A 288,358-nucleotide genomic window follows, 5' to 3' on the forward strand; every position below is an offset into this window, starting at 1 on the left:
GGAGTGTGTTCGGCTGTAAGAACAGTCAGCAGCTACCATAATAGGTCACTAATCTTGGTTCATTAGAATTATCACTTCACTCTTTAAAGTTGCTAAATCATTTAAAAGGAGAAAAGAGAATATCTCAGCATGAGGAAAGTAAGCAGATGAAGTCTGTAAAGCAATGAACATCTGAAACGGAGACTGTAAGCAACTTTTGCATTCCTTGCCAGGTCCACGCGCGCTTGGCGCTCGCAAAGAACAGAGGGGAACCAGGTTTCACTCTGCTGAGGCTGCCAGGGCCCTCCAAAGCACCGAGTGGGAGGACGTTGTACTACTCCCTAAAACCTAACAGCTGGGAAAGAATAATCAGCAGTGGTTACTCCTCCTCGAGAAGTAGACACCCCACTCAACACAAGAAGGAGTCACTGGTTACAAAGATGCAAAAACGTAACAATAATCTCTATCCATTTATTTTGTATCCTCGTTACTTGCTCGGCTATAGGGGAAATGATGAGGAAACATTCGCTACCTCTGCAGCAGGGATGCAGCAATGTCAGTTCGGGCATCAAGCGGCAGACGTTAGCCAAGTCCAACTCTGTGGACCAGCGACGTCGTGAACTCTTATGTACCCTTCTGAACTTCTTACCTTTTATATCAGCGATGACCGCTGTACCGGAATTAAGATTTCACGTATAAATGCTGTCGTTCATGACACGGCGTTAGGAACTTGCATCCTGCAACGCAGCGTCTAAAGCCGGCAAACAGCAGCATTCACAACAAACAAGTGGGCCCAAACACCCCCCCCCCCCAAAAGCACGGCGGGGCTCCGATCGGATCCCCCCGCCGCCATTACGAGGGGGGAAGCGCACAGCACTCCCCCCCCCCTTCTCCCGGTACAGCAGAACGGGCCTGCAGTACGGGGAAGAAGGCAAATGATTGGCAGCCTCCGGCGCCAATCAGCGAGCTTCTTTTCCTCTAGGCAACGCAAAGCCCGCCCTCAGGCGGGATGGGGGGCATAGGAGAGGCGGGAGGGAATGTTTACAAACAAGATTAGGGAGTAGAGCGATGGCGGGGGAACGAGGAGGCGGGGCCAGCGATTGGCGCAGCCGCTGGGCCAATCAGAGAAGGCGCCGCTCGGCGGAAGGGCGGGGGGCGGTGCGCGGAACGCTCTCTGCCCAACAGCCGCCGGCGCTCTCGAGTGCGCGCGCCAATGAGCGCTGTTCGGGCAGGGAGGGGGCGCCGAGAGGGCTGACCGCGGCTCTCGCTTCCCTCCACCCCGTCCGCCTTAGCTTATCCCGGGCTCGGCTCGGCTCGGCTCGGTTCTGTTCTCTGCTGCTGGGCGGCTGGAGCAAGGGGAGGGGAGCCGCAAGGACGTGGGCCGGCTCAGAGGGCCGGAGGAGGGCAGCCTACGTGTGTGCCGCCCCGTATTTTAATAACCGTTTGCTGTCAGGTTTATTTATTTATTTTTCTTCGCCTTCCCCCCTCCCCACCTCAAGGCGGAGGGAGAACAGCCCCCTCCCTCCCTCGCCGTGCGCCTATGGCTCCCGCTCCTCGAAGCGTCCCCGGGAAATAAAATCCGACCGGGGCCGGGTGCCGCCCCCCGCCTCCACGCACACACCCGCGGGGAGCGGCCGGGGCGGGGGAGCGCCCTCCCGGGAGAACATGGAGGGCCCCTCGGGCTCCGCGCAGGACTGCGAGCGGCCGCTGCTCACCGTCACGCACGAACTGAGGAACGGTGAGCGGTGTGGGTATGGCGGCGGGGGGGGGTTCGGGGAGGAGGAGTGTGTGTGTGTGTGTGTGTGTCTGGGGGGGGGATGGCGGCTGGGTATTTCTGAAGTATTTGGGCCACAGTTGTGCGCGCTGGGCTCCCTTGTCCCGCTTCCCCACTGGTCCTGCGCGCTTTTGAAGGAGATAAAGGCTTGCAGATAAGGGTCGCGATTTCCCTTAATTGCGTTCTTGACTTTTATGGCAATGGCAGCGTGGAGGGGAGGCTGCCCGCTGCAGCCCTCGGCGTTGTGGTTTCGGTGACAGCTCGGTGGGAGGCCGGGATGCACGCAGCCCTCGGCCCGGCCCCGAGCGGCCCTTCCCGCGGCCCCGAGCTGCGGCCCCGCACGTGGCCGTGACCGACCCCGCGGGGACGCGGTGCTGCGTGAGCTCTCGGGAGATGTATTTTTTTACAGGGGCTCTGTGCTTCTCTGAAGTTTCCAGGCAACTTGAACGTTACCGTAAATCTAGGACTTGCTGTTAATTCGGAAGTGTGTGTTGCACGTAGTCGGGTTATGTGTTTTCTATGTTTTTTTTTTTAACAGCATGTAACACAGCTATTAACCCACGACCTTCGTTTCTTTTCATCATCTGTTTCTCATTTCTCTGTGAGTAAAAGCAACTATAGGATATCATTCACCCTAAAAGTTTGAGCAAAGCATCCCCGTGGCTCACTTAACTGGCATCCTATGCTGCACTGTCTGGGAATGCAGGTGGTATTGCTGAAGTCCCCTCAGTACTGCCTAGCTTTCTATCCCAGTGTCACACTGGTCCAGGGGCTCTGTAGATGTACCCCAGTGGAGCATAGCTATCACTGCAGCTTAAAAAAATAAAAAAGAAATTAAAAAAAAAAGCTCTTCCTGCAGAAACCAAAGGAGCTGTGGTTTCCTTCTTTGTAGAGCAACAACAACAAAAAGAAATGGTGGAATACATATTTGTCTCATTAGGTATTGCTGGATTTCAGTATGTGGGAGAGAAAGAAGTAGGGGAAAAGGACATGGATTGCACTTATTCCACACAGGACTCTAGCTCTGTGAAGGTTTCTTTTATAGACATCGAGACTGCACATATCCCTGTGGGACAGTCATTTAGAGATACTTGGAGGAATAACTGTGCTCACTGACACTAGAAAAAGAGCTGTATAACAGCATAATACACAGTTGGTTTTATCTTGATTTTTAAGCTTTAGAGATTTCAGAAGCCTCGATACTTTTAATTAAGAAAAGATCAGGCTTGTTTGTCTCTTTTAAGCTTTTGAATTATAGTTTAATGGGAATCCATTGCTTCTCCTCTCCTTATTAAGTATCTAGAAAACTCTGCTTTTAGAAAAATGCTTTCTAGCAAAGGCTCATCTATTTCTGGAACATTAGGGTGGAGGAGGGAGCTGCTCTGTCATGTACTCCTGGGAGACTCCTACTCCTGAAGATGTCAATAGTGTCATTGCTATGCATGGCATAGCAAGAGATTGTCTCAGAACTTGTATCTGCACAATGCACAAAGATATGATAATCTGAGGAGAAAAATTGCCCTCAGCTCTTTTGTGTAGAAATGTATAATTTATAACCTCTAGGATACTTTGGATGCTTTTCTTAGTTTTTTGCCCTCTGTCTGACTGTGTGGGTGCTTTAGCTGCTGCCTGGGGTCAACCCACCACAGTTCTAAAACATGCTGCATGATTATTTATTTTAACTTCATTTTGGGAAAGAGGGTGAGGGCATTCCTAAAAGCAGGAATTGTAGCTGTAAGAATCTTTGTTGGTCTAAAACACGGAGGTTGTGTGCCATGAATATCCTCTTAATGTGTGATTTGTTTAGATTCTGGATTCTCTTCCTCTCTGTGTTTCCTTTGATGTTTCTAGCGCTGTGACTAATTGAATGATTTACAGAGTAACGTATCAAAATTAGCTGTCAGTTGGCAGATGAAAAAGAGGTCAGTCTCCACTGTGCTTCAGAAGAGTGTACTATTGTGGTAGAAATTAGTGGCTTCTTTGAGGAGGGAGTGTCTCCTTTTCATGTTGTGGAAGTTGTTGCTTGAACCTCTTGATAACAGAAGCTCATTCAAAGTGGGAAGAATTGTGTATTCAAATCAGTTAAGTGTAGGTGAGCCTCCAGTTGTGCTTTGCAATTACTTGGGTCATGTAATTGTTCTAAAAATATGAAGTTGGTTAGAGACTGGCGTTGACTGCTGTCAAGTGAGTAAGTGGAACTTACTATGGAACTTGGGTATAAGATGAAACAAATGTCTTCAAGAATAAAAGAGGTGATTGCTTTTTACCTTCAAGCCAGTATTGTGGTGTATGAAAACGCACAGCTAGAGGATATGTAGTGTCATCTCTGCACTGTAGGTATTCTACTTAACACCAAGCAACAGTTGCTTGTTAGCCTTGTCATATCATGGTTTGACTTCTTTTAAACTTTCAGTTTGAAATTATAAATGTCTTTTGGAATCTAGAGTGAATCATAATTTTTAACTCTACATCCCATGTTCTTAGGGCACTGAAACTCATTCTCCATTGCTTGAGCAAAATGCAGTTGCTGAAAATAACATCAGTTTGTAGATTGGCTCTGTGATAGAGAAGGAACTGTGGCACTTGAGTGCCTGTGAGATGCCATGTTCTTTGGTAGACTGCAATGACTGAGCACTGCTCTGTGCATATACGTTTAATTCTAATGATTCGTGGAACCAGATTTTCCCCCTATTACCAGACAAACTGTATGTGTGCATGTACTCAATGATAGTTTCTTTCAATTTGCTGTTTTGTAGATTAGGCACAGCAGTGACTTTTAGAACACATAAATTATTGAATTATTGGTAATTTTTTTCTCCTCAGTGTATTTGGCTTTTTTTTTTTTCAAAGAGATTGTTACAGAAACCAACAAATTCACAGCTCAGCCACTTGAGAATAGTTACCATGTCCTTTTCCTTATATTGTGAAGGAAATGAGCTTGTGGGGAAAGTGGAATCCCCTTCTCTTGACAGGAAGTATGAGGAAGAAAAAACATACCATAGATCAAATTATAGGAAGTGGTGACTGTCTTTGACTCTCTCTGCAGCTCTCAGTGGAAATAATAAGAAAATGAAATTTTCAGGATGAGCCATTTCTTGTACCTTGAAAAGCAAAAGCTGTGTTATTAAAGGCTAACCTTAGAATTGGCAGAATTTTGCATATCATCTGGAGACCTGAGAAGCTTTGTATTCCTTTCTGTAGAAAAAGTATTATCACCTCTTACTGTTTTCTGTTTCCTGGCAGTGCCAGGTAACTGCAATAAGACAAATATAAAGACTATTGGAGAGTAATTTACATGAGGAAGGATACGGGCAGAGAAAAAGAGCTGTGACATAGGAAGGCAAGAAGGAGGTAAACTGCTAACAGAATTTTTCCCTCTTCTTGTTTTCTTCTTTCATAAATCTTCATTTATTCATTTATTTTTGCATGTTGGGGGTGGGGGGAGGGTGTGAGGGAAGATTAAAGGATTCTGAAGCTCCAGTGCATGTGTCTAGCTGGGATGTTGCCCATGTCACTGTACTGTATTACCCAGTGCAAGGTGAGAATGAGCAGAACTGGGAACTTGAGACAAACTTGTGAACAATAGGCAATGGGCATAGTCACTTTGCTTTAAGACACTGTTCTTTTCTTTTGGGCAGTCTGTTTTGAAGAAGATAGTTGATTCATTGTACCGTTGTCACAAACTTTGTACTGAAGAACTTGCTTTAGTTTGTACTTGCAAGGGAAAAGGTGTGTGAGGCCCAGAAGTAACTTAGCAAAGGGCCACAGGGTTCCAGAGGCAGAACGAGTAGAAATTTCAACTTGTCAAATAGTTTTGTACCAAATTATAAATTATGACAGGCTTAAAACAGTTTGAAGGATTTAATACTATGAATTCTTACTTACTCCTCTTGAATGAGAACTTGAAGAAGAATAAACTTATCTTACAGCTACATATAGCTTTTTGTTTGTTTGTATTTCATTGTAAGGCATGGAAAGAATCCTGTGCCTAAGAAAGGTGATGAAATCATAAGTAAAATAGAGAATTCAGCCTGTGCTATGGAGCCACACCTGTCACCTCTACAGTATTGTTTCTTAATTATTTCTAGTAGAAAACATTTTTCTGTAAGCTTACAGATATAGTTTTTGTATCATTTAAAATGTTTCTTACACAAAGCATCTGACTATTAATTCTGTATATTGCTTAGATATCAAGAGGTATTAATAATTGAATATTTCAGAGCTCTGATTGTTTTTAATTCAGTTCAACTTTTCTGGAGCACTAAAATATACGTGCTCTGGTATTGCTTTGGGGAATACAAGGGGAGTTTGTACAGAGTGAGTTTATGAATATTCCTTAATGCTACTTAAGTCTGTGGATTCCACTGTTTGCAGAATCAATGCCACTGTAATGCATTTTAGGATCTTATTTATGAAGCAGTTCAGAAAGCACTTGACAGTTAATTAAACTTCAGCAATAGCCTATGTATCCTAGTGTGTGATTTGTAGTTCTTGATGTAAATATTCCCATTGGATCTCCTTCATTGCTTGGTGTCATTTGTTTTCTGTTAGAAGTTCTTTATTTGTATGATCATGTAGTCATAATGATGAGGTACAAACTCTTAGGATCGCTTTGTTTCTGACATCTACTGTACGTAGGCCTGCTTTATGAAGGTTTTACGCTACAGTCCTTCTACTTTTTTGTTTTCTTTTGAGATCTATTGGAGCTGTTGGCATTTGTAAATATTTTATGCTGGTTTGAACAGTTGGTCATAAAATTTTCACATGAAAAAGGATTGTTCTGAAAATAATTCTTAAGCTTTCCTAACTCTTGTCTGTGTAAGCTAGAATGTAAACACCTTCACCTAGAACTTAAATTTAGTTACTCTTTTGTTAATACTTAACCTATGGTATTGCTTTAACACTGTATCAAGAGTTCCCACTTCAGTCACGGCTGTGGTGTTTTTGTCTGTTTGTTTCGAGTAAGTGGTATGCTGACTTCTGTTGACAGAGAAGGCCAAATTTCGTTCATACCTTGTTCTTGGTAATGATGTCAGGTTTAAAAAGGTGTGCGCAGTCTTTAGACATCTCTTACTTGGATGTGGCTGTTTCAACTCTGGTATTTGATTATAGCAACTTTATTCATTAACATGTTACTTAACTTTTTTTTCCTATCTGTTATGTGGTGTGTACTGTTACTGCACGCTGAGCTTGCTAACCCTGAGATGTTTCTGGGCTGAATCTTGGTGACCTCATAGTGATTCATCGCACAGTAATGACAGACTTCATAGCAAAATCACTTCTGTAATAGCTACTGCTGATTAATGCAAATGGATTTTAACATAGGGTGCTTTTTAGCTCAGACTACTGTGAGTTTGGGTCATTAATCTGATATCGATGCTTTTATTTTTATTTCAGCTTCTGATATACAAATGATGACTATGGTAGGGCTCTGCAGTTTCAATCTGTGCTAATAATGGCAGTGATTCTTTCTTGTTGTTTTTTTCACAGTATTTAGTGCTCCTGAATTTTCACATGCTGTATTACACTTATCTGATACTTCATAAGATTTTTATCATCATTGGCTTTGCAAAGCTTTGGTTTCCAGGCCTACAAGATTGGGATCAACAGCTTTCAAAACCTGAATATTTTTCAGCTCAGATGATCTGTCTTAAACACCTGATATTATAGAGCATGAACAGTTGTCACTGCAGTTATCTTAGGTCTGATTCTAGAGTTCAGAGTAGCATGATTTGTAGCTTTACTTCTTCATTGTGAGTGTTTGGTTTTTTTTAGCCACCTTCTACTTGTATTTTTCATAGGTGTCCTTTTGAGAATTTGTTTTTATGTTTGTAAGATGGTTCCTTGTACTGGTTTGATGAAACTCTTGTTTGGTGGCCTGACAATCATTAGTTGATGATAGCCTTTCAGATAGAAAGGACTGTGGAATATTTTCCACTTGTCTTCATGTTAGATCTCAATTGCTGAAATGAGTTACAGTCCAAGGTGTAATTTCATATATATACATATAACAGAAAACTAGTACAGCATCCTAGATGTTTTTGTCAGTGTCTAATGAACAACTGTTGTGTGTGGCTTTGGTTATGTGCTGTGGTGGTGGTTTTTTTTCCTCCCCTCGTTTGTCTGGCAATAGTGTGCGAGTTTTGCTTAATCTCAAAGACTCTAAGAAAGTAGTCATTCTGCTTCATCTTGCACAGTTCTCAGTTCACACTGGGCCATCTCAAAGTTCATGTATAATGCAGGTGACAGTGTCAATTTGTCATCTGGGGGTACTCCATCAAGTAGAAGCATTTTGTCCTGATTCCCAGAATCAAATAGACTGCTCTGCTTCCAGAGTGCTGAGAACAGCACTACATGCTGCTTCATGCTTTGGTGTCTCTGCATGTGGAGGTTTGCTTTCACAGTGCAAGTCTTCCTAGACGTTTTCTTTTATCAAAGGTGGAAATCTGGACCATTACCATTGTTTCCTGTTTGCTTTCATGGATGGCTTTGGTCTGGCCTTTCCTTTTATTGTTTCCTTGTTTCTGGGTTGATCTGTTGTATTTTGGCATCACCCTCAGCTCTGTGTTCTCCTTGCTGTGTTGGTCCAATGCTAGATACCGTGGTGATGTACCACAGAAAATATATAAATAGGAACTTTTCCTAATTGGGCACCTATGCGGTTAGCTTATTTTCTAGAGTATCTTGTGAGCTTACTGTGCATGTGTGGTTTTCCTTTGCTGATGTGCTCATGTTATTTGTAGTGGTGTGCCATGAATGGCTTCATGTTGTTTGTTGAGAAACTATGGTCCTACTGACTTGGGTGGTACTTTCTTCATGTCCAAGTTTTGATTCCCTTTCTTTGTGCTCTTCTGCTAATGAAGAAAAAGGGCATGGAGAAATAATTCTGTTTCCAAAGCTGCTTTCCTTGTACTTTCCTCTTAAATTGAGCTGTGTTTGCAGCCACTGTGTCTGAGTGGCATCATTGCATATACTGAGATGTTGTGATACTGCAGCTGGATGTACTGATGACTGTACATCCTGTTGCACTCCTGTCCTTGTATGAGTTGCACAGGTAGGTGTTGGGTCATGTTCTCTTAGTAATGCTAGCGTGGCGATGACTTGAGGATGGGAGAGGTTCTGTTCTGTCAGTGATTGTGAAGGCCTTCTTGTTGCAGCCCTTTAAGGACTCTTGGACTCTTAGGAAGTTATCTCTTAATTGCTGGAAGCAGTGCTTTTGGAAAGTCATCAGCAGTCGATGTTTGGTTTCCTTAGGAGTGACTGGTGAACGTAAGGACTGATCTTTGCGAGCAGTACTTCTCAAAGCAAATTCGAGGAGATGTTGTAGTTCTGGTGGAAGCCATGTCACATCTCAGTGTCAAAAGTGTCTTCCACTTTCAGGAAATGGTGATGAAATGTTTTAGTGAGGTCATTGGAAAGGATGATATGGGCACTACAAGCTTTTCAGCTTTTCAGCTTGTAGTTCTTAGGTAATGATTTTAGAGAGGGATTGAGGCCGTTGCCAGAAATGGCTGTGTTGGGAGGAGCACTCTCTAGAAATTGTTGATCTTTTTCTGAAGCTTTGAAGATTTATTATTAACATTTTAGATTGAGGATAATTTTACTGCCTTTTTGTGTGGAGCCATAGAAAGTGTCTTCTCATGCTTTCATGTGTTATGCAGCACCTTTAGCTGCCTGGTTTTGAGCAATGTCCTTTTTCCTCAGTATAATGCCAAAAGAATGAGGGAGTACTTCTTATAGTGGAAAATATGCTTATTTGTGAGATTCTTTTCTACTTCCGTTATAAAAATAAAATTCCAATACCTTTCAAGACATATGATTACTTTTCTAAAGCGATTAAACTTCCAAAATGGAAGTAAAATGGGATTAAGTGGGTAGTGCAAAACTACAGTTCACATTGCAACAAGTACATAAATGAGTTATCATTCATCTGCTTACTGTCTAATCTCATGACAGTGGAAGACATTTCACTACTGTTATTTAATATGGAATGCGAATTAAAAGGAGTTTAAGGTACAACTCATTAATGGGTGGAATTCAGGACTTTATCCCTTTCTAGGACTATAGCCAGCATTACAAATCATCAGCATGTTATCGGAGATGTAGCGTTTCTCTGTGTTCTAGTCTTTGTCATCTTATGCAGTTCCAAGAATATGGCGTTGTTAAATGACTGTTGTGCTTTCTAGAAGAGTGTTTAATTCAAAAGCCTTCTGCTGACAGCTCTTCAAGTGTGCGAGATGGTGAAAACCTTTTTGGAATACTGCATAATGGAATTTGAAATCAGTGGATTTTAAAGTGAAAAAATTCTAACCAGTCTGGGTTTAACATTTATTTAGGTGGAGTATAGAGAAGTTCTGTCTTGAAGCTCTGTCTTGAATTTCTTTGACTTTCAGAGTGAACTATGTAGATATGTACTCACTCTGGGTCTGCCTTACTTATTGGTAGATGGGTACATTATCTGTACTTCTGACTTTAGCAATTACTGTAATATAGCACTTGCCACTAATAGTACTGCAAGCTTCTGTTCAATTCATGTGATGCATATTAATTCACTGATTTGTAAATGGTTCTGGCACTAAATCTTGCCTACCACATGTATTGCTGTGTTTTATTTTGTGATCAGTTCAAGAATAATTTCCTTATGATCTGTTTTTTATTACGTGTAATATTAGGACAGCTTGTAGAAGTGTCAGATCTGCAATGTCATGTACTACTCATATGAGAAAAAGTTACTAAGAGATTAAAAAGCCTAAAAACTTCCAAAATTTTCTAAATGTTCTTTGCATTTATTCCAGGCTTGATTAATTCCTCATAAAAATGGATGTTGGGAATTGAAAATGGTATTTCAGATGAGATTTCATCAGTTCTTTGCTTGAGAGCACTGTTAGCCTATCCCCAGTGGATGCATTTGTGTGTGTTTACAGATTCCTAGGATTGTTGGAATAAGTGATGAGTCTTTTTTTTCATTTATTTAGTTTTTTTAGGCTTACTCATTCTTTGCTGAGATGTCTTTCTGAAGTTTAGTTTTCTATTTACTCTGTGCTGTTGAAATTCAGCAAATGGCAAATAACTGAATTTTGATAGTGAATTCAGAAAGCACGCGGTCTTCATGAAGTTTCTCAGAGATATCTCTAATTTGTTTTGAATGGAGGAAGCTGATTTCATTGTCTTCTATTGGTTTTCCTTTTTATTTTTCCCCCCAAACCAGCTTTTAGTCGCTTTGAGGCATTCTTTTAGCTACTATGATGGTGTATGCAACTTCTGCATCCCTAATTGCACTAGTAAAACTGTTCATGGGATTATACGGTAAAACTGTAGCTGCATGTTGAAGTGGATCATGAACTGAATTTGGCCTGGAATAATCAAACTTATTTACTTTTTTGGCTTCCTACTTTTAATCTGGTTCATTTCACTGATCAGCTTTGCTGCATGTGCTGCAGTCATGTTAATAGAAATAGATGGCTAATATTATGGTAGGAATGAGAGATGGAACGAATTGGAGCTACTTGAGGCTTTCTTTCATCAGCTTATTAAAAATAGAATTATAAATAGGGCTTTTCGTTTCCCTGCTTAGAAAAATATGTTAGATGAAAAATACTCAGTGGTATAGAATACAAACATGGAACTCTCTTCCCAGACTCCCCAGCCAGTGAAAAAATATTGTTTCAGCTTAGGTTTTTCCAGATGTGTTGGCCTTGTAGATTCAAGGTCTTTCCCTTACAGTAATAGCAGAATGCCTTTGTAGGTTTAATAATTCTGTGTTAAATAAATGATGTAAACAAAGGTCCAATGGCTTATTCATCTTAAACACTGTGTAATCCAAGGACATGATAGTACATAGGATGTTAGGATCAAGGGACGATACCATTGTTTCTAGAAGTATAGGTTAAAGATTGCACAGAAAGCAGTTCTAGACTTTTTCTCAGTTGCGTGTGGTGATAGGATGAAAGATAACAGGTACCATCTGAAACTTGAGAAATGCCTATTATATATTAGTGAAAGAATATGTTATTACTGGAGTGGATGGGTGCCTGGAACAGTTTGCCCAGGGAAGGCTGTGGTTCTTAGCCCCTGGAGCTGTTAACGACACGAGAACCTGAGCAGAAGTTTGGACTAGATGGGCTTCAGTGAGAATTCTATGAAGATGTAAAATATTACTCTCCCTTGCTTTTCAAGTTATAGTATGATATGCTGTTGGAATGTCCTTTTCATGCTGTTTATTTCATTGAGTTGCTAACTTGTTTTTACTAAAGCTTATATTTATAGAAATAAATATAGAATTTAAAATTTATAGAAATAAATATATTTAAAGCTTATATTTATAGAAATATGATATTTTGGTGTATTGCATATCTGATGTGTTTTTTTTCTCCTTCAGCAAATTTGACAGGCCATGCAGAGAAAGTTGGCATTGAAAACTTTGAACTCTTGAAAGTTCTTGGAACTGGGGGTAAGATGCATTGCTTTTATAAATCGAATGTTGGAAGCATTACTTTTAAATATAGTTTTGTTTTGTCGTTGAGTTTTTGGTAATTGGAATATTCTTTATGATGATGCATTGACTTCCAGCAAATGTAGACCAAAATTAGAGGTTGGGTATTATAGCTTGAAGTATCAGCTGAAGATGTAAATTCCAAAAGAAGAGAAGTACTTTCTGTTGTAGTCAAGCCCCGTTAATTTTTAAGATTGAAAATATTTACTGTTCTACTGTGGATTTTAATGTGATACTGGAGATTGATAGGATGCCGTAGGATTTCCTTTCTGTAGCCAGCAACATGTCCTATGTTGAAAGCCTTAAAACTTTGTTTCCCCTTTGTTGAAAGGATATTCACAGGCATGTATGCAAAGAAGTTATGGCTTTCATTACTCCTGGCATATTTACATATTTTTCAATATTGTCAGTTGTACCATATAAGAGTTTATCAGGATAAGCATTCTGGTGGACTAATGTGAAGGTCTTTACATACTGTAAGTTCTGATACTAAATTAGCAGCTAGCAGGGAGACTCTAATTGCACAAATTACTCTTTAGAAAGAGCTAAGATGTTTGATGGTCACATTTGTCATGCAGATTCTTTATAAATTTATTATGCCATTAGATCACCTGACATTGTATTTTTCTATTTCTGAAGCAATTTATTTTTTACTTTTAAACTCAAAAGGCTTGACAACTGAACTCTTGCTGTTCACTTTCAGTAGTTGGTGATAGAAGGAAATAAAACTTTTATATTTGTGTATGTAAAGAACACAAAGGGAGCACATGTGCCTGTTTTTGTCACACTCTAGTAGTTAAATTGCTCCAGAAATTGTTCCATCTTGGTGAGCTTCAAAATATGTTGAGAACTGACTGAAAGATCCAGGCAAACTTTAGGAAACCGAGGACACTTGGCACTCTTTAGGGATGTTTTGTAGGGAATATTGTGTTATATTTAGGAAATCTGTGTGGCGTTGTTTTAATATGTAATTTCAATATTAGCTTGAGATATGTCCTGAAGAAGTTTTAAGAGCATTGGGGTAAGGGGAGAAAGTTCTCTTTGCTCGTCCAGGAAGTGACTATCTGGAATTTCAGTGTTTGCAGCGATGTGGAATCCCTGTGAACAGGACTGTAATGGCTTTGAAGAGGTCCTCACGTTGTTTGTCCCAACGCACAGTCGTACTTGCATTGTTCCTGACAGATTCTACAACCTGGATATTCTTGTTGAGGATGCTTCAATTCCTATTGAGAAGCATTGTGGGGATTGCAATAAGCAAATATTGCTCCTCATTCTTGCAGGAGGCTTCTGAATGGATGGTATATTATTTCACAACAGGGTATACCAGTGCTAGGCATTTCTTTTTTAAATGCTGTCAACAAATCTTTGCAGGTCTGAACACCATCTTAATTTTCAATGTATTTATGATTGTTACAGCCAGAGTAGTTTGTGTCCTCTTTCTTGAATTAATAGAACAGAACGAACTGAAATTGGCCAGTAGTCTAATAGGATCTTGTAGTGCTCTTCTGTGAGGGCTTTTTTCTTTTTTTGAGAGTATCAGGGCTACTATTACAATTCTACTAAGAACTTGCACAAGTCTACTTTGGTCCCGTTTTTTTAATAACATAACTCCTCTGTAACCTTTTTTTTTTTTAAGGCAGTTCTAGAATTTCTTTATCGTTGACAAGAATCATTGTGCCAAGTGCGTGCTCCATCTTAAGCATGGAAAACCAAATGCTTTCGATCTTGTGGAGTTATCTGCTGCATGTGAAATGTCTGGGGATATGCAGTCACTCAGTATATTTAGCTATCGTACTGACGGTATTTTTCTCCTGTGCTGCATGCATTATCTTTTCCCCTGCAGCTTCTGTAGCAGAGAGATTATTTTATCAAAGCTGTTACTAATAAGGATCTAACCAAGTGTTTACATGCAAACTTTGCTACAAGATCTTAACTGTCTAGTATTGGGAGTTGTGAGGGTCCTGTTTAGGCCTGTAATTTCTTGTTCTGATACCTGAATTGAGATTGGAGAAATGAATGTGACTGCTCTCTTCCGTTCTTTGTACCAGAATATGTTTCCTTGACGGAACGATGAAGAGCATGAAAAAAACTATGTATAATCACAGCATGTCAGAAGTATTCAGCGTGGCAGGCTGTCTTTGGAGACTAGCATTAAATTATACCCAAAAAGAGTCAGCCTCATTTAAAATGTGACCTCTGTTGTTCAGAACTACTTGTCTGCACTTCTGCTGTCATCCTTAGAATTATTTTCCAAAAAAACAAAAAAGAGGAAAATGATCAAAGGGTGTTTGCGTGCTTTTGTATTGATAAGTCAGAATTACTTATTCTCATGGAATAAAAAACAGAAAAAGGAGGATGTTTTCTTCAATGTATATTCAAGTAAGTTTTATCTGTGTGGTGTTGGCAACCTAATTCTGATGAAGCTAAAATGCCATTTAAGATTAACTGCCTGTTGACTGTGGTGTAAGCTACAGGTGTTTATTAGGTGGCTTTTATCCTTTGGGGGGAAATAATAAGTGAGATGTTTCATTGTTTGAGAAATCTGAATCTTCAAATGTTTTTCAAGTGGTGTGGGGTGTTTGCGGTGGCAGGGTGACAGTAAACGCTTGTTCAAGCAGCTTCTGTCTTTTTGTTAGTGACTTGCCACCGTAAAAATATAGATGAGATTGGAGAAGTGTTTTTTGTGTTTTTTCTTTTTTTCTCTTTTTTTTTTTTTTTTTTGCTGTGGGGGGAAGTTTTGGGAACTGCTCTATTCTTTTAACTTGCAAGTTTTATGAAGTTGAAGATGTGGGTAGTTGTCACTTTAGACAAATTGTTTCTTGGTGACAAGAGGGCTACTACTGTGTGTTTGGGAACAAATTGGAGCGAAAGGAAAAAGAGGGGCATCTCATGGCTTCTGTTTACATGTTGCTCTATTTTTACGCAAGAGCTATCTTTATTCTGGCAGTTGAAAAGCCTTCTCCTGATGTGAGCTTTGAGGTATTACTGCAATACAGCTAATGCTAAACGAAAGCTGAGTTTCTGTTTTTAAAATCCTTCTCTGTGGATTTAAGCAGAGTGCACTGTTTTCAAAGTAGCTGATGTACTCTGCTTTGCAGTTATGTTATGTATTGAAGCCTCCCAGGCATATTAAGTGCTGTCTGTAGATATTATTTTTAACTAATTACAATATTTTAAAGTGCAGTTTGGTGTGAGGTCACTGTAGTAACTGAAGATGATACTCGAAGTACGTTAAATTACATGATGCTTAAGTGTATGTGATTGTGGTGGTTTATAAATAGGTTTGGTGATGTTTTTTTTAGATGGTGATGGTGAGGGTTTATTTGAGGGTTTATTTATCTTGATTGTTAAGGCTTATTTTTTATAAGGGTCATTTATTAAAAATATAATAAACTAAGTTATTTATTAAATAGTGTTGTATTCGTGCTATGGCTTAATATAATTTCATGCTTTCTCTTTAATTTGCATTTCTTTCTTTTTGCATTCCTGCATGTCTTGTTTGTTCTTATACACACAATTGGCAGTGTGCTGGTTATTGTTTACTTTTTGGTCTCAAATGGAAGCTATATACATCTCTTTTCACTTCACAGGAAAATTCAAGGAAACCTGAGCTAGTAGCCCTTTAATCAAAGTTTGAGCCCTTTATATTGTGTTAAATAGCTATCATTACAATAAACTTGTAATAGAAATCAGTGAACCTTTACATCAGTAGAACGAAATACACAGAAATGTGCCTCTGTTAGTAAAACTATTAATAATGTGCTTGTTACTCTGGGACCAAATTACTGTTTATCTTCTCTGCCTTGTCTTTGTTCTATGTAGTATATCCTTTCTGATATTCCAGATTCTTTTTGTTCTCATTTAAATCCTGTTCTTCAGCTGTTTCTATACAACCTTGCTGATAGGGAATTTTCACATTTCCTATCCATTGAATTAATGTTTCCAGCTGTTCTTCCTGTCTAGTTAAAGCTTTTTTTTTTTCCTGAGAAATGGGAAACTGCCCATTCTATAGAACTTAATGGTTAAGTAATCCATTGCCCCCTCAAGTGTTTTTTGAAGGGTTTAGTACAAGGTGGCTGCAGTGGTTTAAGTACTTGGCTTATTTACTTAATTCTAAAATGTTTCTTAGAAATAATAATAATTTAAAAATGTATTATTCTGGGTCATACATTTTTCTTCATGTAATTATTCCTTCTTCTTCTGCTCAGCTGTTTCTGCTTCTGATTTCAATAAATGCCACTTTCAGTTAGGTCATCAGTTGTGCTTGAGGGAGAATGCACGTGGCTCCTGAGCATGAGCCCTGGTAATCTGGTGTGCTGGATGAACTACAGCTTCCCTAATGAAGATAAATGAGAATAAAATTGTCATGCATAGAAGAAAATATTTTCTATGTAATCTTCTGGAATTAAATGCTTATATGGAAATTGCTAACATATGAGAATTTTAATATATTAGTCTTATGTGGCTAAATGGTACGAATTAACAACCATCTAATCATAAATACTTATCCAAGTCGATTTCCTTGAGTTCTTGAAATCAATTACCCCAGGGTGACTAAGCTGATTTTAAAAGATGCGATGAAAATACAAAGGTTTTCATTTATAAGTTATGATTGATATTATAAAACAAATAAATGGATAAAAAAGCAAAAAGCCTAGATGTAAAACCTGTCCAGGAAAACAAAAGAACTAGATAGAGAATTGCATCTCGGACTTGCATGTGGAGGATATTTAGAATCTGATAGATACTTTCAAAGTAAAGGAGATAATTGGTAGGAACAATGTTAGATTTTGATAATCAGTTCAAAATCTTGTGAAAGGAAAAGGAGTACTGTAGTTCCATCTGAGAGGTCCATGTGTTCAGGGAAATCTGTTTGTGAAATCGTCTGATCTTTCAAAAAGTATTGGAGAGAATGTAGCAAATCCTTTTCCCATAAAATTAAAGGGAAGAGAAAGAAAGATGTGGGTATACTGTGCGCAGAAGAAAGACCAAATCAGAGAGTGTCTTCAATTAATTCCAAACTAAAATTAATATTTTACTTCAGCAGACAACTACAAGGTATGTTGAATGGAAAGTGGGATGGTTGACTGGAGATAATATTTAGGAATAAGAAGTAATTTTTCTGTACTGAAGGAACAGACAGAAAAAAAGGAACTGTGCTCATTTAAATAACCTGAAACTTGGACAACTGAATCCCATTAATCCATCAGAGAATTCTGAAAGAATTGGGACGTGAAATTGGAGATTAGTAGCAAAGATTCTTACTGGATCTTATGAGTCAGAAGTCATTCAGCGTAATTGAAGAAGAAGAATAAATACAATCCTGAGTTTAAGAAGGAAGTATAAAAATGATCCAGGCAGATACCAGTTAACTGATCAGACTCCAGCAGCAGACAGTGCCTTCAAAGAAATTTTACAAAAAAAAATTCAATTTTGGTAACAATGCAAATTCTTTGTTCACTTGTACATTCTGTCTCATTTAGGAACTTTCTGGAAGTGAATTAAAATTAAAAATAAAAAAAAATAGACGTTGCCTGCAATACCTGTTTACTAGAACAGCTTTTTTCTTTTAAAGCCAAGTAAAGTGAAACAAACAAAACAAAAGAGAACATGCCACAGAAGCAACGTGTTGGTAGAAAGTACTTTTCAAGATGCAGCGTACCCTCTTCGTTGCTTTCTGTGTTTGTTTATTGTCTGCTTGATGGAATGAGGAATTTGTTTTTTATGTTGTTGAGAATAGTCTGTTACAAACTCTTGCATGTCTGGTATTTAAGGAAAGATGGCAGAGAATGCATTGTCTCTGGTAATTTAGAGGTGGACAATGAAAATTAAATATGCTTCTTCAGAGTACTGTTGTTCAATCCTCGAGGTTTTTGCTTTGCTTTTTTTTATCCTTATGTTTTATGTAGCTGCTAGAGCTGCATGCCTTTCTGCCTTTGCTGTGTCCTGATTTTTAATGTATGTAGGCAAGTTCCTGCACAGTAAGTGTTCTATCAGAATTCTTTAGTTATATTAAATCTATGTGCTGTCAACAAGAAGTTCAGAGGAAATCAGTCAGAAGTTATAGAAGAATAGTGAAATGTATTCAGATATTAACAATCTTGTTCCTCTGAGCCCTTTACTGTTGCTGTATCATTATTATTCTTACACTGACAGTAAAAAATGTAATTTAAGTGTATTTTGTGTTAGCACTTAAATACTACTTCAAGCATTTCTATATATATAAATGTCAAGTTTTAGTGGATTTAAAAGACTGCAAAAACAATTGTGTGCTATGAACAGTAGGAATTGCTTGTCTTTTTCTTTTTGTTATTAGAATTAGCTGGCATGATGTAACAGCTTGATGTCTTTCACATTTATATGGACAGAATTTTTTTTTCTAATTCCTCGGCTTTCAGTATGTGACTATTCTAATTACATGCTGAATTGTTACGTACAATAGTGTATTACTAAGTACTTATTCATGAAAAGATATTTGTGGAAAAGCGAGTCTTAACCCCTTTTTGTATAAGAACTGATATTCATATCAATCTGCAATCATCTTCATTATTTGTCTTGCTCCTCTTAATAAACCATAAGGATCAGTCTTATATAGTTCATATATGCATACTTTGTGTAGTCTTTTAGTTCCTCCATAGTTTAATACATTTCTAATTTTTTGGGGGATCGAATATTTGTTGAATATGTGATTTTCTGTGGGGAATGTATTGTTGGCTAAACATTTCTGTCTTAAACTGGTATACATATCAAGTATTTTTGTGAGAATGAACATCAAAATGTGGCCCTTTGACAGAGGTAAAAAGCTTTTCTGAAATAAGATTATCAGGTAAGAGCATTCTCACAAGAGGCTTGTGTGTCACTCACGTGACTGTTACAGTGCTGTCTTTTAAGTAGATTTCTCATGGTAGTACTGGAGATTCTGGTGTTGAATGTGTCATGAGTCATTTGATTAAAATAGTGCTACTTAAGGTTTATTCTCATGAAAACTATTGAGAGCCCTCATTGTGCTGTCAGTCACTTTCAGATTTCTGAAGAAACAATTTATACCATGGTAAAGCTCTGTATTGCTAATTCTTTTGACTTAACACTGGTATATTTTCTAGAGACTTCCATATAGCTCATACATCTACGATTTTCTTACACGTTATATTTAAAACCGGAGAAGCGAACAATTAATACACTACTAGCATGTTGTGGCTTGAGATGCATTAATGTATATAACCAGAGGTAAAAGTAGTTAACAGTAAAATAATCAAAAGTGTCCACATTTTAAATGTACTGTAACCTAACATTCTCCAGTGTTTCTGATAGAGCTGTTGTGTCCTGGGAACCTAGGCAAGCTTCTGGGTCATGCTCTAGCCTGTGCTCTTTTTTAGAGTAATGGAAGAAAGTTAAATATCAAACTCCAGCTTGAAATCAGTGAAAATTTGGCCTGTTCCCTTAAGCAGTTGAGTAACATAAGCTAAAGCCTTTCTTGACACTGGATTTTGTATGTTGAGGAAATACCTTGATTTTTTGTTTGTTTGTTTTGTAGTAATGCAAAAAGAGATGTCAGTAGCTATTGTAGCAGCAGTTGCAGTGGTTTGGGGTTCAGTTAGCTTTTTAAAAGCAGTGCTATCAACTATAGTATCTGTTTTTCAGATGCTAAAAGTAATTCAGCATTCAATATCAGAAAGCAGGTGAATAAGATGTAAAGTGCTGTGTACAACCTTGATTCAGATCGTTTGTCCCTGTACATCATGAGAAGATATATGGCACATGCCTGTTTTCCTACAGTAATCTTATGGATCTGTGGTTACCAGTTTCTTGATGACCTGCTTGGATGCTGAGCCCATCTTACAGGCACACTTGATCTCAGAACTACAGCAGAAGTTGGGGAGTGCTGCGTAATACTGAACAACTTGGGGGGCGGAAGTCCTGCTATCTCATATCCGTCACCTACATCAGTTAAGGCTTTAAACTAACCTGTTCTGGTTCTTTCTGCCATTCTTAGCAAGTAGAGATAAAAATAAGTACTTTATTTATAAGTACTCTATCCAGGAAGAAACTGGATTTGTTCATAGTTGCTTTTGGGGAGCTGTATATGCTATGTTGTGTGCTCTGTGTACAGCATATATAACCTTGAGATGCTTGAGGGCTCTCTTTGGGAATGTGATGTGAAGATAATGGCCCCACAAGGGTTATGCCAAACACTCTGCTGGCTCAGGTTTCTGTCTCTCGTGACTCTAGAAGAACATGGAGAGGCATGCAGTGATGGTTTTTTTTTTTTTCCATATGCCTGTAGCAGGCTGCAACTTGGGGCCTGCCTGAGCCAGGTATTCTGTGTTCTGCAATAATTTCTGTAAATTCCTCCTCCTTTAAGGATTCATATAACCTTTTTGAAGTTGTCTACGCTTTTGACATCCATAATATAACATAACATATTCCATAGCTTAGTTAAATGTGTTGTACAGTTCTCGGTTTTGATACCTGATTTTTTTATTTGTAGTTATTTTCATTGTAGAGATAATGGAAAATTGTTCTCTACTCACCCTCTTGCAGGTTTTTGATTCAACTTTTTATCATCTTCAGTACTCTACTTTTGTCAGGCTGAATAAGAAGTCTTTGTTCAGTTTCCTTTGTACTTAGAGTAATCTGTATAATTCTTCTCTGCAACTTAAGTTCTGTACTTTTTGTTTCTGGGGGCAGAAGAAAGGAGGACTGAAATAGTGTGCAATACTCAAGATGGGAGTGTGTAAAGATTTCATACCACTGCAGATTTCTGGTTTTCTATTGTTTTGTGTATGTTTGCCTTTTTTTTTCCTTCCCTTTTAGTTAATGTACTTAACTTGAATGCCTTTAGGCTATCACTAGCCTCTGGGGTCTGGTTTGTCATTGCAATTCCTATAGTAATGCCAGTTTTTATTTTTAATTGTTAGAGAACTATGTACAATTGTTAACTATCTTCACATAGATTACTAATTTTACTGGCTTGGAATTTTACCTGCCGTGTTATTATTCAACTACTTATTTTGATATTTTTGTGGTTTTAGCAGTCAGCTTTGATTTCTGCTGCAGTACTTAAGAGTGAGGAAGTCAGCACTACTTCAGATATGACTGAATCATGCTGGAGAAATTCTTGTGGTGTACTCTTTTCATCTTTAAAAGCTGAATATTTACTTTTAACCTTTTGGGTTTTTTTGTCTGCTAATCTGTTCTTAATTGACGAGAAGCCCTCCTCTTTGAACTGGCAATTATTAAATATTTTTAAGATTCTTTTGTGAGGAAATGTATGTACTTTAGGAAGTTAGATAAGTTGAGCACATTATGGTTCTTTCCTTGTGATTCCTTTAAGCAATTTATTAATAGAAGTAGTAATTACATCTTTAAATGTAACTTGATTCTTTCTCATGTTGCTCGTGTATGTGCTAATTCAAATTTCTACTCCTCTTACAGCTTTGTCTTGTAGTGCTGACAAATGTATTGATCTATAAGAGCCTTTTGATTAAAAAAAAAAAAAAGAAAAAGTCACTGCTTGATGACTCCGGTGTGGAGTGTCTTTTTAACCAGTATGTAAACAGAACACTTAGATTCAGAGCTTTACAAGTCTGGAATGACTGTCTTTTGGTTCTGGTGATTTTTTCTTTTCCTGCTCATGTTCAGAAAACATACTTTGAGAGTGTTCCTCCAGCTTACTCTCTTTTAAGTCCAGTACAGACTTAAACTTCATGTGTTATAAATGCTAAAGGGAAGAATTCATTGGCTTCTTGAAAATGAGCTTTTGAAACTTCAGTGCTGGCATAACAAAGAATAATTGAAATAAGGACCAAATGTGAAACACTGTGTAATGTTAATAATTAGCGATAATATATATCTACCAGTTCTGCGGTCTTAACTGTTTTTCTTCCCACTCCTTTTTTAAGCGTATGGAAAAGTATTCCTAGTAAGGAAAGTAAGTGGCCATGATGCTGGAAAGCTGTATGCCATGAAAGTACTGAAGAAAGCAACAATAGTTCAAAAAGCCAAAACAACTGAGCACACAAGGACAGAACGACAAGTATTGGAGCACATTAGGCAGTCTCCATTTTTGGTCACGTTGCATTATGCCTTCCAGACAGATACAAAGCTTCATCTCATTTTGGGTGAGTAGTTTTCAGTATTGAACTATGTTAATGAAAAATAAAATACGGTAATTAAATATATAACCTATCCTTGTATCTCCTGAATGTTTTTGGGTTTTTTCATGTGGTCTGAAGTACTGTGTGTTTGGAGGTTGTAAGGGAGGACAGAGGAAGTAAAATACTATTCGACTTCAACAGTGCCCTTATTTGTGGTTTTCCTGTTTGAACTTCAGTTCCCTACTGTGACTTAAGTGGGGGAAAAAATACATGTATTATACATCTTTTTTTTTTTTTTGTATCTAAGGCACTGATATGGTCACTGTCTAAAGCAGAGATGGAAAATTACTAAAAATACTGTTTTACTGCACTTAGCTGCAGTTGAAAACATTATCTTCTAGGTTTTTTGACCATTATAACACTGCATTAGTTTTCTGTGAAATCTCCAGTTGCTACTACAAATGAAAGTGTTTTTATGAACATTACAATGATACTGTTTTTCTGTGTCATGCTGTTGTGTATATGGCACAGAGATTATTGATAATCTGTGACTGAATGTGACTCTATTTCTGGGGTCAATTGGTAGAAAAGGAAAAAAAAAAAGTATGCTCTCAGACATATGGATGGATTTTTTCTTTTTTGTTGATCCTTTGTGGTGCCAGGAGTTGGAATGAATCCACAAGCCTCCTTGTGGGTTCATCCAACTCAGAACATTCTGTGTTTCTATGAAAGTAAAGAAATAGTAAAGCAACTGTGAGCCTCTAAGTTCACACTGCATGTTTCACTCTGAAGACAGTTTACAATGAATTTTTAACACTTGGAGTTTTTGAAATGTTGCCATCTGTTTGAGAGGGTGGAACTGCCTGGCACTGTGCTGACCAGTTGGTGCTCCAGTAGAACTGAACTGTTCCAAATGGAAAGATTCCTTCAGTCAGGATTTCTTATCTGAGCAGATGCCCTTATAATGGGGTAATTAACGCCAATTAAAGATGACTGTGAATTGTGCTTTTATTTATTTATGGTCAAATTCCTTACAGTACTGAAATCTATAGGTTGCTAGATTTTCCTGCTTAAAAATGCTGGCAAAAATACTTTCATTGTGGATTCTTAGTTAATAAGCCCATACTGTCTTTAACCTGTTACTTGCTTTTGTGCAGTGTGATACTTTATTTTGGTAAATTCTTCATGTAACTTTCATAAATGCCCATTTACAAGAAGTGCTTGATAATGAACTACGGTATAACAAGATTTTATGTTTCTTAGAACACTCTTCTGTCCTTGCCACTTTGCTTTCCACATCTATTTCTCTAGCACTTGCAAGTGTGTTGTATGCATCCTCTCCCACTAGTTGTCAGTTCTTAGGAAGGTGTTGTATGTGCTTAACCTTAGTTTCGTATATTACAGTGGGATAAAACTGTTGCCTGAGGAACTTGAGCTTAAATGCAGTATTCACTGGATTCTTGTTGAAAAGCATGAGAATGGTTTTCACAGATTCCTTTGAAAAGGCCACTAAGGCGAGTGTAAAATATTGTCAGAGGCTGGAAGATGCTAGAAAGCAGAAATTGGAAATACACAAATAGCTTTGTGATTCCTGATGTTAACCTTTAAAATCGATGGTATCATCTTCAGTTATTGTGGTATTTATGATTTTTTTCCAAATATTTATCTATAAGGGTAAGAGTTGTGAGAGAAAATATGAAAACATATTAAGGGATAATCAGAAGGTTAGGATTGAGTTGTCATTAGTGTTCTCATTAGAGTGGGAATCCAGAACATCATGCAGTAGATAGCACAGCTGGGCACAATGTATTTCCTTCCCACCATAACACAACATCAAGGTGAAGCTTAAAGCAAAAAACTCAAAGCTCATGTATAATTAAAGGCTTTATTGTTTCTATTTTTCTATTCTACGAGGTCTATATGAATCCATTCCCAGAGTAACAGTTGCTCTATAACTCTAGAAATATCCTTTTCTTTTTTGTGTCCTTTTTTTTAAGTAGGAAGTGAGAATAGTTGTGTTGTCCAAAGTGTCTTTTTTTAATCACCCACCCACCCTTCATATCAGTAAAAACAAAACAAAAAACAACCTAAGAAACCTATCTAGTATGGCCTAGAGCTACTTTAAAAGTCATCTGGTCTTTGACAAAATGATATGTATGACTTTCAAGAAACTGTTATAAATATTTATAATTAGAACTCTGTGATTCTGTGACCTCTGAATTTTCAGGGCAACCACTATCTGTGCTCTTCTACTCAAGTGCCCTTGGTGAATGAGCAACATTTTACATTCAGATTTTAGAGGTTTTGGAATTGGTTTCTCATTGCAATACTTGACGTAAGTCTGCATGGTGCTGGATTCCACAGCAGTAATTAAATCTGAATCAATTGTAGACATGCAGTTGCATTTCTAACGGTTTTCCAGAACGCAGAATTTGGAGGTGATTCAAGTTTTTATATCAGCATATATGAGCATAAAATGGCTTGGGTTGAAGAGGACCTTAAAAGACCATCTAGTTCCCACCTGCTGCTGTGGTCAGGGCTGCCCCCCACCAGCTCAGGCTGCCCAGGGCCCTGTCCAACCTGGCCTTGAACCCCTCCAGGGATGGGGCATCCACAGCTTCTCCAGGCAGGTTGTTTCAGTGCCTCACTACCCTCTGAAAGTTTTCACATCTAATTTAAATCTTTCCTCTTTTAGTTTAAAACAGTTCTCCTTTTCCTGTCACTGTCAGGCCATCTGAAAAATCGGCCTCCCTCCTGTTTATAAGCACCATAAGTCTACAGTGAGATCTCCCTGGAGCCTTCTATTCTTCAAGTTGAACAAACCTGTCTCCCTCAGCTTGTCTTTGCAGGAGAGGTGCTCCAGACTTCTGCTAATCTTCATGGCCCTCTTTTGGACCTGCTCTAACAACTCTACACTGATAAATTATGAATGGCTTTAATGTACTTTACTACAATTAGTGGGTTTATGTCTAAGTAGGGTTTGTCTTACATTGGAACACTATTTTTCCCTGAGTGGGAAAACCACTGCATCTTGTCCTGTGAATAATGAAAGTGTGGTTTCCAGATGAGAATGTATGTGGAAATAATCTCCTTGAATAAGTTTTGCTATAAAAATTCCACTTGTGAAATGTAAAATCTGTAGTTACCTGTAGCTGATTATTTCACCCAGTGTCTGTTTTTTTAATTGCCATTTTTAATATCAGTCTGTTTTGTTGCACTTAAATATTTCAGAAGGATGTACAAATATTGACAGGTATCATTGATATTCTGTTCTTTTTTTCTCATTTTTCTGAATAACTAATAGACTGATTTTTGACAAAAGAAAAAAAAGAATCTATAACTAATGGATAGTTGAGCTTCACTTTATAGTTGCTTATTTAAGTTGGCACTGTTCTATCACTCCTCTAAGAAGGACATTGAATATTGTACAGCATGATGAAATACTACAGTTGAAATGAATACAATAAAAGGATCTCATCCCAGAACATCATCTTCCAGTATTAATTGGTGCTTTAAGTTATTTAATAAGAAAATTAAATTGTCAGGAAGTGAATTTACGTGTTCTTTGCTCTACTTTTTAGACTACATAAATGGAGGAGAACTGTTTACTCATCTTTCACAAAGAGAGAGATTCTCAGAAAATGAGGTGCAAATTTACATTGGGGAAATCGTTTTGGCACTTGAACATCTACACAAGGTAATGTAAGTTTATCCTTTTAGTGGATACTGTGAGCTGGTTTTGTGCTATAAGTGTATTCTTTTCACACCATATAAAGTTAGGATGATTTATTTAGTCTTAAATTCAAAGAAATTTTATGAATGGAACAAATTAGTTGAATCATTAAAAATACTTTCCAATAAAATGTGTATTCATGTCCACCAGACTAAGGCTACACATCCTTTTTTACTATGTGAAAAGAATCATTATTGATAAATTATGCTTTATTTTTATTAATCTCTATCAAATGGTTTAATATGTCAGAAGACCTACTTTATAGTAAGCATAATCAGTGTTTAGGTTGCACTGTTCTTCGGTTCTTGTTTTGACTTAATTAGCTTTGAATTAAATTTTGACTTAATTGCCTTTAAATTAAATGACTTTTTGAGAGAGTTTTGATGCTGAAAAATGTTTTCAAAAGCAAGTAGTTAATTATTTCAGGATGCAAAGGATATATTATGTACTTAAGTCTTCGAAATTCTACCTAGTGTATTAATTTCTGGAAATTGACAAGTGTGTCAAATTTTTTTCTTCAAAGGCATTTTAAAATTCTCTTTTTTGAGGGCAAACATTGAGATGTCAGATTAAATAATGGGAATTTCATTAGCTTAACCTTTAAATTCATTCAGTGTCTCTTTGACGTGGTTATGCTTAATTGGATATACTTAAATTCTGTTTGCAGTTGGGAATTATATATCGGGATATAAAACTTGAGAATATTCTCCTGGATTCTGATGGCCATGTGGTGCTGACAGACTTTGGTCTGAGTAAGGAGTTTCTTACTGATGAGGTGAGTATTTGAATCTCCAGAAGTTGAAGGCAGAATCCAGCATGAGCACAAAATCAGATTCAGTCTTCCTGAAATCATAATAATACTGTCTTTTCCACACTGTCTTTAAAGAGCATCATTTAGTAATCTTTGTTTACAGGGTTTTAAGCTTTCAGTTCCTTGCTCTTCGACTTGCCAGTGTTTTTAGACACTTTTGTCTGTTCTAGTCTTCCCTGAGATGTCTTCCTGCTCTCTTGTGTTACCATTTATGTGCAAAAGGAGATGCACGGAAGTTAGAAAAAGCCACTCAGGTTGTCATTTTTAGATGCCTTCTTAAAATGTTTGTCTCTGCTAATACTTTCAGTGATTAGGCAAATGGTATGCTGTGACTCTTACTTAGCCCAATGATAATTATTGTGTTATTATCTTGTATTTTTCTCACGTATGTGTCACTTTTGATAAGCTTAATTGCAAGCTTTTAGGTTGAAAGCTTATCTTGTACTAAATACATGCATAGTACCTTACGCAGCGATCGCTGACTGTTGACTTTATTTGTAAGGTATGGTTTTATCTCCAAATACGCTCTTTAAATCTTAGGACAAAATTTTGCTTTTGAGATAGATATTTTCTAGCTTTCACTTCAGGTATCAGAGATGTTGAAATATTGGACTGCAAATTTGAGTCTTTGTTAGGTGCAGCAAAGGGGTTTTCTGAAAATAAGTAGCTGGTAGTTTCCTCTAGAATATTTTAATTTCTAATTGAGCTTGATATGATTTGGAGGGCACCATTTTAAAAGACTTGATCTTAGTTCTGAGTGGAGTGATGGTGTAGATGCTGTCAGTATATTCCCCTTAATTTATGGAGTGAAGCCAAGAGGATGGATCAAGTAGCACAACAAAGAATTAGCAGCAGTTTGTCAGGCCAGTGTGCTTCCAGCAAGGAAGTGCAAGAGATGCAATTTTAAGCAGAGACAAATGACAGCAAGAGGTGTGGCCCAAGAGAGTAGAGCCTGCTCAGAGTTGAGAAAAGCTATGTAATAGGTGTAGGAGACACAATACACTGAGTTGTCCTCTAGACCTTGAATGAGGTGGAAATCTTCTGTTTGATTAACATATATCATAATGAATCAGAACCTTCTAAACAAATCTGAGAATGGATGGCTTTAAGTTTTCTTATTATCTCTGCTCACCTTTAGGATGTTCTTAAAACAAAGCAAGAAAAAGTGAAGACTTGAGTAAGCATCAGAGATACCTGCCATTTATTCCTCACACTTTGAATCTGGTTCTTCTTTCTCCATAATTTAAAGTATAGTCTTGCTGCTTGGTCATTTATTGTTTTCTGACTGTAATTTGTTTTTCTTTCAGCCTATACTGAAATGAATTCATTTACCCATGTTTTTTTCTTATTCTGCCTTACATATTTTAATCTTCCCTGTCAATAAAATGAAACATTTCTAGTGTTAAAAGAAAGGAGAAATATAACCATGATTTTATTGTTAGTTTTCAAAATCTAAGAAGTTACCTTTACTTGACTACAGTTTTAATGTTTGCTATTGTAATTTTTAACAGAGCTCAAACGTGATTAGAATGTCCCATTTACACATAGCAATTGATAATTCATGTTGTGATCTGTATACGATTCAGCCACTCCTTGAACAGAGTTCACATTACTTAACAGTTCAGAAGTATAAATTAACAGATGAACTTAGAAGAGGTAATTTTTGCCTGTGTTAATTGCATGGCTTTGTACCTATTTTCATGCTGATTGGGTAGCATACTTATTTAAAGGTCTGCAGCTTCCTGAGTCAGATAAGACGAGTATGCTCCTGCAAATGCATTGCAATGCTAGTATGTTTTCCTTTCTCTGTTTTCTTCACTCTTTTTGTAAGTTCTCTACCTCTGCAGAAGAAAGCTTGTACAAGTGGAATTCATTCTAGTAACTCCTCCCACTTTGGAGTATTTAGGTTACTAAGAGTATGTGCAAGTTCAGAAATCATACATACTAGATCTGTAGTTGTCAGAGAATTGTACTACCAGACATGTACGGATTTCAGATGGTTTGGTAGTTGGAAGTACTGTCTAGGAGGCATCATAGTTCAATGTTTTCTTGATTCCTCTTTTAATCTGAGTATTGTTATACATTTCCAGTTATCTAGGCCAGTCTAGAATCTAAAAAGCTTTATAATAAAAAATGTACTATGTCTGGGTTAAAATAACCATAGCAGATTAATCGCTGTTTGAGCGAAAGGAAGTAAATGTGTGTGGCTTCTAGGAAAGTCAGAAGCCTGTTGATTTCTGCCATATAGAAACTGACATCTAAGTATGCAGAGTACTCGTCTGCACTGTCAAGTGTTCTCCATTTCTCATTCATTATGAGAAAGTACATGTAAAAACTACAAGTTATTTAGGTGTGAAATAATTTCTGATATCCAAACAATACTTCATGAATACCAACAGCTTGACCAGTCTAACCACAAAACGGGCTTAGTTAAAAGTTGGGGAAATTGGAATGAATAGTGACTTTGCATCATGTACAGTCTTAGCCCCATCTTAGTCTTAGTACCATCTGCAGTGGTGAATGGTTGATCTTCCCAATTTTAAGTCTCAACTAAATTTCAGAGAAAACTTTGGGGGGAGGGGGTAAGGCACTTCAGCCTCCTGCTTCATTGCATCTCATGTTTAAGTGGGATGAAGAATTTATTTTCAGACTGTGCTATTATAATTTATTCATCTTGAGGAAAAGAAAATAAGAGTAACATATTTTGTATTGAAATGTCTTCAACGCTATTTTATCTTGTTGCACAGGTGCAATCATGTTTGTGTTATGTATTGTTTTTAAAACTTAATTAAAAAAATGCCTAGATTTTCTATTACTTGACATCCTATTGTGCAGTATGTTAATCTTCAGGATTACTGACTTAGTCATTTTAATATACTTCTGTCTTATTTAATAGTTCTACTTGAATGGTGGCATTACTTTGGTTAATATCAGTTTAGCCTACTAATCAAATTTGATCTTCATTTTATTGTTGAAGTGCTAATTCATTTTTAATAAATTCAGTTTAGTAATTATCTTAAATATAATGCTTTAGAATGGTACGTACGTAGATGCTTAATTTGAACGTATTCACTGAACTACTCTAGTAGCAATCTATTGGATCATGCATCACAATAAGCGTTTTTCTAGTTGATTAAATCCTTTCTGTTTTTCTTCTGGAGAAGCTCAAGTTTTCTGTATTATCTTAGATTTGTTTTGAATTTTTTGTGTGTACTCAATAAAGATGAAAGGAATTGTGTAGCAAATAACTGAAGGTTGTCAATCTTAAAACAATGTATCTGAGTACTCAGAACACAAATGCCTTAGTAATTACTAAGGTAGGTATTTTCTTTGAGGGAAGATTAAGTTGTCTGTTTCCTGTCAGTTGAATATCTGTGTAGTTATGTTTATAATATTTAGTGTGACTAGTGAATACAATTCTGTAAATAATTTAGATACACAGTTGCTTTCTCATCTGAAAATCTTTTGATCAAATGTAATTGCAACTGTTAGATGCTCTTCACTATTGAATTGGTGTTTTAGTTTATTGGCTGGTTGAGTGAATGCTTGTTCTGGAAGAAAAATTAGTACGCAGTCTTAAAAGGCTTCATTAAAGGAAAAAGAATGGAAAGGTTGTTAGTTTCCTATGGTTTTTGGTAGATGATCCAGGAAGTTTCATGTGCATTCCTAGAGCACTGCAGATGTAGTCAAGAAGAATGTTGAGGAAACTGACTACAGCTTGATTTGTGTTTGGTGCCGTACGTATTCACTTGAAGGACCTGGTGGATCAGCTGTAAATTTCATCATGAAAATCTTTGTAATTGTCCCAGTTGAAGTGATGATGTCTGATCACTGAAATAGTGAATGCTCTGAACCTTGAGTATTCCCTTGCAAAAATGAGTTAAAATAATCTGTACTGCTAACAAGCAGTTGAGAACACAGTTTTGCTGCAGCATATTTACCTAGATTAGGGTTCTGGACAGATGTAATGTTTCTGTAGTACAAATATCAGCATTTGTTTGTACCTAGACATGCTCTATCACTTCAGGCATTTCAGGATATTCTAAGAAATTGATTATATGTTGCTCTTGAAGGGACAAGAGCGTGACTTCAGTTGATAGTGTTAACCTTCAGGTGGGTTCTTACCCTTAGGTTCTTACCCTTAGTTACTCCTCTCTTACTTCTTAATGCAGTGCCCTTATATCTTTTCTAGCCTTTCCTGTCTGAATTTGTACGTTTCCCAACTAATTATGGAGCTTACTGAAGAAAAACAAAGTAATAGTGGAATGATTTTGCAGTCCCTTTCCAAATATGCATTAATAAATTGAAAAGATTAAAATAGACTCACTTAATTTTTTTCTGGTTAACTGAAAAATTGGTAAAACCTGAAAGTGAAAGGAAGAGTCATTGGCTGTACTGCTGATGTTGGAGCTGTTTTAAAATTGATACTAATAAATACTCGCACAGATTGTAGAAACGTTACAGAAATCCATTACCATTATTCTTCAAGAGGATTTACTGCCTGTTTAGCATGTTTCCAGTACAACTACCTCTTGCTGCCATTTTTAGTTTGAAATTGGTGTCTGTTTCACTGTCTTATCTATGTCAGTGGGGCGTTTCATTGGAAATGTAAAGTGCAAGCTTAATTTGGGTTGACCTATCCACCACTAGGTGAAGCGCTGTTGCTGAACTGAGTCCTAGCCTGATATCAGTTACATGTATTTCCCCAAAGACTGCTGCATATTCAGTTTTTATTAGTACCAGGAGCTGTTAAAGGCTCTAAAACTAAGGTAAGTACTTAGTATCTTTTGGGACAGGGTTCCTCTCTGTGACATTTTTTTTTCACTAAAGCTTCCATTAAAACATCTGAAAGATGGTAGTCGCCATCATTCTACCTTGAAGACAGAGTAATTCAGTCTAGCATATGTGTTGTGGTTGAGCAGACTGTATTTACTTCAGTAGGCTTGTCTTATAGCTTATACAAAAGAAAGAGTAATCATCAAAACACAAAATGGGCACACTGTGATTACTGAGTTAAAAAAAAATAAAAATATTTTGTGAGTTTCCTGTTCAGAATTTTTATGAGGCACTTCTTAGTAGGTAGGGGCAGGTAATGTACTGATAACCCTACCACAAAAGGTAATAGTTGTTTCAGAAACTGTAAAAAAAAACAGTTCTGAATTTGTCCAATATAAACTTGTAGTCTGACAGTATCTAGGATGATTCACGGTAGCCTTTCTGCCAACATCAGAAATACCAAGTAAAGTCTGATCCTGTGTGAAGAATCTGCTGTGTCAAGTCACCTTTTATTGTATTATTAAAAACAACTGATGAAGCATTTTGGATGCATTAATTTTTGTACTTTTTTGTACATCAAGGAAACACTTCCTGGCATAGAAAGTGCAATATGCTATGCTCTAGTCTTACTGCAGGAGAGAGATAAACTGCCTCTGGTTTCCTTAATTATAGACTGGAGGATTTTCCTAGGAAACTTGAATGTGACTGCAAGAATGAAAAATCTTTGACATTATAGGAGTTAGTTGCCATCAGGGAACCTTTGACTTGGAAATAATAATGATTTGTTGCAATCAAGATTACAAATTCTGCATTTTCTAGAATACTTCACTAAATAAATGTCAAAACAAAGTCTTTGTTTTGATTATAAATTGAGCTCATACAACTTACATGTGTACGCATTCACTTGAGGCATGATCTGCTAGGTGACTGCTTAGAGAGAACACTGAAGGTACAAAGAGTTTTAGCTAAACTTATGATTTATCATTTATGTACCTGGTTGGTATGAGAAATTTTGTTGCTCCTGTGATAGGGATTGACTCACGTTTAGTAGAAAGACTATATTAAACTTAAAAAAAAAAAAAAAAAAACACCTTTGTTTAAACTTGCTATGCAATTTCAGGTTTCTTCAAACAGCAACAACAATTAATCTTGTCTTGCTGGGTTAGTGCAGTTTGAAACCTTCATAATGGTGAAGTCAAATTAAATGAACAAAGCATTTCAGCTTGCCAGCTAACGAGTTTGGACAAGACAAAGAATTCCATTGGAATGTTGCTGAAATCTGTGGAAGAACCACAGCCAAAAAATACATAATAATTCTATTATTTCTCCACTAAACAAATATGACAGTTCAGTAAGTATTTCTTGTCTGGTTTGGAGAATTAAAAAATAGGAACCAAAACTTGTGAAAAGTCAATATTTAGAGCAGCCTGCAGCACATTCAGCTGGCTTCTTTCTAGATTATCTGGTTCCCTTCTGTTGCACCTTTCTGCTCTGTGTAACTCAGTGTTATTCAGAAGCAGGTTTCACTCACAGAACTGGTACATAAAGCACTGCATTGCACAGCAATACTTTTCTTTCTTGACAAGCTGCTTATTTTCTGAAATTTCGTTTAGTCTTTGTGCTTTTTCATAAGCGTATTCTTTTTATCAGCTGTGAGAGATACCACAATTACTGTGCCCCTTCTTTTCAATTTTTTTATTAGTTGGAGTTTTTCCTCCAAATTCAGTGTTTTGTTTGTACATAATATCCTGGACAGTTGACATGAAATTTGTCAGTCTTGTCTTTAAGTTGTTATCCTGTAGCAGCTAAGCTGTTTTGCCAAATATTGAGAGTACTGGCGTCACTTTCACAATCCAAATATAACCCATGTTTTGTGCTTTAGTTGTGAATCTACCAGTGGAGGTCAAGTGCAGAGAGCTCTTTCACTTCTGTCCTTGCTTGGCGTTTATTAGAAAGGCATTCCTGTTAGAAAACAAGTATGTAGTCTGAAAGAACATTTGTAGAAGACTAGCTTTCTTTAACAACAACAATAAAACAAATACTTGGAGAATTCATTTAAGGTCTCAATTTTTATATCTTATAGGAATGTGATATGACTTCAGAATGCATCACAGCTGATGTTTGGGGTAGAAGTCCATCTTGGTTATAAACAAGGCACATGAAATAGCTGGAGAACAAAAGCAATCTGTTTTTCTGGCTTTTTTTTGTTTTTTTTTTTTTTCTCTCAAAGATGACCTTTCATGCAGCTGGAGAAGTGGGTCTTAATTGTGAACGCTGAAAAGAATGGCTTCACTGAATACTTGGCCAATCCTTCAGCTAAAATATGTTTGCACAAAGGCTGTTGTGAATAAAATAAGCCGCAGGGCTGTAGGAGCCAAGTGTTCATTGGAGCAGGGGTGCATGTTGTAAAACAAATCTGCAACTGAGAATGACTGTTTTAAGACACCTGAGATTCCTTCCTCTACACCCTCATCTACCCTTCAGAAGCACTCAGGCTCAGGAGTATGTTTTGTCAGAAGTTGTGAGCGTGCTTATTCTCTGCAGTCAAATAGCATTTCTTCCTCCTGCTCTTTTGCCAGATTTAATGTGTGCCATTTCTTTTGATTGGAGAGCTTATCATAGATCTCCAAAGGCCACAAGCCCTCTTTCTGTAAGGTGGAAGGTTTATTCTTGTCTCTTCTGGATCTGGTAGTTCTAGTGTCTGCCTAGCATTTCTTGATTTTTAAAGCAGGGCAAAATGATGGTACTGTAAGGTCAGCAAGAGCATCATGTTGCATGATCTCTCTTCTTCTGATGGCACTTGAGATTTTTTATTTTGTTGCAGTGACTTTTCCAGATTGAGTGATTACCAGTATTGCACCTCTCCATCTTGACCAATCACAGGGTTCTCTATCCTTTAAGACAGCAGCTTTAGCTGCTTTGTGGCTTGGTGGTAAGAATGGGTCCTGGTAGGAAGAGAAATATGGTGTTTCATTTTTTGATCAGGGAAAATGGAAACAGGATGCAGAAATATGTATTCCAGTGGAATATGCAGTGCAAATGTTGCAGACATTGTGCAGATGGTGGTGCTAACAGTGTCTCCTTTATTGCTTCACTAAGACACTCAGATTAGGTAGAATGATGGCAAGAATCTTAGGGGGCTGCTGAACTTAGCAAAGAAAAGAAAAACAAAAAACAAAAAAGAATTATGTAATGGTTTGGATTTGAAGGGACCTTTGAGATCATCTAGTTCCACCCTCGCGCCATAGGTGGGGACACCTCTTACAAGACCAGGTTGCTTGAACCCCTGTCCAGCTTGCTTCCTGTCCTTGAATGCTTCTGATGAGGTGCCATCCATAACCACTCTGAGCAACCTGTTCCAGTGTTCCAGCACTCTCACAGAAAATAATTTCTTCCTAATATCTGATCTAAACCTACCATCTTCCAGTTTAAAATTATTTCCTTTTCCTGTTGCTGTATACCCTTATAAAGACAAGTCCTCAGCTTCTCTGTAGCCCCCATTGAGGCACTGGAAGGCTGCTATAAGGTCCCTCTGGAGCCTTCTCTTCTCCAGGCTGAAGAGCCCCAGCTCTCAAAGTCTGTCTCCATAGGGGAGGTGTTTCAGCCCTCTGGTCACCTTCATGGCCTCCTCTGGACCTGTTCCAACAACTCCATGTCCTTCTTGTGCTGGGGTCCTCAGAACTGAATGCAGTACTCCAGGTAGGGTGTCTGTGAACTTAGAAGCACTGCTGTGTGGTGGTGAGCGTAATGAGATGCTTTCAATGACAAAGTCAATATTTTTATTTCAGTTATTATAGGTGGGTTAACCACACTTCTTACTTGCTTTAGTGCCTAATTGCTTGATGTTCTGCTACTCAGTGGAGGGAACCACAGTGCTTAAGGCATGTATGCTGTTTGAGGAAAGGAGTTGCACAGTCTGCCTTATGCAAAAAAAAAAAAAATTAAAAATCTTGCAAGTATTTTTAAGATGTTCCTGTTCAATGAGAATTTGTATGTGGGCAATCTAAATTCAGTTATTGTTCAAGAACTTGTTTTCTTGTGTTACTGTATGGGAACTCACAGCCTGAACCACTGATTGGTCACCTGAGGTGAGCACTGAGTCAGCCACAAGGGCTACAGGTGAAGATGATATACCTGTGTGATTGGAAGGGGTGGAGCCTGGCTGCACCTCTCCCAAACCCCATTTAAGGGCTGACCACCACCAGGGAAGGATCTCTTCTTGGAGATCCCTCCTACATGGAGTCCCCTGCGAGCCTTGTCATCCTGAAGGTGAGCCATCTTCTCTTTTGTATTATTTGTGTAGTATCTATATCTATATAGACCTACTCAAATATACCATCATCTTATACTATTCCTTTTGAAGTACTATCCTTGGGAGTTATTTACCCCAAAGTTACTAACAGTTTCATGTTGTCAGATGTAATGTAGATTCTGAAGTTTTAGCTATGTCATAGTGTTGCATGACTGAAAATTTGTGGTGGGCTTAAATTACAGAATGGAATTTGGGTGTACTTCTGAAGTATTTTGAGACTGCGTATTTGATTTGCAAGTGATTTTTTTTTTTTCAAATGCATCGTAAAATGCAACTTAAAGTGACGTTTTTGTCACAGAGTGGTTGAAGTTGGAAGGTATTTCTGGAAGTCATCTCGCTCAGGCCCTGCTCTTGCAAGGCTTCCCAACCCAGGCCCACATTCAGCTTCTCGGAATATCTCCAAGGATGGTGACTTCACAACCTTTCTGGGCAACCTGTGTCAGTGCTCAGTGACCCTCACAGTAGAATCATTTTTCCTTGTGTTCAAACAGAACCTCTTGTGTTTTGTGTTTATCTCCATTGCTTCTAATCCTGGCACTGGGCACCACTGAAAAAAGCTTGGCCCAGCTTTACACCCTCCTTTCAGGTACATGTTAATGGGATCCCCCTGAGATGTCTGTTCTCCACGTGAATGAACAGTCCCAGATCTCTCAGCCCTTCCTTGTAAGAGAAAAGCTCATACTCTTAACTGTATTTATGGCCCTTAACTGGATGCTGCCCAATGTGCCCATCTCTCACTTGTACCCAGTACTGAACAATAAAAAGGAAACTTGTCTGACTTGACATTCTTTAAAAATGTCTTTAAACTCACTTGTAACACATACTAGTAAAGGTTGCTACTGACTCTCAATGACAAATTCATGTAAGTAATCCTAGTGAAATGTAATAGTTGAACAGTTTGTGTAGTAACAACTAGAGGTAGTTGTTGCTGCTTGTAGTTTAACAAAACACAACTTATCTGGAGAAGTGTCTAACAAAAATTATTCACATCCTGTGACTTCAGCTGGCTGAGGACAGTACTTTCTTTGGTATCTTAGGAAGGCAAATAACTGTCCATTTTCATTGGAGGTGGAACGTTTCCCTTTTTGGAATCTATTCTGTGGAGTGCTGGAGTCCTCAGTGTGGGATTTTATTTTGTTCTTTTTTTTTGTGTGTGTTTGTGGTTAATTAAGAAATGATGAATAGTTGGTATCAGTGTTTTGTTTTTCATTCTTTAGTTATGGTCTCCCTGTAACAGTCAGAAGTTGTTTCCAACAGAGGTTCTGACACATGAAAGTGTATTTAATGACAAAATAGTACTGATTATGAAGAAAATGATCAGTGGATTGTTGTTTTTTTTCCCCCTTCCTAACATTGGCAATTTTCTATCTTATTTCTTAACTAGAGCTGTCCTTGTAATAAACATCTGCTTTCCTTTTCTTGGCTCTGTTCAGCCTTTGAATTTTAGCACTCGGCTGCTGTTAAACTGAGAAGGAGGCAAGGTCTAAAGGATAAAAGTATTCACCTATGTGGAATGAGAAGTTGAGATTGTTATTAACCTCATTACAGATGTATCCCAGAGTGTTTTCACTTTACAAAGAACTGTTTGTGACTTACAGTATGACTTCTTTATATTGAAATTCAATTATAAGAAAAAAATTATAAAGGGTACAGATATTTAAACTTTCAAAATTATTTTGGATGTTCAAAAGATTGAATTTTCCAAGAGACAGCAAAAAATACTTGAGACAAGCATTTAAAAAAGAAATAACTAGTTTTCAAACATTGTTTTAGAAATTCAGTATTTCATATTAAAATATAAACTTTATTTAAAAACTATTTATTAAGGCACTTTTTATTATTTTTGATATTCTAGACAAAAAGCCAAGAAGTACAGAATTACAATTTGTAATTCTTATATGTTGTAGCTGTTTCTCAAAAACGAGCAGTAATAGTTCTGTATATTCTGAAGTGTTTTCAGTGAGCCTTCTTACCAGCACAAGGTATGTTCCAGTGCTGGATACCGGAGATATAAAGGTTCTGCTGTACCTACGTTCATATATGCATCCCCAGTCCTTCTTTCATAGGACCTCAAAGCCTAGCTTTACTGTGATTCAAAACCATAATTTTGAAGAACAAATGACTGAATTTGCAGCTAACTAAATGATGATCATCAATTTATTTGAAGTGTAAACATTATAAATTGTTTTCACTAAGCTCAGCTTGGCTGTCTTGTCTTTACCCTTTGGATAGGTAGCACATGAAGTAGCATTTCATTCTTTTTTAGTCTCCTTCCTTTTTCTTCCTTCCCTTCCTCCCTCTTTCCCTTCTGCCACAACTGAAAGAACAATAAACAGAGCTATATGTTAATAGCTTCATGTTGGCTACTGCTGAGGTGAGGGTCTTGGAATTTCTAACTTTTTGGTTTGTTTTTGCTTCTGGATGTTCCGTCTTGATAACTGGTACTAAGAAAGATGATAGAAGAGAAACAATACTCTTAAGAAAGAAAGTGGTATCATGAAAAGTTTATTATTCTTATGACTTTGTTTCAGAAGTTAGTATATCAATTTAATATTTGAGCCAAGTGAGGGCCAGAACTACTTCAAGCTGAGAATATTAGCAAAACATGCCCCCCCACCAGTCACAGTATATGTATTTTAATAAACACAGTTTAAGAATATGCTGCTTGACTGTTTGATTTTTTTTAAATGCCTCACAATAGCACTGAGCACTATTTCTAATTTTAGAAACTTGCTCTCATTAGTGCAGTACATTCTTTTATAGCACCTGTTTTTAACTCCAAATCTGAATCTACAAGTGTAAAACCTGACTTTTGAAATATTTGCTTTTTTGAACACTCTTCTTTAAAGGACCTGTCAGGATCTCTCCCCAAAATGCTAGAAGCATGAAGGATAAGGGAGGAACAAAGTTGCATGGCCCAAACACATGTGCTTTCGTCATTAGCAAGGTACAGCATGACCTCATGTTGACCTCAAAGGTAAATCGCTAACAGGGAACAATTATACATGCCTGGGAAAGCAGCTTAGTTTTGAACATAATCAGAACAGTAATTTCAGTGTATGGAATAAAATTAAATCTACAGCTCTTTCTGTCTTTTGCTTTCTCTCTCTTGTCTCTCTCCAAGTCTCTTCTTGAGAGAATGTTGTGGGTTTTCATGCGTATTGCTAAAGGAAATTACTTTTCTAGGGGTCATAATATCATTCTAAATGAGAAACCCAAAGGATCTTTTAAACAATTTAGTCATGTTGTACGTTTTGCAATGAATTGCTCCCCGTTACCTAAATGTTTCGTTTGTTGTTGAGTACTGATTATTGTAGCCTTCAGAATGTCTATATTGTATAGCTTTGAAATGGAGAGATCATTTAGACTAAGGGGAATATTTTTAAAATATTGGCATATTAATTTTTTGTGCTTATGTTAGACTACCACACAAACTTGCAACCTTTTTTTTTAGTAGAAGACTAAATATTCTGTAGTGTTGTGTGATATAGCTCTATATGTTGTTTAGCTAACAGTTCTGAGCTATGTGGAGAATTGCTGCCAACATCTTGGAAGATTAGCCGTATTTGTCCCATATGATTTGTACAATATAATTATTTGATACAAGTTTATTTATTTATTTTTTAATAGAATGAGAGAGCATATTCTTTCTGTGGAACGATAGAATACATGGCTCCAGATATTGTAAGAGGAGGAGATACAGGACATGATAAGGTATGTTCTATTTAAGTTCATTAATAGGAAGAAGTTATTCAGGCAATGCTGTTCGTTCTGAGGTTATTTTTGATATAGAATGAGGTGATGGCTTACTTAAGACTGTGTTATTTCAGATTGTCCTAAAATTGATTATTTATTGCCTTTATTTAAAAACATCAGCGTAGTTTGTTTTTATTCTAAAATTAGTTCTTAATCTAAGTAGAAGGCAAATTTCTAAATATATAAAGGATCTTTTTGATTTATTCATATTTCATTCTAAATGCACAGTGGGACAAAAAAATTAACTTATGCTTCCTTTTGCTTAAACTGTTTACTTAGGAGTGGAAAAAACAACTTTTGTGAGTAATTCTCATACATTTTTAAAATTGTACGTCAAGTAAGACCATCTTTGAAGAGGTCTCAAGGGAGTTATTAATGTATGTTCAGGGAGTGATTTCAGATTATCAGGAAAAAAAAATCGGTCTAGCTTGAGGCACCAATTTTAATAAGAATTTGCCATTAATAACTGGCATTGTAAGCTTAAGATGACCGTTAGTCACAGGTGGTATGTGAAACAAGAAAATCCTTGCCAACCCTACTCTGCAGACAGAATTTTACAGTTTTTCTAGATAAATTATTCTGATTGCTTAGTATACTGAAAAACATTTGCAAATACCTAATCTCTGTTGTTTTGCTGTAGATTGAATTGATTTGTTTTTCTTTTGGGGATCCTTGAATATAGTTGATCACAATTCTTATAATAGACACTTTAAGCACTGGAAAATTTTACATCACCCTGCATTTCCTTTTCTTAAACTGCAGGATTGAGTTTGACTTTGCCTTAGAAGGTTCTTTCTCTGTTCATTCTGCTTCTCTTTTTGTCTGAATTTGCACTACAGTGGGCACAGTACTTCAGCAAAATGTTGGCAGTTTGAAGCACTGCAGATTGATTGTCTCCCTGATACTTTTATTAAACATGAAATAAATTGACTTGTCTTTTCTTTTAGTCACTGTCTCACACCTAGTTGTGTTCCATTATAGCATCTGCATCTTTTTCCTGTATTACTGCTTGCTTAATTGTTATTAAAAGTAGAATTTTTCAGATTTATGAATCTAAGTTCCATTTTCTGCACTCTGTATTTCCCCTTAGTTTCATCATGCCAATTTCAGAGCACTTCTGCAGTGTTAGTCACTTTTGAGTTGTGATTTATTTTTTCTCAAGCACTTACAAATTCAGTTCTGCTCCTGATTTTAAAAGCTATCTCTGTTCTGTTATTTTTGATGAATTCTACTTAATACTTTCATGAGATATTGAGCTGAGCTTATAATATACTGTAAGAAATAGTTCAGGAGTTTTATGGCAAATTATTGACAACTGCAGGGTAATTATTTCAGTTGTGTATGTGCTGGTAATAGTTTACATCACAGATTCTTGGTTCATCCTTGGTTTTATGTGGCATGGTGTAGAAGGTTTTTAGAGTATTTTGTATTTACTGCTTATTTAAAAACCCAATTTAAAAAGAGAAAATGAGATTGCATTGGTAAGCTCTGCTATTGATAAATAGGGGTTTTGTGTATAATATCTAGATAGCTATCTTGTTTGTATTAAAAACTTGCCTCAGTATTTTCAAGTTTGATTCAAATTCTGCTGATCTTTCTTTTCTCACAAAAGAGAAAAAGAAAAGGTATTTGGAAAATGAACTATTATTTTTAAAATTATTTTTGGAAGCAACACTGGATATGGGAGTGCAGAAGCATTTAGAGCGTTTTACCTCAAAACATTCTTTCCTTTTAGAAAACCTGTTTTTTGCTTCCAGATAACTATCTATCCTTGAAACAATATAGCCTGCTCCAAACATTGGAATAGACAAAATCAGATACAGTGTAGCTATGGATGTCATTATCCAAATCCAAAAGAACATTTTAACATGCAGCTACTTAAAAAAAAAAAAAAAGAAAACAAAAAACTTGAGGATCAATGATGTGAATAATACAATTAGTATATATGAAGCCAAAAGATCACATTACCATGGAAAGCAAGGTGAAATTCTATAGCATTTTCAGATGTCCTGATTCTGTTATCTGAGGCCTGTTGCTCTTTGAAAAGAGTGCTTTTTCAAAAGTTCCTGAAGCTCAGTTCTGCTAATTCTTAGTGAGCCTTCAGTTCCTCTGTTACTTTCATTTCTCTTATTTCACAGTTGTAAAAATGAAAACTAATTCTGGTGAAAAACAAAATGAAACTTTATTAGCCAATGTTAAGACTTACTTTGAGAAATTGGTTGGTTTTTGAAAGCTCTTTGCTCACCTTCAAGTTATTTTAGCATAGGAAATAATTAGTCATTACTGCAATCCTTTAAGCTTTATTGTGTCCAGATGTGTCTTCACAGAGTTAGGTAGGCTGTTCTTTTTGCTAGCTATTTATTGGCTACTTCTTTTGTATCTCCTTTTGTTAATGTTTTTATTTCGTTGCATCTTAACTTACATCATTGTTGCTGTTCTATAGGCTGTTGATTGGTGGAGTGTTGGTGTCCTTATGTATGAGTTGTTAACTGGAGCATCACCATTTACGGTTGATGGAGAGAAGAATTCTCAAGCAGAGATATCTAGGTAAGTTTCAGAACAGCACCTCCTATGTGCTTGCTCACCAAGTGATGCTTGTGCTGTAATACATGTGAGAATTTTAATCTAAAATTGAGGCAGAAAGATCTACCAGATTAATAATTAATGTGATTTTGCTAAATAGAACCAGAACACATCTGAAAGCAGATTGTTACAGAGGTTAAAAAAATAAAAATTACTATTATGAAAACTTTGTTTAAGCTACAGTGGAACCCACAGTTCTGTCTGTCCAGCCCTGTTGCGTATTTACAGTTGAATGTTTCATTTTATTTCCCTTTTAACTATACATAAATAGAATTACTACACTCAACATCTTGATACATAATGAAAAATATTTAACTAGAGAGATTTATCAGGTCTTGCTAGACTGTCCCCTTGCGTTTATAACTTTAAATTAAAATGAGGATGAACCTTACTCTCACCTTTCTCTCACGGGTAGTATTTATTTTGTGAGTGTATAACTTGAAATAAAGAATGTGAACCCTCTCTAACTATACTTAGATTTTCAAGAAGAAATGAGAATGACACATGGAAATGAAATAACCTATACCATTAATATATTTTACATGTCATATTTTCCTGACTGTCAGCTTCCTTATGTTTGGTAATCTGTACTCTTCATATGGTTACTGAAACCAAATCTTTAAAAACGCCCTGGAGTACTTTAAAAAGACAGTACAATAAGATTGCCCCAAATACCTTACTGAATTTTCTCCCAGAAGGGTTTCCTATGACTATTACTCTTGGAGAAGAGGGAGGTGAGGGCTAAAATTGTACAAATTCTTAACAGCTGTTAAGATCAATTTGGAAGTCTAGATAACAAAGGTCTTGCTCTTATTTGAATATGATTACTGTGATTCTGACTCTCTGCTGAGAAATCTAAGTTTATAATTGGGTAGGAGAAGTTACATCAGTCATGTAGATGATTTATCAGCTTCTGTTATAAACTCAGAGCACTTAATGGAAGGTTAAGATTTGCATTTTGTTTTCCGTATCTCTATCAGAACAGAAAACTCATAGGACCACCTGCAAAAGTGGGGAGAAGAATCTGTTAACAAAACAAATTTCTAGGTTTCACTCTATCAATCACTATGGAGTTATACACAAATTAACTCTAACTCATTTGAATTTGGAAGTTTTGTTGATTTCTCACTTCTGCTGTGTCTGAATAAAACTCTGAAGAAGTCTTTTTTAAATTATTTTTTAAGTAAAGCCTTGACTAGAACTTGACTGATATACTTTGTCCACAAAACAAGGCAACTTCTTAGGTGCTTGTGCTACTGTCTTGGTAGGTCCTTATGAGTTCTTGAGTTCCTTATTTTTCTGATCACTTAGGATTAAATTCAAAGTTGCAAGGCTGCTGTCATCCATAGCTAATATACTAATTTCTGACCTAAAGTTAATTGTGGCAAGTTTACTGCCTTTTTCTACCCACATATTAATGTTGCTCTTTGGTGTGCATTTTTTTCTGGTTGATATATATACACTACACATTTGTTTATACTACACAATCTCTCTCCATGGATATTTTTGATCTTTCTAGTTTCATTTCCTCTCTAAACTTACAAAAAACTGAATTACCGATAATGTCATCAGTTATCTGTAGTTGCCAGTAGTGATGAAATGACTAGAATTAACACAGAGATACAAGGTGTTAGCAGTTTCTTTATCAATATAGTTTTCTGAACAGAAATTGTATTCCCTTAGAGTAGAAGTAGAGAATTATTCTCTTATTTCTTCTTATGCATATAGCCTTTGGTTTTTCTGGGTTTAAGGAAAAAAAACCTCTTGTTCTAAATTAATCTAGATCTTTCTCTTATTTTACCAGGGTGGGGAAAAATCTAAGATATTTTTATATTGAAATGTTATTCCTGCGTGTGGCATAAACTCTCTTCTGTTAAGTTTGAGCTTCGACTTTTGTTATTAAATGTTATGAACTGTTCAGCTGTTCTGTCAGAAATACTCCCTGTCCTTTGCTTTTTACTTCTGATGAGAGATACTGTTTAGTTCTTTTATCGTAGCCTTTTTAACAGCACTGTGGACTTTCCTTTCATGGCAAGTGCAATTTGAGTGTGTACTTAATTTCCCTTGTATTAAAGCCTCTGTCTGTGAAGGCTCTTTGTTCACATTCTTGGCATCGTGGATCACTAAACTTGTTAGAATTTTTTTTTCCACAAAACTATTTAATTACATGTCTTTTCCCTTTCTTCCCACATCTTTCTTTCCTTTTGGAGGATTTCAGTGCTGCAGAGCCATGAAGGGGCCCCATCTTGCAAAATGATGGTCAGAGGCTGCGTTTCATTCTAACTGCGAGTGATTTGTAGTTAGGGCTTCAAAGACAGAAGCATTTCAGAATGTTGATTTTTTTTTTCTTTAGTACCTTGCCATATATGCAGGTGCTTAAAATGACTATGAAGCTTTTGGAGCACTGTTTTGCTACTGTGAAACAGCTTAGAAAACCATACCAGCTTTGGGGTGTTATGTATGGCTATATAAATCTGTATAACCTGTAGAAGCATGTGACACTGTTCTAACACAGTAGTACTAATGGTGGCATATGCTCTCTGTCATAATTTGTTAGAATTTATTTATGCTTCAGAGGGGATGGTGGAGATTTGTCTGGGTTTCATAAAGATATTTTATCTGCGAAAGATCTCTTTGTTGTGAAACTGGAAAAAGTTCAGCAGGTGTATATTGGGATGGCATTCTACCTGTAAAGACTTCAGTAATTACTAGATCTTCTCAAGGAAAGAGCAGTTACTAAATTGAACTTCTGATTTGCATAGCACTTCCTGGAATTTTGTCCTCGTGTTTACAAGCAGGTAGAGCTTATAGCTATTTACCTACAGTGCACAGGATTGCTACGCTTTGTTGGGAGCTTGGAATCCAAGAAAATGATAGGACATAATGCAGTGATGCTTTTCTAACAGGTAGGAATGTGTTAGATTTCTTCTGCAAGAAGAAAAGACACTGTACTTAGGCAATGTCACTGATGTGATTCACACTACATATCAGTTCAGCCTTTTAATAAAGCAGACTGTTTTGAGAAAGTTGTAAGTATTATATCTAGGCCTCTGACTTGTGTAACTTTTATTAGAACTAGGGATGTACTATTCTGTCATCTGAAAGATGGTACAAAAGAATCTGGCATGAATAGTTCTGAGGTGACAGGATAATCCAGTGGAGTTGTTCTTAAACCTGAAGATGAAAGCTCTTCTTTGGAAGCCTGTTCCCATACCCTTTAAATTTGCAGCTTGGGGTTACTTTGTTATTCTCTATGAGAAATGGATATGTATCTTTTTGGTGATGCATGTGATACAGTTGTAAGAGCACTGATGTGGTAACAGTTCTTGCATGAGCCTAGTGGTCAGCTGTGGTGATCCTTTCAGTTTTCCATAACCTGAATGTTTCTTTTCACCAGGTGAAATAGATAAACTTTAGGTTCTGAGCTTTGAATCTTTAATTATCATGACTTCCATAGTCAGGTGCAGATATCTACTTTCAGGCTAATCCCAGAGGCAGGTGAAAGATAACTTTGATCTCATAATTACGTATTTTATGTTTCTATCTTGACCAAAATATTTTTTTCTCTTTCTCTGGCTTGTACTTAAGTTCCTAAATGTTTTCTTCCTTCTTCCTTGTTAGTAACTTTATTTCTCACTATCAGCCATGCAATTTTTTAAAAATTCTATGATTTCAGTTAATGAATTAGCATTATTTTGTTCAGAAGTCCCATCTTGACTGTTTTTCAGAACTTATGCTTTGCTTTTCAAAGTGTTACCCAGTAGACAACATGTAATCACAATTTTTTTGCAATATAGTTTATAGGTTGGTTTATAGAATCTAATGCTAGGAGATAAATAGATCACCTTGGCTAAGAGGTCAAATTTCCAAGATCATCCTATTGACAATTGATGTTTTTATACTCATTATCATAAATTGGATTTTTTTAGCTATTTAATGCATAAAATTGTGACTAGCTTAGTTGTTTGCAGAGTTAACTAAAATGAACAATTGAGGAAGTCTCTTTCCATTGCTGGCTTATGGCATGTTTTCCCCTCTCCCCTCTGCTAGTAGAAGCAATCTGTTCTCCATGTTGTACACCTCCCTGTGACACTATTTGTTTTCCTGAGGCCTTTATTGAGCATTACAAGGGCATTCCTGCTTTGCTTAAGTCCTTAAGACTGTAACTCCATGCCAGTGTTTTACGGGCTGGTTCGGCCTGGTTCTGTGATGACTGGGGTGGGGGACCCACACCCTGGGAAAGGGGAAGAGGGGAAGGGTCAAAAGGAAAAAGGAGATGGGTCTAAAAACAGAACATCGGCAATGATCTGAGGAGGAAAGCTAGTTTACTAAATAAGACATCAGAATGCAAAATAATACAATATAATTGGAATTGAAGCTAATCAAATAAAATGAGCAAGACAGAGTGTCTGGTAAACCAAAGGCCTTACACTGAAGGTGAGATGGAAGCAAGCACCTGCTGCTGGGTCAGTCTGAAAGGGAAGAGCCTGTGTCTTGTGACATACCCAGAGCTATCAATGATCTATGGAGCTGGACTGTTAACTCTTTAACTCCCACTGCACGATGTGATGTTATGATGTGGAATATCAATAACAAAAATCATAAAACCATGACACTCTGGTTCAAATGTGGTCAGAATCCTCTTCAAATTGTATTCACACTGACATTTTAGTATAAGTCTTGTACATGCAACTTTCACATTTGTGGTTGGTTTTAAATACTGCACCTTCTCTAGAAGAATGTTTTCTTCTGTCTCCAGACACATATCCTGACATTCTTGCTTTAGTGAAGTAGTGAAGAGCATGTGAGAGACCTGTGCTTCTGTTGATGTAGTTTTTAAACTGAGAGCTAAGAAAGATCAATGCTTGTAACTCTTATTAATTTTTTGTATCAAAATCACAGAGTTCCTTGGCTGATGTTTCAGGCTCATCAGTGTTCGACTCATACATAAGAATGGTTCTGAAGATCAGTAGCATTTAGAGGTTAAGGAATTATTCCCTCATTACATCCTCCACTCACTAAACATCTCCTCACCATCATTTTTTAGTGTCTCCTTCTCCTCATCTTGTATGCTCCTTGTCTGTAGTTCTGATGGAAGAGACTCATCAGAGTTTAAGTTCCTGGAAAACAATGCTAGTAGTGTTAACTCTGAGCTCTGCACAGTCTGTCCTAGAGAAGGATAAGACCAAGTAGTGATCATCTTTCAGTGCTTGGAAGTGATCCAGGACCTTGAAGTGATAAACTCCTTGTACTGTGCAAGACATATTTCTAGATATTTCTCTTTGAGTGTTTTGAGTACAGCCAGAACAGGGACAATCTCAGTTCAGCCCAGTTTAGAGGGAATGAAGTAGTCTAGGAAGAGCAGAAAGTACAGTAGTTGTTTAGTAGCTTTGACCACAGGTGCCACTTGAAATGTTTAATTCTTCCTGCTTTCTCTGCCACTATTAGTGGATCGCATAAATATGTAATGAAAAAGAGGATGAAGGTGATGTAGAAAAGAAAATGAAAGTTGATGCTAAGGGCCATATCTCCTTGTTAGAAGTACAGATATCCCAGGAATGATGTACTCAGCTTTCTTGCATGAACACATTATGGGTTATTGTTACAACCTTGAATTGCTTACCTGGACAGACTAGAGAAGTGGGGCTATGTAAACCTAATGAGACCCAACAGAGGTGAGTGCGAGGTGTTGCACTTGGGTTGGGGCAATCCCAGATATATGCACAGGCTAGGAGAAGACCTCCTTCAGAGCAGCCCTGCAAAGAAGGTCTTCGGGGTCCTGTCGAATGAAAAGCTAAACATGAGTTTGCGGTATGCACCTACAACTCAGAAGACCAACAGTATCCTGAGTTGCATCAAAAGAGGGGTGGCCAGCAGGGAGGACTTGATTGTCCCCCTCTGCCTTAATGATGCCTAATATGGAGCACTGTGTACAGGCTGAGAACAAGAATGATGTGGAGCTGTTGGAGTGGGTCCAAGGAAGGGCTACAAAGATGATCGAAAGACTTCTCTATTGGGGAGATAGTCTGAGGAAACTGGATTGTTTAGCTTGGAGAAGAAAAGGCTCTTGGGAGGCCTCACCACAGCTTTACAGTACTTTAGGGAAGGATTATAAGCAGGAGAACTGACTTTTCACATGGCCTGAAAGATAAGGGAGGTTGGCTTTAAACTAAGAGGAGGCTTAGGTTAGATGTTAAGGAGAAATTCTTAACTCAGAAGGTGGTGAGGCACTGGAGCAGGTTGCTCAGGAAAGTTGTGGATCGCCCATCCCTAGAGATGTTCAAGGCCAGGTTGGATGGGGCTATAGGTAGCAACCCCACCCATGGCAGGAATTTGAAACTAGTAGATGATTCTTATGGTCACTTCCAACCTAAGCCATTCATGTCCTTTCAGTACAGCACTTCACTAAGGCTTGACTAATTTATCTGTCTTTATTTAAGCTACATGATTAGTCTTCACTATTTTCTGCTTTCTCACGTATTGATTCTATGTTTTTTTCTGCTATGTTGCTTTCTGTACTAATTAATCTGAATATAGTTTCACGTAGATTTCAAAATTGTAAGTTCTTCCTGAAACTTTTAAAGAAATTAGCATTCTTTTCCACTGCTTTATTATATTGATACAAACAATTTCAGAACATTGTGAGAATTGTTTAGTGATTGTCAACCACAAGGCAGTTCCTGGAGGCATGTCAGTGGCCTGTATTCAGGCACTGGAATAGTTTCTCTAGGGATGCTGTTGCTGTTTGAGTTCTAGAAGTGTTTGAACAATGCTCTCAGACATTTTGGATGATGCTGTGTGAAGCCAGGAGTTGGAATTAGTGATCCTTGTGGGTCTCTTCCAATTTGGAATATTCTATGATTCTGTGAAATGCAGTTTATGTGAATTTTTCTTGTCCAGCATAGCAAAATGTTGCCTTCTGTGCTCTAGGAGAATCAAGAGATGGAAGATATTGTTGTACATAACCACAGCTTTCTTTTCACATAGCTAAATATGGCTATGTTTTTAATACTGCCAACAAAAAACATTAATCTTATAAGGAGGCAGGAATTATTGATACTATTGCTTCAGAAATTTTTCATTAGGTGAAATAGTGTTACATCAAGCTATGTCTGGCAAAAGTTATGTGGTAGTTGTTTTGACAGTTATCATCTTTTGAGGAAATTGCTTCCCCCAAGAATTTCAGGAGTGATTTCTGCTTGAAGAGCAGAATGTCAAGCAGTGTGAAAAGTTGCTTCACAAACCTGTCTCAACTCCAGCTGGGCTGTTCTGCTCACACACTGCGTCAATGGTACAACTGATTGCCCTTTGTAGGCTCTTTGAAAATGTGTAATCTGCTGTTGGAAATTTGCAGTTAAAAAGATTAAACTTGCTGGCATTGTTACTGAGGAAGCACTTTTTTTGGCTAATAATTTTCTGGTAACTTTGTGATACAGGGTCATACACTTTGCACTACATGTGTTTCCGTTTCTTTTTCTTACATGTAAGTTTGCATTGCATGTTTCTGGTGCAAATACAAGGAATAACCTTAGTTAGCATTGTTACAGTAGTCCTCATTAAAAATTGCAATTGTAGTTATTGGTTCTCTTTGTTAACCATGCTATCAACCGTCTCAATTCAGTATCTTTTTCAGAGAAGTTTTCAAATTTTTGTCTGATTTGGCCATCTCTAATCTTATAGCATTCTTCTCTATGAAAAAAATATATAGAATTTATCTTTTGGAGACTGAGAACAGCCCAGTCTAAAGCCCATTGCTTTAGAAATCAGTTTGAAAAATACTGACTTAAGATGTTTTGTTCTGTATAGTTCTGAAAGTCTTGTCTCTTCTTGGGAGCTTTGTCATATACTTTTTTTGATTCTCTCATCAGAAAAGCTGATAAGTACATTTCATTGGATTCTTCTAGCTGAGATGATTTTCAAGCTAAGAAGATACTATAGGTTCTCGTGACCTTTTTGTAAATCAAGTAATTTTGCTGTCAGGATGTGTCTTAGCTTACAATAAGAAAGTTTTCTTCCCTTCATATTTGATCCTTTTGGGAACTGGATGATTTCTGAAGAGATTGAATCTTTCCTTCTTCTCCAGGCTTAGTTTAAGATTCTTGTTAAGAGATAGAAGCAACCAACAGTGATGAATTTAAGTTGATGTCTGTTTAAAATGCAACAGTGAGATTTCTAGTGCTGCTACAGCTTTATGTTGCTTCAATCTCACAGTCTCTCTTAGCTTTGAAATCTTTCACTATGTGCTTGCTGGAAGCACATTAAGTCCTCTACATATTGTACTGCCTGAAGTTACCTCAGTGAGTGTGCATATAGAGGCAATGTGCTTGTCTGTCTTTTTAGAACTTAATATATCCTTGAGATATGATGTTTCCGTATGCATTCTTAGTTTTCCTTCTTAGTCCTTACCTTTTGATATGTACTTCTGGACTAACACTTTTGGTGTGGAAGTGTGATTCTACTTAGGTTTCCAAGATGTTGAACTTCCACTAACTTTATTTGACTTCTAGTCCTTGTGTTGCAAGAGAGAAAGTAGGTACAGACCTCACTCTTTTTGCCATTCACCATTTTCAGGGGAATACTATGCCCATTCATCTAAATTCTTTTTACTAAGTTGAAAAGTCATAGCCTCTGTTGTTCTTCATAGGAAACATATTCTGTATCTTTGATTAATTCTGTTACTCTTCTCTAAAACTTTTCCAGTTGTAGTGTTCCTTTTGAGAGGAGGGCCCAGGCAATGTACACAATGTTCAGTGTGCTAGCAAACCTCATGTGGTATAAGTGTATTTTCTTCTTTCTCTTCACATTGGAGTTGTGGTTTTTGACTGCTGTCAAGCATGAAGCTTTTTTGTGGAGCTATAGTGTAGCTATGTGATTTATTTTGGGCAGGAGCAATAAGCTCATTATGTATGAAACTAGGATTGTTTTTCTCTTGTGAGTTAAGGTTCTTTCTTACACTACAAATTTCTTGCCATTTTTATTGCCATGCTTCATGAGAACCTTCTATAACTCTTCATCATCTGTCCTTGCCCTTTAGCAATTTATGAGACAATGTTTGTTCATGTTACTTATTGCTCAGCTTTTTCTTCTAGGATAGCTATGAGCCTGTTCAACAGCACAGGCCCCAGCATAACACCCCTGAAGTGACATCTACTCATAAGTCTGTGTTGCAAGAGTTGACCATTTACTCTGACCCTCTGTTTTGTGTCTTAACTGAATATTGTCTATGCAACGACTGTTCTCCATATCACATAGGAAATTAATTACCTTAAACATCTGAGTGATTTTTTTCCACTAAAAGCCTTTCATAAATCCAAATGATGATTGGGATCATCAATCAAATCACTCTGACCTACTTCTTGTCTCATAAGGACTCACGAGGGACAGTTCTTCCACAGGCTCCTTACAAAAGCTAGGCTCACTTTCTGCTAGTGCTTGTCCGTGTGTCAGTGAATTTGACCTAATTTTTTGCTTAATTTACCACCTGAAGATGTTCTGTTTACTTGTCCTTTTTTCCTCAAAAATTATTTAAAAAAAATAAGTCAAAGTTGGTTCAGATTTATCATTCTTCTGTTTCTAGGTATGTAGTGGAATGTAAAGAACTACCATCAGTATGGTAACTTCAATGCATTGAGTAATTATCCAATGTCATTTTGTTTCTTTTGTAGGAGAATATTAAAAAGTGAGCCACCTTATCCACAAGAAATGAGTGCAATGTCTAAGGATATAATTCAACGCCTTTTGATGAAAGACCCCAAGAAGAGACTAGGTTGTGGTCCAACTGATGCTGATGAAATCAAACAACATCCCTTTTTCCAGGTAAAGAGGAAAAGAAATTTCCCCACACTACTCCATGCTCCATTACTCCTTTGAAATCTAAGTTTAAAAAAAAAATCCATTGTTTTGGTAACAGAGCAGCTTGTGTTAATTGCATCAATAATTGCATTGAAGTTAATAAGGATATCCACGTGCTTGTATGCATGATATTTGTACTCACTTTAGCAAGGACATAGTAGATTTTCTAATTTCTTCTTTATTCATTTCTAACAGCTGTTTGAAGCAGCCAGGAGCCACATTACTCAAACCAGAAGATTTAATGAAAAACTCTTAAATTATTCGTTGTGTATTGTTTTGTAAAAGGAAGTTTCCACTAACGCTATTGGAGAATTTGAATATTGGTAGAATTCACCATTAGTGATGAACTCCACTTTTGTGTTTTCCTTTGCCTAATTAAACCTTTAGTCTTGTTTAGTAGATTTCAATTCAGTTCAGATTTCAGTGTGTTGACATTTCATATCAAGCAGTGATGTAGGAATGTGCTTATGTGCAAGAGCTGTACTGTTCCATACATCGCTGCTAAAATTGTTTTCTTTGAAAAATAGATGTTTCTCTGGTGCTTCTGAAGTTAAATATATTTCTAACTAGTATAAATTTTGTAGTATTTAAATTTGATAGTATAAGTCAGATATTTCAAGTAAATATATTCAGTGTAATTATAACATTCAGTATGAGCATATTGGCTTTTTGACATTTGAGTTTCTTCTCATGTCTTCTGTGTTTCCTTCCCTTTATGGAAAATCTGACAAATGTCTGTGTAGCATTAACTTTTTATTCAGCATTCATTTTAGAAGATGAATTTTTTTCATATAGTACTTCCTGATTTTGATTTTATTTCAATTCCATTCATTGACAGTGATAGGATCATTTCTTCCATAACTACCATATCTATGCTCTGTTTGTAGCTGTTTATTTAACTAGGCCCTTCACCGCAGGGCTTCGGAGGTTGAGATTCCTAAATAAGTATAGGAATTAGCAATGAAAAGCTCAAGTTACCATATACTTGCAGTATGGCTTACAAAAATAAGTGATGTTTCCTGTGAAGTAGAGTAAGAAACTTAAAAGTTGTCACACTAGTTGTTTGGCTTATCTCCATGCCTGATATCTGTTGAATATATATATTGATAAATGTTAAAATTTACCTCTGACATCTTATGGTAGGATTTTTTTGTGACTGAAAGAATATACCCTAGGAATTTAGCCACGTATAATCTGAATGCTTTTTCTTCTTGTGGAAAGTAGCGGGTTAAAGTAGGACTGTTTGGTTCTGGATATCTCTTTCCTTTATGTTATCTTCTGTTAAATTTTCATTTGATTCAAACTTATTTTCCTTTTTTATTTTTGTTTAGAATATAAATTGGGATGACTTAGCTGCTAAAAAAGTACCAGCTCCATTTAAACCAGTAATCAGAGATGAGTTGGATGTCAGTAATTTTGCAGAAGAGTTTACAGAAATGGATCCAACTTATTCTCCTGCAGCAACCCCTCAGACTTCAGAAAGAATATTTCAGGTATTTTAAAAACTCATTTAGAAAAAAAAGAAATATCATGTATTGAGCAATTTCAAGTATATAGCTGGATTTGCTTTTCCCACCTTCTATGTTATTGAGAATTTTCTGTGCCTGTTCCCAGGTCTGTTTGTTCAGTGATCCCAAAATTAATGGAAGCTAACTGCAGAAAGTAGGTCTTTCAATTACTTTGAGTGCTCTGATTAATAGACTTCCACATGCAAATCAATAACATAGCTTTCTTTACCGTCTCCTCCATGCTACTAAAGAATGATCCATACTTGGACTACAGAGTCTGAATGTCAAACAGGCAAACAGCTCAAGTGCAGCCTCAAATTTGGAACTAAAACTTCAGTGGTCACCAGCAGTTCACTGTTTTCTCCACCCCCTTTTTTGAGCAACTTAATGCTTAGTGTGAAGGAATACAGGGTCATATTTTGGAAGTGATTTGTACTGACTATTGAAAAGCCTCGAGGTATGTCGTAGTAATAGCTGACTCATCCTGCAGTGGAAGTCACAGCTGTTCTTGTTATGCCTAAACTGGGCATATCACTAATATAGAGCTTATTTTGTCTTGCCATTTCAGGCTGCTTGTTGCTCATATCACAACGTAAAAACTGTTTCATACCTTAACTTATGGATGTTCTGGAAAGCCAGCTAGTTCTAATTATGAACCTTTATCACTACTGCAAAATAATGTAAACAGCCAGATTTTTAGCATTATGTCCCTGAATTTTTGTATTGTTGCTATTTTATTACATCTTTGGAGAATCATAAAACTGCTTTCAGAAGGACATCTGTTCATGTTGAATGTAGTAACAACTACTCATCAATTAGCAAATTACAGTTTCTGTATCAAACATTACAAACATTTTATTTTTTTTAATTCTGTAGAAACTTCTGATGTTTAATACACAGTGTTATGGTACGTGTGCAACAGTTTCAAGATTTGTCCTTTTCTGATGTCTCTAATTTAATAGGGATATTCTTTCGTTGCACCTTCTATTTTGTTTAAACGCAATGCAGCTACAGTAGATCCTGTTCAGTTTTATGTGGGGGATGAGCGGCCTGGAACTACAACTATTGCCAGAAGTGCTATGATGAAGGTAATAATAATATCAAGAGCTAAATTAATTTGGTTAACTTGGAACCGCATATAACTTTCAAAGTAGCTGTGCTACGATTTACAAAGTAGTCATTATGTGTGTATCTTTTCTCTGTAATGGCTCCTCAGATGATCCAAGCATATAATTTGCATGTGGCACTATAAAGAAGTGGTTAAAGTTTAGTCTGAAAAATGAGATTGATTATCTAGCTTTACAGAAGACCAAGTATAATCATAATAGTAAATTGAGTCCTGATGGTTCTAATCCAACCAACCATTGTAGATATTTTTGAAGCTACTTTAATTATGCTAGAATTCCTCCTATGATGTATTTGCCCGAAATGTGTATATAGTTGTGTGAAGCCTTAGATGAACACACACTATTGTGATGTCTTCAAACTAGCACAGTTTTGTGAATAAGTATATGTACAAGCTTCTTTGATCTTCTTTGTCTCGCCCTTTTGTACCTTAAGCTGTTGTTGTAGTAGTGATGCTTTATTTAGTGACTGTTTTTTAATAACATAGGAATTATTCTTTGTTAAAATAAAGTTGATGCATTTTATTAAATTGATAAAATATAAATCTTAATTTCTAAACAAGAGCTCTTTTCATCTACATTTAAAATTGTAAAAATTCTCACAAAACGTTACTCTTTGTCTTTGACTGTGTATACTAAAAGTATTCTGCAGAACTAAATACAGACAGTTTCCTAACAGGACTCTCCATTTTTTCAACATTATGAACTGGATCTGAAAGAGAAACCATTGGGAGAAGGAAGTTTTTCCATTTGTCGAAAGTGCTTACACAAGAAAACTAGCCAGGAGTATGCAGTAAAAATAATTAGCAAAAGGTATAAATATTCTATAAGACAATAAAAATATTTTCTTTGCTTACTGTCACCCATGGATTAGAGTAATGCTCGCTACGTTTTTTTAAGGTGAAAAATTAGCTTTAAAATAATTTCCTCTTTGACGTACCTCTGCAGTGTCTACAGAAGCATGTAGTAACTTTATGACCTTTAAAAGATTGTGAGAGTTTTTTGAAACAAAATGTTGTTGTTGTTGGGGAGAACACAAGGAGAAGGGATTTTTCCTGGTTCATGCTTATACTCTACCACTAATTTTGCTCCAAACCAGAGTAAGGTATAAGGTCCTCCAGTCTTCAGACCTAAGTGAACTAAATGTAGGTTTATGGTAGCTCCCTTTTTAATTTTTTTTGACAACTCAACTGATTTGCCTAGGCTGTTGTTTTTATGAAGTATGTGTAGTTTGATTTGTCTCAGGTCTAATTAATTTGTGTATGAATTGGTGTGAAAAATGTAATTAAATTGTGGAGTTTTGCTTTGCATCTGTTTCCTGGGTGTTCTGAAGGCAGCACTTCAGTGGAGATAGCTGATTCACTTTGCTCATGGATACTGTATGATCTTCTTCCAGAACAGATGCCTCTGGCAGTTTCTGGCTAGAGGGAAATAAGGGATTCTTTGGGGTTTGACTATACTTTTAGCTTCATTTTGCTCAGTATTCATGATTAAATGTATCCCCACCACGATGTACAGTGCTGGCAGAAAAGGGAAGCAAAATGTGTAGATGTATCCACTAATTCATGGTAGTCTCTTCCTCCAACACATTTGACTGTACCTCTGTTTTTCCAGACAATAGGAACAGCTGTCCACTAGATTTAAGTGCTTGATCACATGCTTTTTGAATTGGATGAGGGTATGGGGGCCAGTTTTAAGGTCTGCTATGATTAATGGGAACATCATCAGAACTATTAATGAAGCCTACAGAGAGATTAAAATGACCAGGCAGCAGCTGTGGGATTCAGTTACCTAAACACAGGCATCGTTCTAGTACCATTTTAACATCTAATGGTGCCTTGCGAATCCTCAGTCTTGTGACTGCTACATTTACATAAATGTTTTCCAGGCTCTCCTATGCTCAGACAATCCTGTTTGAAGTACATATTTTGGAGTGGGATAGTTCACCCTGTAAGCTTCACTAACCAGAATTTCTCTTGTCATATTGGCACTTTGTGTGTGCGGTAGGCACCTTGATTGGATATTTTAATCTATATTTCTGGCACTCATGTACATTCAGAATTTTTCCTGTGGTGCATGCAGAGCTGCTGATCAGTACTTGCATTTCATCTTAAGGAAAATCCATCTTAAGCATTAGAATTATTATTTTTGGATAATGGTGATCAAATTAGTACTGACTTTCCACATAGGCCTAATCATTTAGGAATGACAACCCTAAATGATATTACTCACAGGTTCTTTTGCTCTTTTTCCTCCATCTTGGTGGACCAGGCTAAATGAAGGTAAGAAGTGGTCTGTGTACAAATATTTTTCAAGATTGCAGGCTGTAAGCAGACTCAGAGCATGTTTATGTAGTTTTTAGAGGTGGTGGTAAATCTGTACCCCATATGACTAGACACAAACCAACCTTGACTAAGAAACTGTTAAACTATAAACAATCCTGATACTAAAAACACACTAATAACACTTGCTGATAGGTGAAGTATACTAGGTTTCTAGTGTCTCAAAGTCAGACAGTCTTTTACTCCTGTCCATCAAAGATATACAACCTGAATCCTACATCTAGGCAAACCATTTCAAGGTACTTGGGATGAAAGCTAAAATGTAGAATTCCTCAGTGGCTGTGCTTTGTTGGTACAGCTGGATCCATCCAATTTTTTTTGTTTGTCTGAAGCCCGGTGGAACAATGGGCTGTAAACTTACTTGAGTTACTGTTTCAGAGCTTCCATTTGTTTTTTGTAGTACTGTCTGTCTACGAATCAGAGATGCTAACTGTTTATAGAAGGGAAGCACTCAGAAAAGTGCAGACACATATTTCAAAGGTTTGTTCATGTTCCTGAGTCCCTTTAGCCTGTTTCCTAGGTCCACCTTCTCCTTGTAATTTCTAGAAGGAAAAGATCATCTAAGACAGTTTTTTAATATGCTAAAGACCTGAAATCACTTCCAGTTTAAACAAGAAAATCAACAGAGGTACAAATGAAACAGCTTAGTTCACTTTTTGATTATATGAAGCCTGCAGAAAGACAGAATTCTTCTGAGCAAAATTCTCATCGTGGTTTGCAGCAACAAAAAACCATTTATGCAACCAGAAATGCAGAATATGCAATGAGAGAGATTCTACCTGTGTTATCTGTAAGGCCATTCCCTTAGTACAGGGCTAGTCTTTCTTACTCAAAAAGAGAATGTTTTGGCAAAAATATTAATGCATTTTTTTTGCCCAAAACATATTGTTGTATATATTAAGAGGAAAACAGGATGTTCTCCTCAGTTGCTATTCACATGGATTTTTATGATGTTCAGCACATTTAATTTTTTTTGCTATAAATATTAAGTACTTGAAAGAGAATTGACATCATATTTCTTCCATTTCATATTTTTATGGTCATCTGTTTAGGGTTTCCTATGAATCATGTAGTTCCTCTATAGATTGTTACAGGTTTTATCTTTATTAGTAGGAGCTCATTGTTTCCACACTGGAGTGGCAGTATTTCACACTGATAAAAGTGGAAAGAGTTGGGGTCTTTCAGTCTTCAGGATAAAGCTGAGCTAAGAGATATTTGTAGGGGCAGAGGTGAAATCAAACTGCCCTGGTCTAAGGGAAAGGTTTGATTTAAATAGAAACTGTTTTGTAATACCTTTTCAGCTTTCACTATAGTAATTTATAGTTGCATCAAAATGCATCATCTGATTTGGGTGTGGTATTTCTTAAATGTCCTAACTTGCAGGGTTATGTGGATAATTTTGCTCAGCTTATTTTGAATGTTTTTAATTACATTCAAGCAGTTGTAATGTTCAAAAATCTGGATTGCAAACAATTAAAAAAAAAAAAAGTAGGTGTTACACTTTGAATGTGCAATTTGTTCAGTAAAATTGGTACAAAAGTTTTTCTCAATTTTTTCAGGATGGAAGCAAACACGCAGAGAGAAATAACAGCACTAAAACTCTGTGAAGGACACCCCAACGTAGTGAAGTTGCATGAAGTTTATCATGACCAGGTATTTTGAAGAAGCTATAATCAGTATTTGCCAAACGCATTACTTTGTGTTTTCCCAAGTATGTCTGGAAGTTAAGCATACTATTATTGCATAGGGAACTTTTTTCCAGGGCTTTTGTCCAATTTCAGACATGAAGTGTAAATTCTGCATTCAGGGAAACTAGCATTTATTGCAGATCAAAAATGTATTTGGAAGGTATATGGTATATGTGGCATTTTTTTCTTGCATGTAATTTTTAATGCAAATAACCAAATGGCTTGCTAAGTTACTGAAAGTGAAATTAGAACTTCTGTTTGAATATAGACTGAGATCAGTTTTATTTAGTCAAGCTCCACAGTGTGTAGTGGAGATTGGCCCTGGTTTCAGCTAGGGGTTTGTGATAGATATTCTACAGAGGTCCCTTCCAACCCAAACTATTCCATAATTTTAGTCTGCAGCCTCATTGTGGCCTTCCAGTACTTAAAGGGAGCTTGTAAACATGAGGGAAATCAAACTTTTAACGCCGGTAGATAGTGAAGGGACAAGGGGAGAATAGTTTTAAAGTAAAGGAAGACTTAGATATCAGGGGGTTCTTTTACTGAGAAAGTGGTGAGGTGCTCAAACAGGTTGACCAGAGAGATTGTGGATGCCCCATACCTGGAGGTGTTTAAGGCCGGGTTGGATGAGGGCTGTTAGGTGATCTTATCTAGTACTTGATCTAGTGGCTGGTAGAGCTACTTGTCCACAAAGGGTTGGAATTTGGTGGCCCTTGAGGTCCCTTCCAACCCAAGCCATTCTGTGATACGATTGAGATTGGATATCAGGAAAAGATTCTTCACCAAGAAGGTGGTCGGGCACTGGAACAGGCTCCCTAGGGAAGTGGTTGTGGTACTGAACTTGCCAGAATTCAAGAAGTATCTGGACAGTAGTCTCAGACACATGGTCTGAATTTTGGGTGGTTCCATGTGGTGCCAGAAGCTGGACTCTGGTTCTTATCTGTCCTTTCCAACTTGGGAACACAGTATTGAAGTCCAGAACTGATTGAAATTGTCTAGTCTTGACATATCTGCAATTCATTTAAAGAAACTTCAACTTTTAACTTACAGAATTTGATCAAACTGATATTAAAGTATTAGTGATCCAGACTATTACTTAGTTATATTTATTGAACCACAGGAAGTTTGCTAGTGAAAGTATCCTTATTCTTTTCAACTTTCAGCTTTTCTCATGACACAAAGGAAAGTTTCAAGAAAGGATACCTGAGAAGCACTGCTAGCAGTAGGACTAATAGACATGTTTGTTCTTCTGAGAAGTCTTGCTGTTTTCTGTACAGTTATCCTTCTGTTCCTTAATAAGTAAATACTGTGAATCTTCTTTTCCTGTGTATTTCTGTGAAATTGTTTCTTTGACCTCTTCCCTTGAATGTGTTGTTCTTGGCTTTCAAATGTTGCATTGTTATAGTATTACAGGGGAAGGAAGTGCTGGTGGCCATTGCAGGCCTACACCCATTGACTTGAGAAAGCAAATTTCACTTTCTGAGAAGCCTACTATTTGTTCAATGGCAAGACATTTGAATTGCAGTAATTGTGTGCTAATGTGTACGTTTCTAATATCCCATTGTTTTCTTTATGGTTTTAGCTTCACACTTTTCTGGTAATGGAATTACTGAAAGGAGGAGAATTGCTTGAACGTATTCAGAAGAAGCAGCATTTCAGTGAGACAGAAGCCAGTCATATTATGCGCAGACTTGTTTCAGCAGTGAGCCATATGCATGATGTAGGAGTAGTCCATAGAGATCTGAAACCTGAGGTATAGTGATTTCCTTATGCATGTTTCAACATTAACTTAATTTTTTTCTACTGTTGTTTCTTAATTTTTTTAAAATAAAATAATATCCTTTCTACTGAGCAAATTCTATAGGTATTTTTCTGTTCTTAAGTAAAAAGTAACTGTTGGGAAGCATTTTAAGCTTTGTTAAAAAACAACACTTTAATATGATTGAAAATATTCTTTGCCTATTTGGGAAACCGTATTTACTAATGGTAAGTATGCTTCCTATATGAAGGAATTCATAAGGAGAGATAGGCTTCTTGATTGCTTTGTGCACTTTCAACACTGTTCCTTCTAGGGTTTTGTGTTGTTCATTTTTTTTCTCCAGCAGTGGGATCATAGAGGTGCTAGGCTTGTTAGTTTTATTTAGCCTAGGAAAGGTGCAATTTCATATTAGTTTGTCCAGTAAGGTCATTACATTGTATTGATGATTACAGTCAGCATATATCATTAAATAGTTATGCTGTTTGTATCTGAAGTTCAAAATTATCTACGATTCCTACTGTTGTTTCATCCTTTTGTGACACACCTTCTGATGTTTTACAGATCTATCTCTTTTCTACTAGTTAGAATTCAACATGTAAAGACGACTTCTAGATGCTAGTATTTTAGTGCTAAACCTATGTTTTAAAGTGTCTGTACTAAATCAGCAATGAAATGAAGAAGAGCTGTTGTGAAATTCTAATGTGTCAGTTGAAAATATGACTCTTTGAGAAAGTTTTTGCTTACACCATCAAGGAAACAAAACAGCTTTTGAAATAAGTCCTTCTTGAAAGAACAAAAAATAGAAATCCATTCTGTCTTCCTTTTCTCCCAGTTTTACTCTTATCGCCAATTTGAATACAAAGGTCAGATTCTGTAAAGCAGGGCTTCTTTCAGCTGTGTTGTAAATTAAGCAGTCTTTGCTTCTATATCGTATTCAAGAAGAGAAGCCTGAGAAGTCCAAGTAATGAAGGGTTAGCAAACAATTTATAGAATGCATTTACTTTACAGAGTTGGACTTAACCAACCTGTCTCCTTCCTGCTTTTTGTTTTGAAAGTTACTGTTTTAGGTTCAGGCATGAACTCTGTATGGGATATGCAGGTTTCCCAATATAGATGTGGTTAGTGCACCTTTCTGTAAAAAGATATATAGAAAACTCTGTTGCACTTCTAACATCTCCAGTCAGATTTGTTTGATGTTCAGCTTTGGCATCTGAACTGTTACTGGTAAGTCTATTTTTAAAAATTTAACTGGTTACATGTCAGTAAGGATGGGGCTTCTTATTACTAGTGTGGGCTGGAAAGCTTTTCTGTTTAAGTTGTAGCAATTAGATCACATATATTGCTTTACAAAATGGAGAAGTGTGGAATAGGAAAAAAAAATCAGAATTCACAGAAGAATTGGTGTAGAATATGTGACTGGTTGGAACCTCCCATGTGGAGGATCTGGGGATATTTTTTCTGTGAAGTAATCATTAATGTGTGAATTTGGCTCTAAGGATATATACCAAGGCATAACTAATCACAAGATTATAGGAATTGGAATGACCCTCTAGAACTCATTGAGTGCACGCCCCAGCCTAAAGCAGGTTCCTTAAAGTAGGTCACAGGTGATGTGAACTGTAGCTTTCAGGTCTTGGCAAGGTACAATTTATTTAGCTAATCCATAAAGGAATATCAAATCAACTTAGAACATCTGCACTATATCATTCTGTACTTAACCAATTTCGTTTTCAGGTCAAGAGAGATCTTTTTAAACCAATGTTGTTAAAATTGAAGTTGCTGCATTGAATGTAGTATATGTCATCTTTTATCGATAACAAATGCTCTGAGGTTTTCCTTGATGTGCTTGCAGTCAAGGAAATGATTTTTTTTCTCTTTCTAATGAATTTGAAAGTAATTATTTTATGTTCAGTGAATCACCTTTTGTATTAGAAAATTTCATAGGACTGTAGGCTTTCTTAGCATTGAAGAAGAGATCAAACAGCGAATGTAACCACCAGATTTTTCTTCTCCTCTCTCAAAAGTTCAAGGGAAAGTAGAAATCAGTAGTAATTAATCTCTGCCTCAGATATTTTTCCGAAGCTTTGCTTGTGTATCAATTGAGAAATACACACAGAAAAGAATAGATTATCTTAAATCTTCTGAACTGACAACTTGTATAGCATCTCAGAATTGAAGAAAGACTTTGTATGGAAAGCTGAAATTCTTGGGGACAGCTGAAATCAAGTTTAATTACTTTTGTTTGATGTTCTGTTCTGGGACCTTCCATGCCTAAACACCACACATCACAAGTCTCAAAGAAGGCATATCTCTGTTACTTTTGAGATCTATGCCAGACATGTGCTAGTGCATTTTCTAATCCTCTCTTTTACTTTCAAATTATTATTTTGTGTTATTGAGCTGTCATAGCAATATGGCTTCAACGAGTTACCACATGAGGACCAAAGTCTATACAGTTGCAAGACAAGGCATGCAAGAATAGTTCCACACACCAGAAAGTGATCATCACAATATGCCAGAAGAAAGTGGAAGCTTTAAAAAAAAAAAATAAAATTCCACTTTTCTCAATGGAAAAGTAAATTCTTCATTTCAAGCTTTTATCTTTGATACTTTATGATGGCTTATGTTGTTGCCTTTACTTTTTTTTGTCTGTGTTTACCTAATTATTTTTCTCACTGGCCTTTGCTGAATACGTTTTCATTAGTAATCCCACATGGCCAGCCAGGCTACACCTTGCATTTTCTTCTATCTCAGAATACTGCTATTTGTGCTTTTCAGATTTTGCCTTTGTTTCCCAATACCCTCCTACATAATGAGAATTTTTCTCTAGTAATAAATGCAGAACAGTACCTACTAAGGTGTTCTGAACAATTTTCTAACTAATGCTAATTCTGATATTGCTTGCTTTTCAGAATTTGTTGTTTACAGATGAAACTGATAATTCAGAAATAAAAATAATTGATTTTGGTTTTGCTCGTTTAAAACCACCTGACAATCAACCTCTTAAGACTCCATGTTTTACTCTGCATTATGCTGCCCCAGAGCTCTTTAATCACAATGGTTATGATGAATCCTGTGATCTCTGGAGTTTGGGAGTCATTCTGGTAAGTGAATGGGTTTTTAAACTGGAACTTTATTATACGTGTTTACTTTTTACTAAAATGCAAAGGATTTGATGCTATTTCAGGCTTGTATTGGGTAGACAGTGCATTCAGGTGAGAAGATACTGCTGTTCAAATAATAGATTCCAATGACAGATACTTTATAGGAGTTAAGATTTTTTTCCCTAAGCAGTAGATTGAATTCAGTACTTCTGGGATTTGAAAAAATGCTGTCTCATTCTTAAAAAGAAACGTTCTTCTCAGGATACATGGCTCCATATAGTCTCTTTCTCTGAACTAAAACTCTCAGAAATCAGCCTGTATTCTGATATACAGAAAATTATTTTCAAGAAAAGTAAGCTTGGTATAAATACCATCATGTTTTGACTGACTTCCTGTAACTTTTTCTAATACTAATATACTTTTTCAAACAAGGGCTCCATTTAAAGTCTTGTGTGTTTAATGTTTTCTATAGCGTTGAAAATGTGCCAGTCAAAGTTCTGTTCTGCTAGTGCTGCCATATAAACAACACTAACTACCTATGTAGGGATTTCAATGAATGCGTTCTTTGTTAATATTATTTTGTTCTCCCAACAGTATACGATGTTATCAGGACAGGTACCGTTTCAGTCTCAAGACAAAAGTTTAACATGTACTAGTGCATTGGAAATTATGAAAAAAATAAAAAAGGGGGAATTTTCCTTTGAAGGAGAAGCTTGGAAAAATGTTTCTGAAGAGGCTAAAGAGTTAATTCAAGGTAAGAATTCACAAATACTTTATTTCTAAAGGTAACATTTATGGCACTATCTAATACCTGATGGAATAACCTGACAGAGTGGTGTCCACAGCTTGAGCAACAAGTTTTGGCTACAGTTAGACATACCAAAGTGGGATTCTGAATTTTACTTATGCAAGGCAGAGAGCTTTCTAATGTAGTAAGATGTTGATAAGTTATGTGTTTGCATTTTTTGGGGTGGGATATAACTGAAGAGCTTTAGAAAAGGCGAAATCCTTTTGAAATATGTTTAAAAGCAGAAAAAAATTATTATATTTTAGTTTTGTGAGAACACCGAGTTAGTTGGTGAGGTGTGTTTTAAAAGTAGCATTTTCAGAAAATCAAGGAAAATACATTAACTCATTTAACTGTCTTTGAATGAGTGCGTCAAGACTATTGTGTCTCTGAGCTGCTTTGTTTGTGTTTATGTTATGTTCCCTTTAAGTGTTTTACCCATCTAATTAAGGCATTCTAAGACGAAGTTCTGAATGTGTAGAAGCAGGCTTAGGAGTCTGTGCCAAAGATGTTGGCGTATCCAGCTTCTGTAATTCTGGGGATTGCTTTCTTAGATTTCACTTTAGACAGGTTTAAAGTGACTAAATCCTCTTGTAGTTTAGGTTCATGCAAAAAGAGATGAGTTATTAAACATATAACTATTTCTTTTAATGATTCTGCTTGAGTGAATGATGGCATAACATTGTGTGAACTTTATCTAGAATAAGCATTGGCCTATCTAGGATAAACATTGTTGTTACTTAGTTATCAAAGCAATGCATTATCTCTTAAAAGAGGACAAACAGTTCAAAAATGAAGAGAATGTAATGTATTTCTATTAGGACTTCTAACAGTGGATCCGAACAAAAGAATCAAGATGTCCAGTCTGAGATACAACGAATGGCTTCAGGATGGCAGCCAGCTGTCATCAAACCCTCTAATGACTCCTGATAACCTGGGTTCTTCAGGTGCTGCGGTGCATACATATGTCAAAGCCACTTTTCATGTAAGTTCCAAAAAATCCTTTGTTACATGATAAATGTTGTAATTTACCAAACTAGATTTTTGCGTGTTTTTTCTTAAATAAAAAGATGTATTTTTCCTTGTAATTCACTGATTGCTTATGACTGCTGTTTTCTTCTCTGTACCTAAAATATACGAGTAAATACAGAAAAGTATGAATGACAAGACTAAATTTCTTGAAGACATTTATACTAATGAGGTTTTTGGGGTTGAGAGACAGCTGTTCATGAAATAACTGTAAAAATATTGTGTTTCTTAGAGAAATGCATTGAGACCTAGGAGGTTTTGTAGTAAGAAGCAGCTTTTCTATTTAAGAGACTGGAATTTTTATCCTTCTCATGGCTACAAAAAGGTTATGTTTCTTGTATATATGTATTTTGTATTTTAAGTAATGTTTGAGTAGTATTTTAAGACTTACTCATCTACCAATATATGTTTACTAAATAAGTTCAAATTTCAACTGTTGTACAAACGCAGTGTTGATTCTCATTATTCCTTCCACAATGAACTGAAATTGGGTGTTTTTGTGCTGAAGTACTTATATACACTTATTACTGAGCAGAGAAAAAGTTACTTTGAGAGTCTCAATAATGCAAAATAATTTCATCTGAAGGAAAAAAGTTTTAGTTAACTAAATGTAGTTTCTGAAAATGTAGTCTTGATGTAGTTTAAGTCCCAGAAAAACCTTTTAAACTTAAAAGATCAGGGAAGGAAAATTGCCAGTTAATAATGTTACACGTTACTCAAATACAGCTACTGGCAAATTGACCCTTAAATGTACATAAAGGCTATTTATTGCAATTATTGATATAGCTAAAATATAATTGTTAAGAATCTGTGAAGAAATTAGTTTATCTTATGGCTTAACATTGAGCATTCATTATACCATATTAGCCATAAAATGTCTTAAACCTCTCAAAAAGCTTAGAAATTCCTTTTACTTTTAAACAGGCCTTTAACAAGTACAAAAGGGAAGGATTTTGTCTCCAGAACGTTGACAAGGCACCTCTTGCAAAAAGAAGGAAAATGAAAAAAACAAGTACAAGCACAGAGACACGTAGCAGCTCCAGTGAAAGTTCACATTCTTCTTCCTCTCATTCTCATGGTAAAACTACGCCTACAAAGACACTGCAGCCTACAAACCCTACAGACAGCAATAACCCAGAAACCATCTTCCAGTTCTCTGACTGAAAAGCAGAGAATATTTTGTCTTGAAGATTTGCGTGGTTGTAAACTGGGCAGTCCCTTTGTCTTCTCCCACCCTTCCTCCCTGTGGCTTACAGGCTACAGAAATATGTCCGTCGCTTTAATGTGTTTCAGTCATACCTTTTTTGCTTCATATTTCAATACATTTCTGTTTAGCATTAAGTTTGGTATCACTGGATATGGCATAATACTATAATGCAACCAATATTATACTCACTTAGGGATAAATTGCTAGTCTGCAGTCAAGCTCCTCCTGGTAAGGAGCTATTCTGCCCTTGGTACAGCTTGGAGGAAAGCTGTTTCTCAGCATAAGAATCTTCCTTCCAGTTTCTTCTCCACTGTTAAAATAAAGGAAAGCTCTGTAAAACATAAAACTCTTAAATCTTCTGCGTATGTCCAGCTATGTGAAGAATCTCATACATTGGATTCTTTCTGTACATAAGGAATGATTGGTACAATCCCCCAAAGAAGTATTCAAAAGCCTCTTAAATTTGTTAATACATTCTATCCCATTTATTTGAATTTTAAGAACAAAATGAAGTGTTATGCAACTCTTAAGTTACTTTAAAAAGTTGCTCCATATATCTTGTTTTAAACAATTGAGAATGTCTTCGATTTTTTAATTTATTTTATTTTTTAGAAAACATCTAGAGTGAAAGATGTCTGATAAGGTGACGTGTCTAGTACTGTGATACAGTAACTTTTATTCTTTTTGAAGTTGATAACTTTTAAAATGTTTTACAGATTCTAAAACAATGATATTACAGAAAGTGAAATTTCATATTGAATGTTTGAAAAATGGTCACAAGTTAAAATATCTATTTCAAGATTAACTATTATTTATATTTTCTTTTTATATTTACACAAGAACTTTAAAATACTGAGATTTTTTGAGAGATGCAAAAACTCCAGTTTAAGCATTTGTTATTATAGGGTCCATACAAATATATACAGAGTTATTTGAACTTTGCATTGTGCAAATACATCAGTATGATAGTGACTGTAAAATATTAGGATATGTTTTTTCTTCGCACTTTATAACATCAAAATGTGATGTTTTATTATAAAGTGCACTCAGATTTTCCTTCCTACAAGGTGCTGAGCACTGTTTTGAGTTGAGTGACCTGAAATCCACATTCTGTGGTGGTTGAGGTCATTGTGAAGGAGAATTCTGTACTTTACAGGAGTGAATCCCTGTATATTATTTGCTGTTTTCATTCCTTACTTAAAACTACGAAACTCTTTCTATCCTGCTTTTACGTTGTATATAACAAATACTAGACCTGGGCACCTTGTGTGTAGTGTGGATGTTAACAACTTATGCACTGGGAATACTAAAGGGAAATTCTATTGAACACTGTGCTTCACAACTTGTTCACTGTGGTGTTCTACAGTGAAGTATTTCCTACTGTGATAGTATAGTATGTACATAACTGTTTGGAATCATAAATGTGACTTACAGAAACATCAGCATAAACTTTTAAATCAGCATATTTTATAAATTTATGGAGAGCTCTTTTATTGCTCATATTCTCCATGCCTAGAGACAACTCCAGTTTTGCAAATGCTTAGCTGTGTAAGTTTCCACTGAAGTCAGAGAGATTCCTTGTGTAAAGTCAGTTAAATGCCTAAATTTCTGTGATAGAGGAATAATTGACATGAGGAATTTGTTAATGGCTTGTTCTACTTTAAAGTAAACATAATCCAAACCCTATGCAAAAAATATATATATAGGAATTGTTTATATCAGTGGTTTTATTTATAGAATTACATCAGATATCAGTATTGACAAATACAATACATCCATGTTTACAGGGATTACATGTATCAAAACAAGGCTTTGAAGCCCAACATGTTTGTTCTGTGTTTCTTTAATATTAACAATGGCATTCTGAGGTTTTGGAATTGCTCATGTGAAATAGTTTACTACTTTCTTGATGTGAATGTCAACAGTGATTGCAGCATTACTTTCAGGTTGATGTGAATATTGAGATTTGCACTGTTTATGTAGAGGTAGTATATTTAAAGATCAGTATATGTGCTAATAACGCAACCGATTTTAAGTGGCTGATGTTAAAATATTGAAAAATAATTGTCAATGTAATATATTCAGGTTCGCTTTCTGAATGCTCTCTTTGGAAGTGATCTCGGTAGTAACAATGGCTCATTTGTAAAAGAATACTTTCCCTCTCCCCAATAAACTTGCTGTAAATACAAAAACAACAATCCACAATTAATACTTATTATGTAGACTGTACAAGTAAATTGAGGGAGGGTGAGAAGGTTGTTCTTAAATTTTATACCTTAAGGAGTTCTTGGAATTTATTGTCTTCATAGTGAGAAAAACAATACGATTTTGGGTTTGATTTCTTTCAAGAGTAACAGAAAACTTGTGGATATTGAATATTTCTGGAATATTGTGACCCTTGTGAAATGGCTTTTTTAAAGTTAGAAGCATCATACATTTGTTTCTTTCTTGGGAAATTTAATCTTATGCCTGACAAACTGATGAAACAAGAAAAGAAGATTCATACAAGAAACTACGAGTTTCAGGTGATGGCTGTATTGTCAGGTGTTGGGTTGTTGTTTTTTCCACACAGGCTTTGCGAGATTGTTGTGAATTGCAAGTGATCTATTATAATTTTTAATCAATGACAACTTTTACTCAACAAGATTTCTATTTCTTCTAACAGTAGTTATTTAATAAAAATAAAATGGGGTGTTTTTTTGGTCTGGTAAGTACACTTAACTGTTGACTTGCATTTGCTTTGAACCAGTTAACTGAGGTAGCTGAAATATTATCGCCTCTGGCTTTTTACTGCCTCCAGATAACGGACCTCTTGTATTGGACATTAAGCTGCTTGGATTTATTGATAGGCATCTTTATATAAATGACTTCTGTTTACACTGATGAAACTGGATTTCCAATCTAGGCAGCTCAGGAGTGAGTTCAATTTTGTTAGGATGCAGGAGGCTATTTACTTGTGTCAGAAAGATGTTCTATCTCTGTTGCCCAGCCTGGCACTCAAGGTATATGATAAACATTGGACCAAATTTTTAACACTCAAACCACTGTTTCAAATCTGAAATGTACAAGCTAATCTTTATTATTACTTAAAATACTTTATACTGTCATCTTAAAGAGGTATTAGGTTGTAAATTGTTTATACTCAAATTTCGTTTACAGTGCTGCTATGAGTCAAGCAACCTTAATGTCTAGTAATGACCTTTCTTTACTGTTATCATATGTGGCACAGTCAGCAATGTTGTAGGCAGATTTCTTTGAAAGATTGAATTTCTTATCAGTGAAGATGTTTATGTTAATCTTAGATGTACTAAATACTATGTTGATAAAGCTATTTCTTTGTAATATTTCTTGAAATGCAAATAATAATGTTAAAGGTGTTAGAGAAATACGAAGAAGGTAATATTTTTACTGTTACTCTGAGGTTTCTACCCTTTTATGTAAGGAAAAGCAGGTGAACTATTTGTTTAATAGAATGATCTGTGCATTTGGCATTTGTATTGTTTACTGCTACAGAAAATATCGTGATTAAAACACTTATAATTAACAACTTTGAGGGGAGCATAAAAATACAGTACTGCATCAGAATGTTTTGAAACTTGAGTCGACGTTGCTCATGTAGGTATTTTTTCTGCCCTTTTCCATGGCTACTTTTTGGAACAAAATACCAGTACCTTCACAGCCATGTTCCCTAGTGCTCATCCAGGAGTAGAATGCTGTCTTGGTTAAAAAAAAATAATAATAATAATCATGTGAGGGTTTCTTTTTACTATTATCTTACATGTTTTATCAGTTCTGATGAAGTGTTGTAGAAGGCTCTTACATTTTCAGTATGCCTGTGTTATGTGCATGTGTGTAGATTCACGCTGTATTGCCCATGTCTAGGCCTCTATTGAAAGTAATAAGCCTTTATTAAGAAAAAATTTACTGAAGTTTACTTACTGTGTGAATTCTTGACTTGAACAGATTCAGAGAAGCAGACAAGGGGAGTGCTGCAGAAGAGGAAGAAGGTTAAGGCAAATCAATAATGAGTGGCTTCAGATGGAATTATTTTGTTATTCATCAGGTATAATTCCAGGTATATTAATAACAAAACTTGCTTGTCATTCTTTTTCCCCATATATAACAGTCTTTCACTGCTCTGAATTTTTCAGTGCAGAACACTGCATTCCCTTCCTTCAGGAATAGCATGCCTCTGCTATAGATGTGTTTTGATCTTTACCTGTCAGAAACGGTTCTGAGTTAGCTTCTTTGACCCACAGGGCACTGGAGTCTGTAAAAATAGTAATGCGGAGCTGTTGGCTACTTCTTGCCTGCTGTCATTTTTATTTGTCACTTTTTCAATATATACTGGGAGTTCAGAGAACCTACATAGGAAAGAAGATCCAGGAATCAGGATGATTCCAGAACTGTGTACTAGGACAGAAGTAGTGATGCCCTTAATTACACAGACCAGTGGGAGCAGTCTTGTTTGTCGTGTCTGGATGCAACAAGAGCACAGAAATGTAAAACACCTTGAATGATGTAAATTTGAATAAAACATCGTTGTCTTTTTTTTTTTTTAATGGCCTTTATGTTCTTTTTGGTGGAAAGGGAAATTTCAAACTTCTTGGGAGTGAATGGTAAGTGAGATGAGATGGTATAGACTGGTGTGACAGCCTCCTGTCACCCCCCCCAGGGCTGTTTCTGATCCTTCTGGGCCCCAGCTCTGCTCTTTCACTGGTTCAGGTGTTATCACCTCTCAGCCAGCCTGTGTTCTCTCAGCTTAACTAAGGCATCTTGTCTAGCACTGAGAATAAAAGAGATTAATTGATTTCAAAGTAGCAGTGAAACACTGCAGAACTTAATGCATTACTGTGATTTTGAAAGCGAATATTCTATTCAAATGTGGATAGCAAGGACTCCTTTCTACACTTGTTGGCAACTTATCTGGCTCCATAAAAAAAACAAAACAAAAAAAACCCATGCTAACTTCTTTTGAAATGCCAACAATAAAGCCAAGAAAAGCAGAGCTCTTTAATTGCTATGAAACTGTTCCAAAACCTGACACAGATGGAACTGCAAACTGATTGCAAGCTTGCTGCATTTGTCTCAATACAAACATAATTTTACTCTTGTCAACAAATCAAACTTCATCATATCTTAAAATTGGGATCTCATTTATGTTTGTTTGACTTCCTTTGTTGTTGTTCTTTTAAAACACACAATTCTCCTGGTAAAATTGTGACAGAAGGCTTATTTTCATAAGGGAGAGAAAAATCTGAGGTTTTAGGAAAAGGCCTTGTGAACAACCAAAATAATTACTGGGAAAGGTAATCGCTGTCCTTAGCTTGTTTAGTTTTACATATAAATACACTGCTGCTATTTGCTGACCGTAACAAAATCTACCTTAGTATATTTTGTATCAGTTACGAGTGTGATCCTGCTTGACACCTGCAGTTATGCTAAAGTATCTTTCAAATATAAACTAGTTTTTGTATTTCCGGCAAAGTGAGAAGAAAGGAAGAAAAAACAGTTTGCATACTGTGATGCAAAGAAAGGACAGTGCTGAAGGTTTGCTCTGGGTTACGTTTACAGGGGAATCAGAGTACCATTGTATGGTCTGAAGAAATGTACTCTTAATTATGTCTTTATTCTATTTTCTTTTCCTCACGATACATTTATTTTAAGATAATCTAAACTAGTTAGTGTGTCAAAGCTTCTCTCAGAAGTCTCCTTAGTGATTTCTCCTTCTTTCAATACATAGCTCGGCTGTATGTAATGAGTTATTCTCTTGAAGCTGTGCATCCCTGAGGAAACAGGATCTCATTGTCTAGTCGTAAGTTCACTGTACAGTGATCATGTGAATCAGAACTCAGGGTGCTATATCCCTGCTGCTTTAAAGGTCAAGTGTTGATACTGTTCTGTATAGTACATATTGCCACATCAGGCTACTTGGTTTGGTCTAAAGGCTGTCAGTTTGGAAGGAAAACTTGATTTGTTTCACAAGAAGACCATAGTGAGACGAAACGTACCATTAATCTTAACTTACATTTGTATTTCAGATGTAAGTATAAGTTTGGCGTTGGCTTTCAACCTTGGCAGTCTTATCATTGTGGTGCTAGTGTGGCAAATTTTGTTGCTTCTTAATGTCATGGAATCACCAAGGTTGGAAAAGACCTCCAGTGTCATCCAGTCCTCACTGTACTTATCTCTTTCACCTGTAGAGAAGAAAATCTGCAATCTTGTTTTTTTTGTCAGGAAAAAAAAAATGGTCTTTTACCAGTGTCTCAGTAGATTAGATCCTCCATAGTTTCTACCTTAACCTTTGAAGCTTTAAATGCAGGAATTCATTAGAGAGGAGTTCTGACAGCTAGCTATGAAGTAGCAGGCTGTGTTAGTTTGTACTAAGTGAAGTAGGATGTGCTATTTCCTCTTTCAGTGTGGACAGGGAGGGAGAAGAGGCAAAGAAATGGAAGAAAGGAGTACTGAGCTCATAATTTACAGGATGTACTGATGTCAGAGATTTGTTCTTGAAGAGTTTTCCCCAAAGAACTCCAGTTTGGAAAAATATTTGGTAAAAAAAATACTTACCAGCATTTTTCTTGCAGGGGAATGTGCCATTTTCAAACTTCTAAGGCAGCAATACATACATGTCCAGTCTTGATTTCCTTAACTCATTTAATGCCATTTTTTAACTTAAGTATGTTATGCAGTTTTGGGACCCAACTGGATTGCTGAGAGGTTGAAAACTGTTCCTTAGAATCTTCATTCATTAACATTCATTAATTGTGATCTGAAGATAGAATGTTAAAGCCCACAGAATGCACATTAACTTTCACTAATGAACTGTAGTCACAGTAACACTTTTGCTTTTTATGCTTGCTTTTATCAGTCTAAGATATTCTGTTCCCATGTGTGTGCAATAGGTAGATGTCCAGAGCAGTGAAGCAGATTCAAAATTACCCATTCTCAGACAAACATTAGGCCTTTCAGAGACTTCTTTTGATTGTGTTATCTATTGGTGTATATTAAATAAGCTATGCATCAGTCCTTATTGTTCCCTGATTCAGTGGAACTTCTTGTAGAAAGGAACTACTACATAATGCAGTACATGAAGAGAGAAAATTGGTGGTATCTGGAGAATCTCAAAAGGTGCAGGCAAAATTTGTCTTTCTGTTAAGGACTGTAAGTTTTAAGCAATAGAAATGTGAAAGGTTGAGGAGGCTGATATATGTTGCTGTACTCAGTTGTTTCACACTGCAAAATCAGGAAAATACCCCACTGAGCCAAACTACTGAGGCCAGAAATGCATGCAGCACCTAAGCTATGTCCATGCCATGGTGTGCGGAGCAGCAGAATGTCTTGGGAGCCTTTCTGACGATGGCAGCCACTTCGTAGACTGCCAGTGCACAACACACCAATGGCTTTAGGGAACTGCTTGTGATTTATTTCTGACACCTTGTGTAGAAAAGGTTGTCAAATGTATATTGTATAAGCAAATAACTTTAATTTCACCAGTTCATGTTACTTAAAAAGCATACAGTCTTGTTTTGGAGTTGAAGAATCCACCATTTCTTTGATATTTAATCAAATAGTTCAATCTCCTGATAGCTTTTTTTTAAAGCTATCTGTTCTATCTATAGCCGTCAACAGATCTATGTATTTTACAACCATTTCTTCATCACAGTACCCCGAATTTGAGTTCTTATTCTCTCTATTAATCTGTTTGTAAATGCCATGTCATTTATATGAAGATTTATTTCCAAAACCTAATACCAGTAGTTTGGTGGTTCTGCCAGTTATTACAGTCAGGGGCAGACTGACTGGCCAGGTGTCCTAACTGCAATGCAGAAATGGCAGCCAGCACTTATTGGGTCCACGTGCTGCCAGCACCTAGTGTTCCCGACCCATCTGAAGTACAGCTCTCTTGGAATTTACCCAGCTGATTCTAGGAAGCTTTTTCCTCTCGCTGAAAAGAACCTTGCTTTTGGAAAATCATGATGTAAGTAAGCATGGATGTGATTTTCCAGGTTTTTCCCCTAGGGTCATGTCAGGCCACGTCTTACTGTGGTTCTGTCTTCCTTTTGTGTGACTGCAGCCTTCTCACGGTGTGTCTGTGTCACTGGCATTCCCCGAGCTCATCAGAGGGATGTGATGAGACTGAAGGTGACAGTCCTTTGTTTTAGGTCTACTATGTACAAGACTTTAAGACTTCTCTCCAATTATTAGCATTACTGGGAACAAAAGCCAAAGCAATCTGCTTTAATTTTATGCTTTTCAAGCACAGAAAAATAATATTTGCTGAGAACAAGCCACATTTCTCCTTCATTTTCATAACAACGAACGAGCGAGGTTGCTGGCGTTTTGTCATTTTTGTCCCCAGCAGCTGCTCATCTCCGGGGATTCCTCTGATTTATTTAGTTTTCCTTACCCATTTGCTGTAATACAGCACAGGGCATTCTCCATGGATGTTTTAAACTGCAAGCCTCGGCTTGAGAAACTCGGAAGTTATGTAGTTTTTTACTCCCTCTAGTGGTCTAACGCTGCAGTTTGTTTAACTGCTAATACAGTAACAAAGACCGAGTTGCACTATGACACTAGATCCTTAAAAATTAACTACCATTGCTTTTCCAGATGTATTTAAATATCAATGTGGAAAATATTAATGCTGCTTAATATACATTTTTTTATTACTAATAAGTAGCTAGGACACATTTGAAAACAAATTAGCAGAAATTCAAAGCTTTTCTTCTGTATAACAAATGCGTATATTTAAAAGGTTTGAAATTAGGAGCTGAAGAAAAGCTGTAAGCCAACTGCTGCACTATGCTTGCTGCATCAGTAATGCTAATGCCAAAAGCACATGATCTTCATCTTCCCTTAAAGTGGGTGAAGAAGTGCCATTTGAAACACCAATTATCTGAAGGCAGTCATTCCTGTAGCAGTGGAAATCGATCTTGGAACAAAACCTAAACATGGTTTGAGCTAGTGATGTAATGAAATCGAGCAACTTCATGATAATACAAAAGAGCTGCTTCTGTTGTTTTCCTAGCTGAAGAGATCCTGTTCAAATTCACCTGAAGCTTCGTATCTACTGAAATACAGTCTCCTAGTTTCCTAAAATGTAATGTGTATCTTGTTACTTTAATAAATAGCTTAAAATAGTACAAGATGTATATTCTGTGCTGGATAGAAAAGAATTAACTGAAAAGCAGTGGGATAACTGAGGTTTAACAAGGTTAGCATTTTTCCAAAGCCACATTTATTTAATTCTTTGTCCTTCCATTCTGTCCAGCTTTTGCATAAGAGAGTTGAAAGAATAGGAAAACATCTTTACGTTCACCTACGTTTAGAGCTTACTCGACCCTTCCCTGAGGTTGGAAGTAGCTCAAGCATGCCTTTGACATCCTTAGACCTTTACAGAAGGGTGGAAAGTTTCACATTTTGCTCACATTTATTGTGCTAAGCTAACTTTGTTCCCATTTTGCTTCGTGTTAGAAACTAAGTATTTCAAATAGCAATTTTACTGGTGGTGTAATAATGTAACTCTAAAAATACATTTGTGGATCAAGTAATTAAACTTCAGACAAAAATACATCTATTAAGTCTACCAATAGTAGTCAAGTGGGTTTTTTTAAGCCACGTTTCTCATGTTTCTTTGGATGTTTGTGTGATGCAGAGGATTTTTTATGACAAATGTTATGACAGGTTTAAAATACACTACAAAACATTTGTCTAAACAGCATAATTGTGAAAATACACTGCTTATGAAATTATATTGTTTGTTGCCCTTTCATTGCAAGTGCTGATTCCCGTTTTTGGTATGAGTGGCCATGGAAAGGAGATGTTCTGGAGTCTGACTTCTTATTTTTTGCAGCACCATTAGTTATTAAGCTTCAGATTCAGGCTGCCAGTGCTGATGATTGCACACACTGTTTTTCATTAGGTACTAAAAGTAAAAATCAACTGATTTCATAAAATTGTGAAAAATAAATATATTTGATTGTTAAGGCATGCTTTCCTTTTCAGGCATCAATTATTCAATATATCAAATATATATATTGAAAAATGCATTAAGGTTTGATACAGAAAGCAGTGAGTTATGAAATCAAAAGTTACTGTGGAGTGGGGAAAAAAAATGTTCTATATTTCTAGGCTTTCCGAAATCTGTGTATGAATTTAACTTTCAAACAGCAGTAAGGGCTTTATGGTTTACATTATGTACATTCACAGATGTAATTATTTTATCTTTAAGAAAATAAACTCATAAAAATCCTTGAACTATTTTGTTACGGTATATGTCATTGTGCATTGTGGTTGCATTCCTTGCTCTGAGGCGTGGCAGAAGGCGAGTTGCATGTAGTCATGGATGTAGCCGAAATGTTGGTTTTGAAGATGCTGCTAATTCTTACTTTAGTTACCTTTATATTGCATTTTGATACTCCTAAAAAGTAACCAGGTGTCCCTATGAAAACTGTCAGAGGAAGTGATTTTGTGTGGACCGTACTAAATTTCATAGAGATGACTGGCTGCAGTAGGTGAGGAGAACTGCAGTTAGTGTAACGCCGAGTGAAACTAGGTAGCTGGAGGAAAAAAATGGCACTTTACACTTGAGGAAGTGGTAGCTAAATAGCAGTTGAATGTTTTCTTTAAAATACAAGTAATATTTGAATTGCATCTCTGATAACTTGCGATTGAATGTGTTCATTATCTTGACAAATTAAAATGTTAATCTGGAGTGAAAAATAAGATATTGGTGAAATAAACATGTGTTGAGGAAAAACTTCTCTTTTTAATATTGACTTTTTAATTCCATTTATGCCTTGTAGAGATAAAGGAGGGAACTGTCTTTTGTTACGTTATGTTCTCCAGGGATCAGTCTCAGGGATAGAGTCCACTCTCAGCAAGTTTGCTGATACAAAGCTGGAAGGAGAGCCTGACACACTGGAAAGCTGTGCTGCCATTCTGGACAGTTGAGACAGGAGGAATATGATGAGGTTTAACAAGAGCAAGCGAAGAGTCTTTCACCTAGGGAGGAATAACCACATACCCCAGTACAAGCTGGGGGATGACCTGCTGGAGGGGAGCTCTGTGGAGGGGAACCTGGTTTTTCTGACGGGCAATAGGCTGGCCATGAGCCAGCAGTGCTCCCTGGCGGCCAAGAAGGGCAAAGGTATCCTGGGGCACATTAAAAAGAGCATGGCCAGCTGGTCGAGGGAGGTGATCCTCACCCCCTGCTCTGCCCTGGTGAGGCCACATTTAGAGTACTGTGTCCAGTTCTGGGCTCCCCAATATTAAAAAGTCAGGGATCTTCTAGGAGTCCAGTGGAGGACTGCAAAGATGTTTAAGGCCTGGAGCATCTCCTGTACAAGGAAGGACTTGAATAACGGGGGTCTGTTCAGCTTGGGGAAAAGAAGACTTGGGGGGGGGGGGGGGGGGGGAAGGAAATTTGATTAATAATTTTATTAGGTTTATTTTTGGATTACCTGAAGTATCAGAGTGAATATCATGGTGTTCCTGTGGACTGAAAGTTTCTGTTTCTCCTTAGCCAACTCATATAATTGCACTGAATGCAGTCAAGCATTATTTCTCTTATTGTCCTGTATTGGAGAAGATTTAAGACTGAGTGGGAAGGGGGGTAGCATGAGGCAAAGAGGTTGGCTAGCATCATGCATGGAAATAAACAAGGTTATGGTTTGCATAATTGTCAGAAATCAGATCTCTATTCATCTTTTCTGGCTAGCCAGCTCACTCACTGTACCTGCAGTTTATTTCAAGTGAAATGAACACATCAGTCCATACCGGCAGTTTAATAATGGACTTTCAGAAATCAACACAGTTTTGGTTGGAAAAAGCGATTGTAGTTGATGACATAGAAGATCAGACTTGTTTTTTATATCACTTTTATACTATTCATTCCAGGTTCATTAATGTGGTTATGGGTCATCTACGATGGAATCTTAGAGCATCATGGGTATGTGGAAGTTTTGCTAATGTTAAGGCACGTTTCCTAATTTTTCCAATACATTTCAAAATACATTAATTTCTTTTGCATAGAAGTCTCACTTCATAAATAGTCACTATGGAGGTAATAAGTATGAACTGTTATGTAAATATTTTCATACTATTACTTTGCTGGTAGCTTTTACTGAAGTGATGTTATCAGTGCAAACAAAATGTGTTAAAACTGCTATGAATAAACATAAATAATCTTTGTAAGCAAATTAGCTATTTGGGAAAATTAAACTGTCGGTTTTCCGCCTCTTCCTTGAACAACCAGTAGCCATGACATCAGGGATTTCCTGTCATTAATTTGCTGCCTCATTTTTCATTTAATCCTTTTATCTGGCTGTTAAAACTCAATTCTCTGATCAGTTTAATGTCCTCCAGATCTTCTCAAACCTCACTTAAAACAAGAAATGTTCTATCACATCCTTCTCCTTTCACTTTTGTTGCAGTACTAAATCTTCTTTCTGCTCCTGTAGTACTCCACTGTACTTCTTAAATGCTGTTATGTTCTTTGTTTCTGTTTTGCTTCTTTAAATTTGAAGTATTTGCTGCTTGAATTTGAACTGAAGCCTACATGTACTGTAACAGCAACTTGGGGAAAAGACAGATAAAAGCTGAATTCTTTATTATTACATTTTCAATAGCACTGAGAGTTAAAAGTAAATTAGTTGAAACACTGAGAAGGGCGTTTGTTGTTACTGCACAGAGCTGTGAGAGCTGTGGTCTTTCAGCTGATGATAATAATAAAAATCAGCAATTGTTCCTAGTGTTTGTGATACACACATGAATTAGGGAATATTGCTGAAATTTTGCTTTGTGGATAGCAGCTCTACCAGTGCCCATAGATGTGTTTGCATTTAGATAAGATATTTAACAAAGATGGCAGGTAGTGGTCCCTGAGAGTTTGAAGATCGTAATTCATGAGGTTTGGGAAACAACAAGTACTAAGATAAGGATAGTGGTTGACCTGTTTCTAACACTCGTAATGTTAAGTTTGCTCAACTTTGAATTCCACATGTGGTGTTGGTGTTTCTGATGTCTAAAATGCATTAGATCCAGAGTAATGCAATGTGTACAGCAGCTCTGCACCCAGCCTGTGCTTTGAATGTCTGAGCCAGTAAGCAGGCAGCATTCCTCACAGACTGAGGCGAATGCATATTGGTCTTAGTGCCTTCTTTCTGTGGATAAAGAGAATAAATTGTGCTAGGCTGCGCTTGGACGCGGAGATGTCCAAATCATTTCAATTTGTTGTCTAGTGTTGATTGTCCCGCACCCTGTGTAACCAGTTCTTCTGTAAATGGGGGCTCTATCCTTATTTTGGGAATGTAAATAGCAATGGGCAAGAATAATCTTCAGTGCAGTCTTTGTGGTTTTGCTGTGTGTTTTCAATACAAGTCAGTTGAGGCAGCGTTCTCCTGAGGTCCATGTAGGTTTTATGGAACCGGTGTGTCCTGTAGGAGCAGTAACATCTGACACAGAGACATGGCACTTATTCAAATTTGTTTTCGGCTAGTGTTTGCCTTCCACAAAGCTGCCGAAAGGCATTCCTCCTGCTCGGGGGAGGTAGTGGACTGCATGCACACGGCCCGGACTTGCGTTACAGGCGCGCTGCTGTACCCTCTGCTTTCCGTGTACCCAGAGGTTGAGCATCCAGCGTGAGGAGGCCGGGCTGAGGTCCGCCCCCGCGCTGCCGGGTGCGGAGGCGCGGGTCGGCCCCGCGGCCGCCTCCTGAGGCCGCGGTTCCGCGCGGGGGCCGCGAGGCGGGGCCCGGCCGCGTTACCGCCGCCGCCGCCAGGTGGCGCTGTTGGCGGGGAGCGCCGCGCGGGCCGCAGCCCTCGGGTTCCGCCGCTCCCGGCGCACAGGCGCCCGGTGCCGCCGCCGTCCTTTCTCCGCCGCCGCGGCCCCCTTCCCCCTCCGTCGCCCATCGGTGCGGCCATGGCCACCAAGAAGGCGGGCTCGCGGCTGGAGACGGAGATCGAGCGGTGCCGCTCGGAGTGCCAGTGGGAGCGGATCCCCGAGCTCGTCAAGCAGCTCTCGGCCAAGCTCATCGCTAACGGTGCGGAGCGGCGGGCCGCGGCGGGCGGGGAGAGGAGGGGAGGGGAGCGGAGGGGGGGGGTGACCGGCAGGGCCGTCCGCGCCGGGCTCGGCAGGTGCAGCCGGTGTGCGGGGCCTGCGGGTACTCGGGGCCGGCGGCGAGAGCCGCCCTCCGCCATGGGTCGCGGTGGCGGCGCGGCCCTCCGGTCCGTGTCCGTGCGGGCGGGCGGGAGCACATGCTGCCGCTGTGCGCGGCGCCGCGCGCGCCCTCGTGCCTGGGGTTCGTGCGCGGCTGGACGTCACCCTAAGGAGCGCGGCTCGCGAAGCCTCCCACCCCTGCGCTTACAAGCGAGCGCGATGCCGCTTCGTTTTGTTTGACCTTAAAAGCTGCGAGCGATTTGTTTGGCTCTTTGTTCAAGTGCGTTCCTCGCTTTTAAACGTTTGGAAAAAGCAGGTGAAAGCGGCGCTTCCTTCCGGGGTGCGGGAATGGAGATGCTCCTCTCTTTAGCTGCAGTTCCCGAGCTCGTTTCATTCTGTGTTGGGGAAAAGACGTGGGGGTGGGGTCTGAGCTCCCTCGTCTGTGTGTGTTGGGCCTGGGGGTGTTTTTAGGGAGACGTGAGGTCTGGGGAGATGCAGCCTGGGGTGTCTGCAGGGCTGCTAACGGGAGAGAGGGTCGGGAGAGAGCTGATGGGACCGGGAGCGGCTGGACGGGTGTGTGTGTGTAAGGAAAACAGCGTGGTTCTGCTCTCTGGAAGCACAGACAGAAGAGCAAAAGCATGAGTCAAAATAAAAGAAAGAGAATTTAAGGTTGATGGACTGCGAGTAGATGGACTTACGTGTCTTGGCCTTTAAAACAACTGGGTGATGATCCTGAAACACGCTGGTATTATACTGCTCAAAAATAGACATGAATGAAAGGTACTACGTTTAGTTTAAAGGTGTCTATTACTGAGTTGTATCCTATGGGCTAGTTACAGATCTATTCAAGTAAAGATGTGCTTTCTGTCAGTCTGGCTGACAAGAATGATCTCTGGTTTAAGACATGTGAAGGTATCTCAGGCAGGTAGGGACAGCTGGGCAGAAGGTATCATTGGCAATTTTCAATTTATCTGACCTGGGTGCTTCTTTTCAACTGAATTATATCAGAGAAGATGAAATAGCTTAACACTTCAGTGAGTATCCTATTATAGTACCTTCCAAATTCTGTACCAGCTAAAGTACGTAGTATTAGAACATCTTCTGATCTTTTAAAACATGCAAAGGTATCATGTGTGTATTTCTTCTCTTTCTGCTAGTGTAGAAATTGTTACACCAGTATCCAAAGCTTCTGAGTTCTAGCTAAATGAGGAGAACATCCACGGTCAGTTCTGTGATAACAATCCTCCTCTTTAATGGAGAGAGGCCGAAAGAGTATTTAATGAAACATATTTAATGAAATATGTGCCTTGCTGTTGAGGATATGTAAAGCTGCAGGTCTGTGGTCTAGGTCTGGGTGCAGCTAATAGGCTGAAGGCCAAGGTCAGCAGCTGGAGACACTGCTGAGAGGGAGGCCTCTGTTCCACCTGTGGAGGTACATGGACTGAAAGATGTTTTGATGCACATCCCTGTTAGTGGATCTGAAGCAATTCATTTAAGAAAAAGTACTGAGAACTTCACTTACTCCTTCTGCAGCAATGCTCAGCTTTGCAAATCAGCTGGGGAGTGATAGTAGATGTTTTTAGCTAAGAAACAGTTTGCTGTAGGACAGACGTGAACAGAAAAGAAAGGAACAGAAGGGAAAGGGTCTTCATTCTGCCCTTATGTTCTGTGTGTTTGGCTATGACCTGGGGGTGCTAGAACATTTTAATGGGCTGTGAGTATTCCAGGGAACAGTGCCTGCTGCTGTTGGACACAGAGGGGGGGATCTTTTTGGGGAAGCCCTTCATTCCTGCACTGTTTCCATAGAACAGTCTGTTACTTTAGCAATTACTGTTTCTCCTGTTACTGTAGTAGGACTTGTTTACTTTCCTGTTTGGAAACCGACCGTTTGTGGGTGAGAGAACTTGACAGAAATGTGACGAGACCACTTTATTATTTGGGCTGTCTCGCATGGGCTCAGTATTTCCCATATCAAGTCCTCTTGAAGCCTGCAACCTATTAAGGAAGAAATAACGGTGGCAGCTCCCAGGGTGAAGCTCGTGTGTATGAATTAGGCAGTGTTGTACAGAAGTGTGGCACTTGAGTGGTGCAGTATTTCGAGTGGGCTTAATTATTGCCATGGTGGCTCTGCTCTGTGTACCAATGGCTCCTATCTATCTCCCCTTAAAACTGGGCATCTGTTTGAAGCCAGTGGTTCAAATGTGAATGACAGCTTATGTAGCATTTGAGTTGCACAAAAAGGGCACTTACTGGAACTAATTTTTGTACAAAATTAGAGAGCTTTCAGATAAACAGGGAATGGAAACATTAATGGGAGTGGTCACTGCCTGTGGTATTTTATAAGTAATAGTTGTAGCTTGGATCATAGAAAGTTCTCTGTGACTTGCATTGGTTTTGCACAAGGATAAATAGATGAAGAAAAGGTCTTTAACCTCACTCAGAATTGTTGGGCACGGAGCCAATTTGTACTACATTTCTCTCCATCAGAACTAGGACTCAGCAGCAGTAATAACACTCATGCTGTGTAACACAAATCTCTGTCTGAGCTCTTGCTTCATCAGCATGCTCAAGAAAGGTCAGGCAGAACTGCAAGTTGAGGTGGGCTCTCCCTGTCTGACAGCAAGCACCCACCCAGCATCTCCACAGCTCCCTTCCTTAGGGGGCTGGGACAGAACGTAGGATAAATGGAAAAAGATGAGAATGTTGCTTATGAATTTCTACTGCGGGCAAAACAGACTCAATTTGGTTCAAAAACTCAAAACAAACTAATTTGTTGTTGGTAAAAATAGATTCAGACAATGAGAAACAAAAACTCAGACGCTAAAAGAACAGTTTTCTTCCCCCCTTTTCCCAGGCTCAGCACAGTTGGTGGGGGCAGTTCCTCTCTGCTCTTCCTTCCCATGCTTTGCCTTTGCCCTGGTGCAGGCAGAGCCCTTCAGGGAAAACATCTGCTTCAGCTGGGGCTTCCCACAGACTGCAGCCCTTCGGGGCACATCTTCCTGCCTGGACTGCAGTGACATCTGCTCTGGCACCTGGAACATCTCCTCCTACTGTGACCTTGGTGTTCCCTCTGCTGATTCTTGCTCTTTCTGTTCCCTTGGCTTTGTTATTTATTTATTTTGAGCTTCCTTGAGTATATTTTCCCAGAGGTGCTGCCAGCTTGTCCTGCAGTGGGTCCACTGAGTCCCACTGTGTTTGGCCTACACGCACAGGGGCCACTCCTGCAGTCCCTGTGCTGCCATTGCCTTGCCACACATGCCTGGTGTAGAGGGATTTATAAATCTCTGCTGCTCTGAGGCTGGTGGAGGTGGGGCAGTGGGTTGGCTGTGAGCGGCTTGATTGTATCAAGGGTGCCTGTCCTCACAGTCCACATCCTGAGTGTGACTTATTGAATGGAATAGAGACAAACCCCAAGTTGCTAGAAATAAGATTGAGAAGTAATTTTCACTAAGGAAGCTTTCTGTGTGTTTCCTGGTAGTTTAAGTGGAAAAAAATAACAACAACAACAAAACCAAAGTTATTTTTAAGAAAATGACCTAAACTTTGATGAATTTTGCCTGAAATAGGGAATAAGCAGCATGGTAGTGAAGTGCTATCCTGAGAGTTAGTAAAAGCTTCAAGCATGGAATTGCTGGTTCTCAGCTTATTGGAGGAAATAAAATAGTACATGTTGAACACCTAATATTAATCAGGATGTATTTTTAAATGTGCCCACAATTGGAAGGCATCAGCTATGCTATTTTTTTCTACTTGAGACTGATCTGAATGGGCTACTTATTAAATAAAGGCCTTGATATATAGGAGAATATACGACTTTGTCTTGGTAAATTTGATTGGCATCAGAAGCTCAGTTGCGTGCATGAAATGCAACATGCTGTAAGGGATTCTGTTCTTAAATTAAAAGCTTATTTTTTAAAAGATCTTTAAAGTTGCTGTTCTCGAATATTGGGAAATGAGATTTATGAAATACTAGTGATGATTCCTTTTCAGTAAATTCAGTGCAATGTGTTGATCTTATAGGCAGTCTGTATTTTAGTGCAGAATTCATGTTGATGAGGATTTTAATTTTTTCTTTTTTAATAATTACTGCAGTATTTTTAATGAGATCACTGCGATCCTCATGGTTTTGAGAATTGGGACTTTCAGAGTGTATGGAATTCTGTGGTTCATATGTTAATTTTGGAAGTCAGTGATCACATTTCAAAGCTGCTCGTAAGTCAGCCACAAATTTGTGATGAAACAGTCTCATCTGAAAGGAAGTAGCTGTGATGGACTTCTGCATGAAGGCTGCAGCTGCTCAGGGTGTTCTCAGAACATCAGCGCTCAAATATTTGCTTTCAATCCTTTGAAAACACAGTGAGGAAAGCTTGGGTCTGTTCAGAGGCAAGCTGAATGGATGAAATAAATAATCTGTGAATTAGCAGGGATGCTTCCAGCCATGTATTGTTGCTACAGTTGGAACGTAACCTTGCCCATGTTCAGTGAGATCTGTGTCTGCAAAAGCACTGAGAAGGTGAATTTATGTAGTTCAAGTGAGGGAGATCAACGTGGTTCTGCAGAAACCTTTGCATGTAAAATACTGCATTACTGTAGGGGGAGAATACATGCCCCAGAAGCTCACTGATCTATATGTTACCAAGAGCATTGTGAAGTTGCCATGAAAATTGAGCATTGCCCACAGCTTTGCTGATGGAAATACACCATCCTTTTAATGCGCTTCTTGCTTGCTTCTCATTGGATTTCTTGCTATCTTACTGCCCCATTTTCTTCAGTTTGTTTTATTTTTTCTCTACCTTTTGTTCTCAGCAGCTTGTTTCTGTAGTTTGTCTTTCCTCACTTTCAGCCTTGCAGAGTAAGGGAGCAGAGAGGAGTTAGGAGCAGAGTGACTGAAACAAAAGGATCAGGAAGTATTTTCTGTGTTTATTTTTTGCTTGCCACTTTCTGTGCTTTTTCTTTGTAGTTCTAAGTAGGAAGTAGAAACACTACCAGTTTCCATTTGTTTTGCTCTCAGATGTATGTTTAAAGCTTATCCTTACAGTAACCCGGGGTTTTCTAAACCTCTTAGGACTCTTGTCCTACTTAGGTGTTTATCAAATTTGTTTGTTTGTTCTGTGCATGCAGTTTGAAAGCAATTTATACATGCAGAGCTTTCTGAAGAGCTCTGCGTCTCGCACAAAGCAGAGAGCACAGAGCACGGCGTGACACGCCTCTTGCATTCCCACAAAACACAGTCCTTTCCCTTTGTGTTCTTGTCTTCCTTCTTGTATTCAGTGCGGTATTTACAGAACAAACATTCTAAGGACACACATTTTTCTGAATGAAGAGTGAATGTGGTGGCAGTACTTAGATGCGTTGCCTTCCTTTTGACTGACAGCTTTGTTTCTGCAGATAGCCAGGGGTGTTACAACAGTGCAAGTGATGATGTAGACCTGCTGCTTGTATTCCAAGTGGCTTATCATCTGGAAGAGAAAGTGATGGCCTAGGCAGCCCGATTTCACAAGTAGCCAAGCTGGTCTAGCACCTTGCTGCTGCTGCTGGAGGAGTTCTTCCTGCTTTTGCACCTTCCCTGTGCAGTTTTTCCTCTTACTTATTTGTCTCTCCCTGTGCTGAAGAACAGCAGAGGCGGTGCTTACTCTGCTGGGCCAGCAGAATGCGGGTGCCCTATCTGGTTTTGCTCTGGGCTGCTGATCTGAGCTGCATCCCAGGGGCCTGCTGTGGGTAGCAGCAGGTGGAAGAGAATCACAGCTGCTGCCGGTGATGGGCAGAGCAGAGGGAGAGGTTTTCCTCTTGTCACTGCACTGTCAGCAGTCTTTCTGGTGTGTGGAAGCATGAAATTGGTCCCCGTGGAGTGAACTCGATTCTGCTGGGTGTTTGGAGCTCATTGCCATTTGTGTTAATTTATATGGGATTACGTGTACTATACGTGTAACTGAGAAATGTCATTCACAACTACTAATGTTGGTCTGGGTATACTACTTCTTCAAAAGTTAGAGGAAGAAATAGTAGCTTGACTCATTCATGTGTTAAAACTGCTATGGATTCCTTTCAGTTAACTTCAAGGGTTAAAATTGAGCTCAACTTATCAATGAGAAAATATACATTAGCAGAAACCCTTGGTAATCAACACCACTTTTGTTTGTGCATGGTGGTAGAGAATAACTGTGCTAAATCTGTCTGGTAAGCAGATTTTAAAATTTGGTGGTTACATTCTTTGCAGTTTTGTCTGCACTGAACACTATTTAATTGGTGATCTAATAAGGGGTGACTGGAGACAACAACCCTGTAAAAAGCAGAGAAGCAGAATGTCTATAAATATATCCAATTGGAGGATGTTTGTTCAGTGCTGCAGCGGTTGGTGGTGGCAGAACCTGTAATTGTACTAATAATTTTGGTTTCTGCTGTAGACTCCGGAGAAAGAGCTGAATCTTTGTCTTTTCTCTGTCAGCTCACCTGTGGCAGTAAGCTACTCTGATTAGAGATGTTATCAATTACTCTGTTGCTTCAGGAGATGCTGCAAGAGTTTCTGCAGCCTGCTGATGATATGATATGGATTATGAAATCCATAAAATCTGTAATATCGTAGTAGGAAGAAAGCTTTTACTTTAAGCACTCAGTTGTTACTAAGGTTGTCACCCATGGTAGTATTCTGAAGATATGGCATATTAACAGTCATTAAACAAAGACTCTACTTTTGATGCAGCTCTCTTTTCACAGCTCGTGTTTCTGCTATGTAACACATAAAAGGTGATGAAGCAAAGGAAGGATTTTGAACTGTGTGCTTGTATCTCTGGAAAAGAGAGGATCAGGACTTGATTATAGCAGATATTTGGGGGTTGTTTTTGATAGTGAAGTAGGTCCTGGATGACAGACATCCTGCACTGAAAGAAAAAAGGAAATAAGAGAAGGCTTTCATGGGACAGTATTTGCAAAATTGCCTGTTTAAGTAACTAAAGAGTTGTGTTTTTACCTGTAAGCTGAAATTGTACTTTGTTGTTCTGTTTTTCTAGCTGCCTCAGCTTATCTGGGTTAGAGCTCCAGCTTGATCAAGGGGAATTCTCTTTACTATAATGGGGAGAAATATTTTGCATTGAGCAAGGCTTCAAGGGGTTTGTTTTACAGCTAGATTGAGAGAGAGGTAAAAACAGGAGACATATAGCTTTTGAAACAGCAGACTGAATTTTTAAAAGTTGCTAAAAGAAGCTTTATGCCTTAAAAGTTGTGATTATTTGAGACAGTAATCTTTGACAGTGACATGCATAGGTTATAAGCTTTCAAGTACTGAGGCTTCCCTGATGGACCCTGTGAAGTGGAAAGAGGATGAGATGAAGCTGCTTTCTGTGGCTGTCTGCCACTGGTGCATAGTGAAGAACTGCTGTATCTGTTACAGTGGGTAGCAGAGGCTCGTCTGCATGCTTTCTTCCAAGCTTTGGGCATTTGATCATCCCCCTGGAAGAAAAATGCCTCTTTTCTGGCCTGGCAACTAATCCATGATTAACACAAAGAGGTGGCCTGGCAGTGAAGGAACAAAATCCCTAACAGATGAGGTTTAGGAGTAAGAAAGTGTGCTTGGTGAATGTGATGCTGGGTGTAGTCAGAGTCTCCTCAATCCCTTCATTCTTCTTTTGTATCAACCTACTTTTTTTTCCTTGACTTGAGAGAACAGAAGTTGGATTCTGTTGTTGCCATCTCAGATTTGCTGCCTTGTAGCTGTTTTATAGAGCATGGAGATGAAGGGACACTGCTGCTGTGACGTGGTCTGGTTTTGCCTTCCATTTAAATATTCTCTAGTCTTTTCTTCCTTAGTAGCAACAGGAAAAGTGACTTCCCCTTTCAGACAAAACATGACAAGAAGCAAGATTAAAAGGAATTTCTATCTGACATGGAATGTGCTTTTTTCTGTTTTCCAAGTCATTCTTTAATTGTCTTTGTAAGCTAAGCAAACATAGATAGAAATAAGCTATTTTTCTAATCATATTCCTTTGGTATGATCTGTAGAAGAAAATTTGCAATCAAATGAAGACACGTGCTTTCTGTTCCCAAAGGTAATGATCATGATGGTGAAGGTCCTGCTTGCCACACTTCTTGCTTCCCTATCTAAGTTTTCATTTCTTCTTCTCTGGAGTGTGTTCAGAGAAGGGCAGTGAAGCTGGTGCTGGGCCTGGAAAGTCTTATGAGGAGTGGCTGAGGCAGCTGGAATTGTTCAGTCTGGAGAAAAGGAGAGTCTCAGTGGAGACCTTATCACTCTCCACAACTCCCTGAAAGAAGGTTGTGTGAGGTGAAGGTTGGCCTCTTCTTGCAGGTAACAGCAATAAGAGCAGCAATAACTGCCCAGGGAGGTGACTGAGTCATCCGTGGAGGTGTTTGAGGAAATAGTGGATGGTTGTACTGAGGGATATGGGTTAGTGGGGGAATATTGTTGGTAGGTAGGACTGGGTGATCTTAGAGGTCTTTTCCAAACTTTATGATTCTATGGGTCTTGGCTTTGTATTGCATTTGACTGAATGGCCCAAGTTTAATTTAAACATTCCATACCTTTCAATAATCTAGATGATGAAATGTGGCTGCCCGGTTTGTTATTTACTGTTCTGGTGATCTTAATACTTCACAAACCCGGGAGCCAGACTTTTTTAAAAAGCAGAGAAATAATACAGTTTGAAATCATCGTTGAGGTTTCCTTTTCTTAATATATATATATCTCAATGAATGTAGTAGTGTTACTGTAGAAGTAAACTTGCTTAATATGTAAGTGTACGTATGAATACTCTGGGATTCTGTAATATTTTTCTTCAAATTTTGGATGTCAAACAGGATAATTGCATAGATGCCACAGAACTGCACAGTAAAAGGGTGCTGTTCTCTGTGTGCTTTAGCGTCAGAGGATTGAGTGACTGTGTATAAGTAAAGATGATAATGTGTAGAATTAAATTTCTTTGAACAGCTGACAGTGTATGTTGTGCTTCTAGCTTCCATATATGTAAAGATGACCAGATGAGATCCTCTTTAGATCAACTGAAGTTGGAGCAGATGACCTCCAGAGGCCCCTTCCCACATCAGTTTTGTGAATCTTTACTACTTAAGATTCAGTGATAAAATTATAAGTAGCGTGTTTATATTTACATATTATTTTTACTTTCTTTAATGTAAGCCTTCACATAAATGTGTGATTTAGCACTCAGTGTATTATTGGAGACTTCTGCTAACATTCCTTGTCAGGTACAGCCATTGCTCTTAACAGGCTACATACGTCACAAACAAATCTCTTCAAGTGTACTGTCACCGTGTTAGAAACATGAGTTTTATGCCACTTCTGCTAGGTGAGTATGAAATCAGTTCTGGATCCAGGGCTTCCAGATTCTCCTCTTTAGAAGAAACCTCCATTTCAGAGTGATCTTCTTAGTAAACGTACTCTTGGATGTCGTGAGATTTTTCTTCATCTGTTTTTATAGAAAGTTTGCTCAGAAACTTTTGTCCAATTAACATCTGGAGAGCTGACCTCTTTAGGAGCAGTACCTTTAGAGAGAACAAGAGGAGCTTCCCTTCACACTCTCCATGCTAGTTTTCTTCTTGGAAGACTTGAAGTACCACAACGTATATTACAAGGCAGGAATGCTAGAATCCCACATGTCAACTTACGGTCCCATTTGGAGTACTGAAAACTGATCGTCTCATACGTGTCCTCTTTGCCCCTCTGGCCCCTTTCTCACCTACTTTTTTGTGTTTTTTTTTTTCTTCCTACTTTCACCTCTTGGGCAGTTTGGAGTTGAGAGCTGTGGCAACCTTCTTTCTTTCTCTATCTGTAATCTCGTGCAGCACTGGTGAAGCAGCAGTGTCTTCTGTTCTCACAACTCTACACTAGATCTAATTGATCTCCCCTCTTTCAGTGTCTTCATTTTCAACTCTCGATAACAGTGATCTTTCAGTTTCAACGCATTCAGATAGTTATGCATTTTTAACAGTCTGAAATATGTTACCTGAAACACTGAAGACTTTGATGGGATGAAAATGAAATGTTGCAATATGCTTTTAGCTTTGTTATCTGCTTACTTGCAAAGAAAGATGAATTCTTGCTTGGCTGGTCACCTTAGATTCTTTATCTATTTTGCTTGTATTTTCTATTCCTAAACATTTTCTATTCAAATTCATATCCTCAGGGTTTGAGTTTGAGCCTCTTTGCTTAAATCTTTGTAGGAGATTTTCATTCTGCGCATTTTTCTTGCAGCTGCGTAATTCAGAAGAGGGTGAAATGGTACTAAAAATACTTCTTTTAATCTGTGATCATTTAGCATCTAAAAAATAAACACTAATTTTAGGTTGTTTCCTGCCCAGTACTCTTCCTGGCTTTAGACGTTGAGCTGTTGAGCTTTGTAAGATGTAACTATTTTTGCTAGCATGGGATCATAAATATTCTTGCTGATGTTCCAGTGGTACACCACAGATATTGAGTTGTAGAGGAATACTGTGTGCATAGAGACTTGATACCAGGAGCTAGACTACTGATCACTGCTGCCAGAGAGGTGTTAGCTATTGCAAGAGGTACTTCCTTGTGCTGTTAAAAATACAACTGAAGTAAATAATTATTGTGTCCTTCTAGGTTTTGTGGGTTTTTTTGCATGAAAGCAAGAGCATTTTACAATACACAAAAACAGTGGTTGTGTGGCCCTAGATAACATTCATATTTTTTATTTTTTTTTTCTTTTAAATCCAAGGCTGTTGAACCACCATAGGAGAAGTAATACTTCAACAAAGCAGTTGTTTGCTGCTCAGTAGAACAACAGATTGATTCATTACATTGGAAGCACTTAATCGTACACTATAGTTTTGTCTTGATGTACTGTGGAATTAAGTAAAATGTTAAAGTCACCTCTTGGAAAAGCAATTCTGCATGTGGGTTAAACAACAGTTTATCATGTTCTGTTTTCAGTTTTTGTTCAGATGGCTATTGTTTGAGCTGTGGTCAGCGTAGCCATCCTTTGCCTTTTCTCCTAAACTAACTAAGGAATGCAGCAAGAGGTGTTCCTGCCACACAGCCTGCTAACAGCTCTCTAACACTCTCTCTCTCCTCTGCTCTTTAGCAAACACTTGGAGGTTAGGGTAGCATTCTTCAGAAAACTGATCGTTTTATATTTTATAATGTAATTCAGTGGAATGCTGAAGATAGACCGTAGTAAGTCTTTAACTAACAGCAGTAAGGATACTTCTTCATGTGAGATCCAGATAAGTGAAGAATAGCCCCTTATAATTCAATTTGTTTGTTTGTTTTTCCTGTAAATGCTTTGGATCTCTTGTGATAAGAATTTTACTTCATAAAGTATATGTTTAAAAACTCAAATTACAAAGCAGCTGCCTTGATATTTTTAGCTACTGCCTTCCAAAGATATGTTAGTGTTGTTTTGTTCTCCTGTCTTTATGCCAGCCTTTTTTCTTAAGATGGTCAAGGTTAATGTGTGTTGCAGAAAGGGATAACTGTGCTCACGCAAGGTTCTTCTCCAGATGCTTTGTATGAGTATATCTAAGCTGAAAGAAAACAGCTGGTCTGTCTTGAAGCATTCAGATTTTTTGCTTTTTCTTTCTGTGCTAACAAACATGGATTATTTTACCCAAAGCATCCTTTAGTGTGACTTGGATTTCTGAGGTGTTCAGACTTTGATCATAATAGACTTATCTTTGGACAGGTTCCCTAGGGCAATGGGCACAGTCCCAAGCTGCCAGAGTTCCAGCAGAGTCTGGACAACGCTCTCAGACATAGGGCTTGAATTTCGGGTGGTGCTGTGTGGAGCCAGGGTTAGACTCAGTGATCCTTGCTGGTCCCGTCCGTCCCAACTCAGTATACTCTATGGTTCTATAGTTACAGGCAGAGGATTTCATATTAGAGAAGTGGAGATTATCAGTGATTCTGTGATGGGCAATCTGCGTTGTCCTTCCCCACTCAGGAAACTGTTGTGCTTTGCAACTGTGATGCATAGTATAGTTATTGTCGATGGACTTTTTAGCTGAAAAAAAAAGTCTAAATATGCTCCTTTGATTTTATATTGATCTAAAAGTATCTCAGTCTTCTGAAAGTTACAAACCAGTTTCAGTTCATGAAAACCCTTTACTGACAGGTTTTCCTTCTGAAATATCTATTTAGATGGAACAAAACTGGGCTTTAAGGTGTGTAAAATCTTTTTGCAGTTTAATTCTTAATAACGTGTTTCATAAAAGAATGTAATCTAGATGACTCATTGTGCTGAAAGAAAAAGTAAGTTTTCCCTCAAACTTTCTTTGCATTATTTCAGGATTATTTAAGGAATACGCAAAACTGATTAAAATCACTCCCCTAGAGCTATGGTATTCAGTAAATGGGTTGTTTTAGAAATGTACATCTTGCTGGAACTTTGAACCTCCATGGTGCTTTTAACAGTCTTATTTGCATGGAACAGTTGACAGATTTCAAGCTAATGCTTTGTCAATAGAGCATTCTTTCAGTCAGAATTTAATTTAAAAATTTACTGCCAGTTTCTCACCCTGACTCACTGACTTAACAAACGAGTGACTCAATAAGAACCAAATCCAGCTTTGCAGTGTTTTTTATAATTTGCATTCTGTGATGAGTGCTCTTCTCATGTTAGTCATCAGCAACTGTGCACGTGGAGCAGCTCTGTGATGAAAGCCAGTCTGGTAGCCACTGCTCCTCTCACGGAACTGTGTCGTGTTCTATAGCAGTGGTACAGGGAAAGGGGGGTGTCGTGCCATATGTGGGCGACCTGGAATAACAGTTTCTGTTTGGATGCTTAATCAGATCTATGTATAAGTTGCAGCTGTTGTTTCCTCCTCTCCCATCTTCCCTCTGAAAGAAAGCATGTGTAGTTTGTGTTGCTGCAGTGTGACTGTGTCTAGCTAGTGTATGTGTTATTTGCTTTCTTAAGTTGCAACAGTGATGGGAACAAAATATCCGGGTGCTGCAGACAATTTCGATTCTCATGTTAAGGTGTCTGGATGGTTTCTGTGTTATACACCAGCATGAATTTAATCTTACTGGTATTAGAGATGTGATGGGTTAGCACTTGTTATTTCCTGGACCAGTAGAAGCGGAGACATTGCCTGTGCATTAATGAATTTGAAATGGAGAAGCAATGAAAAGCTCAGCTGAGGCTGAAACTGGTAAGAGATATAAAGGGGAACAAGGAGGTCTGTATATGAGTATGGTGTCAGTCAGCAGGTCAATGTTTTGATGCTCTATGGGGTTTGGAAACCAAGAGACAAAGGACAGAACGGATGCCCACAGTGCCCTTGGTGTGCTGCCTGTTCTGATGAGGCCAGTCCTCTGAGGTGTTGGTTCCTCAGCAGTGGTAGAGGCTTGTATGCAGTTTGAGGGCTATTAGTGTTCCCTACTGTTAGTCACTTGTGACACCACATCTGCATCTATCTTTGGGATTTCCATAGCAGAAAGGACGTTGGTATAGTAGAGTGAGTACACCACTATAATGGGATAGAGAGCATGACCTTGGAAAGCAGCTGAGAGCCAATTTTGCTAAATCTTAGAAAGCTAAAAAGGGATCCCTCTGTTGTCAATTCTTCTTCACCCCTTGACTGTAAGAGGTAGCCTGTTCTCAGAGTTGCATAGTGAAATGTAAATTGCTTCAAAAATTCCTGGATATACGCTGATAATACCATGACTTTATGAGAACAGCCTTTGTTCTTCTCTACTCTTAGTTCCTCATGGATTTCAAACTTAAGGTACAGTGTAACAGAAGAAACTTCAAATCACAGGAGCTTTGATTGCCTGTCAAATTAAAAAATAGCAATTGTGCACAGTGCAGATGGGAGTAGTATGGCCCAGAACTATAATCTGAATACAGAAAGTGGGATATACTTAGCTGTCTCTCCTGCTCCTCTTCAAAGACTGAAGTGCAACATTCAGCTGTAGCCAAGCTCAGCTGGGCCTTCAGGTGGCTGGGAAGCTGGTGGGAAGGCTGTGGCTGAGCAGGCTGCAGAGCAGCTCTGGTTTGATTCCTCTCTGCACGCACTGCAGGTAGTGGTGGGGCAATGGCAGCTGTGGTGTGGGATTTTGAGCCTGGTGTTGGGCCCTTCTGGTGCTTTTGCTGATGGTAACCAGTAGCTCTCCCTGCTTTCTAATGTGTGGGTAAAACTTATTTTCCCCCTTCCTATTTTCTAAACACAGGAAACATTCTACGAACCACGCTGATTCAAAATGTGCTGAGCCCTGACAGACAGACCAAATACAGAAGTCCTCTTTAACTCATTTCCTGCTAACATGACTAAGCTGGTTTCTTGTGCATTACCGAAATAATTATTATCCACTATAGAACTTTCTCATTCTAGTTCTGTTAGGAAACATTAAATTTCCAGTGTGCAAAGAGATCAATTAACCTTCAGTGTTGCGTGCTCTAAGCTGTATGTAAAATACTGTAGTATACAAACCCAGTCTTTACTTTTGTCAGAACTTACATTTGACAAATTGATGTTTTTTGTTTTTTTTTTTCCTTAAACTGTCCTTAAGTGTATCAGATGTTTAAAATGAAAACCTTTTTGGTCAGGATTTGTGAAGTGGTGGACTTCTTTGTCACGTCACGGAAGTTGTATGCTGGACCTGCGGATGCATGTCAAACTGTCATTTGCTTGTTAGTACAGCTAAACAGCTGGAAATTTTGCCATACAAGCATTGAATTGGCAAATAAAACTTTCCTTTAGATGGCAATTAGTGGCTAATAAAGTTTTATTATTATCTTGGAGCTATGTTGTTGAATAACATTGTTTGCTTTGGCCCAGGAATTGTATGCCTTTAATATGTGTTTGAAAGACATTGAGTGCCATTGCTTTGTAGGATGTCTCTATAAGTAATGTTGCTCCAGGCAAATACTTCACTTTTCCATTCTTTGTCTTTCAAGAGACCAGTGTTTTCAGTAGCGTAAATCAAAGCTGTATGGGAAGGCCCTCATCATCGTGAGGATAAATTGAAGAGGAGGAACACTGTTTAGGCAAAATAGAACACTTGAGAAGGTATAAAGGTGCTCCTAAAAGAAGAAAGTATAGAAAAACACATGACGCTTTAAATTACTTGGTGTAGTCTGGTATAAAGATGAGATGGCCACCAAAAGTATCAGGAGTATCACTTCTGTTTGGTGGGCAGAGGAAGTGAGTTGTTACTGCAAACCTGAGTACTGCAAATCTTACTTCTGTGTTCTGAAAACCTGAAAACTAAGCAGCCTGGTAACTAGACTGCATCTGTGGCTTGTCTCATCTTCATCTGGAAGCTGAGGTCTTTCTGTTCTGCAATACTGTTTAAACAATTAAACATGTGGGTATAGTGTTGAGAACACATAAGTGTCCAGATCACCATGGATATAATTCCCAGAACATCAAATTAAAGTTGTAACTGGAAAAATAACAAATCGTTTGATTTCTCCACTATTTGTCAGGTCTCTTTAACTCTCCTGGAGAACCTTAGAAATTCTAGATTTAAAAATCAGCAGTAAGCTGGAGTTTTCATGGAAATTTTTTCCAAGATTTTTGTATTTTCTGTTGATAATCAATTACAGGGCAGGACTGGTCTTTGTAGCTTACTATATGATGGCATTGTACATAGGTCATGTATGGTAGTCCAGCTGACACAGTGCTGAGAATTTCAATGGAGGCAATGGTAACTGCATTCAAATACGTGTGAAATGAAATGATTTATAGTTGTTATTCTTTTAAATTTATTTACAGATGACATGGCAGAACTTCTTCTCGGAGAGTCCAAACTAGAACAGTTTTTGAAGGAAAATGCTCTTAAACAGAGCAGTAGTCCACGGGGCCCCCGGCCAAAGCTAACTGAGGTCAGGAAGCATCTAACAGCAGCACTCGATAGAGGAAACCTAAAGGTAGGTTGGTCAACCTGGGCAAGAATTAGGGCAACTGACTAGGTAATGTTGATTATGGAGAAAAACATGGGCAATTCTTGTTTCTTTTTTTTTTAATCATTATTTCCATAATTAGTGCTATGCTATTTTGCGTCTCTTTCTTTCTTCATCTTTGTTCAGGTAAGATTTTTGCCTTCCTTCGCTAGAAGAACAAGAAAATTATTGTTGACTTCTGGAAGGCTTACATGAAGAGCTTACAGCTTGTTTTGTGGAAGTTTTACATGGAGCACAAAACTAAATCATTGTTTGCAGTACATTAAAAAGAAATGCTATAAAAATATGGAATATTTCAACATTTTTTTGTAATAGTCTCATAAGTACTTAGGAATGATTTTTTAAGTTATATTTGTGGAAATAAATAAGGTTAATACTTAAGAGGAATAATTACGTCACAATCTCGTGATATTCTTAACCATTCTGCTCCTTTCATTATTTATTGCTGTAGCTCCCCTGCTGCTTAATGTTTCTATATTCATGCCCATCTCTTGAGAGATGAGAACCTTTCTTTAGCCATCTCTAACTTCTTGTTTTGCATTTTCTGTGATTCCTGGGAGAGTTATTTTCTCTTCCTTTTTTCTTTCATTCTTCCATAACTCCTTTTCTGAAGACCTTCGTTATACCTTGACACTCTGAGATAGTGCAGATTATGTAAATAAACACGCTGTCTTAAGTTTTGACACTGTGCTGTGCTTATGGTGTTGAAATCATTGGGGAGGTTGTAATGATAGGCTACCTTTAAATAGTATTGTCACCTGGCAAAGCTGGAACTTAACAGAGAGGTGTTTCTCGTGCATGTGTAAGTAAATATATGAATATGTAAAATGCCTGATAATGCTTTTCAGTAACTTGATGGAGTGTGACTAAATGGATTCAACCCCAGCTTCAAGGTTCCCGAATACTACAAGGAGTTAGAATTCTGGTGGGTTTTTGCTCTTTTACAAAAAGTATACTTACGGTTTCCACAGTGAATATATGCAAAAAACAGGCCAAATATCTGTCAGAAAGAATTCTATTTGTTTTGATCAGGAATAAAAACTTTCTTGTTCCTATCCCTTCTAGCCAGAATTTTTACAAGAAGCTAACCTAATTATGGCAAAGTTGAACTATGTGGAAGGTGATTACAAGGAAGCTCTGAACACGTATGCCAGAGTTGGAGTTGATGATTTGCAGCTAGCTGCTGTGCCACCATATAGGTTACGGATGATTGCTGAAGCATACTCTACTAAAGGTAAGATTACTATTTCCAGTATAACATTGTGGAACAAGTATTTAAGGAGTTAAACCGTGTCTTGTCCAAAGTTAAAGAAATTGCTAGCATATATATAATTAACACAGTGGTAAAGTGCCATACTTGCAGATGAGTAAGAAAATTGTTTAGCTTCTTTAAAATAATCAGAGTTGGTCTAGGTTGACAAGACTCTCTCCTCTATTAAGATTCCCATTTTAACAAATTTTTAGATGTGTTATTTAAAAGTCTGTGAATATCTGAATGCAAAAATAACTGTGAAAATATACTAGAATTATTAACATTGCTTCTGAAAATTAAGGGTTAACTAAGTGCTGTTTTGCAATTGTTGTGGATGGAATTGAAGAACCCAGGTTCGTATTGCTTTTGTAGAGAATGTTTGGAATTCTTGGCTGAGGTTACATTAAGCTAATTGAGAAAATTAGCCATAACATGATAAAAGGACTTGAAACGTATTTTTGTTTGTCAGTTCAATTTTTCAAAACTTTAAAAACTGAGTATGTTAAAAAATAATTCAGAAAGTGAAGTTTCTTTTTTTTCTCTTCGAGGAATGCAGGATAGTGTAAATTGTAATGCTAGCCTGATGTCTGAAGGTGGCAGTACCACTTCATGTTAGAAAACTAAAGGACTGTGACCTCAGTGTTTAGAGGAAAGTGTCAGTTTGTGTGCCATGGATTTATGAGAATTTCTTGTGACTGAATGTTTGCTTTGGTCGGCCATCTTTAATTTTGGGCTTGATATGTGTATATACTTTTTGTTATGGTAAATAAAGTGTCAAAGTCAACAAATAAATTTGGAAAGGCTTTGGTATAGCACTCACTGTTAACTGGTTGAGGGTTGATTCAAACTGTCGTGGAAGACATTGATTATTTTCACTAAAAGTGGAAAAGAAAGAACATGGGAATTTTTTACATAATATAGTAAACCTGCTCATCTGTGAGGATTTGTGTTGGATTTGTCACATTTTTCCTATGAAAATTTATTTCATTTTATCAACTTCATGTGCATAAATTTGCTTATCTCCAAAGAATTCCATGCCAATAATTTAACTGAGTTTTTTTTCCCAGGGTTCAACTATTTTGACTCTGCTTTATTTAACCTCATGAAAATATAGTTGAAACAATTTTGCAGAAAGGATGGGTATTATGCAATTTATTTGATTTAAAGTTAATTTATTAGAAAATACTATGTGTTGCTTCTTGCCTTAATTTCTTCAATACCCTGGAATGTTTTTCTTGGTTCCCCTTGAAAGGGAGAAAAAAAAAAGCATGTCTGCTGCCCAGATATTTTAATTTTGTTTCTGATTTCAAGTTTTCTATTTAAACACTGAAATCTGTGATATCAAGCCTGGTCTAATCTTGGTCAGACCTCACTGGTTTGGTCCTTTCTACTTGGTGCCTGCTTGCCAGCTTACCTGGGCAAACCTTGTGACTATTGCTTTTCTGTTGTTCTGTTTGTGTCTACAATTGCTGCTTTGTTTTTTGTTTTTTTTTTCTTCAAATATGTTTTCAGTTCAAAAGGATGATTAATGAAACTTAACATCCCTCCCCACAGTAGTGAGCTTGTCATCTCCTCTGTGTTCTAGAATAAGGGTGAAATTGCAGAGCAGTCTTAATTTCAGTATTCAACATCTAGAAATATTTAGAGTAATTTACAGCTAAACAGTATTTATCAATTAGCAGTAGTGTGATTAATTTTCTCCCTTTCCTCCTCTCTGAAGTTTCTATTTTATTCTTGTGAGAGTGGACTATAAAAAATTACAGTCTGAAGAACCTCTTTAGAGGTTATTGGAGGTTTGTATTTACTTCACAATGAAATACAAACTATTCTTGTGGGGACTTTATGCTTCACTGCAGTTTGTATTTCTGTTTGCAGGCTCAAGGATAACCTGAATATGCAAAGATAAAAGTTTTCTAAGCCTTTAGCTTTTATTTCTTTGGCAATCATGAACAGATGACTGTTATTTCCAAGAAATAGGGAACTGCCCATGTGCATGCATCCACCTGAATGCAAAGCTCAGTGCAGCAGCCTGCAGACTGGCAGTAAAAAGGCCAGCTTCAGTTGCCTCATGTCAGTCCAGCTTTGGGCAAACTTAGCACATCTGGACTTACTGTCAACAGAAGATATGTATCCTACTTTATACTCATCTGTGTAGAACTGAAAACAGATGGTAGTTTTGAATTCTCCTATTTACACATTTTTTTCTTTCTTTTAGGGTCACCACAAATGCTTATCGCTCTGACTTTTTCCCTCTGTAACTGAGGTGACAGGTTGAGTGAGGTGCCTGAGCAGAAATGTTGTTTAACCTTGTGCAATTTTGACAAGGTGTTTAAATGAGCATGTAACTCTGTAACCCTAATTTAGTCTCCTCAAGCCCTTAGAAATGACTTGCTTTGCACTTGTGTAGTCTTAGCCTTGCTCTGAACATATGAAGCATTTCTTTCAATTCTTCACTGTGAAGGAAGACTCAGTGTATCTGTATGAATAAAATGAAGTGCAAAAACACCCCGAAGGTCAAATCTGAGCTGAGTTTTGTGGAGCTTTATCTACAGATCCCTAGAAAGGAGGGGAAGAGGAAGAACAGTAGTGGTGCTTGTGGGGAGTGGAAATAGAATTGGAACATGGCAGGAGAAGCGAGGTCTAAAATTACTTGCTGAACTGTGGAGTATATGTATTCATGTGTGTTTATATATGCGTGTATGTGTATACACAAATATTTGAGAGCTTACACATTTATTAGCATATGTGCATGTGTTTTTCAGCTGTTAGAAGGTAAGACATGGAAAAAAAAATCAGATGAGTTCTTACTGCCACTTCAGTCTCTTCAGAGAAACTGTCTGAATGCATTATCCATAAATTTGTTTGTTTTTGTGTTTGTTTAGTAAACTTCACTGGAAAAATGTTCGTTAAATTACAGTACTTTTCTTTACTCAATTTTGGATCTTTGTCCAGAATATGAAATCCAGTGTCTCTGCACCCCTGCAGTCTTCAACTTGAAAAAATTCTTTCATTAAGCAGAATTTAGTTCTTTAGAACTAAAACAATCTGCTGGCTGCAATGCATTCACAAAGATATCCTCAAAACTTTATTACAAAAATGAATTACATATGCATAAATATGCTCCAAAAAATGCTTTTAAGTCTAAGTGCTGCACTTAGCTTTAGCTGAAGGCATGTATTTTGGAGGAATATAATCAAGAGGTGTACTGAGTAAGCCAGAAAAGGCACACAAATCCAGCAAGGAAGGTTAAAGTTTGATTGTTATTCTTTTCTTTACAGTGTCTAATTAGTGATATACTGTTTCAGAGCTTCCAGAGAAAGCATCTCATTAGGTTTCTCAAAATGCAGCAGTGTTAAAATTTCAACAAAATGAGAAAAATCCTATTGTGAATGACCTTTGAAATCTTTATTTCCTTTGTGCTTTATTCTTTCTTGCTCTGCGATGTGGAGTTTCGTGAACTTGGGAACCAGAGGCCTCAGTGCACAAGTAATGCTGCAAAGTAGTGCCTGGCTTTCATTCCTTCAAGGGAAAATGTTCAGAATTGCTAGTGTGATGATGAAGTATGGCTAGAGTAGAAGAAAGATGGAAGAGGGATCTGATGAGAAGTTATGTTTCTGTGTCTATTCAAACAGCACTGAGTAGACTAGCCAAGTGAGTATGCATGATGCAAAGTTTCAGAAACCTGATTAGTATAGGTCAGGATTCAGCACTGCGCTCTCTATGTATGTGTAGCAGGTGTTGTATTGGAATAGCTGTAGTATTAAATATCAAAACTGCAACTTTATTAAGACATGATTTTCTTAGATTCTTGAAGTCAGCAGGGTGGTAATTTTCAAATGAAGTATAAAAGATAGGAGTGAAAAGTTACAGCTTTCCAAACCTCTGTTACAAGAGTTTAATTTTGTCCCTTCATTATCATTTGTTTACTTTCTTCACTAGATTAATTTAATTGGCAGTGCTCCATTTTTGAGAAGGAGGAAAATCTTAACATATACAGAATTAAAATAAATTATGAATCCATAAAGGAGAAACTGAAGATTGTATATGTGTCCTTTTTGATCTTGCTTTTTTAGGTTCGGTTTGTGTACCTAAATCCAGCTTTTCCTACCATGTTTTTCTTAAGAGATGAACCAGAAAAAATTTGGATGTAACTATTATCACATGGAAGCATATACTTAGAATCTATTTCAATAATGACTGCAATATTCTCCTAGGGATATGGTTTCGGGGATCAGGACATTCTTATGAGGGATTCAATTATTCAGATATTTGTTGGGAAGTGGCCAGGCTTGCATGTTCCAGTGCAGTGTAGCCTATCTTCATTTCAGCAAGGCATTTGACGCTGTCTCCCACAGCATCCTTATAACAAAGTTGAGGAGGTGTGGAATAGATGAGTGGATGGAGAAGTGGGTTGAGAACTGCCTGACTGGCAGAGCTCAGAGGGTTGTGATCGGTGGTGCAGAATCCAGTTGGAGGCCTGTACTTAGCAGTGTTCCTCAGGGATCAGTGCTGGATCCGGTTCTGTTCAACATCTTCATCAGTGACCTTGATGAGGAGATAGAGTCCACCCTCAGCAAGTTTGCTGACGATACAAAGCTGGGAAGAATGGCTGACATGCCTGAAGACTGTGCTGCAGTGAGATCTGGACAGACTGGAGAGTTGGGCAGAGAGGAACCAGATGAGGTTTAACAAGAGCGTGTGTAGAGTCTTGCAGCTAGGGAGGAAAAACCACATGCACCGGTACAGGTTGGGGGATGACCTGCTGGAGAGGAGCTCTGAGGAGAAGGACCTGAGTGTCCTGGTGGATGACAGGCTGGCCATGAGCCAGCAGTGTGCCCTGTTGGCCAAGAAGGCCAATGGGATCCTGGGGTGCATTAAAAAGAGCATGGCCAGCAGGTCAAGAGAGGTGATCCTCACCCCCTGCTCTCCCCTGGTAAGGCCTCACCCTGGAGTATTGTGTCCAGTTCTGGGCTCCCTGGTACAAAAAAGACTGGGATCTCCTGGAAAGAGTCTTGCAGAGAACCACGAAGATGAGAAAGGGTGTGGAGCACCTCCCTTATGAGGAAAGGCTGAGAGACCTGGGTCTGTTCAGCCTTGAAAAAAGAAGACTCAGAGGGAATCTGATCCATGTCTATAAATATCTAAGGAGCAGGAGGCAAAGGGACAAGGCTGTACTCTTCTCAGCAGTGTGTGGTGATAGGACAAGGAGAAATGACCACAAACTGATGCATAGGAAGTTCTGCAAATATGGGCATGGGAACTTCTTCACAGTGGAAGTCTCCTTCTCTGGAGATGTTCAAGACTGGACGCCTACCTGTGCAACCTGGGCTAGGGAGCTGCTTTGGCAGGGGGATTGGACTCAATGATCTCTAGAGGTCCCTTCCAACCTCTACAATTCTGTTATTTCTGTGATTCTATGACAATTAATTAAGTTTGTGCAAGTTTTCAGCAGTATATGAATGAGGTGATATTCTGGAAAGAAGACATAGGCATTATTCAAATACTGCATGTGGCAATATCTTCTGTGTTTCTAATCAATTTTTGTTTGCTTATGGAAGCGGAGATGGGATGCTTGTATAGTAGGATATTGTGTTAATTTGGGGAAGTGCAAGTTGTGACTAGTGCTCTAATAGCAAGTGGATATTTAACTGGGAAATAAACATTGAAATCTTAGGTAATGTGATTCTTCTACTGCTAAAGAAGTCAAGATGATTGAAAAATGAATTTACAGTACTTAGCTTTGCACATCAGTGAATCTTTTACAGATTCTCAGAGATGAACGTAGCAGTTTGTAAGTCTGATGTTTCTTCCAATTTTCAGCTCTGTAAACTTTTGATTTTAGTTAAGAAATGATGTTCCTATTTACTGTTGTCACAGAAGAGTAGACATAGGTATCTGACAAGTGAGCTGTGTTGCATTACAGTTACATTCTTGTTAAGTACGTGAGATATGTCATGCAAGTTAGAATGTGACATTACAGGATTGTAGCTGTATTGCTGCAGGCCATTTTTCATCTCATATTGCCTGTACAAATTACTGTGTTTATATTTAGATGATACGTGTTGAGTAAGGTGAGACTGTCTTTACTGCTGCTGACCCACATTCAAATTTAATGCTGCATTCACCAAGTTAAGTGACTGGCTATTAATTAGTTCTATTTACAGAAACATGGAAATACTCATTAGGTTCAGTAGAAGTGTCAGATGCATGTTAATTGCTTCTTTGCAGTTAGCAAAAGATGCTGCAATATCTTTAATCATACACAATTGTAATGAGATCCTATGCTAGCCTATTTCAGCAGACACTGGGAAGATCTTTGTGGAAAAATACTAAATGAAAGCTGTTTTAGTTATATGGAGATATTTAAGACCCATCTGGACGCTGACCCGTGCGGCCTATTGTAAGCAACCTGCTTTAGCAGTGGGATTGAATTTGATAATCTCTTGAGGTCCTTTCTAATCTCTGCAGTTCTGAGATTCTGTGCTTTTAGAAACAGTGTTTGAAACCTGAACCTTGAATGTAAATAATTTGATTCTCTACTAAAACAATTTTTAAGAACTAAGTTTTAGCATGTTGACTTTTTATTTGATTGTTTATGTAGAATCATAGAATCACCAAGGTTGGAAAAGAGCTCCAAGATCATCCAGTCCATCCACCTTACACCAGTATTTCCCACTACACCATGTTGCTCATCGAAATGTTCCTTGACCACCTCCAGGGATGTTCTGGTTCCTTGACCACCTCCCTGGGCAGCTCATTCCATTCCTACTCTATTCTTAGCCTTTCTTCTTTCAATAATTCTTAACGAATGTCAGTAGGAAATTGAAAAGGAAAATGTTTATACTTTGCTTTAAAAAGAAATCATTATCTATAAACAAGTGGCAGTCTTTTACTGAGGACTTCTAGAAATAAGTCCTTAAGTGAAATTAGCGGTGTTCATTCTAAGTTTAGAAATAAGCTGTGGGAGTTCCTTGATAGTAATAAGTAGGGTTTCGGTCTTTTGTCAAAAATTACAAATAAGTGCTTGCTGTAATCCATACACTCGATTGTTCTAAAAATATGGGCTAAATACAAAGCGACTTTAAAAGGAGACATGAAAGGTTGGTGGGTTTTTTTGTGTGTTTTTTTTTTTCCCACAGTATTTGGAATACTTAACAGTATTGCCTTGCTTATCATATGGAAGAATAAATTCTGTATACTCAGACTTGTGTTTTACGTGTCTAAGGAAAAAGGCAACCAAACCCAGGAGCTCTTTCCATTGTTGCAACTCTTTCCCATTTGTAAAAAATAAAAGCTGTTAATTAAACAAATCTATACCATGGGGACTTCTTAAAAATTGTTAGTTTGTTGCTCATCCTAATCAAGAAGCTATCTTTTTTAGATAGTGGTTAGTGTGTGTGTATATTGGTTTGCTCTTGTATTATGTTTATTAAAAATAAATTAAAAAGTTGAAACAGTTAACTTCACACAACCTTAATCACTCATCTGAGGCTGTAGGGACATGAATGTCACTTGGAATAAGTGATAAAGCTATCTACCATTTGCTTTCTGAACCTTACACACAAAAAAATTATAAATTATCCACAATTTAAATATTTAAAGTGTTGCTATTTACATGTAATTGTAATATCAGGCATACCCTTTTCTTGTTCCAAATACTGTTCGTTGTTCTACTGTTTAGACAAGCAATTGTAGAGTTACTTTGCAAAGCATAAAAGCTTAACTAGTATGGACATGTATTCATTTCGCTGCTTCTCACTTTCTTTTCCCTCAGGAGTCATCTTGCTCGATATCAGGACTAGATATGTATGAGATAAGTGTCTTCCCAAAATAAAATTGACCCAGTTTGTTGGAAGCTTTTACTTGTAGGTGGTTTTGACTGGAAAGACTTAAACTTAAAACCCATGAATATCAAAATCAATTTGCATGATACCAACAGGCATGACATTCTTGAAAGCGGAATAAAACAAAATAAAGTCTAAATAAAGAATTAGCTATGAACTATACAATAAATATAATAATGTTTCATGGAAGTGGTGTGCAACTCTTTGCTAAATATCTCAAAAAAGTTTATAAATAGTTAGAGAAATTCCTGCCCTTTTGAGGGAGAGAAGCAGAGATGATTGGCTGACAGATGTAGAAGCAAATACAAAGGGGAGAACTGACTTGTCCAAATATATGCAAAAATTTCAGCAGATGATTTAAGGTGATAAATGTCTGCATGTGTTTTTCAATTCTGTATGTTGCCACTTATTTATTTTTCACAAGGCTAATATAATAATCCCTTATTTTCATTCACTGTTTTATCTTCTCACAGTACTCTTATGAAGGAGTGGCCTTGTATTATATGGTTGTTATTGCTATGTTTCTATTTTTATCTGTTTCAAATTAAAAATATTTTCCTGTATTTTGATGCATTATCTTTTACACTTCATTAGCTGCACTTAAAAAAATATATATATATTAAAGGTTTTTCTTATAGTTTGCGTGTTTTTGTTTTTGATACAGTACTGAATTGTAATTATTTCTTGTGTTGTCAAACCAAATAAATCAGTCTTAATAAGTAGTCATTTCATGAAGGTTCTCTTCCTGTTCCAAAGCACTGTGTGCTTAAAATATATTTTTTTTCAGGTTGCAGTAAACATCCCAGGGAGAGTACACTGAATGTTAAGGTTACTATAAGAAATAGTGTTGACACCGTTCTTGGAGATTGGACCCCTGAGAGCTAGTGATTTTCCACACTAGGGTCACTTCCACACAGACACCAATATAGAGAAGTAGAAAATGGCGTTCAATAAGGCACAGCAGTTCTTTATATACATATATCTATCATCATCTTCGCCCCTAAGCACGCGTCATTAATCGATCTCAGAGCGGGGGAGGTCCTGTTGCGTAACATCCCGATGTCCCAGCCATGCCTACTACAACATCTCCCCTTCAAGACCCAAATGCTTTTGGGCTTAAGCACAGCAGTTAGTAGTAACATCAGGATTTTGTCTGATGTGGGTGTGTAGATTGCAAATAGAAAGTGTGGAATTATATGTTCTAAGTGGTAAAAAAAAAAAGGTCGCCAGTGAGCTCTGGTGTAGATTTAAGTCATCCTCGTGAACAAGAAATGTGGCTTAATTTAATTTTTCTTTTTAAATAAAGATGAGTTATACTTCTGTGGGGAGATACTGAATGTTAATAGATATTTTACAAGAACGTGGAGTTCACAAATATTGTGTGTTTGGAGTTTATTATAATATATAATCTCCAGATTCCTTAAGTGTCTCTTCCGAAGATGTTTTAGTAAGAACAGTGGAATACAAATGAACCTTTGTCCATACCTTACAGTAATGATGAACAGATATCCTTTGATTCTCTAAAATGGGGTTTAGTACTGCCTGGCATTCTATAAACATCTACCCTATACATGTAATTATATGTAGTGGTTTTGCCTCAAACAATGGAATTAATGGTTTCTAAAAGCCTTAGATGATGAATGGAGAGTATGGTCTTTTAAATTGTGAATTATACTAATATGTGAGCAGCTGGACACTCTTTAAGTTCAACATTTAGTACTGACAATCTGAAAGAATGACCTGAAATTAGTCTCTTAAGAATATGTGAAAAGTGATACCCTTCAAATGCAAAACAGTATTTGAAAAAATATTCACTGGGTGTAACTGAGGAGGTTTGTGTGATTGATCCGATGATCTGTTGCATATTTAAGTGGAGAAGGCACTAAAGTTCTTTTCATTTGTATTAAGAAGTATCCTATATTAAATGCAGATTTTTTTTCATCTTTTCTGCTCAGTACTGTGTAGGCTTCAAGTGGAAATAGTAGAGATATGTATCCGGTTTTGGCTCAGTGAGTCAAGATAGATATAACCTGTTGGAAAGTGTCCAGAGGTGATGAAAATGATTAGCTGTCAAGGCAGTATGAAAAGAGTGAGAATTGATGTTCCTTGTAGCAGACATGTCTCTCTTTTTCTAGAATGACATTTTAATAGAGGTTTGTAAAGAAAGGAATAAACCTTGTGAAGAAAACTAGCAGTAGTTAATGTAGGGAGAGGGGCTTAAACATCAGGAAAAAATATTAACAGTAAGAATAGTTGAGTTCTATAATAAATTGCATAGGAAGGGCAAGGCATCCCTAGAGTTGGGGGCTTTAAGAGCAAATTAAACAAGCTGGGATTGGTTGTTTCCTTGGTCAGGTGGGTTATTGTTCTCGAGGCTCTTTCCAGCTGGTTTCTCTAATTATTTTGAAAATAACTGTAATAGAAGTGGCTTGTATAAGAGACATAATTGGGTTGGGTTTTGATTTTAGACAAGCAAAATGTTTCTTTTTTTTCTGTCAGAGCACCAGATAACATTTTTGTTGGATAAATCCAATAAAGTCCTGCGAGGAAAAAGGCTTCTGTGCTTCTTGATGAGTGAGATACTTTTTAGTAAGATTGGTTGTACTGAGTTGTTTTGTATATATATTTGGATATTTGTCGCAACAATTTCTACTTGTCACATGGCTCAAACAGCTAACTGTCTGCTTAGTAGCTTTTGCTGCATTTATTTTCAAGGCAGGACCTAATGAATGTGCATATGAAGGGAAATTTAATAGGAAGTTGCCAGTTCCTTTATATCTGCGTTCACTGAGGAAAAGTGAAGAATGTATTCAGTAATTAAAGCTAATACAGAAAAACATTGGATACTTCTTTGGTAGACTGTAATAATGTTCTTCCAAATCAAAGTTGTAAAAAATTATTTCTGGTTTTATTGAGGAGGCATCGGTATTATTTATTTATCTGTGCATCTGTATCAGAGGACCACAAATTCATAAGTTTTTAATTTATTTGTGCCATTTTTGTTTCTTCCCCTAATTGAAAGGTCTTAGTATTATGTAGTAGTGTAGTATTGATGACATTAGTTTTTAATTCTTCTTATGAAATTGTTTTATATTCAGGTCTCTGTCTTGAGAAGTTGCCAATTTCTTCTTCAGCTAGCAACCTCCATGTGGACCGTGAACAAGAAATTGTTACATGCTACGAGAAAGCTGGGGATATCGCTCTTCTATACCTTCAGGAGATAGAAAGGGTAAGCTCATTTGTATAGCTGAAGAACTGAGTGGTTCATCATTTTGGTTACTCATCTGAAAGAGAATGTCTGATGTTTTTTATCTTAGGACTTCACTGCTTACTTCCTATTGGGCAAATAAGTCAATGTGCCTTAATAGATGGTCATTTTTTATTTGTTCAATTTCATTTTCTGTAGTGTCATTGCAGGTTGGCCTTTCTAAAAACTTTCGCCAAATTCTTAGCTTCCTTTTGTTTCAGTGACTGATAAGTAAATGGTTCATTTATCATTCTTTCAAGCTTTCAATTTCATTTAAACCCTAAACTTAAATTTCAAAACTGGTTAGTTTTTCCTCTTTTGTACTTGTAGGTAATTAATACTAATATACAAAACAGAAGCCCTAAGCCAGGGCCTACTACACATGAACAGGAACTTGGTTTTTTCTTGGAAACAGGACTTCAAAGAGCACATGTTTTATACTTCAAGAACGGGTAAGATTTGATTCACCATTTTTGTTGTTTTTGTTTAGGATTTCTGTTGCTTGTTCTTTTTCTAAGAGTGTAAACATTTTCAACTCCTGTGGGTAGTGCATCATGAGGCCACTTTATTAATAAAGTGTTAATGTTTTGTTTGAATGGTGTGACTGCCCATTTTGTATTCATCTACTTGTTAATAGATCCTTTGATTAAAATACATGTAACACAAACTTGTGTTAAGCATGAATTCTTCTTTCATATTGTTTTGTATTTTACTATTAGATAGTACATGTTAGAAAGGCAGTGTTAGAAGGTGACTGGTAACATATTGAAATTCCTGATATTTATAATGTTGATTTTTATAATTTTTTTCCAAATCTCTTCAGTTATCACTTATTTTAACATTATGCTGCAGGATAAATGTGCATGAAGACCAACAGTATGTATTCAAGTATACAATCTCCATTGTACCTGCTCTAGAGATCCTTTTAGATCCTGCATGAGAGATCCATTATGATTTTAAATAAGAATTCTTTTAATAGACTAATAATGAATTCAGTCATCATTTAGAAGATGAAAAAAGGAATATCTCTATCCATACTTGAGAGCTTCAAAACTTTGCACAAGTGTTTAAGTACATTTCTGACATTTGTTATTGAGAGCACACCGCAGGGCAAATTGCTGTTTGATTGAAATGTTGGAATTCTAGATAGGGATAACATTTTGTACTAAAAACGTGTATTCTTTCACGTACATATACAGGAGGTGAAGGTAAATCATACAGTGTCTGTAAAGAGTTCGAGATTTTCATGTACTGATGGTTGGCTGACAAAAGGACATCCAAATTTTAAAACTATTCAGAGATGTCATCATGGGAGTCGTCGCTAGGCTTCTCAAAGTGATGGCGTAATGCAGCCGTAATGTGTGATATGAGAATTACATCTGAGTTCCTTTTTCATCATTTAATTGCAAGAGGAATAAAATGTTCTATAAGTTCATATTTTTCATTTACCAGAGCAACTCTTTTCTCATCTGCACAAAAGAAAAGTAACATTACACATATTGAAAGAATCACAGTGGCAATCTTTGTAAAGAATAAGCTAAATTCCATTTTAAATAATTTTGATCAAAGGCTGAAAATGGAAATGGTCTATTTAATCTGACATCTTAGTGCTTGTAAGAAATCAGCAATAGACATAGCAGATTAAATAAAACAAAACAAACAACATGAAAAAAAGCAGCTCCCAACCAACCAACCAAAAAAAACACTGACAACCACCTCACAAAAAATGTGTTTAATGGTTCACTAAGGAACATCTAGCTTATAGAGGAATTAGTTTTTTCCTAGTCCATATCAGCTGGTCTGGAATAAACTTCAAAAATCTGATTTTAATCTGTGTACACCTTAATCCTTCATAGTAAAGCTGTTGGTATTGTCGACTCCCGCATGAATGTTCAGTCTTTTATTCTTTTTTCCATTCTTTAGTACAGTGGTCACTTGTAGTTTACAAGCTAATTATGCATTATAGATTTAATTTTAAATGTCATCTACCAATTTTATTGGCCAGAGCTAGAAATAGTAGAAAAGGGAAAGAGGTGTTAGGGAAATACAAATCAGTGCCAATCATTATTTTACATACTTCTACCATTATATCCTTTAGCTTCCTTTCTTAATTTAGAGCCAATCCCAGTTCTTTCAAGACTGCCTAATATGGTCAGTGTGCCAGGCTTTTAGTTATTGCTGCTTTTTATGGGTCCCTTCTCTTTTTGTGTTTGTTTTCTCTTCATTTTACCAGAACAGAGGACTGCTACGTTAAATATTTATATGTATATGAATAGTGACAGATTTGTGGCATACTTTATGATAATTTGTAATACTTGTTTGTTTATTTTTAAGTTTAGCATGTATACTGATATTTCGTTTATACAAATTAGGTACAAGATCTTTCCATTCTGGTTTCCAGTGTACTTGAAATTTTAATTTAATATAAAAATGTAAAGATCATTTGAAAATTTTCAAGCAGAGGAAGTATAGGTATTTTTAACCTAGATATTTTTAATATAAGTTAGAAACTGAAACACTTTAAATAAGCTTTCTGCAGTTGAAGCTGTAGAAGTTAAAAGGGCATGAATCCTGTGGAGGAGGCAAGAAGTCACCCAAGCTTAGCTGCCTGTGAGTGAAGCAGAAAAGTGTGCCTGTCTGCTTTTGCAGATGGGCCAGCTCTGGTATTCACAAATTCCTTGTGTATGTTGATGAGATGAGGTTGTGACACTAAGGGAAGTTAAATCCAAAATGAAAGTTCCTTCCACTAAGCTATAATTGGATATTTTATTGAGTGAATTCAGTTTTTATCTTATTACTACCATCATTGTGATTATAGTATTTTATATGCTAGAGCATATAAATCATCATATAAAACATCTGAGTATATGCTTAGGGATAAATGGTATTGGATTTCTTAGCTTTTATTTTTAGACTTCAGTTCCATTCCTGTAATTACTTAAAAATCTTATAAAATCTGGAGTGCTGAATTTTCTAAAGTTCTTTTGTGGTGGAGTGTTTTATTGTTGTTTAGTTGTGTGTCTTTGTTCACTTGGTTAGTCACTGCTTATTCTTCATCCAATATCAGTGGAAAATCCATTCTTTTTATGTCAGTTACAAACTAGAAAAGAGAATAAGACAACTTTTACACCACCCAGAAGCATATATATTTAGCAGTAACACAGGGAGTATGGCTGCATACCTAGAATTGGTCTGCTTAAAAATTTCTTTGTTCACTAACTTTACAGAGAATTTCTTATCAGTCAAGAAATCAAGTTTTTGTAGGGAATTAGGTGCGTATCTTTCAAGTATGCATTCACTTGTATGAAAAAAGTATGAAGTAATCTGAATCTTCAGAGCTGCTAAGTGCTAGTGTTTTGAATATACATGGAATAGCACTTAAGTAATTCATATATATGTATGTAAAATAAAATCCAGAAAGCTTGCTTTGGAGCTGAGGAGCATTTCAGCTTTGCTATGTATAACAAGTTAAGGAAGCTATTCTGAAACTAAAAGGGTTTATATGCCTTCAAAAGCAGACAGACAAAAAACAAACACAGCATTTTGGAAAATGTGTAACTGTAAATGTCTTTCTCGCTGATTAAGCAACCACCATTTGATCAGTAGTAGCTGCCATCAAGTAATCGCATTGCAATTTGAAATTGAAAGAGTTCAAAGACTTGATTTTATTTTGAGGAAAACAATGTGTTGAAACTTTGACATTAGTACTTCAATGTAGCTCTTTTTCAAGAATGGTGTTTGTGAGAATGGACAGCAGTAATCCTTCTGTCCTTGTATTTGCTTAACACTATGCTTTAATTTAAACAGGACATGCAAAAATTGTACAATACTTTTTAATAGAGTTCAGAGATGTACTATTTGTGTAGGTTGGGAAAAAAAAAAAAGCTTTTTGATTAGAATCTAAAATCAGGTAGCTGTCACATTAAAACCAACCCTTACTAGCTTTCAAATCACTCCTGCCACTTCTCCTGTATGTCACTCCCACTCAAGGATATTGGTGTATCATGGGAACAGTCTAGGATCCAGACTGTAACGTGGGCTAATTTCCATTGTTGATGACTTGCTAAATTGAAGCCCGGAGGAACTGGATCTAGTCAGTATCCATCATGGTGCTGGTACCTGTGCTGATACCCTGATACAGCTGCAGTGAAGCCACACCTTTCCAGCCCTCTCTATAAAGACATTGCTTGGTTGGCAGCCCTCAGTAAAGACACATAAACAAAGAAATTGTTTGAAATCGTTTTTTCTTTTCTTTTTTTTTTCTTTCTCTGTGTATAGTTGATTTGTATTGGATTACAAAATATCTGTCAAGCGTAACAAAAAAACTTCTCAGAATTACTCATGTGAAGGAGTTGCCTCTGTCTGGATAGGAGGGGGTTGCCTCCGCCTCCATGGGAGTTGTTTCTTTTATTTTTCTTTTTCCACTAGGCCACTTGTAGAAATATAGTGAGGGAGAGAAGCCAGTCCTTAAATGCTTTTGATGTGTGTGTGTAAATGTGTGTGTACAAACACATGGTACTAGTGGAAACTCATTAGCTAAGTATTTGAATAAGTTTGGCAGGGAGGGACTCTTATCTGGATCAAAGATAATCGTTTTGTAATGAAAGAAATTGGCTCTAGGAAAACTAGATGACTAAGTACCTTCAGAGATGTGAAGGACTAGTTCTGAAAGGTAACTCATCTTCATTTTAATTAAAAATAACTATTCTGAAACTATTTTTGCAAAAAGTTAACAAATTCCATTGTTTCACTTGTCAACTCTGTTCTTGAAGTTGTAGGCAGTGCAGCAGGGGTCAGATTGATTTCTGGCTACGCAGGCTGCTGTTAAACAGAATGCTGGTACTGTGAGTGAATACCGTGCAGGTGTCTGTTTTCATTTATTATTAAAACTGATGGCATCTGAAAATTCATCAGTTCTTTCAAAGTGTCAGTAACTCAAATTGTTTCCTTGTTACTAGCCAAACAATTTACAAAAAATATTTCTAATTTTTTGAGTGGTATTGAATTGGCTCTTGTAAGAATCAAAAAGCGTGGCTGCTGTGAGAACTTTGGAAACAAGTGTGTGTTGCAGAAATTCTGTTCAGCTGTTGAAGCTTGAAAGGCAGGTGAGCTTTACTCATGATTTCAGGTGAATACTGGGAAAATCCCTGTTTGCACCTCCTGATTTACATATCCTTTCCTTACAAAATATGTAACTATATATAATGTGTTCTACAGCCAGCTTAATGGAGAATGCTTAGTATTTTTGTTGACATGCAGATGTTTTGTTTCTACTTAAATATATTTTCTTGTTTTCTGACATCTTAGGTTTGGTAGGCACAATCTGATCTTTTCTGCCCCCCAAACTCTCCATCCATTGCTGCCTGACTTTTCCCAAACAACTTTCTTCTCAATTTCTTTTTGATGTACTGTATTTTAGATGCGAATGTTTCTTTCTCTGAATGTGTGGTAGTGCATGGAGCATTTCTCTTCCATGCATAAGTGTAAGGCATATTTGAATGTTTTTCAACATGTTTTAATGTTTTTTTTGCCCAGAGAAGCCATGGATGCTGCATCCCTGGAAGCATTCAGGGCCAGGTTGGGCAGGGGCCTGGGTGGCCTTATCTGGTGGGGGGCAGCCTGATCTGGTGGGTGGCAGCATTGCCTGTGACAGGGTGCTGGAACTGAATGGGCTTTGAGGTCCCTTCCAACCCAAGCTATTCTATGATTCTACTCCCATCAAATCCCTGTGGAAATTTCATTTGGAGTTGATTTAGAAAAAAGTGGTTCCTTAGAGAGCTGCATTCAGACAGACATGTAATAAGCAACTCAGCAATGAAATCATCTCCCTTATTTACTTTACTCTGACATTTTTAAAAGACTATCAACAGTATGTTTTTAGAGGTCAGATGTTCTGTTCCCTCAAAGAAGCATTCCTGTAAGCCTCATGCTTAGGAACACTGTGTGAATTCTTAGTAATACTGAATAAACAGAGGAACAGTATAAAGATTAGTGATTACTAATACAGATTCTGCTTGTTTACTCTGAAGCATTTGCAGTCTTTTCTGTTCAGAAAATATTGTACCTGTTTGTGAATACAACTCATGTTTTGTGTGCTGCATATAGCATGAATTTTGAGACTCTGGCTTTATCTTCCAGCCTTTCTCCAAATTAGTGTATTCAGTTACATGGCAGCAGTGTTCATGATTAGTTTGAAGAGTATAAAAATAAAAGAAAGTTTAGTAAGCGTTTTCAAATTTCCTTTTGGGATGTAATAGAGAAAAGGAAATCTTGTTTCTGTTCTACTTCATTTTGGTACAATGGTCCTATAGCAAAAACAAGAGTTGGGAATAAAAAAACAAAACTCTTAATAACTGTACTGATGAATAATGGCACATTATTCAAGAGAACTTCAAGAAGTGGAAACAAGGAGTTTTCTTCAGACATCACTATCTTTAGCTAACCAGAAGCAGTAAGTTCAAAATCAGACTTCTTCTGGATTAATGAGTGAGAAAAATCAAAGGAGAATTGATAACAACAAATGGCTAAAGATGTTATATATTCAGATGGATACATGAAATTGAGTTAAGTATATCTTTGCTCATTTGCTAGCATTTAGCTTTATTCTTTCTTTCAACTGCCCTACTTTTTAAAAATAATTTTTAGTCTGTATTTTCCTAGATTAACCAAGCTGCGCTCTAATTCAGTTCTCAGTTAATGGATTTTGTTGCCCTGTGTCTTCTTCAGACCTTCCTGTGTTTTTATTCTCATTTTGTGCGAGTTCTTAGGTACCTACTGGAAAAGCATTAGCATCTAATGGAGTTTTATTTACCGTGATTTGTTTCCTCTGGTTTATAGCCACCCTGATTGGAGAGCAGTGGGAGGTTGTGTTGCTGCTGGGGGCTGCATAAAGCTCCTGTCACTAAGGGCTCATGGGTTTCTCTAGCTCCTGCATTCTGTTCCTTGTCAGAGAACTGGGCACAGTCAGCAACAGGTGCGTGGGGCAGTGGGTCTCCCTCACATCTTGGCTCACTTCTTCAGAGGTGTCAGCCATTGTTTGTGTTAATTGAAAGGATGCCTCCCACTCCTTTCTCTTCTGCATCTCCACTGGGAAGACTGAACCATGCAGAGTCCTGAGAACTGGGCTTTGTTTGTGTTTTGCTAATCAGTGTCACTGTCTAAACATTTGATCTGTTTCTTCATCTTAGCTCACTGAGTTCTATCTGGTCTTACATGGATGTATCCCAGCTGTTAGGTTCCTGTAAAAAATCCTGTATCTTATCACAACATACTTCCTTCATGGTTTCTGCTGCTATTTTCTGACCTTTATTATCTTTAAGACAGGTTATAAAACAGTGACTGTATTGTTCTGCCTACTGAAGTTCCCCATGGTATTATTGTGCTTAAGCCAGGTGGCATCCTAGAACTTCAGTTTGTTATTCTAAACAAAAGCATTGTTACTTTCCTCCTTCTACTTTTGTGGAATTTTTATATTTTCTTCTAAATATAGATATAACATAATATATAACTCTAGATAAAATAATAAGTTTATGACCATACAGCTTGACTGATGTGTAATTCAAAATTAAATATTTATCAGAATAAATTCTGTTTGCCTCTTTCCATCTGTTAACTTATTTCATTAGTGAAGCTTTCTGGCACACAGCACATTTTTTTCTTGTGAATTCAATAACGAGTCTTTTTGCTTACGACTTTCTGTGGGTACTGTCTTAATCTACTCCCATTTCTTCTTCACTGTATCTCTGCTCAAAAAGATAAACTTGCAAAATAGTAAGGGGTAAATTGTGAGATGTTTAATCCACTTTGTCCATTCTTTTTGTGAATCCGCTTGTTGTACCTTGACAGTGTACTTTACAGCAATGAATATCTTGAGAATCTGAGGAGTAGCTGAGATAGTGATGTCAGAAGAACTAGAGTTGCCAGCTGTCATCTTACCTGTGCCACACTGCCATGCATTTATTTTGTTTTATTTTATTTTTTCTGATATTTTTTGGCTCATTTTGTTCTCCAGAGAAGCAGCAAAGAAATCACAGCTTTCTTTAGTTTTAGTGGGCTGAACTGATTCACCAGTATGTGTGATAACAGCTGGTGACTGTCAGAAAAGAGACAGGGCCAAACAAATGAGAGGAGGAAGATATGAAGGTGGGAAAAGGGAATAAATGCCAAGAGGAGAATGGGGAGAATGAGACCTCCTACTTTTGGTAGGGAACTATTAGCTGGGCACAGCTAATAGTGCAGTCTAGGCAATAGATTTAATTTCACGTTCATGATGGTTATGGTCTTCAGGAGAAAAGTAGCTGAATATAAAGTGAGGCTATTTGGATGTGTTTTGTTACTGTGTGTTCAGAAAGAATCACAGCTTGATTGGGCAGTTTCAGATACTTATGCTTATGAAGCAGTAATGGCACACTGAGGATATTCTATTTCTAAGGTGAAACTTCAGTGTAGAGCCTTCATGCATCAAGCAAATGTGATGTGCTGTAGAGAATCTCAAATAGCAGAGATTTTTTATCTCCGCATGGTTTATCAATAAATAAAGTAAATGCTTTGTTATTTTTTTTTAATAAACTTTAAAAGTTTTACTAGCTTAGATTGTGGAAGAAAATGAATGGTTTCCCACTTATAATTTGGAGATCAATAACAGTGATAATTAATGCTTTGTGGAAATTTTACAATAGTGTGAGAATATTCAAAGTATGAAAGGAATAGAGAGATGTGAGAGGGAAAAAAGAACTGTGTGAAGTAACTCTGCTGCCTTCTAGAGATGTAGCTAGACCTACCTTGGCTTGTTTGTTTGAATTTATTTGGGTTGCATTAGATCCATCATTTTTGTAGCTGTAAGTTAAAATTGTTCTTTTTATCCTCCTTAAACCTGAGATAAAATGGACACAGGCATTAGTTGCAGCTATCTGAAGTATTGTCGTTGTGCAAGAGACCTGGCACTGTCTGTTTGCTCCAGACCCTTAGTAACGTTGACAAAGGTGTAGAGATTTTGGTCTTTCATTTTTGGCCTATTTATTTATTTATATGAAACAGCAAATCTTTGTCATGTTACATGAAGCTATTGCTCTGGTATGGTAACTAACATGCCTCAGAGCATTAAGGTTTTGTTCTGTTAGTGTTGAAGAGTGTATCTGAAACTTCTGTTCTGTGTACATGTACATCAAGAATTTTGTCTACCCCTGTTCCTTCCCTCAGCAGAACAGCTATCCATGTTTACAACAAATCCTTTTGTTCTTTATTATTTGAGTTCTTGGAAATAGCAGCAGCAACAAATTTTTAGATTTACATGTATCAGTGAGTTAATAAATGTTGCATTTGTTTTTCTGGATAGAGAGGAAGAGACCATTTAGAAAATGGATATAATTCCAAATGCAATTTCTTTTATCACTTTGTTCAAGCAATTTAGATTTCGTTGTTGGGTTTTGTCTTTTTTTTTCTTGGTCTACGCTCACTAAACAAAAATCTATTCTAATTCCATCTTTAATTTATGGAAGTCAGTGAGTTAGACTAAATATTTGTATTTAAAATGATAAACATAAGGGGAAAGCACAACAGGGCAGTTTTCATGGTAATAGAGAATATATTAAAAAATATTGCAAATAAAAAGTAGATTAATCCTATCAAACTTTCTGAAGTTTAATTTGAAGCACGTTTGTCCTAATTTCGAGTGCATTGGGAGTATACCTCACTCTCCTTGTTGTAAGGAATATTGTCTGTTCTTTTGTCCTGACTTTCAGGTATGGACCTCTACTCCTTGTAGTTTTTTTTCTTTTTTTCATCATCTTTTATTTTGTGTGTTTAAAACAGAAAGATAAGATATATTTGTCTGGCTTGTGAGCTTTATGCTGGCCTACACGCGTAGTAGTAATTTACCTGATTTTGTATTAACAGTCTGCCAATATTGCCTCTTTTTTTTCTTCCCACACTTGTTTTTTGCTGTCACATCTCTCCTTCTGAGTTTATTGCTTTGTTTAAGAGTGAACAACCTAATGTAGATGCAGTTAAAATATTTCCATTATTTAAATCAGAAATGCTGACAGAAATTCTCAAATGTGCATAGAAGGTGATCTTCCCACAGATTAGTTAATGAGATTCTGACGTAAATCTTTGGGGTTTGGGGCATTAATAACTAGACACAGGAAAACAAATATCTCTGAGGACATGTATCCATGTAGACTTCCAGAAATGAGCGCCTTTAATATCTTAATGCCTGGTCTTTAACTCATGTGTTGCTTCTCTGTCTATTTAGTAGCAAGGCAGTTATACAAACAAACGTGGAAGTAGCAGTGTCTGTCTTTGTCAAGTATGAAATCACAAAGTCTGTCAGCTCAGAGTGACGGTTAATGTACCCTAAAATTCTTTGCTTCAAGAATGGAAAGAATCTCCAAGTCTTTTACAGACACTGTGAATCATTGCTTTTAAAGTTAATCTTTCTGACAGTACAAGTAGAACTGTTAATGTGAAGCTTAATCTGACCTTCTAACCTTTTCATAGTGAAAAGCGGGTAGAAGGTATGGTCTGGCTAGGCAGGAATAGCTACCACCATGTTCTCCCAGGAATTACAGACACCTAACAAATACAGGAAATGTACTTTGCCAAAAGCAATGCAGTGTGGGGATCAACCATACTGTTCATGGTTTTTTGTTTTTTGGTTTTTTTGCTTCATTACTTCTCTCTCAAAGCATTTAACTCAATTTCCTGGTTTAGATTGTAGTTTTGAAGTATTCTTTGGTTTTGGGTTTTTTAGTATGCTTTGTATAGAAGATTCTTGACAAATCTGTATTGTGTTTGCGTTCACTTGTGGAGTAGATCAAGGTTAAATGCTTTATGAAGCAAAACCTAATTCTGTATGTTAGGTTTTTTTTCTGTACAATCTTGTTGCTTTTTCAGTAGAACTTCAGTCACAAGTTTAAGTCCCTCACAGATATTTACTAAAATGTTGTAGGCAAGTAATGACAGTTGCATACATCTTTTTCATAGAGGTCTTCTTGTCACACTTCAGAAGACATAAATGTCATCTGAAGTTTTAGGAAACAGCTATTTTTTCCTCAGAGATTATATTATCGTGATCTGAAGTTCTACTGTGTAGTATGTTTCCTCTACTAGGAAATCAGTATCTCACATTTTGTTGTTGGTGGGGTTTTTTTTTGTTGTTTTTTTGTTTGTTACTTGTGTTCCTTTGATGATTTTGCAGTCAGCACTTTCAGTTTTGGTCAGAATGGTTTTTTGTTTAGCCCTTTTTAATTACCGTTTACATAAGTATTTTTAAAAGATGAACTTGTGTTAGTGAGACATACCCGTGTGCTGGAGACTGCAGGTTCTGAAATAGATTGATCATCCTTTATTGTATGTAACAGAAGAGAGATGACCTTTGTCTTATAATCTGAAAAGTAAAAAATGGGTCTCTAGCTAAACAGATAAGAGTTTTTCAGTTCTGTAAAACAATCTCTTCAAACATACTAATTTCAGGAACTCAGCCACTAAAATTAAAGAAAACATCTGAATATAAAATGCTGTGTTTTGATTATTTTTTTTAGGTTGCACAAAATTACAATTTAAAAGATGTTTTAATAGGATTAAACATCAAGGAGGAAGGCAATTTAGCTTTACATCGCAGTGCTACGGTGCTTTTCTTTATGTAGAATTTACACAAAATATAATATTTCTCTTGAAATGAACTTTTGAGCCCAAATTAAGTGGATATAATGCAACTTGCATGTAAAACCACATCTTAAGATAATACAGGCATAAATTATAACAACAATAATTTAATACAAAATGCACCCTGGATCGTGTCAATTTGTTTTTGTAACTGAATTTCAAATCCAGAAAAACCCTATCTGTTTCTAATTTTTTTTAATGCAATTGAAAATTAAAACTTTTGTAACATCCTGACCAATCTGTTTTTGTTTGTTCATTTGTTTTCCTTTTGGACTGATCACTTGTTACATTTTCTCTTGAGCTATTTACTGATCTGAAAATGTTTGGGTTTTTTTTGGTTTTTGTTTTTTTCAAAACACTGGCAGTGAATATTCTCTATATCAGTGATGGGGTTCCCAGATATGTATATTTGTATTTCACAGAAAGGTGATGATGAAAAAAGAATGAGGAAAAAAAATAAAAATTGATAGTTTGGATTTTAATGAATTTATCAAATAATATATTGAGGTGTTGCTATTATTTAAGTTGGAATGCTGTTAAATTTTATGTTTATATATAGGAACTTGACAAGAGGAGTTGGTAGATTTAGAGAATTACTAAGAGCTGTTGAAACAAGAACTACACAAAATCTGCGAATGGTAAGTCATTAAACCCTGCTCCTATTGCAAGTTCTGAATTCTAGAGGGCAGATGAAGCAGAAATATAAGTTAGCGACGAATAATCAAACTACAGCATATTGATCAGGTTCTGTTATCTACTCCTTTGTAAAGGTACATTTCTGGGTTAAAGTGGATGATTAAAAGTGGAATGCTTGATGCCGGATCTTCCCTACTTCTTTCCTACTTGTAGTTATGGCCAAAACATGATTGGTCTCTGACCAACCATGCTTTCAAGCTTAGTCATAGCTGTCCAATTTGTGATTTATGCTACTTTCACCAGGATATTATTTCATCTTTCTGTAATGTAATGAGATTGAGGACAGAGTGCAGTGTCTTGAAGTGTATTCTTTTAAGTTGGAAACTTCGAGTTATCATTTCTTCATTTTCATAATAAAACCTTTTCAAGGGAAGGAAAAAAAAGGCAAAATCTTTAATATTGATACGATCATAAAATAAACCTCTACCAAATAAGTGATTTATCTTTTTTTTTTTGCATTTTTTTGGTATAACAAAGGGCCAAGGCTCGCATCTTTTGCTCTAAGGTAATGATTTTTAAGATGTCTTAGTTTAGTATTCTGATACTACAACTTTTCAACTTCCAAAGTGGTAATAAGGTACTGTGTTTCTTAATTTAATAACTGATTTCTAATGGGAATATTTAAATTATTGAATGGCAGACTTTCGATACAGAAGGATAATATTACAAATGTTAGTTAAATAAATTATATAAGAATTAAGGTGGAAGATGTAGATCATATGCTGCTGTTCATGGCTTGAGCATCACATATCTGTTCCTGGGAAATGCTGACAGTTCTGATTTAAATGTAATGCTTGCCTGTTTTTTTAACTTGCTGGTACCAATCTGAGTTGTCATCATTTTCTTATGTAGTCATGTAGTTCGTATGCTACATGACATTAAACATTGAAGAGACTAAATTGCTAGTTAACGATTGTAGGATGACTGTTGGAAGCTTTAAATTATTACATATAATAATTATGTAAGTATTTTTGTAGTTAAATATTCAATACTGGGAATAACTGGTCAAAGTAAACTTCTGTATGCTTATCTGCAACTTGCTTTCACTCTTGCTGAACCTTACCAACAGAAACAAATGCCAGCACCTTCAAGCCCTAGCTATCAGAAGCCCAGATCAGTTTGGGTTTGGATAATAGCTGTTGTGCGCTGTCAAACACCCACGTGGCTGCTCTCTCACTCTTCTTTATCAACATGACAGGAACAAAAAGATAGTAAAGTTTGTGGGTTCAGATAAAGAACCCCAGTGTCATTGACAAAGCAGACCTGATTTTGGGAAAATTAATGGAATTTATTGTCAATTAAAATAGAATTGGATGGAGAGAAACAAAGGCAAAACCTAAAATACCCATCACCACCATCTTTTCCCAGGTTCAGCTTCACTTCTTTCCCAACTCTCCTCCCTTAGCTGTGCACAAGCAGCACAGCTAGAAATGCAAAGGGGGGAGCTGCAGTGTGTCTCCAGCAGTTGCTCTGTACTGCTCCTTCTTCCTTGCACTTTCCTAGCACTCCTGTGTGGACCCTTCTACTGTATTTCAGCAGTTTTTTCAAGGAAACAACTCCCTACTCCCCATTGGCACCTCTAAAGATTGCAGTGGGGATACCTGTTCCACCACCATCTGATCCATAGGCTGCAAGGAAATACTTGCAGGCGTTGGGAGTAGTGGTAGAGTTTTTTGAGTATAAACTATCTGAAAATATACTTGAATATGCTCTGCTTGTAGGAGCAACAGTCATTGGTGTTGCTAGGTATGCAGACTGTGATAGGTAAAACTGTTGCTGTCATTTTTAATTTGCATTTGGAGAATTTAATTGGGTACTTACGGCTTTCAAACAGCAGATTGCCTCATGTTTTGGATGTTTTAAAATAAAAGAAAATAAATTCTACTTGATTAATATGCATTTAAAATAATCCATTGTTTTTGAAGAGACTACATTCAGCATTTCAAAGGAAATTATTTGTCTCCCACATTTACAGACAATAGCAAGACAACTGGCTGAAATTTTGTTACGAGGCATGTGTGAACAGAGTTACTGGAATCCACTGGAAGACCCTCCTCACCAGTCACCACTAGATGATCCACTTCGGAAAGGTTCAAATATGAAAAATTACACACTTAGTAGAAGACCGCGGGTATACACTGGAGAAAAGTACGTCTGAGTTCACACCTGTCTCTTTTGTTTCCATAATTGCAATTATTACCCTGTGCACTAGGTAATTTAGTTTATATTGTTGAAAATGCAGAAGGCATTGGGCAGTGTGAATGCTCTTCAGGTGGAAGCTTGCAGTGCTCTTGTTCTCAGTCCTCTTAATACCTTTTTGTTCCATACTGAGATACGTGGTAGAGTCACTGTCCTATATTATCTCTGAGATACACAAGAAATTGTAATATGCATGGCTATCTTTCTGTCACCTTGAGCTACTCAGCTTTGTGCTCTTCCACTTCTTCTGCTGTATTTATCACAAATGATTTTTCAAAATTGAAAGTTTTTGTGTAAATTTTTAGAAACAGCAGAATTGCAGCTTATGCCTGTGTGTGGTTTGGTTGTTTCTTCTTTTACCCCAGAGAATCACCATTGGTAGTAGTGTTAAATATGAATAGCCATTTCTTAGAATCTGGACTTTCTTACTAGTTAATAAATTGTTTATTTGTATCTCATGAAAGTAATTTGTATCCCCTTTGCTTGTGTCAAATCAAGTCATGAAATCTTAAAAATTTGGTAGTCCTTTTTATTCATTGATACCACGTTTGATCCAGTTCATGTTTTACATGAAAAAAAAAAAAAGGTTTTCATCCTTTTCATGTTTTAGATAATGTGCACTATAAGTTTGTGCATTGATTACAAGCAGAGCTGTAAAAAGTCCTTGAGGGATCACCTTATTTAATATAGCCAACAACCACTGCTTACTTGCTGTGATTCATGCTGGAAGCACCGTGAGCTGGAAAACTGAGAGACAGATTGTAGCAGTGTAAATAATTGTCTAGCTGACATCATAATTTCTTCTAGTAGGACAATTAGTGTTTTAATTTTTAGTTGAATTTTAATTTAATTTGATTGAAATTCCATTTGAACTGAAGAAAATATCCTTTACTGAACTAGAAGAGGCTGTAGAGTCTCCAGCGCTAGAGAGGGCCAGAATTCAACTGGACATGGTCCTGAGCAATCTGCCAGATGACCTTGCTTTGAGCAGAAAGTATGGACTAAACAATCTCCAGAGAGACCTTCCAATTTCAGTGACTCTATGAAATAGGTGTGATTTGGGAATTTCATTTGAGTAGGCTGTTATCTGTTCCATGTGAAACTCTGGACTTTCTTTTCTCCAAAGAACCGACTCAGGTTTAAAATACAGGAGTAGTGGGTTCTTGAATTTCAGACTTGTCTGATTATGTCTTGAATGTGAAGTCATTAAAAAGCAGTGTTTTGAGCTTTTATAAATGATGCAGGCATAGAGTTGAACATGCAACAATTACTGTGTTTCTCTGCCAGTACATAACTGAAAAGCTGCGCATGCAACTGTTTGGTGAAATAATCACTTGTTTTATAGATACACTCGGATTGCTGCATTCAAAAATTATGCATTTATGCACAATCACTTTTTTATTGGTTATTGATATGCCATAAACATGAGATGATAATGCAGTTATATCAGTATTTGCAATTAAATGTGGAGATGATTAATCCTCACCAAGAAAGGCTAGTTTTAGTTCTTAAATTTGTAATGGTGAAAAATAGAAAAGTTCTTCATAGAGAATTATGTGTAGTTGCCATGTCTTAAATACTTTCTTAGATTGAGAAATTTATTAGATTCAAAATAAATTTTGCCTGTAGTAACAGATATGGAGACAATTCATTGTTCTTACATTTTTTTATCACAAGGCAAACAAAGACCAATACATTTCACACCTATAGCTTTTACTTTTGGTGCCAAAGAAATTTTTCAGCCATCCTTTGATTTTAAAAAAGAACAGAAACTCCAAACCATAGATTAAAAAGAACCTTCACAATGTTAAAGTGTACTATTAGTTTTCCTGATTTCCTTTATGCTGAATGAAAGTTGCTTCCAGAACTTGGAAAATAACTCCAGATGGTTCATGCAACAAATAATAAAGATTAATTTTCTATGATAATTTCTGCATAATATTTTTGCAATTCATTTCCTGCTACTCTGAGTTACTATATAAAGAAACCTTTTATATCAGGTCACACATTTTCCCAAACATTCAAACAACTATTTAGCTTTCCAATTAAAGAGAAGTCAGTTCTTCTGTCACAGCATGTAGTTAATATTAAACTGTTTTCCCAGATGGTGACCCTTTTTATTATTAGCTGCATTTATTGGAGATTTTCTTTTAATACTTTATAAAGCAGTAGCCCCAAGTAATTGTGACACCATACCACATTACCACTATGAAGTAGAATGGCCTTTGTCTTCAAAGATTTCTTGCAATTTTGGTTCCTTGGACCAGAATACTTACAGAATGCTCCGACTCAGTCTTTCGAACTTACTTCTATTCTTCATTATCAACTTTTTCTTCTGTAGAAACACAGCTCCTTTCAAAAGCGTGTCTTTATCTACTATAATTTTTTTGTTCTTTGGAAATGTAAGCAAGGAGTTCCACAATTTCAGCAGAGTGTGTAATTAAGTGCTTTTCTTTGGTCACATCAAAGCGATTAATACCAGATTAGACGTTGTGTCTAGCTTAGTATCTCATCTCCAGTGGTGATAAAAAGCAAGTACCTAAGACTACAAGTAGCAGGGTATACCAAAAGGAGACTTCTTCCTACATGTTGCCCTGACCACCAGCTGTTTTAGTCATGTACTGTTTTGTTTTAAAAACGTTAATAAAATGCATTCGATTCTTTTGAAGACAGTGAATGATGTTTGAAGAATATCGTTTATGATTTTATAGATATGTACTCCCTCTTTCAGTTTTCTCCTGAGAGTTTGTTGTTGCTGTCCTTTGAAGCAGCGATGCAGATTCAGTTCAGATAGCTAGATGCCAGCAGCTAGTTAAACCACAGGCTAGATTTTTACAGTTGTCAAGTTATACTCAATGTTGGGATATTTGGATGTGTTCTTTAATCCTCAACAGCCATGGTTGTTGTGTTCTCTTACTGTATTTGCCAGCTTTTCTGAAATGTAAATGTAGAGCACTGCAGATAAATTAATTTTAAGCAGTTTTTAAAATGTAGCTTATCTATTCTCTTTTCTGGATTTTTCCAGTTTTTGTGGTATTCAGTACACACTGTTTGTGTAAGCTACTCCTAAGAGTAGTATTTTGTGCTTAAATAATTAAATTTTTGTTTTGAACAGCATCTTTTGTCCTCAAGAAAATACAGAAGAAGCCTTACTGTTGCTACTTATTAGTGAATCTATGGTAGGTAAAACAGTGAATGTGCATATGTTGCATGTGTATGCATGTATTCCATTTTCTTTTATAAATGAAAGCATTTTTTGTCATGCCTTGCTTTTTGACTTGTGTTTTGTTTTCTGTTAGGAAAACAGGCAGTTACTTCTGAAACTCAAGCTTCTGTTCATCTGAAGCAGCAGGATGAGCTCTGCAGATGTTATGAATAGGAGTTTTTAATCCTGTAAAGTGACTGAACATAGCCTCCTCCAGATTATAGGCAGGTGAACACAAAGCCAGGTCTTTTTTTTGGTACTTATCAGTATGAACCACAGTTACACCAGCAGTTATCATTCAGACATACTCAAAATGTAAGTTATTTTTTGTTGTAAAAGCCAAAAATCAAAGACTACTAGGTAAGCTTAAGAAGCATAGCAAAAAAAACCAACAAAATTCCATTGTGGATTAAAACTCAAATGTCAGTCATATTTGTAAATTATTATTATTTATGCAGGCATTCAGCCTTTACTACTGGATTATATTTCATTTTTTCAAGTCTCCTGCTTTTCCCCAGTAGGTGATTCCTTTCAGTGGACTACTAGTGCCTCTTATCAGTTTTTCATATTTTCCTGTAGCATTATTTTACTAAGTCACTGATTAACTGCCATGTACTGACATTCTCATACCAGGTCAGTTCTACTATATATTCTCAAATAACAGAAATGAAAAGCTTAGGCTCAAACCCTTGCTGAAGTTCTAGTTGGAGGAATGGAACCTCTGGAATCTCAGGCATTGTATATGCCCAGCTCGAACTTAGACTGGCTACTGCAGTAAAGGAGAACAGGGAATCCTTTTACAAATATATTAACAGCAAGAGGAGAACTAAGGAGAATTTCTCTCCTTTACTTGATGAGGCAGGGAATGTAACCACAGAGGATAAGGAAAAGGCTGAGGTTCTCAATGCCTTCTTCACATCTGTCTTTAATAAGACAGAGCAGTTATCCTCCGGGTACTTTTTGCTCTAACCTGGAAGTCTGGGACGGAGCGCATAATACACCCCCTGTGATCCAAGCAGAGACGGTCAGAGACCTACTCCTCCATATGAACTGCCACAAGTCCATGGGACCAGATGGGATCCACCCAAGGGTGCTGAGGGAGCTGGCAGAGGTGATTGCCAAACCGCTTTCTACCATCTATCAGCATTCCTGGTTATCTGGAGAGGTCCCACAAGATTGGAGGCTTGCCGATGTGACTCCCATCTACAAGAAAGGCCATAAGGAAGACCCGGGGAACTACAGGCCTGTCAGCCTGACCTGGGTATCAGGGAAAGTTATGGAGCAGATGATCTTGAGGGAGATCACACGGCACGTGCATGGCAACCAGGGGATCAGACCCAGCCAGCACGGGTTCACAAAGGGCAGGTCGTGCTTGTCCAACCTCATCTCCTTCTATGACTGGGTGACCAGACAGGTAGATGAGGGAAAGGCTGTTGATGTAGTCTACCTGAACTTCAGCAAGGCCTTTGACACGGTCTCCCACAGTATTCTCCTGGGGAAACTGGCAGCCCGTGGTGTGTACAGGTTCACTCTTCTCTGGGTGGAGAACTGGCTAGAGGGCCGTGCCCAGCGGGTAGTGGTTAATGGAGTTAAGTCCAGCTGGTGTCCTGTAACAAGTGGTGTCCTCCAGGGGTCGGTATTGGGGCCCATCTTGTTTAGTATCTTTATTGATGACCTAGACGAGGGGATTGAGTGTACCCTCAGTAAGTTTGCAGATGACACAAAGTTGGGAGGATGTGTCAATCTGCCTGAGGGTAGGGAGGCCCTTCAGAGGGATCTGGATAGGCTGAATAGCTGGGCTGAGCTCAATGGGATGAGGTTCAATAAGGCCAAGTGCCGGGTCCTGCACTTTGGCCACAATAACCCCATGCAATGCTACAGGCTTGGGGCAGAATGGCTTGAAGAATGTAGAGGGGAAAAGGACCTGGGGGTGTTGGTTGATGCTCAGCTTAACATGAGCTGGCAGTGTTCCCAGGTGGCCAAGAAGGCCAACAGCATCCTGGCCTGTATTAGAAATAGTGTAGCCAGCAGGAGCAGGGAGGTGATCATCCCCCTGTACTCAGCTCTGGTACGGCCGCACCTCAAGTACTGTGTTCAGTTTTGGGCCCCTCACTACAAGAAGGACATTGAGGCCCTGGAGCGTGTTCAGAGAAGGGCAACAAAACTGGTGAGGGGTCTGGAGCACAAGTCTTATGAGGAGCGGCTGAGGGAGCTGGGATTGTTTAGTCTGGAGTAGAGGAGGCTCAGAGGAGACCTTATTGCACTCAATCACTTCCTGAAGGGGGGTTGTGGTGAGGAGGGGGTGGGCCTCTTCTCCCTGATAACTAATGACAGGACGAGAGGGAATGGCCACAAATTGTGCCGGGGAAGATTTAGATTAGACCTGAGGAAACATTTTTTCTCTGAAAGAGTGGTCAGGCACTGGAATGGCCTGCCTAGGGAGGTGGTTGAGGCACCATCCCTAGCGCTGTTCAAGAAGCGTTTAGATGAGGTGCTAAGGGATTTGATTTAGTAGTTTAGTGGGTAGGGATGGTGATAGGAGAATGGTTGGACTAGATGATCTTGTAGGTCCTTTCCAACCTAATGCACCTATGAACCTATATTAGTCTGTGTCGCTGAACACCAATGGCATTTAGTCTTTAAGTTCTCTAGGTGAGATCTTTTTACACTGTGGCTTAATTTCTGGTGTTAGTTAAGAAAGTTCGCAACGGTTTATTGAACGTTGTCCAATTTGAACATTTTTATAGTGCAAATTACATTTCTTATTTCTAGTGAGCTGCATTGCGATGTTTATGACAGAATCTTTCACTATAAAACTAGACTTAGGAAACAATTTCATAAACCGTGCATTGCTTTTGCTGCATCTGAATGGGAGCACATTTCCCTTTAAGGTGCCTGCACAGCTGATGATAACATAAAGAAGAACTCTAATGTGAACTGTGGTCATGGTGCGAAGCAGTCCTCCTGCAGCAACATCTGACTACCAATTACTTTATTTGCAAGAGTACTTCTTCGCATATCAGCATTAAGTAGTCAAAAAAAAGTCCTTAACATAATGCTTTTTTAACTATTCTTTCAGGTAACTTACAGCTTTTCCTTTTTGAATTAGATCTGTCTAAATTGAATGCTTATCATGCATTACACTCTTAGCAAGCTTTCAGTAATTTTTTTCTTGACAAGTTATTATTGCAAGTTATCTGAGGCAAAAGTGTTAACCTCAAAAATATTAGTCACTTCAAACTTGTCCTTGTGAGAGTTGTTTCCTGAGAGAAAAGAGCTCTTCATTTAGTGCTGCATGCTGTCTAGCTATAGTAGTTATAAAGAACAACATGACTCATGATTTTCAAACATATTTGAGTAAGAAATTATTACAGAAGACTGATTTAACATTAGTATTTAGACATGGTCTTGTATTATCAGCATGGTATGATCTTGTGAATTATTAAAAATGTAAATAAGGCTTCAGAACTTCTGTCCTCTATGAAATTAAGAAAATACTAACAAACAGAATGTGAATCTGATATAAGTAGCATTTTGTGTAAATAAAAATAATCAAATCACTGTGTATATGTAATCCCCAAATCATGCTTCTAGTTTCAGTGAAGTAATACACCCTAACATCATAACTTCTTATATGGATTAGATCTAGTGCAGCATATATCCAGAAAATTGAGTTCCCTTAATTTCTGAATTCAGAATGGATGCTTTGATGGGTAAGATTTAAATTATAATATTTATGAAAGAAATTATCTGGGAAAGATAGTTCTGTGCTTTTTAAGTATTCTAATTCTCTTATAAGTACATTTCAGAGTACAAAATGTCTCTTTTAGGCACATGACTGCTTCTGCAGTGTATTGTCATGCATAATGAGAAAAGTCAGCTGCAACTCTGTCATCACTTATTGTAAGATGTTATTGTATTCTAGCTGTTATGCCTACAAAGTCCAGATCAGCCTTTTCTTACCTAAATTTGAATGTGTAGAAGGGTAGAATTTGAAGGACTGGGAGCCCCCAAGTTACAGTGGGGGGCTACATGTTACTGCATGTCAGCTGAACTATAGTAACAGATCACAGAGTTGTTCAGGTTGGAAGGGAACTCTGGAGGTCATATTGTCCAGCCTCGTGCCCAGGGACAGCCATCTATAGGTTTCCCAGTACCAAGGCTTTTGAACAGCTGCAAGAATGGAGTCTCTTCAGTCTCTCTCAGCAACCTATTCCAGTGTTCAGTCACAATCACACTAAACAAAGAAAGTGTTTCCTAATGTTTGGAGGGAACCTTCTTCGGTTCAGTTTGTGCCCATTGCTTCTTGTTCTGTCACTGGGCATCCACTTTTCAACGTAGCTGTGAGCCTGTTTCTCCAGCCTGTCTAGATCCGTCTAGTAGCACAACCCATTAATAGATCCAACTCCTAATTTTTTATCAGTAAACTTGCTGTGAGAGTACATTACACTCTACCATCTATTTTATTAATGAAGGTGTTGAGCAGGATTGACCCCAGTATCACTCCTTGAGGCACACTGCTTGGTGCTGAGTAGATTTTACTTGAGTGATGCCAGCCTCCTCCTACACCTGGCTGCATGTGTTTATCTTAGCTCATACAGGAAAACAAAAGTTATACTGCTCATATTTGATTCAGGCTTAAAGTGCGTATAGGGTAAATGTCGCATACTGCAACTTAACTAATTTCACTTTCATCTGAGACTTCAGCAGTTCTAAAACACTGCACTTAAGTTTCTAAGTACATTTTATTTTTATAATTATGCAGCTAATCACTGTTCAAATACACAGCGTAATTAAAACTTAGAAGGCATCCTGTCCCATAATACTGCTTTGGAATTGCCACCCTTTTTTTCAGAAGTGTTAGTTTAGGGCTTGTTCTGTACTTGCAAGGAATTTAATCAGTGATTAAGCATGCAGTTAAAAAGGAAGAAGTTCTTGAAGCTGACCAAATATTTATGCAATGTGGAAAGGAAACACCAAAGTCGTCTTGATCAAAAGAAAGCACAGTGTCTTTAAGTAGTGAAGTTCAAACCAGTCAGTCTGGGGATTGTTCAGCTGATGAATCTTGAAATGTCTGTGCATTTTACACTCCAAGTATCTCTTCAGTTTTTTCTTTCTATATTTATCTATACTGATTTTAAAGATTTTTTGAGTATGTTCAGAGCTTGAAATGTTCTCCTATTAAAGCAAAAAAAAAAATTACTGGTGCTTAATATGTGGTACTTCACTGAAAAAGGGATGGAACAAGCTCTCCATTTGAATTTAATATATTTTAATAAATGTGTAATTATAAAAAAGGCTGAGAGTAGGTGAAGAGAGAAGGACTGACTTCAAGCAAACAGATATAATAGCATTTTTGTCAGTAGGAGTATTAACAAGCAAAAAATCTGGAAATAGAGAAGTCAAGATATTTTTGGAGAGTTGATGGTATAGTTGGAGAAATACTGAATAATTAAGCCTTAGCTCCTGGGAGACTTGAATTTTATTTTTTGTTCTTTAGCAGGATTTCTTTTTGAGTATGGTCAATTCATTTAAACAGTTTTAGTTTAATTTATGCCCTTCTGAAAAGGAAAAGCAAGGTCTTAGACTTGTAACGTGCATTTCACAAAAGACTTGAAAGTACAAAGCTTTATTGCAAACAAGAGCTGAGTCTGAACCTGTGCTTGGATCAAGGGGCAGTTTTCATTTCTCATTAATAATTCCTGAAGGTGATGGAACGGTTATCCTGGGCATATAACCTGAGCAAGTGAGAAGGTAGTTTCATAGTGTTATGAAGATAAAAGAAATTAATTGCTTTACTTCACAAAAAAAGATGGAATAGAAGATTCAAAGAGCCTTCTCATTTGTTTTACTTGCCTACAAAAATAAATTTTTAGAAGATGAGTATACATTATATTTTAAAACATACCTTCTTTGGTTTTTGAAAACTCTCATAATGGTATAATTTACCTAATTTATGTAATAAGAATCAAGTAATTAAAAATAAATCCATAAAGAAACACAAATCTTTCAGCTAATGTAACTGGTGTTTGAGGCTGTCTGTATATCAATAGCAGGTATTGTCTCTTTGTACCAACTATGCCAACTGTTAACTGTCAATCTGATTACAGTAGTAGTTACCTGAGCAAGAATACAGGTTGAATTCAATGTTTGACTTGATTTCTTTTTGTTGCTATGTTTCAGGCTAACCGTGATGCTGTACTAAGCAGAATACCAGAACACAAAAATGATCGTATCATCAGTTTGCAAAGTGCTTCTGTAGTATATGATTTACTTACTATAGCCTTGGGAAGAAGAGGCCAATATGAAATGCTCTCAGAGGTTTGTCCATAGCAGTGAATATTGAACTGTGTCTTTAATGGATTTTTTCAGTTAATTATGTTAATTGTATTAGTACTTTAGGACTAAACAAATACAGGATTCTGACTATTGTATAAACAGTGGGTAATTTCCACCCCAGGATGTTTACTATCTGAATTTTCACAATGTTCTCAAGCACAGAAATGTTGGAAGATGTGAGAAATGTAAAATGGCACAGCAATTCACATGCTTTTTAAGTGGGGAGGCACAGGATCTGCTTAAATAGATGCACGTTAGGTAGTTCAACTGGCAGTGCTGAAGTACTACAAGGAAAACAGTGTTCATAGACCTTTGCCTTTTGGTTCTTCCACTTCTCTCAGCCTAGAGGATTTATTTGCTTCTTATTTGGAACTTCCTTTCAAAGTTAGAGGATACCAAACTTAATTTTTAATCTGTACTTATTTAAATATATTGCCATAAGATCTAAATGTTACTGGTTAGATTTTTTTTCTCACCTCGAACATTTTCTGCTGGGTAGGTCACCAGTACTAATACCTAGAAAAAGGATTTGTGAGCATTTCTTTCAAAACAAGACTTACTTGTACATCTCATAAAATTTGGAGTATTTCAACTTCCTAGTAGTTTGTAAAATGATTTTGGAATTAATAAAGGGGAATGTATTACTTTTTTACGTCAATAGGAAAATGCATTCCCTGCCACAGATGTCTTCAGCATGTTAGACTGTGGCAACTTAACACTTTAGGAAATTTTTAAGTACTGTGGAGAGTTTATAGCTGAGAAACAACCTGCCCAATAACACTTTGGGCAGAGCAGGGCTCCTGCTGCTGAAAACAGTGCTTACCCAGCAGCAGAATGCTGTCACTGCCTAGGATTAGTTAGTAGGATCTAGGAGTACTTGAGCATGTGTGGTAAGCAGGCATACTCAGGAACTGATTTCCTAAGAAATCATATATTTTAAATTTATTAAAGTAAAATAGAATTTAAATAGAATTTTAAGAAAACTTATTTTAAATAATAAAAGTTTTAATCATAAAAGTTTTCTTCTGAAGTATGTTGATAGTGGTCTGCATCTACTGTCATTTCAAGTTCTGAATTTGAGTAATTTTCCTCTTGAAAGCATTTTATAGTTGCATGTTGTGTGTTAGTACAATAGAAGTTGTTTTTTGAAACTGAGGAATATGGAAGTTCACAAAAACTCTGATCCTACGATAGAACATAATTGTATTACGATGTCCTGAACCAAGGGGCAAATTTTATTTTGTGCACATATACTCTGGGTACATACAGCTCCAGCAGGAACTTGTCAGGGAATGATTAGGACACCTAATTTGTTCCAGTTCTTGTCATCCAAAGAACAGAGAAAATATAACCTATAAGAGGATGTTAGAACTCAGTGAGTTGTTGGAGTGTAACTGCCCTTAGATACTGTGACCCATAGTCTGAAACTTTTATAAGTATTACAATAAAAACATATTCAGAAGTGTTAACATAACATTGCTAAGTTATGTAACAGGAATGTAATTTTTTGCCAGCTTTATTCTCTGTGAGCTAGTAATGATAGTTCTAGTGGAGCAGTTGCAGCTCCACATCAGAAAACACTGTTAGTCTATCCAACAGTGGAAACTGACCAGTTCTAGTATCTTGTAATCAGCTACAACCTAACCAAAAGATTACTTATAGAGAAAAAAGTACAATGCAAGAACATTAAATGACCAAAAATTTGTCACATTTGTATTATTCTAGTAAGTTATTCTACTATTCTAATGCTGAGTCATGTTCATGGTTGAGGAAGTGTTATTTCTTTCTGGAGTTTGTACTAGACCAATAAAATTTTCTGCTGTCATAAATCTCTTCTTAAACACAGGAACTCTGGGTGTCATCAGATTGTTTTTTAAGCTTGTTAGGATGTGACATGTTGAGCTTATCAGTGTCTTACTAGAGAAGAAATTTTCCAGACCAGAATTTTTCCTAGATAGTCATCTTTCAAATCCCTAGCTTCAAGCATGTCCTTTTTAGGAGACCATAATGCTGAACAACAAAATTCAGTAATTGTTTCAACATTACCTGTCCATATAGTGATGTGTGATTATTTATAAGGCAATATCAACAGCTACGTTTCTGCCTTTCAGGAGAGGGATTATGCCAAATGTTCAACTACTTAACCTGGTTGTCATTATCTTGAAAGCTATCTTTACTTTGATTTTTTTGGGGTACTATGGCTTAATGTGTATTTCTTGACTCCTTCATGTATTCAATTCCTTTGAATCTGGGATTTCTTGGTTCAGAAACACTCAGTTTAAGATGTTTTAATGTTGCTGGATAAGTCACATATGTAAAGTGATATGTATACATTACTTAAACCCCTTACTATCATACCACTAGTTTTGTGAAATAGTGAAGACCACGTAACATGTAAAATTTTGTACCAGACTCAAGTATATAACCAACATTTTAGTTTCTAACATTTTCTTCTTAGATAGTACTTCTGTACTTCTGTCTAAATAAAGTCTCTGAGGTAGTGCTTGCTAGAGCCATCTTGAAAACCCCTTTCTTATGTCAGTATGGGATTTTCCTAACATGGCAGATTCTTGCTAACCAGCAGACTGTTCCTAACACAAACACATCAAAGATAATGATGGTATCCTGGAATTAATGAATATATTTTAGACTTAGGTGGGAGTATATATGATTTTTTTTCCTGTAGCTGAGAGTTTTTTAAGAGCTATTCCCTATGTGGATTGTCTGATGTCCATAACTGTTGTGGATATTTCTGGTTTTGTTATCAAACAAGGATCTCTTATAGGTCTCTGTCTCCTACCTCTTACCTTTGTGGAGTATGCAGGAGGTTAAAAGGGAAGGACAAAACTGTTAAGGAAAAGTTAGATCTTTTTTTCCTATGTGGTGAGATTCAGAATTAGTATTCATAGTTCATGGTATTTTTCCAGCTATTTCTTCCAAAATGTGAATAATTCTCATCTGATCTGTCTACATGGTGAGAAGAATCATTGATTTGATTTTTTGCTTCAATTGTCATAGATAGTTTACTATTATTATTATTGAAATTGAGTGTTATTTTCTAAGTGTTGACTGGCTTATATCAACATGAGCACAACCTAAATATTAGATTAAACTGATTCTTTAATTTCCACTCACTGGAAAATCCTTCAGTGCTCTCAGATCAGTCAAGAAGCTTCATAAATCAGATAAATGAGAGGCAGAATTCTCTATTTTATGTATTTCTTCCTCACTTCCTCCTTGTCACTCTCTTCCTTTTGTACATGTTCCCTAAAGAAAATAAAAGCAGTTCACAATAGAAGGTTTCTAAGGCAAACTCAGAAAAGCAAAGATAGAAGCCTTGGGTGTTGAGGTGGTGTTGGTGATGAAGTAGATGAAATACCCTCTTGTTCTTAGTGCATCTAGCAGGATTGTTTCTAAATGAAGGTGTGTTAATACTTCCAGAATGGATGTTGAGCACAGTCAAACACAGTCAGTAGAAGTATTTGTTTTTCTAACTGCCACTATTTTTGCAGTCAAAGACAAGTACGTGACTGAATTGTCAAGTGGTGTTAGCAAGAAGCTCCTGTCCAGTGTGTCAGTATCTGCTCTCACTTTCTTAGTCATGTCTCCTTAATGTGAGAATGTTTCAGAACAGCAGGGATCTGGATGGAGGCTGGACAGCCAAGAGCAGTAAATAGTTCATTATGTAGCATATTGAAACACAGTCCTAGAATTCTCTACAATGGAAGACCTTTGTGTTCTGTGTTCTTATGCTTTATTATTTTATTATCAAATTCTATAACTTTTATGTCTTCTGTCAGTTAAAATGGGCAATTGATTTTCAGTTAAGCAAAAAAAATTGTATTTGAAAAGAATAAGCTTGAGTTCATCATTCTTACTTTAGAAGCATTCAGGACAGTAGTTATTAGTGGAGCTAGAGACAGGTTTAGCAACTGTTGTTTCGTGCCAGCTCCATGCATGGAGGCGGTGGATTGTGCCTCACCTAGACATCTCTGTGAAGTATCCAAAGTAATAGGAAATGAATTCACATGTAACTTATTTGATTTCTGCTCTTTGCTTCCAATGGTGAAAAAAAAAATAAATGAATGGGTAAATATTAAATGCATTGTCTTAATAGACATCTAACTTAAATCACACACATGCTAATGATGAACTTTTTGCAACACTTAAAGTGTTTAAGAACAATTATTTAATAAAAATTCTGCTTAGAAATAGTCTTGATGCTTAACACTATATAGTAGCAAAAATTCTAGCTGACTTTAGTTATGCATAGTGAGTAATAGTTTTATTTTCTTGTTTTTCATCTTCAGTGCTATTCTTTGCTTCAGCTCTTGTTATGTGGCAGCACACTGCTTTAGCTGTCCGTGCTGAGTTTGAATGCAAAAAATAAATCATAGTATTGCTATTTAATATACACATTACAACTATCAGAGCAGAAAAGCTGTTTCATTAATTGGACTTCACAGACGAGAAAATTCATTGCTAAAACAGTTTAATCCAGAGAAATATTCAACTTTTCAACTCTTCGCACCTGATCTGATCAGTTAAACTGAGTCTAACAAAGTGAAATTGTTCTTATTGATAGCAGAAGATATTAAACCTTCAAACTTAACGTATAATATTAATTTATAATATTTAATCTTAGTATAGTAATAATAAATTTCCTTTTGGCATTCTCTTTTTAAGTCAAGAAATCATCAGAATATTGAGTATGATAAGTTAAAATTCTTAGAAATAATATTCTTAAATGAACCTTTCCTTGTCTTTTAAGTAGTACCAATACATATGATGCCACTGCTAGACAAGTGCTTCACAATTTACAGTATGTGTCCATGTGCAGTTTTACTTTTCATTTAATGCTTCTCTTGCCTCATGAAGCTTTCACTCCTAATACCTTCATGTAAGAGTAAGCTGGCTGAAATTTCTCACTTTCTCTCAGACTAAATAGGATAATACACTATCTTTAAATATACCTATCAGTGTGGAAATTTTTTTTTCAGATTTGTTTGTTTTTCAGCTGTTTTCACTTAATTCAAATTCTTGATTTTGTGGGGTTTAGGTATTTATCTAAAGAAATTTTATATTGCTATATCTTAGAAATCAAAGAATATGTCCTTAATGAACTATGTTCCCCTCAAAACTAGTGTTTAGAAAGAGCCATGAAGTTTGCCTTTGAAGAATTCCATCTCTGGTATCAATTTGCATTGTCTTTGATGGCAGCAGGAAAAGTAAGTCTTAATTTATTTTTTTTATGGCTTTTGATAGCAATATTTGGCACTTGCATTATTTTTTTTATCTGCAGTGGTTTTGAAAATAATTCTGTAAATATGCTAACTACACTGTATTTCTGAATTTCTGCCTAGTGCTATGGAAGGAGTGTAAAAATCCTTTCAGTAATTTCTTACTTATGAGGCCTGAGATCTGATGATCAGAACCATCTTGGCAACAAGCTTGAGCTAACTTAAATAAATATAGTAGTGAATGATACCAGATTAGATTTTCCAGTAATACCTTGGTTCAAGCGCTGTTTTAACGAACACAGGTTATGCCTAGGTACAGGTGATTGCTGGTTTGTGATGCTTCTGATCTTTTTCCTTTGTGAATTTTTTTTCTGACTTTCAGACAGTGTATCCTATGCAAGTAAAGTAAGATAAATTAATTCTTAAACCTAGCAGCTTATGTTATCAGATGCAATTTGCCATTTTCAGTTCATTTTGATTAAATTTTCTTGCCATTCTCTGTTCACTTAGAATTCTCTTTAGAACTCTGAATGGATAGAGGAAAATAAAGAAAGAAGAGTAGTGACAGTCTGTTATAAAGTCTTGTCCCTTGCAAGTTCACAGGCCTAGCAAAGTTTTAAATGCACCCATTGAAATTACACTCTGAGCAAACATTTCTCCTAGAATGTGTAGTCAAATTTCATAAGGGAAAATAACTAAAGCAGTGATTATAGTCATGTGTTTCACTTGCATGAGTTGTGACGCATTTTCAGTAAAATTTTTGGCAATGACTCCTTCATATACAGGAAAAATAAAGACAGTAATGTAAATAGAATCTTATATCTGTGAAACATATGCTTTTGGTAATTTCAATGCTTCTAACAGTCTGCCCGAGCCGTTAAAGTCTTGAAGGAATGTATACGTTTGAAACCAGATGATGCAACTATTCCACTCCTTGCTGCAAAGCTCTGTATGGGATCTCTCCACTGGGTAAGCCTTGCCTCTGTTTGTTTCTTCAGCAAAAGCTGACATTAAAGTGCAACAAAATCTTGGATTAGAGGTGTAACAGATACTTTTGTGCAGTGGTCATATGTATTAGATCATCACTGAAAATGCTTAACGGATAAGCGTATGTTCATCCCTGTTCACATAACTTTAAAGTACTTGACAACGGTGGGTATGTTTAGCCACACAGCATATTTTGATACTGATCTAAGGCATGCCTAAAGTGAATTACAAATTGAAATGTTGTTGGCATACAGAGATTAAAAATTTAACTGACTTCTGTTTCTTCTGTGCAAGAGGAAAATAACTACCTTGGGAAGTGAACGAGGCAAATCTCTCCTAATTTTTCAGGAAACTCTACTGTTGATACTGTGTTTGGAGATAGCTGATGTTTATGAGTTCTTAGAAGATGTAGTGTCTTTTTAAAAAGAATTACCTTGAAATTAGTGTATCTCTATGAAAAACATTCAGGTGATTGAAGATGTCGTATTTCAAGTTACACGTGAAACTTTCAGGATAATATTTCAGAAGAATATTTGAGAAGAAAAAAGAAAGGTCACAAGGAGAAGAAAACAGCACAGTAGTTTATATGTAACTTGTTCAGACTGACATAAGTACAGTTTTAGTAATTAATATAGATCCTAGTTCTTTAATTTATTTTTGTTTTCCTATGGATTGACTCCATATTGAGCTTGCTGTACTTAGCATTTACATTTACTGGAATAGATTCAAACTTTTTTTTTCTTTCCAAGACTGTTGAATAACATGGTAGTCTGGATATGTAGTTAAAGCCCTGGTCATTGGCATGTTTATTGCTGTTATTGAATACGTTCAGTAATGCTGTATGTGATGCTGGGGTCTGCTTGATACTTTTTCTGCAGAGTTGAGGCCTTGGCTTTTGTAATTGATTTTCTTAAAAAAAAAAAAATTGGTAAAGTAAAAAATCTCATTGAATATGAAGTGCAAAAGTTGGAGATTGAACCTATGAACCTATGAGATGGTATATGTGGAGCAGAATTTCTATTTTATTGTTTAAAAGATGAAAACACTGTGTCTGGGCATTATGTACCAGTAGCTATTTCAACCATAAGAGTGAGTGTTTCTGCATTCTTAAATCTGCATTCTATATTGTGGATTTAGCAAGAAATCTAGGTTTAATGAGAAGTAAAGTCCTTGTAGTGATTTTGACCAACAATCTTGGTGAGCATAAGAAACATGCTGTGCATTCTCCTTATGTAAGCTTCAGCTAGTTTTAGTCTTAAATTGATGTTTTATACTATTTTCAGTTGGAAGAAGCAGAAAGATTTGCCAAAACAGTTGTTGATCTTGGAGACAAAACATCAGAGTTCAAAGCAAAGGGATACTTGGCACTAGGACTGACTTACAGTCTTCAGGCTACTGATGGTAAGATACAAATAAATACATCTGGAAATTCCCATGTTGCTTAAAGAAGGACACCTAGCAGAGAATGCTGAACGTAATATTAAAACTTCTGCATGCAACCATTTTTCTCAGTCCATGTATTATCGCTACTTCAGTAATCATGTGGAACATAAACTCTTGATCTTGCACATCACTGATTAAATATATCCTTTTCAGCATCTTTGCGAGGGATGCAAGAGGTCTTGCAGAGAAAGGCTCTTCTTGCATTTCAGAGGTGAGTGGGTGTTAATCTTTTCATTTCATTCTTCGTAGAGAAAAGATTTATTATGTGCTAGAGAAGGACTTGTAAAAGACTACGGAATGCGATTTTCACCTCTGGGAGTTTGTCTTCATGAGTACAGAATGTATTTATTTAACGTTCACTTCATCATTTTCTGCCAGAAATATCTAAATTGATTCATAAGGATTTCCTTTTATTTCATTTTAAAGATGACCGTGTGGTTCTAGTATAAAGTATTTACTTGAAGGAGTATTCTGTTCCTATCGAGAAGGGAAAAATGGGATGATGCAGAGTTTTAAGTCATGGTTCAATGTGAATGTTTTTAGAAGTGGTAGTTGCTGATTAGATTATATAGCAGGTTTTTTAAATTCGTGCCTGTAGAGGCAGAATGACAACTGAGGCCCTGCTGCTGTGGATGAGAGGGGAAGTGCAAGTAGTAAATTAGGAAAATTATTTTTTTATGTGGAGGTTTAATGATGTAGGCAATGACACTGCAAATGCACTCATCTTCCAAGTGCGTTAGTAATGCAGATTATCAACAGTTTGAACTCTGCAACCAATAAACAGATGAATAGCCTAGTTATAGAAGAAACGAATTGTGATGACATAACCAGTAGAAGTGCTGCACCATGTGAATACACCACTTTTTATATACTAGTCTCTACAACTGAACAAAAAACTTACTGATTTCTTCTTAACTCTTTGGTTTCTAAGAATTTTTTTAAGTACCAGGTGAATTCTACAAGCATATCTAGCTTCTCTTCAGTTAACCACTACATATGTTCTCTAGCTATTTAGGTTGAGTGTAATTTTCATTTTGTAGTGTGATACGGATCTTTGAAGTATTCTATTTAGAAGAAACCTATGTATGTGAAAGTTTTAGTAGCATGGTGATTAATAACATCTGCTTTCTTTATTTCTTTGGGTTGATTTTTTTGTACTTTTTTTCAGTTTGTGCAACCCCCAGTAACACTGTTTAGTATTATTTAAGTGAACATTATTTATGTATGAGGCATTCATTTATTTTTGCTGGCCTTTCTTACACAGACTTAATTAAAGTATCTTTTGGAGGTGTTAGTAATGCACAAGGTATATATATATATATACTTTTTGAAACTGTAGTGAGTTATTGATGTTGCTGCTAGTGATACTGCTGGCATGAGTAGCTCATTTTCAACACACAAAATTGAATAGAAATGTTTGACTCTTGAAGGCAATGGAGTTTCTTCATCTTAAAAATCCTGAATTTTCCTTCACTGAGAAGGGGCAGAGTGCGTTTTGAGAGGTGTTAGTTTTGCACATTTACGTTTCCCCACTTGCATTTATAGAGAAACTAATAAATCTGCTATTTTGGAAATACGCTTCAGCGTGGTTCATGGTATTCCTACTTGCTTGTGTTGATGATGTAGGTAGAGGATGTTACTGAAAATTTGCTACCACTGAGAATAAATTATGCTCTACTTACCAGTCATGCCCACTTTCTCTCATGTTTCTTTAAATAAAGATTATATAAGGAGATGAAAGTTGAAATTCTTCATTCACCTTCAATACAGTTTACAGAACAAGCAACTGTACTTCGAACAGTATTTAGATTTGTCAGAGTGTTAGTTTTGTTTATTTCATTTTTGTGGTGTTGATTTTTGTTTGTTTGCCTTTAATTGCTTATGTAAAGGACCTATTCTTGAGGAAATACAGGTTTGTGCTGGAAACTTTTTTAATACTGGCTTTCAAGGCCATCAATTTCTACTGTTCATTTGAGAGTGCTCTTTTTGCTGTCTTTATTCACTGATAAAGGGAGTGTTTGTTTCACTGACTTCTTTTGGAAGACTTTCAGTGCTTTTCCTGTGAATAGTGTGAAGTTTCTCAGAACTTGTGGATTTTATGATAGATAGTAACAGCTTTATTCTGCCATTTGCTGAAGCTTGGTGACTGAACTAGTACTCTTCCAGATACAATCTCTTCTTTTCAGAGTCACTTCATTTAGATTTATTCTTGAATTAAAAAAATAAAACAAAAAGTAACTGCAATAACCATTGCTGGTTCTTTAGAAGAACATTCAGTAAATTAAGAAGCAGTCCCCTAATAAGCTAAACAATTTCAATATGTGCTGACATAGTTGCTAACCTAAAAGAGTTCTCTCTCCAGACTTGAGAAGACAGGATTGCACAATTCAGAAGCTAGAAGTTTCCATTTGTGATTGTAATGTATTATAAAGGATTTTGTTCTCTCCCTACAAAGAAGATTGATAGATATTCTGAAGATGATCATTACACATACTAGCTGTTCCTGAGCCTACATTATAGGAATGCATTGAATATAAATGAAAAGCAGTTCCAGTCTTGCGTCTGAGTGTTTTCTACATATCATTTTTGAATACAGTCATCAGTTGTTTTGTCTCTATGTTAAAGCTCCCTGACTCCTACCAAAAGAATTAAAAAAAAATAACGTACCTGTGCTCAATCACAAATGCCTTATCTTGCTGGGGAATTATTGTATTACAGTTCAAAATGTAATGTGTTACAGGACCATTTTCTGTTGAATTTGTGTTAATATGAACAATTCAAATTCGACCTAAGCATTCAAAACAAAAACAAAACAAATATAATAAGAAGATTTCAAGAAATATTTCTTTCTTTTGGTACTTAAGGTTACTCGTAACTACAATAATTAGCAATACGTTGGGAATGAATAAGCACAGAAACACTGCTGCTGTTGGAGAGCTCAACAAAAGCTTTTTGGGGACAAGAGTTATATTTATAAAATGATCATCAGCATAGTTTTCTTCATCTGACCTTCAAACATAAGTACACGATGAACCATCCAACACAGATTTCTTTTACATTGCTACATAGCAAGGTACTCTTCTAATTTAGTATTTAAAAAAAATCAAAGCCAGGAAGTAGCTAGCTTCCTGGGATGCTTAGAATGCTGAAAATGTCCTTAAACTTTGGGAGTTTAAAGAAATGAAATTCAGATCTACTTTACTGCTCTTGGTCTTCAAGTTGTTCCCATCAGAACCATTCTGGTTAGGGTTGATGCAAATGATGAGCAATTCTCATGCAGATTATATCATTCTTGTCCTTGAAAGCACATCCACACAGTATGCATGTGTCTCTAACCTGTATTGATAGGAAAAAAATTACTGTTTTGTTTCTTTACTTTTTCAGGGCTCACAGTTTGTCTCCAACAGATCATCTGGCAGCGTTTTACTTGGCACTGCAGCTTGCCATATCCAGACAGGTTAGTTCTCTCTTGAAAGCGCAGCCTCTCATTACCACATGAACATTAAAACTTATATCTGCTGATGGATACAGGTGAAGATTTTTTTTCCAATAAAATCCTGGATTTCTTTGTGCATATATATATGTGTGTATGTATATATATGTTCAAAGAGAATATTTCCATTAAAATACGTTTTATTTTAATGGAAATATTCTCTTTGAACACCTTTGGTTTTATATTTCTCCAGACTTCTACCACAGTATTTCCAGCCCTAGCCATATGAAATTCAGTTTATTTTCTTTTCAGGATTCATATTGCTCAGCAGAGAGAGGGAAAAAAAATAATCAAATTTTTGCCTTATAATGTGTAAACTGTCCTTATAGATTAGCAAGAGAATGCAACTATTGAATCTGGCTTTTAACAGTCTATATAATGCTTAAGTCTGCAGTATCTGCTAAGATTTGTGTATTTTCTGGGAACTTGTTAGAAGGTTTGTGAACAAAATTACAAAATGTGTTTAAGATAACTGGAAATTTTTTAAAGCTATAAAAAAGATCAGTAATTTGAACAGCTCTTCAGTATAAGGAAGATAAATGTTCTGTACTTCTCACATGAATTTGTATAACAAGAAGTTGCTTTGTGTATGACATAAGTCTTTCCTGTGTCAGTTTTATTTCAGGTATTAGTAATGTAAATGGTAGTTTATACAATCCACGTGACTGCTTTTTATTGCTAATGAGTAGCAGAGACATTAAGCAAACTCAGAGTGAAATGGATTGACCCTTTAATATCACATACTATTTTTCAGTAGCAAGCTATGACTGTATTTCTGAATTCCAAATTTTTTATGTTTTTTAGTTAAATTTCCTGGGTTTAATAATTACTTATTTCGTGTAGTAGATCATGAAATTCTATATGAAGGAAAGTTACTGTGGCAGTGTAGATGTATGTTTTAGTGTATTACAATTAAAATATTTCAAAATCATATTAAAATATGATAAATATTTGAAAAAATATGTCTAGGTTAATGTTTTACAGAATTAAAGTGAAGAGCTTTTTTATAACTTGCAATTTATTTTCCATAGTTAATATATTATTCAATTTTTACAGTGCAGATTTGAGTATTGAGTCTAGTTTTAAGCTTCTGAATAGTGTTGTAAAGGTGTCTGTAGGAATTCTACATGATATCTTGGTGAACAATGTGAAAACGTTAAGTGCAAGTAATGAAGTATTAAGTAGTGTTTCTAATAGTTTTGTTTTCTTTTTCTGCTTTATGTTGATTTTAATCAGATACCAGAAGCATTGGGATATGTTCGTCAGGCTCTGCAGCTACAAGGAGATGATGCCAACTCTCTTCATCTCCTTGCACTTTTGCTGTCAGCCCAGAAACACTATCATGATGCTTTGAATATCATTGATATGGCCTTGAGTGAATATCCAGAAAATTTTATGTGAGTAAATGTCACGTTTCCTTTCTATGCTTTTTCTCAATTTTTTTTAATATTCTTATATCATTAATTTATTAGTCTATTTTTTACTTATTTTTCCCCAGTGTTGTTTCCCCCCGCCATGTAATGGAATAACAAACATCCTGTTCCTTGATGTTGAATGCCTCCCTTTTGTTGTCTATATTAAAGTATTGCTGCTTTTTTCTTAATAAATTTGACCAGGAGCTCTAATTATATCAACTCTCCTCAGAAACTCTGTAGCTCATCCCCTCTTCTATGTAACTGCCTTTTGTAGCCTTCTGTTGTTTTAAATTTTCTTCTTCGTTGACATTTGTAGAAATTGTCTGTGTTCTTGTTAGTTGTTTCCACACATACTTCTTGATTTCACAACTATCTAGTCATTCTTCTCCTAGACCTTTCTGTACTCTGAGGGATCTCTGTCAGTAAATCCTGGTTTGAGAGGCAATTGAAGTATCAGCTGCCTAATTTTATATCATACCATTGTTTAAAAAAAAAGCAAACAAACAAGAAAATATGTCAGACCACAGTGCTTTGATCATCTTCCGCCTGTTGTTGGTTCATCTTCTGCTATGTAGTGACACTGCTAAATTACAAAGAACAAGCTGCTATCTCTCTCAGAATAATTAATGATCTAGAGAAAGTATTTCTGAAACTACAGTCCTCTCTGTTTTGGTAAGAAAACAAAGATCATTCAGATCATGCTTATGGGCTGTTCAAGTATGGTTAAGATCCTTTCTGTACTTGTTTATAACTACGTTTTGTGGTTAATCCTGTTGCCTGAGTTGTTGTCTGATCTTTTTAAAGTTCTGATCTTTCTGTTAATGTAAGTATGTATGTGAGTGATATGGGTTCATAATGATGGTTCTAAATTATTAATCTTGTGTGATACGATCACCATGGTAAGACAGTGTACTACCTAAAAATCTACTGGTGCACTAGAGAGGAATATCTTTCTAATAGTCATTTCCATCAAATATACAGCAATTGCTGGAGAATTTAAGGTACATTTCTAGGCATCTTCCCTTTAGTGCTGTCAGGGTTTTTCTGTCTCCTGAGAAGTCAAGGATATGACTGAGATTTCTTGTGTGCTATTTGCAATTGATGCTGACAGTAGCCAGCCTCATCTGGTCAATAAGACAAATTTGGATTGACTTCTTCATGTAACCTGATTATTTTTGCAAGGATTTATCAACACAACCTCAAGTTTACAATCTGTTCTTGCACACAGTATCTGGTGCTCTTGATATTGTTCTTGACATGTATGTGTGCACATAGAAAACATAAAATACAGATGCTTATTGTTGAGTCTATTTTCTTAGACCGCAACTTCTGATTAAGTTACAATCTCATAGTACTTCCAAGCACACTGAGAAGTGATTCTCTTGCTTGCTAATTTTTATTTAAACTTTTGATTATTTCCCTTTGATGTTCACTGGCTTTTGTAAATGTTCCAAATATCATCACGTCTTGCCTTTTGTCTTTCTGTTATGTCTGAATCCCTGCAAGGTGCAAGGCTTTTCTTGGCATTCTCTGTATTTAGTCAGTATCCATTATCATAGTTTTTTGCAGATTTATACTTTTGTAGATTTACAGTGTAATGAATCACTGTTCTTTGAAAACACTGAAGTAAAACATAAGGCTTGTGCTTTGTGTTTCTTACTTCTTCTAGTGTTATTCTTATCCACATACCTCTGTGTGGTATGCTTGCATTGTTTCACTGTGTGTTCCTCTGCCCTCCTCACAGCTGTATGTTCTTTCTATTTTGATCTTTTTGGTGAAAAGAATCTAAACTTTCAGGGTCTTATTGATGCTCTGTATTTGTGAAACGCTGCACGTAAGGAAGTAGTAGAACAACTGTGAGTCATACTGACAAATTGATATTTTAAAGCACTTTTCTGTTGTAGTCACTTAATAAATATCTTATCTGTCAGTTTTTAACCTTTTAGAGCTGTTATTCCCAGAATTCTTTCATGTTCAGTATTTGAGGCATATTGTGGACATGCCATCATATCTTAAATTATTATTAACTTTCCCATACCATAGAATTTGAGAGTTGCTAAACAATATATAGCTTGATACTGATCTGATTCCATGCATCTTTAGGTAAATAAATAGAAAGGAATTTCTCAGAGCCAAAGACTTGTGCCCCATCATAATATAAAGGAGTGGAAGATATTAACTAATGTCACACAATGCTGTTAATAGCAAGATATAGATTTATTTTTCAAAAGAGTTATGCGTTCTTCCTTTGTCCATTATATTGCCATCGTAAGCACACAGTCTGCACTGAGAATTTAAGGAGTAAGGGAACAAACTATTGGGGAAAATGTAATAAACCTGTTAATGTGAAATAGGTATGTAGTAATGTTTTCCAGAAATAGTCAAAATACAAGATATTTGCTGAATTACTCTAGCACTGTTCATTCAAATTTACTATAAACTGTCAGTTTACTGTGAACAAGACTGAGTACCTTGCTCTGGTGTGATGACAATGAGTAAGGTGCCAGCACCAAAAAAAAGTTAATCTCAGTCAGGCCCTAAGGCAATGTTACGCTGTTTTTTTTTTCCCCATATATCATTAGATAACTTTTCCTTGCAGTAGAAATGTAGGGTTCAGTTCTCCTTCATCTTGGCAAGATGTATACCCACAGATGATGCTGAGTCCTAGCCACCAAACTGTACCATAGACTGGTGAGGTGACCTTCGTAAAACAAATAAAAACATGAGAGCAGGTGAGAAGGATCCACAGTATATCCTAAACGACTAACTTAGCTAACTGTGAGGGTGTTGGTGAGTTTTTTGCTGTTTGGATTTAACTTGAATTTTATTTATTTTAGTTTCATTATTACCTACTTCGAGTATATTAGCAGTCCCAGAGGTGTGCATTACAGTCTGAAGGTGTATTCAGTACGATGCAAGCTAGTGCTTGTTGAGTTGCATTGATACTAGGCCTGCTTCTCTTCCCTCCATTTATTTCTCCCCAACACGAACTATGGAGCACTGCTTGTGACAACTGCATTTTTGCAGTTAAACCAAAAGGGTATATAACTCTTAAGAGTTCCTTAGTAAGACTCAAGGTAATTGCTATACTTAATTATTTCAAGACTGTCAAGATTTTCTAGAATTTCAATCAGAAATTGGCTGTGGTCATGTGTTATAGCTAATATACTGAGTTAACTGTTTTGAACTCCTGAAAACTGACTCAGAAAAGCCAAAGTGCTTTGGACACTCAGTGTTGGTACAGACATTGACTTACTAAACAATGTCTATATTTCTTGGGAAGAGAGCATTTTGGAAGTAAGTCCAATCCTTCAGTTGTTAAGAGATTTCTAGCTTTTTATGTGAGCATTGTTCCATAATGAGCTTTTGTATCTCATGCAACATATATAACATAGTTACCTGTGCTACCTTGAGGAGACTTATTTGTGAACTCTTTTCCAGGATACTTTCTTGTGTTTTTATCCTACTTACAGGGAGCCTAAATCTTAGTGCCGTTTTATTTTGAGTAGTATGAAATAATGAAATAACACTTCTATCTGTTCTGTCTCATGGTTAGTCAGAAGTAGTTTTCCAATAAACAGTGAGAGAGCTACGTGACATGTTTATGGTACTGTTTTCTTTGTCATAGCTTTTTGAGGTTCTGTAATTATTTGAAGTGTTGGTGCAGTTAAAGATAAGTTTTGTGCCTGAAATTAGTGTAACAAAGCAAAATAAATATTGAATATTAATTAATAATTTTATGCTGAAAATTGAGAACTGCAGTGGATAACAGCTGACAAGCTTTTGAAGTAGGAGAAGTAGGGAACAGCAGATGGGTTATTTGAGGAGTGTAAGATGATATTTTAACGTTAAGTACACTCAAAAAGGAAAGACATACGGTAACAGGTTTGAAGACAAGTAAAGACTAAGTTCACAGTTTAAGCACTTATATTTGTTGAAGTGTGATGGACTATTTTTTTTTCTTCCAAGAATCTTTCATAGAATTATTTCATGAAAATAAAAAATACAAATCCTTTCATTCCTGACCCTCCAGTACTCCTGAGCTATAGTAGATATCCCAGAATTGCAGATCAATTAACAAATTTCTTGTTGTCCAGATGGGCATAATATAGAGCTGTTGGTACATGTAGTGTATGATGGTATGTACAGTCATAGCTGTTTTGTGGGACATATGTATTTATCAATGAGAGGGAATAGATTACACTAGACTGTTTTGTCAGGCATATTAATGAGGGCATTATTCAAGTGCCTCTTGGACGCTTACAGGCATGAGCCATTTGCCACCTTGCAAGGAAGCCTGTGGCCATGTCTGACCACCCTCACAGTAATAAGTGTTTTCTAATATCAAGTCTCAGCCTTGCCTTGCAGCTCTGTGCTCTTCCCATTCTGCCATTGATTCCCAGAGATAGAGCCCAATAGCTCCCTCTGCTTCCCCTCCTCAGGGTTCTGGAGCGAGCAGTGAGGCTGCCCCTCATCTTCTTCTCCAAAATGGACAGCCTCATGTCCTCAGCTCCTCATCACAGGACATGCCTCCAGCATTGTCAGCAGCTTTGGTACCCTCCTCTGCAGGCTTGCAAGGACCTAATCAACTTTTTTGTATTACACAGCAAAAAACATTCAAGGTGAGGCTGCACCAGCACTAAGTATAGTGAGAGAATCACCTCTTTTACTGAAAGACAGTTTCAGGGCTCCTGTTTTTTCTTTCTATACTATCTTTTTTTGTTTGTTTTGCGGTGGTGTTTGTTTGGGTTTGTGTGTGTGTGTGTGTGTGTGTTTTATATTAGCTGTTGTTATGTGCTTTTATAGAATGGTCCACTAAACAAGGGACTGATGATAGGTAGATGTTCCTTTATGTAACAAATTGGTCATTAGCCTAAGGGTGTTATCCCAGACTGTTGCTTGGCATGGCTAGGCTGTAGGTACTTCTCTGAAACTTGATTGAAGGAGTCTCAGTTTGGGCTACGAGCTAGCTGCCGCAGGCTGTTGAAGACAAGAAAGCAGAAAGTTTTCAAGTATAACTAATTTGTTCTGGCTTTAGTCAGAAACTATCTTCATTATAGTTTATGGATTTGCATTTCTGTAAGGAGGTTGTGTTCCAAAGATGGAATACAGCATGCATAAACTCCACCAAACATCACAGAATCGACTACTGCTTCTGTCTGCTGAGAAACAATGCTTCTGCACTGTGAATTAATATATAGGGAAGCATAGTTCAAAGACTGCAGTGGAGGCTATCCCATAATAAAATAGGAGTCATTACTTTTGTAATGCTTTTTTTGTGTTTTAGAACATTTAAGCATTTTTCTCCATCTTTTCTATGGTCTATCCAAAGCATTTCATTTATAATGATAGAATTGATTTCCATCTGTAATGTTTTGTTAATCTGCATTGCCTTTTTATGTACTACTTTTTGTGAAAATATTGTTTTCTGTTCTTTGTGTGGTGCTTGTCCCATCTGTGTTTGTACATAGAAATTGTATCTCTTTTGTTTTGGTAGACTGACTGCATTAAATATTTTTCATGCTCTGAAGTCTCCAGTCAGCTGATAACCCGCACAACCTTTCTCTGCAGCTGCCCCAATTTGAAGTTTTGTGTGTGTAACTGTTATAATGAGAATTGTTATAGTGTTCCAGATGGGGCCTCACAAGGGTGTTGTCCAAAGGTAGTTTCTTTGTTTCTGCTTCAGCTATTGCATTCCGAAATTACATCTGCCCTCTTGACAGCAGCCTCACCTTGATGAAGCTGGCCATTAGGCAGCTTTGGTTTGGAATAACTGTTACCCAGTCTGGTTTCTGCAAACTCTCCTTACTGAGTGTGTGTGATGATCTGTCTTGCTGTTTCAGTGTTATTTAATCCTACTGTCTATTTTGCATAGTTTTCTGTGTGTGATTAAAATTAATTATCTGTCTGTATCTTCTCTTAAAACAATACCAGCAATACAATTGCCGTTCTTCAATCATACTCACAGATATGATATTTTCTTTAACTTTTTTAACATTACTTTATTTTAACATAACTTTAACATTAACTGCCTGAAGTCTTCTGTATTATCATTTCTACAGTGCTGAGAAAGGGACTATTTTTGTATGCATTAGCTTTCTTCTTGTTTAAAATGTTCCCATTCCCTATTTGTCTTTGTTTTCATAGCAGAGATGACATAAGTAAGAATTATAGCAGTTGGGGGTTCATTCCCAAGTATTTGTTTATTTATTTATTTTCCAGCCTACTTAGGTATGAAAAAGCCTTTAAAGACTAATTCTGTTGTTGTTTAATATCCCTAGTTTAGCTTTAACTTTTACTGTGCACCATAGATGCAGTTTTCTCTATTGAATTTTCTCTTTCCCTATTCTATTCTTCATAGAATCTCTGCAAATTTCTGGTATCTTGTGCATTTTTATTGATGATTGATTTGTCAAGCATCAAATTTTACCCCTTCAACTTGAGATGCAAATCAATCGTTAAGTGTTGTAACACTTCTGTGTTGAAGTCCAGACTTCTCTGGACTTAATAGATATCTTTGCCAACCTTCACTATTGCATTATTTCAGCATATCCTGTTAAAATTCAAAGATCTAATTATAAACCTATTAGGGATTTCTCATTCTTTTTGCTTAAACAAAAATCCAGCAGTATGTGGATTAGATTATGAGGAACTGATTTATAACGTCCTCATTAGCTACTGAGGACAGTCTTTAAGTAATGGAGTAATTTGCTGCTTCAGTAACTATTTAATAAATTGATCAGCCATTAGCTCCAAGTATAATAAAGCCTTTCCACTTAACTGTTTTTGTTCTCCATTTTGTCTGGATAAATAGAGTCCTACAATGATGCAGTTCTCTTTATTTTTATTTAAAGATCTACATCCATATCAGACAGTGATGCTGAAATTAATTTCTTTCCAGTCAGATATCTTTAACAGAACCTAGCCTGTCTTACCTACTTTTCTTCTCCAAAGGATTTGACCCACGCAGATTTATCTTCTTGTCTGTTGATTCCAGTTTCATGCATTGCTGGCAGATACTGTTCCACACTTCATGAATGTTGTCTATTCCTCACTACTTTCATTCTTAATCATGAGTGCTGTTCCACCATGACATTTGTTCTGCACTGTGCCACTAATTTAAACATTAGCCTCTTACGAACAGGCAGAACAAAATGGCTTGATAGTCTTATAAAATGTACAGATTGATTTTCATCATCATACCTCTCAATTTATTTTTTTTTAGCATATTAAAAACGTGTGTGAAAATTACTTGGACTGTTCCTTTTGAAGCTTTTAACACTCTGTGTCAGTAATGCAGGCTGTGTTCCAGAATAGTTGTTTCCACAGATGCTTGAAGTTGGCCTTTCTAAAAAATCCTTTTTCAGATATACCTCATGGCTTCATAACCTTCCTGGTAATACTTATCCCTGAGCCACTAGTTCACGTAGTTATTGACTCATTTCTCCTGTAATGTAATCAGTTTAAATGTTCTATATAGGTCCCCATGTACTAAAATCTGATTTACTTATGATTGCTTTGTAACATTGGATGAGCCTTATTATGCTTGCTCATCCACAGGCTCTCATTCCCTTAACTAATGCAGTGGCCTGCATTCCCTTTTCTTCTCAGTCCCAGCAACACAGACATTGTAGAATTAATTTTTAGATTTATATGCTGCTTATTTTCTGCAAAGAACATTCAACACAATGCTTTAGCTCTAGCTACAGTGCATGCTGAAGCACTTGCTATCATTTCTTGTTCTTGAGAAAACCCTCTGGCAGTGTGCAGTTGCTATTAGCAGCCTCCGAGTTCGTATTTGGGATAAGAAAGTTCTGAGCTTTCACACATGCCCACCTTCTCAGTCTTCCCACACAAACCATATGACCAATCAAATAATTTTTTCTCTTAGGATGATTGAGGTTATACTGGAATAAAATGCAGAAGTATACCTGGATTTAAAAACGGAAAGTAGGCTAACAGTTTTATTTGTATCTTCTCCAGCTTTGTGCTCTTTAATCTTGCAACATACTAAAATCAGCTTTTAAATTAGTGTTTTTCTAGTGTTTTATCTGTTCCCAGATGTTGTGACATCTATAAATGTGTATACCAATTGACTAGCTGCTTCATTGTCCTGTTGCATTCATATTCTTTAATTGTTTAGAAAGGTGTTTTTCTAAGTTAGTCTCTGTGAAAACCTTTGTACTGATGCATTAGTATGTGGCATGTAAAAGGAATACACAATTATCATCTTATGAGGTTATGCACATTGTCTGTGTTTGCTGCCTTAAGAAGCATCAACTTTGAAATTAGAATTAATTTGTAGTGGCTTCCAGCAAATGCTTGCTCTCCTTAGGAACAGTTTGCTGTGTACCTAATGAATTATGTGCTTTCTTCAGATATTCAATTTAAAGTGTTAAAAATCTTCAGTGCCTGCTAATGGCAGCGTAATATAGCACGAAGCTGCATTTTAATCTTACTAATGCTGATAAACTCCCATGTATCTATCTGATCTAGTGGTATCTTTTCAATATAGCCTCTTCCATTTCCTATAAAAGAAGTTGATGTTAAAAGAGTTCATATATTATAGGCAAATAGTATCAGTACTGATTTGTTTTCCTTCCTGAGTTCATTTGAGCCAATGTAAGAAAACCACATTCCTTTCTCATAAATGTAGTAAGGATTTTCCTTAATGGAGACTTTTCTTCTCTTCAGCATACACAGTACTCTTTTGAATCATCCTTTTAGTTCCTTATATAAATATTACCTTGTTTAACTAAAAAAAGAAAAAGCTAAAAAAATAAATTTCTGTGAGCTGTTGCAGGCCATCTTGCAAGAAGTATTATTACTTTGATGCATCATTTCTTTACACAATTCACTTCATGAAACAAAGATTTAAATTAACACCATCTTTGAATTTATTTCCCCAGTGTGGCCTGAAATTGGATATCTTTAAAGAAGTTTTGCTTGAATCTCTTTTCTTTCTCTTAATTCTTTTTCCTTTTTCTCCAGATTACTGTTTACAAAAGTCAAATTGGAATCCCTGTGCAGAGGCCCAGATGAAGCACTCCTTACCTGTAAACATATGCTCCAGATTTGGAAATCCTGCTATAACCTCACTAACCCAAGGTAAGGTGCTGTAGAATTCTAGACTGTGTAACATTAGATAGGAGTGCTGACCTAACATTGCCCTGCTTTTACTTGTTCTGGTATTGTGAATGAACAAACTCTTGGGTGAACTGGAAGTTCAGAGACATTGCCTGATGCTTAGGCAGGATCCACCTAGAGTTCTCTGAAGTAATTTGTACCAAAACTAATATGCTCTGCTGTGGTGTGAACTGACTGCAGAAGGTGTAGAAGCCCATGACATTCTCTGTGATGTGGCTCTATGTACTGGTATTGTTTTGTTTTTCCTCCTGTGTAAATTTAATTTCAGTGAGGCTTTATGTGTACTCCACACAACCTCTCATCTTTTGTTTCTCTCCCATTCTTTACACAGATCAGGACTGTAATCATAGGTTATCATTACTTTTCTGTTGTTGCAGTGCTAAGAGTTACTGTGCCGCATTAAGTACATATTGAATAATGCTTCCTTCAGATGTCGGCAGTGATTATGAAACCCTCATCTTTAACTGTGCCAGTTTTGAACTCCAGATTACTTTGTGCCTGATAGTTTCTACTGCTCTTTTTATCTTGATGTTTAGACTTTCTTGAAGTTCTGACTCATGGTGACAGAAATTAAAATCAAATTGATAATGAAATGAATAGAACTTAGATAAGGGTAGTGATGAGTTTCACGATTCACACACTGAGAATTATACCAAACAATGCAGATGCCAAACTGCAACCTTTATTGGAGTTGTTCGTGTGAAATTTAAGAGCCCAATACCATCATGTTATGCCACAGTAATCCAAATCTGTCTGCCTAGGAAAAAAATTATCACTCTGACCTGAAATGTGATTGCTAAGTTTTCTTTCAACTGCTCTACAGATAAAGTGAAGAATACTAATAATTCATGAATCTGGTGTAAAATCATTTTTTTCCCCAACATCTAATTTTAACACAAACTTTATTGTGTTGAAAAACACTGTTGGACAACGTGTTTACCACTGGAAATAACTGAAGCCTTTTTTTCGTAGTTCTTTGAGATAATAAAGAAGTCTCTTAATCTTTTGAAACAGTTTTAGAATATTTATTTGCAAATATTTAAATATATATACACTACAGGCTCGTGTAACATTTTTTTTATTGTGACTCAAAACTAATTTTCATGTATTATTTTTCCAGTGAGATAAGAATTCATCTTTCCGATAAGCTGATCGATGTCAAGTATTTCTTCTTGCAGTTAGTTGTATTCTGTGGTATAGATTTGGGTTCAGTGTCCTCAATAATCTTTTACTAATGAAAATACATTTTGAACAGCTAGATATACCACACAGTACATGCTAAATGCAGCATTGCCTCTGTTCAGTTAATTTACAGTATTTTTTCTTGTCTTTATTCAGTATGCACAGTGTGTTTTTCTCATTAAACAGTTTATTAAGAATTACAAAATCATTTTGTGTTATGAGATTCGGAATGTGTATGAAATAAAGATTACATCAGCCATGTTTCTAATTAACATGCTCCTTGGATAGTTGAATTATTTTCTAGTATGTTTGCCTTAAGAAAAAAGAAGAAACCACAGTGCCAGTAATGTGCTTAAAAGATATTTATGCTAAGCCTCACTTTCCTTGTCAGCAACATTTGGCATGTCATTGCTTGTGGATTGAGGAAGTAATTAATGCAGAAACTATGCAACTACTGGTGTAACAACTCAAGCTGATAGTGTGTGTCCTAGAAAGTCCCCTTCTGTTTCCTGTGGATTTCTATCATGGCATCATTCTGTAAGGAAATTGGTCTTGCAGTAATCCTAGTATAATGCAAAGTTTTATTTATATCATTTTAATAACAGCTGTACAAAGAGAGGAAGTTGTCTCATTGCTTTTTGAAGCGTGCAGCTATTAAGAGTTGCTGAAAGGTTTCTTGCCTTTCAGCTCAAATTTAGAAAGACATGATTAAAAAATTAGGGCAGCTGTAAAGATTAAGGTCTCTTGGGTCTTACTTTAAGGTGGGAGGTTTTTTTTTGTGTGTGTGTGTGTGTGTGTAATAGAAGAATCAGGTAAAACTTTGCACTTTGTTAATTTGTTCTAACAACCCGATTGCTTTAAAGTCCATTATTTTAAAGTTTGTGGATTGCTTAAAAAAAAAAAAAGGCTTTTGTCAAAAGTATTAGTTGATAGGAAGTGGTACTAATTCAGAGTCCTAAAAATGGAGTTACTGCATTAGCTATTAATTCTCCTGCCTCTCTTCTTCTGCTGAATCTTTAATCATAGTTCTAGGACCAGTCAGTTTTCCAGCAAGTCTATCAGCAAGAAGCCTGAGGGTCAGAAAGTGACTTTCAACTGAAGTAGAAATTGAGTTTATTTGTCCACAAGAGCTAACAGGGAAAACCTGTGGAAAGAGCTTAGGCACATGATCTGTTAAGTGTCCAAAATATTCCTACTGCACAACTGGGATCACATTCAACATTAGATAGCTAACATACATGTTAAAATCAAAACAAGACACAAATACGATGCCTCTCAAATCTCTAGAGATAAAAGTGCTGCCTTTTAATTCAAAAGTGATAGCATCTTTACCTAAAATTGGATGTCTCAAGTTCAGTTTTGCTCTTAAGTATGGGAAAAGTGTATTTTCAAACTCGAATCTATAATCTCGGGTTGCTGAAAAAGCAGTACCTTATTTTACAGAAAAGTTTAGGGTACAATAAGCCCTGTTTGTATTCTGCTTGTTATAAGTCATGTTAAGTCTGTATTTGTTTCTTGGTTGTACTAATTATGACAACAAAGTTGCTAAAGTAAATATGGATTTAGTTTTGCTCAGCTTAATTCTGTCCTTGTGCATCTGGCTTAATGTACTGTGAGTGGTTAGCGATGCTCGGAACTAAATTTGTTCATAGCAAGAACCTTTATAGCAAGAACCTTTGTGGGAGGAGGGCAGCATGCAACTTGTATCTCGGTATATAATTTTATATTTTAATAGCTTACAATTTTTATACTTCATTACAGTGATTCTGGACGTGGGAGCAGCCTGTTAGACAGAGCTATTGCCGATAGACGACAGCTTAATACAATTACATTACCAGACTTCAGTGATCCTGAAACAGGTAAGAGCTGCATTTAAGCTATAGAATGAATAAAATGGACTTCCCATAACTAGACTTTTTTTATTAGATTTTTGTTTTGTAAAATGTAATCATGTATTGTGAAAATGTTTTCATTGTCATATGAGTTGAAATAACTGTATTGCAATACAAGACTATTTTCTTTTTCTATTTATGAAGTACTTTTTTAGTATGTTCACTATAAATTAAGATTTCTATGGTCTGGATCTTGCTGAGCTCAGTAGTATATGTATTTTTGTAAAAGCTAACAATTAATGTGCTTTATTAGCCTAATTTCTGAAGTCCTATTCTTCTCTGTCCATTAAGTATTTGTCACATATTTTCTTTTTTAAAGAAAGCATATCAAAATAATGAAAAAAAACTAAATCTCAAGAAAACTCAAGACATGACTCATTGAATTTAAGTTCTCCAATATGTATATTAAAATAGGATTGCATACGTGGTTACTTTAGAAATAACTTTATGAAAAAAATGTTTATTACAAATCATATATACTGCAAAAATTGTACTTCGCAATAGCATTACATAAAAGGTATGATTGTTACATAGCAGTAAATATTTACAATATATAAATTGTACATTTTAATATATTAATTTTTACAAGGCAAATTGATGTGCCTCTTAAAGCGATTTAAATAAAACAGATGAGCCATGCATTCTGCGAGAAACAAAGAAATAATTAATGTGATTTTACTAGATCCAAAGACCTTTCTAGTACATTACCTACATTCTAAACATCAATTTTTGTTTATTTTTCCCTTTTTCCTGGGTTTTATCTCCAAACTGTATCATGCTTTTCTTGGCATCATTCAGATGTCAATTTCTGCTTAATCATACTTCAATACAAACAGCTTATGTGCAAGTTTGTCAGCCTGTGAATTAGAATACACTGACACATAAACTAAGATGCACTGAAACGGATTATATGTCTTTGGTTAATATTACGATTGTGCAGTAGAGAAAAATCCACTTGTGATATTCCTTGTCTGAAAGTTGCAGTTGAAGCTCATGTTCTACAGAAGAAAGAGGTCTGTGTTTGCTACTGGGGCAAGCAGTCTCAATTACAGTCACTTGGTTTAAAAGAACTGTAGTATCATGTGTTCTGAAGCATGGCATAGTTCATCCTGTTTGCTTCTACTGTAGGATTTTTTGTGTTCTTGCAACTACACCGTATAACTTGTATTCTAGTCTAGCTCACTGTTTTGTTTGAAGGAGCTAACTAGATTTTCAAAGTTTCATGTATGTAAGGGTTTCAAACAAAATTTATTCTAAGCTTTTCAGAAAAGGGAGGATTGGAATGTCATTTTTTTTGTTGCTGTTCTTTGCTTGCAAGTTTTCCATGGGGACACAAAGCTCTTGATTTACACCTCCAAGGTGTCCTGTTTCGTATCTGCCACACTTCAGAGCATAAACAATTGGTGACTGTTAAATACTTCATATTCCTCAGAGCTTTTAAGTACAGATAAACGTTCATCCAAAACAGTGAGCTTTTTAAGAACTTTCCCCAGATTTTTCTCAAGGATCCAGTTTGCCATTGTGTACTGAATCTTATCTGTGGTGTTAGAGCTTATCTCTACAAGAGGACAAGCTTGGAAATTAAAAATATGGGGTAAAAAAGGTAATTATGATGGTTGGACCAGGGCTGGTCTTTCATTGTTTTTTATTTTTTGTTTGTTTTGGTTTTGTGTTTTTAATTTTAGCAGAAGAAACTGTGTTACAACGCACATACTCAAATTCCAGTAAGGAGCGGGGTTTTGTTACCTACACAATAGCGTCAGTGTAGAAATTTTATGTCAGAGTTTGTCAAAAATTCCTTGTCCAGACGAGCATATAAAAATATGGTGGAAATTCTGTTACGATGAGATAAAAATCCAAGCTTATCATAGTGTTTGAATATAAAAGAAATTGCAAAAAAAAAAAAAAACAACAACCAAAACAAAAAAAAAAAAAACCAAACAGGTTATAGATACAATTGATGATCCAGATGTTAAATCTTCATCAGTTGAAAGATCTTATGTCCAGTCTTTGGGAATACAGAACTAAATTAGCATTTACAGTACTTAATTGAGGTATACAGCAAAGCTGTTGGGGAGAGAAATCATTGCAGCCTTTTATGGAAAACAATGCCACCATATGTATGCATTTTTATATGTATATACACTTGAAAATGTGAAAACCTTCCCTTTCCATCTTTGATTGCCATCTGCAGAAATGATGATCTTTCTATCTAGTCACTGTTAGACCAATCTGAGTATCATGAAACGAGACCTAAAATTCAAATGTGAAGTCTTTTATGTTTGCAACTTTTTGTTTGTTTGTTTCTTCAAAAAAAGAATTTTTTTAAAAAATTCAGGTAGCAATAAGGTGGTGCAGTAAGTACACGTTCTGTATCTTTTACAAGGCTAGGCTGTTGATTCCATTGTTCCAATCAAGAAATGCAACAAATCTAGTCTGAGCTTTCATTGTGTTTGAACCAGTTTGCTTTGGGTGGCATATATGCATTTGTATATATTACTCAAATACATAAACATGAGGGGGGAATGAAAGATTTTTTGAGTCATTCACTGAAGTAAAATCTCAGAGGGAGGCAGACAGATTTCCTTATTAATGGTAGATAAGAATGTAAAAATCACTTGAGATTTGACACTTGACTGTTTTGTTTAAATAAATTGCACTCAGTCGTTTCAAAATCAGATCATTCAGTGTGTTGTGTAGTGGTTACAGTCCACCTAGTTTGCCGTAGAAAGTAACAGTGGTAGCTGTTTTAAAATTTTATTCTTTATTTACTCTTAGGTATACTATACAAACTCATGCGTTATAACAGAGAAAAAAAATCAAAACTAGCTTAGTACAGTAGCAGATAACATTATGAGTGCAACATTCATCTTTTGTTTATGTTTTCAGAAGAAGTACAATTTAGTTCATGCAGGAGCCATTTCCGTCTTACTGAATGGGGAAATAAGTGCTTTGCATTTTTTGACACCCATTAATGAGTCCGTTAAACCCTGTTCTTGGATCTATTTCTTTCCCACTCCTCCCCCACACCCTTATCATTCTCTTTCTTTCACTTTTTAGCCTCTGATACTTCCTCATCTTCTCTCTCAAGAACAGAGTCTCCTCTCCAAGTGTTTGTATCTTCTCATCTTCCTCATCCTAAATCAGATACCTTTGTCTGGCCCCATGCAGCCTCTTCATGCTGTGACCAAGTTCCTGAGCCCTGTTCACCTTCTCACTGTAAATTGGTTTTCTCTTCCTGATGGATTTGTTTGTGCTGTATTTTTCTGATAATCTTCATAACTGATAAACCATGTTTAAAATAATTTAAGCTTCAACAGAGTGTTAGTAAAATCTGGCCCTTCAGATGCACGTAATTTAATACAGATTGGATTGTAAGAGTTTGTCAAGAACAGACGCTTTTATTGGTCCCCAAAGATAAAAAGTTACAGACTGATTTAATAAGAGAGGCTATTGGTCGTTACTGCATTGTATCATTTACAGCTTTAATTATTTCCACTGCTGGCATAATTTGTCCAAAAAGTCTGCTCGTTCCAAAGGATTCCCTTCTTAGTTCTTAATGATATCTAGATTCTTGATGTTAAAGCCTTTAGCTAACTGTATACAAACCTTCCCTGAAACTTCATATGAAGGAAAAAAATGCACTGAATACCAGCATATGTTTTCATGGTGCAGATAGGGTAGGTAGTGGAGTACTGAAAACTAGCATTTTGCTCTCCCAAATCAAGAGCTCTTCTCTTCATTGAAGTTTAAACATGCCATAAAATCAATCCATATGTTTAAATACAAATGGTGGACTCATAATGCCAGCGTAGTGCAGGTGATAGTATAAAATTAAGTTAGTTTTCCAAGTATTTATTTTAATTATTTTTTTAAGTTGTCCTTCTCTTGTGGATTTATGCATAGTGCTGTGTTTGCTACTACAGTTACTAATCCAGTCTTAGGAAGTTAGCTTTTGACACTAGCTCATAACATGAATTATGTCAAAGATATTCCTAACAAAATCTAGGGAATAAATCTTTTGCTCATAAAGCAGCTGTCTTAAGGCTCAAATTTTGATAACACTACCTCATAGATAAGCCTATGACTGGAAATTCGGGAGAGCGCTTCCTTTTGACCTCAGGAAATGTGTCCTAGAAAAGTTTGATTAAGTCTGACTCTTCTTGAAGCAGTTGAATAGCTGATTAATTTCTATCACACTCTTGAGTGTGGTTGAGTTGGACTTGCTTGGGCCTACGCTAGAAATAGCACAGACAGTCAGCATTAAATTGCATGTTCTTTGCAGTGCTACAAGAGAATAAACTTTGCTCAAGAATGAAGGCAAATGGAATGAATGTAAAGTCAATCCACCTATACCATTATGGAAAGCCCAAATTTTCCATTTCAGACGAAAGCTACTGTGTCCTCAGGGAAAGGAGCTTTCAACATACATGAAAAATACTGGAACCATGAAAAAACATATATTGGAGTCCTTTGTATAGTGTAAATAATATATGAAAGTCAAAGCTCTCTATCTTTGAATAAGTAAGTTTAGAAGTTTGCCTAGATTTTCATAGCTTTCTACTATAGTTAACAGGGTTGAAAATGCCATGTTCTCTTAGTTGTTAGTTTTTTTCTTCCCTCCTGGTGGAAGAGCTAATAAAACTCTTTATATAAACTTGACTTCTGACTTCTGTTGAACAGGAATGTGATTTTAGATGTTTAGCAAACATTTTATGAAAATATTTACGGTAAATAGTAATACCCTTACATTTTTTTTTTTTTGTTATCATTTGGAACCCTGTAACCCTGATTTACAGTTTGAAGATTATCGGAAATCCTCTGGCTTTCTTGGAGTTCATGGTTTTTACCTACTTATTGTCTTATTTATTTATCTCCTTTTTAGCTTGGATTTTAATTTGTGGTTTGATCTGTTTAAAGGCAGTCCATCAGATGCTTACTTTCATGGTTTTTACTCCCTTTTTTCAGTTTGTAAGTAGTATTCACTCTGAAGTTTCATTAATTTCTTAAGGACTTAAAATCACCCTTTCCGTCACCACAAAATGTACATGTTTTGTCCATCAGTAATAGAAGTTAATAGTGTGTAAGGCAAGGCTGATGCTCTTTGCTCATTCAGTCACCCTGTAGGCTGTAATCTTACAAGATCTGAATGCACTCAACTAACATTTGCATTTAATAATTAAAGAGGCAGTATTCATTTCTAGAGGACTGCAAATAACAATATTGTAGGAGTATCTTGTGTAACACAATGGCCAGCTGCCAATATGTTGTATTGTAGGAGATTTTATGCCACAACTGTGTTGTGTTGTGTACACAACTGTTCCTAAGGAGCATGTTGGTCTAAAAGGCAACACTGCAAATTTAGTCATGAGTCATAATAAACTACTGCTTTCTCTTGTACAAATTTTGTTTGTAGAATAAATCTCATAAGTGCTTTAAAACAGTGAAATGATGCAAACAACTCACATTAGAGAAAATCAAGAGTATAGATCAATAAAAGTAATTGCTTTAACCTGGATGCAAAAACAGCATTCTTTCCTTTTAACCAGTTATATTATGAAGCTGTACATTTGGCCTTGGATAGTAAATTTTGAATTTGTTTCCCATAAAAATGATAAGAAGAGCTGTATAACAGCATGTTTGACAGTGATGAGGCACAAGAGCGTTTTTCAGAGAGCTGGAAGAATACTCTGTAAATGACATCGTCCATACCTCCTTACCTCCATATGCATACTGCATATCTCCATCTATAAACATATCAAAAGTTCAAATGGATTAGTAATCTTTTATTTTGAAAGATATCTCAGACACATAATTAAATTTGATATGAAAAAAATAATTTGGACTAAACCTGCCAATTTGTTATATAAAATGAGTCATTTCAGTGTTGTTTTCGTCCTGCAGAAGGTGCTGCCTCTTTCTATCATCTTTGCTTTGTTTAGCACAGTTCTCAGTATGCCTCACCACTAATGTTCCTGCTGGCAGCTTTGTGTGAATGTAAAGTTGACAGTCACATGTTTTTTTTCCTTCTCACTCCTGCATGAGCATTGCTGTTGAAGCATTTTTCCTTTAAATAAATGCTGAAACATTGATGAAAACATGTGATAAATGTAAAACTGTTTTGCAATATACTTTTGTGGTATAAAAAAATCCTTTTTTTGTTTTTCTTGTCACTTGATATGAATCTGTTTTGTGAAAGATAATCATCCATGTGTTGTTTCTTTTACTCATTCTTAGATGGCAATTAATGATGCAAATTGATCTAGTGACTTTCCAAGTGCTGATCGAATCTATATCTTAGTTCATAACTTTTAGGTGACATTCTTAAGAATTTCTTGGGGAGTGACCAAGGAAAGAATGAAAAAAGGCAGAACATATTTTCTATTTACATTGTGTGAATTATGGATGATGTTTAAAAGATTGGTTTTGCGCAGACTTTCCTATAATATTTATCTCGAGAAAAGCCTAAAGAGAAGTAAATTGAGCACTTTATTGTTCACAGAAATTGAACTGTAGGTATATCTTGGAAAACAAAGGATTCCATGTGAGACTTTACTTCTCAATTAGATTTTGCTGTTGATAGGTCTTCTGTTTATATTATTGAATTGGAACATTTGCATAATAATAGGTTGTTGCAAATATGCTAGTGTGGTGAGCAAGAATTCTGTGAATTCTGGCTAAATGTTACAGGAAACTTTTTGATTTAGAAACATTTTGTTAGGCAAATGAAGACGTTTGTTGCACATTGCAATGTGCAATGTAATTGTTATTCCCTATGTCAGTCAATAAATAATTTAAATCATGCATGCTGGATTTTGCTAAGACAACCCGTTACACAATTGTCCCATTTAGTGTAAGCAAGCCCTTGGACTTGAAAGGGAGTAAATGGGATCAATTTTAGTGCTATAATTACTGTTTCCACACCTCATACTTCTGCATTATAGCAATTGAAGTGAAGATATGTTTGAAAGTACAGACCAAGATAAGAGGCTTGGTTGAGACTCTTGAAGCCTAATACTGGGACCTTAAAGCCCACCCAGCTCTGGCCCTCATCCATGTGATCAGGGCTGCTCCCAACCAGAACAGGCTGCCCAGGCTTAATGATGCTCTGATGCCTCCAGGGGTGGAGCATCCAAAGCTGTTTTGGGCAACCTGTGCTAGATAGTGAAGAATTTCTTCCACAGATTTAATCCAAATCTACCCTCTTTTAGTTGAAATCTGTAACCTAACAAGCTACGTTAATAATAACACTTTATGAAAGAAATCTTACAGAAATATATATACATATTTTAAGAGACTTTTTATTCCGCCATGAAGTCAAGGATAGTAGTTAATTACCATAGAAAAAACTTGGTATCCACTTTGTTTTAGCTCCAGTGTAGGTGGAGATACTTCAATTGCACTGCTTCTCACTTAGAAATTTCTTCACGCTATAATTCTTTTTATATAGAACTTTATATACAACAAGTTACAATAATATAGTACCGTATAAGTTTTATGTCTAAATACATTATGGATACTTAAAATCGAGCAGCACTTCTGGACTGATTAGCAACCAGAGTCCATGCTTTAGATTACAGAAAACAGATAATCTTTTTTAATAATAAATCAAACACTTGCTTTTCAGAAGGAAGGGATTAGATGATATCCTTTCCACAAGCAAACCATACCTTTTGAAAAAAACAAAAGAAAACACCTGCTGAATTGCTGAGGAGACTCTTTTGCTATGAGTTGCACTGCAGGTGTAACAGGTGACAGGCTGCAGTGGCATGCATTTACAGACACGGAGGGGAGACTAGAGCTTATTTATGGTACTTTTGGTTGATATTTCAGATATGTTCCACATGCTTCTTGCTTAGGCTGCCATTTTGCCTTTCATTGGAAGCCTTTAAGATAAGTTATACTGTGAGTGAGTGTTCAGGGTTGCAGACTGAAGTGCGAGTTCTCTCATCAACCAGCAGAGGAAAGCAAACTCCACAGCCAGAAGCTCTTTCATATCTCTAGCAATTCCTTGTTCAAAACAGCATAAGAAATACGTGATGTGTGCTTTCAGACCAAATTTCTCTTCCCACTGATCTGTGTACTGGGAACTCCTACTTTTGTAATCTGCTGATATATCTCACATAAGAATGCATGTTTCGTGTAAGAACCTCCTCATTAAAATTCTCAGAAAACATGTGACATCAAGAGTGAAGTTTTTATTTACTGTTACAAACTGTTAGTGCTAATCTTGTGGCATGTGCTTCAACCTGTATAGGATTCTGTACTTTAATTGAGTTACCTGCCATTGTTGACCATTACAGATATGTGACTGGGCTTAGAAGACTTCTTACCTGAATCAGTATGGAGTATTTTACTTCAGTTATTTATTATTCAGGCGTAGTCAATCTCAGATTATGTGAATTGTAATTATAAAACAACAAGAGGTGCATTAAGCTTACTTGACAGAGTATAGCTTAAAATATCCATAGTCTTGATTTAAAAAATAAATAAATAATATGAACCTGTTTTTATATCAAAACTAAGAACACTGTCAATAACTGGATATACAAAGTACCATTGTCATTAGGTATTTTCTTGTCATAGGAGAATTTTTCACTTCTTGTACTTGGAAGTATTTGCCAGTGATGTTCTAATCTCACTTGTAAATGCTTGGTATTGAGGGAATCACCCAAGGCAACTTTGGGGATGTTCTTCCTGCTAGGGATTTTTTGCAGGAAGACATTTTAATTCAGTCTCCACGGGTAGCTAAGGTTCACATTCAGTGCAGTTTAATTGTGTATTTGTGCTGGGATTTGTTGTGATCATCTTGTATTTTAACTCTTCTTTTTAATGCTATTATTAGTCTTACAGTAGTCATCTAACTGCACTCTGTGGAAAGACATAGCAATTACTAACATCAAAGTGCATGTAGCAAACTGAAGGTTACAGTGTACGATATCATCACAAGCTTTTTTTTGGGTCATAGGTTGCCATAAAAGAGACATTGAATTTAACAGAGGATATCCAGAGCAGCAACACAAAAATGTGTCATGTTCAGCATGTTTTTAGTGTAGAATCCCATGGAGCAGTATAAAAGATCTTGTGACAGGGAAAATCAATCTGCGATTTTGAAAAATTCTCCAAAATGAAATATGTGAATTGAATGTAAAGGGACTTTTGGGTAAAACGTTATGAAAATGTGTTTATGCAGTGTGTTTGACTTCTAATCTTTTTCTGATTTGTAATTTTTTAAAATTACTTATACAGGTTCAATCCATGCGACTTCAATAGCAGCTTCCAGAGTGGAGCAAGCACTGTCTGAAGTTGCTTCATCTCTGCAAAGCAGTGCCCCTAAACAAGGTCCTCTGCATCCTTGGATGACTCTAGCTCAAATATGGCTTCATGCAGGTACCATGAAAGAAAAATACTTATTGTTCTTTCCTGTCCTATTTATTGCTAACTCTGTACATAACAGAAAAAAAAGAGTAGTAGCCTTTTACTATCAAGCAACCTGTCCACTGCAACTGTGGCAATGAGCTGCTTAGTTCTCTTCCTTCTGACTTCATTGGTGTGAAAGACCCAGAATTGTTGGTCAAAATGTGGGGTGATCGTGAGTGAGTTTGTTACTGTTACATTGCTTCCAGCGTCAGACTACAGGGTAAGTCAGTATCACAAGTGACTGTTGTCTGAAATTTTAGTCAGAAAATGATGATGTGTATTTTTACAGTTACTGATGTCTCCTATGCATTTGTTTTGATTGATACTTGCAGCAGAAAGGTGTTATTTAGAAATCAATCAGCAATTGTTCTATTTTATTCTGTTCTCAGACTTGAGCATTTTTCAGTGACAAATATTTTTTCATTATATTCACTGTATACTGACTAGACATGATACATTTCCTATCATGTTTACTATAAAAAATAACCATGTGTTAAAAGTCTCCAAGATATATTTCATCTTGCTAAGCTTCCTTTTGAGAAGAGTTGTATTTTATTTTCCAACGTGCTGGAGCTCAAATCACTCAGGAATTACTTCTAATAAGAAATCTTCATGTTTACGTTCTACATACAGTACTGCATTTCTTGACATTTTAATTTACGTGTTTTGCATTAACAGTTCTTTTTATGTGAAGGTCATTGCAGAGCCCAGACTCTCAGTTATTAATTACTGTTTCAGGGCAAAAAAGCACCATGTGCCAACAGGAGATTGGACAGGACAATGATAGTGATTGATAACTGACCGCATTTGAAGGAGGGAATGTTCTTCCAAGGCCACACGGATTAAAAACAGAACAAGGGCTCACCAAGGCATGCTGTAGTCACCTGCCTTGCAGCACAGCATTACTGATTGTAAATATTTATAAACCATCACAGATGGCCATCTACAGTAACTCTTAGCATCTGCAATGCTGTAATTCCTCATCTTTCCATGACAACTTATTCAGTCCACACAAATGACTGCTGTTTCCTCCACAAAGGAGGGATCTGGACACTCTTTGCTGATTTCTTTGTAGTCTGCAGCTTGCAGCCACCTTGGTCTTCAGCTGTCTTGTGCAGTCATAGGTTAATAGATTCATAGATACATTAGGTTGGAAAGGACCTACAAGATCATCTAGTCCAACCGTTCTTCTATCACCATCCCTACCCACTGAACTACTAAATCAAATCCCTTAGCACCTCATCTAAACGCTTCTTGAACAGCGCTAGGGATGGTGCCTCAACCACCTCCCTAGGCAGGCCATTCCAGTGCCTGACCACTCTTTCAGAGAAAAAATGTTTCCTCAGGTCTAATCTAAATCTTCCCCGGCGCAACTTGTGGCCATTCCCTCTCATCTGCTTTCCCCTCTTAAAAATTCCTGTCTATGTGAGCATAGTCTGTAGGCCATAGTCTCATCTCAGCAGGAGGAAGCCTGGGTGTGAAGTGGGAGAGGAGTGTGGAGCAGAACAAAATAAATACTAAAGATCCAAGGAAAGGACACAACAAAGTAGAAAGAGTACCCTAACTCTTGTTGTATAGGGATCAATGAAAGGAAAAAACATGCATCTAGAAATCAACCAAGAGATGAAGGACACTTTCTTTCAATCTTCAGAGAAGGTTCTTTCTTGTAGGAGCATTCATTCAGACTGAAGTTTATTCCAAGAAGTACAATACAAAGCAGATAAAGATGTCTTCATCAGTATAAATTGGATATTTTCATAGGAAGCAGCCATAAGACTATTTGACACCAAACCTGCAACACATGTTCTTTAAATTAAAATGAGGACTTACCATTGGGAAATTGATTCCTTTTTGAGAATCATGCCATGTTTAACTGTTTGACACCCAGCGTGAATATGGATATATATTCTTCTACTTCTTAACAGGGGGAAAAAAAAATCTTTAATGTCATTTTTTTTTTCATCATGGTGTTGGATTATAGAGACGTGGAAAATTTATATTTATGAATAGTAGGTATGACAGGTTAATTTAAGAGGCATATATTTACCTGAACAAATAAATATGATGTTGGAAGGAGTGAAAATATTTTTTCATATTGATTTAGACTGTCATTCCAGATGTCATGAGTATAAAAGAGTGTGGCATTCAGTCTAAATAAGCTGATTTTTCAGAGAGTAACTAGCTTTAGATTTCTCATCTCGTGTTTATGAACAAACTCCTCCAACCTTTCATCTCTGGACAGACAATGTAAAAGTGGAAATTCAGACTTATTTTTAATATGACAGCAAAGGAAAACTTTTACAATTAGTACATTCTTCAGTGTAATGGTATTAGAAACAGATCTGTCCTTAAATGATCAATGGCTGTGATGGTTACTTGAGAAATTTGTCAAGACTGAACTCAGTATTACTATAAAGCTTGACTGAATTATTTTTTTTTTTTGCCAGTACAATAGAAGCAAAACGCTGGAAGGGTTTGAGCTGCAGGGGGTTGAGGGCATTCTCTAAACAGAGAGTGCAGATTCTGAGAAGTGGATGTCAGCCTTGGCATCTGGTTTCTCACCAAACTGCTTCCCCTCTCTGAAATTTTCCTACAGAGTCATCTGGCACTGTCAGTTTTCTGCAACTGATTGATTTGAAATTACCATGTTGTTCTTTAACTTTTTTTTCTCAGTTTGAAGTAATTTCTATTTAAATAAACTGCTCTGTATTTTAAGGCATGTCCTTTGTCTTGTATACATCACATGAAATTATCTTGAAATAAACAGCTCTGGATTCAGAAATTTCCCAAATGAACTCATATGCTTAGCAGCTAGCCAGAAGTTCTACATTCTGTTTATTCTTCCATAGTTTTCCAAATTTCCCTAAAATTTGGGGCATTGTATAGAAAAAGCGCTCTGTATATTTTGGCAGAATTGTAGCAGCATAAGTTAAGTACCTTTATACAGAAGGGACTTATTTAAGTAATTTCATTTTGGGCTAGGTAGTAATTGTCAAGTTACACTGCTATAGCTAATGAGCAGGGCTGCAAAATCTGTATTACAGTACAAGTCTTTATAAGCAGTCTTGCAACCTCCATTGGCTAGTGTTAAAAGTCAAATTGCTTCTGTACTTGTATCCCCTCAAGGAATACTAAGGTACAACTGCAGTCTGTTAAATTAGTGTATATTTTTCACTCTTCAATTGTTGTGGCGGCAGATGAAAATGACTTTAAGTGATTAATTTCTGTATGTTATTTGCTGATTTTTGTGGCTTTTACTTAGCACCTTTTACAGACTGCTCCAGTGGGTCTCTGTGCATGCCTCATGGTATGCTTCTGCTTCCTTCTCCCTCATCTCACAGCTGAAAGTATGAACCACAAATCTCATAAATGCACTAAGCACTCAGGGTGGTGTTGAATAAGTTTTTTTTTTTTTTTTTTTGTCTTCAATCAGTCACAATGTATAAATGACATTTTTCCTAACTGTATTTTCATCAGCAACTTGAGAGCATTTATTTTAAAGTGTTTCAAGTCTGATACTGGAGAAGGGACAATAAAACAATAGGAGGCCAAATGGATGGTACTAAAATAATATAGTGTATTCTATTCCCACTAATATATTGTTCCTTTTGTAGTAACAGTGACATGTAGGTTTTGGAAAAGCACTTCAAAAATGAACCACGCAGAGCTTTAAAGAAAAATTTATTTGTTTTTGCTTTATATATATATATAGATATATATATATATATATCAACAATGGGACAACCTCACAGTAGAATTCACATTTTATTCTCAAATTATGGCAACAGCTTCTTTTTTATAGTCTATCAATGGTTAGAAAAGTAAAATCCAAGGGGGAATGAATTTCTCTCAGCATTAGCTTTTGACTTCCAAGTTCTGTACCTTCATTATCTTCCAGGTTTGTTCTTTTCCAGTTATACAGTGCCATCTCTGACTACATCTGGATCTTCTGTTTCTGGATCTTGTTTTCTGTGTTATTCAGAGTAGTTAAGAGATTTTTCCATCAAAAATAATTTTATTAACTTGATTTTGAAAATATACTGCATTCATTCATATGTCCACATGGATATCCTATTTATGCTAGGTAGAATGTGTTCTGTGAAATCACTGAGTCATCCAGGCAGCCAAAAAAGAATGCTCTTCTGGTAAAAATGTCTCTTCCATCTCAAGGTGAAAAACAGTAATGACACCAGCAACTCTACAGACATCCATGAGAAACTAAAAAATGTGTAGGAATTTTAATCTGTACTTATTCACCAACTGAAAGTGTAGTTCTTGTAGTCATTGTTACAAATGAGTTCTTATTTTAAATGTACATAACTAGAAATATATATGTATGCCAATATTAGCAAAAGATAAAATTTAAGTATATCTCATGGAGGTGATACACTGTGCTGTACTGAACTTGACTAATTACAGAAACCAGCTAGCAAGTCTGTTTGATACAGTTATCTCAGAAGGAAGCTCCTTCGATGGCAGACCAACATCAACCCTGGCATATCACGCCTGATATGGAATCCAGGAAAGCCCATTATTAGTTCCATACTTTTACGTTCTGTCACCGTTGGGCTTACTGTTCTTTAATTGTAACAGAAAATACTGCAGTACTCCTGTTTAAAAATAAAGTAAAAAATCCCAGACTTCATTTAAAAATAACCACAAAGAGTTTAAAAAAGGCCACAAGGAGTTTTCTGGTGTTTAAAGAAGCCATTTAAAACAATTTGTGTAATAGTTTCTCCTAAGCTGAAAAATTTATTGAGGAAAATGGCCTTTGCCTGTTATGAAACAATGTGTACAGACACAGCACTTGTTAGCACATTTGGTCATGGTATGATGGTATGAGAATCATTCATTGATCCTCTCTCTTTTTTTCCACAGCTGAGGTCTACATAGGAATTGGAAAGCCTGCTGAGGCCACTGCGTGTACCCAGGAAGCAGCTAATCTCTTCCCAATGTCACACTACGTGCTTTACATGAGAGGTCAGGTGGCTGAACTTCGTGGAAATATTGATGAAGCCAAACGCTGGTATGAAGAGGCCTTATCTATTAGTCCTACTCATGTGAAAAGCATGCAGAGGCTGGTAAGTCTTGAATCTATGTTGGTAGACTCTTCTGTTGCCACTAGTGATATTGGATTGGGAAACCATAACGAAATTGGTATAGCTACCACATAGCTTATATAAGGTTTGGATCTAATTAGGATCTATATACTCTTACTGTCAAAATACATACATCAATCTGAAAGTGATTCCTCCTATTTATTTCCATGGAAACTACAACAGATACAAAGAGTTCAATTACACTGCTTGGTAGAACAAATAAAAACCTACTATAAAAAACTACTTTTCAACAGTCACCACCATTAGCTATGTATTTTTGCCAGCAATGAACAAGAGCCTTCATGCCATTTTTATAAAAATCTGCACACTTCTGTCACTACTGCTGGAACACACTGTCCATTGCTTCTTTGTGTGCACATCTACTGTTAAATCTCCATAAAAATTCAGCTAGCTTTGATGAATATCAATGGGTAAAATTTTTCTGCATGTAGGAATTCACTGACACCCCTTTGCTTCCTATGCACTTCAGTATCAGATGCCATTTTGTCAGACTGCCTGTCTGCTGCCACCAATTTCATGGCAACAAAATGTAACAGAATATTGGTGGAAAGGTTGGGGATCATCCTGCACTGCCATACCACCAACATTCACCTCTGATGTCGTGGGCCAACAAAATAAAATATGACACATTACTTTTGGAGCAGCCCTCATAGTTTTGAAAACAATTTTCTGGCTTTTTATTATCTTCCTCTGTGTTGAGCATGAAAAGTATCTGGAGGCAGTGAGTATTTATGTCCTAAGAGACAGCAGGAAAGAGAAATTATTTGCACCTATCTAATATTCACAGAATAGGTATCGTAGAATCATAGATAAGATATTTAGAGCCATTAAGAAATGAAAGCGGATTGTGTCAGGAGAAGAGTTAGGCACTGTGGTCTAGAGGAAAGATCTGTCATTCTAATTCCAGTCTAAAAGTGGAATTCTTCACATTGATGCAATGTACACCTTTGCGTTATGTGATTTCTTAGATCTTTGAATTGTAGAGAATCGATCTTGTCCTCAAAAAAGCTTTAACTACAAAGGTGCTTTCACAGTATGACTGTACATGTTTGTTTATATAATTCTATACAGACTCACGCATTTATTCTCACCACAGTAGGACAGTTTCTTTCTCTTTCATCCAGCAAAGCAGAATAGCTACAATCAGCATCTCTTGCTCAACATTTTTGTTGAGTGGTAGAAGCTGGTTTCTGCCTAGGTGCTTATGAATTATTCACAGAAATTTCTCATGCATCCCCAAAGAGAACATATGAGACAAAAGATCAGATAGGAAGGCAGAACAAAGAAAGTTTTTTGTTTCACCTTTTCAGCATTTCAAGATATGTGAGCCTACTGACAAATGCTGAGGTTAATTTTTCTAAAGAAAGCAGAACCTAAACCAGTCAACCTAAACCAGTGCAGTCCAGTGAAAATGAAGGCTTATGTTTTTCAGAGTAGCTTTTGCTCCTCCTCTGTATCCACCTTGTAATAAATAGTCTGCAAACGTTCAGTGCTGTTCAAAATAGCTGAGAAATTAGCTGCTGTGAGAAACTTGAGAAATGAAAAATACTATGCTTTCAGACTGGAATATCTTCTTATTGTCATTTTGGTTTGAGATGTATGCAATCCGGAAGAAATCTATTCACTTAAATAGGTAGAACTCTGTTTAAGCATTCTCATAATTTAAAATTTGCTTTTTTAAACATTCTATTTCTCTAGACATTTTCTGTATTAAGATATTGTTCTGAATATATGCTGAGAGATTTATGCTGCTTAGATATAAATATTAGAGATGTCCACTTTTAAAAATACCAGTTTGTATCATTCAGTGCAGGAAGAAGTACAGGAATCTGCATGGTTCTTTTCTTTTGACCATTACAAAAATATTTTTAGCAAGACATTTACAGTGTTTACTCTTGCAATGGTTGCACGCAATGCTACTGTTTCAGCATGTCACTTAGCTTAGAGCTTAGGTTTGTTAAACAAGCTGTATTTATAAATTTTAATTTTAAAATTTATTAATTTTAAACAATTAATTTATAAATTAATTGTTTGGCAGATACCAGTTGTAGGTCATAATGGCTTTATTTATAAAATACAATAAGAAGGAAATGAGATGAATTATGATGCAGGAAGTTCACACGTGTACCATACACATCCAGGACTAAATCTTCAAGTGACATACTTTAAATAGTTAAAACTTTAAGCCAGATTTGTAGTTGTGTTTTTTTTTATTTTATTTTATTGTAATTACAATTTTAGAATGATTGACATCTGATATATGGTTCAGTTTGAAAAAATCTTGATGTTAATGTCATTCTTTGGTTTGAGATACTCCAGTTGGCTGGAGGAAAACAGTAATTGCTTGTTGGGAATAGACACGATTTCTCCTTTTACAGTCTCCTTTTAATGGTACATTACTGTGGTTAAAGATAAACTAAACTGGGGATGATAAATAATACTTATAAGATTTACTGTCTTCCAGTGCAACTTTTTTTTTTACTCTATTTAATACACATTCCTGAACATAGTCTACTGAGAAAGCTTCATCATCAGCTGATAGAAGGATGATTTAATTGATATAATCTCATTTCTGGAGTATAGCAGTGTTCCTGCAGCACAGTATTCTGATTCTGCTGGATTAATTCAGACATTGATCCTTCTGCAGGGTGTGAGCTAAATGCTTTGTTGCTTGCTGGTTTCTTCATCCCTCCCAAAATGCCCACGAATGGAGTGATCTGAGTCATCACCTGAAGCCTCAGAACTATCAAAATTTGTCCCACAAAAGAAACCATTTGCTAGTTTTTAAAAGGATATTTATTTATTTATTTTGTCTCATGATTCACTTGCCTTTTCAGCTACTGTCTTTTGTGTTCATTGATAATATTTCTGAAATTTGAAAAGCACTGATAACCTATTTTGAAGTTTGATTTAATTCAGGGAATTTCTTCTGGATTTAGTAATCCGTAAAGTAGATAAAACATCTTGAATTGGTAAAAATTGCAAGATCATCTTTTAAATTAGAGATCACATTGCTTGTGAAAGAAAAAGTGTCAGAGAATTAGAAACAAGTATCTAGGAGAAGAGAAATTCTAACTGGATTAGAATAAGAATTGAAGGAGTAAGAAGACCAGAAGGAATGAGCAGTAGTGTGGAACTGGAGCAGTTAAGAGTGGGGGAAAGTGTTCACCACTGAAACAGTAATGATACAAGAGAGGGTTTGGAAGGAGAGGTTAACTCTTGCTAGTATTTGCCTTATGAGTGAAGTGCCTAAGGCAGCATGACGCAAAACGGTGGGAATGTGCTTCGTGTTTGCTGTGTTGCATTCATTTAAGCTTACTGGGAAATTGAACTGATGGGATTATGTTACGTAAAGCATGATGTATTCTAACAGAAACCTGGCTGCAGGGGGCAGTGTGTTTGTGTTTGTGGTCCTCTTTTAGTCCCTTCCAAAGTGCGTTTCCAGTTCAGTCGGTTGAATAACAGGAGCTATTCTTTCAAAGGGAAATATTAAAATTATCTTCAGTTGCTTGTGCATCTAAATTATTGCCAATACAGTTAATGTTTATGTCCATGTATTAATTAACTGCATTCTGTTATGCAGTTTTCATTTTATGATCTACTTTGCTCTCAGATCCAATTCTTTACCATTTGTCATTAATTAAAGTTTTCTCTAAGCCTGGGATTATGGCAGCTTGCTATTGTACTAGATCTAACTCTTGCAAGATGTCATGTCTGAAGCAGTAACATGTCAGTGTCACTTCAGTGTACTCTGCAGAGTGTAACAGCAATGCACTTGAACAAATGCAGCCTCCTTTCTTGTTTTTAAGGGTTGTAGAATGAGCTCTCTGAACCAGAATGAAGTTGTTTTCCAAAAGTTTGAAATACTTCGGTTTGTGTTCTAGATTTTAAATAACTTCATATGAAACCCACCGCAATTTAAAATGTGTGTTTAATGATGAAAAATGATGTTTCACACTTCAACTAAATGTCACATATACTTGGTTGTCACCTGTCTGATTTTGGCCAGGATGAATTTCTTTGAACAGCTTTCTCTATTCTCCCTATCCTTTATCATTCCCTCCAGATTTCTGCCTTACTGCTGCCTTCCTGCTTTTGTCACTCTTTTCCTCCCTTGTGAAAAAGGAATAAACAGTCTTTTATCTCCAGCAGTCAGAGTGCTGTTGTGGAAAGTAGCCCTAACTGATGACGTCTGAAAAGTCCTGAAACAGGCCATCACTCAGTAGTGCCTGAAATGGCAATTAATATTTCAACTCACTGTCCAGGAAATAAATCTATGTATTCTCTCTAGAGCTGAAAAATTCTTAGCTAAATGCAGCTTTTACATGAAACCGTTTTTCTGGCATCTGTATATCATTTTAATCCCAGAATTTGTTTTGAATATTTATTAATTCATCATAGCACTTGCCAGTTAATCCTATTAGTAGCTTAGCTTCTAAGAGCAGAGAACTGAAACAGAAAGGGAGAAATTACTTATCCAAAATTACTCATGTAGAAATTAGTTTTCAAAAAAACATTATCTTATTATTCTCAAGGCTTTCCTTTATTTTACCACTGGTAAAAATCTGCAAAACATAAATTTTGATTTTTCCACCCTCGATTACATGGTGCACTAGCTATCAGCAGTTATGGAAGGTACAAAGATCATTGTATTTCTTAACACTGTTCAATCATCTTACACACGTATGTAATATAGACATGTATATTTACATATATTCTGTGCTACAAACCTCCCTTCCTACTATTTTGAATACATTTTACTGTCTTTATGGTCTTAAAGTGTGGTGGTGCCTGGTTGTGTCCATTGTTATCTGCTGGCATTGCAAGCACTCTGCGATTCCATAAAATTGGCCTCTTTTTGTGACAGCCAATGATAGTTGATAATGATTCCTTTTCATTGTTGACAGCCTGGTATTTTTATATGCTTGGTTTGGCAATTTTTAGATACTGGAGCTTTAATAATGTTTGAGTTTTTTATTGGTGGGTTTTTTCGTTTTTTTTTTACGCATGCAGATAAAACGCAGCTACAAGAATGGCCAGTTGATTGCAAAATATTGCCACTTATGCTTTGAATTATCTTTGCATTTAATAGACTTCATGTGACGTAGTTGGGGAATGTCCACATAAAAATGTCAAAGACAAAACAACACAACAGAAAAGCCTCAGTTGGAACCTTTGCAAATTAAGTTTTGGAGCTTCCGGATCTATCCTTATCATTTTCCCATGAGAAGTTTCAAGGATACCCTAATAATCTATGTTAATGCTTCTGTAGACAAACGTGTCAAATATTACAGCTTAATATTATAACTTAACGTACGTTGCGACTTTGTACCGTTGTTGGAAGGTACCTCCCTGTTCCACAGAACGAAGTAGAAACGGTGATCATACCAGTAAGCTATTAAAAGCATCTTAACACAAAATAAAGAAAAAAAATACTTTTTTAGTTTTTCTGTGGATTCTAGAACAGTTCTTACTGAAATCTTTCTCGAGTCCTTCCATATCCTTACGTATTGCCCTCCAAATATCTTATTAACTCAAAATTGCGGTCTCTTGGGCTTCCTTAGTATCCAGCATCGTCTTTGTTCTTTCTTACATGCCTTTTGTTGGGTTGTAGATGATGTATAAGAGGATGGAGATGAGAAAAAAGCAACCATTTTTAACTCATGAAAAAGTACGAATAAGTAAGACTAATACAATAGAATGAAAATGTCAGTAGTCTCTAGACCTACTAAATCAGAATGGGGCCAGCAGACCTTGTGTCAGTAAAGTGCTGACTTTACTGCAACTAGTGTTGGTAGTTGCTTGTGATATTCAAGTTATTTTCGTGTGTGTTTAAACAAAGAATAAAGCAGAAATGAGGTCTGGATGAATTTGAAAACGTATGCTACACCCTGTCATCCTCTATAGTTGATTGCATCCCTTCTCACAGGTACTTGATTGCACCTTTTTGCATAGGTTTCTGAACTGCTGGTTTTATTTTTTCTGTGTAATTGCTTTTTGATATGAGAATTGCTTTGCAAAACACTTTTTAAAATAGGTCATTCTGATGAAGCATGCGCTGGGCTAATTATGATTATTTTGCTTCCCTGGTCATTTATGTACTTCTTGAATATATTAAAGTATTACTTTATGGCTGGATCTGAGGACTTGCACAGCAAGAAGCTGCCTGGCATCTGTTATGTGTGGCTCTCTTACCTGCAGTCTCTAAGGACTTTTGCTTGTAGCCAACATCTGGCAACTAATAACATAATTTCCTATAATTAATAAATACTTTTAAAGTTTTGTTTTGGGAACAATATGAAGGATATGAAATGGGCTGGAGAGAGCAACTAACCTCAATTTTAAAAAGAGAATGAATTCTGTTGCAGAATTCTGTAGGTAAGAATTCATCAACCACAGGAAAACATTTGAGCGATGAAGTCGCTTGCCCATGTTGTCTTTTTTATTCAGCATAACTTTGCATACTTGTGAAATGGAATTGAATGCTTTTTGCTTTATGTGTATCTCCTAGAGCCTTAAATTGTTTTGGCATAAGCCATAGTAAAAGCAGACCATTCTTAAGAGAACCAAACGTTACCTAATCAATGATGGTGAATTGTTATTTCTGACTGGGAGCTGTGACTGCTTGTTTGTAAAATAAATGAAAAAAACAACAAAAAAAAACTCACAAAACTGTATCTTACATTCATCAAACAGAAACTGCCCAACTCAGAATAAAACTAGAGATTTGGAAGCAGCTGTCCCTCAGGACATTTTTTCAACATTTCCTTGTGCCAGGATTGTCTCAAGCAGCTGCATTGCACAGATAAGTTGTCCAGTCTGGTAAAGAATTTTCTCTGCAAATCCCCAGTCTGGAATAACTTTTTTATGACTCTTTATCTCTGCAGCCCATCTCATTTTAAATTTCATTTTGAAGTCCTTTATTCCATTTACTGAAGGTTTACTTCCCTACCAGTCAATATTGCATTTAGTTCTTCTCCTGATCCTGCTTCTACAGTTTGCCCAGAGAGATGGTGGTGCACTATCGCTGGAGACGTTCAAGGTCAGGTTGGATGGGGGCTCTGAGCAAGCAGAATGGGCTTGAGGTGTCCCTCTTCATTGCAGGAGAATTGGACTAGGTGACATTTAAGGGACCCTTCCAACTCAAATGATTCTATGATTCCATGATTTAAAGGTGAGATGAACTTTGCACTGGGTAGGGATAGATGAAGAGCATAATAAAATTTGTCCAAGATTAGATTTCTTTAAGTATAGACTGCATTTTCTAGTAGTTATCTGAGTTTAGACAGAAATAAAGAACTGGCGTTTAAGCTTAGTGCCAACAATTTTTTTGTCAGGAATTTTTTATTACAAATAGTCAAACTAATAGATTAAACATTCACTTCAGTTAGATTTATCTCCATGGGAAAATTTGAAGCATGTTTCATCTGACTCTGAAACTGTATTTCTTTCTAAGGTTTGATTATTTTTCTCCATTATTCTTCATATCAGACTATATATTTGGGGTGAGGAGTAATAAACTATGGAGAAATGTTCAACTCCTGTTGGTCAGAAAGGTGCCATCTCCTGATTACGCAGTAGGGCATCCAGTGTCCAAATGCTCCTTGAACTTCAGCAGCTTGGTGCAGTGACCACTGCCCTGGGGAGCCTGTTCCATGTTCATCACTTTGTGGTGAAGAACCTTTTCCTAACACCCAACCTGACCCTCCCCTACTTTGCTGTTAGTTCAAGCAATTAGTTCTACAGCATGGTATTTTATTTTTTTGTCTATTTGTTATTTTTATTTTTTGTAATCAAATACACTATTGGGATTGCTTTCCAGTAATGAACACATACTGTTTTTTATTCTACTTTTCCCTATCACGCTACCGTTAACCTTTTCTTCTTTAACATTTGTTCTAAGGACTTGCAAGTTATTTAAGAAAACTTAACTCATCATTTTCTTTCTGACATGCAAGTGGCAAATCACTTGTTGATAGTAAAGGTGACTAATATCAACTTACTAGACAGTTTTTATGTTTTGTATGTGTCTTTTGTGTCCTTTTCTGGGATAGAGATAATTCAGTTCTCAAAATATACTGATCTCATTCCATTTTTTTGTTGTTGTTGTTTATACGTTGACTTTAAGAAGAAAATTCCTTCCATTTCAAAGGTCCAGGTGCCTTTTTTAATCTGGCTTTCTGCTGAGCACAAGGGATCTTTTCATGCTGCTGCTATGAAGTGATGCAACATTAACATCTACACTGAGATTGCAAGCCATTGTCCTGGTAAACTGGTATTGGTGCTGTTATTAAGCATCTAGGCATGTTTATAGAAGTAAAATTGTACCTGGCTGCAGTGAACAGCTGTAGATAGTATGGTAGCAAAGGCACTTGGCATGGCAGATTGTTAGACAATTACTTAAGTCACTTTTACTCATTACACTTTTTTTTTAATCTAAAGTCTAAATATCTTTAAAATGTTACAGTGTTAGTATTTAAAACAGCTCTGAGTGATTAACATGGTAAGTTTCATCTGTATTTTTCTCTATAATTCTATCAAGTCTATTTCTGGTCAAGAAATATAGAAATTGAGGTACAGAGGCTGCAACTTACCTTACTATAAATCTGACATAAGCTTCCTCATTTCTCATTCTGTATATTACATTCATGAGACTCATGTTTAATTCTCATGCTTATTCTTTCCAATACATTTGAATTCTGAAGAAAATTATTTTCTCGGCGGGGATCTCCGCTGTATCAGTCAATCTTGACAGGGCAGCCTCATCTGAAGGGAGCCTGAGGGGGGCTTCTTTGGGTTTTCCTTGCCAAGTGTTTAGCAGAAATTTAGGGGTTTTCCCTTATGATATTTATTACTTTGTCATAGATGGACATCTTATTAAAATCTAGATAATCGTTTATCAATGAAAATGGTACTGTATATATTTTAATAGTTTTTGCCTTTGCACGCAGTTCAAGTGAAGGGACACATGGCAGCTCCTTGATAGCCATTTTAGCTCACATAGAGTCAGATGAGGCCATTGCCTCATATTCACTGCAGAACTTTTTATGTTCTTCAATAATAAATAGGTCAATTTACATCTCTTGTTCCCACAACTATCCACCTTTCTGGAAGAATTGGTGAACGTTGTCTTAGATTTGCTTAGTAAATGCAGTGTTTCCCAAATAATTGCAGCTGAGATAGCTGATGAAGGCAATAGGTTTGGACGATAGACTAAGGTTTATCTGTGGCATGAACACTTTGATTCATATTTGATCTGATTTTGAGAGCTCAGTTAACTTAGCACCATGTTATAGTAAAGGCAATAAATGTAAACAACTTTCATAGATCTTTTGTTTCTTATCTTGCATTATTTCTTTGTGGAAAGTTCAAAATTCAAGAAGAACCAACCTCAAGCAATGCTAAACCTGAAGGCTCTTGAGATTTGAAGGAAAAAATTGCTGCTTTCATTATAAAGGGCTTTTAGTTTTTCTCAGATATTCTGATCCAGGTCTATGCTTTGATGCGCTCTTCTATCTTTCAAATCAGATTCCCACCTGTGTTTGAACAGAGAAAAGCTAAGGGGAAAGCTGAAAGAGAGTATAACCCCTAGTGTGAACTTATATAACTTTTGCATATTTTCTCATGAGTGGGATTCAAAGAACTAGTATTATAAATATCCTTTGGAAGTTTTGTTTGTTCGTGTACTTACCATTATATTACCATTATAGCCTTGTGTAAGACTTCTCAGACTAGCTTTTTCCTATGGAAGTGTATAATCCTATGTTAGCTTGGTAAGCCGTAACAAACCACAACTCTGTTTCCACTCTGTGATTAGTGGGAGATAAACTAGAAAGGGCAGTTCTTAAGTTTCTCAGAATGCTTTGTAAGTACTCCTCATTATCCAGATGCTGAGATTGAATGTAGTTTTGTACATGTTGTTTTAAAATGCAGTTATCAATGACTCAGGAAACTAAAAATGCTCTCTACAATAACAACATATTTTGACCTTTTCCTGCTCATCTCTGACCTGAGTAGTTTTGGCTGTATTTGACTTTTTCACACAGATTTGTGAAACCTTACATTATAGTAGATGCTTGTGTGGTGCTTTAAGGAAGCTGGTTTTCAAGGAATAGCCCTCACATTACTTTTTGAAGTCCTTTTTTTTTAAACTTGCATAAAGCAGAAGTGAGAAGATTTACTAGCAAAATGTTCATATGTTAAAATGAAACACTTTTGCTCTAGAGCCACACATCTTCACATAAAGCATTTGATCTGGAAGAAGTCTTCAGCCTTACAATACTGACACCTGAATGGAATGAATGAAGCAGAGCAATTAATTAACAAAACACCTAATTGGCAGAGGTAGGGAAGCATGAACGTTCACCACACTAGTAAAAGCTAAGCATGCAAGGAGAGAATGCTACTCTAAGCATTTAAGCATCATAGCACTGTTTAATAGCCTCATTAAGCTATAAATGATATAAACGTTTGATTCTTTTCTTTTCTAAATGCCCTGAGTTATTGGCGTATAATACAAATAAAAATCCCAGAGTTTTTAAATGCTTCCCTATTACCCCAGGAGCTAAACTTCATAAGAAGTTATTAATGTATCTTAAAGGATGTGTCTGAAATTAACATTGCAGGTCAGTGTTTTTGCAGGCAGTATTTCATTGATCCATGATGCTGGTGAAATGATTTGCTGCATCTCAGCACCGTCTCAGCCACTACTGATACTGTTTACTCTGCACATCTTGAACTTGCTATTTGCTGATATCATTATTGGTATGTGTATATGTCAGCTTCATAACTTCTAAATTCTTCAGCCAATTTCACGTGGACAGAGAGGAAATGATCTGAAGTAGTAGCAATAAAAATAACATTTAGCTTACTGCAAGTTTTATGGAAATGGAGGTAAAAGGAAGGATTACTGGGGCTATTATATGATCTTAAATATTTGATATCAGCAAGCATGCATGAGACTTAACATTTCTAAATTCCCTGCTGCATGAATATAAGTCAGTGTCCTTGGAAAACCAAACCAGGCTTCCTTATGGTCAGTGCTCATGGAGCTAGTTGTTAAAAGTTAACTTGTTACAGTTATTTAAGAACATAATGCAGTGTATTATGAGGGTTTGCAGCATATCTTTGCAGCATAGTGTATTTAGATAAAGTCATGCACTGTGTTTAAAAAAAACAACAATACCACAACAACAAACAAGGAAACACCAGCCAGTATTGCATTCTGTATAGCTTTTGTAGAATACACAGTGTGAAAATAGTTTCAGAGCTCTAAATCTATGCAGACAACGGTTGTGTCAAGGAGCACTGTGGAAAACTGCTTTTATGGCCTGGGAGATATGACCTACCTAAAAAGCAATTGCTTTTTGCTATGGTTTCCAAATAAAACTTTCTCTGCTGGACAGAGGGAATTTGCTGCCTTAGAATAGATAACTGGAAACAAAGATGAGGTTTTAAAGTACCTACTCACAATTAAAAACAAAGCCATTTATTCTAAATGGGGGCAAGTATTACTTGAAAACAGATGTTGTGAAGCAGTTAGAAATGCTCAAAAGATGAGCAGACAGACCCCTGTCAGCTGCAGACTCATTTCAATTTCCAGTTTTTTCATGCTCTGTGCTACACCTCGTCCTGACAGCTGACAATAGCTTCTCTGGGATTCTGTCTGGATTTTAATTTATGACCATTTGAAAAAGTCAGAGCCACAGTGGTATTAGAACAGATGGTATTATGAGGGTCACAGACCTGAAGACTTACCAGAGGGCTGTGAAATGCTATGACACTGATGCAGTCTGTGATGATGCTTTGTCATGTTAATTGAATGGCTTGCCAGAATTTGGTAGGTTACAGTTGCCAGAAATAACTGTTCTTGATGTAAAGTCTAAAAAAGTATGAAATGCTGTCAGATCTATTAAAGTAATTGATGCATTAATCGTAATTTTCTTTAAAACTGTGATATGATAGCATAAGCAGATGGTGATCTGTGTTGAAAAAAAATGATGTAGCCTAGGCATCCAAAGTCCATTTGCTTCAGAATCAAACCTCGTGCTTCCTAAAATCATAATATGTATTAGTAGGTGCAGTCTTTCTGTTGTGTGTATTTCATTTGATTTAATACAACATTTACATCTAAATATTTTTTGCCTAAGATAGAATCTTTCAGTGTTAAACACGATAGCTGGTGGGATAGATTTTCATCTCCCTCAGTTGCTTGAAGTTCCAGCATTCTCACATGCCCCATTAAAGCCACGCTGCTGCTGTTGTTCTTATCTTTGAAAGTGGAAGCTGCCACTCTGCATTTCAGCTCTTTTCTCGATCATCAGCTTCCCAGTTTGCTTATTCTGATGGAATCATAGATTTGTGTGGGATTGCCTTTTCTGTCATTCTTGTGTTCTTCCTGCCAACTGTGCTCCAGTGAACTAGAAAAGTGGCTTAAATGGCCAAAATTCTGACACTTTTGGAATCAGGAATCAAATCTGATTCAGTAGCCTGTCAGCTGGCACTGGCAAACCAAAGGGATGAGCCGAAGGAGAAACAGCATTCAGAATTACATTTGTTTTCTCTGCAGATTTCGGCCTTGTGTGTTATTACACAGTTCAGATAATGGATTCAGAGCTGTGAACTATCAGCAGCATATGATTTCATGTGCTGTGTCAATCACTGCAGTGATGGAAAACCATTTATAAAACTCCAGAACCACATTTTGCCTCAGTCTGTAAGAGGAATGGGTTCTTTTAACCATGGATGACAAAAGTAAAATGAGTAATATCTAAGTGGTGTAAGCACTGGCTGGTGGGAGGAGTATGGAGGAGCCAGACAGAGTTCTGGCAGAACTTGTACATGAAATGGCATCAGTAAGATGTCCAGCAAGAGCTGATGAAACTTAAGGTATAAAAACATTGTAGAACGGTTGTGGATCTGGAGGAGAGCAGTTACAGAGAAGGGGTCTCAGTTTGGTCAAAAGTGAGACCTGGAGACCCTTCAGGCCTTGGATAACAGAAATATGATGTCACTCACAAATATAAAATGCAAGAGCAAGGCTGGAGCCTGTGCCTTTGGGGCTTGGGCTGTAGACTGATCTGTGCTGGATCTCCACTGTTGATGAGCTGGCCAAGCCACTACAAGACATCATGTTCTCTGCTCTTACCATGAGTTCAGTGAGGCTACAGGTTTTTCCTTCCACCTGGAAAGGTGATGTTTGTGCTTTGCACATTACCTCATGACCCCCAAATATGCAGTAAAAACAAACAAAAAAGCCCAGTAAAAGTACCTGAGACTGACCAAACTGTGGGTTTCAGTTGGGTTTCCTCTCAGGCTAGCCCTATCCTTCTTTTGTAAGAAGTGACATGGCTGGATGACAAAATGAGACTGTAGCTTTATATCATGCTTGTTCTTATCCACAGTGAGCCTTTAGGTGACTGAACTGCAGCTGTGTAAAATCTCCAAAGGATTTCTGAGAAGTGTTGCAACAGGATTAAACTGAAAATATTTTGTTAGCAAGTTATATGTAAAAAATGAACACCGATCCACAAAAAGACAGATGTGAGAAAATCGGATAGATTTATATGCACTTGAAAGATGACAGGTAGGTCACATTAAGCTGTATTTACCTGTTTGCTTCCAAATGAGAATTAGAAAAAGCTAAGTTGTTGAAATGTGGTATGTTAAACTTCTTTTGTTTTGTTTTATTGGGTTGTGGATTTTTTTGAGATTTCTCTCTATAAATTACCCAAAGTTTTTTTCTTAACTATCCAGAAGGTTATATCTTAAAGTATATGAAGCTTTATGAAAGTATGCAAAGAGGTATTTCACTTCTTTTTCTTAGTGTTAAAGGCCTTTTGTTAGCTACTGATTGCAGTTTGATTCCTATGATCTCTGCCTGATGATGGTGCACAGGTGAGAGGGTGTATGGCTTCCATTGGTACTGAAATAGCCATCCCTTGCAGATGGATCTGCTGGTATCTGTTCTGTCAGACTGACAGTTTGGTGGTTTACCACCTACAAGTGCAATCTTTTATTGAACAATCTGAGGATGCGAAAGTGAGTGAGCATCCCTCAGATGCCGGAAGCCTCTTTGCAAAACACCAGTCACTCTTCATTGCAGTGCATTGGCCTGAGGAGCAGATGGCAGCGCAGCATCTGCTTTGGTGTGGGCACATGGCTGTTGCCTGGGGATGTTGTTGGAGCTCTCTCAGTCTCTCTTCCTAGGCCAAAGTGCCAAACTCTTCCCAGTGGCTGTTGGCTCAGTGAAGAACTCTCCTTTATTAAAATTAACCTTTTGTTCTTAGAGATGATTGCAATACCAGTCTAGTATGTGCTGCTATGGTGTCATAACACTTCTGAAACAATGACCGTAGCCGTAGAGTTAGTTACAACAAATGCATGCATGTATGCAGAAGCCTCTGGCTGGGGGTAAGAGGAAGAAAAATGTCAATGATGCATTTAAATCTTAATGTTTATATTTGTATTTTATTTTTATAATAAAAAGACTGGCCATCTTTTATACTGCAGTTCTGACACAGTATTTAATAGCATTTGCCAGAATATTTGAGAGAATTATGTATGCATAAATGCAAAAAAAAAAAAAAAAACCCTCTGGAAAAGCTTCATTCACTTCTTATGACCTTTCCATAGTCTCAAAAGTTTATATAAGTACTAGTATCTGTAGTATTAAGTGTGTACAAAAATGGAGTAGAAGTAGCCTTGAAATTAGTTATATTTTGGGTAATGATTTACAAAGTTATTGATTTGAAGTATTCTAGCAATTCTCTTGACTGTAGATTTTAAGCACAGAACCTTGTATTGGATTTACAATGCTTTGCTTTTTTCTCTTTGATATGTCAGGTATTCCCCAGACTAGATTGGTTTTTTGTTCTTTTTTTTTTCCATTAGAAAATGGGTTCAGTTTTTCTAATTGCTATTTACAGAAGCTACGTACCACTTGTAGGTTTGTTATGATTTTATAGAAAGCCTTTCATTAATGTAGAAGTGCAATATAGCTTCTAAAATGTCAGTTCTCTACTTAATATTTCTTCATTAATGGTATCAGTGGTTGACCAGTGTCACGAAATTCATGTTCTTCTGTCCATTACTCACAGTTTTGCGTGGGTCACAAGTTTTGAAAACTAGGAGTGTCAAATGTAGTAAAATAAAATCTAGTCTTCAGACAGTGGAGTACACAAACTGAATTCACAGTATCCTTGGGTCCTATCAAGCTTTTGCTCAAGTTTTTGAATATGGACTCAGCGAGCTGATTCTCAGGCCTCCTCCCTTCCATAATCTTGGTCTGAGTGTTTTTTTTCTAGCCTGTTGTAGCATGTTTGGAGGATTTGTTTGTTTGTCTTCTTTTGGCAGTTGAAAACACCTCTATCTTAGCTCTGTGTCTTGAGTAACAGAACCTTATACTGTTTCTCACTCTTTGACTCAGAAGTTGGAAGATAATGTTATCAGTGGCACCTAGGAGACTCTGTAAGTAGCACGATGATGCAGTAGTAAATCCAACCTTGCTTTTCAAATCAGGGAATGTCATAATACAACCGCAGATTCTACTGATAAAATGTTAGGATTCTAATAGCGAATTATAACGTAACGAGGTCATGCACTTGTATCTATAAAATGATTGAGGAGGAGAAGAGTCATGAGCATATAAGTGACATCCAAGAAATATACTGAGTGCATGAGGAAGGTGGGGAGGCGCTGATATCACAGCTGGGAGGAAGTGTAAAGCATTTGGCACCAGAAGGCAAATACTCCAAATTCAGAACAGATCACAGTCTGAAGGCTGAGGCTGTACTTCATTGTTCCTGATCAGCAGCACGGTACAGCCACGGCAGTCCTACGGCTGGAAGGAGAGCCATTGCATTTTCAACGTGCGTAGACAGAGCGTAGTAAGAGCCTGAGTAAGATCCAGAGAGCCTGTAGAGAGCCTGTAAGAGCCTGAGTGTGATATCCAGATGGAGGTAAAGCATTAGATTACCTCTGAAGCTATGAGTTTTTCCACTCTACCAGTTAGGTGTCTTAATTGCTTCCAGTGCTGTTGCTGGTGTCAAACCAATCAAACCATGCAGTGCTCACTATATAGCGTGGTAGTGATGCTACATGTTTATAAGCTGATATGAAGTTCAGATAAATTGTAAATGAAAACTATGGCAGCCAATTGTATGATTATGTTATCTTACGAGGAAAAATGTCCTCTGAGAGCTTCTATCTCAGTAGGAGACTGTGATCAGCAAGTTAAACAAAGCCAAACAAACTTTCCATTTTGAAACTCTGCGTTACTGGCCGTGAACAGTAATGAACTAAAAGGCAAACACACTCCTGATACAAAGGTTCAGTCATTTTCGAGGGGTTATAAATACACAGATGCACCAACAACCACGCATGTTCATTATTTCATGCTGGCAATGGAGAGTTCAGTAACAAAGCCCAAGTTGTTGTTTCACGATTCTGTTGCCAAGCAGTAGGTTTTCTCCTAGCAACAAGTGTTTTGCAGCAGGGGAAGCAATTGGATCCCCGAGGGGGTATGTTGGGATTGGGGGCAGGGTAAATCATAACAGACTGGGGCTGGGAGCTTTAGTGGTGACACAAAATACACAGCTAAATTCCTGGGTGTGCTGCTGACTGAATAAGGCAAGTGAGAGCGGCAGAAAGGAACGTGAAAAAAGGCAATATTTCAGCATAGGCAATGAGCAAAAATGTTGGCTGCAGGCACAGATCTGCATTTGTTCATCAGTCACTTTCCCTCAGTGAGTGATCAGCTGTAGTGCTATCAGCTGCCTGTCCTCATAAAATAAATCCACACAGAGCTGCACAAGAAATTCTTTTTTCTGCATATTCAATTTTTAGTTCTTCAAACAAATTTCATTTTTTATCTCTTTTCAAATGGTTTCATGTTCTGCATCGTCGAAACAAATGACCTGTACATTGCATTTTCCTTTTTGATTCCAAAAAAATTAGATATTAAATTTAGAGACAATTATCTTTACTTGTAAGTGTTGGTCGATCCAGTTGTTCTTAAACCTTACAGTATGGACACCCTTCAAAATCCCTACGTTGAAATGCATCTGTATCTGTCATAGCAGACATAGAGCTATGCTTATTTCTGATGGAATGGCTCATTTCAAACTGATATGCAATACCGGAGCATTTTTGTACTTGCAGAAAATAGCTACTTACAATGACTAAACATGTAACTGTTCCTGGTACACTCCTTCCTAAGAAGGTATTAATAAACAGTTCTTTGAATGAAGTGATACTTCCAGTAGATGGACATGTTACAGTACAAATTCATCAGCTAAAAGGAAAACAGGAGAGTGTAGTGTATAAATAATGTGCTGGTTCACTCTACGTAATTGTGAATCAAAAAGACACATGGAATAAAAAAAGAATATTTATATTGGTCATAGAATGCACTTATGAGCATTATCTCACAGAAGATGGGAAACATCACAGAATTTTACTTATTTGTATCGTGAAAATAACTCTTAGTTTTCTCTCACCAGCACTTCTGTTTCATTATTACAGCACAACACTGCCAAGTCTCTGGTAAACTTTAGTTTGATAGATTTGTTTGAAAATAGCAGCCACCTTAACACATGAGAAATAGGCTGAAAAAGCAGCGTGCAAGAAGGGGCAGTTTTGTGATGCTAAAATTACAGTGCATATGGATACACTATGCACGCATTGCATATTAAGCTTTAACTGTTTATAGTCATAATTCTTCAAAATTTTAAATAAGATTGCATGCTTCTATCATGTCTTTTTGTATGACAACGAATTCTCGTTGTAGGACTTGAAAAAGAAGCTTAAATAAAAAGAACTGGGAAGCTTACTGGGGATGTGGCAATTTGTCTAAGTCTTTTACAGTAGCTTCTAAAATCATCGTTTCCAACAAGAGTATAGCTCTGTATCTGATTATACATTTGCAGCTTTTAGCTTATTGGGATTCTGTGGGTCATCAGTTGAATTAGGCAAGTGGTATTTTCACTGTACTCTCTGTCCTTGTTAAAAGCAAAATTAGTCCACTTTGGTTTTCATATTCTCATATGGTTTTGTTATTGTTTTTGCAACAGAAAATTTTAGCTCTGAGAGATATTTTTTGATAAGAAGGCACCAAATTTAGAGAACTCTTGTAATAGATCAACCTAGGAAAAAATACGGTATGAAAATTTTATCTGGTAGAACTGAAATTTCCATGTTTGAGGGTTCTTGTAGCTCAACAGGCAGCAGACTGTCAGCAGATCTGATGCCTTTTTTGCATGTTAAGTGGCTGCATTTCCTCTGGTACTCTCCATTTCTCCCACTTACCAATTTCTTTCTCTGCAGAGAGTGTTCAGTGCTGAGAGTTCAGCATCAACTCAAGAAGGCTAAATTGTGAATGGACGTATGGTCCAAGATTCCATCTTTTTTTTCCTGCTTTGAAAAAAAATATATATTTTTTTTAAGAGCATCTCCTACTTAGAGTCTGTGTTTTTTCTCAAAGAAAATCAAATTATTCCTCTCAATCTCAAATGGGCAAAGGAAGACAAGTGGTTCTTCTGTTCAGTTTGAGAACTGTTTATTTTCCAGGGGTAGTGAATAAGCAGTGAGATGATTCAACCTCTAGAAAAGCTCCTGCTCATTTGAGCATAGTTTTAGTCACATAGGAAAAAACACAGTGATCTTTATAGTGCAGGGGTTTTTGTTTGTTTTTGTTACTTTTGTTAGTTATTTCAAATAATACATTTGGCATGATAAAGCTCTGGTTTGCTGAGGCATATGATGAGTGATAATTACAGCTATTATTTTTTAAAATTTAGTTTCATAGAAAAAAAATTACAGACTTTCATTTCCCTAAAAACACATAAAAAGAAGTGACCTTCCTAGACTCATCTAAATAGCTAGTTCTAATAATGTTTTCAAAATCAGAAATTTGTTATTTAAGTGCATTTCCATTTCTGTTCTGTGTTTATTTTTCTAGACGCATGGTTTCCACTGACTGTTTGGTTACTCATTATGACAGGTTAATTTGCAAAAGAGAAAAAGCCTATTTGCTGAAGATTCCCTGCAGTGAAGATACACTGCATGCTTATTTAAGCTTTATACAATTGCTTATTGTATCATGATGTTCAGATTGAGTGATATTCGTTAATAAATAATGGTACGTTTGCTAGCTGAAGGTTTTACATGGAGTCTGTGTCAAGCTGCATTTGGAAATTAGAACTAATTTGAATGTTTTTCTTTTTTAAAAATACTTAGATTTAGCTAATGAAAAATAACTTTAGTACATTGAAAATGAAGGGGGAAAAAGAGCTATATAAAATATAATTTTGGCATGTCAAAATATAATTTTGGCTTATTAAAGCGTGTACTAAATTTTGTGATCGGTTTTGTTCTGCTGTCAGCGTAGCCCAAATTTTGAAGCTGTCTTGTTTATGTTGGGTCCAGGTGGGTACATAATGGCTTTCTGAATGTTAACAAGGCAGACTGAAGATTTAGTCCTATTGAAGTCAGTGATTAATTAAACATCTTGTCCTACGTGCATTTGAAAATTCCATTGTGGATCCTTCTGTGCCCAAAAGACAATATTTTGTCATCTCAGTTTCCTTTCAGAAGTAAGTTGGGTATTCTACCACAATTTTGCCTTGTAGTCTTTGTATTCGTTAATTGGACATTATTCTGTATTTGCTTCTTCAGTGTAACCCAAGGAATTAAGAGAAAGTTCGTCAGACAGCAGAAGCATCAAGTCATGACATTTGATAAGCACGGCATTATTGTCACTCACTTTCCACTAATGACCAGAAGGAATGTGGGAACTCAGTTGATGGAAAACCTGATATTGGACCAGCAATAGTGGGGGCTTATGGTCATCTTCAGAACTGTCAGAGGATGCAAGCCCTTTCCATAAGCTCAGCCTCAAACATGAGTTGTTTAACACCCTGCTGCTATGAGCAGAAGGCTGTTGCAAAAACTCCCTGCTCCATTTGCCAGGAATGCTCACACCTTATTTTGGTAATCTTACTCACAGCCAATTTATACATATTTATTCTTCTGCCAACATTATTCTCTAACTAAAATAGTTTTTCTCTATTCTGTTCTACTGTGTTTATAACAAGTAACTTCATCTCTCGGTTTTTGATTTGCTAGGTTAAACAAACCAAGTCTGCCAGTCTTCTCTTGTAAATTAAGATTTTTACTGATCATCCCAATAGTCTGTGCCTGTTCTAGTTTGAATGATGTTTGCTGAACAGGAATGACACAAAGTGACAGAGGATGACTTCGTGTCGTTGTGTACAGCTTTCTATCCACTGGAAACCTGTCCTGATGTCACCTGTGTTTTCCTCTTCCACACTGACACCTTTTCACACTGTCATGCTATGGTAGCCTGATCTATCCAAGGCATTCTCCCAAGCTGCTTGCAGTTGACAGGCTTACACCATGCTGCAGACCTGTTTTGTTGCTGCCCTGTTATTTTCCACTTGTTGTTAATGACTTCCGCTGTAGTTCTGTTACTCCAGTTCTCATGATCAGCCTGTTGTTCCTGTACTGTATCCTCTTAGCTTTATCATCAGTCTTGTAATTCTTGTGATGTCATTAATTAGAACGTTAAACAAGATTAGCCCTCAGATGCTATCCAAAACACAGAAGATATAATCCCTGTTCCATGATATATGCAAGATAAGTATAAATGAAGATTATTCATCCAAATGTTTTGCATGGGACATTACAATATTTCTGTGTATTCAGACTCAGTAGCTGTTGTTAATGACTGTGTTTGTGCAGGTACCTAGGAGATATTGAATAAACACAAATGAGTTATGTTTTGACAACAGTGCTAAGGACCCTCAGTGAGGGTTGGGCCCTATTTGGCTGAGCATTATGAAAGCAGATGTTCTTGAGAAATGAACAAAGAATAGCAGTTCTTCATGTGGGGCAATGTGCAATGAGGTATAAAGATGCTGAGAGAGGGAACAAGCACATCTGAAATCATTAAATAAACAAAGGGAGGCTTTGTGTCTTTAGATCGAGTGAAGGAAGATCTGCAAGATCTCGAAAATAACCTGTGGCAGAGAAGAAAACTGGAACCTCTTTTTCTCCATTTTTGTTGATTCCTGGTGGATTTTTTTTTCTGTTTTGACATGAAGCTTGTGTAGAACCTTGTTTTCCAGTGACAAAAGTATTTCCCCATCATGAGCAGTACACAATAATATTCTTTTTTAGGAAGTCAGGCCTTGTACGCTCTTCAAATGGTTACTCCTGTCTCTGAACCCCAGCAATGGCCTGGGCATGACCAAGGGCCAACGGCCTCTCCTAATGCAAGCAGAATCTGAGATCTGTGAATGTCTGAGAGCAATTGATTGTCTGTGGTGACCAGTGCAAATGGCAACAAATTACAGAAACAGGCATGAAATACTACTTGGTGTGCAGTGGTGGCACAAAGATTCCCTTTACTTTGTCTATGCATTTTCTGATGAAAATTTTCTATTTGTTTTTGAGTTACACATCCAAACTCTGCATGTAGAACTGGCTAAAAGGAATGATAGGGACGGCTTTCGTTTTTGCTGAAAAACAGCCACCAAAAATTGTCAGAAAACAAAAAAAATCAGCAAAACAAACAGGGAAATGTTTCAGATAAAATGTATACTGAGCTGCAAATTGAAGGAACCCACTCAAAGTGGAGGCTTTTATAATGGTATGCTAAAAGCAGATGTCATAAATTTATCACTTTCATGTGGAAGAGATGCAATGGGATGCTCTGTCTTAGCAGAATGTCAACAGTTGCATTAAACACCTGTCAAGTACTGTAGCTTTTTAAAATGTATGGAGAACAAATAGGTTGGGCATATCTCTGCAACTCTTGAGGAATTTACTAGTTTTGTTCTGTATTTGTGGAATAGGTACTTTTCCTACTAATATTTATTATTATTATTTACCAAAGTGATTATATAACAGTTTGTAATTGATTCAGGTTCCAAAATTGCTGTGGAATCTATTAAAGTGTGTGTGTGATTTTAAAGTACTGTCTGCAGGTGTGAGCCATATGTCACTGAGGTACCCCTTAGAGTTTCTGCAAGAGCTGAGATGTTCCTCAGGTTCATCTCAGTCATGAAGTGAGAGATATAGCATTACTCTGCACATGAATGTGTCTGCACACTTACAGCTAAATAGGTAATGGCCAGCACTAGTAGCTTTGTGTCTTTATTTCCAGTTAGGAAGCAAAGGAAATGTACAAGTTAAGGACTATTATAATTTGCACTGACTTTTGGGAAATCTTGGAGGAGTTTTTTGTTTCTCTTTTTTATGTTTTTGCTGAAGAGTTGAGTACAGAGGGCAAGGGTATGCTGACAGCTGGTAGGTTGGAGGCCAGTTTTCTTGGCTTGGTGATGTGGCAGGGTCACAGCAGGATATTGCTGTGTGATAGACGTGCCTGCTCCTTTTCCCTATTGCCAATAGTGTAGTGCTTGATAAAGCAAAGCCAGGCGAGGACCACAGACAAAAATATTCTGTGCATCAGAATTTTAATGAAGTCATTTGGGAAGGAGGTGCGAGCTGGACTCTGGCTGTGTGTGACATCTGACCATCATTCTGAGGGAGTATTTAAGTGAGTCAGAGGATATGATGCCTTCTTTCTCTAAATCCCTTGCTGAGCTCAGCCCTCAGCTATAGTGACCAAATGTCACTATCCTTTTGGTGCTCTGCATGGAATGAGTCTAATTTTCTCTCCAGTTGCTCTTTGGAAGCAAAGCTTGTCACCCAGATGCTGCTACCCAGAGCAGGATTTCTCCTGTCATCCCAGTGATAGGATATCTACCTGTGATGCCAGTGAACATCTGGGTGTCAGCCTCTAAAAGGCTATGGCCTCAGAGTCATGAGGGAACTCAACCTGATTGTCCACACAAGAGCAGTTCCTTCACAAGTGCTTTGTGGCTCATATTCCTACTGAAGTATGGCAGCCATCAAGCAACAACTATTTACTCATTTTCTGTCAGCTGTCAATCTCCACTGCACTTCATCTCCATACAAGATTGAGCTGATTTAGCATTGCTTACTTCTGTTCTAGTCAGCAGGCTTATCACTGTAAGATCTGTTTGCTTCCTTTGGTAGAGCAGCCTTAATCTTCAGCAGGTGGGGAAATTAGTCTGGTATATTTGAGGAAAAAATAATTTGCAAACAACTCATATATTTGATTAGTATGAAATGTACAAATCATCATACAAAAAAAAAAAGTATATATATGTTGAAAATGAATTAGTGATTCAGGTGTTGAAATCAGTAATTAATCAGTTTCCTAAGGGTTGGATGGTTATACTAAACTGACTGCAATGCAAACCATATATAGGTTTCATATCCTTGCTTCAGTTTTTGTAGTTTCTTACCAGACACTAGTAATCACTTTCCTGTGGGGAAAAAATACCATCTCTGAAAGTTATCTGAATTTTATTTAATTGAAAATATTCTTCACCCACTCTGGAAACACTGACTCACTTGGCAGCTCAAAGAATTCATGACCAGGAAAGCCCTCTAGTACCTTAATGACAGAATATCTGCTAGGCAAGTCAGCGTTTGTTGCATTTATTAATTTACTTACCAAATCTATACTATGTTCTTTATGTGGCTGTTTTGGAGTGCATGATCTGTTCTGTTGCTCTGTAAGATGCAGCTGGCAGTCTGTGCCTGCTGTAAGCCAGCCTGGTGAGCAGAATTCCAGAAACTCACGGGGGACAATTCAGGGTTTGCATAACATTTCAGTATTTTCCAATTATCAGTTCTTGGGAGTGAGGATTTGAGGGACAGATTTACAGAGAGAAAAAGATTTGGAAGTCTGTGGAGTGGGGGACTGCAGGTAGGGAAGTTGCAGAGAATCTATAAGCTTGTAATCAGGTCATCTCTCTGGTAAAAAAAAAAAAAAAAAAGATTTGGTCTGTATGCATTATGCAATGCAGTGTCCAAAAGTAAAAACGCATGACAGGGTTACAGTTGTTATAATATTGGAATAATGCTCTTTTATTGAGTCACTCTGAAACTTTTCCTGCACAGTGATAATAATGAATACGATGGATGGAGAAGTCTACAGCTTCATTCAGTCTCTATCATAGTGGACACTCCTGGATAGTGTAGTGTTTGCTTGGATCCAAGCCTTTAGAGGAAGACACAGAAGCTGTATCTAGAAAGTTCCTCAACTAGTTTTCTGCTTGCTGGACCTTTATGCTATTATGCAATATTTGTCCCAGGACACTTCCCATTCTGCATGTTGAAACAAATGCCATGGCTGTTGCCCATAAATCTAAACTCAGTACTTTCACTGTCGTAGCTGAGAGCTAATGGTGCCAAGTTCCCATCTCAGAAGTTGCATGACATGATCTGGGTGCTGAGATAAGCCTTCAGGATATGAGTACTTCAGAGCACACACCTTAAAAAACCTTATACAATCAAGCTTGCTACAAAAGCTCGGCTACTTACTGGTTTTGACAGATGGGAGGAGATTTTGTTGTTCAATTTGTTTTTTGCATTCCAGTGTCTGTTTCTGGTCCAGAGCCATTTGACTTCTTGCTGAATAGCCTGCTTCAACCCTGCTTCATATTTTTAAATGAAAAAGATGCACATGGTACAGTCTGTAGCACTCTGAACCCATCCACTACCTGCGTTTACTTAATTGCTGCAACATATCACTTGAGCTTCACGACTGTCCCGCTGTGTCCATTCTCAACCACTTTTCTGCTGTGTGTTTCAGGCACTGATACTTCACCAGCTGGGGCGCTACAGCTTGGCTGAGAAAATTCTCAGAGATGCGGTGCAGGTGAACTCCACAGCCCATGAGGTCTGGAACGGCCTGGGTGAGGTGCTGCAGGCTCAAGGCAATGATGATGCCGCGAGTGAATGCTTCCTGACGGCACTGGAGCTTGAAGCCAGCAGTCCTGTTGTCCCTTTTACCATCATCCCGAGAGTTCTCTGAGAGGATGTCTTCACCAACTTATTTCGGTCTGACTTCTGGGTGAGGAAGCCCAGTGTTTCAGTCTGCCTGGTAACTGATTAGTTTGAAAAACCTTAGAGCGGCAGGTAACGACCTCCAATCTTTTGTGGGAAAGTGGCCAAAACAGCATCATGATGCATTCTGTTGCTAAACTGAGAGGACAGTATGGCTAACCAGAGCCAAACCAGTCATATCGCCAATGTTTTTACCCTGGTAGTTTTGAAACTGTGTTATAGTGTTCCTGAATGATGTGCCATATTTTGTTAGTGATACTTGAGTGTTGCATAACATTATAATGGAATCAACTACCAAACGTAGAATAATATATTCAAGTTAAAATTCAGTGGCAGAGCAGACTATTTTTAACAAGGCTGTTATGAAAAGTGTTTTCTTCCTGCCTCTCAACCTCTTTTGGCCCAAAGTCAGAATGCGATTTTTCTGTTTCCATCTCTATTTTAGTCCAGGCCAGAGAATCAGTTGAGTTCTTGTTCTTAGTTGTTAATAACTGTGATGTGTGGCTAACTGTTATCTCTATTTAGAGCAAAGGCTGAGTACAAGAATATTTATATTTTACCAATGTATGCCTGGTACAAGAAAGATATTAGTTATTTAAGTTTAACTTTTTTATGTGAATTCAGAGTTTATTTATCAATGGAAATATGTACAAAGAACCTCAAATGGAGTATTTACCGACATTCCTTATTCATGACCCACACTTGGCTAAATGGGAAGATTATGTTAATAATAAAATGATTTTTAAATGGAACCTTTTCTGTGCCCTGGTTAAGAACCTAGGGGGTAAATCATATCCTGTGAATGCGTGTTCTTGATGTGGTCTGTGGCTGGCTGGCCTTGATGATCAGCAACACCAAACTTAAATGCCTTGATAACTGTCTAGAGAATAGAGGTTGCTATGCTCTTTGCCAATACTACAGTTATTTGAGATTTCAGGCTTCCTTAATCTTTGCTATTCCTCTTTTTCCCGCTCCTTCCATTCCAGCTCTTGTTGAAGCCATTATTCTGCTTCTACACAACACAGGGACTTTTCCGTATATGTTATCAGTGTTTGGGAAGAGCACGTTAAATATTTATGCGCTATTCTCAACATCTCTCACTCTTCTTTCCTTGAAGGAAAAGTTGCCTGGTAACATTACTGCCATATTGTTATAATAGGGCCAAACATTTAACAGGTAAATGCTTGCTAGAGTTTTCCTGGGATGCACAGATAAGAGTCATTTGTTGTGATGAGCATTTGGGGTGTGCAAGCCAGGGCAGCCTAGTGTCTCCTCACTTAAATAGTGGGCTTGTGGAAGCTTGGAGGATTTCCAGACTCCCTGTTAAAATGAGCGCTCATTGGTATGTGCCTGATGTGTCACAAGAAGCAGTTTCAAAATGCTCACTGCAAGATAGCAGATGATTCAGAAAAAATGGCAAACGTTTTTCTTTGCAACTCACTGTCGAGATTACTATCTCAGAAGCTTAGATCCCACTGTGAGATGTGCTCTGTGCACACCAGTGAGAATCTTTCAGTGGCAGAATACTTAAACCTGGGGGAGGTCTTCACTTCTATCTCTTTTTCCTTGGCATTTCTTGTGCCTGTTAGACTAAGGCTACTTTCAAGTTGCATCTGCTTAATGCTGAGAACATACATTCCTTGTAAAATGGACCAAAACACCATTATAGGCAGTATTTATAAATCTATTTAAAGAGTAGCAATTGTCATCTTGCTCACCACAGAAATATAAAGATTCCCTTCCCCTTCCAAAGTGCCTGTTCTACGTGCTTTCTTCACGCTGTCCTTGGTGTTTATATTCTCTTTTCTATTTGCCAGCTGTTCTCTCTTTTCTAGTTCACCTATGTGCTCTGGGCTAGCATCTTTTAGTATCTACTGTGCAGTTTACCAAACGTATTGCAAAACCTTCATTTGTTTAATTCAGTTCCTCTGGATCCTTTCTGCTAGCCAAATTCAGTTAGATTTGTTATGCCTTCCACAGACATGCTCCTTTACAACATCTATTCACCTTTTATTATAGTATCAAAGCGTTTCTAATAAGGCACTTTTCACACAGATCTGAGAGCGGTGGTCTTTCTCAAGAGAACTTTGAACAAAAGTAGAGTGTAAGAGAATTCTCTAATAGCACAAGTTATTATTTGTTCTTATTTAATTTACAGTTCTGTCCTCTTTTGATAAACTCCCCGGGTGGAAAGGTTACTACTCCAGAAGTGTCACGTCTTCCATTTGTGGAGCATTTGTTGCTGCTGTTGTGTAGATCAGATGAACCTGAATATGTTTCATTTTCCTCACTCTGAAATTGCATTTGGTGTAAATCCACAGCCTTGCACCTCCTGGGAACAGCCTTGGTAAAGCTCAGTTACCTATTTTTAAGAACGGATTAATGGAGTTTGGGATAAATATGATTACGTTTGGGAGTTTTCAGGAAAAAGTTGAAGTCCTTGCAGCACATTAATTAAACAGCAGCACTTGTTTAAACATAGTTTTCACCTTAAAACAATGTTACTATATGTTTTGGCTGTGTGATTTCTTACCCCCCCCCCTTTATTTTTTCTTCTTCTATTTAATTAGGAAGACCAAGAAACTCTCCATACTCAATATCCATTTTAGCTGAAAGCTCTCTTTCTCAAGCTGCTCTTGTACCTCAGTCCATGAGTGGAGCTCAGAGCAGTGCCAGTGTGAGCATCTGGCCTGGGGAAGCACTCCCGTCCTGCCCTCAGGTCAGTGTCCTCTGTGTCAGGTTTTGCTCTGTGGCTGAATCTCTGTGTGGATGCACAGAGCTGCCTGTAGTCTTGCTCCCCCAGCCAGTATCAGAAACAATAGCTGCTCAGGTGAATTATGAGACAAACTGGGGAGTGATCCAGCTGAAAACTCATCCAGCCCCTTTCTCTGTTGCCCCTTGGAGTTTGACTGGCTTTCCAGGTAGATCTTCAGTCTGACCTGCTGCATAAGGAGTGACATGAACAGAAAAGAGGAAAGGGCATTCCCTCCAAAAAGTAGCCTGCACTTGCACCAGTTTAATGTCACTAATAAAAGGCATTGTCACACAAGCCAGCTGTATGTAACTAATGGCAGGGTGCACAAGCTTGAGATCTCCAGTCTTTGGACAGGAATGGGGCATTCATCCAGAGACCTCTTCTGTTCTGGAGCATCCTCGTGCTTCCCTGAGTAACATTCGGTGCATCAGCACGTGCTACAGTGTTGTACCACTCTCTGTTGCTCGTGATAGAATGTTTGAGTCTGCAGTGCTTAAAAATAATTCCATTAATTGGTTCAAGTTCATCTCTAATTTTGGTATAGACAACCATTTTTACTTCAGGTATTATTTAATTGCGTGACTGAGAGAGAACCACGGGGATGTGAGGACCAATCCAACCGTACCTTTGAAGCCTTTTGTCATTATTTTTATGCATTTTAAACATCAAAGGCTATTTTTTTAAATGCTATAGTTTTCCTTGACAGCATTTTTTTCCTGAATAGATGGTTCTACTCTGGAATGGTAGTGTAAGCCTGTCTAGACTGGAGTTGAAGATTTACCTCTAATTCTTTTCAGTTGTCAATTCAATTGCCACTTTCCTTTGTCATCAGCCTGACAACCATCCTATCCCTCTAGCACTAAGTTAAAACCCCTGTATGCTAAAATGCTCTTTCAGCAAGTGTCCTCCAGCATTTCATCCATTGAACCTCATCATCTCCAGGCTGCATTCTCTGACTGCAGTAGAAGCTATGCTGGAATGTGTTACATTCTGTGTGGATCTACGTCATCACAAAGAACGACCTGATATGAATCTTACTCACGGCCAGCAGGGCAGATAATGAATATTCATTTCTTGCATCACTGTCATTGCTGATTATGTGAATCTCGATCGGAATCCTTCAGACCTGTAGAGGCAGCAAGGGCTGGAAGAGATGTGGCAGAAGATAAATCTGGAGTAAGTAAGAAAGAAATGCAACCCCAGCTTTTGGGAAGAAGAGAGTGTGAGTGTCAGGGTGGGGCAGGGCTGTTGGTCAAACCAAGATTTTCCACATGTCAGGGATGTGTGCTCCTGATACACAGGTTTGTCGCAAGCTTGGTCACCTGGCCTTTCTAGTTCCCTAAGAACTAGAATCTTTGTAGTCAAAGAAAAAAAGCCTCAGCTCCCTACTTATTATTTCAAAGAGGTCAATCTGTGTCTTTTAATTTCTAAATCCTTTGAAAAGATATGACCACTTCTAACCAGATCCTATTCCATTCCAGCTGTGGAGCAGATGAGCACAGTCACCAGAGTACTGCTTCTTATGTCTGAAGTTTTCAAAGTCCAGCAGCTGCCATGATCCTTCGCATGCGATCCCTGAGGCACTGTGTTCCCTGAGGGAACACAAAGCAAAGCTCCCAGAGGTAGGACAGAGAAGGCTTCTGGCTTGACAAATCTTCATTCACTTTAAAAACGTGCTTGGAAGAACTGAGCGTAAAAACCTATTTTTGACTTCAAAGGGTTGATGAAGTGTGTCATTTTGCTGCATTTCCCATTGTGTCTTTAAAGCCAGCAGGACTATCTTTAGGAGAGCTTGCCCTTGCCTGCTTCATCCAGGTATGAATCTTCGAGCCTGCTCTGGACCATTGGGACGCACTCCCTGCTCTCTTGGCTCCTGCTCTGCCTCTAAAATTGTCTCCTCATGAAAGTGACACTGAGTATGAGGTTGCCATTCCAAAGGTGCCTGATCTAGCTGGCTTGAGAAAATAATCAGTAGGCGATAGGTAATGATGATATTTGTTGGTTATTAATATGGTGATGTGGCTTTAAAAATGCATGAAAGCCATGCCTTTCAGTTTCTTCCTGGAGCTGAGCACCCTCTGACATGAGTGCTGGGGCTGGGCTCCTTCCTGCAGCCCTGGATGGGTGACACAATGGGACAGAGCCAGACCAAGCAAAGTATGGTAGGGTACAGTGGGGACACTGTGCTTTCCTTGCCACGGAGGGGAGACCTGGGCTTATTCACTGGTTTTACTGCTCCAGCATGTGCTCATGTTGCTGAAAGCAGTTACAGACACATTTTATACTCCCAGGCCCCTCCCATCTTTTTGCTCTAAGTTCCTCTGATGGTTCACTTCAGCTCTAGCAAAGCTCTCCTCTACAAGCAGGTTTTATTTTTCTGATAGAAAGCTGGAGATAACAAAAAAAAGAAATTCTGACCCCAGTTTTTACTTCCAGTGTAGATCAGATGCATATCAAAAATTGAACCTGAGACATTATCAATGCAAGCTTTCCCAAGGCTGTTTTCCAAACTGCTAGCACAGGACTGGAGGGGGCAATAGAGGACATAAAACACGACTGCCCCAGTTGCTTCCTTTTCAGCTGTCCTGCATGTACAGCTCTTTACCTGTAGTAGATGAGCAGTATTCTGAGTGATTTCTTTTTCTTAAAGATCCTTTCCAGACAGCCCTTGTTTTTCTTTTTTTCTCTTTAATTGTGCAGGCAAGTGTTTAGGGTAACAGCTAAACTCCTGCCGGAAAACAGGAACATTGCCTGCAAGTGCAGGGCAGGTCCTGTAACCTAAGCAGCAGCAGCTGCGCTTGCTGCCTGACACAGGACCCACACGCCCTTCAGCCAAATTCACTTCTTCCATACATGTGCTTCAGGAAGAAGTCCTGCCCTCACAGATGAGCCCTGCTTCCATGTTACTTCATCACGCTTGTGCCCAGACTGCAGGAAGGCAGCGTTGTGAGTAGGTGCAGAGCTCCTGCCCCAAGGCTGCTGCCTCCTGTGTGACAGGCCGCACGCTGGGCCGCTTGTGGCAGGCACTGTGTGAAGCCCAACACACCTGCATGTGAACAGTCACCCCACGGTGTGCGCTGAGTCAGCCAGCACGGCATCTGAAGGATTTAAAATAGAAAAGCAGTAGGCACTAGCTGCCTCTGGCTTATGAAAAGCCTTGGAGGTGGCCCGCCAGAAGATGCAAACAAACCCTAGTAGGATTCTCATCTTTTGCTGTCAGAGAACTGCTTCAGATTCTTGATCAGCTGTTGTAGGTTAAAGACTTCACCTGAAGGATTATCTACTGCAAGGACGAACTTCAGTAACATGAAGGCTTAACCGAGGCATGGGTTGTGTATGCCAGGTTAGTGTGCAATTTCATCTTACGCCTAACCCAAAATACGTATCTCACTGTGCATCAGCCTCACCCCGTGATTCTTATCTCTAGACCTTGATTCCCAGTTTGTAGAGAGCTTGAGTAGGAAGCGATGCTATTGCACAGCTATTTCCCTTCCTGGCCCCAAAATGGACTTCATTTGTGATTCTTGGCCTGTGCTGCATACCATGGGTTGCAGTTTTTTAATCATTCTCTTGCTTATAGGTCTGAAGTAGGCCAATAGTAGCATAGAGTGCTGGAACATGATGGACTGACTGTACTGACAGTCTGACTGTGCTTGTGAGATACCTACATCAGCATTCAGCCTTCATAGACATTTCTACCTTGATTTCAGCAAGGCATTTGATACTGTCTCCCATGACAAATTTACCTGGTGTAGGGAACCTGCTTTGGCAGGGGGATTGGACTCGATCTCTTGAGGTCCTTTCCAATCCTATGATTCTATGATTCTATTAGGATTTCCACTGAGTGTGATAAACAGCAGCATTTGGGATGCAGTCTTGGAGCATTTAGAGGACAAGATCACCTGTGGATCTTATTCTTGCTTGAAAGAAAAAGGACCTATGCCATTACAGTAAAATGTTTTGCCTACACCAGAGGTATTGTCCAGGCACACCTGGTGCTCAGTGAGCCTGCACTGTTGTGCCACCCAAAGGATCTACCAGCAACAGGCCCTCCTCTTGGTCTGTCTGTTTGAACTCATTTGCCCAAAGAACCTCACTCTATCTAGAAAATTCACTTAAGGATTCAAACAGGGCACAGAATGCACTTAACTAGCAGTTAAATGCCTAAAAGCTCTAGCTAAAGGTGAGAAAATAATAAATTTTCAGAAGTATCCAGTGTTATCTCCAGACTGTTTCCACTGAATGAGCAGGTACAGTCATGAGTCAGCTGATGAGAGCACCTGAAGACTGGCACATGCTACAGAAAAGCTGGACTTTCCACCGTCTTGGAAAAAGTGAGTATTACCCTTTTCTTATGCAATTCAAAATCAATGTAGATTTGGCCCCCTTTTTTATTCCCAGTATGCATTTACCTATGCCCTTGTCATTATGCGATGCTTCAGAGCCCCTTCTGTGCACAGATCAGTGACAAATGCTGCCTCCATCCTGCTCCCTGTCCTTGAATTTCCATTTCACTGGTGAGTGGCGAACAATGTGCACCGACAGCTTTTGTGTCCTGATTCCTAGAAGAAAGCATCCTCCCGAGAGCGGCCTACCAGGCCCCAGAGGCTCAGGCACAGCAGCAGCTGCAGCCTACGTGGAGTGGGGGTGGTATAAATAGCTAGCTGGAATAGAGGCAGGATAATTACATGGTGTGGAGTGATGGCCAGAGCTGCAGCACTCAGGTTCAGCTTGATTTTGTAATAAGCACTGTTTCAGCCAACAGCAGTATAGTATCAGGTGGTCCTCAAATTGCCAGTTTTTCTCATTTGGTATAATTCAGCTTTTCTGAATATTACAGAAATTTTACTGTGGTATCAATCACTTTATGTTTTATCATAATCAGTCACTGACTTTTACAAAAACAACAAAAAAAAGTGTATCTATTCCACAAGTCAGGGAGCCTGCCCTCTCTATGCTTCACTCGCCAAGTGCTGGTGGGGGGATTGCTCTGTATGCCATCTGGCCTTCATGAATCCTATCTTCCTTGCGGGACAGCTAGCTTCAAAAGGGGAGTGCTTTCTACTTAACTACCCTCCTCCTTACCCTGTCAACTGACTGCCCTCCACTTTGCCATGGGACCTATGGGTGAAAATGTTCATCATCTAAATTAAACAAGACCTGGACAGTCCTATTTACTGGGCACAGGCTCTAACCTTTGTGCCTTTGTAGCCCAGTGGGGCTGGCAAGGCGTGTTGTAGCCGTGCTGGAGTGGTAATTAGTGCTGCTCTGGTGTGCCAAGTTGGGCATGGTCTGAGTACATTGGCACACCAAGCCTGATGGAGCTGCAGCAAAGCAGGTGCTCACTCATTGCTCCAGAGTGAAAATGGCAGCACCGGATTGCCTGACGCTTTGCTTGTGCCCCAGAGGGAGGTGCTGGCTGAGCCCGGCCACTCCTGTTGGCAGTACCAGGTCCCTGCTCAAGTGCCAGAGGCAGACAAGCTGCTTCAGTATTACAACCTGCTGCTAGCCTGCTGGTGATGATCTGTGACTGCCACTGCTCTGTACAGATCACTGTCAGATAGATGTATAGCACTCATTAAAAAATCCCTCATTCTGAATCCATCCCCTAGCAACAAACTCCTCTGGTGCTTTTGCTGATGCAGTGGCTGAAGATTGGGCACCTCCACCATCAGAGTTGCATGACACAAACCCCTAGACCTGAGGAAGAAGGTAACCACGAATGAATATAATGTCATGCACGCACAAACAGGCCATAGAACAATAGAATATCCTGGGTTGGAAGGGACCCACAAGGACCACTGAGTCCAACGCCAGGCTCCACACAAGGCTACCTAAAAACTGGGTCACCAGAGAGCAGAGCTCAGCGCTGCCTCTCCGCTCCCTGTGAGGAGCTGCAGACACCATGATGCTTCCCCTCAGCTCCTCTGCTCTGGGCTGAGCAAACCCAGGAGCCTCAGCTGCTGCACTAAGCTATTCTTTACAGCCATTTACTCCAACATCTCAAGCCCCCAGGACTTGGTAAAAATGAAATTATGAACTATGAGTCCTGATTAAATACAAAAGCAATCACAAATATACTGAAGTTATATCAGCTCTTTCTTGCCCATATACAAACACTTGTTTCACCACTACTGACAGAACACTAGGTCTCTTAAATGCCATGTATTTGCTGTTATCTCACATTTAACTAGAACCATTACTGGATAAGATGGAAGATGCTAACAACCACTTTTGATAGCAAGCCGGACCGCTGCCTGTTATTTTGCATGTCATTGGACCAGAGGGAGCTGATGTGCAGTAACCAGACAGAATTCAGTATGTGCTCAGTGCAGTGTGCTGGCCACAGGAACAGATTTGTTGACAGTCACTAAACAAGGAACTTCAAGAAGTGCATCAAGCCACTTATAAAAGAAAGGCTTAAATTTTGTCATCCCTATATGGTATGAGCATGCCACACCTACTGGACTGTGAATTCGCTGTCTCTCTTGATAGTGAATAGTCTCCCAGAGTAAGATCTGAGAAATCAGCCCTTCTAATGACTGGAGTGAGATTCAAGAGGCCTATGAGAAAGATCCCCACTTGCACAGCAGTGTACTGAGTTGCATCACCAATAGCCCCAAAACATTTCAAGCATTACTGCTGAGTGGCAGACACTTTCTGTGATGGCTGACATTAAAGAAAACCCTGAATATGCATGTTGTCCTCTCTGCTGACAGCTGGGTCTCTGATGTAGTGAAATGCATAACATCTGCCAAAGGAGCAAGCCCTCCAGAATAAATTAGCATCTGCTTAGGATACAAGCTTGGACCCTTTGACTGGCTGAGACCAGTTAGGAGACCAGCAAGGTAATGTGGATATCCATTCTGCACAGAATGCCTGGTAAAAGTCAAAATTCTAAGGCACACAAGAGGGCAGGGATCCCCATGAGCATTGCCAGTGTTCAGGTCCTTTGTGGCAGCATGGAGTTTGTTCACAGCAATTTGCAGGTGATCACAGGAAAGAAAAGACCCCAGAAGATAGAGGAAAAAAGAAAAAGAAAAGGAAAAGGAAAAGGAAAAGGAAAGGAAAGAAGGAAAAAAAAAGTCTATATAGTGGTTTCCATCAACCTACACCAGCAAAATATAATTCCTTCTGTGCATCATTGAAAGGCTGCAGGTGTTAGCATGCAGTGCTGAAGGCATAACCCGACTGTCTGTGTGCCATCACTTGCTGATGCCACACTCTTCTGCATTGCTGAAGGATGGGAATAACTGTCAGAGAAACAAACACCCCAGTACTCAAGGTCTGCATCAAGGAGCTGAGAATTCTTCTTCGACTGCAAAAGTGATCAGCAGGAGCCCTGAGTGCAAATTTAAGGCATTTCAGGCTGGTGCAGAAATGATCAGCAAAGAGACGTCTGCCTCTTTTTGAGTCTCCCCTCACCTGAAGTTGGAAATCTGAAGCTGAAGGAGACCTTGGCATCTTGCACCCCTTTTGTCCATTGTGGGGCAGCACTGCCTTTTCCTTGCTCGAGAGACACAGCGAGGTCCTCAAGCAAAGAGGCTGCTCAGATCTTCCAAGGAAACAGGCAATTCCCAGAGGTTTGCCCTTCTTCCTTCACAGAATTTATTGCTCAGGCTGCGGCTCGGGTCACAGCCCTGGCTAGCACAGCTGCCTCCATTGACTCAGTGGGACTGCTTCCTACCAGGGAGAGGGGGAAACTCACTGCATTTTAATAACATTTTTGCTGCCGATTCCAAGGCCAGGAAAATACTTGTTTACATGATTAGAAACAACAGCAATTAGTGCCTGAGCATAGGCGGACAACCTCCTGACTGAATACAGTGCAAATCCCTTGGCTATGACATTCTGGCACTTTACCTCCAGGACCCTGGTGTTGCCACACCTGCCCCTCTGGCACTCAGAGCTCGCACAAGGGAATTCTGGGCTGATTTCCTGTTTTGACTAGAAAAAAATAAAATATACTGGGGAGCTAACAAGCTCTTAGTATTAAAAGCAATTAGAAGAAAGAGGGAGCCTGTGTGCATCAGATGGAGCTGTGAGTTGGTTAGGGACAGCTTCAGCTATCCAAAAGGAGCAACTGAATGGAAGTCAGTGAGCCAAAATGCTTCAGAGGAAATCAAAACCAAGTTCCTTGTGTCCACACAGGGCAGAGACCAGGGACAGCCACAGACTGCGACACAGGCAAACACCCAGATGTGAGTATTTTGCTGACAAATCCCTGCCAATCTGACTGTAATCTCTGCAAACGGTAGCCATGGAGGGCTCAGAAATGCAAACCACAATGCAGCTGCAGTCCACTTCTTTAATTTCTGAGAAGTTTCACAATCTGTGACCCTCATCACAGAACCAGGTGGGTGTTGGATCTCTGTCCTTCACTCCACATCTCTCTTTAACACTGGGGAATCAATTACTTCAGCTTTTACTTGAGAGATCTATAATACAACTGTCTAAAAACAGCCTTCATTAGTGATGTTGCTTCTACAGGTATCTTTTGCAGCTCATAACCTATCGCACAAAATGCAACATATGTGCTTTAATTCTGCAATAACTGGCAAAACCCTCTGCTTCCTCAATCTTCCATAATAAATTGCAAGTATCTCTGGATAACTTGCAGACAAGCTAAAAATAGGAAAAGCCAGCCACTGAATTTAATATTTTGCTTTTCTTTTCTTTCTTGGACATGCTCATTATGTCATGCAGTTGCATTTCCTGTTAGGTCAGGCACTAGACAATAGTTTTCCAAGAGCATGGAAACAACAGAAACCCATGAAATAATTCCACATCCAGAAGCATGGAGCTGCTGGCACTCACTGAAAGGTTGGCCCTGGCAGTGGCCTGCATTGTCTCTCAGTCTTCTTTATACTGATATTTCTTTTCCAATTATCTTCCCAAGCTGTCTGCTTATATCTGCTCCTGCTACTTACTGAGCCTTCCCAGTTTTCTCAGGCTGTGCATTCCTCAGTGTCTTGCTCCCACTCACTTCTGAGATTAACGCTGTGTAATATTCCAGAGCTATCACATTCTGTTACTTGGAGCTCATCTTGTTCTTTCTAAAAATTGAATTTAAATTAAAGAAATATTGAAAAGCCTGTATATATAAGTGGATATACACATCTAGGATCAAGTTGCACTGGGGGGTAACAAAGGGGTGGCCACATCAGACAAAATAGTCACTTTGATATGAAAAAGTATTCTCCGCTTTATTTAGGTGTAGGCATGTGACTTGTGTAAGCTAACACACGTCAGCATACAGTGAAAGGACTGCCTAACTTGGAGCACCCATACCTTTGGTTGCCCTGCAGGTTTCCTGACTAGGTGAGCAACGAGGCAGGGACTGCACCTGCTCGAAGCCTGAGGGATGTTAGGAGGTGGAGCAAAGAGGCCGTCCCGCTTCTCAGACATGCTATTGATGATGGGTGATCACCTCTAGGTAAGTCTTGCTGCAGTAAGATGATGCTATGATTCACCAAGTTAGGCAGGGAGCCAGCAAGCTCAACAGCACAGAAATCAAATTCTTGTGCTGCTCGGGACGCAGGTAGGAGGTAGGTAGGAAACTGGGCACGTTTTGGTGGTGAATAACTGACGAGTGTCTTGATGTGTCTTCCTCCAGCACCTGTAAGGCTCTGCTGAAAGATGGGCACCCTGCTCATGTCTGCTTCCCAACAGGGCTGGATCTGTCCTTGCCTTTCCCCACAGCAGAGCACAGCAGCTGACTTCACCAGGCGTGGATAAAGTAGGCACTTTCTACCCACATTTGCACTTCCCCTCAAAACAGATGTTGCTTCTCTGCCTTTCAATGGAATAAATGCCATTAAGTACTACAACAGGAGTTAAAAATGTACTTCAATGCTACGTCATAGAAGAGTGGGCTAATAAAGATGACTAACTCCAGTGCTTCAAAGTGAGGGAAATGAGTTCCCTGGAAGAGCAAATTAGGTGGCATGTTGTTACCAACTGTTCCTACAGCAGCACAGTGGGTAAATGGCAGTTTGCAGACAGGTCTCCCCATCTGCAGAGAATAATGCACTATTATGTAGTTAAGAGTGAGGTTTTCCCTTCTAGGAAGGGTAGTTTCTGTGGGCAGGAGTTGATGACATTTCCTTTGCTCTGTACCTTTTCTGGTCAGTGCTTGGATGGACAAAGCTCTCTTTGCCTTGTTGGAGAAAGAATGAATCACTTCATTCCTGTACCTGTTGAACTCTTCTGCTACCCAGTTTTTTGCAATAAACTGAGAACTTCTAAAGTCTGGCTGGCTTGAGAGTCCAACAAAGAGGTCAAAAAGGAGAGAAGCACTCTGTGCTCTGCTGCAGAGTGCTGGGATATTTGCCAAGATCAAGCACAGTTTTTTCTCTACCCAGTCAAGGGACACAGAATCTTTTCCAGATGCTCTTGTCCAATTCAGAACAGTTTGGCCAAAAGCAATATTCTGGAGGAATCCGCTCTGGGCTGAATTTGGAATTTATTTTTAGTCAGACTGTCTGTCCTTCTTTGTAAGGAAGAAAATATCATGCAATCCATGCTTGTGTATCCACAGAAATATTACTTTGAGATGTACTGCAGTAAGAGCAATCCCCACCACTGATCCTCCTGCACTTATCAAAGTGAAGGATCTGCACAGTCATAGTGTCCATCATCTGTTTGTATGGTGTCCAACTCATTCCAGTGTATGGAAACCTCAGTTTCCTGGCAGTGGGGCTCAGTCCTCAGCACCCTTTGACGCAGTCTGGCTTCTGCAGATGGTCACTTTTCTGCCACCAGGGTTAGGGGGAGGCAGCATCAAGCAGCAGAACTTCTCCTCTGCTATCCTGGTCCTGCCTGATCTTCTCCTTGGCACTAGACTTCTCTGCAGAAGAACTTAAGTGTCGGTGCAAGCAAGGACCCACCATCTATTTCTGCAGTCATTTCTGCTGCTTGCCTGTGATTACCAAATTTATTCATGTTGGTGAATTTAAACAATGTGCTTGCAAAAGTAATAGGAGGAAAACAGAAACACGTAGATTTGTGTGTGAAGTCCCTTGGAACGTGTCACATGATAAAGACTACAATCCCAGGGCTTTTTGATGGCCAAGGCTTTCCCTCAGTGCAGCATCATATCCCAGCACTGATCACATTCAGCTTTCACTTGCAACCACAGATACCGCTCTGCTCCTTTCTCTCCCCTGCCCTCAGACCACCATTCAAGGATCTCTAGACCCTGGTTTCATTCCTCTCTGAACAATGCTACGAAAATCAGCAGGCTGCCTGGCTTTGCCAGGCTGCCCTGGAAGACCAGTGCATTAGGCCAGCTCAGTGTCATTCAGAAATATAATGAAGGTCTCCTTAGAAACACAGTTTCAGGATAGATTACCTGGAGTCACAGAGCCACAGTGCTCTGGTCACAGACTAATCCTGCTTATGGAAAATCTGGGCAAAACAGCAGCAGGGAGGGATGCTGCTACTAAAAACTATAATAAAGCCCAGTCTGATATTTTTGTCATGTACATCTTTTCCAGGTACTAGCTTTCTAATTGCTTTCTTCTTATAGAGGAGTCTATTTGTACAGCTCATAGAGAATGACAAGCTTATCATAACGTTCTTGTACAGGCATCTGACAGATGCAGAGTAGCAATTTCCTATGACTGCTGAGGCTCAGTGACAGATCTCTGTGCCCATTGCTCTCAGTGACACTGTATCTCATTTCACGGATCAGATGAATGAAAGAGAGAGTTTCAATACAAGAACTATGGGCGTCACATGGACTTTTTGCCCAGAATCTGGGCCACACCCGATCTTTCAGGATGCAAAACAGATTGGATATAATTTATCATAATTTTACTTCTGCTTACAAACCAGAATGCGTAGCCTCTGTTTCATTCCTCAGTAATAAGTTAATTGCATGTACAGGCATTTGCAGACCATAATAGACTTTCTACTTTTCTAATGCACCACAATTGAGTGGTCTAAAGGTTTAGCTGGGATGAGAGCTTGAATTCTCTGTGTAAAAGCTTTCATAGTGAAGTAGGACTGAATACATCAAGCCGATCAGCTGAATGAGCCCACAGTGTCTCACCTGCAGCTGGATGAGTTGCTGCACTGGGATGGCTGCATGCAGGCAAGCTCCCAGCAGCGGACACACTGAGCCCAGAGGATGTGCTGCTGCCAGATGCATGCAGTAGCAGCAAGGAGCTGCCTCCATTTGCCAGAGCTACGCTTTTCTCTGCTGCTGCTGGTTCAGTGTCCAAGTGGCAGAAGCAGCTGGCCCATCAGCCCGCCTTATGGGATAGGAGGCACCAGAGAACGTTACCTTCAACAAGGTAAGACTGCACTCAGACTATGTTACCTAAGACCTCTATCAGCATTAGACAAATAGATCTTGCAAACACAGGAAGCAAGAATCCAGTTTCATTCTCACCTCATGTGAGTATATAGACCCAACAGTATTACAGTGTATACAAAAATTGACATCTTTTAAAATGATTTTTAAAATTATGTGATTCCTGTAATCACATGAAACTCATTTTGTATTACTACCTACCTACTTCTAGAAGGCACCAGTTTAACTGAGGACTGCACATAGCTTTGAGAATCCCAGAATAAGACTAACACCTACAGGGAATTGGATCTGGCATCCAAAAACATTGAGCAAGGGTGCTGACAGATGGCCAAGGTGATGAAGACATAGGTTTCTGAAGCTGAGATCTCTCAGACATGTATGTCTGCACTAAAGCAGCCAGAAATCCTGCCCCTCCCACCCTTCTGCCACTCTTTGATGGGTTACTGCACACACAGCTGTGTTGTTTTCAACACCAGGGCAGACAAACCCTTTCTCCTTGCCCTGGGCCCTCTCCCAGCCAGGTGCAGCATGCTGGCTGCCCAGGGGATTGCTGCTGGAAACTCCCCTCATTCCACTCCTAGCTCAGACCCAGTGACACATGGAGAGTCACATCCTTCCTCCCCTCCTTGTGAGCCAGCATTACCTGCAAACCTTAGGTTCTTACCACAAAGCTTCCTTCCTCAGCAGGCTGGAGGCAGGAAATGCTGCCTTAGGTGCTGCTTACAAAGCACGCACGCATCCAGATACGATCAGATGAGTGTATCCTCAGCCATCTCTTCCTCAGGAAGCTGCCCAAGAATTACCACACTTCTAATTTGGCTCCTTGCCATGTCCCTCTGTGCCATCACTTACGGTAACAAGCCCAAATTTTCCCAGCTTGCAAAATGGGATTAAATCATATTTGCCTGGTATCATGCATGAATTTACTGAACAGTGAGCATTCAGCTTACAGCAGATACGACAATAATTAAAGCTAACAATGTGCATTGTTAAGGCATGGTGATCTGATAGGAAAAGTTAAAACCTCAGCCTGAAGGCATTGTATTTCTCACCTTTCCAGGAACCATCTGACATCATAAGGGATGGGGACAGAGCTGAGAGTAGCCCAGATTTAGTGATACCCCAGAAATACAACCTGCAGCTTCCCCAGGTGAAGCAGCAAATGGGGTTTGGCAGAGAGCATTCTGGGGCCTTTAAAGAGGCTCCTGATGGAGCAGGGAAGCTTTCAGAGTGACAGAAACACACGACTGTCAGAGACCTTCTGGAAAGACTCAGGAAGGAAGTGGGAGTGCCACTTCCTACTCAGGACAGCAAGATTCGACCGCTGTTCAATTTCCGTATGACTCAAATGGTATTTCTTAAAGCAGTCCTCCTTTTGGTGACTAAAAATTTGCAATTGCTAAACCAGAGGAAACTGCTGAGTAATGCTGCACTAGAGGATGCATCCTTCTCATGAGGATAGGTTGGTACAAGCACCAATTGCAGGATGAGAAGGACAGGGCTTCCAGGGTTACCCCATCACAGTCGTTCCTATGCAGAGTGTTTTCTAAAATGAAGATGACTAAAACAAGGCAACTTCTGGAACTGTTCTATTACTGTATTACCATCTACATTCACTGGCAAAATTTTTTTTGAGTCCTCAGATGAGAAGAGAATGAAAACCTTGAGCAGAGACCACACGCCTTCCCTGAATTATTTTCACTCGAACATGAGCACATTGTTCAGAAAAACATTCCATCCCTGTGTAGTGTCCAGTGATCACAGCTTTTGGTAAGCAGTGACAATGGGAGGTTTCTCTGACCACAAAGACTTTGGGATTTATTTCCAGGCTGAATGTGTTGAGATAGACCTTCCTTCCCTTTGCTGTTGCTGCACAGCTTTTTCTTGCCAGACTGAGAACACCTACAAGGGTGTGCTCCTGACACAGGAGCTCTGGTAGTGACTCACTCTCTCAACCACTGATCATGTTCCACTTTAATTACCAATTTTTCTGCTATCTTTTGTTGTTGTTGTTTTAATGAAAATAATGTGTTTTCCCAAAGCAAATGCCCGAATGAAAACTAAACTTAAATATGTTACTACTTAATCTTTCCTATCAATATTATAATCTCAATGAAGAAAAGGTCTCCAATCAGTTTGACAGATTTGTCATTTATTAGTTGCCCTTTTTAAATAAAGAATATCATTTGGCTGTTCCATTATTTCACCTGGACTTGAAGGTCATTAAGGGACAGCTTGTTTATTCTTTTTAAGTATTAGTAAAAAAAAAAATCTTTCTTCCACTTTTTTTTTTTTTTTTTTTACATTTCCCCAGTGCTGCTAGCAGTGCAGATCAGTGCTTTCACTTCCATAGTTTCTGTTCAAAAGCCTTTGGGGCTACTCCTGGACCAAAAAAAACCCCACAAAATAACCCATAATTTCCTTTCCATCTTGCAACATTTATATCATCAGTTAGCTTTCTCTCTCCCTCGTCCTTGATCCCTTGCCCTTACCAGGAACTGTGCTGAGTGTTGGTATGATAACACTGTTAGAGTTAGTTTTGTCCTGAAGTGTGTTTAACTAAACCTCCTCAAAGAAAATCCTTGCTTTCTTCACTGGGCTCGGTCTGATTTGCTCATTTGAATTTACCTATTTGTCACCTTTCTGCTGCAACAGAATGTATCTATTTGCCACATTTCACCTGGTGACTTCAGTGGTCATCTTTGTGTTGGGGACACGTCCCTTACCAGGGAGTGCCCATCCAGAACCTCGGAGGAGGAAGGTGGTCAGCAGGTGCAGGTGGTAGTCACACCGGGAAAGGGAGGAGCCCAGGGTCAGGAAACTTCAAGCTACCTCAGTCTCTTTTAGTTAATAAGGAGCAGACCTCCCAGGGAAGAGCATATTAGTAACCAGTCTTTGACACTGTTTGTCTTTCTTCTGATGGATGAGCCAGTTTTTCCCCTTTCTTTCAGACTAATACCTGGCTATACTTTCCTTTTAATGAGCTTTTGGAGCAAAGCTGAAAATGGATCCAAGACCTTGGGCTTAGGAGGAAAGAGAGGACACATAAACCAAACATTTGTGTTTTTTCTCTTTTTCTTTGCAAACATAAATTGCACCTTTCATTATTGAGGTTAATGTCAACAAAGAGTCTTGGTGCTTTGTTTCAGGTGCAGAGGGTGACCTAGCTGCCATTTTACCAGTGATGGATGTCAAGCAGCAGGCAGGTGTCAGAGAGACCTCTGGAGAGGGTTAGAGAAAGGGTGACTGCTGCGAATAGGCAGCACTTGCCTTTCTGAGCAAATGCATCCCTGCCTGCACAAACACAGCAGCCCTCGGGGGAGAAACTGAGGGAAGGAAGATGAATGGGTGATTTTCTACTTCTTGTGTGACATGAGAACCCTGGTCTCAAGGTGGCAAGAAATTGCAGCTGTCAGGAGATAAAGGAGCAAAGGGCAGGTAGGAGAAATCATGTCAAATCTCCATCCTTCCTTCCCCACGTCCTTGAAGTGTGATTAGCAAAAGTCCACCAGTGATAGCAGACAGCTTTGAAATCAGTGAGTGAGAAGCTCCCCTACTGCCTGGAGCTGTTGTTGCTCTGACAGCCTAGTGCAGAGTACAGACCTAAAATGAGGAAACAAATAATCCTGCAAGGTTAAGACCATCAGGAGTTAGCTGCTACATCTGACCCATTTTCTCCCTTTTTCAAAAGAAAGCTTTGCCAGGTATTTGGAAACTTCAACTTGCCTACACATGCCTACCATAAAAGGGAGTTAAGTGAGAACAGATATAAGGCTGAGGAAGCTGGGGAAGTACAGGAGAGAAAAGATGCAGATCATCCAACAGAAGCAGAAACAGCAGTAGCTGTAAAGAAACTGCTGAGCCACACCCCCTCCAAAGACCTGCAGCCACTGAAGAATGGGAGGATGACTGTGCCAGGTGGTGCTGGGCCAGGAGAAAGGTGAAACCCCCCAAACTCAGCAGAGATTGCAGGGATGCACAGGAGCTCTCTTGATCACAGCGGCTGAGCTGCTGGGATGCTGCTGCCTGGGACAAGTGGTCAAGAGAGCCCAGGTGTGCTCAGGAGCAATGAGCACCACAGGCAGCAGCTGCTGGTCAGGTGATGGGGCAACCACCTGCCCCTAGATGCCACAAGACCTTCCCCTGGGGTTCAGACAGAAGAAAGGCCATTTCTAGCACAGCATGAGCCAAGCATCATTTCATCAGGCTTTAGCATGGGGGTTTTTTTGTTGTCAATAGCTCTCCTTCTTTCCAAAAGTTCCCCCCTTCTGCCCTGCTTGCTGTGTACTTGCAACACCTCTGTTACACAGAGCTGCTGTGGCATACTCCAGATGGCAACTCAGGACGGTGGGATTAGCTGCAGGAAACAAAGAGGTGGCCAGGTTTATTTGTTGGTGACTGTGTGCAAAGCTCGGGAACATACACGCTTTGTTCTCTGCATTTCCTACCTTTAAAATGTCTCTTTGCAGTCAGCAGAAGACAACTGCCATGCTATGTTCAGTTTAGTCCTCCTGTTGGTGGGGGAAAGGAGGGCATAGACTTGTATATGTAATTCTCTTCCTCCTCATTTAGTTCTCTTAGGGTGAACTTGAGCCATTTGAGCCGGTAGCATAAATCTGCTTCTGATTTACAAATCTCCTTTTTACTCCCAAAATCTGGTGATACGAGTGATTAAAACAGAATGGTAACAGCCTTATTTCTGCACTCTTCAAATATTAGCTATGCCAAGTATCTAAACACAGAAGAAACTTAATGAGGTTTCATAAGACACAGGGTGTGAAACACACCCAGGAGTAACGTGGCAGATACTAATGGACATTCCCCAGAGCTTCTGACTCATGGATGTGTTCAGTACTATTTCTGTAAGGCAAACAGTAAGAGAAGGAAGACAGCCACTAGCAGAGGTGTCTGCAAGCCGACTGCAGAAGTCAGTAATGTCAGAAGACTGGAGAGTGGCTAATGAAGCATCTCATTACAGAAATGACAAGGGGAGGCTCCAGGGAAGTGCAGTAGTGACCTACATAGAGCAAAAGGATATAACACAAAGGCCTGGAGAGGTGAGGCCAGCCAGGATGAGGCAGAGGAATTCTCAGGGCAGCACAAGAAGACAGTAGCTATATAAAACAGGATGCAATTAAGCAAAGGAAAGCATCCTTTTTACTGTGATGTAAACAGCCAGAATGCACTCTCAGATGCACTAATAGCTGATGTTCTATTGTTGTATTAAAAAAATACTAATATGAAAATGCTAATACAATTTCAATTTGCATCTACGTTGAGAATTCAGGTCAGCCACAATGAAAAAACATAACTATTTCTGGCAAACCAGAATGGGGGTAATTTTTTGTATAAATCCAAAGAAACAAAAAAAGTGCCAGAATGTTTTGTTCGAGCCTTCAGAACAGTATAGAAAATTTCTGAATGAAGCACTGCTTCAAATATTTAAAAGCATCTGAGAAAAAAAAAAAAGTTATATTTTAAAAGGCTTTTTCAGGATTCCTTCCCACTGAAGAAATTAAGAAAAATTGAGACTGGATTACAAAATGTCCTCATTTACCTCATTCTACATATTCTGGGAAAAGAAAAAGCCACAACCAGGAGATGTTTCTAGAGTTGACACCCAAAGCAAAACAAAGTATCTTGTCTCCCTTGAGTGAATTATTGTGAAAAAATCACCTTTTTCTCCACAGAAACCACACAGAAGGTTTCTTAAGTAACACAGAGAAGTGGAGGGAAATGTTGTGGCAGGCGAAGAGCTTGGCCTACAGCAGAGGTAGAAGAAGGAGCCCTGTGAGCAGCACCCTGGTTTGCAGAAGGAATATGAAACAAGTGAGCTAAGGTGGGAACAAGTACTTCCTGCTTTTTCCTCTTCTGCTATGAAATAGCAACTTCTAAAAAAGGGGTGCTGCAGATGGTGAAGTCTTAAATTACCATGGTGAGCTTTGCCGGAGAGCGTCTCTAGTCCCCTTAGATGGAGCCTGTCTGCAGCTGATGCACAGAAGGTCACGTCTGCCTGTCCTGCCCTACTCCTGAGCTTACTCATGTAGTCAGCACGGCTGACAGGGATGAAAGAGCGGAACTGCTTGAACACATTTGATATGGCTCTAGACAGGCAGATTGATTTGCAAACTCAAAGCACAGGGGAGACTGAGAGCTATTGCAATGGATTACGAATTAGCTCGGAAACACAGACGAGAGGCGTGAGGGAGGAATGTGGCTGGAGCTGAGTGGGTGAGTATCCTGAAATGCTTTCCAAACCTCTCTGCCCCTGCAAACGTCTGTTCCATTAATAATTTGTTCTGTCAATTGATATCATTTTGCAAACTGAAGTAGTTCTGCACACTCAGCAATGAGGTATTCCTACAGCTCTTGGGTATGTACGCACACATACCATTGCCATGGGACTGCACACCAAGTTTGATTTTGAATGTGAGCGTAGTGCCACTCTGGGGTATGGCACCTCCGCTGGGAACACCTGCAGGAGCTCAGTGCCAGCTGCTACTTCCACTGAGCTCTGTGTGAGCCCCGTGCCTCACTCTGTTTGCTTCTCACCCCAGCAGAGTATTGCCGATCAATCAGCTGACTGCTTATAGATATTTCTTGCTGCAGACAGGCAGCATCCCCTCGATCGCAGGTTACTGCATGCGGCTCACTGACAGCAGAGCAGGGCTACAGCAAGCCCAGCTGAGTGCTCAGTGGGATCTTTCACGCTCCTAAGCAAGAGGGCAGGATCCAGCCTCCTGCATCTTGCTGCTGGGTCAGAGGTTGGTGACTGTCTCACAGCCACATGCCATTCCCAGCCAGATAAGGCTTCTTAAGTCATCACCTTCTTGGGTCTGAACTCAGAGGCCCTTGGTGTAAGAAAAGCCTCCCTGTGAAGGGCAGCTTGGCCCTTGCCAAGCTGAGGCTCTGGCCAGTGCTGGGAGCCAGGTCTCGGATGCACCTGCTCCCTTCAGGCCAGCAGCTCCTGCTGATCTCTGCAAACTTGGCCTTCCACAAGCACCAGGGGCATTGCATAGGAGTGTGCTTGTGGAAACGTGGAGTACAGATAGATATAGACCCTAAAAAGGTGTGAGGTATCAGCCTGGTTCAGCCTTGTATTATGTTCCTCTTCTTGCTGCTTCAGGCCCTGTGGCTTGCTGCTTGCTTCTCTCCTTGCAAAGAGGCATGGAATTGATCTTAGGTAGGAGCCTCAGGCAACCTCCATCTACCATTTAGCTCCTCTTCCTTCTTTCCTGTCTTCTTACTTGTTGCACTTCTCTGAGCTGTTGAATCGGAGTCCCCAGCTAATACAAGTACAGTAAAGGCAGGTAGGACTTCAAGAACTTGGGGACTGGAAAAATCTCAGTTGGTTTGTAAGGGGAATCCAGGAAACAGCCTGGCCTAGTGGTTGGTGACTCCGCCCACAGCAGAGGGGTTAAAACTAGATGATCTCTGAGGTCCTTTTCAAACCAGGCCATTTTATGATTGATTCTTTTCACTGGTTAGAAATTCCTGAAGTATAATTACAAAACACACTGATGTAGAGGAAAAAAAAAAAACAACACACTGAAATGTAAACTGCGTAGTACAATTGTGGCACTGCGCAGAAATCATGGCAAAACTTCTGTTATGAAAGTACAAGTGACAGGCATGTTTCACTGAAGATCTTGCGGTGGTGTTGCTGTCATTTTCTGTCCAGGCTATCAGGACTGTAACATCTATAGACTTGTTTAACACAGTGGGTGGTAAGCTTGATAGGTAACTATAGATAGTGTCTGACTACAGTTCTGTGTACCATCCAGCCCTGATAATCTCCAGCAGTTGTCATGAGAGGATGTTGAGGAAAAACAAAGCAGGGCGTGGATGGAGCAATCCCTCTGCAGCAACAACCTCCTGCTTCAGTGATGAGCAATTTAGGAACTTTCTGAGCTGCATGCTGCTGCCAGGCTTTGATATCTGATAGGCACTGACAGATCTACCCTTCTTGAGTTTGTCTAATCACTTTCTGAACCGATGTGAACTTTTGAACTCCACTGCAGCAATGAGTCTCACTGTTTCGATATAGAAAATAGCATGTGGAGGTATGGTGCGTGTGGGGAAAACTGACTCCATTTTGTTTGTTTTGTATCTCTCAGTGGATAATTTTATTAGCTAACTTGTGTTGCAGGGGATAGCGAATAAGCATTTCCCACTCACTTTCTCCACAAAATCTGTGATATCAAATCTATCGCCCCAGTCATCTCTCTTTTAAAATAAACAAACGAGCAAAAATAGAGGCTGTTTGATTCTCCATGCAGATAGCTGTTCCTCATGTATTATCACCCCAGTTGCTCTACTTAGTTCATCCTTGAGTCCAGCAGTTCCACTGAGGAGCAGCAGCATCACAACTGCAAGCAGAGCTCCAGACAGCAGCTACATATGGATCTATGAAATGGTGTGGGTGTGTTTTGTTCTTGGGTCTTTCTCTAGTAACACCCATGTGTGTTCTGGCAGCTGTTGATCTTGGTGCAATTTCCAGTGAAATATCCACTGTAACATAAAGATATCTTTCTTGAGTTGTGCCTGTTAATTTAAAGGTTATTGCTGTCCATGCAAGGCTGAGATTAGTGTTAGATGATATAGTCCTCTTGAACTATCTGATGTTAACCTCTTTTACCAAGAAAGGCAAATGTTCCTAATGATAAACTTGTGTGAGAAATTGCTTCCTAAAGGCACTAGTTAGAAAAATTGGTATGAAATCTCTCTTTGGTATGAGAATAGCATTCTTAAGCAGAACATGGCAAAACTTGGAAGCTAATTCTTTCTTTAATGCTCATTTATATGGGAATTCTAAATACATCCAGGATCATTGTCTTATATCAGCTCCGTATCACAATGCAGCTTATACTGGAGGCTGAAAGTCATCACTGACAGTTGTGAAACAAGTTACTATCTTTAGTACATTTCAAAACTCCCATTAGTTTATCTGAAACACGTGCTGAAATCCTCAAAGAGACAAGAACTGAATCAGCAGGGAGAAGCTGTTTTTCCTGCTACCCTATAGTTAAATCTGTGAATGAAGGAATTACTGAAGGTAGGAGACTGTGTAGCTGCCTTTGTCTCTGTGCATACAGGAAGAATACCATCTAGTTGTTACCCTTTTCCACAGCCTTATCGTTCATCAAAAAACATGAAGAGTAGAGCTGAGGTCCCTGAGTGCCTTACAGATGCTCACAGAACTCAGCAAGCCATCTTTCATCAAAGCCATGGGCTGCTTTAGAGATTAAGTTTTTTCTTTGAAAAATCAAGCCATCATCTTCCTAGGTATTAATACTTAGCTCACATTTTCCTCTCAGCTTCTGTCCCAGTTGGTCTAACATAATCTTCCTTGCTTTGCAAATTGCAGATAGCTCCCTTACACCTACCCTAGCTTTCAGCTCTGTTTTTCCTACTGAAACTCTTCTGGAGAAGGGATGGGGGGGCTTGTTTCCCCTGTCGAAAAATAAAAAAGGGTTTATATGATAAAAGAGATGCCTGTTGCATGGTAGCTTAAACAAAAGAGCCCTACCGAAGAACCATTTTCTTCTGTAGTGCAGAGCAGCTTGGAAAGCTGTATAATGCGTCTTGACAGCAATACAAATCACTAAAGGTCAAGGGCTTGGGGATTAACCACATCCTCATACAATAGGCTGATATAGAAAGGGCAGGACCATGAGCATTCAGCTTCAGAATGAAAGATTTTGAATAGAGATGATGAAAATGGATTTGTGGAAAGGCGGGACTAGCAGCTTGAAACCTTCCTCTAGTCAGGCAGAATAATAAGATCTCAGTGCAGAAGCATATATATAGTGCTCTCTCCCCTTCCTTTTTTAATACAATCAACATCTGGCTATGAGGATCGTACTCTAGTATATTTTTTCTCCCTAGATTTACTCTAGCTGCACATGCTCAATTCAGTTACAGATTTTTCAGAGACCTTTTCTATTTCTGAAGCCTAGGTGAGATTCCACTGAAGATTCCACTTCAAAAACCACTTTTCATCCACAGGGACAGGCAAGCTACTTGACTAATTTCTGCCTTGGTCTTCCTATATAAAATGGAATAAACAATGTTCTCAGAAACACTGGTAGTTTTAGTTCTTGCAGTTATACTGCTATAATGTACAAAGCATTATGAAACAAACAAACACCTTGTATTGACAAATAACGTCTGTTTCCAGCATAGTAGTGAAAATTATTGCTGGCACTCTTGCCTTTGGAAAGCCTTGACTGGACTGAGGCAGGGGATTTGCAACATAAAATGCTCTCAAGTTAAATCCTATCACTGATGGATATTTTCAAGCCATTCCAGTTAAGTTAGTTCTTCAAGTAAAATGTTGGGCCTCAGCTTCGGAAGGTGATGATTAAAAACAATAATATCACAGAATCATAGAAGGATTGGGATTGAAAGGTACCTCTTTAGGTCATCTAGTCCAACCTACCCTGCTCAAGCTTCAGCTAGTTGTCTATGACCATATCCAGTTGGATTTTAAAAATCTCCACAGATGAAGGAACCACAATCCACAGTTTCTCTGGGCAACCCATGCTACTGTTTGACCACCTGCATAGTGAAATGCTGGGTTTTATTTGTGTTTAAATGGAATCTCACACATTTCTATTTGTGCATATTTCCCCTTGTCCTGTCAGTGAGCACTGCTGAGAAGTGTAGCTCCCTAGTTGTCATTCCTGCCTGTTAGATATTTATACACACTGATAAGATTCCCAATTAGTTTTCTCCAGGCTAAACCATCAGTTCTCAACATATGAAAAGATAGAGGTAATTTAAGAACTGGACTGTGACCTGTATGGGACTCACTCCAGTATGCCCATATGTTCACTGGACCAGAGAGCACACTATTTCAGATGAAGCCGGATCAGAGCTGAGTAGAGGGGAAGACTCACTTCACCTGACATGCTGGCAATGTTCCTCCTAATGAAGCCTAGGATAATGTTTTCAACACAAAGGTGAATTGGTGGCTCATGGTGAGCTCAGTGTTCACCAAGACCCCAAGGTCCTTCTTAGAAAAGCTGCTTTCTAGCTGATCAGCTACCAGAAGGCAGACCAGACAGAAACTGAGAGGAAAATGTGAGCTAAGTATTAATACCTAGGAAGATGATATCTTGATTTTTTCAGAGAATTACACAAGTGTGTTTAGTTAATCATTCCCATGTGCAGGATTTTAATTTCTCTTTACTGAACCTTACTAAGAGAAACCTCTGCCCAGATCTCCAGCCAGTCCAGGTCCACTGAAAGGAAATAATACAACCACTTTCTATACCAGCCACTCCTCCCAGTTTTTTATTACCTGCAAACCTGCTGAAAGTGTACTCTACCTTATCAATCATCCAGGTCATTAATAAAGTTGCTGAATAGTCTTGGACCCAGTATTAAGGCCTAGGGTACATCCTCAGTGTCAGTCCGCTTTCCCAGCTCCTTTTTTTCTCCATGGTCATATCCTATGGAATTCTTCCGAACAAGTCTCTGAAGAGGTTAAAGTCTGTTCTCCCAAAATCCAAGGCTGTTGTCTTGATTTTTGCCCTGCTTCCTCCTCTTGGGATCATGGCATCTATCATCTGATAGTCACTGCAGCCAGGGCTCTCTCCATTTTTCACATCCCTTATCAATTCTTCCTTGTTTGCACATAGCATGTCCAGCAGAGCACTTTTTGTTGCATCTGTCCATGACAGGATGTTGTATTACAGTTTCAGCAGATATCAGGGTGGTTAAAGTCCTTTGCAAAGACAGGGGCCTGTGTGAACCTGAGGCTTCTTTCTGTTCTTTGAAAAATGCATCATCCACTACTTCCTGTACATAGAACTTTGAAATGACTAAATGACCAGGTACAATCAAGGAAATAAATTATGTGATTAGAGGAAAACACGTGCAACCAGAAGTCTACAGGAGATTCCAATATAGCAGCACCCAGGTCAACCTACACACTTAACTTTTACCCATAAGCTCTTGCCTCACTCCTGACGTCCCAAAGCAGAGCTCCATACATTATGGCTGTTATCTCACATAAAGGGCAATGCCCTCTCCTCGCATTCCCAATCTGTCCTTCCTAAAAACCACTGCACTCCAGTCATGTTAGCCATACATCCTCACTACTCTGGTGAGGTAATATCCCTACAACTGCGTACAGGCTTCTAAATTCTTTTGTAACTCTAACAATTTGGAGGCTACTACACCCAGTGTCCCAAATAACTGCTGTATGTAAGCTACAGTCTTCTACAGTGTAATATAAATAAATGCTCCATACTTGCTTGTGGGGAAGCCATGGATTTTAGAAACAAAAAATGGAAGTTACTTATGATTTCTCACAGCTGTGTTTTTGTGTTTTTTTTTTAAACTACCACACTCATTTTGCACTTGCAATTTCCTCCAGTCCCATAACTCACTTCCTTATTTATGCCTGGAAAAATTATTCACTTCAAAGATCACTGCACAATTTGTAGCTGTTTTGTTGAGAACATAAAATTCACCTGGTTAATAATTATTTCACTCCTTTTTGTTTTATGAATTTGAAAGTTTGTTCAGCTCCTTCCATTCAATATTCAGGCACTGAAAAATTGTTTATATGTTTTATGGCTTGTTATAAAGTGGAATGAGAGAACTGATTCAGATTACAATCCCTAGAAAGAAAAAATTCATCAAAGATGGCAAATAAATGAATGTGAGGTCACAGGGAAATAGTGTGATAAAAAGTCTGAAGCACACTTTGATGTAGGATTAGGAATGTACCGCAGAAGATACCTTCAGATATATTTTTACAAGAATGTTCCAAGACTAATTGCATACAGATCTTAAGACCTCATTTTAAGGAGAAATCTTTAGGATAGTGCTGTAATGATCCAAAGAGATGGTTCCAGGAGCATAGAAAATTATTTTGAGTGGGATGCAAAGAGCTCTATCTATGTATCAAGAAAAAAAAAAAAAAAAACAACTGAGATTTGATTCTAGGATAAGTGTACATAAAGAAAACAGGCACCAAAGGACTCTTCACATGACTAAATGTCCCATAAATTAAAGTGAAGAATAATGACAGTGTTTTAAGAAAGGAAGAAAGAGTGAACTACTCTTGTAGTGGCAGATAATCTATCATCTGATGTTTTCCCAAGAATACTGAACTTCTAGAAGTGATGTTTTGACCAAGCTGAAATTATACCTGCTTGTAAGAGAAATTATTAGCTATTTAATGCTTGTAACATACATCTGCAGTATTAATTTTATGACAAAATGATCCCTTTAACATTTTTCACTCCTGAAGAATTTCCAGGTCCACATGCAACCAAACCTACCTATTCTGTAAGAATCTGTATCACCAGTTGAATGAAGTCTTTGCATTTTTAAATCTGATTTAGAAGCACTAAGTCACCCCTCTTAAGATGTTAAGCTATGGAACATATCTTCAGATATTTGGTCCCCTGAGAAGAGAGATACTCAATGAGAGAGATACATAGTTGTATTAAAGTTTCTAACTGTAGTTTTTCAAAAGGCAGGCTGCTTTGTTCTTCAACTTTGTGAAATTAGTAGTATGTGTCAACTGCATTGTCTGAGTTTTCTGTGACATGTATGCACAGCAAATACAAAACACCTCAACTGACTCTTCTCTGCATAGAGATCAACTGTACATCAGAAGTTGTTTCTTGTATTAGAGATCAACCAAGAGGACTCTGTACCAGAACAGCCTATTGAAATGATTTTTCTTTCTCCCATCAATGAAAGTATTTTTCCCTGAAATCAGTAGCAATGACATTGAGCATCAGTGAAGTGTTGCAAGGACAATAAAGCTTTCAGAGAACACTTCTTTTAGCTACACTCGCTGGGTAATGAACGTCAGTGCTCTTTGCCAAAGGGCAGGGCAATTTTTGCAGCTCTCATTTCAGTAATTCTGCTATGATACATATGCTCATTTTTTCAAATAAAAGCAAAACAAGTCAAATACTATGGGCTATATGAACTCTGCATCCCACACAACCCTGACTGACAGGAAAGATGTCACTGAATGCCAGTATTTATTAGTGACGTGGCTCCATGAAAGAATTATTATGTGGGATTTTTATTCACTAATTATGTGCTAAATTACATTAAATTATCACAGTAGTGCCTCATAATTACAGTTATCATGAGAAACACCAAACAAACGAGCAAAGGAGTGACCTCTTAAATTTGAAAATAGGCACTATAAGTAAGTCCCTCACCAGTGCCAAATTTCTGAATATGCAGCATTAGTGTCAATTTTCATTTGTGATTTGCAATTGAAAGGACTTCTTCAGTTAGCTTTTTTTAAAGCCTACTGCACGGTGAAGGTCTCCCCTGTTTAGTTTAGACAAGAATAGATAAAACTTTTCCCATTGGCTATCAGTCATTTCTTCATCCACCTTCTAGGTGGCCTCCCCTATCCTATATAGTCTATGGCATAGTACTCCACAGTCCTCTTTTTTTGTGTTTCAGAAAATCACAATAAATTTACCCAATATTACGTAATTTAAGTCCAAAATTCAAAAGATAGGGCCCTTGTGGATTTTGATTATGTTTGTGCTTTACCTTGGTTGCCTGGATCTAACTACTACAAATCCAGGTTAGTTTTCAACTCATATTACCCTACACTGCAATTCTCACATATCTTTCTTTTAATCCATGAGTTTTTCTGAAACAGGATGCTAACTTAGACTGGCTATGAATGTAATCTATTGTATTTCTTTTTCTTCTTCTGTTTCTGTATCTAATTCACAGAAAAGTTAAAAAGGTACACTGAAAAGAAATTACAGAGGAGCCAGCCTCCATTCCTATGCAGCTTATAACACGTTTACCAGCCATACATGATGTTTCTATTCTATTCAATGACTGTTAGTAACACAATGAACAGCTTACTGGCATATTTATTTCAAGGAACTGTGAAATTCCAACAAATATGTATTGTTCCTACAGCTAAGATAAGGTTAGGTCACGCAGTAGTTACTAGCACAAGTAAAAAGAATGCCTGCATATGACTGAGAGACATGAGTACTAAGTACTTGTTATTCCAAACACACAAGTGCATACACTGAAATGGCAGCTCTTTTATATTAATTCAGTGTAGGCATAGAGATGCTGTTCACTGACCAGTCCTTTAACTAACAGCACCCCAATTTGAACAGCAGCTGTCCAGACTGTAATTACTGGTTGAATAATCCAGAAGAAACTGATTCAGTATAGGCAAAAATGATAATTTATACTCATTAGGTGGCATTTCTTATTAAAGATTTTGAAGAGAGGATCAATTCTACTCTATCCAGATTGACTTATATGCTCAGAAATATTATATATATTGTATAATATTATAATAATATAAATATTATATATATATGGCTATATTGCAGAGCTACTTGAACATTAGATTTCTTTTCTGATAATCAAAAAATGTATGTCATGCTGTGGCTATAGTGAAATTTTGAAATACATTAGCCAAGTGCTTTCAACAAATACCCAAAGTTACAGAGACTTGGACTAGTATTCTTTAACCAAATTTTAACACAACAGTAAATTCCAGTTATACAACAGATTTTATCTCAAAATGCTGTATAATTCACGTGCACATAGGAGGTGTGAGCTTGTCCACTTACTTTTTTAGAACAGTTTCCTCTTACCTGAATATTTTGGCTATGCAGACAGCACAATGTCTCCACTCATCATGGTTTTAGAGCAGGAAACGTTGAGGCAGTGAAATAATCAAAGGAAAGAGGACCCGGTACTGTTGCCTTCAGTCTGATTTGCCCATTGAAGGCTCATTTAGCTACAGACCTGACTAATTTTGCTGAACTCGTCAAGATCATAGCCCTAATCCAGTATCTCCAAACCATTTCTATCTATTTTTAATAGAAAGGAGAATCTTCTTTCTTCCCTGACTGCTTCCCTGTACTACACTAAAGGTTTATCATGGTCACATTCTCCAAGTTAGAATATCAGAGATATTTTCATTTGTTTATAGAAAGGTCTATCTGAAACAGAATAAATAGCCAGAACTGAGCAAAAGACTGTAGCTGGGAAACAGCCAGAGTAAGCAATACAGTTCCTAGGAGAATTCAGGGTGGTGTTTATTATCTACTGTTTATCAGCTTGTCTGAAGTATGTACATTTTATAAATGCCACACAATCCCATTTGGTATATGTTAAAAATGCAGCCCTATGTCATTAAGGTAGAGTGTCTTTTATAGAACGAAAAGGGAATTAAACTTGTAAATAATAGCTAAATCCAACAGCTTGCTTCACTGACATACTGTAAGGTAGCATATAATATTCCTTATGTACATGCATACAACTTTTCAGCTTGCCTATCTTAAGGATAGTGTCTCACTGCACTAAACTTGGCACACATTTCTCCTTCCAGGGACAGTCAATATAATTTTCCACTCAGCTTAAGTAATGCATTTAAAGAGATGTTATTATTCTTGTAATAAAAGATATCACTGAATACACACCTGATATTTCATTACCACAATCAAGATGAGATGAACCAGTCAAAACCTCCCTAAACTCTAGTTGGCTCATCACTTTGCTGAGTGGTTTCACCTATTCTTGTGCTATTATCAACAAGTTTTTATAAAGCAGTGGTCAGAACTACCATGTCAACACCGTATTGCTGCATTATCCTGATCTAAACTTGAATAGGGTTCATCCTTCATAGTCTCACTGACCTATCTATTTATTTGTAGGTCACATTTACATTACTCTAATATGTTGTACTGAATACCTTCTTCCAGACTGGAATCCCAGGTAACTATTCTGCAAAGTCATTTCAAACAGCTACACAGAGAGCTTGTTCTCAAGTATTTATAATTTGCACTACCTCACTGTTAGAATTTTGTGTTGGAAGACTCCCTCCAAACCTACTGTCTACATCAATGCATTTCACCACTTTAAGGAGCACTTTGGAGCTCCAGAAAATTTTTACAGCAGTTATTTTTCTAGTTCTGTGTTTTACTTACAGATAATCAGTCTTAGTCTGTGCTGTTTACTGTCAGATTTTTTTTCTAAACACTTACTTATTTTCAGCATCTATACTTGGGTCACAGGTAAAGACAGCATTTGCTGCCCTTGTCCACATTACCAGTTAACTGTTTGCTAAGAATGACACATTACTGACCTTTTAAAGTGGTATACTCTTTCAAACATGGCCGAGGATGCACTTTAGATACTTAACCCTGAAATACCCCCCAAAAATACTCTAGCAACCAAGAGGTAGGTGTGTTAGTACTCAGCTGCAGAGATTAACAAGAAGGAACCAGCTCATCATCACACAGCAGTACCAACTCTGTCAAATTATGACCCTTACTCAGCAGGCTGTGCAATGTCAGCATTTGTGTGATGGTCAAGCAACAGCCTTCGAAGTAGTTAGTAGTCTAGCAGTACTGTGAGGCAGGTTTGTTAACAGCATCAAGGTCTGAGCGTGCTGTGATGCCCGGGGTAGTGCTCAAGGCAAGAGGTGGCAGGGGAGAGGAAAATGGGAAATTCACAAACATCTTTCTGTCCTATTCAGCTGATAAAGGTACCTGTCTACTTTCTATCATTTGCTGCCTTTCAGAATGCTTGTATGTTACTGTTTCCCAGCCATTAGCCCAATCGGGAGGTATTTCAAGGGTAATAGAAATTATCTCAGCTAACTGGAGAAATACCTACTTCTATGCACCAGGTAACTTCAAAGATAATTATGATGTCAACAGGGACAGCTTATTTCCAGTGAGTCTGAGACATTTATAAGTAGTAGGCCTGCACAGTCCATGCCCACTGGAAGCTCAGGAAGCAAAATACAAGGTAGAACACTGCCAGCTTGTCAACTGTAACATGCTGATGTGCCTGTGTTTCTGGAATGGCTGATATTTTCACAGCAGAAATGACTGACAGAGTGACACTGTCCACAGCTTTGGGCTGCGCTGCTACAGGATGCATTTCAACAGCTCAAACTACTGTTGAAATCACTTTCGCTGTTCCATCAAGAAAGACAGTGGTCTGAATTTAGCTAACAGTTTTTAGGCCACTCTTATACTGCATTCAGAGAGCATTGATTGATTTATTTATAGCACCAGTTCAAAATCAGTTGGGTTGGAAATTTCCTTGTCTTTCTTGTAAACAACATCAACATAAATGCTAAGAAAACATCATCAAAAGAAAAAAGGAAAAAAAATCTTGAATGTTCGTTTTACTTTTCAATTTCATGTTATAAATGTCTAAAACAGGTTGTAGAGAACTTCTCTCCCCAGGCTTGAAGACTATCTGCTCTGGAACATCCCTATCAACAGTGAAATGCACAGATAATAATAATTTAACTTTTGCAGTTCAGGGTGAGAAATAAAAGAAAGGAAAAAATTCCTTCCAGCTAAAATTGGTAAGGAGCACGGTCATATAAACAAAATAAAACCTTAAAGCCACTCTTGGCCAGGACACCAGGCCTATTGATTTTGCAGCTGTGAACATGCAAAGCCAGAACTTCAGAAAGAGATTTTTAAAACCACAGACCAAAGATAAGAGGCTCCAAAGTGCTAGGCCCTACAGACTCTATACAGGACAGTTATTTAGGGCAAACTTGAGTGCATAATTGTGAAGGATTTACATCTTGAACTTTCTTCCAGTACTGTTCTCATATCCCCCTCTGTTTTTGTCCTCAGAAAGATTTATATTCCTTCAACTTAGGTGGTACCTGGGTGTAGAGCAGGTAGCTGACATGGCCATGAACAAGACGGTGAATTTAGGACAAATAGGCTGGCTCTCCACTGCCTGAGGGCTTGGGTATCAAGAGGTTTGCTTTGGAATTAGACTAGTCTTGTACAACCCCCTACTTCTTTAATTTCTTACACAGATTCATTCACCTTTTATCTTGCATGAAATACAGGGGATGCTCTTGGAATGCCAGGGCAGCCATTGAACAGTATCGAGGAATACTCTGCAATACCAATCAGCTTGCAGAGAAAACACAGGCTCTGACAACAGGGAGAAGAGACTACTCCGCATCTATAAATATTTAAGATTACTCATCAGTTCTTTTCATTCTGCAGGTCCTTTCCTCCTGTGTCCTCATAGCTTATAGTCTCCGTTGGACTGATTCCCAAGGAGCAGTCTTTCTGCAGGTGCAGTGTTGTAACAGCTCTGAAATGTTAGTCACCATTTTATCAGTGTTAAAGCATTCTCGAGACAATCCTTCTAAGAGTACTGTCACTTCAACTAGTAATTCTAAGGCAACAAGTAAGAAGATTAAATAAAACCTTCAATTCATGTTGCTCATCTCACCTTGTTCTGCACCCAAGACTGGAGATCAGTAAGTGAGGAAACACCTCCTTGTTGTAAGCTGTTTGTGTTTATACTGCAACAGTTCGGTAAACCTATTCAGCTTACAGTAAGAAATGCCTTTGTTCATGGCTCTAATACAGTAAAACTGCCACAGGATTCTACAGAACTATTTTTTAAGATTCATTTCTGACTTAACTGATCCATTAGGCTGACTTGATGTAAAATCTAGATTATATTTCCATGCAGCAATGATGTGAGCCTTCTGAAAACTTTGAGGAGTTAAGGTACACTTATGACAAGCCCTGTGTATGATAATTTACTTAATGAACATACTGATGCCAATGTTATCACAACTAAATTGAGCAGTCCAGTCTATACTCTGAATACACTGAAATATCTACAAATATTTCCATCAATATAGCTGACTCAGGATTTCACAGAATACATATTTATTAGGGACTGCTGCTAAGATAATTACCCTGTGTTTTAAACCAATCTGCAGCAGTGAATAATTAATACTCAGAAGAATTTCAATATTTCCTTCTGCAAGTAGGCCAAGTCAGCAGCCTACTGGATTTGAAGATGCAGTTCAAATGTAATAATCTCCTATTTCAACAGCATTGCCTGAGCTTGCAGCAGAGCATTCCACACCAACTCTCCCCCTTCCTTGCCTCTGTAGAGTATCTTTACTGTGGAAAAGAGTTACTATGTGTGTTTGCATACCAGAAGCAACTGCTGTCAGGGTAAAAGGTGGAAGGAAGTGATGAGATCCCACACTGCCCTGGAAGATAAGGGTGCTAAGAAGAAACATTTATCCAGAAAAGTTTTTCAAAGGTAAGGGCATAGGTAAGACAAAAAACAATGAAGAAGAACAGTTCGGAAAGATAAAACATTAGTTCCAGCCCAATCTGCAATAAATAAATATACATCTCTAACTGCTGCTTATGACTATCCACACAGAGGAACTGTGTGAGCAGGAGGGGAGCAGAGCTATCCTCACCTCAATGCTTGCTTCTGCTCACAGTCATGAACATTCTCAGTTCAGATGAACTTCATTTTGTGAAACTAAGAGTCCTTTCCTTGCAGGAAGATATTTTTGCAATTAGCCCTTCTCATGTAGAATTTAATCTAGCTCTTGGTGGCCTACATGTTCAGAATTAATTTATAAACTTTTGTGTTTTGTAAAGTTACACACTTAAGACACAGAAAAAACTCCAGTAAAAGTAAAAAATACTCACTGACTTATTATAGGACTTGAGAGTGCAACTGTAGAGAATCTGTGTGTAATTCAAGGAGAACCACCATGCTGCCTTATAACTGAAAGGTCATTTACTAGAGTTTTATCCTGTTTTGAGGCAGCTTTTAATTGACACTTATGTCTTGTTCAAGGCCCTGTCTCTCTGCTATCCTATATTACAGACAGCAGTGTGATGGCCTCTTTGGAAGAAATAACTATTTTGAAATATATGCTTTCAAGATAACTGGCCTTTTTGCTTTCACTTGTGGCTCAAACAATGTACCAATTAGATTATTTCAAATAACAAACATGCTATGTTTAATGGGATGGGAGACTAATTACCTGCGAGAAATGGCAACCTGTCATAGAAATATTTTCCATTATTGAAAAGCATCATAAAATATTAGTCAGCTTTTAGTGTAACGGTTCAATAGTGAATAAATAATGATGAATGCATCAGGATGCACCATGACAAACTAGACTGTTCAGGTCCTGAATGAGACAAGTAACTGAGGTGTGTGCACCTGTGAGAGGGAGGTGTTCTATTTGCAGAGAAAATGTAAAATAATTTGAGTAGCAACAAGAAAAAAATAACAAGTGAGATTTTAATTTAGCTTGATGCAATATAATGACTATAAAATTACTATAATATTTTTTCCCCTCAAGCCACAGGATATCAGGCCATTAAAATGAAATACACATGCTCTCCCACACTTGGGTATCATCTAAGTTATCATCCCTCAAATAGCTTAGATCAAGATCACAAGACTTAAGCATACAATTCACTTTAAGTTCTTTTAGATTATAGATTTCACAGGGCACAAGTTGGGGTACATTTTATAGTTAACAAGTTTGGCTGTGTATAAGTTATTTGTTTACTTTGCTGTGTTTGGTTTTTTTTTTTTTTTTTTGCTATGTCTAAAAATCAAAACTAAATCACTCGTTTTCATTTCCATGTTCTCATTTGTTAAAGTACACTCATTGTTCAAGCTGGCAATACTTCAGACATTAGAAAGGCACAAAACCAGACTTACTATGCAAACAGAGGGAAGTTGGGGACAACCTGTGGTATTTGTTACATCCGAGGCCCCTCCTACTTTGTACACTATGGCTCTTTTTCATTCCATTACCTTTGCAGGTCCAGGAACAGGTCTGCTTGCCTCAACAAAAGGACTCTTTGCAATATGGTGACCTGCCCTCACAACGCTACTGACAGTCTGGGTGGTAACAAACAGGTTTTCAAGCAAGGAAACAAGCATTTGGTTTGCAACTTAAAGATTCTTAATAAAAATCAGAATGACTAAAGCATTTTCAATCTTTACACTGTAAATATTTTACAACTAAAAAACAAACCAAAATGACAACATGTAATACAAGTAAAATTGGAAACCCAGAAGAGAAAGCAAAGTGAGTCTAAGATGTAGTTCAATTTGTGTTCCACAGCATTAAAGTTAAAACTGTACAGGGAACAGTAACAGACACAACTATATTTTGTAATTATTGGATATGTCAGCATATTGACTACATGAGCCTCAAGTGTATTCAGTTTGCCCTGGCTGTTGGGAGTTCACTACTACTTAACTTGCAGATTCAATAAGAAAAGGATGTTTCTTTCCGAAGCAGGTGATAAAGCTCCAGTAAATTTAGATCATTCTGTAGATAAGGTGAGAGTAAACTCCAGGAAAAAAAACAACAAGCAAAGTATAACACTAAACTTGGCTCTGACTCTGCAGTGGGAGCTGTGCTGCGCTGGGAGCTAAGCACAGTGACAGAGAATTTATTTTGCCTTAGGTAAATAGTAGCCAGCATCTAAAAAATTTAAAAGCCATTATTCAGAGAGGCAAGTCACGAGCACTGATTTCAAAGGCAATCATTTTGTATGGCTGTATTCTGTGCTGCATCTACCTTCTGTAATCTTTGTCCAGACTCCTTATGCCTTTGCCTATATGTAAATGAAGTGATTTAGCAGATATCAACTTACAGCTTAGCAGATCCTTCAGGTACCTACTCAGCTCTGCCCAGACTTTGTCTCTTGCTTGGTACCTATCTACCTCTGCTGGAAGGAGCCCCAAGGTCTTCCTTACTGTGTCATCCAGGTAAATAAAGGTTCACTCCTCATATGCAGCTATGGTGTCCGCTGCCAGCGAGACGAGCATGTAGCACAATAAACCTGGAATCACAGAAATACCTGTCAGAATATGCATGTGTTTTGGGTAATGCATGGAGACATAGGGAGAGAAGAAAAAGGACACAGACTTCCATACCTTGGAAATTCTGCTACAAAATCCTAATACTTATCTGATCCTACACAGGCAACAGATCAGCCCATACAGTGAGAAGTTCTGCTCATTTTGGTAGTGGAAGAAATAACTTGTGCAAATGATCACAAGAGCAAGCAAAATGAATTTTAATAGTAGTCTAAATATGAACGGACATATTTGGATGCTACTTCACACACTCCTACAGAAGTCACTCTGACTTAATCATTATACTAAGAATGCATCCATGCTTCAGTAAGACCAAGGATGTTCAAATACAAAGCAAGAGTAGGGTCCCACTTCCCCAAATCCATTTTGCAATACGAGGACTTCCATGAACACATATCTGAGAAATACAATGCAGTAAGTTAAGCCAGCGAGCCTACTTTTCCTTAAATTCCTTATGTTTAATATAAAATAGCTATTTTCCCCCCTTATTCCATGACCTGATTTTGCTACAATTCAGGCCAAATTCCAGTTTGAAGAATTCCTGTTTGTCTGATTTCTTTCTCCAAAATCTGGAGCAGCAGCGGAGTTTTACCTGACAGCAGCCTACATCTCTGAGTAGGTATCTCAAAGGGATATTGTAAGCAAATTGCCTTGATACAGAAGTCAAGCATCAGGAAAAAAATACATATATAGCTTTTATTTTGCAATGTATGCAAGTACCATTTATCTAAGCTTAATTTAATCTAGTTTAGATGGTATTGAACACAGAAGAGTTGTCAGGTCCTACAGTGACTATTTTATAGTTTTATTTTAGTGGCTCTCAAATCTACCTGCAGTCGATAATACTACAGCAAGTGACCTGCAAGTGGTCTACTGAGCCTCTTTAAACAATGAAAATATGATGACCTCGATCAAATATCTCAGCTGTGGTGAACATTAACCAGTAGAAACTGCAAAGGCTGTCAATGATTTGAGGGCCAAAAAGGCTGCAGAATTTTATATCGGTAAAACTCTGAGAGCTTCAACAGTATGCTCTTTGTTTAAGTTGGAATAATTGAAAAATTAATCTCATCTCCTACATATCACCAGAAGAGAAGAGAAACAAACCATCTTGGAATTTGTGGTTCACTATATTCTGAATTAGAAAAGTCCTTAGAGAAATCCAGTCTAAAGCAACGCCAAACCTCAGCACAGCATTAGGAAACAATAAGTATCCCTGTGCTATGGACCAGCTGTTATTCCAGAGGTGCTTCCTGGTTGAAGCACAGTTGCTTTGTTACTCCATGGTCACTTGTGTATATACAACAGATCGGTATGCATTCATCTGTAGCCAGAGTTTGAGGAGATCACTCTTGGTGCTTTGTCCTTCAGTCTGGTGAGATGCATTTCTTTTTACTACTGAAAGCTCCAAGGCACAGGGAAGTCGTAAGGCCAACCACCAAACCACTGGAGGTACGGAATCACTCGCAAACATCCTCTGTTTCACCTCCAACATCCCCCACTCTGCAGAAGGTACTTTTCTGTGCATGACTGAGGAGCTGCTGGAAGATAGAAAGGGCCTGCCCTTCAGCCACAGGGATGATACCCTTCCAGTGCTGCTCTACTGGCACGCAAATCCTCCCATGATCCTTGTGCAGATGGTGGCCCAGGAAGGAGTCAGCATTGCCTCCAATGGAACAGTGAGCTTCAGGCTGATTTAAAAAAAAAAAAAAAAAAAAGCTAGGATTTCCCCTTCGTTTCTGCCTTCCTGAATCCCTGGTTCATATCCTTTAAGGTTTCTTCCTCAGTCAGGTTCTGTAAGGGCCTTCTAGCAAAAAGAGTAAACATACACACACGTGCATATGTTTACTCTTTTAATACATACACATATATAAAGAATAACGTTTACTCTTTTTAGGTATATATATGCATGTGTGCATACATGTACATGCAATTATAGCACAAGTGTGTGGAGCATGGCTGACTTATGTACCTATGCACTGGCATCTCCCTTCAGATGCAATTGCCACGAACCCAAAACAGGGCCCGTTTTCTCATTGCCATGGCTACACCAGGTGAGAAGCAGCACTTCCTATAAAGGAAACGAGATCCTGCTTGGCTGAGGGTGAGTGGGGGCCAGGAGCAAGCTGCTCCCTAGGGCAGCCCTCACATGTTTGCCTTGCAGCAGCCAACACCATGACCTCACCTGGAGGACCTCAGGCACCAGTGCTCAAGTCTCTCCAGGCCTGGCCCAGCGTGGGCTGGAGGAAAGCATGGCAGCTGCGTGGGGAGGCTGGCAAAGCTACAAGGGCCACCCCACAGGGTGCAGAGACTGAAGAACCACAAGCTGCTAGCTAGCTGCCTCCATCTGCCTTCACCTGACCCACCTGGAGGAGCTCTATGATGTGGGAAGTGGCGCACATGAGAAAAAAAACAACATAACCAAACAAAACCAAACAAACAGTTGCCAAGTTTTTGAGCATGCTGTGCCTGGAGGCTGAGCAAGCCTTCTCTGAAAGAATTGGTTTCCTCCCTGTAACTTTGGCAGCTAAGATTAATGCATTTTAAACAGCACGTAGGTTCACTTGAGTTATTTTTTACTTCCTCCTCTTCTGAATAAAATCTGACCACAGTAACAGAAAATTTAAAACCTCATGTTAAGTTTGCTTTGAGGCACGTGCACAAACCTAAAACCTGGGTAAACAATGAATAAAAGCTTGGCCACTCTCTATTATCCCAACCCACTTCTGTGTCCTTGAGAGTCTGATCACCACTATAACAGCATTAAAACGAAACTGACTGTGACCAGGTATAAATATCTGGTTTTAAATTTGAGTTTTTCTTCCCTCGAGTGAACATATCTGGGTGTGGATGATCTGGTATTAGCAGGCAAAATGGGTGGTCAAGTGAGAAAATGCATTCTCACAGCTATCTTAGACACCACTTCAGAGAAAGCCTTCATAAAAAGGTGTGGTATACAGAAAAACATCCAAACTATGGCAGCTATCTGGTGACTAAATACAAATTGCCTGTTCAAAGCAGATCAGCATCAACAAACTGCTTGTTTCTATCCATTCTCCCTTAGAACTTGTTAGTGCTTCCATTGAGGTGTTCACAGGGAACTCACCCAGAAGAGACAAAGGTAGCACTGAACAACTTGGTACCATGACATCCAGCTGCACAATACAAATCTAAAGGAAACCAAGCTTCATTATCTCTGTCACTTTGCAGATTTTGTTTGCTTGCAGATTTTGTTCCCTTCCCAGGCATCTGTATTTATCCCTTATTTAGTTAAGGACATTGTCTTGTTTTCTTGGCTCTATTTTTCCATGCTTTTCCAACTCTTCAATGTCTTTCATCAGCCTCCTGACCTCCTGCAGCCCTGCCTCTTGCCTTCCATGGGGCTCTTGCCCACATTCTGCCCCAGTTTAGCTAGCAGTTACTTTCTCCTCAAATACAACTGTGAACAGTTGGAACAACTCCTTTGTTAGAGAAGAACACAACTGTGATCTGTACTTCACTGTTCAAAACTAATAGATTCATCCTGTAATACATAAACTAAAAAAGGCACAATATCCTACAGATTTATGCGTCGTAGTTGGTATATCTCATGTTTAATAGACACAAGCTCTAAGCAAAATTAGCTTCAATTGCAGGAAATTTGCACTGCTTTTTCCAATGTGAATTCTCTGGCATACAAAATTGAGGGTTTTACAACACAATACTTCTTCTCATGGGAAACTTAAATACTGTCTATCCCCTCCATGTGCATAAAGAATCACTTAGGGAGTTCACAATATTTAAATTATATATCAACCGTGTCACATTGGCTGCAGTTGGACATGGATTAAGAAGCTAGACAGGGTGAACAAAAAAGACAGCCACTCACCTCACTTTATATTCTTTAGGAAGTCCAGTTGACATCTAAGGCCATAAGCTTGTCTAACGTGCCCTATAATAACAAAAGCAAAACTTACCAGAGATTGATAAAGGGCCTGCAGTAATGGCACTCTTCTGCTGAACTTCACTGATGCCAGTATTACTATACTTTTTTCAAAATTTAAGCTACATTGTTCTCAACTATTATGTATATTTTTTAGAAGGGAATACAAAATCATGGTTTGTAAGACTAAAAAAGGCATAAAAATCACTGCAATTGTCTTCTGGCTAAGATGGCCAGCTCTCAGCTCCTCATGTTACATTTTGTCATGGACTTTATGGGAAGAGAGAGGAATTAATTGTGACTCAGACTCATTACAGGTTTATCTTAGAACTGTGAAAAATTTCATGAATTTAACAGAATTCAGATTTATACTTACTTTGTTATTGCCTGGATTCTGAACCATCAGCTTTTAGCCCTCTTTTTTCTCCCCTTCATTTTTTTTCTTCATAACTATGAAAGCTAAACATTTATCTTAAAAAATCAAATGCTGAGGTTCCCATATAATTCAAAGGCAGCAAAACTCATGTCAATAATAATAAACGATACCAACAGTGAATTCCCATCTACTTTATAGATGGCTTTGCCTAGTGCATTCTAAGAAGTCAGCTTCTTAGATGTCTAAATATAGCAGAAGGGTCAAGAATCACAAAGTGATTTCCTGATCAAAGATGTTTTAGATGTTCCTGAAAATAGATTTCTTGAAATCACTGTTCTTCAGCAACAGAGTTCATTGACAACTTCTTTCTCAAACTGGGCACACAGCTAAGAATTGATTCTTTAATCATTTCCAAAAACTTATGCTTTAAAAATTTCTTCTTTAGCTTCTTCCAGAGAAAATGTAGTCTCACAAATTAGCTGTTTATGGCTTCACTGAATCCTAATCATGCCCTGTCTATGACATTTCACAATTCTATTTCTGCTACAATGCTCCTGTTCAGGAGGACCTTTTCCTCATATATTTAAGTATACACCACATCGTTGCCAAATAGTGATTTTCAGGAAACACAAAGATGTTCTTTCCTTGCACGGAGTTTTCACACATGCTGTTTTGATACAAAAGACAATCAGACCTAATCAAGGACTGTAGACAACTGAAATTTCACCAAACTGCCTTGTGGTAGTTCTCAACACATATGCAATTTTTTCCCCTATAATCTAAGGATTTCTTACTGGTAAAACACCGAAATGATAGATCCCAATTCCTTATCATCACTTGAAAGTTTGATACGCTTAATGGCCAAACACATCTTAAAGGCAGCCAAACCATAGCTTCTTCAATTAACAATGGCTTTTTCCGGATTTTTTTCCCCCGTCCATCAATTCCTTTCAATTATCTTTGTGAGAGAATACAAATAAATTAATTTGAGGCAGTGTACAGTCCGATAATAGCGACTGGCTGCCCCTCTACTTGACTGCTGAACAGCCTTGAAATGCAGTCAGGAACTCAGTTGCCTGTTGTGACTTACACAAGCTTCATTCCAGAAACCATATTTTCCAGGAATTACAAAACTTTTAAAGGCTAAGGTTAACGTTGTCTCCTAATCAAGACAGCTGATGGAACCCCATCCAGTTATTCCTGCATTGAGGATAGCATCCTGTGGATGCATGAGATTAAAAACAAATCCAGTTTATCACAGGGAATCTTTAAAGCATACTTACCTCACCTACTGCTTCACAGTTCCACTCAAAATCACCAGTTCTCCCATTTAGTGCTACGCTAAGAACCAACGGTCCTCTCTATATATACTAAGGTTAGGCTTTTTGCCTCATCCTCTTTGTAGGAGACCCCACTCATCTGGCTATCAGTGACGACACCTGAGGAACTTTTAATAGTCAGAACTCATGTGAGAGCCTTTTAATATTAGAGCTGAGGTTTTAATCCTTCATTATCTAATCATGGCCTTGCTTTTAAGATAAAGGCAAAAGATTCTAGAGTAGGTGTGCATCATATTACTTCTGCTTACACCTTCATTGGACACTTAGGGATTATGAGTAATTCTTTGCACCCCAATAAATATCTACTTTCAGCTAAGATAAAAAATCATCAGTTAAACATATTAAACATCTTCTCTTTTTCAATAAGTCTTCCTACTCTGCTTAATACATTATTGTGAAGTACTCATAGCAATACACTGTTTAGAATAATATAGTCTGACTCAGTGTAGAACAGACTATCAGAAGTCTACTAAATTCTGTTGCTTGAATGCAAGATCACTTGAATGTTTCACTGCAGGGCACCAAGTCATCACAAGCCATCAGCAACTGTTAGCTAAATCCTTTCAAATGTATCAGCACAACATTAACCTTGTTTGAGGTGGGATTGTTCTAACAGCAATTTCCTCCGAAGGGAATTGTACAAGCAGGTTAGTCCAGCAAATCTCATAATAATAATAATAATAATAATAATAATAATAATAATAATAATAATTCCTTCTGTAGCAAATAAGCCCTCGCTTGTAGAGATGACTAATGATGAATTTGAAGTGTCACTGGCAACAGAAAAGCCAACATTTATGGTTCATCTGGCTCATCCCTGATGAGGCCCAGACTTGATAGCTTTCCAGAATTTCTTAGATACTGGTTACAAGCAATAAATATTAATTTTAGTAATATTAATATTGTTTTCCACCCCTCCTCTTTACTGTCTTCTGTTACCAAGCCTTTGATAACCAGGACTTGGGAAAAAGGAAAGCAATCTGCATTCAGCAGCAATAAGAACAAAACTTTTCACCTTTTGCTGACAAACAGCATGACCAAGAACAGCAGTGAGAAGAATTCCCATGAAAATTACACAGATCCAAGTAGAAAACTGAAGAGCATTCTCCATCTAGCATGCATTCAGCTCCTCAAAGGAGCATAACACCACACTGATGAGTTGTCAAGTGTGGCAACTCCTCTGCACAGGCACTCAGTAAGCTGAGTCAGTAAGTTTTATTTAACTGTCAGCCCTTCCTACTGCACTGTATCAAAGTCAAGAAATGAAGCTTTAACCTCATCTGACTCCCAACAAATGCTGGTTTATGGGGTACTTCAGGGAGCAAAAAAGTAAGATGTAACATTAAGAAAATTAGTTGTATATTAACAATGCCTGATTTTTAGAACGAGCTGAGCCCATCCTAAGGAAGTGAAGACCCTCTGTGGGTTGGGCCAGAATAATCAATTACATTTAGTCTTGATTTTTTTCTCTCTGGAGGTTTGTGTATATTCTGTGGATAAAATATAACTCACTTTAGTTTACTTTGTTTCCATTTGCTTTCTGAGTAACCTGTTGATACTCAGCCTCAAAACAAAACTGATGATAGTGGCAGTCCTCCATATAACTAGGATTTCACACTGAGAGACAGAATTATAGACTGTCCCATCAGCATTTGAATCAATTTCTAGTGCTCAAAAATACCAATTGTCTGCGTTTCCAGCATTCTATGCTGTTAGCATTATCTTATACCATCTCCCTCAGATGTACCCATTACAAGGGATGTTGCCAAAAAATAAGAAGGAAAACAGTCTGACAAACTGTTCTCCACCCCTTTCCTCCATCAGGAGAGGAATGCTGGTTATAGATGGGTTAATTACTACATTCAACATTTTCCTCCAGGGAAGCAATGGCAGGCCACTTTCAAGAATGTTACAGCTCTTCCACTTACCCAACAGCTACAAGTCTTTAAGTGGCTCCCCCCTGAGCAGCCTTTTTGAAGACTTTTTCAAACATAACTTTCTTCATTTGGGTGAAATCCTTTTCTTTCTGACCAGGACTGTTTTGAATTTTATTTAGCTTGTTTCTGTGTTTAGCTGCCTTAAACTTCTGAACTGTTAGCCTGCTATTGCAGATGCCATTTTTGAAACTAGATTCACATGCAGAAGACAAAATCTTCAGGGAAAAAATAAATAAATAAAATTAATGTATGCCACAAATACATATTTTATAAATACGTATAAGGCACATAATTACCCTTGCAAATTTCAACATCTAGATCATAGAATGGCTTAGATTGGAAGGGACTTTAAAGATTTTTGAGGCACAACGTAATTAAATACATTACAAACATTGAAATCTATTTCAACTTAAACTGTCTTCAGCTCCACCAAGTAGGACCATGTCATAACTGAATGATTCAGACAGTCATTTCTTGCTTCAGAAACTATCTCTGGGCAATGGTTTCAGAGAAAGGAGAAAGACTAAGGTGCTAAAATAATTTGGATACCCATTGATCTAATACAATTTAGTTAAGATGGACCCAAAACTACCTACCTCTAGATAAAATTATTAGTAATGAAATGTATTGCTAGTCTTCATCTTAAGCAGGTATTGTGCATACATGCATGCTTCATTTTACCATATAGTGTAAAGGGAAGTAAAGAAGAGGTCCTTCTCCTTAAATTAATGTATTGCCACTACAGTTGAATGCATGGGGGTACAGATCTCACACACCCTGCCCACCAGCCCTTGTCTGAGACCCCACAGCCCTGTGGCTAGAGACGTCTGACAAAAATGGTGGGCACTTCACCTGCACCTCACAGAGGGAGGCAGGAGAGAGGGCAGCAGGTGAGATGATCAAGCTGAGAGGTGGGGGGGGGGGATGGAGGCCATGGCAGGTCCCCTCCTCTGCCACTGCTGCTGCCTGCACTGAGTCACAGTGCTCCCACCTCTGCACAGGCTTACTTCTGAAATAGATGACTGGGAATATGTGATTTTCATACTGATGAGCCACTCTGACAGACCTCCAGCAGCTTCTCTTCCCCCTCATGTTAGCTGGAAGCTAACATGAAATGAATTATTAAAACCTGTGTTTAAAAGTGCCTCAGGAGTGCTACCAACTCTGCCTTAAACAAACATGGAGGGCAGTGAGGCGCAGACACGGCTGCCCGCTCTGTGGTCTTCCCAAATGGATCCCCTGCTTCTGCCATTCAGCGTGGCTGACAGAAGCATGGCACTACTTCTTGGCTGGCAGGTTTTTTAAGATAGGTTGCAAATATTTTTCTCCTTCCTCCATTTGCTTTATCAGCACAGCTCTTTCATGAGTACCTCAGCCCATAGCCCCACAGAGTCTTACAGAGACACCACACTGCTATGGCCACAGGTCTGTGCCCCAGCCCCTCTGACTCCTCTGCCTTGGCTTAAAGCTCTTTCTTCTTCTTCTCCTTCTTCCTTTTTTTTTTTTTTTTTTTTTTTTTTTTAATCTGAATATCAGCTTTTTGATACTCATTTGTATTTTCTGAAAGCAAAAGAGCTATTTTGACCTTTTGATTGCATGTTGTCTATGGAAACCCAAGTTTTACAGTTTAGTTAGAAAGGACATCCACAAATCCACAGTCACGTTAAGGTTTAATAAAAGGCAGTTTTCTCAGTTTCCTTGCACAGACTAGAAAAGCTTCTGCATGCTCTGGCTTTCTGCCATAGATAAACATTAATCTGAGTTTTTCCACTGCTTACAGTACAAGTTTTTGCTTACAGAAATCACATCCTTGTTCATGTTTTCCTTTTAGCCACTGCTTTGGGCAATTGCTTCTGTTGCTTAAGTCATCTTGCTCAACAAAGGGGCCTTGATGGCAAATGTCAAACAAATAACAAGGCAGAGGACAGTGTTTTAAAAATACTCAGGTGCTTGTGAATATGAAGTAGCACCAAGGAGGATTTTCAAGGAGAAAATGTCCAGAGTAGAGCCTTGTTCTTTGTACATAGAAAGCCCAAGTGCTTTGATGAGACACAGAAGTCAGATGGACGGTCTCCCTGTCCTGCTACAGTGGGCAAAATTATTAAAGAAAGGATTCTGATGTAGCTCTGACAGTTATGAATAGGAAATACACTTCTGTGAATATTCTAAATCACTAAATTAAAAAGAGCTATATTTGTGAACACTTTTGACCAGGAGTCTTTTTCTTGAATATTCATTGATGATGTGAAGAAAAAAGGCATGATCAGAACTTATGGAAATTCATTTAACATCTGAAGGACTAAGAATGAATGCTTGAGAACTTTTTACTATATTCATTAAATATTTCTTACACATTTTTTTATTTCTAACGCTGGTGTGATTACCTAAAGATAGAAACAGATACACAGGCACTCACATCATAGAATAATTGTTCGGTTATGACTATAACTGATTATTTACATTATATGAGATCCCTCTAGATTTCCTCTTAAGTGAGTTTGCATCAGTCACATTTCAAAAACCGCTGGAAATCCATCCAAATGGTAAACGTTTTCTGCCCTAGGTCTGGTCCTAGTGCACATCACTAAGAGAAGAAAAAGATCTGTAGCACATGCTGCTCTGGAGGCTGTGGGGATGATATGGGCTGTGGAAACCTCTCTAATGTATGCCGGTGCTTTTTCTGGTCTCTTGTAGAGCCTGAAATCCTCAGGCAAAATGATGACTTAAACTTCCCCCAGATCCCTAGGCAATGAAATGATTACCCTGAAGCATGGTCCCAACTCAAGAATCTTCTCTTACAGCACTGGGATAATGCTTAGAAGAACTAAGCAGATATCTCAGGGCATTTGAGCAGATCCTGGAGGACTCAGACATCAAGTAAGGACAATGACAAAGCCTTCTGATCTTCTCACTCTATTAAACCACACTCTTCCAGAGCCTTAAATAGCAAAGCAATGCCTCAGGGTACAATGGGGAGGCCTCTACTGGGATTACAATGCATCAGTTATTTCATTATTCTTAAAAATGCATAAGAAGACCAACCTCAGCACAGCTTGGTATAAAAAAGGGGGGTAAATGAAAGGAAAAAGGGCTTATAGTTATGCTTTATTTTACACTTCTATCTTAAATGTATCGGTATAGTCTATGTTTCTATCAATTCATTATCCAGAAACTTAATCTCTTCAGGTGCCGGTATAGTACACTGGACTTCACGGGACTATTTACAGCCTACATTACACTTGCATCAGATCTGCATTTGTAAGAAGCACAGTCCAAAGATATTCCTATGAGCAGGGCCACAGGGTGCTAGCATTGCATTGGCAGTAATAGCAGTAGCCAAAGGGAGGACATCTAGGCCATTTACCTAATCTCCTCTAAGGGCTTACTGGGGAGGCCAAAGCCATTAGTGATAATGAAATGCATCTGAAGGAGGTGCCACGGGAGAACAAAATATGCTGTAGACCATCCCTGCCCCCAGTAACTTGCTGGCTTAGGATGGGAATAGGACCAGAGTCCCATTATTGCTCCCTCAGTTCCCTTTCAGATTTTAGGCCACACGTGGTCCCATTCCCCTACAGCAAATAAGAGTCCTTCTCTGCTTTGGTTTCTCTGTAGGGAAAGAAGAGAGTATGGCATAGCAAGAGAGGTTAAACTCAGTGCATTGCCCCACATTTCCTGGAGGGTAAGCAGCAATAACTGTCATGTCAGACGTGGACTCTTCATTTTGTGAATGCAGAGAATAAGACAAATTACAGTCTGACATGAATGACAAACATGTCCACAATTGTATTAGACAGGATTAAAAATATTTAAAAGGGCAATTCATTCCTGTGTTTTAAATCCAAGCTAAATACTAAGTAGGAGTAGAAGAAATCTCTCTTATTGGCAGATTATTCTATACTGAATCAATGTGTTATCTTACAACTTCCCCCGAGGGAGCTGATCTTTGGATGAGGATATTCTCAGAAGCGGAGTACTGGCTAACGCTGGCTCTATGACACAGAAAGGGCTGTCATAATTTATCTGTGATTTCTGTTTGTATTGTACTGTTCAAAAGTCAAACTGCAGACTTCATCAGGCTGATGGGCACATGTTCAGACAGCTATGCTGGCTGCTACTTAAAGCCTTTCAATACCCAAGGACAAACTGAATGCATTTACCAAGGTTAAACAGGTCTGACTGCAATCATTCTATCTGTCTCTAACATGTTATAGGATTGCAAAAGACTAAAGAATGTGAATTCTTACGTACTCTAGCACCCCAGCTATATATATGTATTCTGAGGCTCGCTAAAGCTTATCACAGATGGATGCAGTCAAGGAGAAATACTCAGAAATGTAGAGCAGCTTGAACCGTAGTTCCTGCAGCTCTTGGTGATGAAGAGACTAAACTCCATTTCAGGGTCTGTAGGTCCAGCTCTCCTGTACCTGATGCCTGTCAGAGGAGAATGTGGGCCCTGAGCAGGCACCTCAAAGCTCTCTAAAAATTGAGGCATCCAAGATGTGTAGTCACTTCTGAAAATCTTGTCACTGGAGGAGACAGAAATGCACCAACACATGAATGTAGAAAAGGAATAAAAACTGGGAGAACTGGCTGCTATACAGAAAGCTTCTGCTTTTGAACTGGGAAGTTCTTTTCTATCAAGATACTCTCCAAAACAACTGTAGTTAGGATGAATTGCTACACCCCTAATTAAGTTACACAAAAAACTTTTAATCAACTCCCTAAATATATTGGTGTTTGTCTGACTAGGCATAGAAACCAACCTCATCTAAGATCCACAATTTATTGGTGTAAAAACATCTATCATATCACATATGAGTAGTCCACATTCTTTCATGTTCTTATTCTCGCAAAAACCTTTTAAGAGAACAATATGATTTACTAATGTATAGAGGTTAAGTGAGATATCCAAGGTCACTCAGCTGTAGCTCGCCAGGAGTATTTTGATGATCCAAGTTACTGCTCTATCAGTCAACAGTCCATCCACAGAAGCATCTTATGTTGATCAGAAAAAATAGATGTAAAAATATAATAATCTGCAAATAACTCCAGTTGATGTTCTCCTCTACCAGTAACCAAAGCAGGTAAACCAAAGGCATACTTCCTACAGATAACTTTTAACAAAATCTATTTTAGGAAAAGAAGATCTGTCAAAGGAAAATGAGACCTAGGCCACTCTTAGGAGCTTCTGGAAGCTGTGGTTGTATGCTTGCATTATGTGTTGCTATAGTAATATCCCTTTTGCATTCAATATCTGCCCCATGCTAAGATCCCAATCACAATAACGGGCTTTGTGAATGCCCACCCTTTGTCTTTCCATTTTACAAATAAACATGTAGCTCAATGCCAGATGTGTTGTACCTAGCATCCCACTAAGAATATACTGAAGAAAAAGAGCAGTTATTTCCTTAACAAACACAGTATTTAGCAGCTAGGAATTTTTAGGAAGAGAAAGTAATACCTAAAGATCAGCATTCACTTAGTATCTCACCCTACTCATCCAATCCTTTGGGACAGTTTCAATTTCCAGGCAATGCAAACTGCATTGTATGGCAGGGAGGCGATGACGGACACTGCAGATCACTATAGCTACCTGGCACTGCCAGCATGTTCTTACTCATTCTTGTTTGCTTGTATAATGTGTACCCTTAGCATTGCCAGTGAGCACTGCAATAAATGGCAGAAAGAAGACTTCACTGAACAGCCGTGGGCTGACATTGAAGAAGGTGTCTCCCCAGACCAGCATGGAGTCATCTGCAACCAGAACTATGATAACTTTGCTTCTGATGTATTTATTATTATTGGCCTTCTGGCATTGATGCCCTGTGGATTGCGGTTGTCCCTAATGCTTTCTGACTGGTGGGGATCCCTGCTGAGGGGTATTGTGCAGGCAGTGTGCTTCCTCTCATGGAGTGCACTTCCTGATGCAGGGTGGGTCTGGGCTTGGTGCTGTTTGTGCTGTCCTTGCATTGCAAAGGTGGGTGGGGATAAGATACAAAAAAAAAATTATCAAGTTTTGTGTTGTTCTGGTGAGGATGGATAGAACCATTCCCAAAGTAAGCCATCTCAGATAAAAAATTAGCTCACAACAGAAAATACTTGTTTCAATCAATTGAAAAGAGAAGTACAAGGTAATTAGTAATGTGGATATAATATAATGTTGTATACATCATATATTTTCCAGCTAAAAAAGCCTAACCTTTTGGGCTCCTTCTGTCTGTGAATAGGTTTAGCCTAACTCTCATGTGAACAGCTTACATCAGCAGAAAGCCTGGCATGGAGTCCTAAGAGGAGTATTTGTGTCACTTAGTGGCACTATGTGTATGCCATCTTAGAAGTTGTCATGTTTGTTACCATATTGTATCATATCTCTTCTATTGCTTCTAAGAGCTCTGGACAATGCTTGGATTCATTCCTGTGGAATTAGGGATTACATTACTAACATTATTCTTAGGTTGTCCACAGTGGTATACTCAGTGTTCCCAATGATCCCATCACTGGCAAAAGCTGCAGACATAAGGCTAATTCCCTCATGGAGGTGCTAAGACATGGCTATTCATGATAGAGGACATAGAAAACTTGCCAGTTCAAATGTTTCTACAATTTCAAGTATTTGATGATAATCATAAGCTCGGATTCTGCTAATTACCTACACCTTGTTCTTTCAATCTGTTGCTTCATTATGAATCCCATGCAACAAAGCACATCTTCAACTTCATGCAGATGAATAAAAAAATAAAAGATCTAATACTACACTGTTTTACTTAAAGTTGATGGAGTTGCTCATGTACTGAATGCAACAATCAGTTTGCTGGGTCTCTGCTCTATCCTGTTTCTGTTCTTGGTTTTTCTTCTTTGTTGTAGCTTTTTGCTACGAGTTGTTTGCCTTGTAATTCTGCCTATTGTTGAAAAGAAAGTCCTGATAATACAGCCTAGTATTTCAGGACCTTTCTACATTTAAATATCCTGGTTGATGACAAGGACACTTTGCTAAATAATAATAATAATAAAAAAAGAAAAAAAGCTGTCAGGTGCCTTTAAGAAGTAGCTATGTCCTTTTCAACATGTTTATTTCTACTTGTCATCTGGAAAGGACAAAACATGGTAGGTCTCTTTTTCATCTATTTCACATGCAATAGGTTCTGAGTGACTTGTTATGTAAACTACATTTTGTTTAAGTTCAGCTTTACAGTAAAGGAAAACTAAGCAAGTAAGTAATAATTTAAATGAAGAAGGAAACTTAGAGCCTTACAGGAAGTACTACTGAATGATTAAGACCCCCTAGCAGAGCGATCACACTATGGTGCAGGGAGAATACTTAGAAAACTGATCAGAAAGCCTGTGTCATGTACGTTTAAATGAAAAATGTCAAATTTAGTATGTAGCACAGAAAAACATCTGTCAAAAAATAAATCCCCAAATCACCCAGTCCAACCACGTTAAATTAAGTTAGCAGCTTCAGAAAAATGTCTGAGCCTGGCATAAGGCTATGCCACTAATAGGTTGTTGAGACAGGCTTTCTTCCAAAGACTCTTTCATGAAGCTGCTGCACAAGCCCTTTTCAAAATAAGGAAGTCTACCTTCCCTAAGGACATAGGCATTAGACAGCGCTGCAAAACTGCACACTGAGCTCAGCATTATCCACAGCCCACTGACACATTCCCTTGCTCATATTCGCTTCTTTGTGTCTGCTTAATATTCTCCCCAGGATGCCTGGTCTGATTCTGGGGAGGGGAGGTGCCAGGGTACAGTTTTGCCCCAGATTTGCTCTTGTTTCACCCAATGGTTCATTTGATGTCTACTGGAAGAGTAATGCTATGTATGTGAGGCTCCACTGTGTGGACAAGGCTCCCAGTTTGAGCAATTGGCAGAGTTTTAGCTTCATTAATCATAACCCATTCACGTCAATAGTAAAATTCTTCCTGACCTCTGTGGAGCCAAGATTTCAATCTAGACAGCCTAAGCCTGATCAAAGCAAGTGTACATGAGACAATGATCATCAGCAGAAAACAGCTGGCTATGGGTTCTTCTTGACCAGACAAAAGAAATTGTGAAAAATCTTGAGTGAATGCCACTAGAGGCAAGAGTTCAATCTTGTGTTCTGTCACACTGAGAATTCATGAATTTCCACTCAATCCTGAAGAATTAACTACTGTGCGGCATTAGGCAGATCATCTAAATGCCATCCAATACCAGTTTTCCACCCATAAAACAGGAATAGTTACATCTGAGTATGTCCTTTATTCCTCTGAAAATCAAGAACACGGCGCAAGCTTTGTGTGGTGTAGGTGATGAGCTGTGCAAGATCTCTTCAAGCCAAGCCTGCTGTATCAACAGTACCCTGCTGCTGAAATCTAAGCTCTGCAGAATATACTGCAATATACTAACTGGATTTCAACGTGTAGAGAAGGCAGCTTTGTACATATGCAATACTAAAATAGAATTCAAGCAGTGTTATGTTAGTGTCCTTAGCTAATCAGGTCTTCACTTAGCAGTTAATAAGAAATCATGATGCAAAGCTGCATGTTCCCACCACTGGCGTTTACATCTTTCTAGTTCATTTTGCCAGTGTAGTCTAAATGTTTGAGTCTTTAAATGCAGGAAGGAACTGCAGTTGAGAAAAACATTACAAACACCTTGGCAAGCCCTGACTCATTATTAAGGTGTTTTGGCTTTTTTTGTACAGAATTGTCAAAACTGAAAGAAGGAAACTAGAGGGTAAAAATACAGATATAAACCACCATTTCTGACTTTACTAACACACCAGGTACAGATCTTTGCACTCCTGTGGTCCAAGCTACAGATTCAGATGCTTTATGTTACATGCTGGTATAAATCCATCATGTCTCACTTGAGATTTCACTAATGTTAGTGCTGCTACACAGCCATTAGGAGCTCTGCTGGCTCAGATATCACATGTGAACAAGGGTTTCTATCTGATCTGAATCAAATGCAGACCATGATTAGCACCACTGACAGCAGCTAGATTACATATGCACAACAACACCCCAGTCAGTCACTCCAATCTACACTCTGCACATAACAAAATTGTTCCATCGGTTGCATTTCAGTTATGTGTTATTAGAATACATTCTACAGTATATAAAGCAGAAATGAAAACAAAGGATGATGCACAGGGGAAGGAAAAGATTTACACCAGCTGAATATTATCATTAATAATCCTGGTCCTAGAAAGTGATGGAAAGATCTCTTTCTTTTGCAGAGCTTTAAGTCCTCCATCTTACCCCTCCTTTGTCAACAGCTCTAAAAAAGTGCGTGAATACCCAGAAGTAGGTCATGATTGCTAATATCCAAGGATACCATGTTTCTGTGGTTACCTTAGCGCTCTCTTTCTTTTTCCTCCTCCCTCCTCCCTCCAAGCAAAGCACAGCCCCCGTTCTGCTGCTCAAAACCAATGCCGCATCACCAGCTGCAAAGCCACTGCTCCTGATCTACACCTGCACTGCACAGGGTCTGCACCACATCCCCAGGCTCATGTCTGCACCGGCAATGCCCATGCAGAGATGTGGGAGCTGCAGGGTGCTGGGACTGGGTACTACACTGTGTCACTCAGGCTGTCCGTCCTCTGTCTAGACTGCATCAGCACCTTCTTCAGGTGATGGACAGGATGCAGCAGCAGAGACCAGCCCTCCCAAACCTGCAGCCCAGCCACATCTGATAGGTGGGACCTGGGAACAAGTGGGCTGACAAGCATTAGGACATCCACCTCACCCTAGGACATCACTGATAGTCAATCTGAGAAATTAGATGCAATGCTACAGCATTACTGAAAGCCCAATGCCCACCCACATGGCTGAAGGGGATGTTTCTCTTGCACATCTCCCAGCTAGTATGACACAGAATAGGCTCAGGCTGTGGACATGGAAACAGAGAGGCAAAACTCAAGGCATATACACAAAGCAAATCACACCATGGCAGCTGTGTACAAAACGGGCTGGCTGTGCTTTAGAAAGCTTGAGAAAGGAGCAGGCTGTGCGCAGAAAGGCAGGCTTCTGAGATGTGACAGTTTTAGCACTGATTCATCACAGGGTAAATTTGCCACAAGTGGGGCTGGGCCACAACATTTAAAGGGCTCCATACTGACTTGCATTTGGGCAGGCTTTGTATCAGGCTTTTGTTCAAATGGGATGTTCGTTTCCTTTCCTTTCTTTCTTTTTTTTTTTTTTGGCAGGACTCATGGAATTGTGGAAGTTACTAAGATAGACAGCTTAGCAGCTGTGGTTCATTTTCAGCAGTCCTACAATGTACAGTGACAAGCATTCTGACTCTAAATCTGGGACATATTTGCCCTTATTTTGTGTTGACACCAACATTTGTGCCCACCAGCTCTCCTTTTATACTGCTCAGAGATTGCCCACAGAATTGGGAAACATACTGGTCAAAACAACAGTGTTTGCAGCACTGGGAGCAGAGCTCCTGCTGGTACACGCCAGCAGTATTTTAGGACCATATGACAAGAAGCAACTGAATTACTGAATTCAGTCATGGTTACAGAATTCATGCAATACTTGTTTAATCCAGAAGAGTCCAGACGCCACCTACTCCACTCCAAGCAGTTTGCAGTGCCCTCTCAGACACTCTCTGACAGTATTTGCACAGAACTGTGTCTCAGTTTTAACCATTTTCTGTAACTGTCATATTTTAAGCATCTTCCTACTTTGTTAAATGAACAGTAATGTCCAACTTTTACCAAACTCATATAACCTTCCTATCTGCCTTCCTGTGCTGTCAGACCAAGAATCAGCTCTTGGAAGTCAGTCTTGATTCAAACCGAAGCTGTAAGCATTTTGACTTTTAATTATAGTTATTCAACATATGTACTGGAGGATCTTCAGGATTTGGGCCCTGTGTGCTAACTGCTCTGCAAAACAGAAGCTGGTAAAGAAGGAAGTCAATACATAAAGTGGGTATAGTAACAACATTCAGCTATTGTGGACACAAAAGCTTTTCAAGGAATTCTAGGTAGAAACAAGTACCATATTATACCACAGAACACTGATTTCCACCCAATATCAGCTATGTTGAAGCTCCAAAAAATAATTTAAAAAAAGAGCATATTTAACTGAATCTCTTGGAAAGGAGTTTAGCCCTGGTCTTCCAAAGATGGAGGATTTGGCATTTAAGGTTTGTTCTAGTCAGCAATCATTCCTACTGTTAAAATACAAATTCTGCCCTATTTTTCCATTTAAATTTGTCTGGTCAGTTTCAGTTTGCAACTACTGTATCTTATTATACTTTTCTCCACTAAATTAAAATGTTCCTTAATACCTGGTATTTTCTCACCTTGAATATACTCACATTGTAATCAAAGCACTTCTCAATCAGAAGATTTTTGATAATCTTAACAAGTTAAGCATTCTGAGTCTCTTACTGGAAAGTATTATCTCAAACAGTAATTCTAATTTTCACAAAGTGCTTTTGGAACTCTTTCCTGCAACCTCATCATTTCTTCACCATCCTGCTGAAAACGTGGACTCTAGGGCATTACCCAGTAGCCCACTAGAGCTGTTGCCAATGCCATTTGCAAAAAGAAAAAATCACTTTACCGCAAAAAGTTATTATTCCCCTTTGTACTCATCCAAGAATCACATTCAGCCCTCTTTTTAAATTAACATGTGTCAGCCAATGAATTGTCGGTCCAGTTATTTATGGATTTTTATTTGTGATTTGTCTAGATTTACTGATTTAAAACGTCAGCTAAGTCACACACACATTTAGACAACTCCAAACTCTGAAAGTCAAGTAGTAACTTTAAGGATGCATTTTCCCATATAGGTATCTATAACACACAAACACGTAATGGTACATGCCTGACAATCTGTCCCTTCTCAGATCATACAGTCCACTGTCCCCACCACAACTGAGAGCATCCCGTGTGTGCTTTCCAAACCAAAACCCAACAACAGCTCAGTGATAATGCAACTTTTCAAACTGCATGATTCTGGTGTTGCACTGAGTCACTGCATCTCAACCAAGTTTTGCCTCATAGAAGGTGCCACGGGATGCCCTTTTAAAGAGCACAGGATGACGTGGTAAGCAAGGAAGGATGCACCTTTCATACAGAGACACAGTAAGGGAGCTGGACAGAGGGCCAAAACGTCCAGCAGCATCACTGGATGATGAAACAGAGGCAGGAGACATGCAGGCAGAGGAGCTGTTGTGCTGTCTTCTTGTGCAAACTCTTTTTTTTCACCACCATCAGCCTCTGTTCTTCAGCTTGTCACTGACAAGCTTTTCCTCTATCCTACTCTCCCCTACAACATCCTTTCTCCTTATGCTTTTATTCTCTACTGCAATTATTCCCACTCACTCCCAATTAAGTTCACGCTCCCCTGCCAAACCTCTTCCTGGAAACAACATTTCTGCTGCTGCTTTCACACCCTTCTCCTGGGTCCCATGTGTCACCCCCTTGCGCTGTGTCCTCTTCCTCCAGAGCGTTTGAATGTCTCTGGGGGAGGGACTGCCTGGAGCTGTGTTCTCCAGTCCCTGTGCAACACGGCCCCCCTATTTGCTAATTTTATTTTAGCTAATATCCTAATAAACATGACTAATTGTAGCAGTGCAATGATGTCTAGTAGGAGAGACTGATGAAATAATTGTGTAGTGGGGATGAAACAGCCAGGCTGATGGCGAAGCAGAGCAGGCATGAGCCGTGCCAGCCTTACATAACATTGCAGGCTGAGTGAGAAGCACCCAGAAGGAATTCATTCCTTATCTCACCCCTTCCTCCCCCTTTATTATTAATATATATATATATTATTTTTTTCCTACTGCTGCATGCCTGGGTGCGTGTGCCCAGGCTCTCAGTGGGGCAGGAGAGGCAGCAGCTCTGCACCAGCACAGCACTCGCTCCTGCTCTGATCTCACTGTTTGCTGGTTGCAGAGTCAGGTGTCGCTGCTGAAAAATGGTCCTCTACCTTCTAATTCATGACAGCTTTTTTTCTGTCTTGCAGCAGATGAGAAATATAATTTGAGTTTCAATATGTGGCTAGGGGTGCTTCTCTTCTCTCGTTAATTAGTTATAACCCTTGCCTGGTGCTGACGTTGACGTCACTCTAGATGGCTGATATCTGCTAACCACCTTTCTGAAAGATTACAAAAGAGCCACAAAAATGAGAATGGGGGATGGACGGATGGATGAGGGATGCCTCTATTACAAGGAGCGAGTACAGAAAGCTTGGATTAGGGCGAACAGCTGGTGCGGATTCTATAATCAACTGCTCTGAAAGAAAAGCCTATTTTTTCTCATCCCATGGCATTAGAGAACAGGATACCAGAGCTGCCAACCTTACAATTGAAATCTGCCCACACAGAGTAGCAAATTCCCCTTGGCTTGCATTTAAATGCTCCTGGCTCATTATAACTCCATACAGCCTTAAACATGCACATGCGGTCGGCATATTATCCTGCGCACAGAACGCTGCACTGCTTCTCTCAGCACGTCTCTGCCTTCATTTTGACACCAAAGGGAGGGACAGGGCGGGGGGAGAGAAAGGAGGACAGGCAGCTTATCGAGTTTACAGCTGCTGCTGGGAACATTTGTTTGATCCTCGCTGCTGGTTAGGATTCGTTTCCACAGCAGGCAACAGGCAGTGGGTTGAGGTGTTGAGCATCAGCTGGACGGGTTCAGGAGGTAGTTCCTTGGGATAACAGGACCTGTGACAGGCCACAGGGAGTCACCCAGCCTGCACCCTCAGCTGCCAGCATCCACACAAGGAGAGTAGTCATAGTCAGTATATAAGCCTGCATCTGAAAAATAGGCTGTTTATTTCCCCAGGTACTCTAGTAATGCTAAACATGGCAGGGTTACCAAGGCTTCCTCCCTGCCCTATCAGCATGAGCAGCAGCTACTATTCACTGTCATTCTGCTTCCTAATAGCAGGACTCCATACTGGCCCAGGGGTGCAGCCCTAGGGGCTGAGATAAACCCCCCACTATGCTCAGTGTCCTTGGCTGTGGAGCTGCCCAGTGCTGGGGATGGGCTGCAACCCACAGAGCAGGAGTCCACGTGAACACAACAGTGACAAACAGGACACCAACCAGCTGCCAAGCAGGAATGCTTCTCACTGCATCCTGCCAGACACAAACAAGAGGTTAAAGGCTCTATACATCATGCTTGGTCCCATGAGCCAACCAGTCTCTCAGCTTTTCACTAAAATTAAAGGAAATTTTATTTTTAAATGCCCTCTTTATTTCAGAGCATTGTAACAACTGGAGTGGTCAGAATCCTTGTTATTCATGATTTCAATCTGTAAAAGGATACTGAATATTCAAGGGGGAAAGAACCTGAAAGCTTGGACCACAATCTTCCCTCAGACTCACTACTGATAGTCACACCATGTTCCTGTTCATTCACTGCCCCTTTTTTTTTTTTTTTTTTTTTAAGGGAAAGCACTGCTTGTCCCTGCTGCCCCAAATGCAAGGAGAAGAATGGAAGGGGCTACACTGAAGTGTGTCAGCCTGAGTCCCCCCTGTGCTTCTTGCCAAAAGGAAAGGAAGATATTAATGCAGATGATTTTGTTACATAAATACATGTTGTATCAGGGCCATTTTTAGCATTTGTGGGGGTGTGAAGTACTTCTCCAAGCTGCGTATCTATTTCATAGGATTCAGCTGAACTGAGGAAAAGGACAGAGAGTTTTAAGGTAAAACATCAAGATACATTTTGTTTAAACCCACGCAATTCCGTACAGTGCTCCACATGACAGAAAAAAGATTTCTCTAGCACCTCTCTGGCCCTAGAATTGCTTTGTAATGTTCTGTAACAGAAAGACCTCTTAATATAATTGGATAAAATAAAGGACAAATTTGTCATCAAATTTCAAATAATAAGTCTGCCATTTGGCATCAGACATTTTCAGTTTCTTTAGATTCTGCATGGCTAGAGCACTCAAAATAGAATTTGAAAATCCAGAAACTAATTTGTTGTTTAATCTCAAAGTCATTTAGACTTCAAATAGATAGATTTCTATTCAGGAAAGAGACTGTTTTTGAATGAAGAATAAAATCTGGGGGCATTTTTAGCAAACCAGGCTCACAAAACTTCTCTTTATTTCTGAGCAGTTTTCTATCATCCCTTTCACCTCAGCCTCGTGTTCATTCTGATTCTGGAATGAACATGGTTCACAGTGTCTCTGATGTGTTCATCAGTGCAGTAGACAGAGAGCTAACAGCAGCCTCACTATGGCTGTGCCAACTGGGGACACGTTACATCCACCCCAAAAATATGTTAAGTTTCTTCTGAGGGCATAAGTTGAATGTGGTTAAGATTGGCACTGGCAAAATAGGATTTTGTGCTCCTTCCACTTGGAAGTGTCCAGCAACTGGAGCAGGAATGTGCCCCTCCAAGTGTTTTTTGCCTGCAAATGTTTTTGAAAAAAAAATTAAAAAAATCTTGTTATCTACATGGTGCTTCTAAGAACATTTTCCTTCTGGACAGGAATGTTGCTTTTGGAGATTGTGTGTTCCTTAGCGAAAGGCATTGTCAAAAAGAAGTTTCCATGGGATTAATGAGCACTGCAGTTTTTGTTTCTCGAGTTCCAAAAGCATACAGTTGTTTGGAAAGGAAAAATACATAAAAGGACAGAAAAAGCTAACTTCCTATAAGTCATCTGAGGTTGGAAAACTGGCTAATTTCTGAACAGCGTCTGCACACCGTGTTTTTTAAATCCCAACATGCAGCCCACAGAGAAGACTCTGACTGGGTCACTGATAGCTAGCTACATGGTGCTCAAAACTAGAGGAGGAGTTACCTAAAAATAAGTCTAATTTAGTACTTGGCACATCCCTGACAGCCTTGGCCCAGAGTATTTTACAAACATGGAAAAGAATGTTAGTTCAATTTCATAAAATCAGACTTATATCCATATTTTAGTCACTTCACATTTTAGAAACAACTTTTCTGCAACAAAGGTCAATTTCCTCAAACTTATGCTTTAAATCCACCCTGAATCCACTTCCCCATTTAAATTACTGCCCTAAGAAATCCATTCAGACCACTCCCTGAACTAGTGGTTTGAATGGAAAGCATGTCAAGAATTCATTTTGCTAGCTAAAATAGTGCTTTCTGGTGGTACAGTAACAAAGAGGATTCAAAAGCCCCCATGTGCTCCAAATTTGCTCCTCTGTACTCTGTCTCCTCATTCAGTTGATCATTTTACCTTAGGTTTACTCTGGAGAGACTCAGCTCTAGCTGAAAACCAATTCTGCACATAAGGAGAGAAAGATTTACTGTTACTGCTCAGCATCCATCAAAGAAGGAGACAAGGCAGATGCAATATATCACAGCAGAAAAGATACCTGGGTGACCATATAGGCTCTAGGGCCCAACTTTGGTAGTGGTGTTAACAGCAGGAGGTCATTCAGGAATTTGGAGAGATTTCAGACAGATCATAATCTGTGAGAAACAATAAAGCTGCTAAAACCATGCTTTGCACAGGCTGACTGACCCAGATCACACTCTCTCTTTTTGTAGCAGGAAATAAAGTGAAGATCTTTGGGATATGCATCTTCAGACGAAGAGCAATATCCATTTACAGTAATAACACACTCAGCATGAGAGAAAATCAAAGTAAAATAAAGGAAGTCTCATCATTAGGAATACTTCAACCTGATACAAAATAAAAGTAAGATGCTTCCATTACCAATTGTGAGGGCTGCTAAATGGATGGGATAATACACTGAGACAGATCTTTTCTACCTTTTGTTTTCATTGGAAACATAGTATTTCCTTGAGACCACATTTTTCTCTAACTGCTTGCCATCCATCTTTTGCACTTTCCAGTATCAACACAACATCACAAATGCTCTTTTCAGCTGAGAATAAAGACAATTTTGTAAAATCCAAACCTTACCAAACAAGTCACTGGCAAGCAGGTTAAAAATGAGCAGGAGCTGCAAAAACAATGACAACGTCATCTCAGAGTACTGCTCTGCATTACAAAAGAGAAAACAAGCAAGGTACAGAAAGAAGGGAGAATGTAGTTCAATGCTTTCAGCACGTGGCTTGGAAGCAGGATCAGATCAACACTGGAGTGGGTGAAGATTTCACTAAACTGAGTATTTGTAGCAGCAGCCCCAATGGGATACAACACGTGCAGGCCAGCTGGAAGCAACTGTGGGCATCATGTTACCACAGGCACCTCACCAAGGTCTTTCACCTAAGGTGCTCAAGTTAGCTTTGAAGTTCTTGGTCCCTCTTCTAAGCAAGAGAGGAAAACTGTACATGAAGAGGCATTTTTTGCTTCGTTCCCATAGCCATTTTTCCTGGCAGCAACAACAGCATGAGCAGAAATCATGCTTTTTTTTTTTTCCCATACCATCCCCATGGAGAGCAATGTAGTGAAATGGATCAGAGCCACATACTGGGTTAAAAGAAGCCCTCCCAAAACAAAACCAATCAAACAATATCTATAGATACTGGATAAAGCCTAACCAGTGTAGAGGAGGGAACAAGCAGTACCCTGACATTGGGATCATTTTTTCTCCAGAGAAATAATTCATGTGTGAGTTTCTGTTAAGCATAGAGAGGGTAATTGAACAATTCTGGAGAACTTTGAAAAATTTCTCAGGGGCTGGGGAAGTCTGAAGGGCAGCATGAACTGACACCAGAGGGAAAAAGAAAAAGCAGGTAAGTCAAAGATTCATAGTAGATCTATGAGAAATGGAACGATCTCCCCTCTTTTTCCCTCATCTATAATTCTTAAAAGGAGAGAGGAAAAAATTTTTTGCTATGCAACTTTAGATCTTTTTCAACAGACACAATAGAATATATTTTGCTGCTGTAAACCTATGGTCATCAATGGTTATCTTTGTCCTAATCTGTTGCACTGTAAAAAAGTGACATTATAAGGACAAAGACAGACAGTATTTATTTAATCACTTTAATTCATTACTTTCCTAATGAGAGGTGTTCCAATGTGCCCATGCAAGAGTTTAAAGTGGAAAGTTTCCCTCAGTAAACATCTTCCTCTTTATTCTCATGCTTCTATACTAGATCCTTAAGCTAGATGTTAATCTATATGAATAAACTCCCATCGTGTTGTTTTGCTATTGTCATACATGGCTGTACACACACACTTTTGCCTCATCAAATACAGCTGAGATACTGTTTGATAAATATTGCCTAAATTCTTTTTGATAAACACTCCCTCTAAGATCTTTCCTCTATAGCGTGAAAAGTCAATGCCCTAATTTTAAGCTGCCCTTTGAAAGCACGCCAATATTCAGATGGATATTGACTCTGGGCCTGCTGGTTATTCTGCAGCAGTATTTGGAAGGCTTCTGTTTTAGTGAATGTGCTAACATTTGATACACACACTAACAAAATCAATAGCACTATTTTTAAAAAGCATGTGGCTTTACTAAGTACATTGACAATACCCTGTTGTGCACAAGTTTACTAGAAACCTCCCTATACGACTAAACTGATGCATCTGGCTCATTTCCCTACTTGCTTGCCAGAATGCACCATACCAGACTTCAAGGACATTCAAAGTCAGCCTCTGCTGCAGAAAAAAAAATGCTTAAGTTTGAAGTGATGTGATAGCCTGTACCTGAAACTCCCCTGCAATTGTCACATTTTCCTCATTTCTTCCCACTTTTGACACAGAAGAGACCAAAACTTTACTGGTTCTGTAGTTTCTGAAGGAACACTGTGACTATGGGCAGAGAATAAAATGTACTTATAGCCAATGTTGAACGAAGTCATTCCTGCTCTTTTGTCTTCTGTAGACAATCACATTGAGGTCCTCAAATCCAAACCTTGGATCTGCCATAGCCCATCTGCAGTCAGTAGCTGTTTTCAAGCAGTGTCTGAAAATATCCAATCTATGTGACTGAACAGGCTAGAAACCTTGAAGGGAGAGGAGTGTGCAAGCAGGAAATCCAGATGAAATTCTAATGCTGTGCGTATTCACACACTTCAAGTCATACTGACTTGGCTCCAGGTCTGTAAATGTGTCTGCTCTTTAAGGAACTGATTCAGTGCCATAGCATGAGGGCATACAGTTTATCTGGAGACTAAATATAGCACTAAAAAGTCAGCAATTAGGGCAAGATGGAAGATCAATCTGGTAATTTTATGTTCAAAAATGTCTTCTTTCTCAGAAACATTCCATAGTCCAGGATTCTAGAACTATGCCAATCAATCAAAATTAGTTGTTCCAACAATTTGAATCTTCAGTGCTAGTTAGTTACCAAAATACAGCATCAGCATCATCAAAAACGAAGAGAATTTGCATTTGTACATGCCTATAACTTGATTGGCTAGGAAAGGAGAAAAATGCTACAGCACAGGAAAAGTTAAAATTTTAAGGTTTTTCTATTATTTTGAGCTAGCATGAGCTTGCTTGGGAAGAAACTATGACTTTTCTTTTTTTTTTCTTAACTTCACTATTCCATTTCAACAGTGAGGCTCCAGAAAAAGAAAATAATACAGGAAATTTACACAGATACTGTTCCAGAGTCCTCTGGAACTGATATAAAATTTTAAAAGAACTATAGAAAATATAAGGCATTCTTATCAGAGTTTCAGAAGATATTCACTAAATCAAAAGTTTAGTAATTGAAAGCTTCACAAACAATATTTTTTCACCCAGTGAGCAATTAGACAGGGAAAGTCACTGTCACAGCCTGTTAGCCAAGTGAAGAGTAGAAGATTCAACAGGAGACGAGTTATTTTAATGTGTTAGAAATATGGAATAAGCACAAAATAATTTTGGAGTGAATATAAATTACATCGCATGTAATATTACCATGGAGCATTAGGAAAGAACTTTTCTAGGTTGTATATTATCACCATTTACCTTCTACACTGTTGCTTCTTGCTTTGTCCTTCTTAACAGCCTGGTGGGGGGCAGGGGGCCTAGCCAGGCAAAACACTGGGCAGTCTGGGTTTTGGTCACCAGTTTACTGCAGCAGCTCTACCTGCTCAATACACTCCTCTCTTGTGTAAGAATAATTCATACTACACAGTTTTAACAACAGGTTCATGCCTCTGACCAGGCAGCTAATGGCTATGTTGCTCTCCAGGATGTCCACAACCCCACTGGCAAGGCATGCAACTAAGCCCGTGCTACAGCTGCATCTCTGCAAATCTTCTGCCTTGCTAGATAGCGCAAAGCCACTGATGATACCACGGCTGCAGCAGTCAGCCTAGACTTGCCATGATACTATGCATTAAAATGCCACTACTCCCATTTGAAAGAGACACCTGACATAAACAGAAATGAATTATTCAGCTTATCTGTAAAAAGCAAGGAACCAATGCCAGTGTTTCTGAGCCCTAATAAACTGTTTTAATCCTACCTTCAAAGACATTGCAAAATTAGACTGAAGTAGCCTCTCTGCATCTATAAACGTCTGATACTGGGAACACAGAAGGAAAAAACTATTCTCCTCTGCACACCCAAGCAGCATCGTGCAAACAGGAAGGAGTGGGGAAGCAATCTCCAACACAGGTCTTTCTAATGAAAATGTATTTGTGAAACAACCCAACAAGGGGTTGGCAGGAGAACACAGGAAACCATCTATCGATCCACAGCTCCTTTGAGCCCCACATGATTCAAATGGAAAGAGCAGCTTCCTACAAGAAGCTCAAAACTGGTGGACAAAAAGGAGTTATGCCATAATGTTGTGCAAACGACAGAGTGGTGGGGCAGTCAGAGGCAGCACTGACCATGTCTGGAGGAAAGACCACAGCAGATGAACTGAAGCTGGTAGAGTCAGAATAGTTGACAGTGTCACTGCAGGACATAGCAGCAGAGAGAACTGCAGACAAACACACCTATAGCTGCACCCAGATCAGCTCACTGAGTTGTGAACATTTGCTGAATTTTTCCCCACACTCTTCTGTCTCACATTATTTAATCCGCCTCAGTAAATGCAGCCTTTAACAAAAAAACTCAAACTATTACAGACTGTTCTGTGGCCTGGGCATCACATCAGGGTGTCTCGCACACAGATATTACGTTAGCTTCTGGGCAGGTATTCATCAAATCTAAATCTAACCTGATAGAGTACCAGCTAATTTTTCTCTTCAGCTGACATGCCTTTCCACATGTAAGCAATATAAATGTGTGCATTTCTGAGCAGATCAGTAGCCAATATCACTCAGAATGAAAGCTGTGCTGAATTTCTGAGCTCCTTCCACTCCTCAGGCAGTTTGTTCAATCATGATTCATTTTAAGCAGATGTTTTCCACCATACTGGACAATTTCTTCCTTTTTTATTAACTGATCTTTCCAACTATAGAGGAAATCTTACTATGATGAAAAAAATAACGTGTATAGATACATCCTACAGGTTGTTATAATAATCCAGAGGAGTTATTATCAAGGAGATCCCAGAAAGGAAAGAACTTCATTACTTATAGGCTCAGATTTTTATGAGAAGTACATCACAGTTGATATTGATTTCACTAAGACCTGATACGCATACTTTACCACTGCTACAAGAGAACCAGTAGTGGAAGGCATTAATGCATCTTATCTAAAATCACAGATTTGATGAAAGCACTAAGAACATTTCTTTCAGGCTCAGTTAAGACACTTTGTAGAACAAAACACTTAATAACAGTGGTAACAATAGTAAGCAATCCAACAAAATGAGGCCTAAGGACAGGATGAGCATAGGGATTCTGTGGCCCAAACTGGCACAGATTCAGTGTTGCTAGTGGAGGGAGGATAGCAATGGGCAATGTTGCAGGAGTAGCCCTAAGGAGGACTAAGATCCATGGGCACAGAGTAAGGCAGATTTGGATGTGAAAATGGCCTAGATGTAGTTTGTTCAGTTATAGAAACAAACAAGACTTTGTGTGCACTTGCTATAAGTAATATTACTTTGCTCAGAATAAACCTCTTCCAAAATGTTCTAAAGGAGAAAATAAAAAAGGAAAAGTAACCTGTAAGGACTATGAATATTCACTAGCTATTCAGAGTAGAGGAAGCACAGTGCCCAGAGGACATCTCATCATAACCCTGTGCCTGCATTGCCCTTCCTCTTGGAAGCCCTTTCACTTCCTGATGGTGAGGGGGTACCCATGTAGGATCCGACATTGTTCGGTCCTGCAGGGAGCATGCTGCTCTGGGATGAGCAGGACAGCAACACACATCTAGTGCTGCAGTGCTGAGCACTGAATCCAAAAACTACAAGGAAAAAAAGAAAGACCCCGGGTTTCCTGTAGATTAAATATTTCAATTTGCAGAATCATAAATCACCAAGTTTGGAAAAGACCTCCAAGATCATCTAGTCTAACCACTCACCTACCACCGATATTTCCCCACTAAACCATATCCCTTAGTACATCTTAACATTTCTTGAACACTTCCAGGGATAGTGACTCAACCACCTCCATGGGCAGCTTATTTCAGCACTCTTCTGGAAAAGAAATTTTTTCCAACATCCAACCTGAACTTCCCCAGTGCAACTGAAAACCATTCCCTCTACTCTTATCACTAGTTAAGTGGAAGAAGAGGACAACACTCACCCTGCCACTATCTCCTTTCAGGGAGTCGTAGAGAGCTATAGGATCTCCCTTGAATCTCCTAAACTAAACAACTGCAGTTCTCACAGCCACTCCCATAAGGCCTGTGCTCCAGGCCCCTCACCAGCTTTGTTGTCCTCTGAACATACTCCAGAGCCTCTTTCTTGTAGCAGGGGGCCCAAAACCGAAGAGAATACTTGGCCACCTAGGCACACTGCTGACTCATGTTTGGGCAAGCATCAACCAACACCCTCAGGTCTGTTTCTTCCACACAATCTTCCAGTCACTCTGCCTCAAGCTTGTAGCTTGGCCTGGGGTTGTTGTGGCCAAAGTGTAGGAGCTGGCACTTGATCTTGTTGAGCTTGATACGTAATGCCTGATGGCCAGGTTTCACCAAAAGGAACTAAAAATACATCACTGTGGAAATTAAGGAAAGCTGCAGCAGAATCACCCTGAAGCTGAAGTAAAGCCACAGGGCTCCTTAAATCTGTTCCACACAACCTGTGAACAGCACATAGATGCTTTTTCTCCTCAGCAGCCTGAACCCAGCTAACTTGTGACTCCTCCAGCTTGGCAGCCCTCTGGCCAGCTTCTGTGACTTTAGACATGCTCCCCTTTGGCCTGGCAGAAAAAAAAGATGTGACTAGTTTTGTGCCAGCTCTGCATGCTGAAATAGCTGGGCACCAGGGCTGACAGCACTGAAGTGATTTGAGGGAGGAGGCAGGGTGCAACAGCAGGGGGGGAGAGAGAGAGCATGATCATGGCAACTAGCCGTTACACAGCTGAGGCTATTGTAGAACTACAGGCCAAAATGTGAAAAGCAACAGTTTTCTTTTTGTGAAATGAAGGCACTAATGCCAATTAATAGAGATATGGCAAAATTCCTGGTGTCTGCCAGTGACCTAAACATCTGTTGCTACAGCGCAATAGAAGAAAAAAAGTTATTTGGACTGTCTAGCATCTAAATTACTTGTTTTCTTGTTAACAGATTAACTTCTTGCAAGATATACTTTCTTTTTATAGAACATCATATTGAGAAACTGAAGCAATTCTTCTGCAAGCCATAATATACAGTCATTGCAAGTGGTGTATAGTGCAGAAGAAATAACACCCCCTGACAAATACCCTCTCTTTTTATTAGCAATTTCTTAAAACAACCTGCTCTCTGTGAGTTGAATTTCAGGTTCAGGTTTGAGTTGGACACTTAGAGTGCTACTGGAACCGCAGAGGAAGCCTGCCACTGTGCTGCACCACTGCAGCCCAGCTCTACTGAGCACAGGAGGAGCAGACTTCAAAACTGGCAGATACTCACAGATGGCACTAATACCAGGGCATTACACAGGCACTTGGACATCCCACGGCACCTCTTTATCTCAGTGCATTTAGCTTCATAACGCTGTTCTCAGTTGGATACTGCACTGGTTTCCCTAAGCAGAAGTCAGATATGTTGCAGTGAATGGCTAGCCAAGGCACAAGTGTGGCAGTGACAAGGCAGCAAGGGGAAAAGCCGTGGCTCCTTGTAACAAAAAGGAACAGGAAAAAAAGAAAGAGAAAAGGAAAGAATTGTGAAAGGGAAGATCAAAATGAAAGCAAGCATGGAAGGTAGGTGGAAATACGTCTCCTAGGTCCTCATCCCAGGTTTCTCACTATCCTAGCAACTGTCTCATGCAAATCTCCTTAAGCTCCATCTCACAGCTCTTTACTTATTCTGAACCCCCCTACTCCCATTGGAAAGTTATTTTGAAAGCCCACTTTTCTTGTGGCTAGAAGCCTTTTAATTTCCAGCCTAATTTTATTCACAGCCATATGTCCATCTGTTCTTGTGCCAGCTTTGTACTGTAGCTTAAATACTTCTCCCACAATGATGTTAACCTCTCAGTTCTAGTTTCATGCTCATCTCAGCTGGTTTTGCATACAGGCTGCTGCCAAGCAGGCACTCCCCCACCTCCCTGCACTTGGTGGCATCGATGCATTCTGCATCTCTGCCCATGACAATGGAGTCATGCTACCGCCTCTATACTGGCACCAAGGCTGCTGCCAACAAATGCTACCACTAATGCTCATGCTACTGTTGACCTGATGACCAGTCAATTAAGAAAACTTAACTAGCAGAAAATCAGCCCAGAAAAGATCCCTCCCTGATCCCAGTCATCCAACAACCGGGATAAGGGAGGTGTCAGGAATATGCAACACAGAAAGGTGAAAAACCTAATGCTGACAGCTTGGACACTGATCAGTGCTAATCAGTTGTGAATCCATACCTAAAAAAAAGCAAGAGTCCATTCTTATGCTCTCACATTGCCAGATAAGAAGTCATACTTCTAATTTCTTCTTGTCAGGTACTTTTTGTCTGCTCTCCCCAGAAGGCCTCTGCATTTCTTCCTGCTGGAGAATGCTGTGAACTGACCTGGACATGCTATTCTGGAGTTGATCTCACAGGCATTCGTACTTTTCCTTTCTGAACTAGAAAAAGCTTACCTGACTTATCCTCAGATTCCATTGAGGAAGACAATATATGAGAGATCAAATGGGGAGGGCAGAAAAAGAGGGCACAACTGTCATCTGGGATGAAAGCGGAGCCCAGGAATTTCTGACAGTCCTGGGGTTTCATGGAGCTGCACCCTGCCCAAATGAATTCTTGGGACCTTTACTTTCCCCACAGAAGTCCCTACCTAATTAAAAACTTTTCCTGTGGTCTGCGCATCACAGTAGCAAGTAGAGAAAGATGGACCAGGCAATGGCAGTGCCTGAGCTAGTGGCTTTCTTACATCAGACACATGCCTCTGTTGTTAAGCACAAGAAACACCTAACCACTTACTGTGTGCACTCAGGCATATGTTTATGCCCATTGTTGACACAGAGCCCACAGGTTCCTTCAGATCATATTTTGCAAAATGCAAGAGGCAAACAAACAGAACAGACCTCAGAAGAGTAATAGACAGAAATATAGGGAGAAAACCTTAGAGAAACAAGAAAAGAGACTAGGTATTTTTTTAAACAATTTCATGTTTCAACATCGGACAGGTTAGCTGGTCTCAACCATGGTCATGCAGCACAAGCGATATTTCCCTGTGGGTCCTTTGTTTTCAAGGATGTAGAATTCCCAGAGTACCTCTGAGAATTCAGCACTGAATCACTTCACACCTGATGACAAAAATACATCCAGACAGGATGTTCTCCAGCCAAAGGACATCCCTCTGCCTAGCAGCTAAACTGTACAAACCCCATGGCAGCTTTGACACAGGAGCTGTGTGATAGAGCCCACCTGAGGCCACAGACTGGCAGCATAATGAATCTGTAGTCTCTGTATGCCAAAGTTTCCTCTCAACCACGTCAATCACACACGGAAAACACAACCATTTTCTTCCTTTTGAACCCACAGAAAAGGGCTTGCCAGTGCTGGGCAGAGCTCCTGCAAAGAGGCCCAGACCTCCTGATGTGTATTGTGGTGGCTGCACTGGGCAAGCCACATGGCAGAGATACTGCATGCCTACAGCTCACCCAGGCCTTTTGCATGCAGTGAGTCTTCCCTGGGGGACACCTCAACTACATGCATACATGCAGTGATGCTGCTCCATGACTATTTACAAACACCACTGCCATCTGGGATTTCAGGCATCTTATTCTGAATGGTAAAAGAGCATGCTGGGGGAAACATGGATGGCTCTGCAGTCAAATGTCTGCATTCAGGTTGTTCTACTGAGGTTTTGCCCTTCAGAATATGAGAAAATTTTCCCTTACCTTTGCCTGATTGCAGAACTAAGTATTATTTCCTACGAACAACTCCCCTCATACATGCAAAAACAGGAAGACAGCTAAGAAATATATACGAGTTACTTTTAATTCCATTTTAGAAAACCCTACAAATGTGAAAATAACCTAATCCTTAGATTAAAGCCATATTAGAGGACCAGAGAGATACATAGTTGCTCTGCTGTCTGGATTATCTGATAAAGTAAGGGCCAGAAGTACCGCTTGCCAGCCACATACATAAACCTGGTTTATCACATCCTCAACAAAGTAGATTATATTTTTGTGGTGCCCTTATCCACACATTCAAGCGTTAGGACTGCATTACCTTTCCCAGTGACCTTCCTATTGCTCTTCCAAATTAAACAGCTAGGCAATAGTCCCCAGCCTCAGCTCAGGTGGCTGGGGTGTAGGTGGTGTGACCTAGGGCAGAGCTTGGCAGTAGCAACAAGCTCACTTACCTCAGAGGAGATAGGAAAAGCCCCAGCAGATACCTTCACTTTCAACCTGCTGTGCATCACCACAAAAGCTTCACCACTTGGAGCACTTTGAACTGAACCAAGGTCCTTCCAAGAGCAGCACCCAAGAAAACAGAAAGGGAAAAGAAACAGCAGAGTTTCCCCACTGCTGCTCTAGTTAAGTTGTTAATTAGGAATGTGCAGGTGTGGATAAGTTGCTGCAGACTGAGTTTGAGACCCTAGTCCTATTCAGAAAAAGGACAATGGAACAGATTTAAGTTCAGTTTGGAATCTTAGGCTGGAATCTTGCTTTTTGATCTAGTGGGGATTTTCTCCAGTGCTGAAGGACTTCAGCAGTTTTACAGTTGTGTAGGACGATGTAGGGTGAATACCTTGAACAAATAGTACCCAAACAGCATAATGAAGATGGACAGATTGGATGAATCATCCAGATGGCATAATGACACCTGATAAATTAGGAAGGGCTCACCTGTCACCAAATGCCAAGGCTCACCTGGAACTCCACATAGAAGGGATCTCCAACAAGAGAACCTTCCCCATCAGTGGTCAGCCCTTAAATGGGGTCTGGGAGAGATGGAGCCAGACTCCACCCCTTCCAGTGATTGCCTTCACCTGTGCTCCTGTGGCTGACTCAGTGCTCACCTCAGGTGATCAATCAGTGGTTCAGGCCGTGATTCAACAGTTCCCATACAGGGTGTTACAACTCGTCTCCTTGTTCTCATCTGGCCTCTCAAGCTGTCAAATCTGGGGCAACTGTGTCTTCTGTCTACTAATCCACGTCCCTTTGGCAGATTGTGCTTTCCCAAGGTAGACTTCAGATCCAAAAGAAACCCTCAGAAGGTCTTTCCTGCTGAGTCCTAAAAAAATGACAAACTACAAATTTTCACTATTTTACATTTTATCATGTATATTAAAGAAGAGGAATGTATTTTGAATGAGCTAAAAACTGTTATTTTAACATTCACAATAGTTGAACACTATGTTATAACAGAGATTTCTAGATATTTGTGAGCTCTAACCATATTGTCCCAGCTGTGTTATCTGTAGAGAACGTGATACAGCTATGTAAAGCTGCTATGATGGCTAAGTATATTCAATTATCTCTGCTAGTTTTGTCCCTCCTGCCCATACTCACCAATTTGTCTCAGCAATTGCTAAATATTTTAAGCTTATTATGTTAATCCATGCATGCATTACAAATAAGCATGTTGGGAAAAATATAGCTTTTTATCTACCTCAATGTATGAGTGCAAAAATACCACCAATCTGTACACAGCTGTAAGACATGGTGTTTCTCCCCTTACCCTCCCCCTTCCAAAAACAAACATTGGAAAATGAGTCATGCAAACATGGGAATTTCTACAGAGAGCTCATGGAACAATGCATACATTTGCAGGTGCACAGTGGGCTCCCATTGTCTTTTTCTCAAGCGCATAATAGGAGCTGGGCAGGTAGGGAGGATAAATGGGGTACAAATGGATGGACAGTAAAGATGGTGGTGGTGGAAAGATCAAGAATCTCATTCTGTTTCTGTTTCTTTCAAAGGTTTGTGCATAGTAATTCCTCACCATTGTGATATACAGCATATATATGCACGATATGCTTGCTAAAGAAACCCTGTGTCTGTCCTTAGCAGACAGGCCTGCATAAGTGCCTTTATTCCAAGAGCCCATTGGAGTTGAGACAATATGGCATCCATGAGTGGGGAATAAAAACACCAACTCTTATGGTAATGAAGATTACAGTGAAGAATGGATTGGATGAATGCCTGGTGGCTTATCCACTGACAGCACTTCAGAGGATTTTCCCTTACAACAGCAGCTATAGCTAGGTTTCACTTGAGTTTTCTCTACAAACTACCTTAGAAGGTTCACAACCAGTTGAAAAAAATCATGCCTCCAAGCAAATGTTAAAAAGAGCCCTTGTTTTTGTGTGAAACACTCAGAGGTAAAACAAGTAAAGCCCTGCAAATACACAAATAAAAAGCTATATAGTTAGAGTCTGAGTTGGTACACACTCCAAGAGCTAGACATAAATCAGCTAGATTAAGTTATTTTACCCAATCTGATAATTAGGCTTGTAAAAATTGACATCTATTTTCTAGCACTTTCAAGCCAGTTTATGGCAATCTGCAGAATATATATATACACACATGTTTTCTGTTAAGTACTATGGGTCGTCTCTAGGACCTGATAAGAGGTCATTGGTCCCATTCACTTCCAGAGGACTTCTTCCTCAAGAATTTAAAGTGGCAATTGACAATAGTAGTTCTTCCATCCTTTCCTTTTTTCGGTCTCCTCCACAAGCTCTTTGCATGCAGTGAGGTTTTGAATACTCCTCTTGCTAGAAGTCAAGAAATAAAAGACATTGCTGAAGTACTTGTCACTTGTCAGACCATTTGTCAGTCCTGACAATATTTTTGGTCTGGGAAAAATATAAATTAAATTAATTCTTTTTTCTCCTGATATTTCATTTTCATAATTCTTGACAACAAGATCTATTCCAAGTTCTTGTACCAAGAATTTATTGAAAACTACAAAAGGCATTTTCATTTTGCTGCCCTGGGAGGTGATGGAGTCACCATCCCCGAAGGTTTTCAAGAAAAGGGTAGACATCACACTGAGTGATATGATCTAGACTGGCCACAGGCATGGGCTGATAGCTGGACTGGATGATTTTACTGGTCTTTCCAACCTTAATGATTCTATGATTCTTTGATTTATAAAGTTATTTGGAGAGCAAGACAATGTTTAACCCATGTGTTACCTCCAGCTCCACCCTGAGCTCATGGTGATGGAGCATTCATCTTTACCATTCGAGGACGTGATTATGGCCTTGCTCACAACCTTTGCCTTTGAAGATGTGAACCTGAAACATTGCCCCCTCTGAGAAAGAGGGGAGATCATGGGGAAGCTGACAGCACTGTCAACATTCTACTTACTGTGAGGATGAAGCCTGTCTTAAACATAGGAAATTAATACCAAGCATCTCATTAAAAATGGCATTTTGTTTGGGACAATAGACAGGAAGTATAAACATTGGTTTGGTCTGTTCATCACTCACATGACTGTGCCCTTTGTTTTTAGCCTGTGATGGGCAGTAAGGATAGAAAATCAGCCCCAGCTCTGAATTTCCTGGCTTTTGTCAGTTTATGTCACACCCATAATATTATTCAAGTGGGGGGTTTTGTGTGTAACAGATAAATGTTGACAAAGCCCCATCTAATGTCTTTTAGGTTGCTAGGAAACCCGACTTTGTAGCCACCACAGAGATATCTCTGGCTGGGGGCTCAGATAAGCTCTGACTTGTTTTGATTAGGTGAGCTTTATTACAGAAAAGACAGCAGCCAGCCTGACATCATAAAAATGTAACCTGATAAAAAAAAAACAGTGGTGCAAAGATCACTTACTGCTCTCAAGTTGCATCCAACAGAGGACACTATAAATACTTTTCTAGCCTACCAAATCACTTTCACCCAGAAAAATCCACATTTCTTAATAAAGGTTTCCCACAGTCCCCTAGGTCTTGGGGCGGATGCTGCTAACACCTCTGTGTTGAAAAGTCATTAGTAGTCTGGTTTTATTTCATGTGTCAGGAGAACAGCAGTATTTGTGGTCAGCTGGGTAGAGGAGATAACTAAGAATTAAATACGTTCTTCCCTCAGCTCTGTAATTTAATGATTTCATTTTAATTTAATGATTGTGTTAGAGAATAAACTTACGTGAGTTATACCTGTGTCAGACATTTATGCAACCCTGTTAACGGAGGAGGCAAAGTGATGTGCCTTTCAGCTGCTGTTTGTGGTGACCTGGGGCTGCTCAGGGGCACTGATACTCTTCTCCTTTCAGATTGAGTTTATCTCTGGCTGCTCATGTTATACCAGTGTCCTGCCCCTACCTACAACACGTCCAACAGGCATTTGGTGGAATAGGTTGAACACCACACCCTCCTGGTTTTCTTCCTTCACCTCCCTTACTGATAGAAGGTTTTTCCCATGAACTATACCACTGCAGTTCTAGCAACTTGTACTATTCATTGTGCACAGGTAAGTAACAGATTATTCCTTCCTCTCTGTAGCAAACTTCTATATATTATCTATCCTCTCTCCCTCAGCCATCTTTTCTCTAAATGAAACAGGCTAAATTTTCTCAGTCTTTTGTTATAGGCCATGTTTTCCTGCACCTCTTTAACTTCATGCTGGTTGCCTACGAAAACAAGGCAAGTATTCTCCAAGCTACAGAGCTGTGAGTTATGCAATTTCTGTCCACAATGCTGGCAATAGCTTGGGATCACATAATCTCACCTTTAATCAGGAAGGGTTCAAGCCGCCATATCTGATGATATAAAGGATTGCCATCGTGTAGTTCTGTTGAGTTGAAGAGCAGCTGAAGCTGTGTGACAGAGACTTTGGGACCATGATGTAAGCACTCTCTGGATTTTCACTGTGGTCTAAGTTCACATTTACCTATTTACATTTATTGACGTACATAGGTCCTTGAAGTACCCTCATGTGACAGATGCAAGTCGTACCAGTTAACAGGCAATCCTGCTGAGTTGCTTGTGGGATGTATAAAAGCTCTCCATAAATTTATGCCCAGTTACATGAAAAGCTTCATTTGTTCAGGAAGTATAATCAGCCAATAATAATGGCATTGTTAAAGAAATCTCTATTCATCAATCTATCACAAGTAAAGCTATTACGGGAGGTAAAAAGTGATCCAAAGGATGAAAACAAACAGACTCTTTCCAGCTAATTGAGAAAGTAAGTTTCAGAATAATGAGTTCTGTGCCAAGGACTGTGCAGCTGAAGTGTTTCAGTTGGGAGAGTTCAGTACAAACAGGTACCTTCCACACCATTCAATATATAGGTTAATATTAACATTAGGCATTGCACATTTAACTCAATCACCTAGGAAGCAATGATCTGGTATGCTTCCCTGCTACCACTATTAAACCTTGGATCTGTGTACAGGATTTGAACATACCCTCATACACTGAGAACCTGCCAGAGTGGATACAAAAAGCCTGCTTACACTCTTTGAAGCTTGCTCTCAGAGCAGCCCCCAGTGCCCTTGCGGATCAACCACACAGCCCCGCTCCAGGATTGAACCTGGCATCTTTCCAGTCTCCGCTGCTGTCTGCAGCTGGGGCTGGGCATCTCTACACCTCCCCAGCACTAAGGTCAGAATGCACTTGCTCCATGCACAGCAGAGAACCATGCTGGCCTCTTCCTCAAAAGGTGACCAAGACCAATGAAACGTGTACAAAAGCTGTTCAGCCTTTGTTGCAAAAACACACCACCTGCTTCTGCTATGACAACTTCTGCTGCCATTGCTTCCTCAACACATGCTGTCAGAGCCCCACCACAAAGAAACTTACCTACTGGGGTGTAGGAAAGACAAGCTCAAACCAGGGCTATGGATGGCTACACACAGTAGCCCGTCAGAACCAGTTTTGCTCAGATGGTGTTTGTTGAGCAGCACTGTTGCTGCAATTATGTTCCTGTGTCTTAATTACCAGCCAAGCTGTGACATAACAAGCTGCTACATGGTAGTGCTCTTGGGCCAGAGTGTTACTGTTGGCAAACAAGGATGGGAAGCCGCTGGTGGAAAAGGCTGCTCATGTACGTGTTTGTAGCCCTAGAGAATCTCACCTGTCTCAAAGCTTGTTAAGGTCCTAGACCTCTCAGATTGAGCATTATGCTCCAGTCCTAAGTGACAATGCAGCACAAAATTTACGTAGATCCAAAAGTAGCATAGCACGTGACAGAGGCACACATGTCAAGCTGCACCAGCACAACAGTTGCCAGCACAACTCATTACATGTGCAACCTTTGTCTTGATTAATTTGAAGTCAAATTACTGCTGCAGGCCCAATCCATCAAGCTGAACTCATACCTACTCAACTCTGTCTCCTTCAGCACTTCCTGAGTCTCAGCTGAGGTTTCTGAATTCCTTCTTGCACCTCACAGGCTTTCAGGGTTTTTTAATTACAGACTTCTCTACAAAAACTCAAGTGGTCAAATTACAAGAGGACGGTTTTAGAGTCCCCAGACTTGCACTCTTCATGCCAGCTAGGGTCTGACAACTGCCAACACTGACACAGGGTAAATGGCAGGTGTGCACAGCTGGAAAGGCAAGAAGTCAGAGAGATCACTACCTCCCCTTCCAGTGGGGGTGTGCCATTGAATAAGCTCATTGCATCCAGCAGGATTGCACCTCTCTGTGATTTGGCCATGCACTGAACACATATGCTGTCAAGAAATAGTCTGGGGGACATTAAGCAAATTCCCTGTCAGACAAATTAACAAAAAGTACCCCTCACAATTCATCTTTTTACACAAAAGCCTATGGAAAATACAACAAAGTCTTAAACTCAGTGATAAGATGGATCCTGCCATACTGTTAAGATGAACATAAATAACTGGCTTTCTTAGCTATTTGTCCTCCAAAATAACACACTCTCCCCGTATTCCTCAGGACTCACTGAAACACAGATAATCACAGATTTGCTATATACTTCAGCTGTGTTTTTCAGCCTTTTTAGCCATCACCTCACCTAAATTGCTCAGACAGCAGAGATGCCTGTTGTCAAAAAGATCACAACATTAAGTGGTGATTTATCATGCCCATTGATTCAGCTCTTCTTTCCCTAACTCAAGTATCATAAACACAGCTCAGGAATGGGACAGATACCTTCTGGAGAGTTTCCACAAGCCTAAAAGACAGGATCCAACACAGCATAAATGGCTGAAGCTCCACTCAAGTCAGTGAAGACTTTGCCCAATTTAGAAATGGAGATCTCAGGGATGACAGCCAAACCTATCCACATTTGTGGAAGAATATCTGATTTACACACTTCCAGTGTGCCTGATATTACTTCTACCATGAGGATGAACTTTCAAATGAGATTAATGAACTCTGGGTCACAGTGATCAGAGATGGATAAGGTCCTCACCAAAATCAATTTACTCTTTCTTCCTACCAAGGTTTGCTGCCACTCTGCTGCATCCCAAACTAGGTCACAATTAAGACAATGTAGCTTGATCTGTTTTTCCCCGACTAGATGCTTTAATTCAGTGCCTACAGTTTGTTGTATACAGTTTTCTGATAACCTCAAGGGAGACTAATGGTAGCAGTGCATTAACCCGCTGATGCTAATCTACAGGATCAGGTATCAGGATATGCAAATGAATTAAACTAGATCTTGTTTTCAGAAGGTATCATAAGATGTCCCTTGAGCTTCATGTGCTTTTGAACATAATTTGATGCATTAACATTTAATTTCTTCCAGGTGGGGTTCACCTTCCCCTGAGGTAAAGAGCTTACAGTATGACACAGATCTTGTGCCTGCCTTCTTGTTCTTCTAACAAGAAACACAAGATCCAGTTTCTCTCCCCTCTTCCTTCCCCCACTATTTTCCTCCCACAATGTTTTAAAAACCTGACAGTAATGTGAGAAAAGTTGTTTTGCTCCCATTAGGGCTCTGTTCTCACTCAGTGACTCCCCAGTCACATTCGCTACCTTGATGTACCAGCATTGTTGGGATCTAAGTATCAATTGCTTTTATTTTTCCCCTCCCTTCACCCTGCTACTGCCCTGGGACACCTATGTTAGTTTCTTCACTTGAACATAAGAACAACTAAAAGAAATTCTCACCAGAGAGCCAGTCCAAGGCTCATACAGATCCCATTAACTACTGGAGCAGGTTTGGGAGATATTAGACCATCCAGTGGGAACATCTGTCCCATGCAGGCCCTCAGGACAGCTTGTGGCTTTGCAGGTCTCTGCACTATTTGATTTATGGATTTCCATGTGACCTGGGACAACAGCCACTGCCAGTATCTAAGATCATATATTTTAAAGGTCAGTAAGGACCACTAGCCTTCATTATTCCAGAAGCCAAATAATTTAATCCAGTAAATCCTGCCTCAAATCCATATCTTGTGGTTAAGCTGGAACATACATTTTCAGAAGCTGCTACAAAGTCAATTTAGAGATTCATTTTAATGAAGTATCCCACCGAGCTCTCTGCAACCCTGTGTGCAGCACTGCATACAGTGTGCTCACATCTCCCTTCACATAGCTGAGTTTCGCTTAAAACTTTGGTTAGAGCAGAATTGTTTACTGAGTGCTACCAACGTGTTCTGCCTCACTTAAGTAATGGTTTTATGATTTAAATTAGACAGATAATACTATTCATAAATGATACTGCATGATCAGATGGCAGACTAAGCTTAGTGAGATAGAGATTTCCTTTTTAATTAAAACTGCAACACTTCTGTGCAGTGGATTAACACTGAAAGGGTCACTGGAGGAAGGGAATTAAAGTAGGATTTGAATGATGAGAAAGTGGCCATTTCTGAGCAATTTAACAGCGTAACAACTGTGTCACTTCCCAACATCTTCCTTGTGGGACTTCTAAGACTATATTACCTTGAGTTAACCCTTAAAAATCCTTGAAAAGTAGTAACATATAACCCTAATTTAACTTTTATGAAAATTAGGATGTAGAAAGTTGAAGTAAAAATGAAATAATCTTTGCTTTCTCTTTCACAATATTCATCCTGACAGTGAGAATTTCTTTTTAAAAGGAGCAGGCACCCAGGTTCCATCGATCTCTATTGGAGTTGGGGGATCTCCAACTGCTACAAGAATTGAGCTCCAATCATTCTTTTTGAAGTCATGTTTTTCCATCAGACAGTGTGTGCATTCAACAATTAAGCCACCATACAAACACTGATTTTTAATTTCCACAACACCTAACCCTGCTGGCTGGCTGGTCCCAGGGTACTGTCAGTAACCAGCATCCACACGTCACACTGCACTTAAACATCCTGCTTTTTGATGAAAGAAACGCTCTCAAGCTACAAGGATTTCAAATCATACTGCTGCATGTCCACCTTCATTTAGGCCTCAGCACGAGTTTCTCCCAGTTAGATTTTAACTGCCGTAGAGCTGACATCTGCTAACAATGCAGAGAATAATGGGTGGTTAACTTCAAATCTAGAACTTGCACATGAACTCTTCTGCTAAATACCCTGCAATTAGACATAAGCTGAGTAAGGCAGAGACTGCAGTATTGTATCACTAGGAAACAAGCAGGGGGAGAAATCTGAGCTGCACTTGTTCCATTAGAAAAAAAAAAAGCTGAAATACTTCCCTCACTATTCCTTAGGTATATAATAAACCTTGAATCAGCCACTCACAAAGCTGTTACAATTAAATTTCCACACTGCCTATTTACAATAGACTAAAACATCTACATATTCTTGAGCAAATATGAGCTTCCTTCCAGAAAAACTGGCTGTTGGAAACAACAAATCCAGCATGGTTACAGACAACATACAGCAGAGCAGCTATTCAGTATTAAGCCTCAATAAACAATTTGGATAATCAAATATATCTGTGCTGGATCACTCCCCAAAAAATAAATAAATAGATAGATAGATAAATAGATAAATAAATAAATAAAAGTATAACCTTACAGATAGGATTACTGGGAAGATTAAAAAAAAAAACACTAAAAACCAAAAACAAAAACACCTCTCAACTTGTCACCTAAAATTGGCTGTGAGAAAGTGACTTCATCCTGCTGAAGCTTCTGTACAAGGCTGTCTACAGGAAACGCAAAAAGCCTCTAACAGGCTGCTCAAAAGGGGCTGAATTTACTCCAAATTCTGCCACAGAACAACAGCACCATCCTTCTCACAGAGGATCTCTTAACAGAGGTGCAGTAGATTTATAACAACAATAAATTAAATTATTCTTACCCCATAGAGAACCTCAAAGGAAATTAGTTTGAGAAAATAACTCAATGAAAAACCACACTAGGCAGCATAGACCCCTCAAGACTAGTTAGAAGCAACGCTAGATATTCACACATTCAGGAGCTGGAGAGAGAGCCCAAAGCAGGCACGCTTCACTCCCAGCTCTTTTCAAAACCCGCATTACAAAAACGATGAGCTTGCAGCTGCAGGCAGCAGCGAGAGGACCTGCACCTCTACCTGCACTCACCTACCCCCATCACTTCGTTGCCAGCAAACCCTGCAATGCAGCATTGAGCACTCTGCACTCGGCTAAGTGTTTGCTTGTCTCCCAGTGCCTGTGCCAGTGAATGTGCGCAGGGAGCTTTATTAAAGCAAACTCTGCAGTAGACTGCAGAGCAGACTAACAAACCGCTCCAGTAACACTGAAATGTGCCAAAGCTCTCTGTCTCCCCTCCCCCATTCAACCTATAAGGCTGACAGATTTAAGCTGTGACCAGCATCAGGTGGTTAAAATACAGTTCATTAGCTCACGTTGCTTGCTGCCTGCTTGCTGTGGAAAGGCTGCAGGAGCTGCTCATGATGATCACATGCTGAATGTGTTTACTGGAGTTCAAAACAGCTTGTCTCCCTCATGCCAAGCCTGCCCTTTAAAATGATATTAATTAAGCAAATAGCTTCAATGCAACAGGCAAATAGTATGTAAACAGTGATTACAGCAGCAGGCAAGGGTGTGATTTCACCAAGTTTGGGTGAGAAAAGGATACAGGAAGACTTGGTCTGCATGGCTGGGGGCTCCGATAGTCCTGCTCTGCCCCTTATCCCTGTGCTCCCAGGTCCTGACAGTGTCCTCATGCTTTGTACCAATGCCTCCAGGGAGACATCAGGGCTTCAGAGAAAATCAGTTTCCCCTCTGTAAGAACCCATTGAAGAAGGAGATGAATTTCCCAAACCCCATTTTGGGAGCAAAGGAAGGCAGGGCAACGTACCTTCAGCAGGACAAGTCACAATCAGCCCAGGCACCAGATGGGATGGTGAGGAGGTGGCTGGGGCCAGGGCAGCACCCAGACACTGATCCCATAGAGCTTACCCAGCTGAACATTGTTTACCAGAATGAGATGGAAACCAAATTAATTAATTGTCCCAACTCATGTCCCCACACTCCCACTTGGTGTGTTTTCTTCTTTCCCTTCTGTCTTTGCTCCTACCCTCCCACATGAAAGAAGTAAAGTTATTTGTTTATCTTTTTTGGAGTCCTTTATAATGCCTTATAAAACCACTACCCAGACTTCTGGGCCAAAACCCCATATTACAGCTGTAGAAAATGCAGCTCGGAGAGGCAGGGTGACTCAGCCCAGATTTATAGCCAGCGCACATCAGAACTCGTTTTTGGGATGTGTTTTCTTTGGCTCTCAAAATGAACCTTGCTCCATTGTCACCAGAACTTTCTATGTAGCCCCAGCTAAACCATCGCACTGAAGTTTCTATCTTTATCCCCTCCAACATGTATTTACTCTTTGTTCTTCAGTGTGCTGGACATTGCAGGATGTAAAGCAGAGTATATAGCATTGTTCGCTTCTGCTTTGTACTGGTGAACGAGCAAGCACAAAGGAAAGAGAGGAGAAAAGGGGGCACTTTCTTGTATAAAAGGCCCTGAAATCCCATATGGAAAAACTCTGTGCGAGTGAATAAACGTGATTCTAAAAGCCTATTGAATCTGAGAGAGAATGATCTCCTTCCCCCATGGTTTTCAAACAGCATAGAGACTGATGTAGCATTTGAGCACCTAGAGAAAAGAGATCAGTCTCTTTTCAATTCTATGGATTTATCCATATAAGACTATTGCTTTCATTTCCACTAAGTACCTTATGGAAAAGGCCTAGGGAAAAGGGTGAAAAGATAACTAGGAAAACAATTTTGGTTGGTTTGTTTTGGATTTTGAACCAGTTGCAGAATAGCAAGTGTTGCTATTGCTTTCTTCTCCTGATTCTCAATGGTATTAAATTTTTTTATTTTGTTTATAGGCATTTCTGTGGCAATTGTCATTACAGCATCAGGCAGAAAGTTTTTAAAATAGTGTGAATGCTTGCCTGGATGTCTTTCTGAGATGAGTGCTTTGCCTGAATATTTATCTTCACTATACATGCAGGAGGCTGTGCTCAGAGGAAGGCAAAGTGAGTCTTCATGATCATTTAACTTGTTGGATGAGAAAGCAGCAGCAAGTGAAACAGTGCTAAGTATTGTATCATCCAAAGCCTCTCGGGGGGAGAGGGCTGCAGAATGCAGGAGGGCCTTCTCTGTGAAACAGCTGTAGAGGCACAGTTGGTCTGCCAGGAAGGGCACAGCTGTGCCAGATGTGCAGCAACACAAGTGCGATGAAATCCAGCACAGCATTCAGGTAGGCTGATTTCCTACACTGCATTCAGCAGAAATGTTCCCCAGCTCTCCTGCACATATGTGCATTTGCGTAGGTACATTACATAAAGGCCATGCTTACCCTGGAAGCCCAGAGGGAACATTAAACGACCGCATGCACTGCTGACGACGGATGGTGGAGTGCCTGAAGGCAGCCTTTCTGTGGTAAATTTATGTCAGATGTTATATACTGCAACATCTGGGCCAAAAGTTGGAGCTAACGATCATATGGGACAGCTTGGCTATGAAGTCACTCCAATATCTTGACCCTGATCATCCCCCTTTCCTTCAGACAGTACCAAGCTTGGCCTGCTCACTGAGGGACTGCTCACTGCAGCTGTCCCCAAGCTGTGTGGTCTAGCTGGGCAGCAGAAACAATTCCCCGATTGTCCAGAACAAAGTGTATGCAGGAGCACTTGGAAATGCTGCTTAAAATAGTCTCTCCTTTAGTGCACCATCTTCTCAGCTACCCATGCTGCTCCCATCCCAGTGAGAGTTCCCTTTGCTGCTGTTGGTGGACCACACAGTTCCATCCCTTGGGGAAGCCCCTTGTGTTGAGTGACAGGCTGACGGACCAGAGATGCCAGCTTGCTCCTGGGAGATCATCTGGTCCAGGAAAAGCCACTCAGGTGAACAGCAGCAAGAGGAAAAGGGGTTTCCCTGCCCTGTTGTGGTTATTAAAGAGAAAATATGAGTGAAAGCTTCTGAACTCTCTCCGCAGCGAGTTTCCTGTTCACAGCAGCAAGCTGCGGGACTCATCCCAACATCAGTCTAATATTAGCAGGTCACTTTCTCATTTTACAGACATCTGCACCTCAGAAATTACTCTAGGGTTTAGGTTATTCCTTCTGAAACCTATTGACCGAATGCCTCTTTGCAGCATAAACAACCACTTTGTTCTTTAGGATCTTTCACACACTTTGAGCTTCTCTCCCTACCTCTGCCCTGCCGACGCTTCACTCTTGGCTTGTAAAAGCAGGGGTTTCGTTGTGAACGTGCACATTATTGTCTCACCTTTGGCAACCTCCAGAGGATGTCTGCATATCTCATCATACAGCCTGACACAATATCCTTCCCAGATGGTCCAGATACAGCCTAGTTTCATTAACATGTTTCTTGCTCTTGCCAGAGCCCAATAGAGTTGTAGAAATAGTGGCTAGGGAGTGCAAGAGGCAGTAATGAGATTTTTCTATGTGTATCTTAATGGAATTGAAGAGCTTTACATATCATCTCTCTGAGCACTGCCCTCGCTCAGGCCACTGTTGGTGATCATGTTCTGTCTGGCTCCTACATCAGCCACAGCACATCTTGATTTTTACTTAAATCAGTTTCCTACCATTTTAACCCCAGCAGCCTTTGAAATCAGGAGGCCACTGTAACAATAGGCAGAATTTATACAGTGATTTTCATCTTCACAGCAATTTTCAAACAAGAATGAATCAATCTTTAATGCTCCCCTATGCAGGATATGACAAAAGCCCATGAAGCTGATTTTACAAACTGGAAATCTGAGGCTCAGAAAACCTGAGGGACTTGCTGAAGAAAAAAAACCCCATGATCTAAATAGCAAAAGGAGCAGAGGAGATTGCAGTGTCCTGTACCACATTTTTACTCCCATGTCACGTTAACTTATGAGACAGCTCATTCTCCATGCCCTGCATTGCACCACTAACTCTAGAACCAGGACATTCACTGTCACCTTACTGTGTCAGTGGTGCTCATTGATGTAGCATGCTCTTCCAGTGGAAAGGAAATTAATTATTGGAAGTTACAGGGCATGTAATGAACCAGTGCCTGGCAACGCAGAATGCCATGCCTGAGTTCAGGATGTATTCAAGGCTATTCACAGGGAAAAGCCTTCATGTTGAAAATGAGTCCGAAAGTGTCAGGAACACTCCTTCACTGCTCTAGAATGCTACTGACCAGTTTCCCCATTTTGCTCAGACTAATATTAGCAGGTAGCTTTCTCATTTTACAGACTAAGATACATGTAGCTGTACTAGAGTACACCTTAGAAATTGCTCTTGGGTTTAGGTTATTCTTCCTGAAACCTCTCAACAGAATACCTTTTGCAGCATAACCACACACTCTGTTCTTTAGGATTGAAAACATTGGTTATGAGTTATATTGTACATTACTGAGCTGAATCTGCTCTGGTAGGTCTGAAGGTTTAGTTGAGCTAGTAAAGTGATAATACAAGAAATCACACAGATAAACCATGGCTTCCAAATGTGAAGGATGGCTGGAAGTTCCAAAAGGTAAATATGGCTTAAGTCTAGGAACACGTCCTATTGACTGTAATCCCTGACCTGACACCAGTATGGTCTATGAGCTTGGATAAAACAGTTACTATGCTTCACTGTAATAAACTTCTGAAAAATAAGTTCATCTTTCTACAGTTCAGAAGTCGGCTATGAGATGAAAACAATACGTGTTCTTAAAAGTGTTGCTACTATCTAAAATGAAGAGTAGACAAGCAAAAGAACATTAGCCTTCAGTTACTCATTAAAAATCCCTACAAAAACAAGAATATAAGCCCAAGGAACCTCAGCAGACAGGGGCTTGTAACACAACTTCTTCCTTTAACTTGCACTTGGAAGTAAAAGGACCCATTTTTACAAATTCTACAGCCTCTCCCTTGAGTATTTTTCCAATATCCCCAAATAATGGGTGTCAGGAAGAGCTGATGATGTTCAGAAACTGCAGGTGCATCTTACATTCTGGCACAAGTGCAAATGGTCTGTGAAGGGCTCTCTACAAGGTTTTTCCTGAACAGATGCGACCCCGTGTTTTCATTTGGGCAAACTGAATCATTCCAGAAGAGAAAAGGAATTTAACAAGTACTCCAGGACAAAAGCGCATAATTTGCTAGAAACTAATGAATCACACACAGTCATGCTTCCCTTTCATTCTCTGTATTAGTGCCCACACCACTGGTCCCCCTCACTTCAGTTTATTAAAGATCAGAGACCCTCTTTTAACTTCAAAGTTAGGGATATTAAAAAGACCAAAAGCCATTAGCAAACACTAGAAGAATGGTATTTCATTTCCTCATTTAAATTTTTATTTGCTTGTATTTTTTTTCCTATTTCCCATCAAAGCTGTGGGAGGCGGTGATGCCGTTGGACTACTGCCCTATATCTTTCCAATCTGCCATTTTTGGTCCTTTCTGGCCCATTCTGGAACAGGAAAACAATGTGGGTGGCAGAAGGGCAGCTTCCACCACTCCATCAAATCATCTTTTTTTTTAATTGAAATGTCTTGCAGAGGCTCTCGTTATACTTATTAGTATATCACCACACACCAGTCATAACGACATTTATATTCAAATCCATGTACTTTTGATTTTATACATTAAACCTATCTAAATCCCCATATATATGTCGTTGCTCACTAGCTGGTAGCTGAGTAACATATCTACATCAGTGATGTTTTAATGAGGTATTGTTCTAATATATTACTGAAGAGATAGCACTCATGATAGATTGGTGCCATAGATCACTGTAGCAAGGCATTTTTTAATGATGTATTATCCCAACAGTGTCATCGGAAAGGAAGAAAAGGCACATAAGAATTGGTAGGTTTTAATTTACTGCATTTTAAAAACTCTTATAATATTCATAAAAGCTGACTTAGTCTGAAGTAGAAGGGACATATCAAGAGGGAGTTATCTCAGATGCAATCCAGTGGGTCAGAAGGCATCATGCAGACTCTTAAGACATATCTTATATCTACTTATACCAGCAGATGAAAGAAAAGAAAACTGAATGAACAAGGAACCGAATTTTTTGTTTTCAAAATGTACAGAAGTCTGATGAGAAAGGTGAGGCATCTCCAGATGCAGGCAGGATGGATTCCTTTACCTAACAGCTCCAGCTGATTCCAGCTGCATGAATCCAGGAAACCCTCACTGTAGCTGGCAGCCTTCATTTTGACGAGTAATTTCTTGCCAAAACCCAGACTTTTTGATTAAGCCAGTGTGGTGTTTTGGCTGGTATGACTGTCAGCATCCCATATACTTTGTAGGGAGGGAGGGATACCAGTTGGTCACGCTTCTCAGTTCACCAACAGAGGTATGGTTTTGCAGTCATGGACCATTGGCTGAATCTCTGTTGGAACAGAGGGACATATGATCGTAGAACTGCACTCTGGATGCAGGCACTCAGTATCTTTAATGTCTCCAGCTCCTTGGTGAGACTGACAGGCAGTTGACTTACAAGAGTGGGTCCCAGCATGCACTCATAGCCTCTGTGAATCCTGTGCTTCAGGGTTTGCTGAGAGCTCCGGTAACTGGGCACCCAGAACAACAGTGCAGCAAGGGTACCAAGAGAGAAAGAAAACAAGTGCAAGTAGGCTGAGCACAGGGCCAGAGAGCACAGCAATCCCTGCCTCCTGCCCACTTCTGCTGGCTCTGCCCATGCTGGCACAGTCACACACCTCTCTGACAGGTGCAGTTGCAAAAGCAAAGCTTGAAAGGGAAATTCCTTCTCCTCCCAACTTCCCGGCTGAAGCTTGTACTAGATAATCATACACCAAGCAGAACTTCTGAGAACTTTGTTCTTCAAAGCGTTTCTTTCATCCCATGGCTGCTTATAGAATCACAGAATGGCTTAGGTTGGAAGGGACCTTAAAGATCACCTAGTTCCAACCTCCTGCCATGGGCAGGGCTCAAGGTTATTCCTTAATGTCCCAAACATAGATGCTGCAAGACAAGAAATCACATACGCTACCTGAATACCAAAACTAGTGTTGAAAAAGCATGTGTTTCCTCAAGAAAAAAATACTGCTGCACATGAAATATGAAGTGCCTTGAGATTCTTGAGATCCCTGATCATCCTTTTCCTGTATATGTCCTTCCACTGACATCAGCTGGAACAGTGAGTGAATAATAAAGAGAGATATTGGTATTAAAAAACAATCTCTGCTCACTGTTAATATACGCAGTAATGTAGTTAACGTGTATCTAATGTAGGAATAAAGGCACTGAGTCGATATTGCAGTCCAGGTAGAAAATGTTAGACTTTAATTAAATGAAGTAAACATCTCATTAAATGCCTATTTTTACAGATGGCATTGAGTCTCATCACCCAAGGGGTAAACAAAACACAGCAATGAATAAGGTAAAATGTGTTCCTCAAGAATTTTGAGTAGTAAATATTTTCTGTGATCTAACAAGTTATAATAAGAAATCCTACTACATTAAACTACCTTTAAAGATGTAAGAAAAACGACCTCTGATCAGGCCAGTTATAAATTAGACTATACGTTTCTGCTTAGATTTTATACCTCCTACCCTGATTATAATGCACCACTGCAGAAGATAACGTTATTTATTTTAGGGTTTTTCACACTAGAAGTGCAGAAGCTCTCAGCTGCAAGGCAACGCTGAAAAAAGGTATAGAGAAATTTCACCAATAAAGACATCACTTTTAGAAGTTTTCTTTAGCTTTTGCTTATACTTTTTGGACAAAGCAGCCTACTTTTATCCAACCTCTTTCCATAGGTTACACAGTGAGATCTGTATTCATCATGTTCTCCTTTGCCCAAAGCCTGTTTGTCACAGTGCTGGGCCTTCTCAAGTTCTTCATTTTCCCCATCTGGTATGAGCCCCTCATACCCATTGCCTTCAAACTATCTCTGAGGTGAGCTGTCCTCATACTTGGCCCACCTCATTGTCTCTCCCATAGCATCATAGAATCACTATGTTTGGAAAAGACCCCTAAGATCATCTATCCCAGTCATCAACCCATCACCACCATGCCCACTAAACCATCACGTGACCCCTCAGTGCCAAATCTATACATTATTTAAACACCTCCAGAGACTGTGCCCTGGGCAGCCTGTGCCAATACCTCACTACATGAGAATAAATTTTTCCTCCTATCCAACTTGATGCTTCCTTGGTGCAACTTAAGGCCACTGCCTCTCATCCATCTCTTCCTCCTTTCCTACATAACTTTTCCCACCCTCCCAGCTGATTTAATGGGTGCCTCAGTGTCCATGCCAGACTAAACACCCTGCTTCCTGCCATCCCTGCAGCCCCTTGCCCCAGGGCAAAGCCATCCTCCATGCCCCAGTACAGTGCCATCAAGACCTGCAGCACATACACCAGGGCTTTGACATGACTTTTGCTCCCTGCATGCTTCTCTTGAATTGAACTCGGCCCTGTTGTCTGCTCTGTCTATGATATTAACACAAGGATGCCTTGAAAGCCTTATCTTCAGACCCTGAGAAACCCAAGAGATATATGTGTTTCCATCCCTCATTTGTCTTCCCAACCAGCTCCTGGATGAGCTTTTGATCAGCCATAATACTTACGTACAGAAGGGGGTGCAGCTTTGTACACACATCTCACATTATTCATCAAATCTTGCCTGTGTGGTTGTTGGTTATTTACATCTTGCCCTTCTGTCATGCCCAGTGTTTTTCTCTGAGGCATCAGCAGACATTGCTGGAGGCAAAATGTCCAGTACGGTGATCAAACCCTCTTCTGTCTGCCCTGGAAATCAAGATCAGTCATGGCTTACAATCCTGGGAGCCAGATGGTTAGCGGGTCTGTTGAATTCAT

At 38.4% G+C, this 288,358-nt stretch overlaps 2 protein-coding genes across 7 annotated transcripts; both read left to right on the plus strand.

Moving 5' to 3' along the window:
• Positions 1 to 1,501: 1,501 nt before the first annotated feature.
• Positions 1,502 to 68,408, plus strand: RPS6KA5 (ribosomal protein S6 kinase A5). 3 transcript variants are annotated; one of them, XM_065751538.1, is made up of 18 exons: positions 1,644 to 1,717; positions 2,163 to 2,237; positions 12,132 to 12,203; positions 22,148 to 22,366; positions 25,924 to 26,039; positions 26,743 to 26,850; positions 39,605 to 39,688; positions 42,174 to 42,277; positions 51,979 to 52,129; positions 53,497 to 53,658; positions 54,636 to 54,761; positions 55,477 to 55,610; positions 58,699 to 58,792; positions 60,410 to 60,580; positions 63,499 to 63,690; positions 64,285 to 64,444; positions 65,299 to 65,462; positions 66,431 to 68,408. In XM_065751538.1, the coding sequence occupies exons 4-18, from the start codon at positions 22,210 to 22,212 to the stop codon at positions 66,668 to 66,670; spliced, it is 2,163 nt and encodes a 720-aa protein (XP_065607610.1). In that variant the 5' UTR covers positions 1,644 to 1,717; positions 2,163 to 2,237; positions 12,132 to 12,203; positions 22,148 to 22,209; the 3' UTR covers positions 66,671 to 68,408. The 3 variants fall into 3 exon arrangements, with proteins under 3 accessions (XP_065607601.1, XP_065607610.1, XP_065607618.1); XM_065751529.1 differs by lacking the exon at positions 2,163 to 2,237 and having other exon boundaries at positions 1,502 to 1,717; XM_065751546.1 differs by lacking the exons at positions 1,644 to 1,717; positions 2,163 to 2,237; positions 12,132 to 12,203; positions 22,148 to 22,366; positions 25,924 to 26,039 and adding an exon at positions 38,824 to 38,951 and having other exon boundaries at positions 26,782 to 26,850.
• Positions 68,409 to 80,561: 12,153 nt separating this feature from the next.
• On the plus strand, positions 80,562 to 198,263 carry TTC7B (tetratricopeptide repeat domain 7B). 4 transcript variants are annotated; one of them, XM_065751518.1, is made up of 22 exons: positions 80,562 to 80,757; positions 96,582 to 96,736; positions 97,835 to 98,003; positions 108,964 to 109,094; positions 109,443 to 109,564; positions 121,336 to 121,414; positions 123,448 to 123,620; positions 126,787 to 126,850; positions 133,060 to 133,197; positions 138,360 to 138,443; positions 139,320 to 139,424; positions 140,726 to 140,843; positions 141,039 to 141,096; positions 144,270 to 144,342; positions 145,615 to 145,775; positions 154,785 to 154,901; positions 157,884 to 157,981; positions 161,075 to 161,233; positions 162,935 to 162,985; positions 167,264 to 167,404; positions 172,313 to 172,515; positions 197,264 to 198,263. In XM_065751518.1, the coding sequence occupies exons 1-22, from the start codon at positions 80,637 to 80,639 to the stop codon at positions 197,483 to 197,485; spliced, it is 2,742 nt and encodes a 913-aa protein (XP_065607590.1). In that variant the 5' UTR covers positions 80,562 to 80,636; the 3' UTR covers positions 197,486 to 198,263. The 4 variants fall into 4 exon arrangements, with proteins under 4 accessions (XP_065607590.1, XP_065607568.1, XP_065607572.1 ...); XM_065751496.1 differs by lacking the exons at positions 161,075 to 161,233; positions 162,935 to 162,985; XM_065751500.1 differs by lacking the exons at positions 161,075 to 161,233; positions 162,935 to 162,985; positions 197,264 to 198,263 and adding an exon at positions 177,568 to 177,830.
• The last annotated feature ends 90,095 nt before the right edge of the window (positions 198,264 to 288,358 follow it).

Source organism: Cyrtonyx montezumae, unplaced genomic scaffold (assembly GCF_038088225.1).
Source record: "Cyrtonyx montezumae isolate F1298 unplaced genomic scaffold, pur_monq_1.0 scaffold_10, whole genome shotgun sequence".
Classification (NCBI taxonomy): Eukaryota; Metazoa; Chordata; class Aves; order Galliformes; family Odontophoridae; genus Cyrtonyx; species Cyrtonyx montezumae.

What these genes read in the sequence shown, in the direction of transcription:
- RPS6KA5 (XM_065751529.1), top strand. Translation starts at nt 1,645, where the DNA reads ATGGAGGGCCCCTCGGGCTCCGCGCAGGACTGCGAGCGGCCGCTGCTC. An exon ending in GAAAGTTCTTGGAACTGGGG is followed by an intron (nt 12,204 to 22,147) that starts GTAAGATGCATT and finishes TCCTTTTTTAAG; the next exon opens with CGTATGGAAAAGTATTCCTA. An exon ending in CACTTGAACATCTACACAAG is followed by an intron (nt 26,040 to 26,742) that starts GTAATGTAAGTT and finishes TTCTGTTTGCAG; the next exon opens with TTGGGAATTATATATCGGGA.
- TTC7B (XM_065751518.1), top strand. Translation starts at nt 80,637, where the DNA reads ATGGCCACCAAGAAGGCGGGCTCGCGGCTGGAGACGGAGATCGAGCGG. An exon ending in ACCTTCAGGAGATAGAAAGG is followed by an intron (nt 109,095 to 109,442) that starts GTAAGCTCATTT and finishes TTGTACTTGTAG; the next exon opens with GTAATTAATACTAATATACA. An exon ending in TACTTATTAGTGAATCTATG is followed by an intron (nt 126,851 to 133,059) that starts GTAGGTAAAACA and finishes GCTATGTTTCAG; the next exon opens with GCTAACCGTGATGCTGTACT.